This window comes from Tiliqua scincoides, chromosome 7, assembly GCF_035046505.1.
Source record: "Tiliqua scincoides isolate rTilSci1 chromosome 7, rTilSci1.hap2, whole genome shotgun sequence".
NCBI classification, from domain to species: domain Eukaryota; kingdom Metazoa; phylum Chordata; class Lepidosauria; order Squamata; family Scincidae; genus Tiliqua; species Tiliqua scincoides.
In genome coordinates this window covers 43,094,284-43,314,455 of record NC_089827.1, presented here as the reverse complement: position 1 = coordinate 43,314,455, position 220,172 = coordinate 43,094,284, and the positions used below count along the sequence as shown (strand labels likewise).

Here is a 220,172-nt window from a genome sequence, read left to right as displayed (position 1 = left end):
TCTGACCAGCCTTCATGTGGCTTCTGAAATTTTACTGAATTTCAGACTTTTTTGTCTAGACACGAACATGAGTAGAGTTTAAAAAGAAAAAGTGAACGGAAATGTCATTTAACTCACAATCCTGACAGAGGGTTGTCCTTTTATTAGGCACAGTTTCTGATAGGAGATAACAAGGGCATTGTGGAATGGGTGAAGACAGGACCTGGTCAGAATACCAGTTAAATCTACTAAAAAGTCAATCTCTGGCTTACCATTGCATTACCTGGATAGACATAAGAAGAGCTCTGATGGATCAGGCCAAAGGCCCATATAGTCTAGTTCTTGTATCTCACACTAGCCCATCAGATGCCTCAGGGAACACTGAAGAAAGCATGATACCTGTATCTTGTTGCTACTCCCTTGCATTCAGAGATAGTCTACCTCTAAAACACCGAGGTTGCATATAGTCATCATTACTGGGATGGGCTTTTCCTCCATAAATCCATCCAATCCCTTTTGAAAGGCATCTAGGCCAGGTGTTATCACAAAATCCGGTGGCAAGGAGTTCCACAAGATTGATTGTGGACTGGTTAAAGAAATAATAGACAAAACTGAAACTGTCACTGCAGTTTCAGGCCAGTCAGGAATAGGGTAATCAACAGCAAAAGGAAGGCAAGCTTCAATACCTTTATGAGATACAATGACAACTTGTGTTGAATTGTGGTTAGAGTATCTTACTGACAGTTAGCACAGCTGGGGTCAAATTCGCACTTAGCTTACTGGATAACCTTAGGCTAGTCCTGGAGCTGGTCACCCTCCTGATTGGTCCCCAGGAATCAGTGCTGATCTCCAGGTGAATATGACAAGCAATCCTGGAGATTTCAACAGAACCTCCTTGGCTTAATGACATTATGTCATGTTGAAGCAAATAATCTCCAGAAATGGCTTCACTCAGCCACCCTACCAAATCACCATCTCTCCACCTACCCTTCCCCACAGGAAGGATGAAGTGGAGAGAAAACCACATATACCATCCTGAGTAACTTGAAGGATATACACTTTTTTTTTTTTAATTATTCTTTTCCATTAAAAGTGGAGAAGCCCAATTTGCAGTTGGTCACTTTAGTTCCAAGGGACAATCAGCCAACTATTTGCCTACAGGCTCTTAAGATAACGTGAAAAGAAACACCCCTTTTGGAACCCTATGTGAGTGGAGTGTGTTAATGCTCTTTTGCACTAGTTTCCTGTTTCTGGGTTTCATTCAAAGTGTTAGTCATTCTCCTTAGAGCTTTCAAGGTTTGGGCCCTAGTTATCTCAGGCAGGGTACACCTGCTCCAACTTGATTCTAGTCTCCTACTCAGTGAGACTATGGGGGTGGTGGTTCTGCTCCATGTGCAAACAACCTGAGGGGGTTCTGCTGGTGAGCTTATAAGACAAGGCCTCCTCTGCAGTGGCAGTCAGATGCACTCACTTTTCATGGGAGATTTGTGCTGCACTATCTCCTCTAGCCTTTAAACCATTTCTGAAGACCTGCTTGGTTGGTTGTACCGTGGGGATGAATTGAGGTGGAAGGTTCTCTTGCCTCCGTTTTTGCTGCTTTTCATTCATTCAGTATTTTATTGTTGACTATGCCATTGCTGACTATGTTTTTAATCATGTTGTAAGTTGCTTTACGGCTGTAACACATATTAAGGCCAAAACACTGATTAAAAACAATAAATTCCAGGGTCTTGGGTTACTGCTGCAAACAAAAGTGTGACGTTTTTCCATTTTGAAAGCATTTCATTCATTGCTCTCCAGATCATAGGATGTTCACCGAAACATCCTGTGGGGTGTACACTGCCTTTCCTTCTCACTTTGCAGGTATCTTTAATGCAGTTCGGCTTGCACCCCCATTGACAACCATTTCAATGTATGCAAGCTAGGGAGCCAATTTGCTTTAAACCACTTCTGTGTTTAAAGCACCTCACAAGAACTGCTCCAGGGTGCTGCTATAAACAGAGCATCTGACAACTGTCCCCTACCAAACCCAAATGCTTTGATTCATTCATTCTCTCAACTTCATCACTGACCCGTCTGTGCAGAAAGACAAAATTCCAAGTCTTACCCTCAGAACTGTTGCTCAAACCTACTTTGGACGTTGAACAGAAAATACATAGCCAGAAGGAACAAGTAACCTAGTTTTTAAAAAAACAACAAAACTCTGAAAGAATTCAGGAGATGTGCAACTAAACCCTTGCCAAATAAGAAATGGTTAAGCAAGATACAGACACCTGCAATCTGATGATTACAACAGAGCTGAAGGCAGCAGAGGAGAAAGTACAAAACTAAGTTATTACCTTAAGGAATGAGCTGTCAGGGGTCTGGCTGACTTGGGAAATATGAAAGCATTAGTGAAAGGTGCTGGCTATTTAAAGCATGGAAGAAAACTCATTCTGCAATAGCGTAATTCTAGACTTTGCCCAGCCCACATTGCTCCCTCCACCCCCCCCCCCACAGCTGTACAATAAACTACACAAATGTCCTGATGCTCATTACTAGAAAGGAGTTCTCTCCTTCTGCCCATATCATTTTTTTACCCTGTGTAGAAATACATACATGCAGACAGGTGTGCATACTCTTTTCCCTGACTATGCCCATGTCTGCCAATGAGGTCTCACTTTCTGCTTGTTTTCTGCTACCTAATTTACATCTTAGCACTCCACCCCCAGCCAGTAACCCTGGGAACTGTACTACAGTAATGTTAATTTAATGGGGAATTACAAACGACAGAGAAACTATTCTTCCTTCCTCTCAAAACTCTGGTTATCTAGTGACCCTGGTGTTCATACAAAATATACCTGTCAGATTCATTGGGAGGAAAAGATAGTACCAGACTTGCCTTGCTGCAGTAACTGGGGGGAAAAAAGGGAGGACAGTCTATGCAGCAATTAAACAATAGAAGAAAAAACTCACTAGTTCTAAACGATAATAGTAGCTCTCAATTCTATGCCCGAGGCATCCTGAGAAGGCTCTAATCTTTAGGCTGGTTTGGATTGCGCAGATTGCTGCCAAGGAAGAGCAAGAACTCAAATGTGCATAGAGCAAGTGCAGACAGAACAGGCAGGCAGAAGAAAGTCTTCACACCAAGTTTTACTTGCTTTTGAGAAAACAATTGGGGAGTTCAAAACTGTTGCTGCTTTTCTGCAAGTCGCCCAGAGATAAAGTGGGATCTATCGGTAAATCTGAGTGATTTGCAGTGGATCAGAGTTTTGGACTCCCCTGATTGTTTTGTTTAAAGCAAGTAAAATTCTGTGTAAAGTACCCTACAAACCCAGCTGCAGTAACTGGTCATGTGCTAATCATTTTCTTCTCAGCTTCCGACTTCCTCTCCTGTTCAATTTCAGTATGAACCTAGGAGCCTCCCAGAGAAGGAGTCTGCTGGCCCCATAGTTAGTCCCCTACTGCAACTTGAAGGAAAGGCACTTTTTACTTACTCAGAGTGGTTATCATCATCATCATCATCATCATCACCACCACCACCTCCTTTCTGTGTGTGTGTGTGTGTGTGTGTGTGTGTGTGTGTGTGTGTGTGTGTATAGAGCAGTTACCCATAGGCTCCCTTTTGCTCATATCGACAGAACTGTTAAATGTGAAATACCCCATTTTATTTTTTTCTGAACTCTTAACATATGGGACAAAAACAGGCCCTGCAGAAATGGGCTATGTCAGAATGCCAGATGCAAGGGAGGGCACCAGAATGAGGTCTCTTGTTATCTGGTGTGCTCCCTAGGGCATTTGGTGGGCCGCTGTGAGATACAGGAAGCTGGACTAGATGGGCCTAGGGCCTGATCCAGTGGGGCTGTTCTTATGTTCTTATACACTTAGACTGCAATCCTGTGCATGTTTTCTTGGAAGTAAGCCCCATTAGCACAATGGGACTTTTGAGTAAGCATCCATAGGATTGTGTTGCTAGCCCCTTCTAGGCCCTCCCCATCAAATATTTTTTTCCTAGTCTCATTCCTATGAATTGTTTTGCCTTTGGTCCCAAAATTGAACAGCAGAACTATCCAGAAATCTGATCAAACTGGATATGACATTAAACACCTAATTGGAGGTGATCCTCTTTAAATAGCAGCTGCAGGGGCTAATGCAGATGGAGATAGTTGCCCTCCAATTCTGCATTGCCATTTTTCTGGCAAAAATAACACACATATCCCAGAATGGGTGTTAGCCTTTGAAGATGCCATTGCTGCATACAGCATCTTCTGGACCAGGGGTGTCCAAACATTTTGGCAGGAGGGCCACATCATCTCTCTGACACTGTGTCAGGGGCCGGGAAAGAAAAGAATTAATTTGCAATTTAAAATTTGAATAAATTTACATAAATGAATATATTAGAGATGGAACTTATATGAATGAATGAAGGTCTTGCGGTAGCTCAAGGTCGATAAAAGGCCTTGCACAAAGCAAGGTCAGCCTTTCCTTCCCTGCCACTGCTGCATCACAGACGTGAAATAGCATATCACAGATGTGAAACAGCAAGTAGTGGAGGGAGCCCTTGTCCCACAGCTCAGGTGAGAAGTCAAACAGTCGTCCTCTCGCTGACAGCAGTTGCGTCGGGCCAGCACCGGCTCCAACAAGTCTCTGGAGGGCCAGAGGCTCATTAGAGATTGGAGGCTCCCAGAGGGCCTGATTGAGAGCCCCTGAGGGCCGCAAGTGGCCCCCGGTCCGGGGTTTGGGCACCCCTGTTCTGGAGCAACAGCTGCTTTGGGGTTGATTTTTAATGAGAAAGTGGCAAGGAAGTAACGTGTTTGAACACCTTACTATTCCCTTGCCAGAGTCCTGATCTGGCTCAGGCCCTCCATGGCTTCTAAGAAAAAACCCTGAACAAATGACTTGCTTAACATTAATGTCTAGTTTGGCTCTTAAGAGGTACCAGTTAGAATCCCTGACCTGTAGAAGTATCTTAGATGGCTTACTTTATCATAGGATAAAGATGCCTTACTTTATCATAGGATAAAGTAGGCAACTGTCTACACCTTCTGAAACACTATTTTGCACCTGGTACAGCCCTGACAGGAGAAACATATATGCAAATGTTCAGAACACACACACACACACCCTTGGCCACTTAGCCCCTGGCTTACTTACTTGTAAGTAAGTTTGAAAGTTAATAATTTGGTTGAGTTTGGGAGAAACCTATAGATTTAAAAATGTGTAAACCTACATGAATGTCAAGATGCTAGAAGAGTCTGTCTCATGCAATATTGGGCTTTCTATCATTGGAGGTTTTCAAGCAGGGGCTGGATAGCCACTGGTCAGGGACGCTGCAGCAATTACCTGCACTGAGCACAGGGTTGGAATAGATCATCTCTAAGCTCCTTTCCAACTTTAACATTCTATGTTTTGATGGATACTGAGCAGGAAGCAGCATTTATTTATGTATGATGTTAAAAATATAAAACTGAGCTGGAGACAGTAGCAGATTAAGCATGTGCTTTCATGCAAAAGGTCGCAAGTTCAATTCACAGCATCTACAGGAAAAGAAGAATACCACACAGCAAAGCTGGGAAAGACTCTTGCCCACGACTTGAGAGGGCTGCTACCAGTCAGAGTCAATAGTGCTGGTCTAGGTAACAAATTGCATGAGCCAACTTAAGTCCAAAACCCTGGACAGGGTTCAGCAGGCTTTACCACGTTCTTCAACTATTTCACCATCCAAGAATATCACCATAGACAGCAAATCAGGCTATGTTAGTGAACAAATGAAAGACAAATGTGACAAATGGTGACTCTGCATCATGGGCACTCATGTTTTGGCTAAGGAAGATCATTTTATGGACATCTATGCGAATGATGCAGTGGCAAATCTGGGGAGCTGACAAGCTGAAATTTTTAGCAAAATATTAGAACAGAAGGAGGCGCTGTTACAAAGTTTGCTGCTAGGAATTTGCTAGTAAGTGACCTATTTAACAGTGGTGGTAGAAGACTATGGAACAATCCAGCGAATTCCACTGTAACTCTTTCTACTGAAAAGTAAACAAGCCTTTAGTTTCCCTGAAAAGTGCAGAGGCATAATTACAGCTCCAAAGAGTACTATGAAACCGCGAAAGATACTTGAGTTTACAGCAAAAAAATGGCAGCCAACTATTTTAGATTCAATTGCAACATTTTTCATGTGTGTCATATACACCGAATCTATTACACCACTAATAGATCTCTGTCTTCAAACAATAAGTTTTCTGTGACATTCTGGTGAGTTCCAGTTGAACCAGTGAGTTGATCCATAGCGAAGTCATTTCATGATTCAAGATAGAACAGCTATATCGCCACCATTTTCTGTGGTGATGTTGGCACTGAGCAGAAAAAAAAGAGGTAGGACAGAGAGTGTGGAAATGAGAAAGATGGAAAGAGAAACATAGTTTAACATGGCACCCACTTCTAAAAGATTTTTTCCCCTTTAAGACTATGGGGAGAACTTTAGAGACTGCTAAAAACACTGTTTACCCATCACCTGTAACAACAAAATTTCCTATCACTTTGTGAAGTCCACCTGTTTGATTTTTCCCTTTTAAAAGGTGGGTCCCAAATCTGGAAAGGCTGGAGTATGAGTGGTCATTGTTTTACTTCAGAAGACTGATATGTGCATCAAATCCTACAGACCTTTCAATTTGGTTTTCTAATAACTAATAACACAAGATTAAATAGTGCCTTTCAAATTTTGCAGATTTATGAAATATTACCAAATAGCCCTAGCAGAAACATGAGATCAAGAACTGAAATTCCTGAGCTGTTTGATGACTTTGCATGGCACTCAAAGAGGACTCTAGAGAACTGCTGGATAAAAATTATAAATTAAGTTCTCACACACTTCAAGTTAGGCCTTATTGCTTAGACAGCTGAGCAGCTACCCTGGAGTCCGACTGCATTAAAGAAATGAATTACCTAAACAGTTAGCCTTCTGCATCTCAAGAACTTCCACATTCTGAGCTCAATAGAAAATGATGAAAGTCTATTTAATGTATGCAGCTTCACATGAATAAGTCTCATCAAGCTTTAAGCATAATCATGTTTCCTCCCCCACCATCACATTTCACAATAAGAACAGGAGAGGAAGTGGTTGGTGCCAAGGTATACAATTAACTTTACTATGCATAAAGGAAATACTATAGATGTGATTCATTATTTGTTTAATAGCGTGTAATGTTTGCCATCAAAAAGAAATGCAAACATACGTAGATAAGTAGTCTGGTTTTATTTTTTAAAATTTTGCCTATACCATTCCACTGTATGTACTTATTTTTAGGGCAAGAATAGCGAGACCCTGCTATTGATTTTGCCAGAAGAAATTCCAAGCTCACCAGCAATTGCAAAACAGTGAGCTGCCTACAATTAAGAAGAGTTGAATTATTGTGTTTCCTTTTCTTTCATCCACTCTCACAAAACCCATTATGCACACAGGTGTAAATGTTCCACTCTCTGCAAGAGAACTGCTTACTGGGAAGGCACCTATCCTGCCACTTACAACAGCATACTGACCTCCAACTTTTCTTGTGGTAAAACAGATTTAGTCAGAGTGAGGAAAGGTGGTGCCTTGCTCTTCTCCATCACCACTCCTCATGCTTTTCCTCTGCAGTATTGTTGATGACGACTATGTTCCATGCACAGGGAGGCATTGCCCTCCACCATTGCTTAGCTGCACTGGCCTCCAGTTGCATACATGTCCATCCCTACTAGAGGATGCAGCGCACCAGATAAGCAGTGGGATCACTTTTTGTATACATGACTGAACCTTTGTGAAACTACTATAGGGGAGCCCCGTATCTGCAGATCCCATATCCACGGATTCACTTACCTGCTGATTTGGGAGGACCGCCCGTCTCTGGAACCATTGATTTGATATTCTACTCTTGAAGAAGTGCAGCAGGCCAGTCAGATTGCTGATGAAGACCTCATGGAAGGAGCATATTGTTCCAATCCTACAGAAGTTACAGTGGCTTCTAGGCTCAATTCAATTCTTATCTTTAAGCCCTAGTTGGGCTTATTAGTTGGGATCTCTGAATACCTTAAGGCAAGGTTTCTCAAACTGGGTCGGAAGCCACTTGGTGGGTTGCGACCTAATTGTTGATGGGTCGCAAAGCTGCAACTGACAAACCGCAACTGAGAGCAGATAAGCAAAATGCATTGAGCCATATGGAAAATGAGCAGCCACACCATGTGTTTACTCATGAGTAGATGAACATGCCTTGGTCCATTGTAAAGGGCAGTCTGGGAGAAATCCAAAGCCACCAGAATGGTCCCAATCTAATGATCACAGCCCCCCCCCCCCAACACCCAAGAGGAAGTCCCTCTAAGCTGACGAATGTATTGACCCTATGGAAAGTGAAACTAAGATACATGCAGTGGCACAGCTATATCATTTGACAAGTGAAGAACATAAATTTTTGACACCCGCTCCCCCATATAACAAAATTAATTAGTCTGGGCTCCAAGTCCAGGTGGGAGCCCAGGTCTACCCACCCAGCAAACCTAAGTCACAGAGGCCGAAATTCAACCGGGAGCCCGGGTCTGTCTGCATGGTTGACCTGGGCTCTGGAGTTAGGAATGCTCATGGCTAATCCCCCCCCCCCACACACATAAATACTGGATCTGTCCCTGACTCAATGACATACTGCTCCTGCACCTGGAGGTTCAGTATAGCCATTACCAGAGACTAGTCCATGTTTAGAATCCACTTTAAAAGTCATCTAAACCAGTAACCAACACCATCCAATTTCCCACCAGTGGCATCACTAGGGTTGGTGTCACCCCCATTAACTTCATTTATTTAACTATAGAATTGTACAGGTTACCAAACCTATCAATAACCAACAAAAAAACAGTGGCCAACTTGCTGACACTCACACAACTGAATAGGAGTTTGAGTATTAGCTGTGATACATGGGAAAGGGAGTCGACTCATGATAACATCTTATTGGTTCCATGCTGTGTCAGAATAACACCTTGTTAACTCAGGATCATTGGACAATTTTGAGTTAAGGAAATCTACTTTTTGTGACATACGCAACTGTGTTTCCTTTTCTGGTTATTTGGCTATAGCTTTTGATAGAACACAAATATTTCATTTTGGTTTGTTTCATTGTATTCTGCTGCAAATTATGCATCATATGGTATATAACATGATGGTATTATTCCTAAAAACCACAATTTCGGTCACAAATTGTGTCACCCCCCACCCCCCAGTGTCACATTAACACCTTATTAGTTTCATGCTGTGTCATAATAATACCTCATTGACTCTTCGAATAATCAGTCTTATTGGTCTGCTCTGAGTTAAAGAAATCTACTTTTTGTTACATAAAACAGTTGTATTTTTGGGGTTTTTTGGCTGTAACTTGATAGAATTGAGATATTTCATACAGTTTCATTGCATTCTGCTGTAAATTATGCATCGAATGGTATATAACATGATGGTATTATCCCTAAGAACTGACTTTAGTGATTTTGGTCACTAGTGGCATCACCCCCCTGCAGCTGGGCACCTGGGACATGTGACACCCCCCCCATTTGTATGTCACGGGCTATACATTCATGTTTACTCACATGTAATCAACCGTGACTTGACTCATGTGGAAGGTCAGTCAAAGGGGAGTACAAAGCTACCAGAATGGGCTCAACCCATTGAACATGAATGTGGAGTTCAACAAGTGCTCCAGAAGGCAGCCGCCCCGCCCCACAGTGCAGTAAAGAGAGGCTTCAGCTGGTGAGACTTTTTTAGTCTTGTAAAGCTAGGTGGGTCCTCATGGTGTGTAATTTTAAAAGTGGGTTCCAGTGCTAAGAGGTTTGGGAACCACAGCTTTATTGGAAATGGTTGTGTGTGTTTTTGGAAAAAGACTCCCTCTTCTTCCCCCCCCCCCCCCACATTGGAGCCTCATTTTTTTCTCATCACTTTGGGATTTTAATGCTGTTTAGAGGGAAGCTTTGAATGTTAATCCAGCCCAAACCAAAAAAAAATGTGATATTTAAAATTGATTTTGTCTCAAATCACACTGAACTGGCTTAAATATAAGAACTTAAATGGAACTGGGCACTAGGTAGGGCTTAAAATCTAATGGTGTTTTCTTGGGGTGGTGGGTGGGTTTGAGGTTTTTGCAGGCAGGCTAGAGAGAATTCACTTGGTGGAACAGGGTTGACTACCCATCTCATCTTCCTTTAATTTGTCTTGTTTATAATTATTCATTTTAATTTAATTATTTATAGCCTGCCTATCTAGAGAAAATGGTACAATTTCAGTGCTTGCCACAGGCCATTTAAGTGTTTGCTGCATTCTCAGGAAAAACACTTCCTACTTGATGATGTCACTTCCAGCCATGACATCACTTCCAGAGGGTTCTGGACAGCTTGTCATTCTAAAAAGTGGGTCCTGGTGCTAAAAGTTTGAGAACCACTGCCTTAAGGGCCATCTTCTGCCATATGAAGTTATCCACCAGTTGAGATGCTGCTCCACATGCCATCATTGAACAAGGTTTAGCTGGCATGCATACAGGACAGGGCCTTTGCTGTGGTGCCCTGCCCACAAATATGGAACTTGCTGCTGCAGGAGACTCCCTCTCATGCTACTTGAGAAGATAGCAAAGATTCATCAGATACATTAGCCATTATCCTTTATAGCCCAGATGTTTGTTGCAGCTGATACGAGATCTCTTTCCAGTCTCAGATTGATGTTTTGGTGGTTTATATTATATTTATATTGGCTTACTTGGGATCAATGTGGTGAAAAGCAGGATAAACACTGTACATGAATTTTAAGAGGAATAGAGTCATTATAGAGCAGGGGTCTCTAAACTTTTTGGCCAAAGGGCCGCATCAAATACCTGGCACAGTGGCGAGGGCTGGAAAAAGAATTAAATATAAAATTTAAATAAATGCATTAAAGATGGAACTTAGATGAATGAATAAATGAATGGGCTCAAATGTCCAGGGCTTATCCAAGCACTAACACCACCAAAGAAATAAAGCACACACTTAAATGGACCCCCACCTCAAAAGCACAACTCTGGTTGTGTTTGGTTAACTGGGCCAGAGGCTCTCAAGCGATCAGAGGTCAGCCACAGGCCAGATGGAGGCTTTCCGCAGGCCCCATCTGGCCCCAGGGCCAGGGTTTGGAGACCTGTTATAGAGTGACAGGCTACAAAAATTGCTCTGTCTTTTCTATCCCTAGAGCTGGAAATAGCAAACTATCCTTTAAATCCCATCTTAGGTTCTCTTGTTCCTTACTTTAATCTGTCTACCACCTCCTCCCTCTTTATTTAAACATACTTCAGATCTTCTCCCGTCTGATGAGTAGCAATCTCAAGAAAATAAAGATTTTGATTTTGGCACGAGTCAACTATGACATGCAGCACAGAAGAAATGAAATGAAATTCAATTCAAATTTTTGTTAACTGATCCACAAAGATTTCTTACCTAAATAGAGGGATCTTCCCTCAAGCTCCATGAGCAAAATTCCAAAACCCAAACAATTCCAGTTAGCTTGCTTATGTATTTCAGCTTTTCTGTTCATATCAACTTTTGGCAAAGGTCTGTGAAATATTCAAGCATATAAGTGGTGTGGGTTATAGACAAAGCTACCCAAAAATTAAGGGGAATTAAGTGTTATATCCATTTAACCGACCACCTCTAGACATCTATGAAGAGTTTTCAACTTTTTCTTCACATTCAGATGGAAAACTTTCTAATTTTGTTTCTCAAAAGATGAAGTTGAAAGTGTTGCACTTGCAAGAACAAACCTGTGCTTGTCATTGACAAGGACGTTTGTATATCTCTGCCAATGGGGCTTCAATCATTTCTATTAAAAACGTGTTTTTCACTTCTTCTGAGTGATTAGTGATTAGTAAAAAAATCACTGTCTACAATAGCCTTACCCAAGGACCAGTTTAAGTGAGGTTCACTGAATACTGGATAACTTTTATGTAGCACTTTTCCTAGATGTACAAAAAACCCTCTGAATATTCAGTATTCCTTACAACTCTGTTAAGAGCACCAGGCTTACCTTACCATTATAGCGGGTAGGTGGGTGGATGGATGCACATACCAATGACAGTCCATCTATGGTCTACCCAGTGAGTTCACACTTGAACCAAGCTTTTAAACTAGTGACTTCCAGGTCATACCCATAAAATACTAATGAAATGAGAATATGAAGGTGTGGAAGAACTGAGTGGGATACATTTGCTGAGGTCAAGAAAGTGGCAAGTCAGGAAGTGGGACAGTCAAATAAGTTTTGTGGACAGAGAATATTTAGGCAGGGTTCCTAGGCAGAACAGAAATGGGGGGGGGGGGAATGGAACAGAACACCTCCAGAAGTACATCCAGTTTTGAAGGTAGACCAAAATGGGATCAAAAGCTAGGCAACAGGCAGACCAGTGCATAAAAAAGTTGGTCTACACGCACACTGTCAATAGAAGACAGTAGAGGAGGCTAGAAGAGGCTAAGTGCTTGTTTCACTAATTGTCCTTGGCAAAACCATGCCAGCTGGCAGAAACTATGAGGAAGTGAACATACACCCCAAAACCCATAAGCCCAGTTGCCTTTATTTTCACTGACTGAAGACCATCCCATCTGTCATCAGTCCTCTTGTTGCCACTTCAAGTTTTTTGTTTCTAGTCAGTGATAATCAAATGTACTAGCTCAAACTAGTTCCCAAACTTTTTAGAGGCTCTAGACTAGAGCAGTGATTTTCAACCTTTTTCATCTCATGGCACACTGACAATGCACTAAAATGTTCAAGGCACACCACCAGGTTTTTGACAATTGACAAGGCACACCTTGCTGCCAGTGGGGGCCCACATCTCCCATTGGCCCTATTAATAAATGACTTTCCCCCAAATTCCTGTGGCGTACGTGTGGACCACTCACGGCACACCAGTGTGCCACGGCTGTTACCAAAAGAGCCTGGTTTAGCTGTTTAGGGGAATTAGTACACCTGGTCTATTGGAACACTGGAACCTGAGACTGGATGCAAACCAGCGTTCTGTTTCCTTCCAGGATGTGTGATTGTGAGGGGAGAAGAGGGAATACACAACCAAGAGTCTGAGCTTGACTAAAGTGGGAATGAGGCCTGTAGGCCAGTGTTTTCTGGGAGAATAGTTCATTTTGCATGCTGGCATCCATATAAGAAGGCCTGTTGTTGATATCACAGTAGCATAACCAGAAATACAATAAAATGGGGGGATTTTCTGTAACAAGGCACAGTGGTTGAAAATGGCTGCTCTAGAGGCTACTACCCAATTTATAAAAACCAAAGGGTGTGGCTATAATTGTGATTGGGTAACAGTGGTCCCCCTAGTGGCAGCTTGTTTAACCCCTGATAGCCTAATCTGCCCTGTCAGTTTCATGAACCATCAAAAATTGGGCAGTTTGGGAAGATATCTTTCTTCTTCATGGCTGCAATCCAGAGGTTCGTGTACCCATGTGAGTGGGAGGGAGAGCTGTGCTTCAGCATGTAGAGGAAACTTAGAAAATACTTTGGAATAGTTTCTTGTTTTTCAGTTGAGTGTCAGGGTCAAGTTAAAAGTACACCAGGAATAACTAATGATCCCCAGAATACGATTTAAGAACTTCTACAACCAACCCTAGACTTAAAGCAAATACATACCTGTCCCCCACTATGTATTTACCCACTCACTCATTCAGATATATGAAATGCATTATATGCAGACAGAAGTTGTCAACAGTGCCCCATATCAGAGATGCTTATCAATGAAGTCTCCAAGTACTGGATACAACAGAAGGGACACAAAACAGTCAAGGCAAAACACTACAGATTTTTATCTTTTAGAAAATCCCAACCCCTGCATCTAATAAGACTGGACACTATAGTTACAACACTCCTAGAACTTTAGAAGAATGGAAACACAATAGATAATGGGGGGAGGGCAGGGGAAAGACACCACAATGGCCAGTTTCAGCCATTCACTTACAAAAAAGCCAGCATAAACTTGGAGACAGCAAGAACCAGGCCTTGCTAACAGAACTAATCCCATACATGAAGGTAGCACATGAAATGTTGTTTTACCTATTTAAAACACAGGCAGCAGGTGGAGCAAGGATGGGGAGTAACTGCTAATTTCCTTGTACTACAAGGAAGGAATGAAGTTTAAAAAAACCCACGTCTGCAGGCAGGTTTTTTGTTTAGTGAGCCTCTCTCTTTTTCTGTGCTGCTGGTAACCGTGGTTAAGTATAAAAACAAAGAAAAATAATCTATTTTTTTTTGTAGAACAAGTCAGTAGTCCGAGACATAGAAAAAAGTAAAAACCAGTTCTTCTTTAAAAATGGGTTTACTAAAACAATTGTCACTCGGGACACATCCCTCCCCAAGCCACCTGTCTTTCAGCAAAACAAGGGGCAGAAGGTCAAACCATATTTGTAGCCAGGTGTGGGCCTTCATCCATCAAAACCAAAGGACAGCTTGCAAACTCCACCTGTGGGCTGCTTACTGGGACTCAGAGACTACTGTTCATGATGCTGGGAAAACTGGTGAATTGAAGCTTTTTCACAAAAGCACATCAGTGTGGAATTGTGAGCTACTGTCAATCCGAGTCATTAATCTTCTTAACTCATGATATCCACTTTACCAGCTGCAGGTTGCTTCAGATAACTGAGTGACAGAGTGTTGATAAAAGCCTAAGACAGAAGAAAATGACCACCAGTGCAGGAAGGAGTGCTTTGCCAAGGTTAAATACCTTAGCTACATTGTTAATTTATGTGTGACCTTGTCCCAAACAGGGGAGATACCCTAATTTCATTGAGGGTAAAAGAAAACCAATGCTTGTTTTCAAGACCTAAAAGCTCCTTTTGCCTTCTAACAACAAAACATGAACTAGTTTGTCCACCTACTCTGGTCCCCTCCCTTCTGGTCTGAAAGCAGATTCCTTATCCATGTAACATTGCCTTAGCAGCCTCAACAATAGGAAGAGGCTGAAAGGAACCATCTTCATATCTGCATGATCAACATGCCACTATGGGGCAAACTCAGGGTTAAGGACTCTCAACAAATGCTCCATCTGAAGTGCTGAGGCAGAAATCCATCATCCACACACCTCACATCTGCTCAGCGTGAAGGCAGTACCTATACTCAGCCCTTTAGAAAACATAGGAGTAAAAATACTGACTGGGGCTTCCAACAGCATGTATCTGCATAGCTCCATCAGTTCCCCTGTGCCCATGACATCCCCTTCATACAAAGGAAGCCAGCTACTTGGGCCAGCTCTGCTATAGGGCCATACATCCATGGAGCATTCCAAGTGGCTATATTAACTTCACACCACTTTCTTAGTGTTCCATTTTCCCTCAAGTCCCAGCAAGACCAAGCAGCTGCTAACTTGTCTCTTTGAGGTCTTCCATGGGGAGTTTGTAGCTCAGCAAGAAGTGAGGTGGTGGTGCATGTGTTGGACTAACTGGCCCTTGCATCTGCTTCTTTGCACAGTTTATACAGATATAATCTTCACTCTCAGCCATTTCTGGTGAGACGCCAACACAGACTTGATGGAACCACTCATCGCAGCCACCATCACACTGCACCCAGTCTACCTGCAAAAAAACCAACAAACTTGTGTCAGTTACATTGCAAAGGAAGAAGAAAGAAACAAGAAGAGGCAATATCCTTTTCCCTAGGTTAGTGTTACTGACTCAGAAAAGTCTGAAAAACTAGAATGCAAAGGTCACCCAAGAAGCCAGGGCTAATTCAGGGCATCCATTCTTGGCCACCAAGTCAGGCAGAATGTAGAACTGTAGAATGTCGTCCAAACAGAGGCTCCCCTGGTCCCATCATTACTGGCCTCTCACTGTACTGCAAAAACATGGCCCTTTCATAGAGCATTTGACATGGGCCGTTTGACAGCGGCCAGTATGATAGCAATTTACTCACCTTGGCTGATGTTATCTGGTTCTACTGCTTCCTTTTTAAAACATGTTTTCAGTGTTTGATTACTGTTTGTTAGGCACATTGGGGTCTTTCCAAAGACAGAAAGGTGGGATAGAAATACTTTATCAATAATAAAATATAATATTTACAACATGACAGAACAGGATCTGACCTGGTTAGATGCTGCAAATATCATCACTAATGATACCAGAAATCTGGTGGCCAATGTTACCCTACCTGTATCACTTGGCCCCAGGTACTTTCAAAGCTGCTTAAGGGAACAGACTCAGTGGTTCCCTAATAATTAGCTGGGAATCTGCCAGGGAAAACACTGAACACCATACCTGGAAGCTCAATGGAAAAGGAAAAATAGTCTATGAGAAGAAAACGCCCCATACTGCAAAATGTCCCAGTGACTTCATTTCTGAAACCAAGTACCACGGAACTCTCTCATAGTTTTAAATGTCATATTGGGATTCCAATTCCTGTCTATGTATGAGTAGAGTTTGCAGAATATGGACATTATCCATAGGGGACCCATATAATACTCCACCATTTACAATTCAGGATTGTACTACCTTTATAACTTCCATACCACAGATAATTCCATGGTCTAAATAAGTAACAAGGCACTGTGCAAACATGGACTCTTGCACCACTGTACATGGCATTTTAGAGCCAATTAAATAAATTGAAATTTACACTATTGCAGTTCTACAACTATTTACAGTTAAAATCCCACAGACCAGGAACACTGATGCTGGAATAGCTGTTGCCATGTTTTTTGAGGTTACACTAGCTAGTCAAAAAGTACTTCCATTTGTCATTACCCTCACCAAGGAACAAAAATCTTCAGGAATTATCTTGTGTTTCAAAACTTCTCAATGCAAAGCTACAACCACATATGAAAAGCAAAACTAGGTGGCATTTCAAGTTTTAGGGGAGGTTCCATGGTTCAGTGCTAGACTATATGCTTTGTATGTGGATGGTCCAAGTTTAAATCCCAGAGACTGCAGTTAATATATAGTAAGAAAAGACCACTGTACAAGAGTACCAATAGCCGATACCACTTGTTGTAGAGAACATTGGGTTGACTGGACTAAAGGATGGACTCAGTACAAAGGCACTTCAAACCACCATAGATGTAAAGTTGAAAGATATCACCATCCTCTAGAAATTATCATGTTGACTCTGGATTCTAACAAGTATCAAATTGTGCCTCATTTATCCCCATGAATAGTTCAGAGTGCATATTCTGAACCTTCTTTCAAATTGTAAAAATCCCTACGGGGAATTGATTAGCCGCCTATGTAAACCGCCTTGAATAAAGTCCGAGGAGAAATCTGAGGACCAAGAAAGGCGGTATAGAAATACCTGTATCATCATCATCATCATCATCAGTGCTTTTAGAAGAATTTAAAATGTTATCACTGTTCCACAACTTGCACCATTTGTGGTATAATTCACAAGCCTCCTTAATTCAAGTGTCTGCTAAAGATATTTCTTCTTTTTGCTGTCTTGAGTCAAATTTACCTTTTGGTTTCTAGCAGCACTTAGGTCAAAGGATTCCTGTCTAATTTTTTGCATGGATGTGGCAGAGAGTTAATGGACACCAGGCACTGGCAGGACCAAGAGGAACCACAAATGTAATGAAGTTTAAAAAGACAGTTAATTAAAAAATGAGACAAATATACTGCCACCAAAGGGAAAAATGGCTTTAGTTCTCTGCACTGAAACACTTTCATTTCAGCTTTCAGAAGGACTTTGATGTCTAACCTCAGCTCTGGGTGAATTAAGTACAGAAAATTCACCAATATGAAGAGACAATGAAACATTATGTTATTTTATTCTTGATAAGACCACTGACCTTGTGTGTGTTATAAGACCCAATTGAGCAAGATGGATGTGCCATCTCAGCAGGAAGTCATCTGAGGTGATTGGGAGGACAGAAATGTTAGTGAAGTGTTGAAGCATCTTTGTTGTTCTGTAAAGTTATGTGTTGCCAAATTAAACCAATTAATTATGCGTTTGCCTGGTCCTGGAGGTTGGGCTGACCCATAAGGGTGACCTCAACATGCATGGCAAGGTTCTTCAGGGATGAGTTGAGACTTCTTGGGTTCCATGACAATAACCAGTCTACTCTAATCCATAAATTTCATTGGATGCACCAAATTTTATGTTCCACAGTAATTTGAAAACAGGTGACATGGTTATTGGGGATATTGTGCAATACTATAGCCATAGCTGAAAAGCAGTATATAAATGTTTGTAGTAATAATAATCAAATTACTCTCTCAGAAGGTAGTGATCCCACCGGCGTAGTGAGCCAAATAATCTGGTCTGCCATTGGCATCATGTAGCCAACTGGATTCTAGAACTCTGGGGGATATAACCACTAAGCTTGACTGTTCTCTGTCAAAGTTTGGCTGATATGTACAATAGTGGGCTTACTTCAGTCAGTTTTACTTCCAGTAACTCTTTCCTTATTTTAAAGACACAGTTTCCCAGATTTATGGTTTACTTCAGACACAGGAAGTAAGGAAGTTTGGCTCTCTATTCACACAGATGCTAACCAACCAACACAAAGTCTTTTTTCTCTGCTGCCATTGTATTTGCACTGTGTCACCGATGGCATACTGGTTACTACTGTTTTCTAAAACCGCCAGTCTGAATTTTGGCCTAACCCCTGCTAATTGGGTAAGAGGCACTTTTTCAAGTGGGTGCTCCTCTTTTTAGCAAGGGGAGAGTAACTGGCCCACCTCACCCCAGCAGTGTCTTTTCTAGTGGCTGTCTAGTGGTGTTCCTTTTGCATCTTTTTAGATTGTGAGCCCTTTTGGGACAGGGAGCCATTAGTTATTTGATTTTTCTCTGTAAACCGCTTTGTGAACTTTTAGTTGAAAAGTTAATAAATAAATAAATAAATAATATGGCACAGACACTTGTGCCTGTAAGTTTTTTTGGATGATGTCCACCTACTACAGAAGAAATGATCTTGTTAGATTTTAAGGTCTTTGAAATAGATAGGAACTCACACACATAGAATCATTTGGGCTGCTCTGTTTGTTCTTAGGAAGAAAAAAAAAAAGCCAACGAGTAGTAATAATGAAATTGCATACAAATGCTGCATCCTATAATGTACAAGTCCATCGGGAGAAACCAGAGGTTTATGATGCATGCTCTCAGTATGTGACAAGACAGTTATATCCTTTTCTAACCCAGGTCTTGCAGAGCCTATGCTCAGTCAGTGCCTAGCCATTCAGGAATAAGCCAACTGAAGCTGAATCTAGGCAAGACTAAATTGACAAAATGACTGTCAAATGAGTGTTGGAGTGAAGCGAGATAGACTCCTAAATATGATGGGGAGTGGCCTCTTCATCTCTTGGTCTCAAGTTTGAGATGCTAATTGTGGCAGAAGAATGATTTTCACCTAGTTAGAGCTCAATCCTGAGCTCCTGTAGCAGCACCGAAAACAGCTGAGGCGACATCCTGTGCTCCCATGGCAGCTGCGGGCGACACCTCAGGCAAAGGGGACTTTCATCCCCTTCCCCCAGGTAAAGGGAATAGCCCCACAATGGGGCTACTTGATTCACTGCTGACCAAAAGGTCGTCGGTGAAGTAACAGCGTTCGTGTCAGGCGCGAAGCCTGACGAGAAGGCTCTGGATCTGGTGGAACAACGTTCCACTGGTCCCACCTCCCTCCCTCCCCCAGCATGCTTCCCCCCACCCTTTCCCTGCCTCCCGCCTCCCTGTCACACCTCCCCCCACCCTCCTTCCAGCTCCCCCCTCCCTGGAACGCCTCCTCCCTGCCTCTCACCTGCCCCCGCTTTCCTCTCTGCGGCTCGGCTGTCAGTGCAAGCCTGGTGCCCACCCAGTGCTAGCCCAGCACTGGACTAGCATGGGCACTCGCCCAGCGTTAAAGCTTGCAAACGTACCTTACGGCACGTTTATGACAGTGTACACAGGCAGTAAGCCGGCGCATCTAGCCCAGGATTGGGCTCACAAGCAGCTATAGTCTCACTAGCAGTTAACTGTTTGTGCCTTCATAACCTTGAGACCACAGTGCTGCAACATACTCTGTTTCAAGTGAATCCTGATGACAGTTCACCTCCTGGGATAAGTCACTGCACCACATTAGTGAGCCCCAGCACTGTCTCTCCTATTATCCTAAATGCCAAGTGTCCCAAACCTCAAAGACCATCTTTTTGGTGATTCCCAGCACAACTTCTTCAGCCTAATATGTCTTAAGCATAAGCACCATGCAATAAGGAAGAATAAGGACATGCATTGAGGTATTCTTTATGTTTTAGAACTCTTTTTTCTGTAGTTCAAAACCAAACTGTCTCCTGGAGTCACTTTAAATTTGTACAGATAAGCATTTAGAGGACAAGAAGAAGTACAAGTTGGCAGAGTGTACTTTAAACTGTTCTCTAAAGAAATCTTTGAGCTTTATAAGAAACAATTTCTAAGAACACTATACAACAGTGTTACCCATTTTGACAGGCTGTGGATAGCATGGGTGATGAGTCTAAAATAATCAGAATGCTTGAAAGTTTCTTCATAGTATGTTTCCCAGGTCTCTGCAGCTAAATCCTGCAGCAAAACTCTCTTTTGCTGCATATGGAAATTTCTGCAGCACTTTATGCACTTTGTGCAGGATTTAAACTTGAAGCATTTTTTGTAGTCAAAAAGAAAAGATATTTTCAATAAGAATCACCCTCAGCAATGCTATATTGCTCAGCTGCCCAAATATCCTTTATTACTGCACACTGTCAGCCTGCTCCCCCCACCCCCAAAGGAGGGATCAGGTGCATCATAGCACAAATGTGCCAGCTGGCATGCTGCAGCACAAGTGAATCCTAGCTATGCACACACACTTCCAAAGCAGCTTTGTGGAATGTTTCCTGAACACAAGCACAGAATTGCTATGAGTTTGAGAACTGATTCCACAGATTCTTCCCGCAGAGCTGCAACTTGAGTCCAAAATTGCTGCAAGTGGACCTGAAAAGGTCTCTGGAGTGGAAGAGATTTAATTTGCTATAATCCGATCAGTTTTAAAAGCTCTGCAGATTTACCTCCAAGCAAGAAAAGTGGGGCAGTGCGACATGTGGCTTCCCCTCAACCTGCAGACACATGGCTCACAGGCTTTATGCAAGAGCTTTTGAAAGATTAACTTTCCTAAACAAGGACTGCACAGCCAGCTTAGGGACTTTCACTTCAACACACACTAGGGCCTGGAAAAATTTCTCTATCAAGTCTGAAATTAACTCCTGTGTGTCAGTCAGCAAGTTTTCTAGGCAGGGAAGGAAAGGAGGAAATGGGAACACTTATCAAATGAAAAAATACTTCTTCTCTTAAAGACATGCTTGCCAGCACTGAAATGCAGTGGCCAAGACGGAATTCCACTCTAGCATGGCCAGTCACTCTTCACACATGTAGAAATAATACATGCCCATAAAGTATGTCCTTGATTATTAAAGTTTATGGTTTTATGGTTTCTACCCTTTTAATAAAAAGTCACAACATGCTAAGGCATAGCCTGAAGTCTGAAGCAGGCTAGCAGTGATCTCGGAAAACGTTCAGCCAAGAGGACCCACCTTGTCCTTGCAGGGCCTCTGGCAGTTCTGTGCAGCACACACTGCATTTTCATCATCCGACTCCTCAGCTCCTGACCAATCATACTTGGAGGGGATGTCTAAGACCTTCTTCTCCCTCTTCTTCTCTGTACACTCCTTCACCAACTCCACCTTTGCTGCAGCTGCCTTCTCGCGCTTCTTCTTCCGCTCCTCCTCTTTAGCCAGTTTCTTGGCCAGCTTGTTCAGTTCCTTGGTCTTGTCCATGGTCAGCTTTAGCTTCTTCTTCTTGGGTTTCTCCAGCTTCTTCAACTCCTTAGACTTTTGCTTCATTTCACCAAAGAACTGCTCCCCTTTCTCTAGCTTGCGCTTCCGTTTCCTCTCAGAAGAGTCTCTACTCCGCATTTTTAATGGCTTCTCATCCATGCTATCATCCTTCAAGAAAGAAAGGTCAAGGCAATTGCTCAGAATCATTCCCACAGTATATTAAAGAGAAAAGCCAGATCTTCAGTAACTTCTTTCCAGCAAGTATGCTATCTTGTCTTTTAGAGGGTGCACATACATTGCTGTGCTCCATCTCAGATCATTGATGCAGACGGCAACAATGACAGCTACAGCCTTCCCCAACCGTGGACACCTTAACCTTCTCTGACATAGACCATGCAAAGATTGCACATCTATGCAAAGAAAACACAGTCATGAATTATGCAAACTGTAGTGAAGCTAAAGAAGTCAAGATCTGGATAAATAAGGAGATATATAAATATTTTCAAATAATAATTAGGTGCTGCGATTCTATTTTCACTAATCTTGAAGATCATTACAAGTTTACATCTACCTTTTGGCCTGATTAAACTAATGCCACAGAAACTGAACCTGGATGTTGAACAGCACTAGCACTAAACCTTTAAAAATCAAATATCCTTTCTTTTTCCAAACAGAGACACCATCTGTTAAGAAGACTGCAAAAGCAGGAGTTGGAGCATGGTCTTTAAATAATTGCTTCTAATTGGAAATACCAATGCCTACTTTACAAAAAGGGAGGGCTCATTCAGATAGAGGCAAACTTGAATTAAACCTCACAATACAGGCTTATTCTATAAACAAGCCCAAGTGTATAGTGCCCAGTTCTATGCTAAAGCCAAATGGATCAAAGAAAAGTTTTCAAGGTGAATGAGAGGTACATATTATATATCTTCTTCCTCCACTCTCTCCTTGGTCAGTAAGTCTTTCTTTTGGAAAGCTAGTTTCAAGGGGGAACAACAGGTCAGGGCCTACCCACCATCTCCCAAGTGGACAAGTTCCATGGCCAAAGCCACTGCTTTTTCCATTCAGTTCTTTCCTCTGGGTTACCTACTGAGGGAATAAACTAATACTATTCAGGGACTGAACTGGGACATAGGGCTTCCAGTTGCCGATTCCAAATACATATGCAATGAGCCTTAAAATAATACCAGGTAAATCTCCTCAGTCAAGTCAGTACATCTAAATGACTTAGGACCAAGGTACTTGAAAGACTGCCTTCTCCGTTTTGAAATGACTTTCCTGCAAGTTCCAATATTAGAGGTCCAACAGGCAGTAACATGTGGAGAGAACTGTCTCTTGTGGAACTCTTGTGGTACCCTGCTTGTAGAACTAACAATCGAAAGACATCAGGTAGGTTCCCTTTCTGTCCATTTTTCCAATGGCAACTGTAAACATAATTTTCTTTCATTTTGGAGGGTTAGGTTTTTGCCCTGTGCTCAGTTTATGTTATTGTGATTATTACTGCCTGATTTTCATTTTACTACTATTGGTTATGGCTGTTGTAGTTTTGTTTGATTTTAATTTGTTACTCTTCTTAAATTCTGCTGTAAACTGGCTTGAGTGCCTTTCAATGAGGAGAGAAAAGACAGGGTTTCATTGTCTAAAATAAAGATCTGAATGTGTGCAAAAATTCTGATAGATGGCAACATAAAGGTATACAATATAATATAAAGGAAAGTACAAAAAGTACCCCCAAAAGTACAACATAGAGTGTAGATGAGGGACACATGGAAAATAGAATGAATCATCAGGCAAAACATAATTTACTAAAGCAACACTGTCTGAAAACTAGATGGCACATGAAGTAAGGGGCAGGATGTCTAAAGGTAGTAAGGCAACTGGCTGTATTATGGAAAAGGCAACAGGATGCAAGGACAGGCCCTCTTACAGAAGACAACCAATTTTTCAGGGATCAAACGTGTGAGACAATTTCAACATCTGAGTAACCTGCTCACAAGAGAAAAGGACTATACCTAGATAAAAAACTGTTCCTAAACATTTATCCAGCTATATAGATGTATTTTAGGTATGAGGTGTGGAAAAATTGTTGTCTGTACAGACTCACAGCCCAAACCTAAGCGTGTCTATTCAGAAGTAAGTCCCATTAGAGTCAATGGGGCTTACTCTCAGGAAAGTGTGGATAGGATTGGGCTGCCAGTGAGATGAAAGGAAAAGTGGAGAATCAAACAGAAATGGAAGGACAGATACAACAAGGCTACAGTAGTACAAGGAAATCATTGTTAAGGAAGTGAAGTAGGACCTCAAGAAGGAGGCAGACAATGGGAGCCAACAAAAGCAATCTGAAGTGCCATAAAACAGAATGACTAAATTATTATCTACTCGACATGCCTTTCCTTACCTCCATTATATGGAGAAATCGATCCTCGGATGGTGGGTGTGTGGCCTGCAAGATCCTCCAGATGTGCTGGGTCTCATCCAAAGATACCTCTAGGAGATCTCCAATCATCATTAGATCTTCCAGCTGTGATTTGGCTCCTGGAGACAGTTCAAGCACTGGGGGTTCTAAACTTCGAGGTACTAGGGGGCTCTTACGAGGTTGTTTCCTCGGGGTGTTGGAACCTTTCAGAGAGAAGCCAAAAATCATACTAGTAAACAAGATAATTTCTTGTTAAAGCCTAGGAATAGTTAAATAAAATTTAAAAAAAAATATTTAAGATTTATATAGCACATTGAGCCTTCCTACTGGAAGAGGTTCAAGGCAATTAACAATATTAACCCCTGCTAACTGGGTAAGAGGCACTTTTTCAAGTGAGTGCTCCTTTTTTTAGCAGGGGGAGAGTAACTGGCCCACCTCACCCCAGCACTGTCTGTTCTAGTGGCTGTCTGCCGGTATTCCTTGGCATCTTTTTAGATTGTGAGCCCTTTTGGGACAGGGAGCCATTTAGTGATTTGATTTTTCTCTGTAAACCGCTTTGTGAACGTTCAGTTGAAAAGCGGTATATAAATACTGTTAATAATTAATTAATTAATATCATAAAAACAAAATATAACTCAATATAACAACAACAAACATACAAAACAACTAAATATAAGACCACAGCACTAGCAGCTAAAAGCAGTACCAGCAATCATGAAAAGGGGGCGGGGAGAGGAGTTTCATCATTTACAAAAATCTTAACCCCAAGGACTAGGTGAGACAGATAGGATTTTTAGATGTTGTTAGGACAGTGGCAGCTTTGGTGCCGATTTCACATACTGGTGCAGGAAGTTCCACATACCAGGTGACCCCACAGAAAAGTCCCTCATGTGTGACACTGCCAAACATATCTCTAACACCAATGGGACATACAAGAAAGTTCTCTCATTGACTTCAGAGGATGATTTCATAAGAGGGGAAGGTAGTCCTTTAGGCACTGTGGTCCTAAACCAATTTGAGGCCAAAACCTGCACCTTAAATTGCACTCAAAAACAAACTAGCCGTCAATGCAGCTGGAGATGTAGAGGTATGATGTGTTTGCTACAACCTAGTGCCAGTCAGCATACTAAGTTTCTAAGGGTGCAGTCCTAACCCCTTATGTCAGTACTTTCCAGCACTGGCATAGCGGCGCCAATGGGACGTGTGGTGCATCCTGCAGTTGAGTGTCACTCATGGAAGCCTCCTCAAAGTAAGGGAATGTTTGTTCCCTTCTCTCAGAGCTGCACTGCTCTTATGTCAGTGCTGGAAAGCACTGACATAAGGTGTTAGGATTGCACCCTTAGAAACTTAGTGATTTTCTAAAGAAACTAAATGATTTTCAAATGCACCCTTAGAAACTAAATGATTTTCAAAGGCAGTCTCCCATAACACAAGTTAAATTGATCTTGGACCACTGTAACCAATGTGTAGACAACCATAGTCAGGGCTGATAAAACAGGATACAGCTGGTATACCAGCTTAAGCTGGGTAAGGATATCCTGGGGACCAACGGTAAAGTTGGGTCCAGGAGCAGAACAGATATATATAGCTGGGTATCATCCACAAACCGACATCCAACTCAATGTCCTAATACCCTTCCCCATACATTTCATGTAGATATTGAACAACATGGAGGAACACTGAGCCCTGGGAGCACCAAAATTCAATTACCACTACAGTGACCTCCAGGAAAGATAACAATCACAGCCAAGCAATGGTCCCAAGTCATATTCTGCTAGACATTCCAGAATACCACAGCAGATGGTAACACAGGTATATTTTGCAACATTGCAGTCCAATACATGATCATATAAATGGTTGGGTAGTTTATGGCAGAATTCCTCTTAGATAGATAGAATGTGAAGTCGCTTCAATGTTCAAAACAGCAAAGTAAGTCATGACTATAGTTAAACTGGGGCATTACACACCACTCAGTTACACAATATTTCACATTATTTTATGCTGTTGTTTTAATGCATTTGGCTGTTTTGTTTTTAGCTGCTCAAGGTCACTCTGAGAGGTTTCTAGACCAGAACAGTGAAAAAAATATATAATTAAAGTGGTACTGTATAGTCAGACAAGCTCCAAGATGCTCAACCTGCATGGAAACAGCATTACCTTGAGAGCAGCTTTTGGAAGCTGATGAATATGCATGCTCAGCACAGAAGGAAGGTGCTGTCCACATGTGCGTGACAACTTCTTCAGATTTGATGGGAATTTCTTCATCACAGAAGAGGTTGGGTTCTAAGCTGCTGGAAGATTTTACACTGGCATTATCCTAGAACAGACAAAAGAATGAGAGCCAACTCAACCATCCTAACAAAAAAAAATCACCCTTGTTATCAGGAGTTACCTAGCATACCCATTTATTGGGGAGGAGGTGCCTTTTCTAAAGCATCAAACAACATTAAGAAGGGTTTATCTTTGTTGCCGAATGATGAGGATGACAGCATTTTTGCTTCTTCCCACATCAGTTAATTCAAGTGAAAACTGCAGTAAGATCAAAAACCCCTCCCTTACAAGTGTCAGAACTTGGATCACATTGATATGTCAAGCAATGTTTTAAAGCTATGATGGTACATTACCTCTAAAGTTAGCTGAAATTCCATAGAAAAAATAAAACTAAGATTAATTATTCTTGTATTGAAAAGTTTTTATGGCACTACTGACCTTTATGTCATAACCATACGCTTCCCTGATGTCTTCATCTGAATCCGTCTCTTCATCATCATAGTCCATAGTTTGTCGAGGAGATGATGACACACTACTCGTTGCCCGGTTAAAGCCAGACTGCTGAAAACTAGTCAAGTGACCCTAAGGGGGTGATACATATTTGTGAAGAAATAGTTTCTTGACCCAGACACATACAAAGGTGCTAAGAAAACATCACTGATGAAGACAGAAGATCAAGACAAGCCAACCGTTTATATTTGAATCTTTGGCCAATATATATCCTGACAAACTGTGATCTTAACATTTTAAGACCAAAACAGATGTGACTTTAAACATGTTGTTTAGTTTGTCGTGTTTGCTTGCTTTGTAAGTAGCAGCCAACCAGTGTGGGGGGAAGGTCAGCGCAGGGCGGTGCTGATCTGAATCAGTAGTAGGGGGTTAAACCACTGTGGTTCCAATCCACATGCTATTTAACAGAAAACTGAATAAAAAGTCATCTGAATGACAGGGATTTTATTGATATAGACATAGTTAATATTTTGTTCATCTTAGAGAGAAAATATTTTAAAAGCCAGTTAGGAGATCACAACGTCTACTGGTGTAATAGCGAGGGTAAGAGACTGAGCTGCAAATTAGGACTTCCCTGATTTGAATCTTGTCTCTACAATGAACTTGTTAGGCAGCCTTAAGCAAGCCACTTCCTTGCAGCCGCAGCTCCCCAGCTGCAATATGGGGATATGAATACTAACCTTCCAGGGTTGCTGTCAGGACATCATCAAGATAAAGCATGCGACAGACATGTTTTGTGTGCTCAAAAGGCACTATGTAAACGCTAAGTACTACTACCACTACAGGCTCATTCTCAGAGTGAGAGATGAGCCTCCCTGAGGAAAATATGGGTAGTAGTTAGAAAATAACATGAATCAAGGAGCAAAGAGAAGGGAACAGACAAAAGAAAAACACAGGGGACAGTAAAAAAAAAAGTCTCTGAATAGACTTTTTTAAACTCCTCAATACAGCAACAATACTAAAGGTTAAGCAACAGGACAAAAGACTTGCATTTGCTTTGTATTCATATGTTTGTAAGTTGTCCTGTTTAAAGTTGGGACATCTGATGCTGCAGTATGAGACTTTGCTCTCAGTCTCAAACCCCCCTGCTGGCCAAAGTATACTATTTTGGAAAAGGGTTCCAATTTGCCCACTTCTGAATATAAAATTTTCTGTCCACTTAATAAAAATTTTATTCAGCTCAACAGACCAACTCCTATGCCAACAGGACACAAGTCCAACAAAAAGGCATCACAGTATCTTGTAAGATTTTATGGTAACTAGAGGAGTAAACACTTTCTAATATCTTATGGCAACAGAAGCAGTTGGTCGTTGTCGTCCTCCGTCCCGTCCCATCCCCCCCCCCACTCAAGCATTTCCAGAAAGAAAGAAGCATTATACACCACACAGAATCACAGTTAAGCATGTGCCACTGGCCACACAACAGCAATCAGATGAGCCCTCCCTCCTACCTGTAAGTCAGGATTGGCTGCTGCCTTCTGGAGCTCTGCACTGATTATTTTCTCTGTTTTTTCCCGAGCAGCTTGTTCCACCATACGCTGGCTCAGCACAGAAAGCTTGGCCAGTGCAGAGGACAGTTCAGTGGTAGCCAAGGCTTGTCGTGCTCTGTCCTGCCAACTCATAGCCCGTTCTGTCAGACACTGCAGCGCCTCGCCTTCAGGCAGACGCACTGGCAGCTTTTGCAAGGACACCAGCAGAGATAAGATGGTTTCAAGCCGAGGCCTTCGAGAACGCATGCAGAGCGGACACAGGAACTTAACTTCTTTGGCAGGCCAGCTGGAGCCCTTCTTTTGGGAGCTGGTTTTGGGGAGGGGCACACAGGTGCTATGGAACCAGTCTTTGCAGAGTTCACACTGGAGCATGAACCCACTTGCTGTTTTGCGGCAGATGCAGAACTTGATCTCCTCAATACGATCCACCATGGTCATCTTTGCCAGGTTGACTTCCCTGAGGGCATGCATGGCTTCAATCTCCTTTTGTTCACGATCCTTAAAGACAGCCACCTATTCAAAAAGAAGAAGAAGAGGTGAACATTCTCCAGCTGCTTCACTTAAGAGAAACATCTCAGGGTGCAAGAGAGAAACAGCCTGTAGCCCATACATCAGATAAAACTTTACCCCAAATGCATTACGTTTTTGAAGTCAAGAGACTTCAACCATTTTTTAAACTGATTTGCACAACTGAAAAGGTTGTTTCATTCTCAAGGTCAATTGCAGAATGTTCTATGAAAGATATATCCTAAAGAAGCAGAACAGTGTACTTCCACAAAAGCCACTTATTTACTGAAACCAAGTTGCTTCAACACTAATTAAGCCTCAAGGATAAGTTGTTATTCACTATTTATTGTATAGCTAGCACTAAGAATTTATAGTCAACATATATATCAATAACAATTAGAGTATGGTATTGCATGCTGCTTCCAGGTTCAGCTGCGCCCTTAGTTCCCAGGATGCTATCAGTTATAAACCTGGTCTAGTTAAAAAGGCTAATCAACTTTACTAAACACTCAACACTGCAGCATATTTGAACATTAAATTGTAGGGCAAGTGCAGTATTAAAAGGGTCCTCTAAATATTAAGCTTAAAATTAAAATCAAAATCTACAAGGTAAAAACTAATAAAACATGAGATTGATAAAGTCTAAATTAGCAACCATGAGCTTTACAGCACAATCCTAACCTGTGCCAGTACATACAGGCCACAAGGCCTGCGCTGTATCCTATGCAGGTTAGGAGGTGGCTAAAGATCACTTCAGGGTAAAGGGATATTTTCCCCTTAACCTGTGTAGAGTCCCAGCTGTCCCTATGGGGCTTCTTGGATCCAAGAAGTCTGGGTATAATGCCAGGCTTGCCAGGAGGGGGCTAGGATATTGCAGAGGCTTGCTCCTCTGATTCCACCCTATTCCAACCTCCTCCAACTCTCAACTACTCTCCTGCCACCCTCTCCCACACACATACCCCTGTGTTGCCCAGTGCAGGATCTGGATTCAGCCCAGTCAAACTGGCATGGGCCTCTGTGCTGGCCTGGCTGGCTCCCAATAAGGACAAACGTGCCTGGGGCACATTTGCAACATGGAGCCGGTACAGGTAGTCTTGCGCCAGCTCAAGGGGGGAGGTTGGATTAGGCTGTGACACTAACACCTCAGAGTTTATATTAGTTAGTAACACATTAAGTTAGAAATCTCTCAATTTAACTACGTCATTAGATTCTATCTGGTTTAAACCAAAGCTAACAAAACATACAATGGTTATGTGAATTGTTACATTTTACTGGAGAGAAGCATTTCCGAAAGTCAAAGCAGCAACTGCGTCAACAGAGCACCCATCACCCTTCTTTGCACCTGATTTGTAGTATTAGTACAACTCTAAGTGCAATAACTGACTCCCAAACTCTCCAGGTATTTCTCCAGGATTCCACACATATCATTGGATAGAATAAAGAGATCACTTAAAAGTTCTGATGTAGTTTATTAATGGCATCTTTGTCAATCAATAACCATATCCTGAGCCATGGTGGGCCACTTCTGTGCACACCTTAAGAAATGCTCCAGTCTAAAAATTGGGATACAGTTAAGTTGTAACTCCACCCAATGTCTTTTGTAGTTCAATCCAATCTACGGAATCAAAAGTTTCCAAGACCAATTGCAGTTTCAAAAGTTTCCAACTTTGACTTTCATTTAAAACCCATCTCCCATTTAAAGCAAAGCAAAAATTGCACAACAGTTGTACTACAAGCTCCTGCCTAAACAACAGGAATTACAAGCATGTATTTTACTAATCTGCAGCCATATAATGGTACTCCATACAGAAAATTAAACCTGATGTAACATCCATATAAGCTCCTTACCACAGTGGCAGTGTCCCTAGTCTCTTCCAATCCATCTTCCAGTTCACTCAAGGATTCCAGATCAAGCTCCTTCTCTTTCTCCTTCTCCAGCAGTTCTTTTACTCTTTTTCGCCTATTCTTACTGCTCCCATAAATTCCAATATCAGTTCGAGGGCTCAGAACCTGCAGCCAAAAAGCACAACACTGATGTCAGAACAAAAGACAAGCTGTTGTCTGAAGGATTCCCAACACTATGCTTCCCAGTGAGGACCAAAAAATTGGGATATACATACAAGAGCAGCAATTAGAATTAAAAGCTTGTTAAGGACTACAGAGTTGAATGTTAAGAATATTTATATACCCCTTTCCAACCAAAATGTGCACTATGTATTTATTTATAGCTTTTTGCATTTTTCTACTGCCCTTCTTCCAAGGAGCTCAGAGCAGTGTACATAGTTCCTTCCCTCCTTTTGTCCTCACAACAACCCTGTGAGGTAGGCAAGGCTGAAATATCATGATGACTGGCACAAAGTCACCCATGAAGCTTCATGGCTGAACATGAATTTGAACCTAGATCTTCCAGGTCTAAGTCCAACTCCAGAACCACTACACCATCCTGGCTGTCCAGGAGCCTGCTGTGTGGTTTTGATTGTTTTATTAGAGGAATTTGTATAGACAGCAAACATATAAGTTGGACCATTCATGGAAGCTAAAATAAAAACACAAGATAAAAAAAGATTAAAGAGTCAAAGAGCAGCAGATAAAACTCCAGAGATCATGAGAGCCAAGTGTCAAGAAAAAACAAAAAATAGATAAACAACAGACCAAAGGCCTGACAACATTCTCACAAGGTAACAAAATTGCAGCAAGGAAGGGCACATGAACTCCCTGGGCAGGGAGATCCAGAGAGCAGACACTGCAAGAAAGAAAGTTACTTTCTCACGTTCAGACTCCCTATATTTACTGTTAAATGCTGACAGATTACCAAATACTGGTTGTGTTTATCATAAACAGCCTCAATTTTATTTTTGGAGGGCATGATAGAACACTTAAATGTAAAATGGATGAATGGCAAATGAGGAACATTTTCCTTCAAGAGATTCCCCCTCACTATCTCATTAGGGCCATACTTTCAAAAATTACATAGTAATACTGAAATACAGGTTTCACTGCTATTTAAAAATATGAGCCTGTCCTTTATTGAATACAAATCATATGTTCATCCACTCTAATGGCAACAGCTCTACAAAAAATGAAACAGAGGTCTTTTTTCCCCTTCAGGTTGGAGATACTAGGGATTGAACCCAAAACCTTCTACAGTTGACTGAGGTTATGGCCTCTCCTATAAAGGGATTCAGCAGCTAGAAGAGAACTGTCCTAGTTGGAATGAGCCAAGGGCTATTTCTAGGGATTAGAATGCTCTCCCATCCCAATTTAACCAGAAATACAGAAGCAGAAGCGGGGCCTGCAACTCCTTGGCATGGGCAGGGTCAAGAATCAACTTTTTGTTGGAGAACCAAATATGATCTGGCCACATTACAAGTCAGAACTGGCAATGATTTTTCCTTATCCTAACAACCCTTTTTAATAATAGACACCATCCAGACAAAAAGGCTTAACAGGCTCAGAAGGTGCAAGGCAGAGCAGCACAGGTGGAAACTTCAGGTGCAAACAGGACACTTGTTATCCTGGTTCACCTCTGACAGGGAAATTCAGACATAGCGCTGAGATTTTGCAACACACATTTTCATTAAGATTTCAATAAACCAATTTTTTAAAAAAGGCGCTGGTTAATAAATTTAAACTTTACAATGAATGCTTTCTCATTTCAGTCAAGGGTAGTCAAATTATATGGAAATGTATATTTTCATTTGAGCCAAGTTAAGAGTTCAGACTTCCCAATCTTTAAAATCATTGTGAAGACACGGGGAAGTATTTCAGCTGCACCAGTCCCTAGCTTCAGAGAATGATGTTGGAGTTCGAGTTATCCACTTGCCTTGTTACAAGGCAATGTCAAGGACTCTTCACCAGGTCATGGATTAGGATTATATTCTACTAACCTGCAAAAGTGTGTAGTTAGAGTTCTTCTTTAGGAATGTTCTTCCAGTGCGCTCCCTCCAGGCACGGGCTGCTGCTACCTGTGAGTCAACTTGTGGCAGGGCCTCAAGGCGGACAGGTATCAAGCGACCTTTCGCAGACAGATTCTCAAGTTGCTCCAAGTATGCATAGTTACTTCCGTTCTTGAGGGGGAGGGATAAAAATCAATTTTTAACTATACACTTCTATCACCATGGCAGACTGAAGTTATTCCAACCTACAGAGTCATAGATGAGTTTCAACACTGTTTCTTTAACGCAAAAAATCACAGGCTCACTCACTGATAGCAACATACAGATTTAGTCACATTCCTGTAGTGTTTATAACTCATTCCTAATGCAAAATTTAAAGTCTAGTTCATAATGAAAAGGACTGCACTGAGGTACTTAAACATATTCGACTGTAAGTTATAGGGATTTGCTCCCAGTTAACCCTACCTGAATGGCCTCCACCTTGGATGTCCAGTCCCGAGCCCGCTGCAGGGCTTCTCTCAATGCTAGCACATTGGGTAAGTAAGCTGGGATATTCTTAGCTTCACTGACAATGCTCTCCAGAGCCACAATGCTTTGCCGAGGCCTACTGGAACAGTTAGGAGAGAGAAAAGTCAGCTTGGTTAAACATCTTTGTTCAGTATCAAACTAAAAAGTTTCATTTAAAGGCAAGACTGCAGTCATGCAGTATCAATGGAACAGCACCAAGAATAATGCTCTCTCCTTGGCATTTATTCCACTTGGAACCCAGTGCTTTTCAGAGCAGTTGCATATGGTACCATCCTGCATCTGTCTTATAGATAAAGGAGGCCAGGAGTGACTTGCCCAAGGTCATTCAGAGCATTTCAAAGTTGAGCAAGAATCTGGACCTAGGTTTTTCAGTCAAATTCTGACACACTAATACAGGGCCTAGAAGAGGGTGGTAAAGGGGGTAATTTGTACCCGGGCCCAGGGTCAAAAAGAGGACCCAGGAGCCAAAGGAGGGGGCCCAGAAATTTCCTGACATTTTCTTATCTACTCAGACATCTCATGTTGCCTGCATGAGATGCTGGGGACACTACCACGAGTGTGCAGCTGCAGCTACTGGCAAGCCATATATGCTGGGTTGAAGAATGCATATATGACACTCCTTAACACAATGTCAAATCTGGGAGGAAACTGGTTTGCAACAGTAGCTCTTTGGCTTGTGGATCTGCTTACCATGAAGGAGTGTATAGAAGCTCAGGGACACAGCTGCAAGACTACAGCTGCTTGCAGAAGCAAGTTGTGACATGCATCCATCCACATCTATTCCAGTGTGAGCCTAAATATGATAATGCTAATTTTCTGCATGATTTTTATATTTAAAAGATTTTAGAGAGACTTAGGAGTGTTTTTGGTTTTCCATTATTGCTGTATCTAGCTGCTGATGCCATATGGGTGGGTAGACCTGGGCTCCAAACACTTTTCCTGTGGTCTTCATCCTCCTCCCACCGTTTTGTCCCTCCCTGCCCCCATTCAGCTTACCCATCACCAGCCTCCCCCTTTGCAAAGGTGCCCAAAAGGAACTTTGTACCCCCTGATAGAATTCCTCTCAGAGGTACTGCACTAATAAGACACCACTGGTTCCCATAACTAGTCAGCATAACCTCTTAAAACCAAAGGCATGGAATACTGCTTGATCAACCATTGTGCTACTCCGAGTTTGTTAGGATGATAATAAATACTTAACATCAGCACCAACAGAACTCAGAACCCACTTTTAACAGGAAGCTGCTACACTGTTAAATGTATCTGCCCTTGGGAGGAAGAAGTCATAATGCAAGTGTTCTGATTTCCTTTCAGGGATGCTGAGGCCAAAGGAAGGGAGAATTATTAATACAACTGTTCAACATGCTTACATATGGCTTGTTTAAAATTGCTTTAGCTCTGAGATGCCAAAAAACTGACCATTTCTGCTGTTCATTTAAGGCAGTTTTCAAGGCCCTGGAGCCAGTAACCAACAGGAATACTCACCTTGCTTGCAGGCAGACCTTGGCTTTCTCTTCCCATCTCTCAGAGACGGTAAGAAGTTCCTGCAATTCAGCCATGGCCTTTTCCACTGCATGGTGTGGTGCCAGCCCTACCCCTGAGTCAATCAGCTTCTTCATCACATCTAAGGTGACTCTCTGAGGGTCTGAAAGGGTCACCCGCACTTCATCCAGCCAACGCGCCTGCTGCAACTCTTGCTTCAGGCGAGGCAATTCAGGAAGTTCCACATAGAGGCCGGTGCCCATGTCTATCAACATCTGTAGCTTGGCAGAGTCTGGGACCTCGTCCATCATGGCCTCCTGAGCACGCTCATGGAACTCTTCAACATCGTCCAACAGGTTCTAAGAAAAGATTTAGAGAAGGTGATCATCAGGAACAGTGACAGCAGTTGCCACAAACATCAAAGGGGCTCCTGACTGTTCAGGTAGCCCTATTTTTTTTTAATCAATTTTCCATCCATTTTCAGATGATGCAGTGCTGCTGAGGCACCAAGTATAGTGCCTCAAGTATAGTGTCAAGCAAAAAATTAAAGTAAATCAACAGATCAGCATATGAGCATGCAGCAGATGGCAAAGGAGGGATGAACTTTGTGGTGATTCACTGACTGAACTATCAAACAGTAGACCGTACCAAGTTGTGTTAACCAACTGTGAACTTACCGACTCCAAGCTCCCCTCAAAACGCTCTTCTTGAATATCATTGCCAGAAGTATTACTACAGGGCTTCCCTCCCCCCAATCTTTCATCCCCAGATGAAGTAGTGCTTAGCTCACCACTTTTTGCCTTTGTCACAGTGTGCTGCCCAGAGGAAAAACAGAAGTGCTGTCAGACAAACCATGTCACTGTTTCACCTTGGCAATAGTAACATACACCTCAATTTGGGAACAACTGTATTTCAGAAGCATGAATTCAAGAAGGCTTATGATAGTTTGAAGAACTCCTGTACTAAACACATAACTGTGTATACTATGAAATAAGTCCCACTGGATGCACAATATTTGTGTTTGTAGTCTGTCCTGAAAAAATTTCTTGGAGTTTCAATGATTTTTTTTTAGCATACAAAATTCTAGAGTTCAAATAGGAAATGAACAATATTGATCCAAAAACAACCCTCTCCAGCTACATACCTTTACATACCTTTACAAAAGCTACATACCTTTTTTAGCATACAAAATTCTAGAGTTCAAATAGGAAATGAACAATATTGATCCAAAAACAACCCTCTCCAGCTACATACCTTTACTTGCCGGGCTTGAGTGATGACACAGGGAAGGCTAAATAACTGTTGGACAAATGCTTTCAGTTCCTCTACTGTCAGCTTGGTTCGTGTTCTCCCACTATCAGGGCTCAGTCTGCTTAATGGATAGAAAAAAAATTTACAAGCCAGGTTGGAAATCATGACACAGTTTCCAATTACCTGCAGAAATCAGCTAACTACTGGCAAATTACTCCAGAATAAGATAACTGCATTTCATGAAGGAAGCCTTGGGAGAGTTTCACTTACTAAAGAATCAGTTCATAATTTGAATTACTGCTACTTTAAAAATGTAACTCAAAACTGATATTTAATATAAATTTAAAACAATTTTATTCTGCCTTACTTAAAAAAAATTAGAGGTGAATTTACAGGCATAAAAGGAATATTAACAGTGAGAACTATAAGGGTAAAAAGACAAACGCAATCCAAAAGCATGGAAAACCAATACTAAATCTGAGAAAGCACATTTGAAGAGGTGTGTCTTAAGCACCTCATAATATCCATGGCAGTTTATGAAAATGTCTAAAACCTGCACAAGACAGAACCACACTAAATTTGCAAATATGATGAAAAACAGTAGCACTAGGGCAGACAGGAGAACAGATTATAAAAATATACTACCTGTCAAGAATTAACACCCACCAAAAGCTTTACCAAATACAACAGTTTCCATCATGTGCTTAAGACAGGAAAATAGCACATATGCTTGTGTGACTGTTCCACAGTTGAAATGCTACAACAAAAGAGGTCTTGCCCCTCCTAACCATCCTCCCAGCTTAAGGAGGAGATGCCCAGAGCATGTCCTCTGTTGATCTTACATAGGTTGGAGTCTCTTCAGAGAAGTATTCCTTTTTAGGGATTCTAGGTCAAAAGGGATTCCAGTTCCACTTGCATTTGGAACTGGAAGCTACTGACGTTCAGGCAAATTATGGTCAGCTCAGGAACCAGCAGTTAATAACCTGGTTGCCATATCTGAATTACCAGAAGCTCCAGTTTCCAAAGATTTTTCATAGGAAATCTCATACATTGTTTAAATGCCTCAGCAGTTCTGTCTCAATTTATACAGGCTTTTCTTCAGATATTTACTATGTCAGACTTTCACAGCTTTGTGTACAAAACTTCTCTAAACATCCTTTCCCACCCAAACACTACCCTGTGCAATGTCTTTTGACAACAGGAAATACATTTTCTAGTTATTTTCACACAGTAAAAAGTCTATCTGCATCCTACCCAATCATACCTGTGCTTTTGCTTTTTGCTCAGGAGCAGCTGGGCCACAGATGCACATGTTTCCGCCTCTTTTACAGCATCTTTTAACTTGCGGAAAAGGTCATTCTCCGGATACTTTCTGTCTTCAGCATCCTCCAACATCACTCTCAGCTCAATCACGTCTGCAACAAAAATGGCTAAGAATCCATGTGCACAAATACATAAACTCTTCTCACCCCCCCTCCCGCCATGGCAGACTTGTCACAGATAGAAAATCCCTGTATATTCAATGTCCACTCTTTGCACCAAGAATACATTTTTTCCTCATTCTAGTGGATCTCTCAAACTCATGCCAATACATAAACCTATTTTCTGGGCAAGGAGGGATGAAAGTAAGTTGGCAATCAAATATTTCCATTGATAGACAGCCCAATTGTAAGCCTGTCTACTCAGAAGTAAGTCCCACTGAGTTCAGTGGGGCTGAGTTCCAAGCATGCACAGGCTTGCAGCCTAAGTAACTAACTTGTCATGATGCTCAATTTGAGCAACAATCAGTACAGTGGTGCCTCGCAAGACGAATGCCTTGCACACCGAAAAACTTGCAAGACGAAAGCGTTTTTGTGATTTTTTCTGGTGACTCGCAAGACGAATTTTTCTATGCCGTGTTTCGCAAGACGAATTTTTAAAATTAAAAAGTTGAAGTTTTGTGCTTGAAATTTTTGAAATCCTCTGTACAGTATGTAAGCCTTTAAAGAGCACTTAAACACTTTGTAAACCAAATTTGACTTTGTTCTGACTTTTTTTGCCCATAGGAACGCATTAATTAAATTTCAATGCATTCCTATGGGAAACCGCGCTTTGCAAGATGAAATTTTCGCAATATGAAACGACTTGCGGAACGAATTAATTTCGTCTTGCGAGGCACCACTGTATTTTAAAGTAGGGGAACATCTCCCAAGAGTTGGCACACCAGCTTATTAACTCTGACACTACACACCCATTACACCAGCCATTTTCAACCACTGTGCTGTGGCACACTGGTGTGCCATGGATGGTCCCCAGGTGTGCCATGGGAGTTTGGTGGAGGGCCACTAGGGGATGTGAGGCCCCCACCAACAGCATGATGTGCCTTATCAATGGTCCAAAAACGTCTGCAGTGCCCTGACAATTTTAGTGCCTTGTCAGTGTGCTGTGAGCCGAAAAGGGTTAAAACTTACTGCATTACACAGTCATCACCGCACCACATGGAACTAACTGAATTCAGAATCCAATCTCTTCAGAACACACTCCTCAGGGCTACAGCCATCCATGGCTCAAATTGTTTGAATTGTACAAAATAAGCCCAAATTGGCTTGATAGCAAGCATGGGGCCAATATTAGCCAAAGCTTAAAGCATTTTCTGCCTGAAATGTACAGCAGCTGGCCAGGCATCCCTGGGCAACTGGTGTTTTGTCACTATTGGTGTTTGTTTAAAAGGGTCATTATTTATGAAAGGGCCAAGTGTCCCACATACCACAATTGTAAAAAAAATGTGTCAGGCCATACTAACAACTTGGATAACTCATTTTGGTCAACTGCACATTTTCTGGACAATGCTTTACCTTATTTTGGTGGTAAGAGGCCCACTCCTGAAGCTAAAAGAGAAGTGAAGTCTCTGTAGGACTTGCAGTCATAATGTTATGCAAAGCCCTACATACCAGCATAGCTGCCTTTGCCAACATCCTCCTGACTGCAGCCCTCTGTGACATATTGCAAGTTGTTGTCCTAAACTCAAAAGAAGCTTCAAAAGCAGTTTAAAAGTATGGGAAAGCATAGGACAACATGGTCCTGCTGGATATGGACCAGTTTCTATATTGCTTAAAAGGGCAGGACTAAGTGCAACTCTGCAGACTTTAATTGCACTTCGGAAATCTAAATTCTACATTCTCTACATTCTGCATATCAATCTGAATTCTTATTTTATGTTTTATTTTTGTAATTTTCTTATGGTATTGGTGCTATTTGATTTAAACATGCTACTTGCCTATCTTGTACTGTACAGTATTTTATATATTTTGTTTTCAGTTAAATCCGGATCTGAAATTAAATCCGGATAAGACAGAGGCTCTCCTGGTTCGGAAATCCTCGATGCAGGTGCTGGATTATCAGCTTGCTCTGAATGGGGTTGCACTCCCTCTGAAGGAGCAGGTCCGCAGCTTGGGGGTCCACCTGGACTCGCAGCTGCTCCTGGATTCCCAGGTGGCGGCTGTGGCTAGGGGGGCCTTTGCTCAGCTTCGGCTGGTGCGCCAGCTGCGTCCGTACTTGGATCGTGCAGACCTGGCCACGGTGATCCATGCTACGGTGACATCGAGGTTAGATTATTGTAACGCGCTTTATGTGGGGCTGCCCCTGAAGACGGTTCGGAAACCGCAATTAGTGCAGAATGCGGCGGCCCGTGTGGTCACTGGAGCTAGGCGGTTTGACTCTGTCAGTCCGCTTCTCTGGGGGCTACATTGGCTGCCCATTCGTTTCCAGGCCCAATTCAAGGTGCTGGTTTTGACCTTTAAAGCCCTATACTGCTCTGGGCCAGGTTATCTTAGAGATCGCCTACTCCCGTACAATCCGGCTCGTCCTCTCAGGTCATCAGAGAAGGCCTTTTTACAAGTGCCGCCGCCTAAGGAGTTACGTGGGGCGGCGGCAAGAAATAGGGCCTTCTCAGTAGTGGCATCAACCTTATGGAACTCCCTTCCCCTTGACTTGAGAATGGCTCCCTCTCTTGAGACCTTTCGGCGAGGCCTGAAGACCTTGTTGTTTAACCAAGCCTTCTGACGTTATGGCCTTTTTAACATCTTTTATATATCTTTTAGTTGCTTTTTTACAGGCCCGATTCCTCTAAGAACTGCTGTTTTATGCTCTTTTATTCTGACTCTTCTGACTACTGTTTTTATGGGTTCTGCTAATGTGTTTTTTAATATGTTTTTATCCGTTTGTGAAATTATGTTTTAATCTGTTTTATACGTGTTAGCCGCCCTGGGTCCCTTTTTGGGAGAAGGGCGGGATAAAAATAAAGTTTTTATTATTATTATTATTATTATTATTATTATTATTCCGTTAATTTACATTATGATTTTATTATATTGTATGCTGCTTTGGATAAAGAGGCATACAAATCTTTAGAAAAAAGAATGTGTGTGTGTGTGTGTGGGTGGGTGGGTGGGTGGGAGGGGGGGTAATAAGCTACAAAGGGCTCCAAAATCTTGCTCATATTTATTGGAAATATTAGCCAAGCCTATGGTTCCTAGAAGCTTGTTTTATTTTTTAAATGAAAAGTAAAGCTCAATTCTTCATCCAATACCACATTTTATTCTGTACCATACACCTGAGGAACTGCCCTCCCCACATGCACACACTCACTAACTCACAGAGAGCCTTGCTTAAAATTGTTCAGTACATTTACAAGCCAAGGAGAGCGCTGGTTTCAGCAAAACCAAATCTTCAACAGATGGTTTTCAGCCAGATTTTAAAGATACCCATTAAGAAACTTGAGTCTAACCTTTCTTGTGGGAGAGGTTGGCAGATAGCGCCTCTGTGACTCTGCTGACCCAAGTATCATAGGATTGCGCTCTAACTTTCACTCCATACAGCAGGGAAGGAAAGTCCTCTAATGGATACCGGTATCTGGAGATAGACAAGAAGGCTTTAGCCAAATTGCAACCCTGAGATAAGATAGGGATAAGAGAGGGAGAACAATCAAGACGTTCTGTATTTATCAGACCATGAAATACTGTGCCTGTGCTTAAACAAGAAACCTTGCTCCAAGTCTACAAGGGCCAACAGTTTAGGAAAGACTGACTGAGAAGTTCATACCTGAGACATTTCTCCTGCATAGAGCATGAACACAAATCACTTGGATGGTACAAGCATACAAGCCGCTCAGGGTTACAGGAACACGTAAGGGCAGACAGGAAACATGTGGTCCGACAGGCTGCACACTGACGTTCATCATCTGGAACCAGTTCAAACACTTCCTCCTCAGACATCAGCACACCCTTAAGCAAAAAAATGACATCTGTTAAGGATACTGGTAGGAAGAACTCTATTTTCTTGGATCCCACATTCTCTTTGCTCACCCCAAAAACCCAGTAAGCAACAGCAGCAAAGTTTCCCTGAACTTACCATCTGTACAACAGATTCCCTTAAGCGTGCTTCCTCCTCTGTCATAAGAGTCATTTCTTTACAGACCATGGCAGCAAGCCCCACATCCAAACATTCAGGGTCTGCAGCCATCTTGAAGATGAGTTCCTCATGAGAGAAAACACAGTGGCGTCTCAATCGTCGGTAATGGCTGACACACTGCCGACCCATGGGAAGCTACAAAGGGAAAAACATCAATTTATTTTTCAGTTGCATTATAGCAGGCTGCCCAAATATCCCCTTCCTCCATAACAGTCTAGGAGGGGATGAGGAAAACCAGATTAAAAATAGGCTCATTAGAAGGATGTAAGCAATTACAGTTATTAAGCGTGTCACAGTATCTTACAGGAGGATCTCCAGAGACCTTAGTAAGTCAAGCTCTTTGGAGTCTTCTAGAGGAAAAAAGACAAGGGAATTGGCTGTACAAGCTCCAAATCCCAAGGGTTTCGTTTCACATTAGGCAAAAGAAATTTTAAATAGCCTGTCTGAAATCAGCCTCTCCCCCAGAAGTGCTGAGCGAACCACATCGTTAGTCAAGAACAAAAAAAAGAGATAAACACAGCAGCAGGGGATGAGGAGGGGGGGAAACCAGAAGAGAAGAGTAGCAGGAAAACAATCCTGTCAAAAGATGCTGTCTCCTCTTTAAGTCTAGGAAACCCAATCCAAAGCAATTGAAAGTATTGCAACATACAACAGGTTGATACTACACAAGATGCCAGCCAGTTTTAAGTTTTATCATACTTCAGATTCTTTTTTTGCTTTAAAAGATAGTAATGTGTTACTGATATTATCATGTTGGTTCCAGTGTCCAGATTTATACTGCAAGACCTACACCTGAGTTATATATAGAGCCTACAACACTTCTTGCATAAAGAGATCTTGTTGTGTTTATTATTATTCTAGCCTCTTTTATTATGACAATTATTACTGTGATCATTAGGTAATCCAAAAAACACAAAGATTTAGTTCTTTCTTCTGTGTCCACCCAATGAACAAATATGAAAAAATGGAAAGTTGAAATGTCATTTCATAAGGATCAGTGATGGATTCCCTTTACTACAAAACCACCAAAGAGCACAAATGGTATTGCTTGGGTAAGTTACAAGCTACAAGCTAGGTCATGACAAATGTATACAAACCCAGTCAGCAGTGCAAAAGTTCACAGCTTCAGCAAAATTGTAGCCTTGATTAAATCCAGAGTGATAGGCACGAGGAAAAGTCACTACAAATTCACCAGCACACTGATTGGTCCGATATACCTAGAAACAAGTCAGTGAGAAAGCATGAGGTTCAGAGGAGCATGTATCACATTGGATTCCCCCCAAAATACATTTTAAATGATTGACATCAACTGCTATCTCATGCCTGACCAACGCATTACCTTTTCCCATGTTTGCCCAACTGCTTCACACAGTGCACTCAACCTGCAACCACTTCAATTTACATGAGCTGCAAAGGAGGAGGCTGGTTTTAAAACCTTCAAGTTCTAGTTTTTATGTTTGTTTTAAAGGTGCTTTAAACCACATTCCATAAATTGCCAGAAGGAACATCTTTACACGGTCTGCAAGGGAAACAACCACTTATCACTTCATAAGAGTTAAAAGCTTTTGGAACACAGCATACACTGCTTTATCAGGACATTGGATGGAGACAAAACGTAAATAGGAAACAAACTAGAACTGATTGCTGCTTAAAGGTTCAGCATCAGCACTCCCCCCTCCTCCCCAAACCATGGCCAAGTTTTTTTACAAAACATGAAGATCAAAGTGACACAAAATCAAATGTGTTGCAGTAATGAGTGCTTTGATGAATTAATATGTTTTGCTGGTTTCAATTAAAGCATTCCAGTGCTGCTTTTTTTTTAAGCAAGGCTGAATTTTTGTACAGCGCCCAATTCTTAAGACAACTTCTACATAATAAAAATCACCATCATAGTAAGCTGCTGAAGATTAAACAGAGGGTGAACTCCAGTCCTATGGAAACATGCTAGGAGTACAGGGAGAGATTCTGTGATACTTACAGGCACACCATGTTCCATAAGTACATTGGGGTTCATGATGGTGACCAGCTGGTGCAATAGATCAGGTTGTGTTTCAAACAGCTCAGGAGCCAACTCTCTCATCACTTCCTCCAGTTGTTCTGCTGCGTGAGATGGCACTCCATACCATGTCTTTGGCTCTCCCCTAGTAGAAAATAACATTCACAGTGAGCACTGCTCCCCCGCCACCTTTCCTGCTGCAGATGGACCACCGTATTACTTTCCATCCCTCACAGGCTTTCATCACCCCCTACCATCTCGATAGCATTGCTGTTTTTTACATACAGTGCTAACCATGCTTTTAAATTTGTCGTTGAGGTTATAGGGTCTTACATTTGAGTCCTAGAGACTGATGAAATTGTCTGGCCCCTAGCTTTTGGGGCTGGAAACATTGAAACACTGTGGGCTAACCATTCCAGTGCATTTTAACAACCATACCAAAATAGGCCTATTCTCCCAGAAGCAGAATTGGGAGTTCACTGAGAACAGACCAGATAGATAGAAGCACAATACTTTAGACCAGGGGTGCCCAAACCCTGGCCCTGGGGCCACATGTGGCCCTCGAGGTCTCTCAATGCGGCCCTCAGGGAGCCCCCAGTCTCCAATGAGCCTCTGGCCCTCCAGAGATTTGCTGGAGCCCACACTGGCCCAATGCAACTGCTCTCAGTGTGAGGGCGACTGTTTGACCTCTTGCGTGAACTGTGGGATGAGGGCTCCCTCCACTGTTTGCTGTTTCACGTCTGTGATGCAATAGCAGCAGCAAAGGAAAGGCCAGCCTTACTTTGTGCAAAGCCTTTTTATAGGCCTTGAGCTATCGCAAGACCTTCATTCATTCATATAAGTTCATCTTTAATATATTCATTTATGTAAACTTATGTAAATTTATTCAAATTTTAAATAAAAATTAATTCTTTTTTCCCCAGCTCCCAACACAATGTCAGAGAGCTGATGAGGCCCACCTGCCAAAAACTTTGGACACCCCTGCTTTAGACCAAGGGTTGACAACTTGTTTATATGCCTTCTTGATAAGAGAACTATAACAGATTTCCATATTTTAAATGTTACTTGACCATAGTGGATAACAAGCAACAGCTGTTATATGTAGGGCATTTGTTCAGTAATCATCTAAAAGATATTATTCTCCCCACTGCAGAACATTAGAAGGTTTTTCAGCCCTGACATATACCTGCTTCTCCCCTTAATACTCATGCTCTTACAGGACACTAAGGGTGCAATCCTAACTGGCAGTTATGCCGGTATAGCTGGCCCTGGAGGGTCACAAACGTGCCATAAAGCATGTTTGCGCCTCCTTAGGCAGGAGCTGCATCAGCGCATTCAGATGCACCGACACGCGGATGGAGGCAGAAGTCTCCGCCACGGCTCCCACGCCACCGCTTGAGTCAGCGCGAGTGTGCCAACATAAGCAGCAACTGTAGGCATGGGGAGGGGGCGGGAGGGGGCATTACTGGGCAGGGGGAGGGCGAGCAGGGAGCTGGGCTGGGACCGGATGGTTATGACGGATCCCAACCCCCGTCCCAGGGCAAGCGGAGCGGCTTCAAACCGATACGCTCTTCTCAGACTTGTGCCACCTCCAGAGGTGGCGCAGGTCCGAGGAGACCCATAAGGGGCACGCAGCCCTTACCCACGGGTAACGGGAAGAGCTTCCCCTTGCCCGTGGCTGAGCCTCTGCTCGCTGCAATCCCGCGCTGGATGCAGCACAAACCTCCTAGCTTGCCTGCTCCAGCGCGGGTTAGGATTGCACCCTAAACGACTGTACTTCATGTTCTTCTGCCCTGGGTTAAGAACTTGTGTCAGTCTCTAGGAAGGGCTAACACTGAGCAAATGCAAGAATTGCTCTACCATCAACCTGGGCATGCACACATATCTTCAGAGCAACAGAGTCCATACCAATGAAGGTAGTTGATGGAATAGCTCCAGTGATCCTCAATGTGCCAGCAGAAAGAGGAGAAGCACATCCCCACATAAAGCCAGGGCACCTTCATTCCAGAAATATCAGCATTGATGTGAGCAAGGACCGATTGTTCCAATACGGGCATATTGTTGAGGTTCCAGCCAGAAAGGGCATAGTCCTGCAATAGAAAGAAAGAGATTCATAAAGGAAAATGCCAGGAGGCAATTAAGAGCCCAATCTTGTCTACTCAGAAGTTCCATTACAGTTAATGGGGCTTACTCCTAGGCAAGTGTGATAGGATTGCAGCCTAATACAGGAAAAGGTTCCCATTACACTTTCTCTAGCTAGGTTGTAATACAACTGCAAACTGATCATTAATTTGCTCAGACCACATATTACTCAAAACCAAGATGGGAGGAGGAGGGAAGAGGAAGACACAAATCAGCTATCTCCACTGCCAGGTAAACAGGTCCTCTCCTACAGTGATCTGGGGGACAGAAATGTGGTTCACTCTAAGGCAGGGTCTCCAAACTTTTTGGCCAGATGGCCACATCAAATATCTGGCACAGTGCTGAGGGCCAGAAAAAAAATTTAAATATAAAATTTAAATAAATAAATCAGAGATGGAACTTAGATGAGTGAATAATTGAATGAACAGACTCATTCATTCAACCTCTCTGGCCCTCAGAATGCCCTCCAGACACAACCAGAGCACAGTTCGGTTGAGTGGCCAGTGGCTTTCAGGGGACAAGAGGTTGGCCATGGGCTGGACAGAGGCTGGCCGCAGGCCGCACCTGGCCCCAGGCCGGGGTTTGGAGACCCATGCTCTAAGGGTGCAGTATTCTCTCTAAGGTGGGCAGTGGCATGGCCACACACCTCCACAGCACGGAGCTAAGCAACCCAGAAGTTTAGCAACGACATCATCACTAAATATCCAGATGCAGCATCCTGACTCATTGCAAAGCAATGCAACTGCCAAAGCAGTCTGAGCACCAGCGTGGATCCTTTAGAGGGAATGCTAGTTATGTGTCCTCCATACAAACCTCCACCTGTCATAAAAAGTATTTTACTAGTTTTACCAACATTTTATTACTGTTACTTCAGGCAAGCCACACACTACACAATAGCTGTGCACAACAGAATTCAGCATGAAGTGCCTTCAAAAGAGAGAAGCTTCACTGGAGTGAAGGAAGTGACTTCCTTGCTGCCAGTCACTTTCCCCTGAGATTCCTTCCACACTTCCACAGCTACTCTTACCCCCACTTTAGCTTCAGATTCACAGGAATCTTTCAACAGAGGTCTTGGGATCTGGGGGACAGAGCAAAAAGTAGCTAGCAAGAAAAGGCTTAGTGCTCTACTCCACTCCCCTAATAATGAAAGTCATTCCCTCCAAGGATATATGGTAATACTGGGGCTTTGTTTCATGAAGCTACATTGCAACACATAGCTAGCCTCCAAAACCTTTATTCTAGACCAGGGGTGCCCAAACCTTGGCCAGGGACCATTTGCAGCCCCTCGGGGACTCCCAATATGGCCCACTAGGAACCCCCAGTCTCCAATGAGCCTTTGGCCCTTCAGAGACTTGCTGGAGCCCACGCTGGCCCAAAGTGACTACTCTCAGCATGAGGCCAACTGTTTGACCCCTTGCACGAGCCATGGGCTTCCTTTTTCCTCCACTGCTTCCTTTCATATCTGTGAAACAACAGCGACAGCGAAGGAAAGGCTGGCCTTGCTTTGTGCAAGGCCTTTTATAGGACTTGAGCTATTGTGGGACCTTCATTCATTAATATAAGTTTGTTTATTTATTTATTTATTTTCCACATTTTTATACCGCCCTTCCTCCAAGGAGCTCAGGGCGGTGTACACAGCTGCTCCCTTCCTTTTGTCCTCACAACAACCCTGTGAGGTAGGTGAGGCTGAGAGAAAGTGACTGGCCCATGGTCACCCAGGAAGTTTTGTGGCTGAGGGGGGATTCAAACCTGGATCTGCCAGGTCTAAGTCCACCTCTTCCATCTCTAACTTATTTGTTTATGTAAATTTATGTAATTTTATTCAAATTTTAAATGTAAATTAATTCTTTTTTTCCTGGTCCTCAACATAGTGTCAGAGAGATCATGTGGCCCTCCTGACAAAAAGTTTGGACACCCCTGTTCTAGACAGTGAATTAAAAAAAAATAAAATGCATGTAAAAACTGCTGCCTCTCTCAACACTAGGATAGCATAGATATATTTTAAGGTTTTTTTAGAGTTTGATTTTCAGTATGCAAAACTATATGCAGGTTTCATATCCTGGCCACACCTCCTCTTCAGGCATGAGCTTTCGCCTCCCATCCTTGATCGGGAAACCACTTCCAAAATCCTTGGATGAGATGTCTGCTCCATATTCCACAATTACATCCTCCTCAATGCTGCTCACAAGTCGCCAAAACTCCTTCTCCACCAGCTCAGTGGGAACCATCTGAAAGCACAGAGGGAACACTCTGAAAAGGAGTTCAGCCTTTGAAGCTAGCTAGTGAGCTATGTATAGAAAATACACCAATACTTATGACCACTCAAGTATTGTTGATTTTTTCCAACTCATAATAAAATCAGGTTAACAGTGTAGCAATTTTGTTACTCATATCAAGAAAAAAAAATGCAGAATTTTTCTCAGGATTCAAAAAGCAATTTTAGAACAGTGACACTTTGTCTCAGAAGGGAGAAAAGTACTCTCATTGTTTCAAATACCTGAGGGAAACGTAACAGGAACACACTTTGGCTGCAGTTTCTATTATCTATGTATGCAACAGAATCACGTGGTGCCATTTTTCCTAGACAGACTGCATGTGGAAGAAAGTCATGTTTGAGTGTTCCATTTATTTCTAACATGATAGTCATCTACCTGCAGAAATGAGGGAGAAGGGAGAACCATCCAACTTTGTAGGTATTTTGTTAGATGTTGCCACTTGGCTAAAAGGACAGGAAGAATCTACCACTTTATTCCCCTTCCTGCTGCTGTTATGACAGGCACAGGGATCTACTGCCATAGGGCCCAATCCTATCCAATTTTCCAGTGCCAGTGCAGCCATGCCAAAGTGGTGCGCGTTGCATCCTGCAATGGGGGGGGGGCAGTCACAGAAGTCTCCTCAAGGTATAGGAACGTTTGTTCCCTTACCTCGGGACAGCAATGCAGCTACACCGGTGCAGGAAAGTTGGATAGGATTGGACCCATAGTTTGCATCTCAGTTCAGAATAAATGGATAAAAGCTAGAGATAGCAATCACCTCCTCCAAAACTTGCAAGGCTGGCTGAACTCAAAATTTTATGAGGTTCTTATAGAACTGAGCCTTGGTTTAAGGAAAGCATGTCTTTTACATGTGAAAAGATCATCAATTTGTGAATACCAATTTTATGGACCAATCCTATTGGACACACCAACAGTGGAATGCACATTCCGCTGGTGGCGATTGCTGCAAAGTGTCTCTGGCAGCGCACTGAGTAATGAGATGCCAAAGCCATCTGGTGCACATTCAGGGATCACTGGCCACTAGATCACTAGTGGGGGAGGCAAGAGGGGGTGGAGGGAGGGCAGAACGGGGCAGAGAGGCTGTGGGAGGGGGTTGATCCAGTGGCAAGCGCACATGCCAAATCCTATTGCCTCTGGCAGCAGCCTCCCTGCTGCCTTTCTCTCCTTATTGCAACATGTGAAATCACAGGTGCAGGTTCAAGAAAGCCCATTAAAGAGCATGAGGCTTACAGAAGTGTATGGGGATTTAACTCCCTTTCCCCTCCAAAGCCTTCCAATTCCCCCCCCCCCCGGTTGCTGGATACAGGGTGCCCATTTTTGGAGCAACGGCATCAGCAGCTACAGGGGAAGGAGAGGATTGGGTTGTTAATCTCTTTAGTAACTACATTTTCTCTAGCATCCAGAATTGAAAGTTCAATGAAAACAGTAAGGGAGTTGGAGATCCAGCAGGAGACCACAGTTCAGAAACAGAACATAGACCTTGCATGTAGGAGGTACAGGTTCAGTCTCTGACATCTCAACTTAGTAAGGCTTAGTAAGGTCTCAACCCACCAGTTCGTGGAATGCTTCCCCAGTCCCTTTATGGGGCGGGGGAAAGGGAGGGAGGCAGCGCCGCAATCCCCAGTGCTCCCCGGGGCTTGGAATCTGCAATCAAAGCAGGTGCAAAGCACCCCCCTTGCCCATCAAGAGGATCTTTTGTCCATCACACAGAACAAGTCTCAACAAATGTGTACTCACATGGACAGGCATGTTGAAATAATCAGACTTGAAGTTATCTGCCATCTCACCAAAGCTCTGGAGGGTATACTCCCGAATAGCCTGTTCAAACCCAAAGGCCTCGCGTGGTTTGTTACATTCCTAGGAGGGAGACACAGCCAACACTCATTGTGTCTGATCAAAACACACAGTTCAATCCCTTACTGCAGGATACTCTGAAAGTTGTTTTGCCTAACCAAGAGAAAAGCTTTAACATAGATCAGAAAACTTTCAGCATTTTCTTCAGATGAATCAGTTTTAGCAAGGAAGTAAAGTGAGGCAGGTCAACTAGCCCATTTAGTAGGGATGGTGTGTGGATTCACTTGGTTTCCAAAATACTGAGTGCCTCCCTTGCTGCAGTACATTGCAGATGGGGGAGGGTGAAAGTCAAGGGAAAACAATGCATCTTGGAATTAGGATGTCTCCAAATGTGATAAGCTTCCTGTACAAACCCACTTTCCCACAGGCAGGAGCATGAAAATCCTAAACCATGTCCGACACCTGTTCATGCCACAGTAAGCCACAGCTTCCCTGCGCAAGTAAATGCAGTGTACATCCAGCAAACAAACACAAACATTTTCCACTCCTTAATACAAGAGATTCATTTTCAGGGCAAACCATTTCTAAAGAGATTTCAAAGCAAATTCTCAGAAGGGTGAACTACTTTTGAATGCTGCCCCCCCCAATACTAAAAATATACAAAAAAACTGTACCTCAGCAACACATTTTGGGCATCGCCAGTCACCTTTGGGCACATCAGGCAAAGGGGGTATTAGACAAAACGTGTGGTAGCTATCATCACATCCGTCACACAGTAGCAGTTTATCCTCATTGTTTCCACGACCACAGAACAAGCAGACGTATAGGTCAACCTTTGAAAAGACAACACATCAGTAGTATCATGGCTGTTTGTACCCTTCATTACAGACAATGGAGTGGTAATCAGTCTTCCTTCATAAGGATTCTCTAAAGAATCCTCTATAGGTGGGGCCTTGGTATCCATGGGAGATCCATTCTCAGACCCCCTGCAGATAAGGAAATCCACAGGTTTGGCCCCTCTAAACCCTTTGAAGGGCATTCTGAAGCCCAGAGGCACGTCCACAGGCAGCCTCTGTGGCATCAGAATGGCCCCGTAGTGCGAAAAAACACTACTGCTGACTTCCCAAGGGAAATTGGAAGTGCCCTTTCTATGCCTTTAAAGGCATTCTGCCACCAGGGACGACTTCCTTGGGCCTGAGAATGCCTTAAAAGGCATTAAATTGTCACTTCCGGTTTCCCTCAGGAAACTGAAAGTAGTGGTTTTTTTGCACAACTGGGCCATTCTGAATCCTGCAGAGGATGCAGACGGACACATGCGGCCTCTGCAGGCTTCCAAAAGCCCTCCGGAGGCAACCAGAGCACAGCTTCGGTCGCCTTTGGAGGGCTCAGGTTGGGCCAAGTCTGGCTCAACGCAGGTCCAGGAGACCCACGTTGAGCCAGATCTATGGATATAAAATCTATGGATAAACAGGCTCCACCTGTACTTTACTTCTAAGACCACAGAAGTAGCACAAAGAATACAGAACACACACTATGGAGGGCAGCTACTGAAGTCAGAGGTGGAGAGTCAGTATCCTGCATCAGCTATGTAAGACGCTATTATATTACAAGGTTGGTTGGCATAACATTTTAAAAACTGTGCTGGGAGAAAAATAATCTTTCATTAAGGCATTCATATCTGCTATGTTTACACATAATTGTCAACTAAGCAAGTAATAATTTCATTAGATTTGCTAAAATTTTAATTACATTTTCCAATTATGATTACCTGGCAGAATGTTCCAGTGCTGATGTACTACTTGCCACTAAACAATTTGACTGGATTATATGACATTATATATAATGCAATACATAACTATAGTCTGCATATTTTCCTTCTGGTATATTGCTATTTTTCAAGGAACTAGAGATACAACATCCAAATTTTAGAAGTATACAGACATAACATCAAAGAGTCAAAATCAGATGCTAGGAAAACTCCAGTCCAATAATGCCACACTAAAAAAATTTTTAAAAAATTGTTGAATTCATATTGAGCTGTTTGAAGGTACTCAAACGGAAGGCTGAAACAACATAACCACGCACTTTGGTTCATCAGGATGCCTCAGAACAATGTTTCTCAAAGTGTGCTCCTAGGAGCCTGAGAGCTCCCTGAGACCCCTTCAGGGGCTCAATAAACACACCGCGATCTGCCCCTGCACAGTTTGCTAGTCTGTCCCTCTAATCTCCACTATTCATGGCTCTCCTTCCTTATCCAGTTCCAGCTTTTTGTTGGCATCCTTTGCTTTAGGGTGGAGTTGTACCACGCAGTTCTGAGACAGAAGGTTTGGGTTGGAGAAAGGTGAAGATACTTGCCTCTCATCAACCTGAGCAGATACACAAAATGTATCTGCATCTGCCATCAAGGTGATATCAGGATGCAGTCAATGCTGAACTTATGTTCAGTGCCAAGGACCTTAGCAATTAGCAGGAAGGGAGAAATGAATAGACCAGTTTTTCTCAAACTGTGGGTCTGGACCCACTAGGTGGGTTGCAAGCCAATTTCAGGTGGGTCCCCATTCGTTTCAATATTTTATTTTTAATATATTAGACTTGCTGCTACCATGTATGTGACTGCATTTGGGAACCTGTACAGACTTGTACATTTAACAAGCTACTATGTATAATCTTTTAACAATGATAGCCAGTGGGACTTACTCCTGGGTAAGTGTGGGTAGGATTGCAGCCTAGGATTGTTAAAAATTTTCCTGCTTGATGTCACTTCCGGTCATGACATCACTTGCAGTGGGTCCTGACAGATTTTCATTCTAAAAAAGTGTGCCCCAGTGCTGAATGTGTGAGAACCTCTGGAATAGACCATTGCCCCACCTGAAAGAACTAAAAATGCATCACCTATATATGTGAAGTATACAGACATAATATCAAAGAGTCAAGATCAGAAGCTAGGAAAACTCCACAGTCCAATAATGCTACACTAAAAAAGTTTTAAAAAATTGTTGAATTCATATTGAGCTGTTTGAAGGTACTCAAACAGGCAGATGGGACTCGTCAGCCTGGGAAGGCAGCTCATCTGAGAGAAGGAAAACTCTGATCCCAAACCTCCACTGCCTTGTGGCTACATCCAGTTATGGAAAAGGCTTCAGGAGTCAATCTCGAGGCAAAATCCGGAGCCGGAGTCCCTGAGGCAGTTCATGGCTGAACACAGTCACGGTCTGGCAACTCCTGCGACGCCACTGGAACCAACCGTATTGGCCTCTGCCTTTCCATTGGACCATTTCAGCAACATGGAGAGGGGGGATTTGCTGCATGGGTAACAGCCTATCCTCCATACCTTCTTTACCCAGGCTTCATGCACTGGAGAAGACACTCTGTTCCAGAACCACCATTCAGAGCGTGACACCATAGTCTTCCGAGACTGAAGGATGCCAACAATATGTGAGTTGTGTCTGGGTTGGATGCAAAACTCGTGACACTTCATATTGTGGTTGGTGGCAAACTTCCATAACAGGACAACCCCAATGATGAATTGTAGAATTGACGTTGAGGATTCATGTGTAGGCAACTACTTTGCATCCCCTGTTCTGCTGAGGAATCTGCAAGTTACTGGCCATCCTAGTTAGGCAAACAGCAAAAGGTTTTCAATTCAATATCCCTGTTTATGTCGTATATGGCTGTGTCATGAATTCCACATTTCATGACATTTCAAAAATGGCAGGAAGAAGCTGAAGATGGTCAACAACATCAGTGTGTTTGTGGTTACTGGGTGGAGTGTCAGAAGATCACATCCTCAAAGAGACTGAGTCGGAGAGCCACCAGTGCAGGAAATATAGGACTTGGCCGTGAATGACTAGTTGTTTGTGCAAGCAATGCACCTGAAGCCTGAAACCTTTAAGTCTGTGGCTACAAACCAGGCACTTTCATAAAGAAGCATCAGGATGTTCAGCATCATATAGTCCTAATTGGTGTGGATAAAAGCATCCTGCAAGTCCACAACAGGACATAGACCACCATCACTCTTCCTTACCATGCAGAACCCTCAAGCAGAACCCTCAATGATGACTGAGAGCCATCCTCAGGGGACCTGTTTCACAGACCTCCTCCCTCCCCCAAGCAGGTACAGAAATTGCAGATAAGGAGGACGCTATAAAAATAGAAGCCCTTGTATCACCCACCACTTAACATTGTTAAAACAAGAAAATTCCACTCTGGTAAGCTTTTTAACAGCTTATAGCTTACCGAGCAGGCTGACAGCAGCCCAGATGCTTGACAGAACTAGCCCTAATGCTAAACAGGAAGCAGATGTTAACCACTTCCCCATTTAGGGTTACAGTCTGTCTTATCAAGCATTCAAGATGCCGACAGCCTGCTCTGTAGCGCTATAAGCTTAAAAGCTTATAGCAACACGTTAAAACAAGAAAACTTCAAGCCAGTAACCTTTTTACAACGTTAACGGGTGAAGGGGGTGATCTGCAGATAACTTAATCCACGCACAGGGGGACCTGCCTGTACAGGCTTATAGAGATGAAACTGGTCATCAACCTTGCCCCAACTGGGTCTATTCAGGAGAAGTGGAAGTGAGCCTGAACACCTTTACCGACTCCTTGATCTTCTTCAAGTGTTACAGGGAGCAGTCCCCTCCCCCAATCCAAAGGTAGGTCCTCAATATAAGCCTCAGTGACTCAAAGAAGGGAGGCAGAATATAGTTATGAATGCTTTTTGAGAACTACGGAGCAGGTCCTGGTTTCAGATTAACCCCATACAAGATGTTTTATTGTGTGTTTTGCCACTTTCGAGGCAGCAGACTTAAAGGTGTTGTTGATCTTAAACTCATCCTCCATCCTCAAACAGAAATCTCTTTCCCAAGGGTATACTGGTACCTCAACAGGCAAGAAAGGAAAATTTCTAACTCCTTACTCATCCATCTTTCTTCAGCAGGAGCAATGGTTAACTAAATCAACTTGAGGTGAGGCTCCCCATTCTTCCTCATCTGCCTGGAAAACTTTTTACAGGGGATGCAGCTGTCTACAAAGTGACTACCTCCCAAACAGAGATGACAAGCATTAACCCTTAACGATAATGCTTTTAAAGATGTTGCGTTTCTTGGTAGCACCACACGGTCCACTCCCACCTCAGCTTCAGCAGAACTCACTTTCCTATTCCCAGCTGAGTGAAACAGCACCTTGGGACACAGTGTTGGTCTAACTAAGGAAGAGGCAGAAAGGTGCCACACACTGCTCAGGGGAGGGGATGCTTAGTTGCTTCAGGAACTCACATGAAGGCAGTGGCAAAGATGGACAGAGGAAAGCACCTGGTTGCTACTTCTTGGCAGTAAGCCTTAAGGATATCAGTGGGGCTTCTTTCCAAGGGAGGTGTGCACAGCTAAACTGCAACCTTACACAAGCTTCCAAAATCTGAAACACTTCTGAGCCCAAGTATACTTGGGATACTCAACCTATTTTTGAAAAATTTACTAACAAGTTATAGAATAAAGAATACAACTGAAATAATTCAGTTAATGATTTCTGAGGGACAAACAGAAAGCAGTCTTCACAATACTGCTTCAGCAGGAGTCAAAAAGGAACTAACTGAGGGACTGGGCATTTATTCTTCCCTCGAGGTACACTGTGTTTCCCTACTCAGTGACAGCAACAGCAAAGCAGCTCTGGAAGCATCAAGATCAGCTGTGCAGAATTCCACTATGTGTGCCTACACAGAAACCACAAAAGAACATTTTACCTTTTCTACACATTTTATATTTGAAGATCATGTGCATCAACCATTGTGGAACATCGCCTGGGTAGGATTATAAGTATGCTTTGGTTTTGGGGTGTTTTTGCTGCGTCTACCTATCATTTGAGAAGAACTGCCCACTAGGTAAGTTCACTGCGATAGTTAGCCATGCTGGTAATTGCACTGCACATTCTTACAAGCTTAAATTTATAAAAAGGCATTTAACAGACAAGAAAGAATGTTGGACTTGCTCCTACCTGCTCCAATGACAGAAAGGACTATATAACTAAACTTAGATTTAGCCCTCTGTAGGAGGTAATCCCTCTCAGTTTTAGACTAAAAGCTCTGCAGTTGAATATGAATTAATGCAGATTGGCTACCAGATCGGTCACCATACAGATCCAAAACCAATGGAGATTATCTACTGCATAACAGATTAACAGCAGAAGGCTTGACAACCATGTTAATAAAATATAGTGGCACAGTAAGAATAGGTAATCCCTTATGGTCAGAATGAGACAGCTCAGATAGAAGAGATCTAGTGCTGCCTTGGCAAGACAAGCACAGTGCTTTCCCTCTAAAAGAAGAGGTAGGATTTCCTGCTTCCTTTGCAAAGAAGGAACCTATCACAGTAAATCCACTGTTCATTCTCCAGTAGTGGAGGAGGAGATCCTTGACCAGGATGTCTGGAAGCAGGTGGACAGTGTCGGAGCTCTTCTTGTTCCATTAGCTTGTTTCACACAACGTATTAAAACTCTTACCCATGAGGTATCTCGTAGTTAGCAGGTGGACAAAATGCTCTGCACCAAAACCCAGGATAGTGAATGTAGCAGGAAACTTTTCTACTATTTTTTGAACCACGTTGAGATATTTTTCAACTAGACACAAGTGTGGCACTGGACAATTACTTTTATTTATTGACACTAAGTTTATAGAAGCCAGAATCATATCCACCTCCTTTATTACAGGTGAATACAAAGACCACGGGATATGCGTGAAAAACAAGGGAATGTAAATCTAAGTCTGTATATAGCAGTAGCCCTGCAATAAAAATTACAGGAAGAACAGAGAACATCTATGTAGGTCCAGATGATCAGAGCAACTGAGGTTAACAGCTTGCAGGTCTAAACAATGAGAAGATGCCAGAAGTACCCTTGGACTTTCCACCCAACCTTGAGAAGGCTGAAGAGAAGTATCACAAAAAGCATATAGTACACCTTGGAAGAGAAGACCTTGTAATTGCAGTCCTTGCCATTAACTGTCACTGTGGTTTCAAATATGGAGATGTGATTAACCAAATAAACTAGTCTCATGGGACCCTTGCAATGTAATGATGGTAGCCACATTCTCCCCTCAGTTTGCTGGCATTCCTTTTTGCTGACCTAAGAAATCTTGGTTCTAAAAACTTCATGTATATTTGTGAGGTATACTGTCTCCATGGCAAAATCAAACTTAGGCTCTCTCCATAATTTTGCCTATGCCGGGATCTCTCTAAAGCCAATCTAACTACTTCTAGAGCAGTTCCATCCTCCTTATATGGAGCCTTCCCAAGATATTCTAATACAGTCAATACACCAAGTTCTTTCTTCAGTCTGTAAATAAGGAAGCTGCCCTTGCATTTAGTCTCTTTCATTCCCTTTTAGACCATAGTTGTAAGGTGTAAACAGGAAGGTAAACAGGAAACTTTGGTAGTTCTACCTAGCTGGGAGGCACCTGCTACACCTAGTTCAAGTTATTTAAAGTTTATTGTCCAGAACAGTGATTCTCAAATGTTTTAGCACCAGGTCCCACTTTTTAGAAGGACAATCTATTGGGACCCACCAGGAGTGATCAGGTGACCATATTGGGTATTGGGAATACCAGCTTGCTTTCAAGTCACTGTTTACTGCCATGCCACTCTTGGTGGGCTTTAGGGCCTTGTAGGTCAACCTTTGCCCACCATGTTGTTCTTAGAAGGTTTATAGGCTTTAAGGCATTGTTGGTCATAGCCTTGAGCGTCTTGTCAGTCAATTTTGGCAGGGTCCAATCCTATGCATGTCTACTCAGTACCATTTTAGTCAATGGGGCTTACTCCCAGGTAAGTGTGCAGAGGATTGCAGCCTTATTCCTTCAGGCAGCAGCAGCTGTGACCACAGGCAAGAGATTGAATACCAACTAGATCTGTGTCTACCATTTTCTGTTCTTTCCATAGAGCTTATTTATCTCAATCTGAGCAAAAAGAGCAGGGATGTTCCTGACAGCCCTGGCATCCAGAGGGACACAAGAATGCAACAGGGAGGATGTGCCTCGTATAGGGAGCCAAGTCTTAATTTAGTCACGTTGCTTCATTTGTCATCAGAGCAAGTAAGAAGTACAACCCAGTCAAGGATTTCCTCCTCTGCTGCTGAAAAACAATCTATTTTCTCCTTCATAAATAATCCTCACTTGGGCTGAATGTAAATTCAGAAGCATCAACAATACCAATTAATTCATGTTATTGATGTAACTAATGTCACATAAGACTCATTTTTACAGGACCCAAATTTCTAACATTTTTCTCTTGAGACATCTGGAATGCATCAAGGTTAATCTAAAATCTAAAGAGTTTGTTGAGTGCTTCTCTACATACATACTTCCTGTACATAAATACCACCACCACTCTAGAAACTTCATAATCAGCTCCATGTTTTTTAAAGCACACTATGGATAAGCATGTGCAAACTGTCTCCAAAACAATGCATAAAACCAAGCATAATCACTGGATGAGTCTCTCTAGACTTATTGCAGTAAAATGACCAAGTCTCAAAGTGAATAAAAGTCGTCCAGTTAACAGCAATCCAAGATCCTACTATAGTGAACAAGATCTTAACCATGATCATATTAGAAAAGCTTCTCATTTCTACATTTGTAATCCTGTATGCTTACGAGACTACAGTACAAATTGAGAACTACAGCTGGAATAAGCTTCAGCAGCAACAGGCTAGACCAGGGGTTTCAAACTCATTTCATACAGAGGGCCGAATAGCATTCATGATGCCTGCTGAAGGCCGGAGGTGATGTCATTACAAAGGAAGTAATGTCATTAAACAGGTCCAAACCAGAAATAAACACACTGTTCTCGTGTAGGAACTCATTAGCTACTAATGACAGGAGAGAAAATACACAAATCTTGATCATATTTCAAGATATGGGAGAGCTTGCACCAGGATGAGGTCTCTTGTTATCTGGTGTGCTCCCCTGGGGCATTTGGTGGGCCGCTGTGAGATACAGGAAGCTGGAATAGATGGGCCTATGGCCTGATCCAGTGGGGCTGTTCTTATGAAGATCAATTATCATGCAGGTCACCCTTTCAGCAGTGTCACCTCAGCATTGCTTAGCAGCTGGGAGCCCGAGGGCCAGATAAAAAGCTTCTGCAGGTCGCATCTGGTCCCCAGGCCTTATGTTTGACACCCCTGGGCTAGATTATAAATAGCACTTACACATGACACTAATACTGGAGTTACAGTTATATTTCTTAACATACATACATTGATGGTCCATCCTCATTGGCAATCTTTCCAATGTGGCCCACACTCTCTCCATGTTTTTTGGTCTAGTGCGACTGTTGTCCAGTGCGGCAGTCCCTGTTGTTTAAATGATCTGGAAAAGGTATCTGACCAGCAAGTAGCTGGTCGGCCACGGGTTTCTTAACACCAACTTTAATGAAATACAACAGTTTTATTTCCTTTTTCACCCATGTCTTCCTAACCCAGACAAGCAGCAAAGCTCTGGAGGCTCACATGCACTAGAACTTACAAAATTGACAGAAAGTGCTCCTTTCCGCTGCCTCATCTGCATGCCAAAGGCCTCTGACCTCGTACCTTTGCGCCTTCGAGGGACTTCATCTGGAAAAGAAATGGATGTGCAGGTTGAGAACTCAGGTGGATGGCAAAAATTGCATTAAAGCAAATGCATTTAAAAAACAATGTCCCTGTGCTAGGCAATTTAAAAACAACCTTTCTGACCTTTGTGATGCAAGACAGAGACATTAGGTACACAATCCATCAATCACTCTCTCCAGGCACTTAGAAAGACTTCACTCCAGCAACCCCTCCCTTTACCAATGCAAAGTGATTATCATTCTTTCACCTGCTCAGGGAGTAGGGAGAGGTCACATGCCTTGGAGTGAAGCTGTTCTAAGTGCCTGGAGAGAAAATGATTGATGGACTGTCAGTCAGCTGCCTTCTCTTGCATTAATAAAGTTATTGTTAAATGACTTTCTTCCTTGGATTTAAAGGGCCCTTCTCATCATGTTGAGATAAAACATTGAGTAAAAATCTGTCGATAATTAGGTTACACCTGTACTAGTAATGTCTGCAAAGACTGCATAAAGTCAGTCTAGCATCCTGACAGTAGCAGCGGCCACCAAAAATCCAAAACAGTACACAGAATGTACTAAGTATTAGTCACAGGAGCCAAAATGTACTTGAAAGCAGTTGAACTGCCAATCACACAGTGGCCTAGTTCAGATCATTCAAACAAACCACTGTTTGCTGAGTCAGGGCGGCAGTCCGCCCACCCCCTGGTGCCGGAGCCAGACACCATTGCGGGTGGGGCATGACAGCTGGCACGTGCCTTGGTAACCCCCTCCCATTCTGCGCAGCTCCCATGCGAGTGGCCCCAGCAACAGCTTGGCTAGTGGACCCCACCACCACACAGGACAAATGCTAAAGAAGATTGTTTGCTTGGTAAGGAATATAAGCCACCAAGCCCATGTACACCTTGATCAATCCCCTCCCATGTGAAGCTGAGGCAGAATACAGGTCATTATTCACGTGGGTTCCTTTCCAAGCACTCATGTGGATGGCAAAAAACGCACTATAGCAAATCAATTTTAAAAATAACGTTTCTTTGCTCTGGTGATTTAAAAACAGACTTGCTGACCTTTGTGATGTAAGATAAGAGTCATTAAGAAGACAATCCATCAATCAGTCGTCCTCCAAGTGCTTACAAAGGTGCTCTACTCAGCCCCTCCCTTCACCAATGCAAAGTGATCACCTTTCTTTCAAGTGCTCAGGGGGAAGGGAGGGGTTGCCTGGAGAGAGAAGGATTGATGGATTGTCAGCCAGTTGCCCTCTCTCTCTCTCTCTCTCTCTCTCTCTCAGGAGGCTATAGTTAAAGGACTGTTCAGTTTTTAAAACTGATTTTAAAGGGATGCATTTTTCCCCTGCTCCAGGGATCAGCACATTCCATCTCATTTGCAGTGGCCATTCGTGTTGAGTCAAATCCGTGTATAACAAGGCTGGACCTGTACTCTTTATTAAACTACAGCTCCACTTGTCCAATCAGATACACACACAATTCTGTAGAATCTCACACTTAAAGACTCTCAAAGATGTGGGTGCATTATGAAGCACTCAAATGCCTATCTTACACCAACAGCTAAATCATTATATGCATCAGCCCTAAAGCTCTCCATTAGAGAAACAAACATCCTCATTTTACATGCATTGCAATATACCAGAGACTGTTTACCTTCTTTTTCCTTTACCCCCAATGGCAATCCCATCATCTTTGGTCCTGCTCCAAAGATCTGGAGCTTCTTCAGTTCAGTGTTTCTGCTCATCTCTCCTGTTTCTGCCTGAAAACAAGATCACATCAGTTTAGCATTAGTATTTACACTGCAGGCTAGTAGCTGCTCTCCATGCTTGATGACCACAGGAGTTATGGACCAAATTGGACTTGCATTCCACAAAACTTTTCAAGGTCATTTGCAAAAAAATAAACAGCATAGTTTTTATCTTTATCGTAATTTAACAAGGGTCATAAAATGGATACAGTTTACCTTATCTGGAATGGTACCCTGATGCAAAATGTCAACAGAAAGATTAAAATTAGATCATATTTTCTAAGCTATTCCATTTCTATAAATTGATGACATGCCCCAATGCATTTTTTCTGAAATGAAGACTTAAGAATTGAAATAGCATTTGTTATGCAATTCTGACCACAGATAGCAAGGATGCAGGTTCTTATTTGGCTGTGATATTTACTGCTATAGTACTAATTCTGTGCCTGTGTTGAGGTAATTCAGCCTCACAGGCCCGAATGAAACATACATATAAAATTGTGTTTGGGAAAAAAATGATACAAACAATAGATCTCTTTCCTCATGGAAAGCCTCAGTTGTACTGTTCTGCTTCTAGCATCTACTCAGACACTGTGTTAAAGATGTTGTTCCAATTTGCAATTCCTCACAAATTCTGAGCAGTGACTTCATCATTTAACAGACTTAATTTCTGTATATTTCCTAAACATTTCACACTAAATAGTCTTTCAAAAGAAACCATCTCCTAGTACAACAGAAAAAAGATAAACTAGTTTTGAAGGTGAATGGTCACAAGTATAATTAAGTTACATTGTGTTAGTTCTTCATTTTTCATAACAACCTGCTTACTTATTTTCAGTTACTAAACTACAAAGGTCGGTCTCCAAATATACTTCAGTGGCAGCCCAGACCACAGACACAGTATTCTTCAACAATATTTGGCAAATGTGTACTTTAAAGAACAGCACAAATGCGAGTAGGGAGAGATGTTAAGAGATGGAGAACATGCATTTCCTCTCCCTTGCCTTCCTGAAGCAAATTCCCACCCAATTTAACCACAGTTAAGGGATGTATCCAACACTGACATTAACCACAGTTAAGGCTAACTAAATGAAACCAGGTCTTAGATGCAGTGAAGCCTGCCATGTTGCACTGATTTTAACACAGGATTTTGACCAGAAATCCCCACAAAATTTTATTCTGGCAGGTGCACGTGTGACACTTGTCCCATATATGGCTTACCTCCAACTGCAAGCTGGATTCAGATGCAGCAAGCCGCCTTGCCAATTCAAAGTACTAAAGAAACTACAGGCTCAAGCCAGTCTCCTTTCCCAGAATCAGAGAAGAGTCAGGCCAACTACAAAATTTAGGCTTTCTCCCAAAGCTAGTCAAAATTTGACTAAAAATTTCATCTGAAATCTAATAGCAAAATCCAGGCAAAGTTCAGTACTTTTAGGTCTCATTGATTTCAATGGGACAGTTAGGCATGTGGGATCAACAGGATTTAAAAGGTAGATTTGGCTGTATCATCCCCTTAATTTATCAATTTTCTGATTAAGCTGATTTTATAGGTCTACCAGAAAGTCATGTGTAAGTGAAAATATCGAAAGCTTTCTAAAGACATACGTAATATACTAAAAATGCCCACCAAAACTTTCTTTGAAGTCAACAAGCGCTTAGCAGGAAATGAGGTGTGCACAAGATACCTGCTACTAAAGTTGTTCTGAGGTTTTAATTACTCTTATTCTAGCACAGTGGGCACCAAACCTCAGCTTGCAGGCTGGATCTGACATCCTAAAAATGCCTTCCCTTTGCAGCATGATACTTACCATTCTGTGCCACAGCTGCTTATCTTTCCAGCTGATCACCCCAGATACTAGAGCTGGCCAGCTGCTTCCACCTGGAAATCAAGGTACATAGCCTGCTGGGGCAGCAGAAGCAGCTATCCAGTACAATTTCTGGGGTGATCACCTGCAAAGATAAGTGGCCGCAGTGCAGAACAGTAAGCACGATGCCAAATGGGGAAGGCATTTTCTAGACCAGCAGGTATCAAACTCTGGCCCAAAGACAGGATCCAGGCCCCGAGAAAATCCCTCCCCGCGTGAACAGAGCTTACTGTTTCAAAGGGAAACCTACTATCTTCATCTTATCTCCTATCTCCCCCAAACCTTGTGCAAGCCAGCCACTTTCACATTGTCACCCCAGCAGGCACTGCATCTGGATTTCTGGGCAGACACAGCTGGCCTGTACAATGTTTGGGGGAGACTGGAGATAATGATCACAGGCTTCTCCACAGAACAGTAAGCTCCGGTTGTACCAGAGAGGGTTTTTTTTGGCATTAAGCAATTGCAAGTTTGGAGACAACTGCTCTAGATGCAGCACTCCCACAATTTGGAGATTGCTGTTCTAGAAATTTTGAATATTTTCCTTCATTGAACACTGTTCTATTCGATTTTATGGAACACTTGCATAAACATTTTTAAAAGTAATTACAGATTGAGGCAGCAAGTCTATATACTTATTTGGGAGTAAGTCCCATTGAACTCAGTGGGACTTCTGAATAGACATGCATAAGATTGAACTGCAAGTTGCTTTTTCCACAGCACTGTCAGAATTGAGAATTACTACAATACAAATCTAAGGCACCCAAATGAACCTATTTCACACTTAATCTGTGAAAAAAGATATGGATTTAGAGATCTTTTGTACATTGTTTATATGACTGATACACACTGCAACAGAAATTTGTTGTTACAGACCACATTACAACCAGAGTAGGAGAGCTGGGGTGGGGGGAGAACACATTTCTGTTGGGCCTGGAGGGAGACATAAGTAGAATCTTGGGAAAACACCACCTAATACCATACAAGTATGCCATGGGGAATTGTCTAGTTAATTTATATATCTAATTCCAAGAACAGCAGCAAAACAAGATGAGCCATGAGAATTGCTCAAAGAGATTAACAGACCCAACAAGCTATTTTTAATTTTCATGAGAAGTTAAGGAACAAGTACATTTGTACACAACAATGTTCATTTAAAATTATTTTTCTTGGATTACAAACATCGTTGTTAAAGCTTTGTTAATGAGATTCTGGCAACAGAAGTAGTAATATTCCCAGTTTAAGTAATATATTCCAGGTTTTGATTGTTAAAAAACATGGGCTTCATTAGGTATTAGTCACTATGCTTAACCTAGTATTAAGGATCCTTCACACTCTCACATATTTTTGAATAACTACAATCCAATTCTTATCATTTCTTGCCAGTTCTTTGCCACTAAACAAGTGGCATCTTGAAATATTTCCTATCTTGAAATATTTACCATGACTTCTTTCTATTGTTATTACGCCTCTCAAAATTTCATAGTAACTTTTTAAAAGTTTCAAAAAGTAACACTTATTTTATTTTGACTGCAGAAGACTGAACTATATTGCAGTCTGACTGCACAAGAAAGAAATAGATGTTAATTGGAATAGGTGCATGTTTAGCACACAATCACTTTTTAATTAATGAAACCAATGTAACCATTCCAACAACATGCAACTTTCAGGACACGCTCTACAGAAAATCTCTGCTGCACTGCTAACACTCTCCAGTAAAGCAGCAGCAAACCCCAAGCATAAGCAGGGTTGGCCAAGCTCAAACATGCATTATATCACTCTCATTTAGTTTATAATTTAAGAAGTTAAACATTTTCTGTTCGTAAATATTAAAAAGTATTAGTATCAGCAAAAACCCCGAGTTTCATCTAAAGCTCAGTGACTGTTCAGTAAGGAGCTGCAAGAATTTGGCACATAAAGAATTCCAGCTTTTAAAAGGGATTTTCCTTCTTTCCCATTCACTCTCATTTTGCCTAATCTTTAAGGCAGTGGTTCCCAAACTTTTTCAGCTGGCAGCCCCTTGACCTACTGGGCCATTGGCCACAGCTCCCCACTAGGGCTACAATCATATATACTCTAACGGTTAGCAAGATTTTTTGAAAGAGTTCTGCGGCTCCTCTGGCTGGTTTCTGTGGCTCCCCAGTGAGCCACGGCTCACAGTTTTGGAACCACTGCTTTAAGATTATCTTCAGTTATATTCATCATTTGCTACTTGGATCTGAGATTGACTGAAAACTACTCCCAATTTCTATAAAGCGTTACAACTGCAAAAGTCTATCAAGATTGGTCTAGTTACAAAGATCTTTTAAGGTTCCTTCCCCCCCCCTTCCGTTTGTAAAGAAGAGGATAGGCCTTTAGGGAGCCTAACAAGGTCTCTCAGGTTTCTCAAAGTATCCTTTAACCCGCAAGAAAGATATTTTTAACACAGAAAGACTGGGGAATTTGACCAAAATAACTTTCAGTGCAATCCTGTGCATGTCTACTCAGAAGTAAGCCTCACCAAGTTCAGTGGGACTTAACTTCCAAGTAAATGTGTATACAACTGCAACCTTAAAGGAAAGCTCTCTGCAAATGAGCTTTCTACCCTTTATAGGTGAACTCGGCCATCCTTCAGACAGCCCTCCTATTCCACACTGCCACCTGGGAGATACTGTCTATACAGTAAGTCTGAGCTGAGTTCAAGGTCCTACATATCTCTCTTAGCTATTCTTGTTGATGCGGTATATATCAGTAAGTCTACTTATGCATACTAACACTTAACAGCTATGTAGTTTGAAAGTGCTCAAAATATACAAACGTATAAATGGTGGTATAAAATATACCTCAGTTCAGTAAACCTTACAACCTTGTACAGCAAACCTGTTCAGTGTCCACATTCCAATAAGTGGGAGGCTGAGATTAAGACATGCTGGTTTGTGTACGGTCACTAAGTTCATGGCAGAGGTACAGACTAAGGGTTTCCCAGCTGACAAGCTTTGCAACTCTAGTACACATAGTTTTATTGTTCTTATTATAACTTTATACTGTGTTTACATATTGTACAATTTAATGTGGTTTTTGTAAACGACTTTGGACATTTGCTTCAGCAAAGAAAAGGCAGTGTAAACATCTGTTAAATAAATAACCTGTTGCTGCTTTGAAAACCAAATAAGTTAAACCAGCAACTGTAGTCAGGCCAGCAATCTTGTGCATTTTTATACAGCATGCCTACATTTGATCTTTTAAGGAAAAAGGACTGATGTCTTGTGGTATATCTGAGTGAACCCTCACTGCCAGACAAAGCATATTGCATTTCCAATGCTTCCGCACTGGTGCAAAAGCTAAAGGCACTCTGTCTACAGTGGCCAAGTGATCCGGGTACCTGGGACTTGACACGTCTGGTTCTCTTCAGCACAACGTTCATTCTTGAACCCTGCTTTGGGGGAGACTGGGCATCAATGCCGAGGTCCTCAACCTCCACTTTTTCCTTAAGGTCCAAGTTTGGCTTTTGGATGCCCTAAAGAATCAGAGCACAGAAGGACACCAAGTTGGTTGGATCAGGGATGTCAGACTCTGGTTTTCAAATGAGCAACACTATGAGTTGAAAGGGATACCAACGACACATTACATTGCAATTGTCATTTGGAACAGAGTCATCTATGTAACCCAAAGAAGTGTGTCTCAACCACTGCTGCCTAGCCAAGAAAAATTAAGAATCCTTCCAAATTATTCCTTGCTTGACTTTCTTCCAACAAAGTCCCCATCAAAACTGACCTCAAACATATGAGCAGAAGATAACTACATATAGACACAACACCACAGCTTTTTGTTCCACAATAAAAGTAAATTGTTTCCACAAGGCAATGCACCAAAGCACAAAAATATGAGTTAGTATACAGTAAAAAGCTACACAGAGCATTTCAATAAAGAAAATCACATACTAATCTCCCAGAATCCAATATCTCACCATAAGGCTGACACCAGACTGAAAAAGCTCATATGGATATAAGATCCGTTCGTAGTGCGACTTCAGCAGGGAGCCTGTTGCCTTTCCTGGCAAGTAACCAAGTCGACTAGCCACTTTGGACCATTTCTTCTCTTTAGTGACCATTTCAAAGCCACCTTTACTGGCAACAATCTGAAATAAAGTAACACAAAGCATTATTTGTGTTAATTAAAAAAAAGCTGCCAGGAGACCTCTGGCAGCTGGTAATTCATAAAAGGTAAAGGTCAATACTTGAGAGGTTATGCAGACACTCTGTAAAGAGCCTTAAGGCAGCTAATTACTGCACCAGTAAACAGTCATTTTAGCACAATCCTAGCTAGCTTTCCAGACCCAATGCAGCCGCGATGTAGTCCCAAGGTCTCCCTGACCCTGAAGAGGACTGGGGGCCCAATCCTATGTGGGCCAAGCACCACCACTGGGTGTTGCAAACGTGCCATAAGGCACATCCATGATACTCAAAGAGGAGGGACCATCTGCACTGGGCCTCAGCACTACACTGGGACTCCGTAGAGACAGCAGCGGTAAGTTCACCCACTGGGTGGTAGAGCAGGTTTGTGGGGGGGGGGGGAGTGACCAGCCTGGGAAGGGATTGGGGCTAGCAGAGCCCTGCTCTGCCATATCCTATCTTCTGTGTTGGGCTGCGAAGCCTGACATGGAGATTCCAAAGTCTGTGCTGGCAAATTAGCCATTGCAGATTTGAGAAGCCCCTCTGTGGGGCCTGGGGCTTTCCTGGGGAGAGGGAACCAAAGTCCCCTTCCCCCGAGGAGACCTCTGGCAGCTCCAGCATTGCAGCTGGATACAGTAGTAGCCACTTTTGATGCCACTGCACCCAGCAGCCCTGCTGAGTATAGGATTGCACTGTCAGTGCAATTGCAGTGTTTAGTGCACAACCACTAAAAGATGCAGAGAGCGCCCCACTAGCATAGCTGCAATGAAAAGTTGGATAGGACTGGGCCCATCTTCTGATGTAAAACCTGATGCAATAATATTTGATTCTTCATACTTATCCATGCAGAATCTCACTGACCTAAAAAATCTAGCAATCATTTGCCTCAAGGATCAGACAGTGAAAAATGCAAGACACCAAAGATATTTACTCTGAAACACTAGCAACACTCCCACCATCACTTTTAAATCATATCAGACATCTTAAACCCAATTAGAATTCTATTTTCACTTTTCTCTTTCTAGATCCATATAGCTGTATTAATCCTTTAGCTCCCCTACTCTAGAATTATTTGCAAATTGCTTGTTAATCCATAACTCAAAAGGAACCACAGTTCAACACTCATGATGAAACCACTGCAGGTTCCCACTCACCTTGCTCAATGAATAGAGATCCAAGATCTTTCTCTCTACCACTGGGATTTTTAGTGTAGAACCTTGAAGTTCCCAGAACTTTGCCAGTTGATCTAAGAAGTCCAGCTTCACTCTAGTCATTGCCTATTAACAAACCAAGATAACAGATGGACATCATGGAAGTTAGGTATGAGAAGCATACACAGTTCAAGAAAAATAACAACCACTTGTTCATCTGTACCGCAGGTCTTTAAGACTAATGAGCAGAACAGGTCCTTTGAGGCTACTTATGAGTTGATGACAGAGCTGGACATCTCTGAATACAAAGCATTTACACCCCTTCTCTCTCATGAAGGTTTTTCCTTCAGGATGCTCATATGCTGTTTGCAAAGAAGCAAAAGGTCATGGGAAACTGACAAATGTTGCATGCTTGCACTGCAATGAAACCCATTATGAATAATTTGGGAGTACAATGAGACAAGCAACTTTTATACAGAGGTTTGATAAAAATTTTTAAGTTTTAAAAACCTTAGTAAGATATATTGTTAAACCTTAGTAAGATATATTGTTTAAAAAAACACTCCAAAGTCTTACATAACAATATAAAGATGAACTGAAGTTTAAACAGAGTCATCTCATTTTGGAAAGTAAAAGGCTTCATTTACTACTGAAACCAAAAACAGGGCCTATACTCACTAGAATTCATTACATTAGGATCACAACTAATGTAATCTTAGGATCATGGCTCAAGCACAGACATTTGAAAGCAATTTCCACAGGAACCAATGCAATTTAATTTCTGGGAGATATGTTTCAGATTGGAGTTACTAGACAATTCCAGTAGAAAATAATACGTTTTTGGTGTGATTTGTGGTAATGAAAGACAACACCTCTGAAATATTTTGTGCTATTTCACTCAAATCACGCCAGGGATGTGCCAGAGTGACTGCTAAGTCGCAAGGCAAGTTGTGAGTCTCCATGTCCCTGATTCGAGTCAACTCATGAGTCATAACGGGCAGCCATTGTGACTCATCCTGAACCACTATAGAGTAATTTTTTACTCAACTCTGAGTCATAACGAGAAATGAGTCATGGCACAAGTCAAGAGGGGTCAAAAAAGCAAGCAAGTATATATACACACACACAGTTGCAAGCATGCACAAAAGCAAGTCAGGACCAGAGTCTGTTCAAATCACTGGCCCCGAGTCACAAATCGAGTCCAAGTAAGTGACATCCATGACTCAAGTTAACACAAGTTGCAAAAAGAGCATTTTCACGATCTGAATCAAGTCTTTATGAGTTCCTATTCCAGAATCACGACAACACAAATTTTGAAAGGTAAGAGTTTCTGTGAGCTTTTTGAAACCCTTATGGAAAAACCATATCCAAAGCCCAAACAAGCTGGCCTAAAGTTTATGCCAACAGTTCAAAAGCTCACCTCCAGTTCATTCAAACGCTGAACCCGTGGGGTAAAACGGAAACTTTGTACATCACAGGCAAAGGGAGGCTGCCAATCCTAAAAAAAAGAAAAAGAAATATTTGCTGTAAAGTGGTTTATATAGCTCACAGTTTTTTTTAAATCAGTACGTAGCTGAGAATATTTAAACCTGAAATTATCTTAAGACTAAATTAGAAAAATGAGAAGGCTTTCAAGGAAACAATCACAAACTCATTTTAGGGTCAATAGGACAGTCTCACTTTTATTTCTGCAAGTCCATACATTCATGTTGTTGTTGTTGTTGTTGTTGTTGTTGTTGTTGTTATCTATTCAGTAGAGTCCAACTCTTGGCAATATTCATGCAGAGCAATTTAAATAAACAAGATCATAATTTCAGATTTTTAAAAAACCAAGAACTGGATGAGAAAGGCAAAGACACATAAAGATGCCTGCCATGGCTCACTGCTCAGAGCTAAATCAAACATTCAAAAACAATGTTGTGAACCGTGTTATTAATATTTGATTCAGCAACACAGTTCATTTTTCTAGGACATTACTATGACCCGGAAAACCAGAGAACTTACAAGTCCATGGAATACGTAACTAGCCAGTCATTTGTAACACTGACAACCTAAAAAAGAACTCCTTGCAACAAGCTATCAGATAACTTCAGGATTGTTTAAGAAAACATTAAAATAGGACACTGATTTTTATAACTGTTGCACTTACTATATAAACAAAATGACCTGAAATGCAGCATTTCAGAAAAACCTCATTCAGAACATCAAAGTTTCTGATGATATGAATGGGACAAGTTATTCATCATTGACTAAAAGGTTTACAGTGGTCATCTGCCAGTGCAACCTGCCCAATGTGGAGAAGTAAAAAGATGCTAACAAGCAACAAGTCATTTAAAAGAAAACAGAATTGTGAATGAGTTTTTTTGGCCATACTAGATACTTCACTCTAAAGAATTTAAGGTGATCCCAAAACAGGCGTCTGCTTCTAAGGCAACATACCTCAAATAGATGGATTCCTGAAACACACCAAGTCTACGGGAAAGCATGAAAGCTTTAAAATTTAAATGGCAGTTTTTTCCAGGACTTGGCCAACAATATACAAATTCTGTTTCCTTTCTTCCCTGCTTTAGGCACTGTTGTCATTTGATTGTAAAATTAAATTATATTTGAAAAGCCCATTGTGACTTGAAGTTATCAATTTCAAAACTAACACAGTGCTCACCTGCAAAATGTTTTATAAATCTTATTAATTGATCTAACTGCAAAATGTTCTAAATCTTACTAACTGATTTTGCAGAAGACTAGCTTGTCATCTCATCCAAACAATGTATTTTTTAGCATGCTAATGGCATTTTTAAATCTAAGTATGGCAACAGAACTGCAATTTTCAGTGTAGTCATTTTTAAAACGTTTTCCATAACAGATTGTTTTTTAAACTTCTACTTTGCAAAGAATTCTAAACCCCTTCATCCATGACTAACACTCCAAATATAAATACTTTATAAAGGTACTTATAGTCTTGTCTAAATTATCAGCAAGGGCTATGACTGGCATCCACACTACTGGCAGGAATGACCTTCTCCAATAACAAGTGTCATACATTTTCAAATAGGTTTCACTCATTTACTGCTACGCTATTTTACTATCTGAAACCATTAGTTGACTATCTGAAACCAAGAAATTAGTTTGATGTTGATGACAACAAACCATCTGATGACAGCTGCTCTCTCACTGACATGGGCTGACTCTTGCCAAAACCTAATGAATTCCTGCTTATCACATAGTTCTTAAATACATTAGAGCCTTGTCAAAAAAAAAAAAAAAAACACCAAGGGTGATAGCTATTGTTTCTTCCATCTCAAAGTTCAGTGGAACAGGAAGAGAACAGAACCTCAAGTAGACCACATAACCTCCAGAATTAAAAAGAACGACTAGAGGCACTGCTGCATAGCTTTCATATGCTGCCACAACAGTCTAGGAGATCAAGGAGTCTAGGAGATCAAACAGTCTAGGAGATCAAGTCTAGGAGGTCAAGGGAGATGGGTGAAATTCATATGATGGTTCAGTAGATGGATTCCACCCACAGAGGGGTTGTTCAAAAGGAAGAGCTAGGAACTTGTTAGAAGATTTCCCCAAAATTTGGTCACCTTGGGGTGACATTTGAAATAAGCCTTCAATACAGACTACAAAATGAAGTGACAAAGGAGAAAACAGTATTTTCACATTAACAGAAACTTGTAGAGAGCCAGTACTACATAGTATATGACGTCTATACAGCATCAGTTCCAGACTTAAAAAAAAAAACAGAAACATGAAAAAGGCAGTATGTGTTTGACTGCTTCAGATTGGCTTTCAACAGAGGCTTCTACATAACCTGTAGAGGCTCAAGGCAATTTTACAATGTAAACAGTCAATAGCAAAAATCATACAGTTATTTCTTTTAAAAATTATTTCACAAGGCTGGGTACTTTCCAACCTTAGGCCCCCCCTAAGTGCCGTCCCCCCCAAAAGTCAGCGCAATGCAACCTTCCTTGGACTACAGAAGGTTGAGACTCCAAACACTGGTTGTCTTAACCATCATCTACGGTAGCTTCCCACTGATACATGAGATACACTGCACTGGGGCCTCCATCCTCATCTATTCCCTCCTCACCCCTTCCTTTTCTCAGTGTATATATCTGCCTCTTTCCTTTTACTTATATTTCAGCAACACTTACCTTACTGTAAAACCAAATTAAAGCCAACTAAGCATAAAAACATAAGAGCCTGGCTGGATCAGGTCAAAAGCTAGTCCAGTCTCCTGCATCTCATAGTGGTTCACCAGATGCCTCAGGGAGCACACAAGACAACAGAGGTCCTGCATTCTAGTGCCCTCCCTTGCAACAAGCATTCTGAGGCAGCCTACTTGCACATACCCTTAACGGCTTGTAACCCGTGATGGATCTGTCCTCCAGAAATCTGTCCAATCCCCTTTTAAAGGTATCCGGACCAGATGCCGCCGCAGCCACCACATACTGTAGCAAGGAGTTCCACGGACTATCTGCACCCTGAGTAAAGAAATATTTTCTTCTGCGGGTTCAGACACTCAATTTTAGTGGGTGTCCCCTGGTTCTGCTGTTTTGTGAGAAGGAAAACTGCACCTCTCTATCCACTTGATCCATCCCTTGCATAATTTTGCGTGTCCCAATTAAGTCCCTCCCTCAGGTTCAAAAGTTTTGCTGTGTTTTTGACCTGATACAAGGAGCCGTCTAGGAGGCAATCTGTGTGGAGGCCTTATGGGACTCGAGAGCAAGTCAGAAGCACCGAGGGTGGGGTGGTCACATTTACTCGTTTTAGTCCTGCTTCCCAGGCGAAGCCTTCCAGGCCTGCAGTCAGGTGGAGCAGTGGATGGTGTGGACCAGGGACGTGCGGTGGGTGGGGAGGCAGGTGAGGCAGAGCCGTTCCACATGGGTTGTGGGTGCTTGGGTGCCTCCCACAGCGGCAGCAATTTTCAAAGGGCCCCAGTGGGGAGGCTCTGCCTCACCTGCCTCCCCACCCACTGCACGTCCCTGCTGTGTTCACCAGAGTCGGTGGGTGGGTGTGAGGTGGGGAGATAAACCCTCAGCAGCCCCATTCTCCCCCCCCCTCCGTAGGCCCTGGAGCAACAGCGACCAGGGCACCCACCCCCACTCCCCCCATACCTTGGGCGGCCTGATCTTGCAGATGCCGGTCTTCTCAGCCAAGGGTCGGATGCGGCCGATGAAGCCGAGGGGGTCGCTGAACTCCTCCCAGCTGGGCTCGAAGACGGGGCACTCGGGCGGGGGCACGAACTCTGCCACGTAGTGAGACCCACCGGGGCCGTCGTCGTCCCCCGACATGGCGGCGGCACCGACGCTGCTGCTGCTGCTCCTCAGGGGCCGGAGAGGACCGTGTCAGGCGGGGGGAGGAGAGGAGCTCAAGGATGGGCCGGGGGGCGGAGGGACATCCCGGGAGGACGCGAGGGTGAAGCTCCGCGGAGCCTAAGGGCGACGGCAGCGTCCTCGACCGGAGGGCCTCCCGTCTGTTGCTGTCCCCCTCCCCCCCTTGCGGGGGTTTGTTATTTTTCTCTTCTTTCCTTTTCCTCTCCTTCTTTCGGCTCACAGGAAGTGACGCGTCTCAGTTAAAGAGTCTTTTTGCGGAAGCGAGAGTGAGAATATCCCTCCGCCGGCACTTTAAAAAATGTAGTCCCGACCACCCCCTGCTGAGGCTCGCGCTGTCTCTCACACACACTGTGTGCTCCCCCCTCCCCCCGCGACAGGGCGATAGAGAAGCGAGGATGGCCACCGCAGAGGCGGCAAGGCCAAGGACTTCGAAGTCCGCGGAGGGGTACATGTAAAGTGAGGCGTCCCTGAGGAGAACTTCCGGTGCCGACTACCCGTTTCCCCCACTCAGCCTCCCTGTGAGCAAGCGAGAGGGAGAGATAGGGAAGCCCCGCCCCCTCATAGAATCTTCGCAGAACCCCGCGCACCGGCTCTCTCGCGAACTTCCCCCCTCACTGCTGAAAGCAACCGTCTTTCACACCGTCAGCCCCCCTCAACTGACAGAACACCTGGGCCCCGCCCACACTAACGGTTCCCAACGTTCGCTTCCAACGGTCCCGTGGCCACGCCCACTCGCTGTCGCCAGAGTCACCTCCTCCAACCGAAAACAGGACCTTGGCCCCTCCTATACACATTACATAAGAACAGCCCCACTGGATCAGGCCAAAGGCCCATCTAGTCCAGCTTCCCCTATCTCACTGTGGCCCACCAAATGCCCCAGAGAGCACACCAGATAACAAGAGACCTCATCCTGGTGCCCTCCCCTGCATCTGACATAGCCCATTTCTAAAATCAGGAGGTTGCACATACACATCATGGCTTGTAACCTGTAATGGATTTTTCCTCCAGAAACTTGTCCAATCCCCTTTTAAAGGCATCTAGGCTAGACGCCAGCACCACATCCTGTGGCAAGGAGTTCCACAGACCAACCACACGCTGAGTACAGAAATATTTTCTTTTGTCTGTTCTAACTCTCCCAACACTCAATTTGAGTGGATGTCCCCTGGTTCCGGTGTTATGTGAGAGTGTAAAGAGCATCTCTCTATCCACTCTGTCCATCCCCTGTCTGACAGCGCAATCCTATCCACACTTTCCTGGGAGTAAGCCCTATTGACTCTAATAGGACTTACTTCTGAGTAGACATGCATAGGATTGGGCTGTGAATCATAGAGTGGCTTTAGACATCCTCTTTCTCAAACATTGTAGCAGCAGGACCCACTTTTTGGAATGACAACAGGTCAGGACCCACCGGATGTGATGTCATTAACTTAGGAAGTGATGTCATGGCCAGAAGTGACATTATCAAGCAAGTGACATCATTAACACCCCCATATGACAAAATCAAATCAATTCAAGTACATTTAAAGCCTGCAATAAGTTTAAAAAGTTATTCAAAAGAACTAAAAACCTTCCCAAGCAGTTGCTGATCTGTTAAAAAAAAATTCCCCAAATATCCCAAAGGCTGCAATCCTATCCATACTTACCCAGGAGTAAGCCCCATTGATTGTCATTGATTAAAGCATATACATACATAGTAGCCTTTTAAAAATAAAGTTCTGTAACATTTCTCCAAATGCAGTAACCTACCATGGTGGCTCTCCCCTGGGGACTGGGGATAAGAATAGGCCCTCAGTTTGGCTGTACTTGTCATAAGAGGTGACTAAAAAGCCACTGGGTAGATAGATGGGACTCGTCAGCCTGGGAAGGCAGCTCATCTGAGAGAAGGAAAACTCTGATCCCAAACCTCCACTGCCTTGTGGCTACATCCAGTTATGGAAAAGGCTTCAGGAGTCAACCTCGAAGCAAAATCCGGAGCCGGAGTCCCTGAGGCAGTTCATGGCTGAAAACAGTCACGTTCTGGCAACTCCTGCGACACTGCTGGAACCAACCGTATTGGCCTCTGCCTTTCCATTGGACCATTCCCGCGATGTTGAGAGGGGGGATTTGCTGCATGGGAAACAGTCTGTCCTCCATATCTGCTTTACCCAGGCTTTGCGCACTGGAGAGGACACTCTGTTCCAGAACCACCATTCAGAGCGTGACACCATAGTCTTCCGAGACTGAAGGATGCCAACAAACTTCGATGGCCAGGTGACCTATAGCAGATAAGTAAAAAACTCTTTTTACTTGCCCCTCCCCAGGCTACCTGGTCACCACTTCCCACCTTAGCATGCAGTACATCATCTGTCAGTGCAGTTGCAGAATATAAAATGGTGGGGGGGGGGTAGGATTGGCCCATCAGTTCCCCACTGTGGCCATTCACACATGCATGTTTTTAAAAATGGTCTGTCTTGAAGTGGTAAAATTCATAGTCTTCCGAGACTGAAGGATGCCAACAACCATGGTGGCCTCAAGTCTAATATATTAAAAATAAAATACACATTGAAATGAATGAGCCACCTAAAATTGGCTCACAACCCACCTAGTGGGTCCCAACCCACAGTTTGGGAAACACTGGTCTAATGAATTGAATATGCATCACTTCAGAGTGCCAACATGGATGTTAATCACCCCAGCACCCCAGTCTTTTTTGCTCCAGTGCCTTCAACAGCAGCTTGCTGTGCAAAAATCAGTGCATGCAATTCGTTTGGCATGAAGAGAAGCATCTACTCCTGTCAGCGGGTGAAGCTGCTGCTCATGGCACAGATGCAGAGGCCAGTCAAAAGTTGATAGCCAGCCCAATACAAGAAGGGATGTTGAAGTCAGTAGTGAATTGAGACTCACATACAAGTTTATTTGAATACTATGCAATACAACTCATAAGAAAGATCATGCTACAGTGTCATAAACTTCTGAACCCTTGCTTACAATATATCCACAGTGACTGTGGTTTGGAATTCTCAAAGCTAGTGGCACTTGGAATAATTTCAAGATAACATTTTTGCCTGGTTACTTTATATGGAATAATATACATACCTTTGTTGCTTCATTCATCATTAACATCAATCTGCTCAACATTCAGAAAGTACCCACCAGGGCACATCACCCTGGGCACATCCTTTTACTATTCTTCAGTTTTTCAAGGTAGCAAGCAAGAACTGGGAAGAGACTTTTCCACCCAATATATAGTATGCAGTATCATATGAAAAGGCCACACTTACACAAGGTCACAATCTTCTCAATCAAAGTAATATGGAACAAATACCACTCCCTCATTCTAAATTCACAACTATTAGCAGTGTTGAGGACTGCATTCTATCTTATTGGCCATTTATTGGCCAATAATTGGCCATTTATTGGCTGGCTGAACATGCTTCTGCTGATGTAAAAAGCTTTACAGCTGGCACAAATTTGACAGCAACAGTATGTGTAGCCTGGCTGCAACCATAAGTTGCGAGCAGCCAGGTCTACACAAAGACAGATGCTGGATGCCCACCAGAGCAGGTATGGCACCACAGGGGTTGGAAGGGAGGAGGAGGTGGAACAGGGTATGGGCCATACAGAATGGAAAGGAGATGGGGGCAGAGAGGAGGGTGAATTGGACCTGGGAAGGGGCAGTTCAGTGGCAGCAGCACCTACTGAATCCTAACCCCCTTCCCAGTTCTAATCTGCCTTCATGGGTCAATGTGGACTTGTGCCAGCTATAGAGCTGGCAGAGTTTTAAGTTGACCCTTGGCAGATGCTGGGACTTACCCCAGGGCAAGGAAACTAATGTTCCCTTCCCCCGAAGAGGCCTTAACATGCTGAAACACCCTCATGGGATACAGAAGCTGCATTGGTGCCACTGCATAGCCACATAGGTCGTGTTAGGATTGGGTTGCCCATCATGTACTAAAATAAATTTCCAATTTTTCTAATTTGTAACCATTCTGTACATACAAATTGGTTAACACCACAGTTTTATACACATGTACTTAGAAGTTAGTCCTGTTGAGTTTGGTAAAACAAGCATCTGGGTAAACATGCAGAGGCCCGTGCTGTATGCTATGCGAAAATGGGGGGGGGGGATAATATGATCTACCAAGCCTAACAGAGCTCACCAGCCGTGTCCTGTGACTTCCCAGGTGTGTGCAATAACAGGTCAGTTTTTGCAGTCCCCGGAGGGCAGCAAAACCAGGAAGTTTGTCAGCCCTCTGAGTTGTCACACATGACTGCTAAACTGCATTTTTGGGCTTGGTGGTCTATGAGTTAAGCAGGCTTGGGCTAACTAATCCACACGATCAGTTTGCATCTTTTGCTTTCCCAAAGAAGCATTTCAGCAAAGCAAAGAAGCATTTCAGCATTTCATATCTCAAAAAAGACATAGTGGAAATGGAAAAGGTGCAAAAGAGAGCGACTAAGATGATTACGGGGCTGGGGCACCTTCCTTATGAGGAAAGGCTACGGCGTTTGGGCCTCTTCAGCCTAGAAAAGAGACGCCTGAGGGGGGACATGATTGAGACATACAAAATTATGCAGGGGATGGACAGAGTGGATAGGGAGATGCTCTTTACACTCTCACATAATACCAGAACCAGGGGACATCCACTAAAATTGAGCATTGGGCGAGTTAGGACAGACAAAAGAAAATATTTCTTTACTCAGCGTGTGGTCGGTCTGTGGAACTCCTTGCCACAGGATGTGGTGCTGGCGTCTAGCCTAGATGCCTTTAAAAGGGGATTGAACAAGTTTCTGGAGGAAAAATCCATTATGGGGTACAAGCCATGATGTGTATGCGCAACCTCCTGATTTTAGAAATGGGTTATGTCAGAATGCCAGATGCAAGGGAGGGCACCAGGATGAGGTCTGTTATCTGGTGTGCTCCCTGGGGCATTTGGTGGGCCGCTGTGAGATACAGGAAGCTGGACTAGATGGGCCTTTGGCCTGATCCAGTGGGGCTGTTCTTATGTAAAGGAAAAATCATCCTGAGTGACTTGTCTAGGCTGTTGGCAAGACAAGGTTCTTTACTGCTTTGTGACTTGGCTCACATTGAGTCATTCCCTTCCTGTCCTTTCCTCAAAAAAGAAAAGCTTCCAGTCTAGAATGAGTTCAGGGATTCCTAAAGTTTTACTTACTTTGAGCCCAATCCTATGAATGTCTACTCAGAAGTAAATCCCATTATAGTCAATTCAGCTTACTGTCAGTCGAGTGTGAATAGCATTGCAGCCTTTCTCCCCATCCCCCTCTCTTGTTTCTGCGATTGGACTTCATTTCCCAGGGAGCCCTCGAAATGAACTCTTCAAAAGGATAGCTGGATATATCAAGAGTTGTGATTGGACAAAAAATCCGGTCAGCGTTTATCACGCTCCTTCCGATTGGATGAATTTCCACAGCTGCAGGTCGCGCTGGTGTTTGATTTTTCCGTTGAAACCAGTAGCAGCATCAGCAGCGCCGCGAGTAGGAGTGTTGGAGCGGGAGGCTGCTTTTGGCAAGACCGAGGAGAAACTGGCAAGTGATGAGTGGAAAAGGCTAGCCTGAGAAGGGCTGACGTGTCTGGGAAGGGTACATGGAGGCTCTGCAAGGGACAGCTAGCCAGGCACCCCAGCTCGCTTGTAGCAGGGGTGTCCTGCTCAAAAGAGCTGTTGGACCAGCTTCCCTTCTTACCGCAGGGACATGGCATCCTTTGGCACAGTCCCTTCCCTCTGATCTTGGTAGGCCAGGAGGTTGAGAGTAGGGCTACAGTTTGCAGCGTGGTGTAGTTAGTAGAGGGCTGGACTTGGACCAGGGAGATTTTGCTTTGAATTCCTATCCAGCCACAAAGTTCACTAGGTAGTCCTGGACCAACCGCTGTCTCAGCCTAACCCACCCCACAAGGCTGTTGTGAAGAAAAAATAGGTGAGGGGGGTAACTATGTGTGCCATTCTGAGCTCCTTAGAAAAGGGCAAGATTAAGCCATTTCTGCCCAATGTTGCATATATGCAACAGAGACCAAATGTGTACACTCTTGGGCTGGGCAAAAATGGGTTAGATAAAATTAATGAAATGATACTTTCCATATATTTCCTACCAAAGTTCCTCCAACAGTATGCACTCAGGCTTTCATGGTCAGAGTTCGACTGTTTGTAATTACAGGCTTCTGAGGTTCTAGACCACATTCCATGTGATTTTAATCTCTCTGATGTTTTACCCTCACCTGTGAAGGGCATCATCAAAGGTGAAAAGAAATTAAAAACGGGTAAAAGCTAAAACCCACAGTACCTAAAATAAGCCCTAAAGTAGGAGGTTTAAAACCTACTAAGCGAAAGTTAAAAACATTCTCCCCATAAAATAGAACAGTCCACTCCCTCCAAAAGTGCACTCAGTTTGCTCTACCACCATCTTCAAAATGCCCTGCCATTTCAGTTCCCTTTCAAGCACACGGCTGGTCCACTTCCAAAGTCCTATATCGGAATTGCTTGTGGCCCCCACCATTCCTGCCTCCATATCCCTGCCATCCGAGGGCCCAATCCTATCAAATTTTCCAGCTTCAGTGCAGTCATGCTAATGGGCTGTGCACTGTTTCCTGCAGCAGAGAGGCAGTCACGGATGCCTCCTCAAAGTAACAAGACATTTGTTCCCTGACCTCGAGGCTGCATTAGGGCTGGATAAGATTGGACCCCAAGTTCCCGGTTTAGTCACTGCTGCCAATTCCTTACCTGTTTTGCTTGGCTGCAGACACTAGCCTGTTGCAGACCCCACCATCCTTGATAGCCTCACTGCTAATATAAAAGAAATAGGAGAGAGGCTGAAGGCTACAGTAGAAGCTGTTGGTAGGTCAGCTCCAATTAACAGGCATTGATTCCTAACTGGGAACATAGTTCAGTAATTTTGTGGGTTATGTGGTGAGGAGGTGCCAAGACTCCCAAGCATCTAGTAACCTTTACATGCTCTAGGGAGGAAAGAGAACTCTTGGGGGAGGAAGCTGCTAATGCAATAACCTGTACAGGCTTTTACCAGTGGACTTATTTCCTAAACTGTTACCTAAGGCAACTAGGTGTCTCAATCTTGGCACAGAGGCTGGGTCACATTCTGCCTCTGCCAGTCTAACCAGGCCAGTGGCCAAGTGTCTGTTTTTCCTCAGGGTCCCACCAAGCCACCTGAGATTCCCTTCCAAGGGTATTAAGTTCATCTTGGAAGCAGAGTGGGTCTCAGAAGAAGCATACCTCCAAATTGCTCAGTAAGCTTTATTCTCTGCCTCTTATTACTCTGCAAACTCCGTCAATGCTCCCATTACTACCTTGTCTTTGCATGCTGTAATTCCATCAGAACAGAGGTGGCTTGACTGCTTTGGAACCTTTTCTTATGCGTTCAGGGCAGCTGCCATGAACTCACTGATGTCTAAAGCTACCTATTTTGGGGCAGAAGAGCTGGCCGTTACAGACTACAACTTATCCAGGAGTGCCAGGGATATGCTGAAGAAAATTGCTCTGTCAGTAGCCTTTTCTGCAGATGCCACTCTTGTTTCTTGTCAATTTACTGCAATTTCTATGGCCTCTGCCTTAGTGGTTAGGAGAAATGCCTGGCTCTGACATTGGGATGTTGACGCAGGCAGGCTTCCAGGCCAGATTGGTTGTCCTCCCCTTTGAGGTGAATAAAACTTCTCAAGGGGCACTAGATCCCATTCTTGTTGAGAACAGGGGTAAGAGAGACATTTTTGCTCACCCTTCGAAAGGACAATTCCAAATATAAACACCACCAGTCCTTTCATGGTCACAAGCTATCCTTTCATCCCAAGGGTCAATTCAAGTTTAGATCTAAGTGGTCCAAATTTCAGCCCCATCATCCCTTGGACAGGTCTCCAAACTCTGCATCCTCCAGCCAGAGCTTGAAGTCTGACAGAGGATGCAACACCTGATGGCAGGCTTGCCTGGGAGTCGGCCCAAGTAGGTCAGCAGGACCCCCATCACATGTCTTCTTGTACTGATGGGGAAACAGAGATTAATATGTGAGTCTTCTTATGGTAATAAATGGGTAAATAATGGGCTTTCCTGTTCCTCAGCTGTTCAGGCTGAGGGTTTCTCCCTCTAAGAGCAAAGCAGAGTCGCCAGAAGATTTATTTTTTTATTTATTTACATTTTTATACTGCCCTTCCTCTAAAGAGCTCAGAGCGGTGTACACAGCTACTCTCCTCCTTTTGTCCTCACAACAACCCTGTGAGGTAGGTGTGGCTGAGAGAAAGTGACTGGCCCAAGGTCACCCAGGAAGCTTCATGGCTGAGAGAGGATTTGAACCTGGATCTTCCAGGTCTCAGTCCACCTCCCAAACCATTATACCACCCTGGCTCTCATAGAGCAGGCTGAATGGAAAATTCACAGCGAGGTGTTCTCATTGCTGAACAGGAGGTTCAGGCCACTAATGCTAGACTTGCTTTGTAAATCAGCACTGCAACCAGCTGATGAGACTCTTTTCCAGGGAGAGCTGCCAAGACTTGATGGGGATGGACGCCCTTCATCTCACTTGACCCAGAGGTGTTCTATATGCCTTCCTTGCTATCAGATGTCTTCCAAAGGTGTTACTAAAGATAACACTAGGAGGAGTTTCCAACCTTAAAGAGCTCTCAGCACACCAGCCTTTTCACCTTCCACTGAGGCTGAGCGGCTCTCTCAGGGTCCCATCATCCATCTTCAAATAGCAATGCTGCAGCTAACTGCATAGAGATTGAACGACAAACACTGTCTAAATTAAGGTATTGAGAACCAGTTCTCAAGACACTGATAGGAGAGACATCAGCAGGGTTTATAATTCTACCCAGAGGGGGTTGGTGGGCTGGTGTTCCCAAAACCAGGCCCAACCAGAGAAAATTCAAGTGAGCGAGCTCTTAAGAGTTCCTTTAGTCAGGTCTGGATAAGAGTCTGAGTACAGTCTCTCTGGTAAATATTGGCAATTTCATCTATCTTGGGGTATTTATCCTAAGGGTTATGTCCTGTCTTCCTATCCTCACATTAGAAAATTCATTAATGGAGTTACCTTGATCAACGCCCCTCACCAGGGCCCCTATGTGGGACTTAGGTCTAGTTCTCAAGGCATTAACACAGCCTCCTTTTAAGCCTATGGCTATCTACAGATTTTTTTCCTAGAAAACTGTCTTTTTAGTGGGAATAACATCGGCTAGATGGGTATTTGAATTGGCAGATTTTTCTATACCTAGGACCTGTGTCTGTTTCAGGTGGACAGGGTGGTTCTCCACACCAACCCTACTTTTCTTCCCCAAAGTTAATTCTGTGTTCCACAGATTTGAAGAATTTGTACTCCTGTCTTTCTGCCCAAACCCTTCAACCTAGAGAGCAGGATCAGGGGAGCTGCCTCAGGGCACAGTGGCTCATTCACCAAGGGATGCTGCTTCCTCTGTAGCATCCAAAGCGTTTCTGTCCTTGGAGGTGGTTTGTAGAGCGGCCATGTGCACCTCCCCTCATATGTTCATAAAGCACTACAAGGTAGATGCCTATACTTCCAGGGACTCAGCCTTTGCCACGTGCGTGCTGCAAAGCATAGTTTCAGATGCTTCAGGCAGCTTCCACCCTTGAAGAGGCACGGCTTGAGCATTTCCCATATGACAAGGACTGACCCTGCCATGGAGATCCCACTGGAGAATGGGGAGATTTGAGCTTACCTGTGAATTCCCCTTCTCAATGGTCTCCATGGCAGTGTCATTCTGCCCACCCTCACAGCCTGAAGCATATGAAAAAAAAAGACAGTAGGCACAAAACAATGGATGATAGAAGATAAGGACAAAACAGGTCCTTGTTAGTTCCCTGAGCTGGGGTACAGTATGGTCTTTTTTGGTTCAGAATGGTGAGATTTAGGTTGTCAGAGTTCATCAGGATGGCCTTTCAACACACTGGATTTCAAGGATGGACATCTACCCAAGCAAGCCCAAGACAGAACTGATCGGGGAAGGGGCCATCAAGGCTTTTGTATCTGGGGAATTGAGAGAGCCCCTCAGGAAGACTTTGTAACCTGACTTGCCTGCCTGAGGGGGAGGAGCTTCCCAGATGACAAGGACTGACCTGTCATGGAGACCACCAAGAGTTCGTTTATCTTTATCTTTATAAAGACCGTTTGTCTTTATTAATCCATCATGGGTTGCAGGGTTGAAATGTGGCATTCAAAATAGGGCTAAGTCCTAGTGATCCCTGACTTAAAAATCATTCACAAAGTGGCATGTAGGAGGACTCTCTCTCTCTCTCTCTATATATATATATATATATATCTCCTGTAGGCAAAGATACACCAGAGGATAGACCAAGTGTGCACGTGGTGGGAGGGAGAACTAAAGATAATGGAAATGCAAAAATAAAATGTGCTTTTGTAGTGTGAATCATAAATGCAAATTAAAAGCTAAAAATTCACTTGGCCTAAAAAGCAAGTTTGTCAAGTCTAGTTTTATACATGATTAAGACCAGGTAGCAGGGAATTCTGGAAAGCTGGATGGTAATGGATGAGATTTGTTTATTTATTTTCTATTTATATTTCTTCTACTCCTACAAAATGGTCTCACTCATGTTAAAATATAAAGCCACATAAAAGCAATAAAATAAAATAATTGTACAAATCCTAGGTAGAGAATCTCATAACTAGAGTTCAATGGCCTGATGAATAAGTATGTTTTTAAATGGCAGTTGGAAGCGAGGAGGCTCCTGAATCTTTTGCTGAAGGGAGCTCCACCTTGAGGGGGCCATTGCAGAGAAAGCTGTGCCCTGTGTACAAGCCTATACTGAGCATGTGGAGCAGGGTCTCCCTGAAAGATCTCATTTGACTGGTAATTTGACATGGCAAAAGATGGCCATTAAGGTATAAAAAAGGCTCCCACCTTAAAGGGCTTTAAAGGTAAGAACCAGCATCTTTGACCCAGAAACTGATGGGATTAAAGTTTTTCTTCCATTAATGGGGTCTGTTTCTGAAAAGCAGAGCACTGTCTCACATGGTGTTACCAGAGGTGCCATTGAAGAAAATTGGTATCGATTGACCAGAATGTGCAGCAAGAATGTGCCAATCAATGCAGAAAGAGGAGTGCTATAGCAAAACAGTGGTAAAGGAAACGGCATTATTGAAGGTATTACTGTTTAGCTCTTGTAGAATTGGAGTAATATCCTCCCCTGACTTGGCCTTCTTCAGGAGGCTGGCTGCAGCATTCTGCAACGGTTTCCAAATTACTTTCAAGGGCAGCCCTGTGGCTTTTGACCATATGCTTCATTGTTCTTGACACTGAGTGTATCTTATACTGTTACAGGTGGTAGGTGTCTGAGCAACATGGCGTCCTCTCCAAGAACACCCTCTTCCTCCAAAAGGCAAGTCAGAAAATGGCTGCCACCTTTAGGTGGCTCTGTTGCTTTCCTCTTCATGACCCAAGTTAGTAGTTTGGATTAGGCCAGGTTAGATTATATTCCTCATCATTTATATTCCTTTGTTGCTCACAGTGGCACTTTTTTCAATCCCACCTCATATCATTGTTGCTACTGGAATCCTATCCAATTTTCTAGCACCAGTGCAGCCCTAAGATAAGGGAACAAACATCCTATTTCCTTGAGAAGGCCCCCCCATCACAGATTGCAGCACACACTTGGTTTACACAGCTGCATCGGCATTGGAAAGTTGGACAGAATTGGACCCTCCAAGGCTGTTTCAACTGATTTGGAACTTGCTTTTCCCAGAAATCATGATCAGAATTAATATATATATATATATAATACAATTCAGAACTAAAGTTGTTTTTTACTTTGTTCTTTTCTTTGCATTTTTTGAAGACCACCACCACCACCCTCAAATGCTGCAACCTAGCTTGAACTCTGCAAACAGGTTAGATCAGGGACTCTCAACCTATCTGCACTATCATGTAATCTTTCTGTCCATTCTACCATTTCTTCTTTCTCCCATCCCCAACCCTGCACTTTTCTCTTCTGAGGTTGCTATGCACAGACCCTTGTATGCGGACATTTGTGGATATATGTGAATAGACACATTAATCTACTAGTGGGCCCAGCATACTTCCGCTACACTACTCTGCTATTGATTGAAAAATATGCAGCAAACTGCCTGACCTCACTGTATGCAGCTTTTATTGATTTAAAATCTGCTTTTGATTCCATCTCTAGAAAGAAATTATGGGAGAAACTAGAAGCCATGTCTATAAATCTATTTCTATTTCTAATATGAGCCTTTTATTCCAATGCATCTCTCAATGTTAGATGCAATAGGAAAGGACACCTCTCCAATCAAATTCTAACATCAAAAAGAGTGAAACAAGGATGTGTCCTGGCACATTTTATGTTCATTTTCAATATAAATAGCATGGTTTACCACTTAAGTAATCTCAACTTTTGTTCCCCCATGCTAGCCAGTTGTAAGATATCTTTTACTGCTTTATGCCAATATGTTTTTAACTTGTTTTTAAATCATGTTTTTAATTGTGTTTTTAATCATTGTTGTAAGCTGCCTTGGGTCCCTTCGGGGAGAAAGGTGGGTTATAAATAAAGTAAATAAAATAATAATAATACAGTAATTTTATCAAAAACTCCAGTGGGACTTTGAAGAGCTTTTAAAGACATTCAATCACGTTTGTGATGAGAATCAGTTAGTGATTAACTATCACAAAACTAAAATCTTGACATTTGGTAGGAGACCCAAGATCAGGGCATGGAGTATCAGTGGCCATAAGATAGAACAGGTAGCAAGCTATAAGTACTTGGAGATGATGCTACAATCATCTGGAGCAAGAAATGCCCATCGTGAATTTGTGGCCAAAAATCTGCCCAAGTCATAGCTAATTTTTCATGTACTAAAGGAGAGCAATATATATCAACCACCCTCAAATTATATCAGGTCAAAACTATCCCAACTTTTGTATGAGGCAATATTAGGTCCACCCCCCTCCAGCTTTGCTCCACTGGAGCTGATCCAGTCAAAATTTTTAAGATCAGTATTCCAATTGCCCAGCCGTGTGTCCAATGCAAGTTTACATTTAGAATCTCACCTGGTAAAAGTAGAGGCCAAGGTTTTCTTTGCCTCTATCAACTTTCAGTTCAAATTAAATTACATTCCACAGGGCCTAACATCTTTAATTTTTTTGGACAGTTTTCAGTCTTCCTGGCTAAAGGCAGTCCACTATAAGTTAATGATCCCGGGCCTCTCCCCACAAACTATTCTAGAAATGGGTTTTCCTGACTATGCGACAGCAACCGTAAAGCAGAATTTGCTAGATATTGAGTGACAAGGGGATATTACTAGAATACCAAACTTCCTGACTGCAGAAAATGTTAGATATGTTGTCACCCTGACTGTCTGTCTTTACTGGAGTTCCCAGGTCACAGGAGGGCATTTTCCCTAGCTAGATGGAGAGTCTTCCCCTCGTTAGTGGTGGAGGGGTGCTATAGAAAAATTCCTGTCAGAGGGTTTGCCTCTGCAGCACCCAGAGACACTGAAACACTAGAGCATGTCTCACTTTATTGTCTGTATTATCAAGGAATTTGTTTAAAGTTTATTACCCCTCTAATTAGAAGGCTTCCTGGCCTCTCCAGTTCTGAGGTTGTCAAGATGCTTCTTTTGGGTGCTACAGATTACAGTTTTTAGTGTGGGTTTTTTGTGACTGTCTGTAAAATCTGCCAGGAAATTGTACATATTGAAAAAGAATTTTAATATTTTATAAACATAAAGTGTTTTTCATATTGTCTGCATGATACAGAGTAAAAAGAATAATTGGTGTGCTCTTTCCTATAGGATTTTTAGTTTCTAGAACTGTTGTTATGTAAGGTTTTAAGAACCTAGGAATTGTTGTTCTGTGTTTTGTACTGGTCTTTGACCATATTAATAATGAACTGACTGAATCTAATAGTGGTATTGGAAGAGGAATAGACTAGGTCAGGGATGTCAAGCAAGTTTTAAACAGCAGGCCAAATAGTATTCATGGTGCCTGCTGAGGGCTGAAAGTAATGTCATTATGCAGGAAGTGATATCGTTAAGCAGGTGATAACCTGAAATAACTTTTTTACATAAGAATTCATTAGTTGCAAATGACAGAAAAGAAAATATACAAATCTTGATCATATTTTTAAGATATGGGAGAGCCCAATTATCATGCAGGCTGCCTTTCAGCAGTGCAGCTTCTGGCGCAAAAGGTTTGTGAGAAATGTTTTTCTTCATTTTGCAACCCAGCACCTGCCATAGACTGCTGAATCCAGGCCTGCTTGCTAAGTTCCCGCTTTGATTGCCCATATATTCTGTTGAATAGTTGCCTGGCTGGTTTAGGGCTCCTGCCATTCATGTCTTCCTGTACCATTCATGATAGGTGGAAAAGGGCAGGCAGTGAGAAAGTAGACTCCTTCAGAAATCTAAGATGGATCAGGTAGGGTCTTCTCCAGGAGACATTCAAACCACCCATTGCCTGTCTAGTTGGAAGAAAAAGTTTCACTAGCTGCAAGATGTCCTCTTTGCTTGGAACATCATGCTTCATCCCAAAATATCTTGAATGGCCCTAATTGGGAGAGAAGTGCAACATTGCCCCACAGTTTTGAGTACCTAAAGCAGTAAATCTTGCTGTAAAATATCAGATTGGTTTGTGATGTGCTGACTTCTATGACTGCAATTTTTTTAAAATTTGCTATTGTGCATGGATCGAGGCTTGGCATTCTGGTTTTGCTGGTTTAACCATTTGGTTCAGGGGTGCTTAATAGGTGGATCGCGAGGCAAAATGAGTAGATCGCGGAGTGCTGACCCTCCCCTTCAGGTGCCTCTGGGAGGAAACGCCGGGAGTAAGGCCCATTGTACTCAGTGGGGCTTACTCCCAGGTAAGTGTGGCTAGGATTGCAGCCTCACAGCCTAATCCTAGGCATGTCTACTCAGGAGTAAGTCCTGTTATACTCAGTGGGGCTCAAGGTACACCAACATACATTGTACACATAAATGTTATATGTTATGATGGCGCGAACATTGTAAAAAAAACTCTGGTAGATCTCTGGGCCTTGCTGGGTTTCAAAGTAGCTCTCGAGCCAGAAAAGTGTGAGCACCCCTGATTTGGTTGAACTAGTCTTGTTGTCTTCAATCATACTCCTCAGGTCAACAACCTGCCGTAACTCTCCCAAACGTGGTGGTTCCCCATCTCCTAAGCAGAATGACTCTACTCCTCTTCCTCCAATCAATGAGCGCCTGGCCTACCTCCGCCCATCCCGGGAACTGCTGGAATACTACCGCAAGAAGATTGCAGAGTTTGACGAAGAGCATGAAGAGCTGGTCAAAAGGTTGGAGAGATACAAAGCATCATATGATGAGCAGGTAAGGAAAAGGAGGGTGAATAGGGAGTCACAGGTAAATGTCCAGTAGTTGGGGGAGAGAAGTTTAAGATTTTGACTGTGGATTCAGTGTTGCCGATTCGTTGCATTGCATTTCCCTTTATGGATGCAGAGGGTTATATCCAAAAACAGGGGGCTGGAGACAGAAGGGTTGGATCAGGGAATAAGCAAGAGGGTGTTGCACCTCGTACAGAGTTTGGTTCAGGACACAGAGAAGAACGAAAGTATGAGGATGAGAAGAAGTTTGAAGGGAAGTGGTAATTGAGAAAGGGCTAAGAGATAATCAACAATTTGTTCACAATATAAAGAATGTTCATGGTAAATATAAACAGCATTCTTAACAAGCTATAGTAAATAGCAAATAAGAGTAAAGTTATAGAATAGGGGGTCCCCCAACTATGGCCCATGGACTACCTGTGGTCCATCAAAAGCTTTTGAGTGAATAACTTAGCCTAGTGGTGTTATTTTATATATAGTTATAACATTTGCTTCCCCACACCTGCTGCCTTTTCCCTCTGCTGGATGAAGCAATTGCTAGGCTGGATCTCTTTTGCTGAGAGCTTACCAGAGAGGGAGAAAGAGAGCAAGCAATCCTGCATTTCTACAAATGTTTTATAAGTATTTTTCTCCAATTGTGAAAATTCTAAATTATGTCTAAAATGTATATATTTTCACTAATTGATATACTCTTGCCCCATCATAAGAGCAAGATTATATAATGTGGCCCTGGCAGCTGGACGTTTGGGGTCCCCTGGTGTAGAACTTTTACAAAATATCTTCTTTTGCTGCCTGCCTGTGTTTGTATTCCATTTGACCTTCACAGAAAGACCAATATTCTTCCTGAAAGTGATGAGGGTTCCAAAACAGGTCACAGCCACCAGTGAGGAGTCGTATGTCTAACCTGTCTCTCCTTGCTGCCTAGTGATCATCAGTATGGTTCTATCTTCTCCATACAGCACAAATTGCAATGGGAAATGCGCCAGCGAGAGGAAGAAATTGCAGAGCTGCAGAAGGCCTTGAGTGACATGCAAGTTTACCTCTTCCAGGAGAGGGAGCACGTCCTACGCCTCTATGCTGAGAATGATAGACTGAAAATCAGGTTTGTCCTTAGGAGGGGAAGAGTGAAAACAGAGAAGTTTTCCCCCATGGAGCCTTCCCTTTCCTCCCTATACTGGGAGACATAACACAGCTGCCCATTGGGGGGGGGGGCGGGTATTATTTACACATGCATGTGAATGTAACTTCAGAATGATTGTCAGTTCAGTGTTTAGGTATGTGTTCATGGAGAACTTCCAGACAATTCTGCTATATCTGTCTCTTAGCACTGAAATAGGCAAATGTCAAATTATCTGAGAACCCACTGACAAGACCTGTGTCTGTGAAAAGTGACATCAGAAGCAGCTCTGACTTGGATTGTCTCCTGCATATAAAACCAGTTCATTCTTAGTTTAAAGTAAACGTCCCCTGAATGCGGGTGGAAAACCCATAACTTTGGGTTTTGATTTGTTTGTTGTTCTGTCTCCTATATACAATATTTGTCAACTGTGGTACAGAAGGAACTTTTTAGTGATATGTACAGTTTGTAGATAGGAAAGGTGATCATATTAGGAATGTTTTCTTTCCTAGCCTTTTATTATCCACCACCTTAACATGATATCATACACAGTAGCCATATATTGCACAGGAAAGAGAACTTCCTCAGTTCCTATAGGCCAGGGATCTGCCCCTTCTTCAAAGTGCTCCCTGACTGTGCTCCCAATAGTTAGAATTAAAGCAAGACATGGCTGCTAAACCAGTTAAACACATTTGGAAACAAAAATGTGTCACTTTCCTTTCAATGGATTCCAGGGAGCTGGAGGACAGAAAGAAGATCCAGCACCTTTTGGCTTTAGTGGGAACAGACAATGGTGAAATTACCTATTTTTACAAGGAGCCACCTGACAAGGTAAGAGTATTCTTCTTAACCTGTTGGGTTTTTTGACATTTGTTTTACTTTTCTGAAACAGATCACCTATGTATGACAGCACTACATTTTAAAAAATGACAGCAGTATATGATGAAGTAGCTGAAGTATATTTCTAGGGTTAAAAAAAATCCCATGAATACTTAAATCATGTGAAAGCCAGTATGATGTTGCAGGACTTAGACTCAGGCAGCGGGTGCCAAACCCTGGCCCGCGGGCTGGGTCCGGTGCCCACCATAATCCTTCCCCCAATGAACAGAGCTTACTGTTCTACCTGGGGGCCTCTCTTCAGTGCTGCAGATCAACCCCAATCTTCATGCTGGCAAGCTGCACATGCCCAGAAATCCAGGTGCAAAGCTTCTGGGGCGACCGATTGCTAGCTAGGCTGGCTAGCACAAAGGTTGAGGGTGATCTGCGGCACTGAAGAGAGTCCCCCAGGTGGAATGATAAGCTCCGTCCGAATCATGGACACCTTCACCGGCACTCAGCAGTGTCCACTTTGGAGACTGCTGAACTAGAAGAACCTAGGTTTAAACCCCTGCTCAGCCATGAAGTGCAATGGATAACATTGAACCAATCATTTGCTCTCATAGCCTAAGCTACTTTACAGTGTTGTTGTGAGGATAAAGGGTGTGTGTGTGAATCTGGTGCACTGCCTGGAGCATCTTGAAAGGAAAGATACAGTGATGGTAACAACAAAAGTTTGAAAAAGTCAACAAATAAACAACTAAAAGTTAAATGGTTGGCAGAACAAGTGTCAGAAAGTGTTTTGGTGATGTCAGAAACTGTAAATTGAGATTGTTTAGTGGCCCACCTTGAACAGACTATTCTAGCGTGAAAAATTCCAGAGCAGAGCCAGGTTAGTCTGTTGCAACAAAGAGTTTTGTTTAAGATTAACACATTTTAGGGCACGATCCTATGCATGTCTACTAAGAATATAAAACATCCTATTGTGTTCAACAGGGTTTACTCTTAGGAGAGTGTGGCTAGGATTGCAGCCTAAGTGGTATAAGCTTTTGTAGGCCAGAGCCCATTTTGTCAGATGCACAAGTGTAATACTCAGTTGGCAGATGTATAACTATGATAAATTATACAGCTAAATGCAGTGTCTTCTTTATAGTGACAAATTCCACAGGACCAGCCATAGTAAAGAATATCTACATCACAGATTTGAACTGTTTTAAGAGCATTTCCACTCCCCAGGTAACTCTGGAGATGAGTTCTGTGAGGGACCCATGGGATCTTTAGCAGAAACACTTGGGGTAATTGGAGTGAGAGAAAAATAAAGTTAATATGCTTAAAAGTTAATATGCAAGTAACAGCTTGCCTACATTTGGTCATTTGGTATTTTTAAAAAAATTTACAACCTTCCAGAAAGACCACCACAGACATGTATTAGACAGTGTAACCCCAAAGCTTCCTATCTGATTCTCCAGTCTTGAACATACTAACTTGTTACTTCCACATAAGTTGTTCAGAATTGCAGAGATCCTGGAATGGATGAGCTACAAATATGAGAGTCTTAGTCACTAAGAAAGAGCAATAACCCAAAACAATTTGCATTTAATCACTGTACCTGAACAGCAAAGAATGTGGATGATAGCTGTAATGAGTAATGTGGCTCTCCTAAGTGCTTCAGCAGGGTTTGTCTGGCTCTGCCTCTCCCCCCCCCCCCCGCCACCCTGATTTGCTGCATTACAAGTAGAATGTAAAAAACTAATTGATCCACTCAGATCTGCTGCCCAACGCCATACCTTACCCTCCACTGCTGCCTTTGCTGAAGGTCTGCACATGCACCCCCCCAAAAAAAGCTCCTTCCCACACTCCTTCCTTGCATGGGGTTTAAAGTTTCAGAGGAATGCATTTCCTTTAAACTTTAAACCCCATGCAGGGAGGGAAGCGGTTTATCTGATTCTTGTTCACTTTTAGGAAGCTAAGGTTGGATCAGCTTCAATCAGATTGAAGCTAAAATTGCAGCTTCAGTCTGCAGTATCAGGCTAGATGGAGGCAGCAGCGACTCAGGGTGAAGGGTAGCCCAATTCCACAACCCCGCCACCTGCGGTTGATGCAAGTTTATGGCTGGGCCATCCGTGGATCCACTTCTTAACACTTTGCTTTCTCTGCTTTTTGAGGGTTCACTTTGAAATTGGCAAGCACAAGACAAGATTTCAGTTGTTTAAGCTTCAGCTGTGTAACTTGATATATGCATGTAATGTGACATTATGAATCTCACTGTGTCTAAATGGGTGCACAGTTTCAGCACACTTGCTCAACCCTAAGAAACTGCAGTGTGTAAAATCCAGCACACGAAGGTGAGGCTTCTTGCCCTGAAATTCATCTGTAGCACTGACATAGCACCCATTTCCGAAAAACTGCTATAGAGTTTACATCCAGTCTCCTATCATGGGTTCCACTTTAAAAAAAGGTTTCCTAAAAGTTGGTTGGTTATAATAGCTAAACCACAGAAGAGATTGAACCACAAAATCACACTACCCTACATTAGGCATTCTGTCATGACTTTTATATCCTTCAAATATACAGGTATTTATCTCAACTTTATTTTTGGCATTGCACGACTTCTAAAATCTGTCTCTTAATGTTTTAAGAGCAGAGGCCGAGCAGAAAAAGAGCAAAGTGACTTAGAATATTTTGATTTATAGGTCACTCTACCTCAGAGGGCAACCAAGAACAGGGATCTGCATGCACATGAGAATCACGTTCTAAAAACAGGTAACAGGAAAACAAAATTATTTCCCTAGCAAAGAGGAAATCTAAAGCTTGCTAAATATTAGAATATTATGGAGTAACTAGCTTTTGGTAGAGAGCTAGCATGACCTAGAACATTTGGGAAGAGGTTGCAGCTTGATGATGGGGCACCTGCAATATGCAGAAGGTCCCAGGTTCTGCCCCTAGCAGCATCTTCCACGTAGAACTGGGAAAGACCCAAGTCTAAAACCATGGAGAACTAATCAGTACAGATAATACTGAGCTAGATGGATCAATTATTTGATTTGAAACAAGGCTGTTCCATTCTAAGAGCGCAAACCTAGGTGTGCATTAAGTTAGCACAAGCCCCCTGCACCAGTCCAGGAGTGTTGTGAACATGCCATAAAGCTACTCAAAAGCCAGCTAGGCCAGTGCAAGAATGTGTGCTGGCCTACCAGTGCCACATCCAGCTCCAGACAGGATAAGTTGCAAAAGATGGGACAGGCAAATGCAGGTGGTGGGAGTAGGTGGTGAGAGGACATAGTAGGGGATAAGGAAGGGGTGTTTTGGGGCAGGGGGAGAGCAGTCCGGGAGGCGGATTGGGCCTGGAAGGGGGGTGAGATCAGCTGCAGCTGTGCAGGCCAAATCCTAACCCCCACTCCCGGCCTGATCAACCTCCCACAGGCTGCTCAGATCTGTGCCAGCAATTTTGTTGGCACAGATCCAAGTAGCCCCAGGGGGTGGCTGAAACGCTACTTGGGGTAAGGGGAAAAATGTCCCCATAGCCCAAGTTGTCCTCCAGCAACCTCCTAACCTGCACTGGATACAACACAGGCCACTTGGCCTGCCTGTTCCAGCATAAGTTAAGATTGGGCTGTAACTAATTTAAATGAAAGGAATGGCATGGCTTATTTATCTTTTTCCAAGTTCTTGTTACCTTGTTTTTCCATTAGCTTCCAAACATTAAAAACATAGCAAAAAATAAATGTAAAACACTAACGGTGGACTTCACAAGAATAAATGGAACCAAAATCAAATCAGTTTAAGGCATCCTGAAGATACACTGAAAAAAATGTCTTTATGGCTTGCCAAATGGCAAAAGGAGGTGGAACCTGGTAGACCTCCCCCAGGAGGATTTCAAAGCGATATCACCATGACAAAAATGGCTTTGCCCTTTGTGCCTGCCCACCAAAAATCTGGTGGTGGGGGAACACAAAGCAAGGCATCTGATGATTACCTTAGCACTTAAGCGTAATAAAGGTTTGTTGTTGTTGTTGATTACCTTAGCATTTGGACATGTTCACAATGTGGCAAGGCACTTGCTCAGGTGGCCTAATCCCAGACCATAAGGCTTTAAGTCAAAACTACTACCTTGAATTGAGCCTAGAAACAATTTGATGATCAGTGAATAAAATAGAACTTATGTGATTGGATTGTGCTGAACCACAATTTCTCTGGGCATGTGTTAAAGCAGGGGTGTTAAACATAAGGCCTATGGGCCATTCAAGGCCCTTGGAAGCTCTTTCTCCAGCCCTCATGATAATTCGACTCTCCTAGCATCACCCTTTCAGCAGCACAGCTGCTGACAAGGCTTTGGGAGACGGAAGAAGGCCTCAGAAGGTAAGGAATGCTATGGAGGGAGGGGCAAACCAAGAGGGTGAGGAGAAACATGCTGCCAAGGCCCTAGGAGAGTTCAATTATCACATAAGCCACCCTTTCAGCAGTGCAGCTTCTGCCAAGAAATCACTGAGCACCTCTCAGTTGCTGAGCTGCAAATTGACACTTAATCATAATCCAGGCAAAGGATGAACAAGACTATTTGCTCAGGGATGAGAAGTCCTCTTCTTCTTATAACCTCCTTGTCTTTGGCCAAGATTTGATTCTACTTGACAAAACTTTCATGTTGTAGTCCAGAAAAGGGGCAGGGGAGCATAACAGGGTTGTTTGGCAATACCACATTTTAAACCAATTAAATAATTTAATTTTTATCAGTAAACTTTGATTTCTGCTTTAGGGAGAAACTCTGTCTCAAAGCCAGCAGCGAAAGGAGAGAAACCGGAAAGTGGAGAAAGATACCACACAGATGCTCAAACACTCCTGCTCCAGGTAATGATATCCACTATGTGCAACTACAAATAGATTTCTGCACCCTAAACTTCTGCTGTTGGTTTTAGGTCTGCTTCTCTATACAAAGTCAACTTTGCCACTGCTGAGGATGATTAAATTAGTGTTTGGTGCATACCACTTCCATTTGTTGGAGCAAATATTTAGGTCAGTGCTACCAACTGCGAAATTGGCCACCTTAAAAAAATGCAGATAGCTAGGTCTGGGGGGGGTGTTTTATCTAAACCTGCCTCCCCTACTAGACTATTTTGGGTGAGATGAGAGGCTAAGGTTCTCATTGAGCCTAGGTGCCTTGGCTTTGTTATAAATAAAATGTATGATTTATATTTATGCATTATTTTTTATATCCCACTCTTCAGTTATTGGGTTCTCAAAGTGGTTTATAGCATTTTAAAATACAATGTGAACTACTTCTTAGATCTGTTCCATTTCCAATTTGCCATACCCCTATGGAATAGGGTTCTGCTGCAGCTGATCTCTCCTCAACGTCTTAGAACTCTAATTCCCAGCATTTTGCAGTTGATTGAGGAAAGTCTCTGCCATTAGCCCCAACACACTATTCTCAAACATAGTTGCATGTCCCCAGTGGATCCCATAGCTTTAGGAATTATTCTTCTGCCGCTTCCTGAAGGCTGCCTTTCCGCTGGAGTTACAGAGCTCTTTTAATATCCCAAGAGCCAAGACAGAGAGGAGCCAAGTGTCTCAGGCCCCATCTTTCATTGGTAGGTAGTTAATAGGGATTAACCTATCCTCTTCCAGTGTGATAAACGTAAGAAGCTAAATGTCTTGCTTGTGTTTTTATGTTTTTGTATTGCTGTCAGTCAATGAGATCACCCTGTGTATAGTTTAGTTCGGGGTACTTGTTTTTAAATGTCTTAAAATTATACTGTAGATTAATATGTGGCCCTCCAACCTCTTTTTCTCTTTGATTTTCTTGCACTCACTAAAGCTTTGATTTCTACTTTAAGTGTAGAAAGCTCTGCTCTAAAGAAGAGAAACCAGAGAGCGTAGGAAAGAGTTCTCTGTTTTGCCTTAGGCTTCTGACAGCTTAGTTTTTACTTAAGGTAGATCACTGTGACAGTATTTGAGGAACGCAGACACATATACCACCAACTTGTATGTGAAGGGTTCACCCTCTCCTGAGTAGCTGATGTCTTCAGATGACCCACTAAGGGCCCAATCCTACCCAATTTTCTAGCACCAGTGCAGCCGCAATGCAGCCCCAAGGTAAGGGAACAAATGTTCCCATACCTTAAGGAGGTCTCTGTGATTGCTGCCCCACCACAAGATGCAGTGCATGCCCAATCGGCACAGCTACCCCGGCACTGGAAAATTGGGTAGGATTGGGTCATTCACATGATGGTAATCCCAGTGCATTTGAAGAAAAGCAAGAACAAGCCACCAAAGGGTGAGCAGCCTCAGATGAACAGCTTTTCTTATAATTGCAGTAATCACAGATTGTGAATAGTGGGGTCATTGCATTGGTTTAGAAACTTGCCATCAGAGAGTTCATTGATTTGGGTACTTTCTTTGAAGATGATCTCTATAAATGCTTGAGCTGAGCTTCTTCATTCTTTTGCATTGTGGAATTATGATCATACATTGCATTAGAGCTTTTCAGTTGGCATTCAGTATTCCTTCTGCACTGATCCCTGGAGCATGTGATTATTAGTGTAAACAAGCATGCAGCTTTTTATTGGACAGTTTTCTATTGCTGAAAATGTGCAAACCTTTGAATTTCACTAAGTAATTCTTCAAGAAGGTAAATCTGAAGTTTAGATACTAAAACAAAGCAGGATACAAAAATCCAAGAGTAAATGTTACCTTCTCAGGGAAAACACATTGTTTTTTGCCAAAATGATCGCCATGTGATTTTGTTTGTCTGATACCTGGTCTCTGTCATTTCCATCCATCTTTTTTGACTTGCTGCTTTTAATGCCTTATGGGAGTGGGCAACTATGTCTTGAGATCAAAAGCATCTTGTAGGAACATTATTTTGGAAATGAGAGCTGTATCATTTGTGGCTGATGACTTCACCTAATTCCATCTTCTCAGACTGGATTTATGCAACTATTTTGGCATCACAAAGTGTAACTGCACAAAGTATGCTCAGAATGGAAAAATGACGTAAGACTCCACCATCCAAAAAGAAAAATTAATAATCTAGTCCACAGAAAAAGCAAAGACATGGTAGCTGGTCTGCATAGGAAGGCATTGTTCAGCTTGACGTTGCAGCAGATTCTCTGCTTCTTTTCTGTGTTAATCTAGGTGGAAGCCCTTCAGGCTCAGCTAGAAGAGCAAACCCGGTTGTCCAAGGAGCAGCTTGAAGCATTGCTAGAGGACCGGCGAATCCGAATAGAAGAAGCCGAGGTCCAACATCAGAGAGATCAGAACAAGATTAAAGACATTACTGAAAAGTAAGTGCAACAAAAATGTGACTGTTTTGATGAGAGTCTGACAATACAAAATAAGCCAAGTTGTAATGAAGAATAGTACTGGTCATCTGTATTATAGTTCTGTGGTGTTGATAGTGTGCCAGTGAATAAGAAGAGAAGTCAAGGGGTGCCTTATATTTCTGTGGGAACAATGTGATACACACATACAACTTAACACCACTAACACATTTACACCACCCTATATTCTGGATCCTCTGAGCAGTTATGCAGTGCAGATTGCCCTGGTAGCTCACTCTTTAGAGATGTAGAGTCGTGGTCTGACAGTCCAGGGATCAAGCCAGAAAGAGTGAAAGAAACATAACCTTTTATAAGTAATACCTGCTGACTTTTTAAATGGGGGGAGGAGCTACAGCTCAGCCATAGAGTTTTTGAGGCACAAGATTCCATGTTCAGTCCCCACCATTTCCAATTGAAGAATCTTTGGACTGTTGTCTTGGACAAGATGGATCAAGGGTCTAACACCATTTCAGGAAGCTTCATATTGTTAGGTCCTTTGTGATGGTTCAAAGTGACCTAAGGTCAGTGCACACGTACAAACTAGCAAACTGCCAGATCAAGCAGAAAAATTGTATTGGACAGATACCTGTAAAGCCATTGCTTCCCGTTTCCCACACTTATTATAAAGGGGATAATGAGGGAATTTGGAAACAGATCAATTACTAATTCATTGTAATCTTTCTCCCCAGGTACAACAAAACTCAGAACTTATTGTATGAGAGCACCAGAGATTTCCTCCAGCTGAAGTTTGATGCACGGGCAAATGAGAAATCATGGATGGCAGAAAAGGACTGGCTCCTGAGGAGGCTGGATAAGAGAAAAGAGGCAGCCAGACGAGGCAGAGTTCAGTGGGTCATTAGTCCAGGTCCAAGAGATGGCATCAGAAGTTGGGACTGTAGTTGGGAACAGCGGAGTGCCAGTCAGCAGGACAGTAGTCCGGACCAGTGGGACTACAGTCAAGATCAGTGGGACAGCAGTCAACACCAACAGGACAGCAGCCCTTGTCAGCATAGTTTCCACAGGAGGAAGCCTGGCAAGCCCACCGGCGTGCCGCCTGGCAAGCCCACCGGCGTGCCGCCTGGCAAGCCCACCGGCGTGCCGCCTGGCAAGCCCACCGGCGTGCCGCCTGGCAAGCCCACCGGCGTGCCGCCTGGCAAGCCCACCGGCGTGCCGCCTGGCAAGCCCACCGGCGTGCCGCCTGGCAAGCCCACCGGCGTGCCGCCTGGCAAGCCCACCGGCGTGCCGCCTGGCAAGCCCACCGGCGTGCCGCCTGGCAAGCCCACCGGCGTGCCGCCTGGCAAGCCCACCGGCGTGCCGCCTGGCAAGCCCACCGGCGTGCCGCCTGGCAAGCCCACCGGCGTGCCGCCTGGCAAGCCCACCGGCGTGTCGGCCACTTATTTGAAGAGGAAAGCAAGAGATACCAAGCATGGTTTCCAAGCAGATTACGAAGTTGAGAGATCACAAAGCATAGAAATTAAGGTAAATAGCATCTGAATACATTTAACTGCCTATTTCTGAGGACAACATGGCATTTTGACATCTGTGGTACATGGGAATGTAGTCTTTCTCATTCTTTCTTTTCAGCATCAAGAGCACTTTGCTCCTCTTTGCTTGATTATGTGAAAGTTTTGTATAACTCCTGATAGGCTCAAATTGCCTCTGTGAGTTACTCTTTTTTTTTTTCAAGACCATTACCGATATTGTCACTTACTCTTTTATTTATTATTTTTTATTGTAATTGTTGGGGACTTTTAATGCATTAGGAATGAATGGGGAAGTTTTGTTTTGAGCAGAGAAGACTGAATGTAGAATTGAGAAGAGCTTCCAAACACCTCGGGTATAGCTTCCAGAAAGGTGGACAGGTTAAGTCAATTAGACAAAAACAACACCAAGCTACAAGATCCTTTTCTGTGTTTTCATAAGGGCAGGATCAGCTGTTTTCCTTTTCTACTGTGGAGAAAAGATATAAGTCACCTCTAAGCAGATGAGCAATGGCCTAGGTTGGGTAAAGATACAGTGAAATCATTATCACTGGAGGTCCTTACTACCAGGTTAGATCAGCATTTAGTTTAGGCAGATTCAGTCCATAGAGTGGGTCCATATATTTGTCATTTTCCACCATACATCCAAGAGTAGAGATCAGGAGAGATGAAAGTGCCTAATCTTTTCAAAAAAGCTGTAGGTCAGCAGTGGCATTCCCAGAGGGGGGACAAAACACTAGGTTTTTCAGGCACATGAATGTGCCATGTAAGTGGCCCTTCCCCCTCGACTTCCAAGCCGTTTGGGGCAGCAAGAGCAACACAGAGGCTTACACAGCACATTCAGGTGCCTGAAAAACTTAATGTTTTGCCTCCTCTCTGGAAACGCCACTGTAGATCAGAATCGTGCTTCTGGCTAAAGATGAATGTCATAATAACCCATAGCATGAAGTCCTTTCAGCTCTAGGATGATGTTTTCATCTGTGGATGTGATTGTTTCATATGTTTATATCTGAACCATATTAAGTAATTTTTATTGCTTCACTTGAAAATAAAAAGCCGAGCTTTGGAATGTAGGGTACAAAAACTACCCTACATTCTACATCATACTACCCTTGGTGGTAGTTTAAAAAGATTTGCTTTGCTGACAGTGCTGTTCCCCACTACAAATCTCAAGAAAGAGTAGCATATACTGCAACCAACTTTTCTCAGGGACACTTATGGCTAAATCAATTCAGCCTTGTAAATGAGGGCTTTCACTAATGCCCTGCTGTGATCACCCAGGCTCCTCCTATATCCTCTTGTTTCCTTTGCTGCTGCTGCCCACCTCTCTTCTTAATGTGATACTACTGCTGACTTAATTAGAGCAAAGTAGCACACTTTTGCAACAGCTGGGGATGTACTCACCCTTTTTTGCACATGCCCAGGATTTCAAGGAATACTAGCCCTTCAAAGCATGTGACTGTGTGTGTGTGAGAGAGAGAGAATGTATGTAGTTCCTAGCGTTATGATCTCTGGTTAGAAAAAAGCAATGATAGTAGTAGTGATGTGAAGGAAGACAAGTGGCACATCTGTGATGTGAATAGCAGGCGGTGGGGGCCCTAGCAGGGGGCTAATGAAGCTTGCTACTTGATTGCTCACTCACGGATTGTTGCTTCATGACCTCTTGACCCTTGCGAGTGTTAAACTATGTAACTATGGGTGCAATCCTAACAGTGCCCTAGGCCGGCACAAGTCCCTTGTGCCAGCCCAGGAGGGTCACAAGCATGCTGTAAAGCATGTTTGCACCTCTTTGGGAGTCGGCTGGACTGGCGCAGGGACACATGTTGGTCCACAGAGGCTGCATCCAGCCTCCACGCCAACTTGGGGAGGAGGGTTGCGTCGGCCAACGCAGGGGTCTGGGGAGGAGGTGGGATGGAGGTATTCTAGGATGGGGAAAGGGCGGTCCCAGGGGCAGGCAGGCAAGAAGCAGGAGGCAGGGCTGGGACCCAGCACTTATGCCATTTCCCAACGCCATTCCCTGAGCAGCGTAACTTGAAGCCACTCTGTTCTTCTCAGACTTGCACCACCTCCTGAGGTGATGCAAGTCCGAGGAGACCCATAGGGGCCATGGTAACTTACCCAGGAATAAGAGGAAGAGCTTCCCTTTGCCACCAGCTAAGCCACTTCTAGCCCCAGTCTTGCACTGGATACAGTGCAGGCCTCCAGGCCTGCCTGTTCCAGCACAAGGTAGGATTGCGCTGTATAATTGTTAGGCTCAGCATACTATGTGACCATGCCTGGCTATGTGAGAATATCTATTGTAGTATAGACGTTTCTCCTCATTTCTTCTTAATTGCTGCATACACCCAACTCTGAACATAAATTCAGTCAAGTGTCCATTTATCATTTTCTGTGTATTCAAACTCTGAGTCTTTTTCTATTTTTTTCTGTGCATCTCTCAATGGGTTGTAACTAGAACACTGATTTGGTATAACAACACCATCTCAAGCCAATGTATTTAAAACAAGTATGTAGTACTTAGGTTGGCAATTTGCAGTCTCGAAAGACTATGGTATAAACCTACAGCACCCGGTATTCCCAGGCAGTCTCCCATTCAAGTACTAACCAGGCCTGACCCTGCTTAGCTTCTGAGATCAGACAAGATCGGGCATGTACATAAAACAACTATGTAGTACTTGTATATGTCAGGATGCAGCCATCTCACATGTATCTTTGTCATGAAATCAGTTGCTGAGTATTCAGGATGGTCCACCTGCTTTGATACTGCCTTTTGGGAAATAAGCTATCCTACCTGAATCTCTGTTGATAGCATCTACTAATCCTAGGCTTCTTAATCTCAAACACAGGGACTGCAGGAGCAGTTAACACAAGAACAGCGACTAGCAGACATGTATCGGGAGCAGTGTGTTTCTCTGGAAGAAGAGGTGGCTAAAATCCGGGAGGAAGGAGATGTCGGACGAGAGATCTTTAAGGTAATGCCTTTGTCTGCTGCTGACAGCTAACTTTGCCACCACTTTGACATGCAGTGATCACCATCTCTGTGATCCTTTTCAGAGAGCTCTCAATAGAGCTCTCCATCTGTAAACATTCTTTGGTTTTGCCTCTATAGGAACGCTCAGAAAAAATGGGGAAGCGCCTGCAACTGATGACACAGCGCTATGAAGCACTGGAAAAGAGGCGGGTCATGGAGGTGGAAGGCTTTAAGACTGACCTTAAACAACTTCGGCAAAGGCTGAAGGATGTAGAGAGGCAACTTTTCAAGGTAATAGTGGTTATGACCAGAAGACAGACAAGGAATAATAACCAAATAGGAGAATGACTTTTGAATTTTTACAACCAGCACATTTATTTACTTCATAAATATTGCCTTTCTGCCAAACTGCTTGTATTTTGTTTTAATTCAGTAATAAATATATGTAAGTTCTCTCTCTCTCTCTCTCTCTCTCTCTCTCTCTCTCTCTCTCTCTCTCTCAGAGGGCAGTGCAAGACGGTTAGGTCTCCTCTGTCTACTTGCTGGAACAAGCTGTCATTTGATTCCTCCCACCCAGTAGGAGGAATTCCACCCTTCTTCCATCAGTAGCCATCCCCCTGGTCATTATGCAACTTCATTATATAGCAGCATGACAGGGCTGGTACTTGTATTTGCTTGTCTTCCTTTTGGAGGACTGGTGTGTGTTCAGAGGCAGTATACCAGTTGCTAGAGAGGCTTTACAGCTTGACAGATAAGAAGAAAAATCTGTTGCTTCCTTTGTGTGTTAAAGTAATCCTGGAAAAAGCTTGCTTTGATTTCTACTTGCTGCTGCTGTTTATTGTCCAGCCGCTTTCTAAGCACATATCTTTACTCCAGGGACTCAAAAGCACTAAATTAGGAAGGAGGGAATGTTCAGATATAGACCTACACTTCTGCTGTATCTTGTGGCGGCTTTTCTTGTTAGCGTGCTGGCTCCAATAAATTGTTGCTCAAAACTGCTCTCTGTTCCTCTTTCTGAACCATTTCTTGTTTTTCTATATATTCCCCCCTCCCTAGGTGGCAGTGACTGTTGGTCCAGACCAAGACCTTGCAATTCTGCATGAAGTTCGCCAGGGGAACAAGAGAACTAAGAAAATTCAAGGTGAACTGAAGAATTTAAAGTCAAAAATCTATGGCCTGGAAAATGAGCTGCGTGTCTGCTGATGAAAGATGTGCTGTTGTGGCCACAGCTTTCTCATATCTTGTCAGCGTGTGGCTTGCAATGATTCACATTGAAAAGCCTGATGCTCCAGGAATGCAAGCTAATGTGGGAGAGGAACTAAATTACTTTTTTTTTTTTAATATGTCTAGTTTTGGTTTCCCATTTCTATGATGTCAGCTTATGCACTGATTGGATTAAAGTCATCTGGCAATTTTTTATGCTCTCACAGAAGGGACTTGCAGTCTATAGATAGAAAAATCTTCTACTCTTGAGAATCGCACACAGTGGAGGAATAACCTGAAAGCAACCAAGTGAATCATTAACTTTTTGTATTTTGAATTATTGTTCGTTATGAGGAGAGAAGCACCCACATATATTCTCTCCCCCCACCTCCCCAGAATTGCACTGTCAAGGAAGGATGATAACAATTTGTTTGAAATTGTGAAATAAAGCCCCTGTAATTTGTTAGAGGTTGTACTATATTTTGTTTTCTAAGTTAGAAACCAGTGTCTCTGAGTGCTGATTCTAGCACTTTAAAAACGTAGTTCAAACCATTTTACTTGAAAGCTATTTCATTGATTCAAATAAGTGGTACATCCATGGAAGTATGTTTAGAACTGGAGCCTTTAATATTCTTTCTGCTAGATGATATAACTGTGGCTAAAGTTGCAAATGTGGCATACTTATCTAGGAGTAAGCCCAGTGAACATCCCATATTCATGGAATCAGGCGGCCAAGCATGGCCCAAATGGACCTGCTACCCCAAAGGGAGTTGATCTGCTGCCCCCACCAATGTGTACCTCACACACCTCCCAACAGTGCATATCTCACCACCCTTGTCCTCCTCAGCTGCTGCTTTTTGTAAAGTTGGCTGTAGGGAGTTCTGCTGGCCACTTTACAAGAAGCAGCTTGGACAGAAAGAATTCCAGACGGAAAGAACTCCAGACGGAAAAAAGTCTGCAGCTCTGCTCTTTTTTTAACACCCCCCGCCCCATGAGAGCACTCAGGAAAAGATCCCAGCATGGCAGAGCTAGAGGACCAGGAGATAAGCCTCCCCTCATCCTCCTCATATGCACTTCATGAAGAGTGCATGAGAGGATGCTGGGCAGCCAGAGGAACTGGCAGATGGGTGAGAGTGGGATACGTGGCATCCCTCACTGACCTACTGCCTCCAGCATGAAGTTCAGCTCACCTCACAGCTTGGCCACTTCCACAGATTACTGCATTTATCGTGGCTTTACTTGGGTCCTGACAGGTGACTTTTACTACAGAATTCCTTCTAGTGCAAGATAGTTGCTGGATATCTCTTTCCATCTATTATTTTGTCCTTAACTGTAAAATTGGAATTGTCACTTGTCTTGGTTTTTTCCCCTATTGCTACCGGTAGCAGGGGCCTTCATGTGGATTATCACCGATATTTGATTGATACATAAATTTAACCAATATGTTAACACAAGCAACCCTTAAATGTAGGAACAAGTGTTTTTAAAAAGCATCATAATTTTGTTTAGCTGTAAATATGTGTTGGGAAGCTGTGCCAAGTCATGGCCTCCATAAGTCTGCTAGGAAACAGAAGCTTGCAGAATTGACATGCAAGATGCTCTAAAGGCAGTACAGTAGTTACTCTCTTGTAAAGGAAGTACCTTCCAAGTAGGAAACATGACATTTTAGTAGCCCTTAGCTTTGTAAGAAGCTCTCTCCATTTGGGAATCTTTACCCCCCCCCCTTCCCAAGACAAATGCTCCAGCTTACTAGTATATTTAGGTAGCTGCCAAAATGTGGCCAAATGTGCTGCCAAAATTTGGCCATCCCGCTGCCAAAATGTGAAAACTGTACTTCTGCACAGCATTACAGCTGCAAATATTGCAGTCACTAAGCTGCTAGTGACTCCTTTTCCATCTTTAAAGAAGTTTCAGTGATTACAGTAAGCAGGAACCCTAGAAGGCAAAACAGAATGATAACCAACTGGATTCTGTTTATTTCCTCTAGAAGCTAAGTAAAGAAGATTAATGTAGAGGAGGCTGAAGGACCTATTTGTACTGCAAATATAAAAGTGATGTGTTGCATGATATTTTGGCAATACTGGCAACATGATAATATTCTGTCTGTATTTGTGTCCGGCCTTGACTGGGTTGTAACTAAAATATATTTATGGCACACAATAACCATAAATATATTTTCTCATTGAGGTTCTCTCTCATCAGCCTTCCCAACACATCTGTTGTTAGTTCAAAACACTTCCTTGGTGCTTAAAAGTGCTTTATAGGGGTTTGGGGGCTGTTTATATCTCTGCCTCCTAGTCTCTTTGGATTCAGTTTAACTTTAAAATTGGAATTGAAACCCTCATTAAAAATAGTTGTGTTTTATGGCACCTTAACACCTAATAGATTTATTGTGATAGAAGCTTTTTGTGGACTGCAGCCCCACCACTAGATGCAAGCAACATCCTTCGCTGGCTCAAACACACACAAGAAAAACTGTTGAACAGTGAGGCTAAAAGGCCGTAAAATGCAAGAGATACAATCCGTGATATTAGCATTCAAATCTCAAATGCATACAAAATAAACACATTGCAAATAGCTGTGCTAAGGGCCACCCTTAGGAGCTGCGGGGCCCAATGCAAAATGTTTTTGCTGGAGGAAGGACTGCTTACCAGGATGAGTGGCTACGGCGAGGCACCCGGCAGTGGCATCTCAGCCAACTGTTTCTGGCAGTGGGGCTGATTTCAAGCAACCAGACCCAGGGGCAGGCAGGAGGGAGGGCCATTCAGCAGCAGTGCTCTCCTTGCAATGCCCTTGCATGGAAGATTCAATGCTGGAGCATCAGCTATAGAATGAGGTGCTGGCTGTGGGCACAAGGAAGAACAGCGGCAAACTGGGAGACCAGTGGAGGCAAGGGGAAAATGGGGGAAGTATAGTCGATTATTTCATTTACCGAAGTGTGGGCTTAGTTACAGCAGAACATGGGAAATAGGCAGTTAGGCCAAGCACCAAAAAGGTGACTTTTGAGGAATTTAAAGGAGAGGTGGCATAGCAGTGATTTTCTGGGAGGCAATTCCCTGCTTAAGAGTTTGCAAGAGGGAGGATCCTGTTCTAGGGTAAGCATATGAGCCACTCACAAAAGCAGTCATTGCTCCAAAATTCAAATGAAGCAACCACACCTTGCTGGCACAGCAAGTTTGACCATGAGACCAAAGTTCCTAGGAGCTGCTGGCCTGGGGGAATTTCAAGTTAATGAAATGAAGAATGTCAAACCCTAGGCTGTTTTCATCGATAAACTCAATCAAGGAGTTATATAAACAAACCAAGGGAACATCTGAGCTAGCCACTGCACCTCTGAAACTCCAGAACCTGAGTCTGATTAAAATTTATTTTGTGACCAGTTTTCACAGCGTGCTCTGCCACTGCTGACTTTTCATTTTGTTCTAAGTGGCAGTGGCATTCATGCTCCTTTATTCTTGTAATCATGCTCCTGTTTGTGGTCCCTATATAGACTGTTCCACACTTGCAAAGAATATGATAGACACCAGCCATGGTGGTCTTTTATCTTTCATGGACCGCAACACCTGAGATACTTTCTTGGTAGGTCTATAGATGAGTCTGAGGTTGGCTTTCTCCAGTATCCTCCCAATCCTATCCATGCTGTTCCAAATATAAGGCAAAAATACTTTTCTTCTGGTTCATTTTCTATAGCAGTCATTTCGTCTGTGTTGCAATACTCTGTTAATTTCTCATTCTATGTATCCATTTTGTTGTAAGGCTCTGGATACATGTGCTTATTCTCCATGTAAATATTAAGGCTCCAAGGTATATCTAGCTCTGGCGATTGTTAAGTAGTCCTCTTATTTGCTCAAGATGGTGACTGGAGTTTTTATGCAGGTAATGGTCTGTATGTGTAAGTTTTCTGTACATCTCAGCGTGCCATCCTCCTTGCGGCTGACAAGCACATCTAGGAACAGTAACGACTCATCTTTCTCTTGCTCCATGGTAAACCTGGTAGCTGGATGTCTGCTATTTAGGTGTGATTAAACGAAACAATTCTTCTTCCCTCTCATTCGAGATAGCGAAGACATCATCAACATAACATAACCAGATTTTAGGTTTAAAGTTGCTAGTGTTAGTGCCTCATCCTAAAATTTCTCCATATATAAATTAGCCCATGATTAGTCCACTATTAGTCCATAAATTAGTCCACTATTGGGCTCAGTGGACTGCCCATGGCTACTCCATCGGTTTGTTCATAAAATTCGCCATTCCAGCTGAAGTAAGTTGAGGTGAGGCAATGATGGTACAAGTGCACAATATTTTTAGGAACTATATTTGTAAAAGGAATCTTTATACAAATGTGGATGCATTTCCTACAGAGCGTTGAAGCATTTTTGCTAGATATTTAGCCACGTCACTAGTAGGTTAGCCTATAGTGTTGACGGTGGGTCTCGGGGGACAGACGGACTGCAGTTTTATGGATTTTTGGTAGACCATATAATCTAGGTGGCAGTGCCTCTGAGTGGCATAGTCTTTTTTGCATATTAGGTTCCAGACCTGACTTTTTGATAAGATCATTAGTTCTTCTTAACACCGTACTATTGGATCCCTAGAGACATTTTTATTATGCACTGAGGTCCAATAGCATTCTTATCTTCTGATATTCCTGAATGCTCATAGCCACTGTTAACATTGCCTTTTTCAGCCTCCAGAATCACAATGTTTTCATTTCATTTTTTTATAGCCAGCCTCCCCCCTCTATTATCCTTAGGTGGGTGGACTCTCCTTAAATTTCTGGCCCTATCACTTCTAATCTCTTCTGCCATTTCTTTAGGCAATTATTGTATATCAGCTTCTATACTTGGCAATGATATTCTCTATAGGTATGGTTTTTGATACCATGGCAAAATTGCCCCCTTTCTTCAGAATGTCAATTTGTGGTCAGATAAATTTATCACCACCTTATCAATTTCACCTGTTATACCTGGTACCTCTCTGTTTATATTCTTAACTTTTCAAATTTCTTTATTTGCCTTTGCCAGTTCTGGGCCCTCTCTTCTCTACAGATTTTACAATTAAGGCATCAATTCTGTCCCAATCTGATTCCATTTTATTAATTATAAATGCAATTTTAGCAAATCATGGTCCAATTTAGCCAGATTGTTCCTTACAGCATGCACCCTCTCTCTTAAAAGCACATTTTCTGTGCGCTGGTATATGCACTGGGCCCAGGGAGTCTTCCATTTTCTTTTTAATCTAATGAATCCTGGCATGGTGTAGGTATCTACATCATAGCAGGAATGCCAGAGAGCAGAGGTCTTCTTTTTTTGCAAGTTCTCAAATTTGCGAAGTTCCAAAATTAACTCCTCCCTTTAGAGGCATTTTACAAACATATTCAGGCTGTCGTGGCTGGATGAGTTCAAAACACATTTTGAAATGTTTCTCAAGTCTAAGCCACAGATTAAAGTACATTGCAGGATCTAGTCCCGAAGTTTCCCTTTTGTGGAAAGCATCTTCAGGGGTTTCAAAGAATTTGCATCCTCTCAACTGTCAGGTGGCCACCAGCTTAACTGCCAGTTTCTACCTGAATTGTTAAAGGCATACTAACATTCTTATCTGTTTATCATTGCTATATAGGTTTCTCTTCAAAGTTTTAATTCTAGTGATAGATATAGAATCCTTTATTGGCATAAAAACAAACAAATCTACAACTATATACATTTGGTCAGCCAGGTAACAAATCAACTTCTTGATTGCGCAGCTCAATTAGCCGATATAGGAAAGTTGCCACAGTATCTGTTATTTCCCCTGAAGAATCAGTTAGGAAGTAGCGTATTCTTGCCACGTCTGTAAGTCCTCCTCTTGTTCTCAGTATAGGATCCAAATATCTTTGACAAATCTCAGTGTAGAAGGAACAATAAAGAATGGAATGGACAATGGTCTCAACACAATCCAGCCCACAAGGGCATCGTCTTTCAGAATGAGCTTTCATATGAAATTTCCCCAAAAGGGTGGCTGACGGGAGCACATTAAAACTCACAAGGGAGAAAGCTCTCCTTTTTTGATAAGTGTGCATTGAGTAAAGATATGAGGCTACTTGACCATACAATATAGGAATTTCCAGACTTATCGGGAAACATGCTCTGTTTGCCATCCTATAAAGATCCTGCCTTTCAATGTCAAGAAATCTGCATTTGATGCACTGATATCCCTCTTGTTAAGGAAGCGAGCCTAAAGACAGCCTGATCGAGTTAATTTTCTTTTCCAAAATGGTTATGGCAAGGAGCCGATTAGATTCAAGGAACATCATATAGAGCAAGCTTCAAGGGTCATAGTTGTAATATACGCACAGCCAATATTTAATGGCCATCAGCCAGGCCCTTGTTTCCAACAATGATTGGCCCATTTCTAGACATAGGGCTGCGTAAGCTACACGATTTGGAAGATCCAAGACTTTTTGCAGAAATTTACCTTGGACAGACTCCAGGGCTTTGTTTAACACCCCAGACCAAAGGGGAATTCCATAAAATAACTGGGGAATCACCTTGGCATTAAAGGTCTTCAAGGTTCTCTCTCGCATAGAAAAAGCAAGCGATAGACTGAGAGGTAACGTTAGCTACATTAATTGCCATTTTTCTGTGAATAGCCCAGGAGAGATTATAATGTAAACTTAGACCAAGGTATTTAAACTGCTTAACTTGTTCTAGTTTGTGTCCATTTAGTTGCCAATTATACAACTTCCACATTCTAGAGAATACAAGTATTTTAGATTTGTCAAAATTCAGCTGTAACTAGTTTTCTGTCAAGTACTCCAAACACTTTTTCAAAAGGCGTTTTAAACCCAAATGGGTCCAAGACATTATTACAGCATCACCCGCATATATGAGGATCGGTACCTGAGTGGATCCTAATCTGGAACAGAGCCCATCCACCTTAGTCAGAGAGGGAGCCAAATCATTAATAGAGTAAATAGGGTGGGGGCCAAAACACACCCTTGTTTGACACAGTTTTCCTTGTAAGGTGCCCTGCAGAGGTACACTTTATTTGGCATGTAGTGTTTTGATGGAGTCTCCTTATAAGGAATAGTTGTCTCTTGTCCATTTGTAGGTTTTCTAATTTATTCCAAAATATCTCCCTATCATAGAATCAAAGGCTGCTTTTAAGTCTAGAAAGGCTGTGTAAAACCTAGTCTTTCTAATATATTTCTCAAAAAAGTGTGAAAGGATGGTACAATGGTCCAGGGTACATTTACCCTGTTGAAACCTCACCTGCTCCGGGCCCAACTGCTTGCTTTAATTCTAGTGTATTTAAGTGCTGGTCCCTCAGTCTCACACTGTGGGACCGAGTCATGAACGAAGTTGTATGACGACAAATGGGGGTTGCGCCAATTGCCGACAAGATGTGCGAGGCATGACTCTGCTGGTACATTCATGTTATTCGGAGTGATGAGGCTAGCGTGGCGAAGACAGCATATCAACTATCTCCAACTGGATGCCGTCTGCGAGGAAGACTGAAGAAGCGGTGGCTCGAACAATTGAAAGAAGACACGTGGGCACTTGACATCGCCCCAGAAGATGCCCTGGACCATGCCAAATGGCACGTGGCTTACAGAACAGCGGACCCCACATTGACGCGGGAAAATCACTAGGACAAAGATTTAAGTGCTGGAAGCCAGGCATTACATATTCTGACAGTCTCTTCTTTTTTGTTGATATTGTTCTTATGTTTTGGAATTTCCGTGGCCTCTCTATAGATTCTTGGGGTTGTATTGTTGCACTGTGGAAGAACCTGAGTCTGATTAAAATTTATCTGGTGACCAGTTCTCACAGCATGCTCTGCCACTGCTGATTTTTCACTTTGTTCTAAGCGGCGTTCATGCTCCTTTATTCTTGTAATCATGCTCCTGTTTGTGGTCCCTGTGTAAACTTTTCCACACTCACAAAGAATATGATAGACACCAGCCATGGAGTGTGGTGGTCTTTTATCTTTCACAGACCGCAATGCCTGAGATCTTCTTGGTAGGTCTATAGATGGGTCTGAGGTTGAATTTCTCCAATATCCTCCCAGTCCTATCCATGATGTTCCGAATAAAAGGCAAAAATATTTTTCTTCTGGTGTCATCTTCTTTTGCAGCCACTTTTCCTCTGGGTCACAAAGCACTGTTAATTTCTCGTTCTGTGCACCCATCTATCTGCATTTTGCTGTAAGGCTCATGTATCATGTGCATATTCTCCATGTAAATATTAAGGTACATCTAGCTCTGGCAATTAAGGTGTTAATTAGTCCTTTTATTTGCTCAAGATGATGATTGGAGTTTTCATGCAGGTAATGGTCTGTATGTGTAGGTTTTTTGTATATCCCAGCATGCCATCCTCCTTGTGGCTAACAAGCACATCCAGGAACAGTATCGACCCATCTTTCTCTTGCTCCATGGTAAACCTGATAGCTGAATGTCTATTATTTAGGTGTGATAAAAACAAAATAATTCTTCTTCCCTCTCATCCCAGATAGTGAAGACATCATCGACATAACATAACCAGATCTTAGGTTTAAAGTTGCTAGTGTTAGTGCCTCATCCTCAAATTTTTGCATATACAGCCACTATTGGGTTCAGTAGACTGCCCATGGCTACTCCATTGATTTGTTCATAAAATTTGCCATTCCAGCTGAAATAAATGGAGGTGAGGCAATGATGGTACAAGTCCATCAAGTACAAGTCCATCAATGATGGTACAAGTCCATCAATGATGGTACAAGATATTTTTAGGAACTATGTCCTGAATTAGAAGCATGACCTCTCTCAGTGCTACCTTTGCAAATAGAGATTCCACATCAAAACTGACAAGTCTTGCAGTGGTGGAAATATGCTGGTCCTTTAGAATTTTAACAAAGTGCGCAGAATCTTTTACAAAATGTGGGTGTATTTCCTACAGAGGGTATTTTTCAAGGTTTTTACAAGATGAAGTCCTATTCTTCTCCCTGTTTTCTGCCGCCCCCCCTTGTTCTCCCTGTTAATGTTGTTCCTGGGTGATATCAAATTCCATGGCTTTCAGTACAATCTAGTATGTAACTATTCTTATTAAAAATAATTTGGGCCCTTCTTGGTGCTACTTTAAACAAGCTGGTCCCTTTTAAGGCAAAAAGCTGAAATAAAGGAAAATGTAGAAGTTATTAGCAAAGCTGGCTATTAATTTAAGGTGATGCAGTACTTAAAGAGCCAATAGAAACCACTTTGTGCTGTACTCCCTAGGAGCAGGAGGGCTTGGAGCCTGATTAGCAAAATTAACTTCTTTGGCAGTATTATTTTTATTTATACATGGTGGTTGACAAGAAGGAGAAGACAAGTGCTTACTCCAAGGGCCTCACAATCTAAAATCAGCACAAGGAAGAACAGCAGCAAACTGGGAGACCAGTGGAGACAAGCAGAAAATGGGGGTAGTATACTGGATTATTTCATTTACCCAAGCGTGGGTTTAGTTACAGCAAAATATGGGAACTAGGGAGTTAGGCCAAACACTTCACCGAAAAAGTTACTTTTGAGGAATTTAAAGGAAAGAAGAGAGGTGGTATAGCAGAGATTTTCTGGGAGGCAATTCACTGCTTGAGAGTTTGCAAGAGGAAGGATCCTGTTCTAGGATAAACATATGGAAAGGAAAGGTCCCTTTAGCAATGCACAGAGTCATTACTGGCCCTTGGAGTGTTGCCACTTACGCAATGTTTTCTTGGCAAACTATAGAGCACGGTGGTTTGCCATTGCCTTCTGCAGCTGTATTTCCTTTCCCCCATCAAGATGGGTACTCATTTTACGGACCTCAGAAGGATGGAAGGCTGGGTCAACCTCTAGTCAGCTACCCGAAAACCCAAATTCTGCTGGGTTCTTAAGCATATGAGGCACTTACAAAAGCAGCCATTGGTAGTCATTGCTCCAAAATTCAAATGAATCAACTACACCTTGCTGGCACAGCAAAGTTTTACCATGAGGCTAAAGCTCCTAGGAGCTCCTACCCTGGGTGACAAACAAGTTAACAAAACAAAGGATCTCCAACCTTAGGCTGCCCTCATGGCTAAACTCAATCAAGGAGGCATGTAAACAAACCAATGGACCATCTGAGCTAGCCACTGCATCTCTGAGACTCTAGCCTCTGAGACCAACAGCTAACAAAAAACGTCTCTGGTGGAGCTCACCCCACAAAAAGTCCTATCGGATTCTATAGGTGAAAAAACTATAAAAACCTTTTCTCCAAAGGTTTTTCAGCTTTTGAATTTTCCTTGAAATTTGTGAAACACAATCTCAAGTACATTAGTGTAGCATGGGATTATATTGTATGATGCATCTATAAGAGTGGTCCAACTTTTGGCAGCAGGGGGGCACATGACTCTTGTATGACCCCTGGCTGGGATGACTGGGAAGTAATTGGCATTGACATGTAAATGAAAATGTGGAACAAGGAGGAAAATATTGCAGAAACAAAGGGCGAGACTTCAAATATACATTGGCTCACACTCTGAACATATATTAACTCATTAACAAAACTGTAAGCAAACAGACAGCTGCCCCAAGGTGACTAAAAACAATTGTCCTGCATATCTACTCTTACCCTGGGGAGCTGATGGTCAAATATATGGTCCTATATTACTGGAATTCAATCATATCTGAATTTGACAAGGGAGCTTTAGCATCTGCATTGTACAATTCACTTCTGATCACCCCAGCACTTCAAAGCTTCACGTTGCACATCAGAACCAGTCAAGTTAAAGGAGCATTTATCCCTGCCACTCTTCATTATTTTTGCCATAATGTTCCAAAACACTAGGGGGCACAGGCACTCCTTGAATTCTTTGGTAGATGAGGGAATTCTTTTGCTTTTATGTAAAATAAAACGTATTTGCAGTGTGATTTCATTTCTAACTATTTTTAAATACACAGGTATCATTAGTTCTCTTCCTCCCAAGACTGTCTGGAGCTCAGGAGACACCAATTATTTTCATCTGATATTTCTCCCCTAGCAGAACGATGAAACACGGAAGGCATGCTTTCATGTCTGAGAAGAATGCCTATTTTAATTGTTCCTATTATAGGCTGCTATCTGTGAAGGGAGGATAGTACTCCTATACTGCAACCCTATGCACACTTACCTGTGAGTAAGTTCCATTGACTACTATGGAACTTACTTCCGAATAAACATGCATAGGATTGGGCTGCTAGCCTGCTAAACAGTTTTCTGTCTGGATCTGAAGTAAATACCTTGTTGGCATCCTTCAGTCTTGGAAGACTATGGTATTGCGCTCTGAATGGTGGTTCTGGAACAGAGTGTCCTCTCCAGTCTTTCCAATGGAAAGGCAGAAGCCAATACGGTTGGTTTCAGCGGCGTTGCAGGAGTTGCCAGAATGTGACTGCGTTCAGCCATGAACTGCCTCAGGGACTCCGACTCCGGATTTTGCCTCGAGGTTGACTCCTGAAGCCTTTTCCATAACTGGATGTAGCCACAAGGCAGTGGAGGTTTGGGATCAGAGTTTTCCTTCTCTCAGATGAGCTGCCTTCCCAGGCTAAAGAGTCCCATCTACCCGGTGGCTGTTTAGTCGCCTCTTATGACAAGTACAGCCAAACTGAAGGCCTATTCTTATCCCCTAGCCCCCAGGGGTTTGAAGTAAATACATGCACTTGTATTTGAAACTGCATTCTATATCATCCCAATCTGCCTAATACGTTGTTGACCAGTGTAAAGGAACATCTCTAGGTGTTTGACAAGCACATCTGTACAGATAAACTAATCCAATTCCCTGAGCTAATTGATTATTTGTTTGCCTTCTGGTGCATCTTAATATAAAATAGAAAGGAAGGATAGTTGTTTATTCAGGCTACAATCATATGCACACTTCTGTGGAATTAAGTCCCCTAAACTCAATGGACTTAGGACCCAAATCTCTCCTCCCTTAGCACCACTGCTGAGCTCCAGTGCTGAGCACGTTTATGGCACCTTGGGAGGAGGGAGTGGTGGTTACGGGCCAGGCTCCATGCTGGCACAGACATGGGACTTGGCGGGGCCTGCGCCCTTACTCAGGGGAAGCAGCAAACATCCCCTTCCCATGAGGAGACCTCTGGCAGCTTCCTGGCACCAGCAGGATACAGCGCTCGACATTTTGGTGCCACTATTCCTCTGTGTGCCATGGCCATTAGGATTGGGCTGTTACTTCTGAATAGACTTACATATACTGCTTGTAAACAAAAGCGGTTTACAAAAGAAAGGAACACGGTGTTTTGCCATGGCAAAGGGCTCACAGTCTAAGATAAAAATATTTATAATAAATCTCCATTGCCAACTTGACTTGTTTTCTGAATAAGCAAGAACTGATTATGGGTAACTGTGCTGTTTATAGCTGCCCTTCCCTCTCCCCCTCCTCTCTGAATCCAGCTATCTTCATGCTGTGCTGTGCCTGAATATAAATTATGGATTTACTATCTTTGATCTCCTGTCCCCCAACTTTTTTCCCCAGAGATTCACTGCTGCTACAGTTAAGTCTTGGAATGAACACACATTTCTCTGTCCCAGTGACAGAAGTGATATTAAATGTGAGTATTGGTGAACTTTTATTGGCAAGTTTCCTGTAAGCATCCCATTCAGGCTCTTCTTTGGAAAGCATCATCTGTCCCGTGCTTGAATACAGTGGCAGTGGCAAAGGCAAAGTAAGAACACAAAAAGTTCATGTTCAGGTACTCAAGCAGTGGGTCAGTGTGATGACTTTCTTCTGGAGATGCAGAAAAATACATTCTCTCTGAAAATAAACAATCTACGAAATAGGCTACTGGAGCAAAATTCAATGCAGGTCAGAAAATTAAAGAGGTATCAGTTTTCACAGAGCCTTACATTTGCAGGGTCTAATTTGAGCCCTGACATGTCCCACTGAATGTTTGACAGCCCAATCCTACCTAAAATCCCTGTGTGGTGATGCTGCATGAGAATTTCTGGCTGCTGAAAGTCTCTTTGGGGAAAGGGGAATTGTTCCCTTGCCCGGCATAAGCCCCAGCAGCCAACAATATTGCCGGTGCAAGTCTGTGTTGATCCATGTAGTCCATGTTGATTCATTGATCTCCCCCACCTCCATCCACCCAGTTTTTCCCATTCTCTACCCATCCTCAACCACTTCCTGCCTCCCTCCAATTTCCTGCACTGGCTCACCTAGGGCAGAGGATCTTCTGCAGTCTTTCAGCAATAGGAGGCCACTCCAGCCTCCCTAACAGTTGGCCTGCAACACACGCCAGTAGAAGCTGCTTTTGCCTCCTATCTATTGTCATTGTCTTCCCAGTCCTTTTTATTTCCATGAGATGTTGCAGACGGGAGCATCAAGAAGTGACACTTTCCACCAAACTGTCTTCCATGACTGGCTTCAGATTTTTGTAGAGCATGTCTCTCTCATGTTCCACTTACTGGCTGTTGATATCTCTTTGAGCACGGTCTTCAACTTTTCAGACCTAGGTGTTTAGCCCAAATATGGATGATGAGAACCAGATCTGTAGGCAGAAATGCTGTGATGAGAGGATTCAAGGGGTCAGGGAAATATTACATTACAGGTAGCCTAATAATATAAAAGTATTGATTGTATTTGGTGTGGGTAGCAGAAGGAGGAAAGACAGACTGGATTAATGGACTGAGGAATTGATGGCTAATGGACTGGTGTGTGAATGGACTTTGGAAGCTGCTGGAGCAGAAACTACTGGAGACACTAAGACTGGTGTCTGGCTGCTGTGCCCAAGACCTGCTGAGGACCAAGGGGCTGCTGTAGTGGTGGGAGGCTGCTGGCAAGAAGGAGGACCTCTGTAGGTTAAACAGGTGAGCTACCCTGGTGGTGGGGTCCAGCAGTACTGCAGGGCAGAATGAGGGTCATTTTTGAGGAAAGAAGGGGAGCTAATTAGCTAAAAGTGGGCATAATTCTCCTGGTGGAGCTTGGACAGGGAATCTGGCAGAACAGTAATACAGCACATGTTTTGCACCCAGCAGGTCCCGGATTCAATCCCTGGCATCTCCAGATAGGGCTGGGACAGACTCCTGTCTGAGACTGTGGAAAGCCACTGCCAGTCAGTGTAGACACTTCTGAGCTAGAAGGATGAATGATCTGACTTAGTACGAGGGTCGCCCAGAGAGTAATGCACCACATTTTTTTTCTCAGCCTACAGTAATGGTACGAATGTGAAACTTTACGAGTAGTAGCAGCAGCAGTGAAGGAAAGGCCAGCCTTGCTTTGTGCAAGGCCTTTTATTGGCGTTGAGCTATTGCAAGACCTTCATTCATTCATATAAGTCCATCTTTAATACGTATATTCATTTATGTAAACTTATGTAAATTTATTCAAATTTTAAATGTAAATTTATTCTTCCCCCCCCCCCCGGCCCCCAGAACAGTGTCAGAGAGATGATGTGGCCCTTTGTCCAAAAACTTTGGACACCCCTGGGCTAGAGTACTGGAGGAATATAGCAAGTGCCTTCCTTGACTTCCTCCCCTTAGGGCTCAGCAACTGCTGAGCAACTGTTCCTACCAGAGGAATGAGGTGATGGGCCTGAGGGTTCTCTCCCCCTCATTCTAGCACAGGCAGCAGGAAGGGGGGGGGGGTTGGTTGGTTTGTTGGTGGTGATGGAGAGGCCTCCAAATTTTAACCGTGGGTACAAAGTTTCTTTTGAGCCTGTTCCCAAAGGAAGAGGGAGCAGGTGAAACAGTTGGGGAGGATGGCAATGAGGGTGGGCAGGTTGGGGGCAAAATAGGGGAGGGGGAGGGTGGCAACAGTCAGAATAATCTTTGGAGCCCAAGTCAACAGTGCCCAGGTCTGCCGGCCCGTGCAGTGCTGGCAGCTAGATACAGAAAACCAAACACACTCCTAAGTTCCTCTAAAATCTTTTAAATATGGAAAATCTTTATTGCAGAAAATTCGCATCACGGCATTTAGGCTCACACTAGAATGGAAAGTGTCCTGTGCGGACTAAAAGTACTTCCTGAGGCTCTGACCCCGAGCTCCTAAGACACTCCTATGGCGTCTAGCCTGGATGCCTTTAAAAGGGGATTGGACAACTTTCTGGAGGAAAAATCCATTACGGGGTACAAGCCATGATGTGTATGCGCAACCTCCTGATTTTAGAAATGGGCTATGTCAGAATGCCAGATGCAAGGGAGGGCACCAGGATGAGGTTATCTGGTGTGCTCCCTGGGGCATTTGGTGGGCTGCTGTGAGATACAGGAAGCTGGACTAGATGGGCCTATGGCCTGATCCAGTGGGGCTGTTCTTATGTTCCTTCATGCTAAGCAGATCCACAAGCCAAAGAGCTACTGTAGAAGGCCAGTTTCCTCCCAGAGGTGGCCTGGTGTGTCTGGCTTGTGGCTGCAGTGGCCGCCATGTGCCCAGGGTAGTGCCCCCCAGAGTCCGGGTGAGATTGGAAAAGGTGAGATCCTGGGACATTTCTGGGGCCCTTTCTTGGCCCTGGGTCCAGGTGCAGATCACCCCCCTCTCACGGGCCCTGCGCACTAGCAGCAGGACATGAACGCGTGGCGGGCCCTGCAGGAAGCCCCCAGCACTCCGCTGCGCCGAAGCGCACTGGGGTGCACCAGGGGGGCGCTGCGTGAGGACAGGTGCGGAGCGCCAGGAACAGAGCGCAGCAGCGCAGGAGGAGGAGAGCCGCCCGGGGAGCCCCGCCCTCTCCAGAGGGGGGTGCGAGGCGAGCGCGTGGCTGAGAAGCGAAAGGCGGGCTGGGCGCCTGGCGAGGGAGCGGGCGAGGAGCGGCAGCCAGGGCTGCGGAGGGAGCGGCGGAGCGAACACCTGGGGAAGGTGGCAGGCGCCGCAGCGCAGTGGCTGGCGCAGGGCCGGAGGGGGCACGGCGGGAGCAGGACCGGCCCCGGCCGAGCAGAGCAGTGGCGAGGAGCAGGAGGCGCGCGCCGCACTGCCGCCCGGGAGCCGAGCAGGGGAGGACGCGGCGGGCAGGAGCGGGGCATGCTCCCCCCGGCCGGCCGCGCCTGAGGAGGCGGGATGAGGAGCCGCCCGCTGCAGCTGGGCAAGGTGCTGAGGAGGCGGTTCCGGCTGGTGCTGGCCTTGGGGGTCTTGGCCGTGGGGCTCTGGGCAGCCTACTTGGAGCTGGTGGCGTCGGCCGAAGCCGGAGGGCACCCCTTGAACCGCAGTGAGTGGCTGGCTGGAGACGGTTGGCGCGCGGGAGAGAGAGAGAGAGAGAGCGTGCCGGCGGCGTCTCTCCTCCAGGCTGGAGGGCAGAGTCCGGGGCGCCACCCTCACCCACTTGCCAGCACCCAGGTAAGGGCAGTGCAGCTCCCAGGTAAGGGAACTAGCATCGCCTTGCCCTGTGACTGCCCCCCCCAACCGCAGGGTGCCGCACACGCCCCGTTGGCACAGCTCTGCCGGTGCTGGCAAGTGGGTGAGGATTGCGCCCCAGCAGGCTGGGCTCACAGGCGTCCAAGCAGCCGTTTTCAACTGGTGTGCCGCGAATGGTCCACAGGTGTGCCACAGGAGTTTGGGGGAGGGTCCTTTATTAGTAGGGCCATTGGGGGATGTGAGCCCCCCCCCAACAGCATGGTGTGCCTTGTCCATTGTCAAAAACTGATGGTGCGCCTTGACAGTTTTAGTACCTGATCAGTGTGCCATCAGACAAAAAAGGTTGAAAATAACTGTGTTCAAGCAATGCTCCACTTTAGGACCCAAGCAGGTGGCTCCTCCAGGGCTGTTGAAGAGGGAAAGTTAGGGACAAAACCAGCCCCTCTACATAGGAACTGAAAGGGGGGGCGGGACCACACCACACCACAAGGATCTGTGTGCTAGTTTTGTGGAGAAGGTTGGAGACCCACTGTGAAGCATTCTGGCCATGTACAAGCTGACCAAGAGCAGGTGCTGTGAGAAGTCTTTGATTCACATCACAGCGGAGTCATCCACTTTACGGAGGTTTTCTCCCTCAGCCCCTCCGTATCCATAAGAGTAGCTTAATATAGAGATGGCTGTTTGATAAAGGATGGTTGTTAAAGGGTTAGTGAGACAAGGTTTGTGACATATATGACATACGTTTGTGACATAGGCTTGTGACATTGTGCCACATATGGGACAAGTATATAAACACTAAGAATTTTTTGATGGTGGTTGTTGCTGGTAATACGGGATCAGATGTGCTAAAAGAAGTGCTAAACCATTGAATTCAGTGTCATAAAACAAGGGCAGATTCTTAGAACTTAAGTGCAGGAATTTAAGCATCTTCCTTGAGGCTAATTGTACCCTGATCAGTCTTCCTCCACTAGCACAGAGGAATGTAGCCAAAAATGTTGACTTTGCCTAAGGTTGGAGTCCTCTTTCTTGGAGCTTAAATATGCCTTTGCCTGATTCTTGTTCTAGAGGAGCTGCCCAAAGACATGGAATTAAGGAACAGTCATTTAAAATCTGCCAGCTGAAGGCTCAAATATATTGTTTCCTATCATAGGCTGGTCTGAAATTAGTAGGTCTGGAAGCAGCATGAATTGATAGTTTAGCTTTTGGATGTAGTTGGGTATGTAGGAACGATTATAATTTTTTCTTCCTTTCTGCATCCTGCTAGTTAGGAACACCAGTAGAACTTACTTGTAATTAGAAATAAAATAGGAATGACCCACTTCACAAGTAGGCAAACTCAGATGTGAACTGGCATTGTGTTTCGTCTTTTTCTTATACATAAAGCTAGAAATGTCATTATACTGTACTCCAATGGGACAGAATAAAGTTCTTTCACTCTTACACACACATGGACACATGTTCATATATTACACACATTTAAAAAAAAAATTTTTCCCAAAAAGAAGAACTGTCCAAGGCCATAAATGTATCAGAAGCTTGATCTGATGTCACAGCACTTTGTAATGTCTACTAAAGCTTGCTAACAGCCTGGTAGTGATACAATTCATCAAACTTTGGGCTTCTTCAAACAATGTAGGGATCCTAACGATAGTGTTTTTTCTCCCCCCCCCCCGGTTTGTCAGTCTAGAACAGGGGTGCCCAAACCCCGGCCTGGGGGCCACATGCAGCCCTTGGGGGCTCCCAATCAGGCCCGCGGGGAACCCCCAGTCTCCAATGAGCCTCTGGCCCTCCGGAGACTTACTGGAGCCCATGCTGGCTCGACACAACTGCTTTCAGCATGAAGACAACTGTTCAACCTTTCACCTGAGCTGTGGGATAAGGGCTTCCTCCACTACTTGCTGTTTCACGTCTGTGATGCAGCAGTGGCAGCAAAGGAAAGGCTGGCCTTGCTTTGAGCAAGGTCTTTTAAAGGACTTGAGCTACTGCAAGATCTTCATTCATTCATATAAGTTCCATCTCTAATAAATTCATTTATGTAAATTTATTCAAATCTTAAATGTAAATTAATTCTTCCCCCCCCCCCGACACAGTGTCAGAGAGATGATGTGGCCCTCCTGCCAAAATGTTTGGACACCCCTGGTCTAGAATTCCTAATAAGAAAAAAAGAGATCTTAGAGTGATGTACTGAGCCACACTAAGTTGAAATTGCATATGTTGGTCAAGTGAATAGTTTACTGTTATCTAAATGCTAAGACCAGCCCATATTCAAAAGACATTGCAAAAGTGAATTGCCTGAATGTGGTTAGCATGTAGGTTCACCATCTTCTATACTACTTATTGAACAAGTGAAACTATTATGTGAATAGACGTTTTAGTTCAAGTAAGATTGTATCTCTTACTAACTGCATGCAATTGTCATTTAATGGGGAAAAAAGGTGAACTGAATTTGACTTTTAGTAGGATTGCTATCTGATTAAATAAACCTTAGGGCACAATCCTAACCTGCGCCAGTACAACCAGGCTGGATGGCCAGCACTATATCCAACACAGATTGGGAGGCTGCTGGAGGTCACCTTAGGGTAAGGGGTATGGGGCTTTTTGGATCGGCACCAGCTATTTAGTCATATAAGGCTGCCCAGGCCAGGGACAGAGGTAGGATTCACCATGCATTGCCACCACCAGTCCCACCTCTTCCCATCCATAAATGTCCCCTCCCCACCCCTGAAATACCCTCCTACCATCCTCTCTCCACCTGCGCTGCCTGGCAGAAACCTACCTTCCTCAACCAGCACAGGAACAAAATCTTGTGCCAGCAGGCTGGCACAGATCCTTAGGTGTGGCCTGTTCCTGAGTTGGCGCAATGTGCTTTGTGGCATATTTGCGATGCTTGGGAGCTAGTGCAGGGGGCCTGAACTGGCACAAGTAATTGTTTGGATTGGGCTGTTGATATGCATATGAAAAGTGCAGTAAGAGAAAGCAATGTTTTAGATCAGTGGTTCTCAAACTGGTGGTCACAACCCACCAGTTCCTGTAAAGGTTTCCCTGTCCCTTTAAGGGGTGGGGGGAGGCAGTGATGCAATCCCCAGGATCGTATTGTTTGCGATCACTTGTTTTGAATGTTCCAAACCTTGGGTAGCCCTGCAGAGGGCTGCGCAGAGCTCCCTGCACCTCCTACAATGTCCTGCAGGCCTGTGTGAGTAAAAGCACCCCTTCACCCCCCCCCCTTAGTGACATGATCCTGGTGATTACGTCACTGCCCTCGCCCCTCCCCTGTAAAAACTTACTTAGAAAGTAAATCTCCCTAAAAGTTTGAGAAACATGTTTTAGATGATGCATTCATTATTTATTTATAAAATAATTTCTGTTCTGCACATTCCATCCAGATAAGGTTTTCAGAGCATCTATTGTTCATCTAAAATGCACAAATACCCAAGTAAACAAAATTACTCATGCTGCAATAGCAGGGAAAAATAAAAAAAGCATGCCTTGTATTGTACTGGACATAATCTTAGAAGACCACATGGGATGTCTTTCACATTAGGGAATGCCTCTTTTAAGGTGACACTTGCCACCTGTGGTTTTTAAAAATCTGCTTACGGGTTAGAGACAGTTCTTTAAATTATTGTTCTTTTATCATTGTAACCAGTGAATCAAGGGAGCCTGCAATTCTAGATACTTACTTGGGAGTAATACCCCAATCCTATGCATGTCTACTCAGAAGCAAGTCCTATTATAGTCAATGGGGCTTACTTCCAGGAAAGTTTGGATAGGATTGTAGCCTGAGTCCCATTAAAATTATTAGGGCTTACCTACATAAGGCTGCATGGCAATTGGTGCAGCTGTAGTTTCTAGTCCTCATGGCTGCGAAGTTATTCTAGGAGAATGGAACAGATGTTATCATAGCTCTGTAGTCGGCACAAAAAATTGCACCAGGCACAGCCAACTAGGTGCAATTATAGGTTAAAGGATAGATTCTGATGTATTTAAAATATCTGTGTCAAGTTTATGTTTGTAGCTTGCTCTCTTCTTCTTCTCCTCCATGTCCTGTTAAGATAAGATATATTCCTGCATCTCTTGTTACTGTATATTTTTTGTTGGTGCTTGCACTTTCTCTCTCACACATATAAATTGTCTAAAATATTTGTCTAACCTTCATCTCAATCAGTATTAGTACATACAATCTGTGCAATTTACTTGCATTAGAGCAGACTGCTGTTGGTACCTGGTAAATGATTACCCGAATTTATTATAGATGTCAGTGGCTAAGGCCATGATTCTCTTTTTGCTTTGTTTATCATGTAAAACTAGTTTATATCATTGACACTGTCATAAGAGGAGTGCACTGTATTTATGGAATGCTTAACAATTTATGCCAGCAGACAGGCATGCTTATTTAGTTTTCTGCAATGAAGATATAAAATGTGTGTGTGGGGGGGGGGGGAGAGATGCATTTGCTCTTTCCATTTTAAATATTTCTTGCACAAAAAGCCAATGTAAATGAAGCATATATGCCTGCTCCTATTAAGAATGACATGGCCCTATATTAAATCACAGTATTGTTCAGAGGCATTGTATGATAATGTTGTGATTGAACATTGGCCGAATGGTGCTAGCATTTGTATATCTAAGATACACAGTCAACTTCTCATCCTTGGTTTCCAAGATCTAAGCAGCAACAGTACTGTTGAACACGATCTACTAGGAAGATTTACTGGGAAGCCCTATGGGGTGCATTGCAGCTGCACTAGTGCTGGCAAGTTGGATAGGATTAGGCACTAGTCTGCACCTAGGATGTTGGAGGGTGAAGAAAATGATCATGTACTTTGCACACTGAGTGTCAGGCTGGAGAGAAATCTTGTGCACTTAAATACGTGGCCATCTAAACATTTGCAAGATATGCAGAGTTGACACCTAAACTTTGCAGAATCATAGGAAGATGCATTATACCAAATGGTGTGGCGGGGGTACCCTATTGCGAAGCTGTTTCCCTTACCCAGGGGAAGGGGATGAAAGTCCCCATCCCCCAAGGAGCCGCGCTGGCTGCCTGGGGTGCCCTGGATACTGCAGCAGCCGTTTTGGCATTGCAGCAGTTCCACGTATCAGGCAGCTCAGAGTTGGGCTGGGAGGCTGTTAGAAGGTTCCAGGGTTTTATTCTTAATTTTTTAAAATTGTTCTTCAAAGTCTCCCAGGTGGAAAAATCTAATGACAACACATAATTGGGCATGAGCCAGCATTTCTAGCATTGCTGATGCAATAGTCTCCCACCGCATTTGTTGTTCTGAAACCCGAAGGTAGATTTTTCAGTAACTTTCCAGGGCTGGAACTGGACCTGTAGTATATCATTACTGTATTTCCATTTCTCTTTTGAACAGAATAAACTCTGTTCAGCTTTCTCTATAAGGTGTTTTTGGGATATGCTCTAATGCAGGGGTGCTCACACTTTTTTGGCTCAAGAGCTACTTTGAAACCCAGCAAGGCCTGGAGATCTACCAGTTGTTTTTTTTACAATGTTCGCGCCATCATAACATATAACATTTATGTGTACAAAGTATGTTGGTGTTCCTTGAGCCCTACTGAGTATAACAGGACTTACTTCTGAGTAGACATGCCTAGGATTAGGCTGTGAGGCTGCAATCCTAGCCACACTTACCTGGGAGTAAGCCCCATTGAGTACATTGGGGCTTACTCCCGGCGTTTCCTCCCAGAGGCACCTGAAGGGGGGGTTGGCACTCTGCAATCTACTCATTTTGCCTCGCGATCTACTGGTAGATTGCGATCGACCTATTGAGCATCCCTGCTCTAATGGAACTCAGCACCAAGTAGGGTTAAATATTTGTTTTGTTTCATTTTGTGATAAACCAAGAGGAATTATCTTGCTATATGGAAATATTGGGATCAAAGTTCTGATCTCCACACAGGGACTTCCTTTTTGGGTGTGTTTTGGGAGCTGCGTTCTTCAGATTGGGACCACTCTGATGGCACTGAATTCCTTTTAGCCTGCGCTTTGCAGTGGACAAAGGCATGGTTTTCTACTTGGACATAGACACATGCCGTGACTCAGTTTCGCTTTCATAGGGCTCAATGCATTTTGCTCATCTGATCTCAGTTTGTTAGTTGCTACTTCATCACCCACCAACAATTGGGTAGTGACCGACAGTTTGAGAAATCCTATTCTAGGCTACCACTCTCCTCTCTTTCACTTTCTCTTCCACTCTGTCTCCCTCTTTCTTCTCCAATCCAGATAGTGCAAGGAGTCTTGTACAGTATTCTGAGTATTCTGAGAGGTTCTGTTTGTGAAGAGTGGACTGAGTACCTGTGTGTGCGTATAGAGCAGGGGTATCCAAAGTTTTTGGCAGGAGGGCCACATCATCTGACACTGCGTTGGGGGCCAGGAAAAAAAGAATTTACATTTAAAATTTGAATAAATTTACATAAATGAATATATTAAAGATGAACTTATGTGAATGAATGAAGGTCTTGCAATAGATCAAGGCCTATAAAAGGCCTTGTACAAAGCAAGAGTGGCCTTTCCTTCACTGCCACTGCTGCATCACAGATGTAAAACAGTAAGCAGTGGAGGAAGCCCTCATCCCACAGCTCATGGATGTCAAACAGTTGCTCTCACGCTGAGAGCAGTTGCGTAGGGCCAGTGTGGGCTCCAACAAAGACACAGTGTAATCCTGTACAGGACACACTGTACAGGACAGACTGTAATCCTGTGCACACTTTCCTGGGAGCAAGCACAATGGGACTTACTTCTGAGGAGGCACGCACAGGATTGTGCTCAGAGCTTGGGAGGAGGACTGAGCAGCTGCACTCAATTGCTTGCTTTTGCACTGCGGCTCGGGCAGGAGGGAATGTGCGGCGGGGGCTCGCCCTCAGCGGCGGTGCGGTGCTCGCCCTCAGCTGCTCCGCCAGCCCGTTCACACCCTCTCCTATGGGGCGCAGCCGCAGGACACGTGGGAGCTGCGCTCGTGCGCTCGTGCACCACTGCCCAGGGCATGCTTCCCTAGCCTATGTAGCCTTGTGTGATGTTCCAAAGCACTTTGAAAGCCTTCTGAGGCCTCATGAGCACTGTTAAGCAGTGCTTCCGGTTTTCTGATGTAAACAAGAAGTACTGTTTAAGGGCACTCTGGAGGCCTCAGAAGGCTTTTGAGCATCCGGGGAAGCAGCGTAGAGCTTCGCCTGCTCACGGAATGGCTCTGGAGGACCAGTGGAGGCGGAAGTGGTGGCATAACAGGTGGAGGCCAGGGCCTTTTGCCCCCCAGGAACGACACTGTTCAATACCATTGACCATACCGTCGTTCTAGATCAACTGGCTGTGTTGGGGCTTGGAGTCACTGATTTGCAGTGATTCTGCTTCTTCCTGGCAGATTGGACCCCAGATGGGGAAGATGGTGAGATTGGACCCCAGATGGTGATACCTGTTTGGCACCAAGGTCGCTGACATTCTGTGCTTCATGCTGTTTAACATCTATGTGAAGCCTCAATATGCAGGTGACATCCAGCCCTATTTCTCTCTTTTACAAGCCTCCAAGGAGGCCATCAAAGTCCTAGAATGCTGCCTGAAGGAAGTAGCGGCCTGGATGAGGGGTAGTAGACTGAAATTAAGCCATTTCTGCCCAACGTTGCATTTACATAACAGGAACCAAATGTGTACATCTGTAGGCTGGGGAGAAATGCGTTAAACCCAGTCACAACAAAGGTCCTCCTGGTTCAGAAGACTGATACAGGTACTAGATCTACAACTTGCTCTAGGTGGGGTAGTACTCCCTCTGAAAGAGCAGGTCCACAACCTGGAAGTCCTCCTGGATTCACAGCTGGCCTTGGATCTCCAGGTGGCATCTGTGGCCAGGGGGGCTTTTGCCCAGTTTCAGCTAGTACGTTGGCTGAGGCAGTGTTTGTGTCAGATGGATCTGGTGATGGTAGTCCATGCCCTAGTGACATCTCTCCTAGATTACCGTAATGCACTTTCCGTGTAGCTACCTGTGAAGATTGCAGTTAGTGCTGCAGTTAGTGCAGAATGCAGTGGCCTGATTCTGTGATGTCATTGCTCTGGCAGCTACACTGGCTTGGGAAAGACAAATGCTGTGACTTTGCAAATCATGGTTCTGCAAGTTGGTTCATTGCATCTGCACCAGGCCTTTTGTTATACAACTCTTCATGGTTGTGTGTATTCAGACATTTCACTCTCAGTCAAGTGGTTGAATTGATCTCTCTCATCCATACTTCTCTAAGGACACAATCCTAACCAGGTCTACCCAGAAGTCCTATTTTGTTCAGTGGGGCTTACTCTCAGGAAAGTGTGGTTAGCATAGGGCCTAAGGGCCCAATCCTATCCAAATTTCCATTGTATTGCGGTACAGCCGCAATACAGCCCCAAGGTAAGGGAATAACTGTTCCCATATGTTGAGGAGGCCTCTGTGACTACATCCCCAACACAGGAAGAAGTGCATACCCCATTGGCACAGCAGCACCGGCACTGGAAATTGGATAGGATTGGGCCCTAAGATGTCACCAGCAGGCATTTATACCAGTTTGGGAAATTGTGTGCTCTTATTGCTTGCAAGACCAAGACCAATCGGGTATCAATTTCTTTGCTGTGTGATCCTGAGGTTTGTATAAGGTAGGAGGAAATTCGTGTGTGCAGCACTAGGAAACAATTGCATATATTTACACATGGCGAGGCAGAACATGAGTAATATTCACACACAAATCTGGATTTTATTTGAAGCTTTGTGAGTGGAAAGATTTGCACAGTGACATTAATTCGAAGTAACACCTTCTTTGAGAATAGCGAAACTGATGAAACTGTCTTTGTTTTTCCAAAAAGAATGCATAATAATGCATAAGTGTGCATATGTAGCATTGGGCAAAACACTACAAGTGCAATAACAATGGAACAGATCTGCTGGGTAGTAAATTCCCAGCATTGTGGGAAGAAAACAAAGTGTCACTTGCCACCTGCTGACCAACCAAGGTGAAAGACGCAATTCTTGTTGCCTGTGAAGTCCAAAGTTTATGGATATTATTTCCTTTTTGCTGTTCTTTTATGTGCTCTTAAAACATCCTGGGGCAGCAGCTTAGGAATCTGAAAGGATTTCAATACGTGCCTGAGACTCTGTGATTTGGACTTTTTCCCTGCAGTTTTACTTAACACTCTGTGAAACAATCGGTGGCTGTACATCCATTCCCCCATTTCCCTAGAACAGATTGTATTGTCAGCAAAATGGCACAGACAGAAAAGGCCCTGTCCAAACCTGCCCCCTCGCAACTCTCCACATCTTGTTTCTCCACATTTCTTTGGCAGGAACATGCTGTATTTCTGTCTCATTGACAATCTGATGTCAGATACTTCTGTCTTATTTCCACATTTGAGCTCAACAGCAGTCACTCATTTTCTAAGACAGTCACATCCAGTATGTGTGTGCATGTGCAGACCCTGTTGCATGATGAGAAATATGAGAGATCGTCAGAAAGTGTGCACTAATGGCTTTTCAAAAGGACTCCAGGGCTTTTGTAGCCTGGAAGAAAAAACCTGAATAATTGCTGCCACTAAACATTCTTTATAAAGCTGGAGGTTTCAACAACATAAGAACATAAGAACATAAGAACAGCCCCACTGGATCAGGCCATAGGCCCATCTAGTCCAGCTTCCTGTATCTCACAGCGGCCCACCAAATGCCCCAGGGAGCACACCAGATAACAAGAGACCTCATCCTGGTGCTCTCCCCTACATCTGGCATTCTGACTTAACCCATTCCTAAAATCAGGAGGTTGCGCATACACATCATGGCTTGTACCCCATAATGGATTTTTCCTCCAGAAACTCGTCCAATCCCCTTTTAAAGGCGTCTAGGCTAGACGCCAGCACCACATCCTGTGGCAAGGAGTTCCACAGACCGACCACGCGCTGAGTAAAGAAATATTTTCTTTTGTCTGTCCTAACCCGCCCAACACTCAATTTTAGTGGATGTCCCCTGGTTCTGGTATTATGTGAGAGTGTAAAGAGCATCTCCCTATCCACTCTGTCCATCCCCTGCATAATTTTGTATGTCTCAATCATGTCCCCCCTCAAGCGTCTCTTTTCTAGGCTGAAGAGGCCCAAACGCCGTAGCCTTTCCTCATAAGGAAGGTGCCCCAGCCCCGTAATCATCTTAGTCGCTCTCTTTTGCACCTTTTCCATTTCCACTATGTCTTTTTTGAGATGCGGCGACCAGAACTGGACACAATACTCCAGGTGTGGCCTTACCATCGATTTGTACAACGGCATTATAATATTAGCCATTTTGTTCTCAATACCCTTCCTAATGATCCCAAGCATAGAATTGGCCTTCTTCACTGCCGCCGCACATTGGGTCGACACTTTCATCGACCTGTCCACCACCACCCCAAGATCTCTCTCCTGATCTGTCACAGACAGCTCAGAACCCATCAGCCTATATCTAAAGTTTTGATTTTTTGCCCCAATGTGCATGACTTTACACTTACTGACATTGAAGCGCATCTGCCATTTTGCTGCCCATTCTGCCAGTCTGGAGAGATCCTTCTGGAGCTCCTCACAATCACTTCTGGTCTTTACCACTCGGAAAAGTTTGGTGTCGTCTGCAAACTTAGCCACTTCACTGCTCAACCCTGTCTCCAGGTCATTTATGAAGAGGTTGAAAAGCACCGGTCCCAGGACAGATCCTTGGGGCACACCGCTTTTCACCTCTCTCCATTGTGAAAATTGCCCATTGACACCCACTCTCTGCTTCCTGGCCTCCAACCAGTTCTCAATCCACGAGAGGACCTGTCCTCTAATTCCCTGACTGTGGAGTTTTTTCAGTAGCCTTTGGTGAGGGACCGTGTCAAACGCCTTCTGAAAGTCCAGATATATAATGTCCACGGGTTCTCCCGCATCCACATGCCTGTTGACCTTTTCAAAGAATTCTATAAGGTTCGTGAGGCAAGACTTACCCTTACAGAAGCCATGCTGACTCTCCCTCAGCAAGGCCTGTTTGTCTATGTGTTTTGAGATCCTATCTTTGATGAGGCATTCCACCATCTTACCCGGTATGGATGTTAGGCTGACCGGCCTATAGTTTCCCGGGTCCCCCCTCTTTCCCTTTTTAAAAATAGGCGTGACATTTGCTATCCTCCAATCTTCTGGCACCGTGGCCGTTTTGAGGGACAAGTTGCATACCTTAGTCAAGAGATCTGCAACTTCATTCTTCAATTCCTTAATAACCCTTGGGTGTATGCCATCAGGGCCCGGTGACTTATTGATCTTTAATTTATCAATGAGGTCTGAAACATCTTCTCTTTTAACCTCTATCTGACTTAACTCCTCGGTCAGGAGGGGCCGTTCGGGCAGCGGTATCTGCCCGAGGTCTTCTGCCGTGAAGACAGATGCAAAGAACTCATTTAATTTCTCTGCCATCTCTAAGTCTCCTTTTATCTCCCCTTTCCCTCCCTCACCATCCAGAGGGCCAACCGCTTCTCTGGCGGGTTTCCTGCTTCTAACATATTTGAAGAAGCTTTTATTATTCCCCTTAATGTTGCTGGCCATGCGTTCCTCATAGTCTCGCTTGGCCTCCCCTATCACCTTCTTACATTTCTTTTGCCACAGTTTATGTTCCTTTTTATTCTCTTCATTAGGGCAAGACTTCCATTTACGGAAGGAAGCTTCCTTGCCCTTCACAGCCTCTCTAACTTGGCTGGTTAGCCATGCGGGCACTCTCCTGGATTTAGTGGAACCCTTCTTTCTTTGCGGTATACACCTCTGCTGGGCCTCTATTACTGTTGTTTTAAGCAGCCTCCATGCATTCTGGAGAGACTGGACTCTTTTTACCCTCCCTTTCAACCTCCTTCTAACCAGCCTCCTCATTTGAGGGAAGTCCGCCCGTCGGAAGTCAAGGGTTTTTGTTAGAGATTTGCCTGGTATTCTTCCCCCAACGTGCACGTCAAAACGGATCGCAGCATGATCACTGTTCCCCAATGGCTCAGTAACGTTTACATCTCTAACCAGGTCCTGCGTACCGCACAAAATTAAATCCAGAGTCACCTGTCCTCTGGTGGGCTCCGTGACTAGCTGATCTAAGCCACAGTCATTCAGCACGTCAAGAAATCCGGTTTCCTTATCGTGACCAGAACACAAATTGACCCAGTCAATATGAGGATAATTGAAGTCCCCCATGATTACAACCCTGTCCTTCCTTGTCACCTCCCTGATCTGTTTCCTCATTTCAAGGTCCCCATCCGATTTCTGGTCTGGAGGACGATAGCACGCCCCCAGTATTACATCGCTGCACAAGCCTGGTAATTTAACCCACAGAGATTCTACGGTGGAGTCGGACCCACCTTCAATCTCTACTTTGCTGGATTCTATCCCTTCCTTAACATAAAGGGCCACCCCACCTCCAACACGCCCCTGCCTGTCCCTCCTGTAGAGTTTATAGCCCGGGATTGCGGTATCCCACTGATTCTCCGCATTCCACCAGGTTTCCGTTATGCCCACTATGTCAATATTTTCCCTTGTCACCAGACATTCCAGTTCTCCCACCTTTGCTCGTAGACTTCGGGCATTCACATAAAAGCATTTATACACGGAATGCCCCAGGATGGGCTGCTTATTCGCTCCTTTGTCCCCGCATCCTCTCATTGTGCCAAACCGTCTATCACATCCCATCTCCCTAATTTTCCCAATTTCTTCTCCTACCCTGCCTTTGTCTTGTTGTTCTCTAACCTCCCCATCCTCGTCCCATAGGGATGAGGAGTCCCGAACCGGATGCCCCTCGGCTCCTGTCGGCCTTCCCCCAGGGATCAGTTTAAAAGCTGCTCTGCCACCTTTTTAATGTTATGCGCCAGCAGTCTGGTTCCATTCTGGTTCAAATGGAGCCCGTCCCTCTTGTACAGGCCCCGCTTGTCCCAAAACGTTCCCCAGTGCCTAACGAATCTAAACCCCTCCTCCCTACACCACCGTCTCATCCACGCATTGAGACCCCTGATCTCCGCCTGCCTAGCTGGCCCTGCGTGTGGAACAGGTAGCACTTCAGAGAACGCTACCTTTGAGGTCCTGGCTTTCAGCTTCCTGCCTAAAAGCCTAAATTTGGCCTCCAGGACAAACATGAGACACAACAGTAGCTTGGTAGAGATTTCTACAACCTGAAGCAAAACTGGTTTAGCAAAGTACAGAGATACTCCCCCCCACTGCATGATGCCTTCTGTCCCTGTCTTCACCTATATGATGTAATGCAGAAGTGAATTGCAAGCAGTTGGTCTCGAAAGCAGGGAGGCAGATGTACACAGCTGCTTGTTTTGCCTTAAAAAGATCTCTGTGAAGGAGACTTAAGTTACTCTAAATATTTTGTGCATGATCTAAATCAGGGGTGGGCAAACCCTGGCCCGCAGGCCATTTGTGGCCCATGGGGACCCCCAATCCAGCCTGCAGGGAGCCCCTAGTTTCCAGTGAGCATCTGGCCCTTCTGAGACTGTTGAACCCCTAGTGGCCCATGACTGCTGGTCGTGACCACCAGACGTGAGCTGCAGGCTGAGGGACGTGAACTGCAAGGCCTATTATAGTCTCCATGTGTTTTCTGCTTTTCCCTGGGCAATATTTTAACCACCACCCCCAACTGCCTCTGAATAACCTAAGTCTCCATGTGTTTCTGGCTTGGTCTGTATGTTTTCACTATGCAAGAGGTGTATGGCAAACAGTTCATAGTTTTCATGTTATTCTACGTGTCTGTATTATAGTTATTATTATTAACAGTATTTATATACCGCTTTTCAACTAAAAGTTCACAAAGCGGTTTACAGAGAAAAATCGAATAACTAAATGGCTTCTCATGTGTATTATAAATAAGCTTAGTAAAATTCATTTATTCATATAAGCTCCATCTCTAATGTGTAAATTTTGTACACATCTCTAATGTGTAAAGATGTACACATCTCTAATGTGTAAATCCATCTCTAATGTGTAATTCATGTAAATTTATTCAAATTTGAAACATAAATTAATTCTTTTGTTGGAAATTGGCCTTGAAGGGAGCTTGAGGTATTCCCCATTACAGTTTTAAAAAGAGCTTTGGGGGAGGAGCAATTGGACTTGGGGGTGATGCTACCACGAACCGGTAGGCTATTTGCTTCAGCCTAACTGTCAGCCCTAGCCAGTTGAGGGCTTGCGCCTGTGTGGTGTTTTCTGTGTCCGCAGCATGAGGGAAGCATGTGTGCACTGATCTTGGCCCCCCCATCAGTTTGGGGAATTTGGAGACGAAATTGGAAGTTTTGACCAGGTTCTTGAATACCTATGTCTTAAGACTGACTTCTAGGTTGCTTTTTTCCATCCTTATTTGCATTCCCAGCACATTTGCATGTGGAAGAATCTTCTTTAAAAATATAGGAAATGGGTGATACTGACCTCTGAAAACTAGAACTTTTGTTCTCTGCAGAATTTGTCAGCATTTGTCAATTGGTAGGAGAACAAGAAGTCCAATATTTTCCTGCAGTGTCTCTCTTCACATCCATTTTCTTTTCACACTGTATCAAAGACACATATGTACTGTAACTGATTATAGTGATAAGGCATCAGGCTGTGTCAGATAAGGCATAAGGCCTCAGGCTTCTCTGCTCTGTTTGTTAAAGGGGCTGGGGATAAGAATAGGCCCTCAGTTTGGCTGTACCTGTCGTAAGAGGCGACTAAACAGCCACCGGGTAGATGGGACTCGTTAGCCTGGGAAGGCAGCTCATCTGAGAGAAGGAAAACTCTGATCCCAAACCTCCACTGCCTTGTGGCTACATCCAGTTATAGAAAAGGCTTCAGGAGTCAACCTCGAGGCAAAATCCGGAGCCGGAGTCCCTGAGGCAGTTCATGGCTGAACACAGTCACGTTCTGGCAACTCCTGCGACGCCGCTGGAACCAACCGTATTGGCCTCTGCCTTTCCATTGGACCATTTCAGCGATGTGGAGAGGGGGGATTTGCTGCTTGGGTAACAGCCTATCCTCCATACCTACTTTACCCAGGCTTCGCGCACTGGAGAGGACACTCTGTTCCAGAGCGTGACACCATAGTCTTCCGAGACTAAAGGATGCCAACACAGTGTTGAAGACAACCTTGAGGACAGAAGAGAGACAATGTTGTGTTATTTATGACATTTATTTTACTCTCACCATTTGACAACTGTTTTTAGAAGTTTAAAATTCTGACTTTCAAAGGGAGGATGCCACTGTAAATGGTGGCAGCAGTTGCCCTGGCATGCTGTCTCAGAGGGCAACCTGTGCTGAGGCAAGTAAGCCATTGTGGAAGGCCAGCAATGGGTGAGGGGCAGAATGGGGTGGGGAGGGGAAGGAACTGAGGAATTTCTGGATGGAGAGGGGGCATATGGGAGGTGGAGAGAGGGGTGGTTCAAGGAGTCAGTGGCATGCACCAGAATCCTATCCCTGTTCCTTCCTCCAAAATGGCTGGCACAGATCCAAGGAGACCCACTGGGCAGTGGAGGCTAACCCCAAAGTAAGGGAATGAAAGTTCCTTTACCTCAAGGAAGCTTCTGAAACAGTGTCCCCTCCCCTCACAGGATGCTGTGTGCAATCCATTGGCCTGGCTTTGCATTGATGGGGGGTGGGGGTTAGTTAGGCTGACAAAGTACAAATTCAAAACCATAATAAAAATTACTTAAATAGTCATACAGGTTATTATTTTTAAAAAGAGTCTTTGCGTTGCTTTCTGAAAAATAAGGCAGTTTGGACTTAATGACATGGGAATATTGATGTGGAACATCAATTACAATATTTGTAAATGTTATGTGTTTTTGAGTAGATTAAGCAATCGCTCTAGCAATGCCATATTTCAAGTCCCATACATATCAAAGCAAATTTCTGGCATGTTGCATTGAACTGGTTGTTAAATTAGGTTTCCTCATTTGTGCACTGGATTGCATTGTACAGTCTTGTGGTGCTGGGTGAATTCATCCATGATATTTATTTTTAGAAAATATTTGTATCGTGCAATTTCTGTCCCTGAAGGGGCCATCAGGGTGGTAGACAACACAATTTAAAACAAGCTGTAAAGCAATAAAATATAACAAAAAATAAAAATTCAAGAAAGGAAGGCAAATAAGTGAGTGGAACAACCAAGAAATGAGATGACAAAGAAAGAAGAGTCAGTGGAACACTAACCCAAAGAAGTGAGTTTTTATTGCCTATTTACATAAATGCTGGGCCTTTCTGGGAAAGGAATCATCCTTGGTACTGCCACCAAGAAGGACCTGTTGCGTCCCCATCAGAGTATAATATTGTTTATGCAACCTGATGCAGACATGAGTGTCTACAGCAAGATCATCCTGGTCAGGCCATATTCCCAGGGCACTCCCTTGATTTGTGACCCTTGAACAAGATGAGAAATCCCATGACTCAGCCATGATGGATAGTTGCATTGTATTAGAGCCAGCTCACTCCACTGCTTGTGTGCTGCTGTGATGATTAGGGTGCTCTCTTGACGGTTACTATTTTTGTCACAGTCATACATCTTTGTATATGCAAGTTTAGGCAGGAGAAGGGCATGGAAGTTTGGCTTTTTTTTTACACTGCTTCTTAAGGCTGGCAAGGATTGTCTGGGCATGTGAATGGGTGGAGATAATTTGCTAATAGGTGCTTCATCTTCCTTTTTTCTTACTTCCTAAACATTAAACACAGCTGTCTTTTCCAGTCCTTTAAATAAACAGCTGAAGTGCTACACAGTCAGTTATTTCAGTGATGAGCATGGCCTATAAAGAAAGCTCAGTGCAAGGGAAGGCAGTTACTGTCATGCTCTGCTTGTCGTCCTCTGGAGCAACTCTGTGGCCACTGTTGGATATAGACTAGATGGACCCTTGCACTGATCCAATATGGTGTTACACCTTTTCTGTGACCAGAACAGGCCATAGAAGAACAATACTTAAGCAGAGGGTCGGTGACAGCCTGAGGTCAAACATCAAGGGAATCAGTCCAAAGGCAAATGTGAGGTGATTCAGTCCCTATTGCTTTTTGAACAAGTAGTTCAGGTCGCCAGACTGGCTTTGAGGCATGAATTTCATAAGGCCTAGAAGTCGGCTGACCTCATTCAAGCTAGGCCATTCTAGGGTGTTTGCCTGACTTACTGAAGGGTCATGGTGTGAGTTATACAGGAAGTAAGGTGCTAGAGACTGCCTGCAGGGATATGGCTCAAGACCCACCCACCCCAGTTGTCTACACAGGCAGGGCTGGCCAAGACTTCCTGGAGCCTGAGGAGGCATACCAAATGCTACCCCCTCCTTTACCTGGTAATTTACCAACCTCCTCTTGATCCTTTGGTTGGAAAAGATAGGTGGGGGAACAGAGTGGAAGAGAAGGGTGGAGGAGAGGAGTGGGTTAAAACCTCTCCCTTGCTTCCTTTTCCAATCCATCGAGTGGAAGAATGGAGCTGAGCGTAAGTGGGGACCTCCTAGCAATTTACTGACTCCATCAGAAAGCTTCATGGATGGACAGTCCACACAGTGTGTCCTTTTGACCACCTGGATAAATCAGCTCTCCTCTCAGGAATGGAATGGCTCAGGCTATTGTTTTGGTGAGAGGTTCTGGAAAGGAGAAAAGGTCTTTGGCAAGTCTTGTCAGATGCAGGGCAAAGGCTTGAAGCTACACATGATTGCATGCATCTTTACCCAAGCACCTAAAGTTACCGCAGATACTCGCCTATAAGTCGATCCCACAGATAAGTCAACGGCAGGTTTTGAGCCAACAACCATGGAATTTTCTATGACCCTCGGATAAGTCAGGGCTTAAACTTAGGGGGGTGTCTGACTATAGTTTTGTCTGATTTTATTCGAGACCAGATCCTGAAAAATAACCCACCACTAATTGTTACCTAAGAACTGTAGTCTCTAATTTATTAAAAACATAGTAAAAGATCATAAGATACATTTTTATTCTTTTTAAATTCCGGTCTTCATCACCTTTTTGTAAGCACTATCAGAGCAAGTGCATTGTAAACAACATACCAGTAAAGCAGTGGTTCCCAACCTGGTATTCATGTACTCCCAGGGACACTCAGCAGGACCTTTAGGGGTACTTGAAATAGAATGGAATAATGGGAGAAAAAGGCAGGTCATGCTCCAGAATGCCTTGCAAGACAGGAATGCCTTGCAAGGACCAGGAAGGGAGGTAGCTAGTTGGCTGTGAAAGCCCCACCAATAGCTAGTTTTTGGTCATCAATTCATGTATGAACCAGTGATTGAAAACCAGCACAGTAAAAAAGATGAAACATAATATGGAAAGTGATCAATAATCCAGAATTTCTCAGCACACTTCTGGTGCAAAACAGTGCAAAGGCAGAGTCTTCTGTTCTTCAAACAGATGAAAACAGAAAACACTGTGATAAATACATGAAGTCTGGGTTTTCATAGAGAGGAGATGAGGGCTTGTATTATTAATTACAAACATTTTGCTAATATGAAGGGTACAATTTATGGAAATGGGCTGCCAACGGATATGCAAGTGAAAAAGGTTGGGAACCACTGCAGGAGAACCATGAATCAAATCCACCTTTAAGGTGTCTGGTGTGTTAAGCCAGAAGCTCTACGTAGAACATACAACCCATAACACATAACTGAGAGTGTGCAATTCAGTTCACAGCAGGAAAATGCAGCTGCATATATTTGCAACCCTTTTTACTCAGAAGTAGACCCACTGCTTTCCATGGGTGTTAAGTAAGGGTGCATCTTAAGTAAGGGTGCATTGAATTGTAGCCTGCTTCAGATGGAAAGGAGGATTCCCATCCTGGTGTTTCAGAAAACAGACCTGCTTTGCAAGCATTTGCAAAGCAGAAGCAGGTTGCAGCAGAAGGAAGGAGAATAAAAGGTTAACAAATTGCTTCTAAGGAGCTGTGCCTGCCTGCTGCTTGAGAAACTTGGCGCCTGTCTGTCTGCTGCTTGAGAAACGAAACTGTTCAGAGTTAAAAAGCTCTGCCCTCTGATTGAACCGGAGATGAGGTGAAGCGATAATTGGAACTTGATTACTTCGCAAAAATTTCACTACTATAGGTGAGTATCTATGGTACTGTTTTTTTAAATCAACTTTCTGTTCCAGTCCACCAAAGGAAAAAGGTGTGTGTGGGTTTTATTTTTGTTTTTTTAAATAGAAAAATGACTAAAGATGAAATAGTTGAACAACCCCACCCCTGGACTAGCCCTCCATCCAAAATTGCAGCCTTTCAAGGTTGTTTTCTGGAGTAGCTTGTGTGTGTGTGTGTGTGTGTGTTTTAAAGCTTGGTGAAAGATACATGCAACTGTGCATTGCATTATAGTTTCAGCCATAGTCAAGACTATATGTAGCCAACTTTAAACGCTAATTAACATTAACCATGGTTCCCATTAGAGTTGGTGCAGTCTTAATGATACACCATGATTTAATGCAGAGGAGAGAAATGGGGGAAGAATTTATGCAGAAGAGAGAGTATATGAGCCTGTGGTTGTGCTCAGTTCCTTAACCATGGCTAAGAGCTTGGGAAACGTTACTGTACTGAACCTGTACATCTAGGCAAGAATCGGCAATATCCTCTGCAGGCATGCAGAGTCATAAGAACCTAAGAACAGCCCCACTGGATCAGGCCATAGGCCCATCTAGTCCAGCTTCCTGTATCTCACAGCGGCCCTCCAAATGCCCAGGGAGCACACCAGATAACAAGAGACCTGCATCCTGGTGCCCTCCCTTGCATCTGGCATTCTGACATAGCCCATTTCTAAGATCAGGAGGTTGCACATACACATCATGGCTTGTAACCCGTAATGGATTTTTTCCTCCAGAAACTTGTCTAATCCCCTTTTAAAGGCATCCAGGCCAGATGCCGTCACCACATCCTGTGGCAAGGAGTTCCACAGACCGACCACACGCTGAGTAAAGAAATATTTTCTTTTGTCTGTCCTAACCCGCCCAACACTCAATTTTAGTGGATGTCCCCTGGTTCTGGTGTTATGTGAGAGTGTAAAGAGCATCTCTCTATCCACTTTATCCTTCCCATGCATAATTTTGTATGTCTCAATCATGTCCCCCCTCAGGCGCCTCTTTTCCTGGCTGAAGAGGCCCAAACGCCATAGCCTTTCCTCATAAGGAAGGTGCCCCAGCCCCGTAATCATCTTAGTCGCTCTCTTTTGCACCTTTTCCATTTCCACTATGTCCTTTTTGAGATGTGGTGTCCAGAACTGGACACAATACTCCAGGTGTGGCCTTACCATCGATTTGTACAATGGCATTATAACATTAGCCGTTTTGTTTTCAATACCTTTTCTAATGATCCCAAGCATAGAATTGGCCTTCTTTACTCCCGCCGCACATTGGGTCGACACTTTCATCGACCTGTCCACTATCACCCCAAGATCTCTCGCCTGATCTGTCATAGACAGCTCAGAACCCATTAGCCTATATGTGAAGTTTTGATTTTTTTTCACTTGTACATAGAAGTAAGTCCTATTGTGTTCAATGGGACTTACTCACAGGAAAGTGGGGTTAGGATTCCAGCCAAACAGTCTCTGGGTCTCAGTTTGCATCAGTTTGCAATTAGTAGATACACACAAAACAAAGTCTTCCCCTCCTGCAAATTCATCATCACCTCCGCCCTCCCGTTCCAAAACCCTCCCTGTGTGCTGCTAACAAACTCAGGGCACAATCCTAACCAGGTCTACTCAGAAGTAAGTCCTATTTTGTTCAATGGGGCTTACTCTCAGGTAAGTGTGGTTAGGATTGCAGCCTCAGAGTGTTGGCAGCCTTGCTTCTAGTGTATAATTATAACACCTTCATCCTCATTTTGGGGGTGAGGTGTTGTAATGGGGAGCCGTGTCCAATAGCTACAAGGATCAGGAGAGGCGCAAGCCGGAAAAGTTCGAGAACCACTGCATTAGCCTATATGTGAAGTTTTGATTTTTTGCCCCAGTGTGCATGAGTTTACACTTACTGACATTGAAATGCATCTGCCATTTTGCTGCCCATTCTGCCAGTCTGGAGAGATCTTTCTGGAGCTCCTCACAATCACTTCTGGTCTTCACCACTCGGAAAAGTTTGGTGTCGTCTGCAAACTTAGCCACCTCACTGCTCAACCCTGTCTCCAGGTCATTTATGAAGAGGTTGAAAAGCACCGGTCCCAGAACAGATCCTTGGGGCACACCGCTTTTCACCTCTCTCCATTGTGAAAATTGCCCATTGACACCCACTCTTTGTTTCCTGGTCTTCAACCAGGTCTCAGTCCAGGAGAGGCCCTGCCCTCTAATTCCCTGACTGTGGAGTTTTTTCAGTAGCCTTTGGTGAGGGACCGTGTCGAACGCCTTCTGAAAGTTCAGATAGATAATGTCCATGGGTTCTCCCGCATCCACATGCCTGTTGGCCTTTTCAAAGAATTCTAAAAGGTTTGTGAGGCAAGACTTACCCTTACAGAAGCCATGCTGATTCTCCCTCAGCAAGGCCTGTTCGTTTATGTGTTTTGAGATTCTATCTTTGATGAGGCATTCCACCATCTTACCCGGTATAGATATTAGGCTGACCGGCCTATAGTTTCCTGGGTCCCCCCTCTTTCCCTTTTTAAAGATCACTGTGACATTTGCTATCCTCCATTCCTCTGGCACTGTGGCCGTTTTGAGGGACAAGTTGCATATTTTAGTCAAGAGATCAGCAACTTCATTCTTCAATTCCTTAATAACTCTTGGGTGGATGCCATCAGGGCCCAGTGACTTATTGATCTTTAATTTATCATTGAGGTCTGAAACATCTTCTCTTTCAACCTCTATCTCCTTGGTCAGGAGGGGCTGTTCGGGCAGCGGTATTTGCCTGAGGTCTTCTGCCGTGAAGACATCCAGCAGAGTGTGCTGCACAGCTGCAGCCACTGGAAGGCAATAGGACCCTCAGGGATATAAGGAGTACCTGAGGCAGAAAGGGTTTGTGGGTTTTGAAGGAGTGCAGGTTGGAGAGGAGACTGACTGGGTTTATTGAATTTGGAATCTGACTGTGGATTGTGACTGGACTTGGATACCCTGAGGGATTTGACTAACCTACCTGGAACCTGACCTTGGACTGTAATTTGGCTTATTGACTCTGGACTCTGATTTGGCAACTCTGATTGATGGGACTGATTTACTTGGCATCTGCAGACTAGAACTGGACTCACTTTTGCTTGCTGCACTGGTGAGTTGCACAAGGGGGACTGATCAGCCTTAAGCGGGCACGAGGCCCAGTGGATTGGAATCTGGCAGAACATCATTGTAGCAGAAAGATAATGTGATCCCCTATTTGTGTGCATCTGCTTTTGTGAGCTTCATAAATTCTGACTCTAGCGATGATGAGTTCTTGGGGTTTCCAGAAAACTAGAGTACTCAAACCTTTAAGTCTCTCCATTTGTTAATGACAGTGATAATGGTTCTTAATGCCACTGTTGACTGCTGTTCACTTTACATGGTTCAAATGTTATTCTGTTATAGTTTATTAAATATTTTATTACATTATTTGGTTCAGAATATTTTTTTTCCTGTTTTCCTCCTCTAAAAACTAGGTGCATCTTATGGTCAGGTGCGTCTTATGGAGCGAAAAATACGGTAAACTGTATGTATCATTTTCTATAATTGACCTGCTCCAGCCCATCATAAGAAGATGACACTGTGTTAATGTGACAGTCTGAACTTTCACTAATGTGAAGTTTGGGAACTTCAGTGGTGTTGGGTTCACAATACAATGGTATCTCCAGAATGGATACCATCATAAAGTGGGGGTCCACTGCACATGTCTTAGGGACTAGTATTATCCAGCTTTCCAGTGCTGATGTCGCTGTGCAAACAGGGTATGTGCTGCATCCTGCAATGGAGAAGCAGTCAAGGAGACCTCCTCAAGGCAAGGACACATTTGTTCCCTTACCTCAGGGCTACATTGCAGCTGCATCTGCACTGGAAAGTTGGATAGGACTGAGCCCTCAATCTGTAGTTCTCTTTGGAGTTATTTTGCTGCATAAAACAGATGACAGGAAAAAAAACCAATAATCTTAGCAAAACTTCAGATTAAAGTGGAAAATATTCTAGGTAAAATGTCATTCATTTTCAAGATGTTTGTTGTACAGCATGTCTTCACTTAAAGTCATTTTGTTATAAGTAGTTTCATTTTAAAGTTGTTGAGAACAAAAATCAATTCCCAGCCCAGGCCACTGTACACATTTGCCCCATATCCGGGTGGTTTTCTCTGACCTGGAAAGTTCCCGTTTATTTCAGTCTTTAATATTAGAAGTGTTTTGGTTCTTTATTTAGAAGTTTGGTAACGTTTTTGTGACCAGAAATATGCTGTAGGAGCTCTTGTTTACATATATCAATTAGCCTATGGTAAAATTGATTTTGTTATAAGTTGTTTTGCTTAAGGTTGCAGTTTCCAAGAACTTATTGACAACTTCATGGTAGGACTTGCTATACTATTATAGTTTTGTTCAGAGTTTTAAATCATGGTGTGTTAAATGGATGCTCCATTGAGGAATGGCAGGAAGTAGAAAGTAGGCCTTCGATATCCGTGGGGGATCCCTTCGAGGATGCCCAATGGATACCAATTTCCATGGACACTAGGGTCCACAGAAAGCCCTTGACCTCCCTGATGTGTCTGGAAACATCTTCCAGTCACATCTGGGAGGTGTTCTGAAGCACAAGGAGGTCTCCAGGAGGCCTTCTAAGGCCTTTCAGATGCATGGTCAGCACCCATGGTGATCAAATTCACAAGTGCTGAACCTGAGGATGATAAGAACCAACGGTTTATACTAATGGCTCTGAGGCGATGGAAAGACCTCTCCAAGGAAGATTGGAGATCCTCTGGTTTTTGTGACTTTTCAGAGTGGACATAAAGCCTACCCCTTCCGCAATGGCTTTGTTTGCTGCAGGCACACTGGGCCTTGTGTTGCTCCCACTGATTCAATTGTACAGTATGTACTAATTAATTTATTTTGCTCCTTCTGCAATGGCTGTGACTGCTGCAGGCACACTGGGCCTTGTGTTACTATCACTGATTCAATTGTACAGTATGTACTAATTAATTTTGCTTTTGGATGTTTACCTGCAAATATTAAACCTGAATATGACAAATATGTATTGTTAAGATCCACTTGTCAAGGAGGGGATTTATTTTTTATTCCCTTGTGAATGCATACGTGGTGGGAAACCCAGGTTTATTGGTGTGTAATGTGTGGCATGGCTCTGGGAAGTGCTTCAGGGGGAGGGAGGGGGAGAGAGAGAGCACACAGGCTTGTTTCTTTCCTTTGTGACTGTGGCTGCAGGTTTATATTTAGCTGGCAGTGTGTGGCCTTGCAGGCTGCTTAAAGAAAGAATCTCTCCTGAACATTACCTCACACTGGCCAGCTTTCCAGAGCATTTAAGCTGCTTGGGTGGAAAGCTGGATGATAAATTTAGATGAAACATTTCTTGCCAAGAGTTATGTGTCTGACCCAGCCAGGCTCTGGCAGAACAGAAAGGGAGAATGGCATCAGATCTTCTCTTGCCGAGCTCAGAATCCCCAAGCCTTCTGTATTCCAAAAATTTAGAATGGAAAATGAGTGTGCTTTTCTCAAAGTCATCGAGAGTCCCATAGCAAATAGTCTGTTGACAGAGTTTTCCTATCTGGTACTTATAGTGGAATGGCCATGCTATATCTGTATTGTGCAGCATGTAGTAAATACCTTCTCCATTGAGCTCTTCACTATGCGGGGGGCATCCAATGCATTTATGTGTTGGAATGCTGTAGGGCTTTCCTGAAAGAAACTTGATACACAACAAAGGCCTGAAAAGGCTGCCCTGAACTTCCAGTTACTCAACAGAGGAGGAATTAAATTTGAAGAATCCTAGCATCTTAGACAACCTCTTGTCCTCTATGGCTAATAGGAGCTTGAGAGTGGTGGTGGAGTCTGAGTAGGGAAATAATACTGGATCAATACTGGATCATGGATCAAGCGCCCCCAGTGGAGCAGCATGCTAAAGAGGGGGATGGACCGATGGGTTTAGGATAGTGGTTCCCAAATTTTTGACTGCCAGCTTCCTTGACCTACTGGACCATTGGCTGTGGCTCCCCATTAGGGCTACAATCCTATACATTGTATATGATGACAGGTTTTTCACCAGAATTCCGCTGTTCCCCTGGCTGGTTTTTGCGGCTCCCCAGGGAACCATGGCTTGCAGTTTGGGAACTCCTGGACTAAATGTTTGTCTGTTCATTTCCCTTGCAAGGGTGCTGTTTAACACAACAGTTGCATGTTGCTGCATAACAAGACTGGTCTTGACTGAGTCTAATTGGCCCTGTAATGGTTGGGGGCCAGCAGTAGTTGCCCTGAAAGGTATCCAGTTGCTGGTGAGCCACTCTTCATAAGTAGTGGACTGGATTTGGCTTTCTAATATACAAAGGGCCTGCACAACATGTGACTATTTAAAGCAAAGTCCATTAACATGAAGCCTCCAGTAAACACACATGGACTCACCATCCCTGTCCCACAATAACAGATTGCCGAAGATTTTTACTCTGCCTGGTATTTTGCTATCCAAAATAATCCCATGCTTTTGTTAGAAAACACTATATAGTCCTTTATACCACAGCCAGCTTTGCTGCTGGCCACTTACGCAAGGGTGTAGTCCACTAGTCAGAACACAGGGATGGGAGCCAGGAGTCCCAATAAACGTTGTGTATTTGGTTTGGCCAGTAGTATGCAGTGGGATTTTAAAGGAGGCCAGTTTAACTTACTCTGGCTTAGCTAGTTATTTCTAAGCTTGTAAAAAAAATGAATATAAGCGAGTGTATTCATCTTTGAAAGATCCTGTGTTTTAATTGATGTTTAAACTTATGAAAGCTGCATAAACAAGAAGTGACAGAAGTGTTAGGTGTACCAAGGAGTTTCAGCATGGGACTTTAGACGACAAATTTTCCAAGGGTCTATAAGAGACCTAACTAATATTGTTAATAATCTCTGGCCCATAGACTTCAATGACTGAAAAACTGCTCAGCTATAACCATGGGCCCAGTCTTATCCAACTTTCCAGTGCTGGTGCAGCTGCAATGCAGTTCCAAGGCAAGGGAACAAATGGGAGGCCTCTATAACTATCCTACCACCACAGGATACAGCACAGACCCCATTGGCACAGCTACACCAGGGCTGGAAAGTTGGATAGAATTTGGCCCCATGTTGCCTCAGTTCTAGTTTAAGTCACAGAAGTTGTCACTTTTATGTCTTCTCAATTTGAAGTCATAAAACTCAATGACATAATGGGAATCTCAGTTTTTATTTTTTGAAAAGGTACAATTCTGTCCTTCATTGTTGCAATGGAAAATTTAAAAAAAAAATGTGACAGAAAAGTTTGGGCAATGAAGAAAGGGGTTTTGGGGTGTTTTTCCTTCTTACAACTTCCAAAGCACCTCTTGTTCTTTGCTTTTTTGTCTGTATGTCTCTCACTTGTGATGTTGGAGTGCTGTTCCTTGTTTATATTTGTTTTCTTGTTTATATATTTTTATTTTAGTACTCTGTTGTTCTGTATACTATGTTGGTATATTTCAATGAAAGGTGATACATAAAATTACAAAATTAGTTTGCACTGGTGCTTGTGACAAAGGGCAAAGATGAGGCATTGGAAAAGGTACGTATAGCCTCCAAATGAAAATGCCAGTGGACGGAGAGCAGAAGTAAGCGGCAACAGAGGAAAAAAATATGTCATGGCCACAACCTCAAGTGACAGCCAAAACCCAGGCCCTGAGGGGGGCGGAGCTGGGCAAATCTCTGATATTAATACCAATAACTAAGGTTTATATGCCTAATAAAGGTTTGTTGTATGTTGTTGTTGTATGTAATTCAGGTTCAGGAGCAAGACCCTGGCGGTGAAGAGCCAGAACCCTGACACTCCCACCTCACTGAGAACATGTTTCCTGATATCACCCCACCCCCCATGAAAAGCGGGGAACCTTTCACCACAGGGAATGTGTGAAGTGACAACTAGTGGAGAGGTGGCAGAGTGCTTGGCTCCAGGTCTGAAGGCCTGTTTCTTTAAATACCCTCACTCTGCAGCAGTGGGGTAGAGCCTGAAAGAGTGGTCAGGGTCAGGAGACATAAAAATGCTGGTTTGGAGGTGGGGCTCTGTGGGATCAAGTGCCTCCCTCAGAGCTGTCCAAGGTCCTGTAGCTTCAACTCCTTTGCCACAACACTCCTTGCAAGGCTGCGTTAGGACAGTATCCTGCTTTTTTTGGGATCTGGAAAATCCACGTAGTCGACTAATTCAGGCACGTCATATACATTTCTCCAGAAATCATTCCTAATGTATTTCCAGGCATAGAGGCAAACTTTGTGTGAACTGATCCCAAGATAAATATGTACAGATTTGTTACTGTGCTAGACATCCATCTGTTTGACTGGATAATGGCATCTCTTTCCTAGTTTCAGCACTGTATAATTTTCAGTCCAATTAACTAGGAAAAATCCTTTCATGTTCTTTGCCAGAAACCAAGGGAGGAGCTGTTAGGGTATTTATAACATGAAAATAATTTTCCCTGTGTCAACCCCAGTCATTCTAACCTAAAATCATGAATCTGGCTCCCAAAGATATCTCACAATAGATTTTAAAATTATTATTTCAAAAAAGCATAGGTTCACATGGTTGGAATATTCAAACGCACTGTTCAGTGGCTAAGATTGCACCCTGGGGAAGTGATTCCTAAGGCTACAAACCTATGCACATTTTCCTTGGAGGATGTCCTGTTGAATTCAGTTAGGTTTCTTTCTGATTTCCTTCTCAGGAGACATGCCTAGGATTGTGTGCGAGTCTGTTTGTGTAAAACAGGCTTTAATTTGTGCAACATGCAGTCAAGGAAAAGATGAAAAAAAGCTTGGGTGAAAATTGCAAGTGCATGTATTTCTTCTGCATTAAAAAAATTCCTCTTCACTATTTGGAATTGAGATTTTAAAAAATTCTGCAAGCCTCTCTTTTAAGTGTAGTAGTGGACTGAGTAATGGCTCTGTTATGTCATTCACAGAGTTTTTATCCATAGTTACGTTCTGCTCAGGAAAGTGGCTTAGGAAAATTCCCCCTTTGTCATATCAAGCACTCCTCTATGCTAGTAACTTGGCAGTGGTTTTACATTCACCTGTTGACTGAAGTTTGGATTGTGTTTCTGCATGAAAAGTGACTGTTCATAAGACAAAAATAGTAATTATGTCACTGTAAGCAAGAGTGTTAATATTGGCAGAAACTTTCTTTGAGCTTATGGTTTGCACATCAGGTTCAGCAAACAAGCTGATCGAGTTGGTTCAATTCATATATCACAACAGACTTGCAGAAGGTTATTTGAGCAACATTGCTAATTGATGTCAGTAATTTTATATGCTGAGCAATTGTAATAACAGTTTTCTTTGAAGCTGAACTTACAGGAAGAACCACTCTTCCTTTGTGAAAGATTTGCAGCAAACACCCATTATACTATACATTTTTCCTCTCTGCAGTCCAAAGTTGGAGGAAGGGAAAGGTGGTTGAAAGGAGTCTGGGATGGGCATTGAAAGGAGTCTGGGACTTTCCACATGGCAGAAGACCTGAGTTTGTCATAAAATTCTCAACAATAAATTGCAACCAGTTCTAACTCAGAAAATGATACACATTTTCTAAATATGTATTTCTGTTGTTCACACTGTACAGTTTGTGGTATATAGTTAACCCATTTCTGCCCAGCCCACAGGTATACATGTTTTATCTCTGTTGCATATACGCAACATTGGGCAGAAACAGCTTAAGTATTTATTATTTTATATTTTTATACTGCCCATCCTCCAAGGAGCTCAGGGTGGTGTACACAGCTGCTCCCCTCCTTTTGTCTTCACAACAAACCTGTGAGGTAGGTGAGGCTAAGAGAAAGTGACTGGCCCAAGGTCACCCAGGAAGCTTGGTGGCTGAGGGGGGATTCGAACCTGGATCTTCCAGGTCTCAGTCCAACTCCCAAACCACTACACCACCCTGACTCTATAAGTAAAACTTGTAAAATATGCTTGAACTGGTCCTGGCCCAAGTCCTCCTGGAATCTGAGTTGGTGTGCCAAATGCTACCTTCTTTTGCCAGATGATGTGCCAACCTTTGCTCTTCCCACTCTATGGATTGGAAAAGAGAGGCACAAATTTATTGGATTGGAAAAGGAAGAGATGAAGTAGAAGAGGAAGTGTGAAGGAGAGGTGAATAGTAGGCTAGAGCAGGGGTGTCCAAAGTCTTTGGCAGGAGGGCCACATCAGTTATCTGACACTGTGTCAGGGGCCGGGGGGGGGGAAAAGGAATTAATTTACATTTAAAATTTGAATAAATTTACATAATTTTTAAAAAATGAATATATTAAAGACGAACTTATATTAATGAATGAAGGTCTTGCAATAGCTCAAGGCCTATAAAAGGCCTTGCACAAAGCAAGGCTGGCATTTCCTTTGCTGCCGCTACTGCATCACAGATGTGAAACAGCAAGAAGTGGAGGTAGCCCTCATCTCATAGCTCATGTGAGAGGTCAAACAGTTGCCCTCACGCTGTGAGCAGTTGCGTCAGGCCAGTGTGGGCTCCAACAAATCTCTGGAGGGCCAGAGGCTCATTGGAGACTGGGGGCTTTCTGAGGGCTGCATTGAGGCATTGAGGGCCTCATGTGGCCCCAGGGCCGGGGTTTGGGCATCCCTGGGCTAGAGCACTGGAAATGTTCTAGTCCACCACTTCCTTCACATTTCCTCTTCTACTTCCTCTTCCTTTTCCAGTTCAGGAAATACAAGCAGTGGACTGATGGAGGTGGGTACTCCCCGTCAGTCTGTTGCCTGAGTCAACCACTTCAGTGGGCTTCATGAACGAGCCAGCCCCAGTGCCAAAAAAAAATACTTCTGGTCCATGTGAACATGTATGTAGGTTCTGTAGGTTTCCATAGGTTTCCATACCAGAATTTTCAGGCCAGGATTTGGACTGACCATACTGCAACAATACAAGCCAAATTTGTTGATGGATGGGAGTTGAACCTTTTCCAGGACATGGTGAGTCATCATTTCTATAACATCAGATCAGTTACTGCCAAAATCACTCTTAAAAGTTCAGCCTAGAATGGATTTTTCATTATAAAGCCATCAGGCAAAAGAAAAAAAAAGTCTGAATAAATCTGCCCTTAATGAGTGCTGTGGCTGTGCTGTTATTTATCAGGACTGGCTGAAAACCATGCCCTGTAAATTCATTTGGTTAATTAGAAATCACAGCTGGTGGATTTCTGATCGTATCTTTAGATATATTCTGAAATTTGCCTATATAGGCAGGTGATTGACACTTGAGCCAAACTTGAAAACTTTCACTTATTCCTTCTTTATTTCCAACTTGGAATTCCTTTTTACCAGATGGCATTTGGAGTCACAGTATGAATCTCTTTCAAGAACTAGTGCAAAATATACTTTATTGAAATCCTTGGAATGCCATGGAGTCTCATTCAAACATTCAGCTCACATACATGTAAATTTCATCTTGTCTTTATTTCTTACATTTTCCCTATGCAATACTAGTGTATCCATGCAGTGCTCCAGATATTCTAGGATGTGCTTCACCAACAAGTTCCAATCCTGCTTCTTCTTCATCTCCAGTTACTCCATTCCTAAATATCTGTACAACTTAATCATTACCTTTTTAGTGGACTTCATTTTACTATAGATGGCAGGTGGATCAAAGATTGGGACCATTGAATAAAAAGTATACACAGTGTCTTTATTAGATCAATAAGGTTGTTTCATTTGTTTTATGCTTTGTTTATAAGCGTAAAACTTTATTATATTTCCTTATTTCTTCACTTTGTTTTCCAGCATTTTATGTGGCCATGGAAACATGTCCCTTATTTTTTTATTCTTATTAGTTAATTTAACTGATTAAGGCCCAAACCCTAACCCACTTTCCAGCACTGGCATAGCTGTGCCAATGGGACGTGTGCTGCATCCTGCAGTTGGGGGGCATTCATGGAGGCCTCCTCAAAGTAAGGGAATGTGTTTCCTTACCTTGGAACTGCATTGACCTTATGTTGGTGCTGGAAAGTGGGTTAGGATTGTGCCCTTATTAACATTACACAAACATTACTTTTAGAGAAATTAAACTTGTTTAATTTTCAAATTTGCTCAAAGATAGTATTTATATATCTCATTATTTTAACTTATCAGCAATATAAACTTGGCCACTTTAGCCACAAATGTTGAATCACAGAGCTTTCAAGGATTTGATTTTGGTTCTAAATGCCAAATACTACTTAATCTTCACTAAACTCTTGTGTACCACAAAACACATTTTGAGGCTATGACTTACTGGTTGGTTGGAAGTTACAAGAAGTTTAAATATGGATGTACCTCTGTAGTTAGAGTATAGTCTGCTAGATAGAATGGAATTGTTTCTGGGGAGATGGCTGGAAGTTGCTGCTGGGTATTTTAGAACTGTTTCAACATAATGATAAATCGTTTTATTGTTTTAAACCTAATCATAATATATTGCATATCTTTGTATATCTATATATATGCTTATATATTTTGACATTTTATATGTGGCTGGTCTTATGACCGTAATAAAGATTTACTACTACAAGAAGGAACTTTATTGTTTAGTCCTCTTCCCCTGGTTATTATATTTTGCAAGCATGTTCACCACTGGCTCTGCCCTTAGGGGCTTTCCTTGGCCTCCTATTGCCTTATAAGGCATTAAAACCCTTACTTCTGGTTTTATGAGAAAACTGGAAGTGATCTTGTTTATTCGAAGGCTCAGTCTGAGCCTGGCAGAGGCCACGGGCGGACATGTGCGGCCTCTGCTAGGCTCAGAGGACCCTCCAGAGGTGAGGGGAAGCGGAGACAAGGAGAGCAGAGCCTTCAGGGGGTAGGAGGGCATTCCGTGGTTTCAGTCAACTGTGTGTGGGGGGCGGGGTCCAAAACAGAACAACCCACAGACACCGGGGCATACCTGTATATTATATTGCTAGGTTATATTAGTATAACTTAGAATGTAAATCACCTTGAGCATGCTTCTGTGCAGGAAGGTGGGGTATAAGTTAATAAATAAAATTATTTTGAACAAGAGAATCTGATGTACTTTGGGTGTGAAAGTTCCCGCCAGCCTAAGCAGGATGTGTACCTTTCAAAAAAGACATATTTCTTGACAGATGGCTTTCCTTCCTAACTCATGGTAGTTTTCATCCAACTGTGTGCCACATCACAGAGGGCCATTGTACATTTTGGGAAGACATTTTGTTGTAATGAATAGAGTCTGTATTTCTCTTCAGCATTTGCGCATTTGCCTGAAGGATGCAGATAATCCTTCATTTTCCTTTATGCGTTGCTATATTTACAAGTGTAAATGAAAATATTTTTTTAAAAATAAAGTTTAAAATAGACCTTGCCATGTCTACAAAGAGATGATTCTTCATTCAAGACATAAGGGTGAAATTCAAGGCAAATGTCTCTTGACAAAAGGAGACTTGTCAATTATCCCTCCTCCCTTTCTGTTCATAATATCTTGATTCCTTGCTAGTTTATCCAGCTTGATGACAAAAAAGAGAATGTAAAACATCTCTTCTGTTTCCTTTGCTGTTGCTGGTGTCTCAGCTCATATGGTTTTTGGTCCTTTGATTTCTATTGTGCAACTTTTTATAAGCCAGATATTTTCCAAAGCAAAAGCCTTCTAAATACAAGTATGATCCAAATCAGACATCAGCTCATTGCCCACTTCGTGCTATTGTTTTAAAATTAGATTTCCATACAGCTATGTAACTGATAAGTTATTTCCAGCATGTTTCTGACAGGTGTGGTATCAGTTAGGGCCAAAAGCTGCCATATGGGACTGACCGGATGGGCAGGCAAATTGCTTCTTTGAAGGAGGACATTGAGCCAGCCTGCTTGAAATGGGCAACAGTTTGCCCCCTCCTAAAAAGCCCTCCCTCAGTCCTTCTGTGTTAGAGAATTGTCAAACCTTTTCAGTCTGGCTTCTAACCTGCAAGCAGAACTGCCAAAGAACTTGGACAGGGTGCATTCATGCCTATTGGTTCTGCTGGACCTCTCAGCAGTTTTCAGTACAATCACCAGTGGTATCCTTCAGGACCAACTGGCCAGAATCATGGTGGTTTGCAGAGGGTCAGATATTGTGGGAGAGAGGCATTTTTCTCTTTCACCATCATATCGGCAAAAAGCCACCCAGTGGAGTAATTCACAATCTCCTCCACGCTGCTCCACCAACAAATGAAATGGAGTGCTCAGTTGAGCATTGCAATGAATTTGCAAACCACTTTGCAGAGAAAATTGATCGTATTCAATTTTCCAGTCACGAACTGGATTCTGACCCAACTATCCCAGTAGCTGTCCCTATGATATCTGCCAACCCCACCGTTAGGAATTCTTTTCAACTAATACAGCCTAAAGATGTTGATAGGATCCTCGGGAACTTGAGACCATCTTCCTGTTGGTTTGACTCTTGCCCTGCTTGGCTAATATGAGATGCACAGGCAGAAGTAGCCAATCGGATTCAACTCATTGTAAATTCATTCTTGTGGGAGGGAGTGATGCTCAACATCCTGAAAACTGCAGTTGTGCGCCCCCTCCTTAAAAAGCCATCTCTAGATTCCACTAATTGAAACAACTATCGAACAGTTTCCAATCTTCCTTTCTTAGGGAAAGTGATTGAGTGAATGGTGGCATCCCAGTTCCAAGGGTTCCTAGATGAGAAGGACTATTTGGACCCCTTCCAGTCCAGCTTCAGGCCAGGTTTTGAAACAGAGACAGCCATGGTTGCTCTGATAGATGACCTTCACCAAGGATTAGATGGGGTAGTGTATCTCTGCTGGCCGTTGCAGCAGTTTTCAACACCATTGACCCCTATATCCTCCTGGATCAGCAGGCCAAACTGGGGCATTGCTCTGCGATGGTTCCACTCCTTCCTGTCTAACAGGTCCCAGATGGCAATGCTACGCGACCCCTGTTCAGCACCCTGTTCAGCACCCTGGCCCTTACAGTATGGGGTGCTACAGGGGTCTACCCTGCTTTTTAACATCTACATGAAATTGCTTGGGGAAGTCATCCATGGCCTTGGTGCAGGGTGCCACCAATATGCAGATGACACCCAACTCTATCTCTCCCTACCTTCCTGCTGTGGAAGTCCTGGGGCGTTGTCTGAATGCCATTAGCAACTGGATGAAGACCAATAAGCTAAAACTAAATCCGGAAAAGACAGAGGTTGTCCTGGTCAAGAAATCCTCACTGCAGGCACTGAATCATCTACCCACTTTGAACAGGGTTGCACTCCCCTTGTAAAAACAGGTGCGCAGCTTGGGAGTTCTGGACTCTCAGTTCTCCCTGGAAAATCAGGTGGCAGCAGCTGCTAGAAGTGCATTCACCCAGCTTGAGCTGGTGCACCAAATGAAACCATACTTGAGTAGTTTGAACCTGGCTGCAGTGCTTTAGTAACTTCAAGACTGGACTACTGCAATGTACTCTATGTACTTTGCTAAAACAATTTTGAAACTGCAATTAGTGCAGAATGCAGCAGCCCAAGTGGTTATGGGGACCAGATGTTATGACTTGACTGGACCACTGCTCCAGCAGCTACAGTGGCTACCCATCCACTTCCAGTCCTAAGTCAAGGTGCTAGTTCTAACCTTTAAGGCCTTCCACGACCTGGGTCCAGGCTACCTGAAAGACCTTCCATACATTCCAGCCTGCTCTCTCAGGTCAGCTGAAGGGGTTCTTCTACAAGTGCCTCCTTTGTCCCACATGAGAGGAGTGGCAGCTCGGGGGCAAGCCTTCTCTGTGGTGCCACCATAGCTGTGGAATGCCCTCCCAGGGGAACCGAGAACTGCCCCCTTGCTCGTGGGTTTTCGGCAAGGGCTCAAAACATACCTGTTCTGTCTGGCGTTGGGCTGCTGAGTGGATATTACCCTCGGTGCCTCCCTTATACTATTGCGACATGATGACCTCCCTAAATTAAAATGTGTCCTCATTGCCATGGCAATCAACCCAATGGTCCTTTGCTCTGGTTCAGTTATATGCAGGGGCAGAATGCTGGGGGAATCCACATTCTGTCCCAACTAACAATGCAAAACTATGCATTAGTAGAGTTGGACTGGAGTGAACATCTTTCCATGCAATTCAGGGAGACGATGAAGCCTCCAGTGTCCAGCAATGGAAATCAGCCATGTGGCATTTCCATCTTTCCCATTCACCACCCTCAGTGGTTTCCTAGCCAGATGTTATTAGCTGCATAGTGCCTTGACATTACCATGTTCATTCACTGCATGATCCCTGATTGATTCCAGCTGTACAGTGATGATGCCCTTCTTGAGTAAATAAAATAAGTGGTAAAACCTTTTTGGCTACTGAAATTGGTTATAAAGAAAACAGCCCTGAAGCAGCAGATGATCTGGGAAACAGTGGCCTGCAAATTAGAACCCAAAATGCTTGTGAATGGAAAGCAAGGGGGTTTTCTGCAGTTATTTCCCCAGTTCTTATTTGTGTGTGTGTACACAACTTGGCTTTAAAAAAATCTGCATTGAGAGTCACTGCTGGTAAACACAGCATATGCAGAATTCTCTGTGAAAGGGAAGGGAAGAATGACCTTTTCTTGCCTAATGTTTACCTCTCTTATTTTAAAAAAAGAAGAAAAGAAAGTTTCCCTCCAATTTGAAACAAGGGGCTGGTTCCAGATTGTTTGATATCCAAGGTACGGTGAAGGAAATTTACTGCATTGTTTCTTAAGTGGTCAGAGACTGTATCTTTGTAATCTGTTTATACAGTACCAGTCTTATAGTACAACTCTTAGGATCAAAGCAGAGAGGTTGTTTATGCCAGTTATTTTTCTGGTATGGAGGTGGAGCTTGGGGCAATTACCAAGTTTGTTTATGTGTTACTTCTGGGGGAGAGAACCATTTTTAATGGTTAAGTTGTAGATTTAGCAGTCATCTGAGTTAGCAATGAATTTGGGGTTGCCAAATTTCAACCTGGGGATTATTTTATATCTTTAAATTCACTGCTGGAGACTCAACAAGTGTAGCTTTATCTCATCCATTTTCCTTCTGGTTCTTTTATCTGCTTCTTTCCCCTTTCTTCAGCATGGCTGGAGTCCTCCCTACAGGGGGCAGTGGGTGGTAAGAAAAAAGGTAGAGAAAGTGGCTGATGAGGATCCCAATTCAATAGCAGATTTATAGGTATATCATCAATCTCCAGGTTAAAATATGGCAACAGTTTTGCCTAGTGCCTGTTGTACAGGTTGCCCAAAGCCTTCAGATGTGAATACATCTGTTCACAATTTGAAAGGTGAAGACAAAGATAATTTAGGAATAATGGAGGATAGTCATTTTGTGATACCAAAGACTTAGAGTTCTACTCTATGTGGTGTGCTCCCTGGGGCATTTGGTGGGCCGCTGTGAGATACAGGAAGCTGGACTAGATGGGCCTATGGCCTGATCCAGTGGGGCTGTTATTATGTTCTTATGTTGTACTCACAGGTGCTTTAATACTAATCCATAGAGTGATTTCAAAAACAAAGCTAACTTTATTCATAGCAGTTACATAGCAACTCACTTTCACTATATGGTCACAACAGGCACCATAATGTGTTTATCTACCTGTGGTGTTGTGAACAGGTTGATCCCCTAGCAACTAATGGGTGGTGAAGGACTTAGCAAAAGAACTTTAATCCTCTTTGTAGTCAAGAAGTCTTCCTTGAAATCTCCCTTGTCTTTGAAGAATCACACTCTTCAGTTAGTGAGAAAGGCAAGCTCCTATAAACTGGCCTGGGAGCTTAGAAGAATGTGACTGGTACTTGGTGCTACAAGTGCTGCTGTTGTGGATCTGATGTAGAAGTAGCAGCTATATTGCCTACTATAGGTGTGCTTCCACTATGCACTTTGTGTTCATTTGTAAATAGACAGATATTTCAAAGATACCATAAATCTCCATTGACTTCTCTCATGCAAAGGAAAATAAACTCTTGGGATATCACATCAATTAGGGTAGTAGGAAGCACCTTGCAGTTCAATTGGAAATGGGAGCTCCTTGCATTGTGTATTAGGTTTGCCATCTGACCAGTTAGCTAAATGAGGGGGGGGAGGGGAGAGTTGTCTTTTTTGTCTTAAGTTTTAACTAGTGGGCATTAAGTATTTGCATATTTTGAAATGTATATACCAATAACCCTTTTTCTTCAGGGGAAAAAAGCCAAATGTGGATAGATATTTTCTCCTTCTCTCACAATACTAGAAACAGAGGTCATTTTGTGAAACTGATTAGTGAGCAATTTAAGGAGGAGCTACTTCTTCACACAGCATGTAATTAGTCTGTGAAATTCACAACATCTGTGAATTTGTGAACACCTGTGAAATTCACAACATCTGTGAAATTCACACATCTGTGAAGATGTGGTGTTGGCCACTAGTTTGAAAAGCTTCAAAAGGAGATTGGGAAAAGTTGGAGTCCAGTCTGTCCTTGGCCTAAGGCTCAAGTAAGAGGGCATAAGTCCCCATAGGATAAGATATGTAGAATTATGCAAGGGTTTTGTTATGGGCAAACCAGGTGTAGCAGAACTGATCCCAAAGCTGTGGGAAGAGCAATGAATAATTCAAAATTAAAGTCGAACAAGAAGACAGAATCAAAGTCAACTAGGGCATAAGCAGTGTTAAAGGAACTGCCAGGAGCACAGAGCTGAAGTAACTGCGTAACAACCTTGAAGCAATCTCTTCCTCCTTCCTTACATTGGTTACTGAGAGGCTGAACCAAGCAGGATCTAACTGCCATGGCAGCTCTCCCAGCTGAGTTGTAACTGAGTGAAGCTGGAAATGAATGCAAATACACGGCACTTGTAATAGAATGAGAGAACAGGGGCTGACATTCTAGATCAGGGGTGGCCAGCCTTTCAACTCAGGGCTCCTGGACCTTTAACAAATGTGTAGAAGAGGGGAATCTCAGCAGGTCACAGATGACAAGCTGTACCTGCTAAAATTCTCTCTACACAATTGTTGAAGGTCCAGGAATCCTAAAGCGGAAAGGTTGGCCACCCCTGTTCTAGGCAAACAGTAGAGAAATACCAGAAAGCATATGTAATTATTTCAGTTACACATACAGTATTACACAGAAGTAGTTACAGCAAGGAAAGAAGACTTAAGGCATGCCAAAGTCTTTATGGAAAAGATGGGTTTTAAAAATGGATTTGGAGGAAATAATAGAGGAAGACTCATACTTGTATTCTAGGAGATGGTTCTAGGCATAAGAAGCAGCAAGGCAGAGTCATTTGAGGGAGACCAGAAATCTTTGAAATGGTTCAGAGTTGCTGTGGTGAAGAAGCAACAGTCACAGGCAGCATTATAAGAGGATATAAGAGCTGAGAGGGTAGGGAGGGGAAAGACTTGAAAGGATAAGAAAAATCCATCCTTTAATTACCTTGATTACATATAATAAATGTTGGTTTAAGACTGTTGATCAGGGTTAAGTGAGTTTGAGTATGCAACCTTAGGTTGCATAATCTATTTATTCACATTTTTATACCGCTGTTCCTCCAAAGAGCTCAGGGCAGTGTAAACAGCTGCTCCCTTCCTTTTGTCCTCACAACAACCCTGTGAGGTAGATGATGCTGAAAGAAAGTGACTGGCCCAAGGTCACCCAGGAAGCTTCATGGCTGAGGGGGGATTCAAACCTGGGTCTTCCAGGTCTCAGTCCACCTCCCAAAACACTACACCATCCTGGCCCTCAGATGGTTAAAAGACTGGAGCTGGACCAGAAGACAACTTTAGTGTTTACTGGTGTCGAAGCTGTTGATCTGAAGTCAAACAGGATGAGCAGTCCAAGAGCTGCATAGACTAGGAGCAAAGCTGCAGTTAGCAAGTTTACAGGATTGTGAGAAACCCTTTTCTCCTCTGGAGTCCAGATCCTGGAGGATGTTATATTTCTGAATTACAAAAGACCAAGGTGACTGTTCTTGTAGATTTTATTAAGTGGTTTTGAATTGATCTCAGGCCCCCCTCCCCCAATACACGGAGATCATGTTACAGGGTGATGACCTCACCTTCAGTATGAGGATAATAAAAATTTATCACATTGCAGGGCTGTCATAAGCTGCTGTATCTCAGCCACAGCTCCTCCTCATAGGAATATAGGGAAAATATTTATGGACCATAGTTACATTTGCATCACAATTTTTAAAATGTTAAAACACTTAAAAATACCACATCCTCTCTATAAGTTCCCCTTCCTGCTTGTGACTCACCCCCACTTTCTACTTACCAGTGTAGACAGAGGACTCTGGAACCACTGTTGTTTTCACTACCCATCTGCAGCAGTGACTCGGAAGCACACAATGGCAGCTAGGTTCACACCACTGTAAAGGAGCTTGCTATTCCAGAACACTTGTTCCAGTAGCGCAAGTCCCAATCTAAGCCCTTATTCTCACATCAGCTGTTCTACTGACAAGGAGCACCTGTGTCTTGCCTGGATTAAGCTCGCCCTCATTCAGCTAATTGCTGCCACTGGTCACCAGTTCATGGACATTTCAAGGACAGCTGAGAAAGAGCTATGAATAGGAATATACTTCCTCTTAACAGAGGAAGTATAAAGCAACAGTGCAGGGTGAAATACTACTTGCTAGAGAGGTTTTGCAGAGGCTGAATGTGTAATAGCAGAGATACCAAGGAGGAAATACAATATTGAGCAGCAACTGTTTCCACCAGGATGAAAGCAAACCAGTGAGTACAACACCAGGAGATGATTTACAAGTATAAATTGTCTTGAGAGAGTAAAACCAGAGAAGCCCTGTAGCTTCTCAGAATGTTGTACATGCTTTAAAAAAAATCAAAAGCATAGCAATCCTGAAACTATAAACAAACACATTCTTTCAAAACCATGGCTGAAGTGGAACTCTGATGAGGACTGTGTCCGGGCATATGGACAATGGCTGGCTTCTTTGTGCTAATGATGCATGATGGTTTTCTCAGTAGCAAGCAAGTGCTCACCAAGCAAGATTGAATAATTAAAGTCAAGGGCTATAACATCTGTAAGGCACTGCATTACCATAAAAGTTCTTAAACCAGATGGAAGTAGCTCATAGCAGAGCAACATTTTCCCTCCTGGCCCCAGCATAGAAAACTGCCTGGCCAGCCTCTCCTCTCCCCAACAGACTTCCTCCTGCTCTGACTTTTTTATCCATTTCTTTCCAGCCCTTCTTTTCCACAAGCCTCCTTGACATGCTATTAGATTTTTGTTGTTCTGTTGATGCCTCTGGACCTCAAAGAAACATGTACATCTAAGCATAAATAAATAACATTTAACAAACATCTTCTAGGTCTCTCCTGTCAGTGCACCCTACCCCATTCTCATCACTTATGGCAGGGCTTCTCAAACTAGGGCATTGTGACACCCCAGCCAGAGGGACCTGAACCCTTAAGGGGCAGGGACAGGGGGAGACAGCTGACGTGATTCCAAGGATTGCGTAGCTCAGGGAGCTGCAGGGACTGTTGTGCACTTACCAGTCCCTGCAGAGCGTCCTGGGGGCGCAGGAAGCCCTGTGCGAGTGTCTGCAGGGCTCCCCATAACTTCAGAAGAGAAAGTGCAGCGATTGTGCTCCATCTCTGCAAAACTGGAAGATATGGGGAGCCTTGCAGATGCTTGTGCAGGATTCCCCACACCCCCAGGACACTGCTGCAGGGACTGGTGAGTGCAGCCCCTGCAGCCCCCTGAGCAATGCAATCCTGGGGTTCACGTCGCTGCCTTCCCCCACCCCCGCTGCCTTCCCCAGTTCTCCACAAAGACTTAGTGGCTCTCAAACCCTCCCAGAGAGTTTGAAAACCACTGTCTTATAGAGTTCTCTTCTTTCCCAGGGCCATCCCTCTCCATTTTCTCTGTGAGCTCTGGCTCCCTTTTTTTAAACATCACCACTTTTCTCTCTCTGGCCAACAAAAGAATCAAAAGGAAATGCAACACGGGAGCATTAATAAATGATATCCATTCCCTTCACTGCCCTGTCAGCTCCTCTTCTCAAGCGGGTAAGTGATCTGCCTTTGTGAAGGTACTGACAATGACCCAAACTCAGCCATGACATTTTCATGCCATGCAGAGAAGGCTGCAAAACAGCGTTCCACCAATGGCAACACCTGAAAAGTAATCGTGAATGTGCAAGCCAAGGCTTGTCTTTCATCAGCAGTTCCTGGCTCGGAAAGAGGCCACAGGTGATTTCTTCTGGGCTTCTGTAGACATCATATGTATATATAGCACTGCTTCCGTTGTCAGCAATATGCAAGGAAATCACATGAGTTCCTGGTCTCAGATCAATGGGTCTAATAGCTAGAAGAAGGGAATTAGACTGGGGCTCATGTGTTATGGGTTGGGAGGAGATCTTGGGATAATTGGTGTTGCTCATTTTTTTTGACAGTTAAACAGGATGATGTACCTCTACAGGTCATTGTGTATGCGTGCCGTTTCAATTCATTCACACACAGCCTAGGTGGTGTTTTGCAGAATTCAAAGTACCATATACTGTAAACCCAAATTTCCAAAGTCTCAACCTTGGTTTTGAATTCAGGAAATCGCTAATGCCTCATTCCGCATGTGTGTTCAGTCATTAAGTTGTGTTCGACTCTTCGTGACCCCATGGACCACAGCACATAAGGCCCCCCCCATCTTCCACTAACTTACAGAGTTTGTCCAAATTCATGTTCATTGCCTCAGTGACACTATCTAACCATGTCATCCTCTGCTGTCCCCTTCTCCTTCTGCCTTCAATTTTTCGCAGCATCAGGGTCTTTTGTAAGGAGTCCTCTAATCTCACGAGACGGCCAAAGTATCGGAGCTTCAGTATCAGTCCTTCCAATGAACAGTCAAGGTTGATTTCCTGTAATAGCATTCCGCATACAACCCCAGAAACTATAAGTGCTCGCATTGGGGTTGCATGATGGCAATTACTTTGCTTCTGCAACTTTTGAACATAAAGTTGTTTAACATTCCTGTTGTATACTGGATTATAGTGGTTATTAATAGGAGAAGATGGGACTCGTCAGCCTGGGAAGGCAGCTCATCTGAGAGAAGGAAAACTCTGATCCCAAACCTCCACTGCCTTGTGGCTACATCCAGTTATGGAAAAGGCCTCAGGAGTCAACCTTGAGGCAAAATCTGGAGCCGGAGTCCCTGAGGAAGTTCATGGCTGAACACAGTCACGTTCTGGCAACTCCTGCGACGCAGCTGGAACCAACCGTATTGGCCTCTGCCTTTCCGTTGGACCATTTCAGCGACGTGGAGAGGGGGGATTTGCTGCAAGGGTAACAGCCTATCCTCCATACCTACTTTACCCAGGCTTCGCGCACTGGAGAGGACTCTGTTCCAGAACCACCATTCAGAGCGTGACACCATAGTCTTCCGAGACTGAAGGATGCCAACATGAATAGGAGAAGCACCAGGAAGTTGGGTCTACCTAGGCATGTGCTGGGGCCCCACAGCCCTCTAAAGGACCCTTCATGTCACCATCAGGCAAGAAGTGAAAATCTAGACTTGCGTGGTGGGTTGTGGGCAAGTTGCCCATTTTTTAAAAAAATCTGGAGTCACTATATGGCTCTAGAATTTTGAACTTGTTCCTAGGTCTTCTGTGCAGAAGTCGATTGGTTGCGGAGCATGGGAGGAGAAAATGCCTACCGGCCTGTTACCAAAGGTTTCCTGAGCACAGAGGAAGCTGCCACATCTACTACTCTAAGTAAACAAGCAGGTGGGGGAAAAGGAAGCCACAGGAGGTAGCCATGGGGGAGTTCCATGCACATGCACACAGGGCATCATGCACAGTCCATAGGGCCCAATGCCAGCTGTGGTCATTATGCTCATCCAAAAAATTCTGCAGTATTATAAAGAATCATCACCCAGGGCCACCCCTGGCTCCCTTGCCTCTGGAACCTGAGGTGAGTTGCAGAGCTGCCACTGTTCCTCCTTGTTCATGCACATGAACCACTTCCTTTCTCCCACCTTATGCCACTGCCACCATCTCTCTTCCCACCCCCCATTCCCATTGCCATCTGAAAAGAAGCAAAGGGGAAGCAATGGAAGAGGAAATTGTGGAGGGAAGTGGGGGCCTTGATCCACTTGAGGCAGCCTTGTCACCCAACCACATGGACAGCCACTCTTATAAAAGAGACCACTAGCATCACATTCAATAGAGCAGTCCCCAAGGATCCATACCCTTCCCAAGATTCTTATTCAAGTGAGTATCTGCCTGGGTGTCTGCTTCTTGGTGTCCCACCTAATGTTGTTGGATGACAGGTTAACCACAAGAACTTCCATGGAAATAATGAAGCAGGTTTCCCTTCACAAGGGTCCACAGAGGCTTTTAGCAGCTGCTCCCTTGCTCCCCCCCCCTTTGTGCAATCCAGGTTTTTTGCTTATTAAACCAATTAGATTAAGTGATGTACATGGCACCTTTGGGTATTTTTTTAAAAGACAGCAAAGAAACCAGTTAATGATGGGATAGAGCAGAGAGAGAATAATTTGTGGCAAGAATGGTTTACAGGCTACCATTATTCAGAATTTAAAACAAAATTAGATTCTTATTGTAACAAAGTAGAGTGAACCAAGTCAGGGCCATCCTTTACCAAAGAACGAGACAGGGTAAAATGACTGCAATTCAAATTATGGTAGTAACAGTGACATCAAATGCTGTAGAAGTCACAAGCGTTTCAGAATCTGTAGAAGTCACAAGCGTTTCAGACTTGTACGTGTTTATCTATATGTATGTTATAATTAAGTTACAACAGAGCACATTTTGCAAACAGAATTTCCAAAAACATGAAAGGAATTTGCTTCTGCTACAATAATGCTATTTTGGTGTTCACTTCTGACGAAGTTTTTACGTATATACTTTAGGAGAGCAAATATCCTACAGTTAAATGTGCAGAGAAAGCCAACTGTAATATGCTTTCTAAAAACCTTTAAAGTACCACCTTGATGGTAAGATCAGTTTTAATTCATAATATTGTGCAGCTCATTGGCAGATTGCAACTGTAATTCTGAAAACTTATTTTAAGATTGTAAAGGCCTTAAAAGCTTAAATAGAGAAGTGAATTCTGTTAAACAAGTTATTCAATGCACATTATTCATTCAGTTCTGTTGGCCACATTCTTGTGTTTGCTGCTATGAGTGCTGTGCACTAAACAACATAATCACAGTTTGTTATTGTGAACATTGGGCAGGAAGATGATAGCTAAGGCTTAGGGCCACATCCTATCCAACTTTCCACACAGATGCAGCTATGCCACGGTGTGCACTGCATTATATGGTGGGGGGAGCAGACACAGAGGCCTCCTCGAGGTAAGGGAATATTTGTTCCCTTAGCTCAGGGCTGCATTGTAGCCTCATCGGTACTGGAAAGCTGCATAGGATTGGGCACTTCATCTCCTAACGCTGAAGATGTGTCATGTTACAAAGTGTGCAACCTGGACATTGCAAATGGAATGTTTTGAAAAACAACCTCAGAGTGACACACTTTCAGCATATGGAACTTGTGCTATCCACAACCAAATGCCAGTACACGTGAAGTTATAGGGAGAAATTCCCTTGCCTTCCTACGTACCACCCAGCAGCAACCACACAGTCCAGAACCTTCCAGGGACACACACCAAGAACAAATGCCTGCTGTCTTGCAAGATGTGCAGTTTGCAGTCAGCTCTGCTGGAGTTGCCCAGAGGCAAAGTCTGAAAAGGCAAGAAGGAAAAGGGTAGAGTGACAGTAGGCAAAGGGCCTGCTTAGCATTTGTAAGTCTTCGTAAAACTGGAAGTCATATTAGTCTATTCAAATGTTGTATAATTCTGGATGCTGTTCACATTTATCATCATTAAATGTATATACTGCCTTTCCAAAAGAGCTCAAGGCTATATAGAACAATAACAATACATTTAAAACCAAAAATCTTTTAAAACATAAATTAGCAGCACAAAACGGTAGAATTAAAACAGCAAACCACTCGGTGAACAAACTTTTTCTAAAAAAGTTTTTCACAAGCCTGTGAAATAATAGTGTGGGAACACCATGCACCTCCAGGGAGAAGGAGTTCCACCGTCTAGAGACCATCATGAAAAAGACCCTGTCCTGACCCATTGACTGCTAGATGCACCTGTCACATTGAGAGCACCTAGAGCAGGGCTTTTCAAACTGGGGTGTCGTGACGCCCCAGCCTGAGATTCCTGGCCTCTTTCCCCTTAAGGGGCTAGGGCAGCCAGGAGGAAGGGAGGAGGCAGCGATGCGATCTCCAGGATCACGCCGCTCAGGGGGCTGCAGAGGCTTGACTGTACTTACCAGAGCCTCCTGCAGCCTCCCAGCAGTGCGGAGAGCCCTCCGCAAGTGTCTGCAGGGCTCCCCGATGCTTTAGAAGTGAAAGTGGATCACACCCTGCCTCTGTTCTTTACCATTGCATTATGGACAGCTAATTGCATTCATTGTGGTATGGTAGGTAGAAGTGCTACTCTTGCTTATGCTTAGGAGTTGGAAAGATCCAGGCGAACATTAGGAACATGTACCGCAGATACTCGCCTACAAGTCAATCCCACAGATAAGTCGAGGGCAGGTTTTGAGCCAACAATCATGGAATTTTCTATGACCCTTGGATAAGTTGGGGGTCAAACTTAAACTTAAGTTTGACATCATAGATGGGGCTAATTCTTAATAGGCTGTAGGCACTTGATAGGTGAGCTTCAAGTTACAGGTTTCCAAATAAGGTAAAATTAAACAATTAAACATATTGTATTACATACAATATTAAACATAAAGTTTTCAAAAACCAGCAGGGGATGCTATAACATTATTTTATCTGGGACTGTCCCTCTTGGCAGAACTTCAAACCCATTTCTTGGCATACATTCCCTTCAGACTCTTAGAATGGCCTTGCTTGAGCCACCTGTCTTATCTCTCCTGCATTCCTTCTCCTGTTTTAGCAAAACACTGTGGGGCCCTCTGCCAACCTCTGCGAGGCAAAGTCCTTTAAACTTCCTTTAACTGTGTCACTAAAATTATTTCTATATGACTATTGTGACCAATTACCTTTTAAGGGATATAGTGGTGTGTATCTTTGCCAAGAACTGACCTCTTTGAGCTAAGGCTTCAGCCAGCTTCTTTGCTCTCTTATATCCTTGAATCATCACAACATCACCTTCCCTGCTTGATTCTTCATATATTTTAACAAATCCTTCTCCCATTTACCTTCAAACAAGTTGCTCAGATTTCCTTACATTACATGCACTAGGCCTCTCTCTCTCTCTTTCTCTCTCTGCACTTTCCTAACAAACTTTCACCAAACATACATTTCTCCATTTCAGTTGCAATTCAAACAAAGACTCCAAAAGTAGAAGTATCTTAATTCTCAAGGATGCTCTTGCTTATCTAATTAAAATGTGTACTGTCTTCTAAATTTGTCTCTTGCAGGTGTCTGTGGTTAGATAGCTAGATGCTATATTAGTTTGCGAAGAAGCATTGCCAACTGATAAGCCAGCAGCGAACTTCTAATGACTATAATTGTTGCATATATGCGTTTTCTCAGCGTTGTGATGTCCTTGGCGAGTCGTGTACTTCTGCCAATGATGAAGCCTATCTATCTTTGCCTTAGATACTACTCCCTTTTCAAAATTCCAAAGTGTATAGCACAGTCTTTGAAGCCCCAAGGTCTCAGCTTCTGTGAAACTAGCAAAAGAGCTTTCTAAAATGAGTCTTTCAAGCAACTTTTTCTGTGAGACTATGATTTTTCTAAATAAAAATAGCCTTTCTATTCTGTATGCCTTTATGCTTTAGCAGTGTGGCTTTTACCATAATTGCATTCTTTAAGTAAGCCATTGTATTATTACAGGCTTGTATCTGTGAGTACAAAGGAACTGGATTAATTTAAGTTCCGCCAGGCCACTCAGTGTATTACCATGAAGCAAACCAGAGTCTTGAGACCTGAGTCCCTGGAGTTTGGGGGAGCTCAGAGCTTGCAAGGACTAGGGAGTTAGTCCACAGAACTTCAACTTCCCCTTGACTGGCTGTTAAGTTTTGACTGGCTGTTAAAAGGTGTGGTCACATCTACTGTAGGGCAGTTTGTCCTGAGAACTCAGGTGAATATGTGTCAGAACTTGTACGCAACACTTTGCTTTTGCCTTGGAACTGTACCCTTCTCTCTCCTGGAGTGTTGACCCTTGAAATAGGGAACATGCATTTCTGACTCACTGGGAATGTTGGGCCAATGAAGCAGGAGTGCGTATGATTGGTCTGTGAGAGACATGCAGCACCATGACACTGCTAGACACCGTCTCACTCTTCACACAGGCAGCATTTGTCTGCACATACTGTTCCCTGGGAGAACATCTTTCCATGAGGTAGAATGGTGCTTGCTAATTTTGGTAAAGCAGAGAAAGCTGGAGCGTCTGTTCTCTGTTTCCAGGGTCAACCCCTTGAGCGAGAAACATATTTCTAGAGAGGTTGGCTGGGCAACCAGGAAATGATTGAGGGAAAGAGCAGGCTTGCCCAACTGAACACAGTTTATCAACCATTTATGGTGACCCATCAGGGAGTCGATATAATGCCTGTTCCGGGTCTCTGGCTAGGACTACAAAAACAGAAAGGGTTCCCATGGCTTGGGGAGGGGGTGTGTGTGTGTCCACAAGTTGTGCAGATCTGGACTAGGACAAGAAAAGGCTGTCATTGTAGAATGTTAATGACCTGGTTGGTTGTGAAGAGTAGAGAGAGAATTATTGAACATAGCTAGAAGTGTGGAATGGCCTTTGGATTTCTGCAGAACAAGGAAGTGGGAACCCAAGTGCTGTTTCTCACATTCTAGAAGCCCAGTGCCTGGTCTGTACTTGTCGCACAATTAGCCCAGTCTAGATCATAGACAAGAGGATAACTTACACATGCTGAAGTCACCAGTATATGTGGGCTGTGGTTCCTGGTTACGCACTCTTGCCCCTCTTTAAAATGTATGTGCTGATAATATGGACAGCAGAATTTTTCAGCAGGCTAATAAGAAAGGTTCTCACAGAGCATTAAAGGGCCCAGTCCTATCCAACTTTCCAGTGCTGATGCAATTGTACCAACTGGGTGTGCACTGCATCTTGTAGTGGGGGGAGGGCAGTCATGGAGGCCACCTCTAGCGAAGGGAATGTTTGTTCCCTTACCTCGGGGCTGCATTGCAGCTGCTTCAGCAGTGGCAAATTGGATAGGATTGGGACCTAACAGCCCAATCCTGAGTTGCCTGGGGCAGTGGCTGCAACAGCGCTGAGAACTGCTCCCGCTGCATCCTGCATGCCTCAGCCTGCCGCGGGTGGCACCTCAGGATAAGGGGACTTTTGTCCCCTTCTCCCAGGTAAGGGAAGGAGCCCCACAATGGGGCTACTCATTTGACCACCGACCAAAAGGTTGGCGGTAAGGTAAAGGTGTTCGTGTAGGGTGCCGAGCCCCACACGAATGCCTTGGATCGGTGGAGTGGAGCTGCACAGGACCCACCTCCCTCCCTACCTCCCTCCCCCGGCATGCCTCCCACCCGCCCTCTCTCTGCCTCCCGCCTCCCCATCACACCTCCTCTCTGCCCTCCCCAGATCGCCTCCTCCCCAGAACGCCCCCTCCCCGCCCCTGCTTACCTAGAGCTGGGCTAGCAGGGGGGCTAGCCCACTGGTAAGCCTCGCAGGCATGCCCGACAGCACATTTGCGACAGTGCACTCCAGTCAATAGCTGGAGTGCCGAGCTCAGGATTGGACTCTCAGACTGTGTAAGCAATCCATTTACGTATATCCTCAGGAATAAGAGCTTGTTTCCCCTAGTTTTATTAGCTGCAGTTGTTACTCCTAGCCATAAAAATAATCCAGGCCTTAAAAAAACAGAACAAAATTCAACCACAGGATTCTCCTCAGCATGGTATGGAATCAATTACAGTGTCAAAACCCAAACCATTACAGGCCTGCTTTCATTTTACATTTGCTGCTCTTAGTTCTGTGTGACGCCTTGTTCCTAATAATATGACATAAAATAAATCAGAAGAAGCCTAATCTATTTTTAGTGTGCCCCTTGTAATTTTAATGTTTCTGCCACCCCATCCTCTTACATTTTTCCTTTTCACAGATAATTTGGTTTGTATTTAAACCGTTTTAGTTTGTAGCCCTGTCTGCTGGGATTCTCTGAAAGTTTTCAAGGTCTGTTATTTCTTTTTTAATGAAAGGAATCCAGAAATAGTCTCCAGACTCTGGAATGCCCATGTCAAACTGCATGTCACCATATGTTTTGTAATATATTATTTGCCTTTAAAAATACACACATACACCACGCCTTGCACTGTTGGGTCCTTGTTAACAGATCCCAAAATGCAGAATGGGGCTTTTAGTGAGTTATCTCCTCACTACTTGGGCTGAAATTTTATGCACACTTACCTAGGAGTAAATCCCACTCAACAGAATACTTCTGAGTAAAAATGATAGTACTGTGCTATAAATCTGCTCTTGCAACACAATCTGGTGGTAGTTTTGTTTAGGCAGGTTTTGCATGACATATTCTAGCCTCATCAATGTTCCCATCACAAATTAAGCAATCACTCAAACTTTTCTTCTTAGTTTGCTGTTGTTCTTACCAAGTTTTATTGGTTGATGGCTCAGCATCAGAGCATAAAGAATTACTCCCTTCTCCTCATGCAGTATGTTTGAAAAGGAGGAAGGGACAGAGTGGAATAGAGAATATGTGAAAGAAAGAGTGGGTTAAACCTATTATTATTATTATTATTATTATTATTATTATTATTATTATTATTATTATTATTATTATTATTATTATTATTTTCACTTCCTTTTTCACACCATTTCTGCTGCTTTTTAAGTACAGCGCACCAAGGAGGAGAACAGAGTGCCTTTTTGCACACAGGCACCAAGCCAGGCAATGCATGAAAAATGCAGGCAAAGCAGGGGCACCCCTGCTTCAGTAATCTGCCACCTGAGGCAACTGCCTCAGTTTGCTTCATTTTGAAGCTAGCCCTGAGATTGGCAGACGTTTGGGGAACTAGGTTGAAAGGGTACATGAGTGGGAGAGGAACTTCATAAACTAGTATTACAATGAGAAACATTCTGGCAGCGCAGACAACATCTATTACCAAGGTATTTGTAATGAAAGTTGTGAAGTGCCATACTGAGGAAGTTCATAACATAAATTCAGGCAAGTCACATTCCCTGGATCAGAGTCTCAATTGCAGCAAGCCTTCTTAGGGAGGTATAGCCTGCTGGGGGAAGCGCATGCCCCTTGGCACACTTTTCTGTATAGTATGTACTTGACTTAGGGAAGAAGTTCCCCTTTCCAGACAGCTATGTTGGTTTCATATCATTCTGTATTCTTTGGAGTTGATTGATAAAATTCCAACCATATGTTGTATGTGGACTTGTTTCTTTGGGTTTCTGTTCTTGTAAGTCTTAAATGCTTAGCTGAAAAGCACACTTGTCATATTTCAGTTGTGCTGTTTAATATACAAATTCTGATTTCCATACATCTGCCACTCATATGTCCTTCCTTTACTCCAAACTGCAACTTTGGGGTTTTAGGGTGTGCTTTTCCTTCATAAATACTGAATTTGTGCAACTGGTATATCTGCACATCTGGTGCATTGGCTGCCCACCACCCACAGTCCAAGGGCAGAGGAAATTTTGAGATGGGCTCACAAAGATGTGTGGTGCCAGGATTGGTCAATAGATGTGGCTAAGCATCTCAGTTAAAGGTGTGCGCAGATGCATAATTCATTGTGGGGAAAAAGAAACCAAATGTTTTCAATTCCAGATCTAATTTTCTTAATGAAGTTCAGATAAAACTTTGCTATCTGAGCACAGACATCAACTGGTTATAGCCAAACAAGCAGCAAAACTCCTAAGTGGCAACACTTCTAGAAACTGCATTTTTCATTGTACAAACCTGGCCTCTTTTCTCCTGCTCCTTGTTAGGTTCATGGGTTGTTGAAGGGGGTGGGGGAGCTTGACAAAGCACCAACAGGTCGCTCTTGGAGGAAGGAGTGTGTACAAGGGGTCTGTGACTAAACTTTTGATCATTTTACCATAGAACAACACAGTGCCTATTTTGGGGTGAACTATCTCCAGCCATTCTTTTGTTCTATTATGGCCTTTGATGGGTCTCCAGTTGCTCATCCCCTGTAGACATGGCCATTTCCTATTGTGTTGCACCTAGGAAGAGTGCATCTGGGGACTTCTTAATTGCCCAGAAGACCTAACTAGCATAAAGTTTGTGATTGAATTTCCAGTGACTTTGGTGAGAGAAGCCACTGGCTGGAGGCACATCGTTGTGTGACTACAAATGGTCAGGAAGCTCCCAGGATAAGGTGTTTTTTGCAGATCTGAATAGGATGGCCAAGCAGGTGTTGCTTGTCATGGAATTTTCCAAGACAGGGTTTCTCACAAGCCAGTGGGAGAGATGTGTGTGCTCAACAAATCAAATCTGACATTTTTTACCCAAAGCCCTGTGGGACCTGATGCTCTGTTGCTATCAGCCCAATGAAAACAAAATGAGATGGGCTTGGGTCACTTTCTCCTGGAATGCACCAAGCACTACATATATGTATATATATCCATGTTAAGCAACAACTGTCCCTTCTGTGCTCTTAGAAGTATATGACAGCAGCTTCATTGACTCAGATTGAGCCTCATAACTAGAGATATGTTTCCTGTAAAATAGGATTACAGCCTAACTGAACTCAGTGGGCTTACTTCTGAGTAAAATAACACAGTTATCAAGCACCATTACTCATAAGTTTACCTGTAGCACTATACTGGTAACTATCACTGGACACATTAAAAAAAAATATTAGCACATTATATGATGAGCAACTTGATCTTTGTTTCAGAAGTTTACATAAAAAAACCAAACAAGAAAACCCTTTGTGGTATTCTCTTACCACTATATATGACTCATTTTACCACATATTTTCAAATGCTTCACTGTGTGAATTACTGGCTTTGGGGTTGAACTTTCACTTTTTACCCTCTTGCAGATTTTAAAGAGGTTAATATTCAGGATTCTGCTATATTCTTAAGACCTCTTCAGACAGTAAAGATTTTATTACACTGATTAGTATAATAAACAAATAAATAATAAACGATTAGTGTGATATTCAATTATTATAAAAATAATGGCTGGCTGATCCAATCAGTCAGCAGATACTATATCCCAGCACGTTTTGCCATGCAGCCACACAGCCCCTGCCCCCCCCTTCTCCCTAACTTCTCCTGAACCATCTGCACACCGGCACTGACTGGGTCTGTCTTCAGCAGGCATGTGCAACCTCTGGCCATTTCCGCCAGTGGCTCCACCGCATGCAATGGCTGCGCGACATTTGCACCATTACCATCATTATCCGATTCTGCTTCCAAGGAGTGGTGCAGCACCAAGCAGATGGTAGCCACTAATGCTGTGCTCATGGAGCTCCTGAAAGAACCTCAGGGAGCCATAGGGCTCCTAAAAGCACGCTTTGAAAAGTGCTGCATTATACTACAGCCCCTCCATCAGCCTCTCATCTGCCAGCGGGTGTCCTTGGATCTGCTCCAACTCTTTAGCTGGCAGAAGTCCAAGAAGAAAGGGGCAGGAAGCTTTCGATTGGGAGAAATAGGATCCAGCATGCACCACGGCTGCTGGATCCACTCCCTCCCGCTGCCTCCCTACCCCATTCTTCCCCCTCCCCACCCCCATTGCTTACTGTTAGTGGCAGCTTGCCACTAACCTTGCTGCCATGCATGATGCCACTGTGGCTTCTCCAGTGGCAGGATGGAATCTTCTGTAAGGCCATTTGTCATTTACATAGTATGGATTTATTAAACAAATGGCCAGACTGATCAGACCTGTTACTTTCATATACCTAGTAATGTTCCTTAAAAACTATCTTACAGTAACTGTTGTACAGCAGCTAGGACTGCATATTTCAGAGGAGAGAGCTGCATCTCATCGGTCAGAACATCTGTAGAACATTTGTCAGCTATGAAGTAATTTTTGCGCATGCTGTGGTTTGAATTTCCATTTTTGTCCACCCCCAAAATGGAAAGCTCATTGGCTTTCCTGAGGAAGAACTTCCTGTAGGTAGTTTAATTCAAAGTCCAAGCTGCCTTTGATGTCCAAAAGTGGTTTGTGAAGAAAAGAAACTCAGTTGGTAGAGCCTGCTGAGTCTTACAGCACAGCACTCCTGAAGTTACTCCACTGTCCATTATGTAGAGCAGATCTCCATCACTGTGCCGCACAGGGGTGACCCAAGGTGACCTGAGGCAGTGTGGCAAATGCTGCCCCCTTACTTGATGATGTGCCAGCCCCTGCTCTTCCCACTCTCCAATGTTTTGGCTCAGCTTTCTCCCTTCCACATTTCTTCTTCTCTGTCCCCTCTCTTTCCTCTTCCAATCCAGGGTAGAAGGAGGAAGAGAAACAGTGGAGGCAAGTTGGTGGACAGGAATGGGCCCCCCTCCACCAATCTGCTTCCTGAGGTGGCTGCTTTAGTTAGCCTCATGGATATGTCAGCCCTGGTACTACAGAAAAATGAGTAAGGGAGAGCACAGAATTATTGGGACAGGTGCTTTCCTCTTGCCCCTGAGCCCTTGAATGTTCGGAGATTCATGAAGCGTGTCACCTTACCCTTAGTCTGGAAAAATCTGCAGTTTGTCAGATAATGTTTTCTCCTGGCTAGGGCTGCCAGATTTTCTGTTTTATGTGGCTCACCCTCTTTTTTATTTTGGATGGTATTCAGGATCTGCTCACAGTCCTTAAATAAGGTCAGTCCACATGTTACTTTAAGCATGTGCTTTTGTAAATCCATAGGTTTTCTTTTTCCTTTTTAAATGTTAAACAGCAACCAGATTCTGCATCCCCCAACTGCTATTTGATAAGCAAAAAAAAAATAAAATCTATTGGTACCAGTGGGCCTTTTCTCCTTGGGGGAGTGATGAGGGGCTGACAAGAATTTGGGGTGGGGTGGGGTAGGGTTAAAACTCCCATCCCCCACCATGATCATTGTAGGAACCCAATCCTGCTGCTATTTAACATTTAAAAAATGCAAGCACACACTTGCAATGCATGTTTTTGACATACCGTAATTTAACCTTTCTATTCTTATGCCTTTGTGCAATTTTTAGCTTGATATCAGCTTGGGCAGAACAATGTTTGCTGTGTTGGCCACCCAAAAACCATTCCACTGGAGTTGCATTAAATGACCCAAGTATGATTTGTATGCTATCCAGAATGCTTCCTGCTCCTTTAAATGTGAATTGTGAGCACCTGTTTTTGTAGCATGTAAATAATGTGGTCAGATTCCACAGTAATGTGGTCAGAGGTTAGTTTGAGGTGCTATTTGATAATTTTAATCAACCATTTGCCCTTAAGGATGCTGGAAGTTATTTCGGAATGTAACACTGTATCAGCAGAGAAATCTATAAGGCAAGTCTTGCCATTAATCTTCAGTCTAAACTCCTTCAGGCAAGTAGTGTGCCAGACCTGGTATGCAGGCTGCCCTGTGATATGCAGTCATGAGTTGGTGCAAATATTTTGGACTAAGGCAACATAACAACACAATCAGTCTATCTGAATGGAGCATAAGAACATAAGAACAGCCCCACTGGATCAGGCCATAGGCCCATCTAGTCCAGCTTCCTGTATCTCACAGCGGCCCACCAAATGCCCCAGGGAGCACACCAGATAACAAGAGACCTCATCCTGGTGCCCTCCCTTGCATCTGGCATTCTGACATAACCCATTTCTAAAATCAGGAGGTTACGCATACACATCATGGCTTGTACCCCATAATGGATTTTTCCTCCAGAAACTTGTCCAATCCCCTTTTAAAGGCGTCTAGGCCAGACGCCAGCACCACATCCTGTGGCAAGGAGTTCCACAGACCGACCACACGCTGAGTAAAGAAATATTTTCTTTTGTCTGTCCTAACCCGCCCAACACTCAATTTTAGTGGCTGTCCCCTGGTTCTGGTATTATGTGGGAGTGTAAAGAGCATCTCCCTATCCACTCTGTCCATCCCCTGCATAATTTTGTATGTCTCAATCATGTCCCCCCTCAGGCGTCTCTTTTCTAGGCTGAAGAGGCCCAAACGCCATAGCCTTTCCTCGTAAGGAAGGTGCCCCAGCCCCGTAATCATCTTAGTCGCTCTCTTTTGCACCTTTTCCATTTCCACTATGTCTTTTTTGAGATGCGGCGACCAGAACTGAACACAATACTCCAGGTGTGGCCTTACCATAGATTTATACAACGGCATTATAATACTAGCCGTTTTGTTCTCAATACCCTTCCTAATGATCCCAAGCATAGAATTGGCCTTCACTGCTGCCGCACATTGGGTTGACACTTTCATCGACCTGTCCACCACCACCCCAAGATCTCTCTCCTGATCTGTCACAGACAGCTCAGAACCCATCAGCCTATATCTAAAGTTTTAATTTTTTGCCCCATTGTGCATGACTTTACACTTACTGACATTGAAGCGCATCTGCCATTTTGTTGCCCATTCTGCCAGTCTGGAGAGATCCTTCTGGAGCTCCTCACAATCACTTCTGGTCTTCACCACTCGGAAAAGTTTGGTGTCGTCTGCAAACTTAGCCACCTCACTGCTCAACCCTGTCTCCAGGTCATTTATGAAGAGGTTGAAAAGCACCGGTCCCAGAACAGATCCTTGGGGCACACCGCTTTTCACCTCTCTCCATTGTGAAAATTGCCCATTGACACCCACTCTCTGCTTCCTGGCCTCCAACCAGTTCTCAATCCATAAGAGGATCTGTCCTCTAATTCCCTGACTGGAGTTTTTTCAGTAGCCTTTGGTGAGGGACCGTGTCAAACGCCTTCTGAAAGCAGTGTTCAAGTGGCCTTGATGACAAACTGAGTTTCACTAAAACCTCTAGTTCAGTGTGAAACCATGGTGGGCTGGCCTGTCCATGCAGCCACTAGAAGCGACTGCATCAGTGGCAGATTGTAAGGGGTCTGAGGGGGGAGGTGGATCCAGGGTGCCTTTCACGCCAAGTCTGCCGCCGCCGCCACTTTCCTCCAGCTACTGCTACCTGCCTTGCTCAATCCAAGAATGATCTGTTTTGCACTGGAATGAGCATGATTCTGCTTCACACTCACTCAAACACAAAGCAAATCATTCTTGTGATTACAATTTCAAGGCAGTGCACATGGAGAGTGGTAAATATTTCATTAGTTTACCCTGTAGTGGCTGTAGGAAGACCAGAACATCAGTTAACAGTTTGGATTTAAACCACTATAGTTTGCAGCATTCTCTCCACTGTTAAATATGTGTTTCTTGCACGTCCACATTTTTGTCACCAAATGTCTCTGCAAACTCAGCCGCCTGATCCGCAACATGTTGGCCTATCTTCATTTCTGGGTGAAGACACTGAGTACTTTCTTCAGGTTTAAAAATCTGATTGGCTGCCCTCTTTGTACAAGCTTGGGAACTACTGGGACCTGAATGCAGATGGAAGAAAGTTCTTTTGCATGAAATGAATGAAAACACAGAAATTGATCCTGGCTGCATAATCCCCTGTTAAGGGATCATCCCCGGGACTGCTAGGTAATTTACAGTCTGAATAGGAGCAGGCCCTGAAGCCTTGGCCTGACTGAGCCAGCACAGCATCTTGGGAGCTGATGATGATGCAACATCTGGTGATTCAGACCAGGTGACTGTCACCTGTGTGTCACCCCATGAAATGTCAGAGTGACTGTGCAGTTTTTACCTCACTCTGATTGGCTGTCACTCGTATAAATTCCAGCAGGGGCAAGCTGGGTTGTGGGAGATGCAGAGTGGAGTTTGTGCCGAAGGCTACGTCAGTGTGATCTGTGATTTGTGTGCTATCTGGACTGTTGTATATACTGTATATAGTAAAGAGGCGTTTGGTGGAGGACTTCTGCCTTGTGTCGTCTTTGTTCCCGGGAGTGCCTACGCTCTGACCTTGGAAGATAGGCAAGCCGTGCAGCCGGACAGCGGCTAGGTTTGTGAACCGTTCATCCAGCTCGCAACACTTTTGTATGGTGCACTGTGGCCCAAATGCCATATCACTGTGCATGTGCTCTAACATCCCAATCCTAACCTGCCTTGGAGCAAGCAGGCTGCTTGGACTACACTGCATCCAGAGCAGGACTGGGGCTGGCTGCAGCAAAACTCAGGACAAGCGAAATCAATTCCCTTAACCTGAGTAACGGAACCGTGGGCCAAATGGGGCTACTCAGATCTGTGCCACCTAAGTAGGTGGCGCAGATCCGAGCAGCCCAGTGTTAGGTTGGGCTGCCCCGGGGGGGGGGGTGTTAGGATCTGGCCTAAGTGCCGGATCCTGGCACCATCCCCTCCCAGGCCCAGTCTGCCCACCAGCTCACTCATCACCTGCCCTCCCCCATAACTCCCCAGTTCCATCAAACCCCCGTGTTGGTCTAGATAGGTGGATGTGAACTCACCTCTCTATGTTTGCACAGAGGCTGGATCTGGCCTCCACAGGCCAGTGCACGCACGTGCACCAGCCCAGCACAATTCTAGGATTGTACTCTTTACTTACCTACTCTTCTCTATTTTCTCTTAATGTATCAAATTGGTGACTTGAGAAGGGAGCCAGGATAATTGCAGGATCAAATGGAAAATGGAATATTCAGGTTATCGTAGCATCAGGTGTTTGACTGAACATAATGATTGCTTAATTGTTTCATCCAGTACTGTTTTCCGTAGCTTTTTAGCTGAAACTGTATGCAGCACATCTGCCCTTAGTAAACAGGCAACTGATCCTTGACGTGTGTGTATATATAGATGTAAAGCACCTGTTACCCTGCTATGCTCAAAGGACCGCTAGGGTTGGCACTGCGCCAACAAGCTGTGTGGGCTGAGGCGATTGCTTCAATTGGCATCATGGATGGGCCATCCCTGTGTTGCTTAGGCATGGTCTCCATGCCAGTTGTTACCTCTGTATACTGCATCTTTCTCCCTGGGCCTTTTCTCATAATGTTTTGCATCCAAATAATGCACAACTGTAGAATGATGAGGAATTCAGAGGCCCAGCTTTTGCTTTTATGCAGTGAAAAGGAGTGCATTACTTATCCAATATCTCAATTTTATCTAGTGGCAAAGACACAGGCAACACTTGTCAGAAAAGGAAGGGACAACTTGAAAGGAGATTGAATGCAGTTTCCTGTAGTGACATGGCCACTAAACAGTTAAACCTTAGAACTTTTATTATGGCTTGGAGCTAAATTCCAACCTTAGACTTTTTTCTTCTTTTTCATTTTAGTTTCTAGCTTAGTTGTATTATGCTCTACAAAAACTTTTTCAAGTGGGTGCTCCTCTTTTTAGCAGGGGGAGAGTAACTGGCCCACCTCACCCCAGCAGTGTCTTTTCTAATGGCTGTCTGCTGGAGTTCTTTTTGCATCTTTTTTACATTGTGAGCCCTTTTGGGACAGGGAGCCATTCGTTATTTGATTTTTCTTTGTGAACTTTAGTTGAAAAGCAGTATATAAATACTGTTAATAATAATAATAATAATAATAATAATAATAATAATAATAATAATAATAATAATAATAATAATAATAACAACAACAGATTGCAGTAAACAGTAAGATTCCTTCTAAATCACAGTGTCCTATACAGCATTTCCCATCATGTTTTCTTCATATTTGTTCTCAGTCTGCCTTAAATATGAATTAGGCAGCAATAAAATAAAAATCAATACCTTCCAATTCCTTTGATGACATGCGTTGTTGTTTTGAACAACAAAACGTGGTTTTGTTAATGTGACCAGGTAAGTGGTTCAGCATCTGAACTTGTGATCTGAACAGCTCACCAGCTTGTGAACTCAAGAATGGCCTCTTTGATTTTATGTACCTTTCTGTCATCACTTGTGGTGACACCTTACCTCATGAGTTTCATCACCATGTTCATGCTAGGGTAATCAGATGTAAAGTATAGCAGGCTCCTGTACCCATAATAGGTGTACAGAAGAGGGCATTTCTGCAGATGGGAAGGGACCATATCTCACTGGTAGAGCTCATTGCAGGCAGACATCCCAGGTTCAATCCTGGCATTTCCAGGCAGGGCTGGGAAAAACTGTTTCCTGAAGTCCTAGAAATATACACCACTGATGAACTGAGCCTGGTGGACCAATGTTCTGACAGAACAAGCCAGCTTCATTTGTTTCTGGATGCAGCTTTCTTCACCCTTGCACAAGTTGGAGACTCACAGTTCCATCTTCTTCACACTTAGGAAAAGTGCAGGAGCTCTGTTGCCCTTTGACTTGGACTCCCAAGTTGTTTCTGGCAGTTAGGGGCAAAGAGCTTTGACAGGTTAAACTGAAACTTTGTGGAGCTGCAGCCAGACAGGCTGAAACAGCTCCAAGGTATTGTGTTAATTACACCTCACTGTGTAGCACTGAGTGCAGATTTGCTAACAGATCAGTTGTGCTGGTATTTAACCACACCTGAAAGCCTTTCAGTGTATTACTGTGACTGTACTAGTCTGTATTTTTTACCATCATTTTTTGGTTACTTTTTACCATCATACTTTTGGTTACATTTTTTTGTTACATCATTTTTTAGTTACTTTGGTTACTACATTTTTTGGTTACAAACACAATTCAGTGTCTCCCAGCAAATCTGATGGTCTGCTTAGGTAGACTTCAAAGCTACCTTCTGGGGAAGCAAATAGCTGAGCTTAAGTTATCTGTGCTAGAGTCTGTGCTAGAAGGGATTTACCTTATGGCATGTTCACACAACAGGCAAAGAAAAAGCTGCTGTCACACTAAAGACTAAATGCCTTTTTTCAACTATATCTTTAGAACAATTGTTATTCATTTCTTGCAGCAGATCAATCCCTTCAGGGTATTGATTTTGTTGTGAGGATATTGCTTTTTCCTGGTTCTCAAACTGCAATATTTTTCCCACCAGACCACTTGAATTTACAATTACGTTATGGAATGTAGTCACATTTTTATTTATTAATCCAGGTATTTATATTCTGCCTCCAAGGTGGCTTACGACATTTAAAAAGTATGAAATGGTACTAAAATTCTCAAACTAGAGCTGGCTTCTGTAAGAGCATGTGCTATAAGCTCCATCTGACCTGAGCACATCATTGTCATCTTCCTCTCAATGCATGCAGATCTTAAGTAGTCCCTGAGAAAGAGGGGAAGGGGCTGCCCCAACAGGTCACACTGTAGACTGAAGTTGTATGCATATGTACTCAGAAGCAAATCTTACCATTTTCAGTGAGACTCACTCCCAGGTAAGTATGCATAGGATTTCAGTCATATGTTCCTATTAGAATGCACCTGACTTGAACTTGGCCGGATTTATAAAGTGGGCAAGCAGAGGCTGAAATACAAGGCACATTTTCTGCCACTTAAAGTTCAGGGAGAGGGCCTTTCTCAGTTGTGCCTTTTTTCTATATTCCTTCTCCAGAGAAATTTGCCTGATGCAAGCTTAATAATGTATTCCTGAACATCATGTTGTTTTAATGTGCATTTAACATGCTGCCCGTGGAGTCTTGTGTCTTAGACATTCATTAAATGAATTACTACATTTTTTGAGAGACACCCTCCCCCAACATGATTTTGAAAAGTGATGTACATCACACCCCACTATTAATTACACCCTTGACTAAAAGGATGTGTTTATCAGGAGTACATATAGAATAATTCTGGCAGCACACCAAAGGGTACAGCCTGTATAAGTGAGATCAAAGGCTGTTGCTGGGATTGCTTCTGTTGGTTTTTCTCTGAGAAGCATGGCAGGAAAATCATTTTCCTTGAATTGGCCATACTCTTTCCTGTATAACAAAATTTGCAACTGTACGTTTGCAGATTAGCCTTTGTAGAACTTTTAAGATAGTCTATGTAGCTGGATGATCCTATTGGGCATAGCCTTTGAACAGTCTGCCAGGTTTTTCTGTTTCTGAACTTTTGTGGGCACCGGACTAGACATCTTCCTGCTTCCTGGGTCCACCTGCTCTCTCAAAGCCAGTTCTAGTCCATATGGCACCTTGTGCAAATTAGAAAAATTTGTCTTTGTGCAAATTAAAGAAGGCCCCCTTCCTCTCTGCACTTGCCGGCAGAAGTGACATTCTGCTGGCATCCTCCTTCTGACTACGATGTGAATAGCACTCCCTGAAATGTGGCATCCTTGTGCAGTGCACAACCTTCACAACTGTACATGGCAGTCTTGTGCTCTCACGCATCATCATTGCTTCTCCCAGTTGTCACTTCTGGCTGGCCTGGAACTTTTGCTCCTTTTCCTTCTGTGGTGGACGTGGCACTGACAGTACTGATATCAGGCCAGCAACCTAAAATGAGGAGAAGCAGTAGGACTGCTGTTCTTCTGTCTTCATTCTATATGCCCATGCCCCATGGCATGGAGCTGCAGCAGTGGGAACTGCTATGCTAGCACCACCTTGAACGGGGCAGGAGGCTAACTGGTCCTGAAAAAGGATTTCACAGTTCCAACAGTTACTGCTGGCTGTGGATCTGTTTAACCCAGGAACAGTCAACTTTTACATAAAATCAACAAGAGAAATGTAGTCAAGAGCATAATTTCATTGCATAGTTCTTTGATAACTTTTGCTTGTCTTTATAAACAACATGCATGTCTTTTCAAGTTGTTGTAACCTGTAGCAGAGAGAATTATTCATGAGTTTTAGACTCCAAACCTAAATGCTCTTATTTGGGAGCAAACCCCATAAAAATTGTGGCACAAGTGAGTAAACATTCATCACAGTGGTCTACACCTCACCTAAAGAGCTCTATTCCTTCTATAGTATTTGAGTCAATATTTATTAATGTAACCTGAAAAGTTTATTTTGATATCTCCCTCCTTTTTTCTGTGCAGGATATGGAAGTTGGGGTGAACTCGCGAAAGCTTTGAGAAACCAGGACAAACCTATAGTGGACCCAAGTCTTCAATTTTATCTGCCTCAGAAGCCAGAACATCAGGTAAATAGTTTTGCTAAATATTCTGATAACATTTTTCTCAGAAAACATATTAAAGGAATTCAGCACTTAGGTATATCAAGAAATAGGACTTTTAAATTTCCATCTGGGTTATCAATGCGAACTATGCACATTTTTCATGCAGTTTTTCCTAAATTACTATGTATTATTATTAATTAATTATTAACAGTATTTATATACCGCTTTTCAACTAAAGTTCACAAAGTGGTTTACAGAGAAAAATCCAATAACTAAATGGCTCCCTGTCCCAAAAGGGCTCACAATCTAAAAAGATGCAAAATAATAGCAGCAGACAGCCACTAGAACAGACACTGCTGGGGTGAGGTGGGCCAGTTACTCTCCCCCTGCTGAAAAAAGAGGAGCACCCACTTGAAAAAGTGCCTCTTACCCAATTAGCAGAGGTAGAAAACTATGTAAAGGCATAGTTAAAAAAAATGAGTCATTTTAAAGCTGTGCAGCTTAAACTCAACATACTGTTGATCCCCCTTTCCTGGGTACCATTACAATAACTGAGAACCTTTTTTAATGATACTAGTTCTGGGTCGGTTTCAGACACCAAGGGCGTATAAACTTGTGGCTGCCCACCCCCATCCCAAGCGCATGCACACACACTCATGCACTTTTGTTTCTGTGGTTCCAAAAGCCTGTGAATTTTGGTCTGTGAACTTGTATTTTGGTCAGCTATTCAAATTCTCTTGCTCTTGCTCTTTTCAGAACCAAGTACACCGAAGAGATAGCAGCAATAAGACGAATTCCACAACGCTGGAGGACTCTGCCCCCTGGAGGCCTGAGGTTAATCTTCTGAAGGTTTTAATTTGAGAGTTCAGAAATGTCAAACTTAAGCTATAGAGTGAAGGGTTGTAGCTAATTCAGTAGGTACCTCCTTTTGCAGGATGGTGATATGTGAGAAAAGAAAGCTTTTCTGCCCAAATGGTCTTTGTTTCTTGGGAGGCTTAAAGAATTTCAGCCTTTGTTTCTTGATTTGGCAAACTTGTAATGATAAAGTTTAAGAAGCCTTGACTAAAACACCTGAAATTTGCATTTGGTTCCCCCTATGACATTGCTAACTCATTTTCTCTCTGCAGATATCCTTTTTGATCCAGTATTCTTCTCACCAGCATACTAGCTAGCCCATGTTGTCAATGGTGCTAATTTTTCCCAGCAAGGTCATTTGCTAAGGAGACTAGCAGAAAATAAATTGAACTCATTTCTCTTTCCAGGTTGTTCTTAGCTTCCCCAGACTAATATAATGTTCAAATTTGTAGTGATTTATGAATTCATTTAAGTATAAGAAATCTATATTTCTGCACGAATTAATTACACAGAGATGTACAATGCCATTCTTGTTCTGTAGGCATCTGCCTAAGTGTTTTATTGCACTGGATCCTTTGGGCAATAAAGGGGCTGGGAATGGGGGATGGCTTTATCTCCACATATAAGGAAGCTAGGCTTTGTTTGAAGGGAAGGTGTCTGTTTGTGACAAACTGGAATGATAAAAAGAGATTTCCACATGGTTTGCAACATGAAGCATCTTAGACAGAAGCTTAGCGCTCCATCTCCCCAATCAATACTAAGATTGAGAATTTAGTAGGTGAGAGACCTTGACATGTAGAGCACAGAATGAAAATGTCTTTGCAAGGGGTGGGGGGAGAGGAAACAGAAGGAATTGGTTCTGAATGAACCTTAGCTTCAGTCTCTTCAATAGCCCTGTTCTTAACTGCATATCCATGTGTTCACTCAGTGCATGAAGGAGGAGTGGGTTGTGACCCCTGACCCTGCCTTCTGATCATGTGTCTGTTGGCCCTGGCCTTGATGTCAGCAAGCTCAGGGGAAGCTAAGAATGGAACTCTGCTTATGCACAGGCTCTTCCATGTAATTGAGAATCTGGGGTGATCAGGGTTCCCAATCACATTTACAAAACTTGCCCCATTCTCAGATTCCATTGAACAGAAGGATATTGGGAAGAGAAACCAGGGAGCACAATCCCATCCCCAGGGTTAGGTGAATATTATTTTATTATTGATGTTTATATCTAGCCTCGCAAGATATAGGACCTGTTGGTGCCTGACATTGTGTGCTAAATGTTATCCCATGTCACCTAGTGATGTGTCAGCCTTTGTGCCTTCCACTCCTAGCCCATCTCTTGCTTCTCTTTCATGCGTCCTCTTTCACTTCAGTTTTTCCAATCCAGAGAGTGGGAGGAGGAGCTATAGAGGCATGAGTGGAAGAAGGTGGGCACCTCTCAACATTCTGCTGCCTCAAGGGCGTGCCTTTTGACCCAGTCCTAATTAGATTGGGCTAGTGCACAGGAGATACAACTGCAAAACAGTGCTCTGCTATTGTAAAATGGCTCATGAGGATTCTGGAAGGGACTTTTCATCTCCTCATGTGTGAAGGAAATTGAGTTCTCATATTCATGCAAGTTTTGGTTATAGAAAACTTGCATATTGAGAGTGCTGCAGGCACATGTAGTTAAACTATAGCGGCTTTAGCAAGTTCTTGAGTGCTGTCCTGAATTGGAATTTGAATGTTCTTTTCTACTCCCTTTCCATTAGCAGCATTCTGGACAGTGCTGGAAGGTGCATTCTTTGCTTGCTGGAACATGTAGTGCATGCATGGGCCACAGACTTGGGAAGGGCTTAATGCAACACACAGTTTGCATTAAGAAAGTCCCAGGTTCTATCTCCAGCTAGAGAAAAATTCTTGGAGAGTTACTACCAACTAGCATCAACAATAATGAGCTAGATGGACCAAGACTCTGACTTGGTACTATATGACAGCTTTCTGTGTTCCTTGGTTATCTCTGCCTCCTCTTCACCACCACATGTTTATTGCTGTACCTGAGAACAGAAGAGATCTTTGTTGCTAACAGTAGATTTTCACAATCTACTTGCATTGAATCTGTAGGCATGACATAGAGTCATTGGACAATATCTGTGTGTGCAATGGGAAAACAGAAGTCTCTTGCAAACATAGCGCAAAAAATTCTATATAGCATCACAATATCTTCTTTCTTCTCTGATTCAAATCTCCTTTTTTGTCTAGTTTATCTATACCAGCATTTGCTCATTCTTCAGATTGTGTGGAGCTGATTTGACCCAGAGATACTAACTGCCTAACAATAAAAAATGGAGCAAAGTTTTTCTTCTCTCTTTATTCCTAGTGATTGCAGATTTGAAAGGCCGCCCCCCCCCCCCAAGTTGAGAGCTGCTTCAGATTTTAAACTTCTCTATTTGCATTCTGCAAAGATTGACTGTAAAATGCCTGCTCATATTGTACTTGGGTACTGGGCATGGTAAAGCAATCTTGCTGAGCCAAGCATATCCTGCTATAGTCAGTGCCTGGATGAGAGACTCTTTGAGAATCCTTTGTGCACTGCCTTGAGCTCCCTGGAGGAAGGGCATAGGTCATAAATGTGATAAACTTCACATGGTGGGAATGTTTGCATATGTGTCAGATGGAAGAGAAAGTCCTTAGAGCTTTTCCATGCTGTGTATCTCAAACTCATTCCAAGAGATTTCCAGATAACTTTCTTGACTGCATTTTCAAGAGAAGATAAATGTCCCTGAAGACCTTTTTCCCCAGGTTCTCTATTTTTCCCATGGCACACAGTTTCAGCAACATTTTATCAGTGTCATTTATCTTTTCCTTTTCCTTAGTTCTTTCTTTCCAGAAACAGTGTAGCAGAAGAAAATACATGTGGCAAGAGATGACTAATTTGCAGGATGGGTGAGAGTAATAATTTGCATTCTCTCTTGATTGTGCAAATCTCTCTCTCCCTATAAAACTGTTTTCTCAGAAGTGACTGAGTAAAGATAACCTAAAAGTCCTTCTTGATCTATGTCTCTATATGTCTAGTATTTCAAATTCACCATCTACAGTGGACAGATCCCAGACCCACATGGAACTGTTCAACAGTTTACACAGGAAAAACAGGACAGGTCAAAGGTTCTCCAGTTAAAGGTGTAATGGAATTTGGCAAAACTATGGATATCCAGAATCTCTTATTTTAGCCCCACATCTGCTACGAACTCATACAGTGATGTTTAGCAAGTTGCTTAGGACTGTTTCACATGTTACACAGCAACAAAATATGTATAAAACATTTGCCCACAACAACATACACAAGAGAGCTACAACCAATCTGGATTCTGTGGTAAGCATAGAAATACATATTTTCAAACCCTTGTTTGTCACATTCACACTTGACATTTTTAGATGTCCTTAAAAAAAATAAGTGTGCACCAAAAATAATGTAAGTCTGTAGAATGTAATGTGCAGGGTTGCTGTAATGTGTGAGGTTGCTGCAGGGTTAGGTTGACTGGAGGTCAGTCCATCTTCACTTACTTGTTGTCCTATGAAGTTACAAAATGCCACCTTTAAAGAATTGCTTAATGCTTGAAGCCCTATTTGGAATAAAGGAAATAGCCCAATCCTACCTAAACGCCCCCTCCCACAGATGCAGCCAGGGCTGGCCTTAGGAGCTACAGGGCCCAATTGGAAATGCTCTTGTGGCAGCCCCCTCTAATTTTGCAGGCACCCCTCTAATAATTTTTTTAACTCTTCACTTGAATGGAGTCAGACAAGAAAAAAATCTGTTACTTCTGTGCAAGTGGATAGGGCTCCTGTACCTTTAGTGGTTGTGCAGAATAGGCCCTGGGAGGTCAGCCTGAAGGAGCAGGCACCCAGCCCACAGTGCTCCCTGACTCTCGCCTGTTGTTGCCCTGTCCACAGCAGCCCACTCTGGAGCAAGACAGGGGAGAGGATGGCCTTCCACGAGGGTGGAGAAACAGTAAGCTGCTCATGCTGCCACCTATATGGCACCAATTTTGGGCCTGCTGGAAGCCGCGGTGGGAAGACGCTGCTTCCATACTGACCCAATTTCAGGCCAATTGGAAGTAGTGGTGGGTGGAAGAGCAATGTGGGGCCCAATTGGGCTAAATTTCCCCAATTGCCTAAAAGTCAGCCCTGGATACAGCCATGCCACCAGAGCATGTGCTGCCTCTAGTGGAGTGGGGGGTGGACAGTCCCAAAATTCTCCTTTGGGTAAAGGAACATTTGTTTTTCTTGCTCAAAGTAAGCCCCTGCTGCTCCATTGAGTTTACTTGGAGATGTGCCTGTGATTTAGCTGGCATAAGTCTGAATGGATCCAGGAAGGGAGATTAACACTGAGAAGAGGGATAGGGTATTATTGATATCTCAGCTGCTGATACTACTCCTCTCCAGCCTTGATAACTCTGCCCAACCCAGTCTCTGCCCTGATCCTTCCCACCCCCACCCCATTCTGTCCACCTCTCTTCCTTCCCCTGCACTGACTTACCAAGGGTTGTTGTGAGACTGCTTGTGCGTGGCAGCTTGCTGCTTGCACCAGCATCCCAGTTGCACAAAACAGTGTGTCGCCTTTTGCAAAAGTCATAAAGAACCTCACGCTGCCAGAATACTAGTTCCAGCAGTGCAAGGCCCCAATATGATTTGGGCCAAAGTTTCTTACATAGGACCTAAAATTATTGGTTAAAGTAAGAATAGAATCAAGTTTCATTAAAGCTCTTGTTCTAAGTCAGTGGTGTCCAAACATTTTTGATTGGCGACTCCCTTGACCTACTGGGCCATTGCTCAAGTCTCCCCATTAAGGCTAAAATCCTATACATTAAATAGATGGCAGGTTTTTTGCAAGGATTCTGTGGTGCCCCAGGCAGCCATGGCTCACAGTTTGAAAACCACTGTTCTAAGAGTCTGTCTTAGTTTAATCCCAATTATAAAGTATACCCTGTTGCACCCAGTAGCCATAGTGGCAATATTCATACCAGAGAGCTCTGCCAGTTAAGAATACCACAGTATATTTTTAAAATATTGTGCTGAAGGAAATCAGAGCTGCAGCCAAGGAGGTTTATGCACTGCTTCTTAAGGGAAGGGAGAAAAACAGGATAGAATTTCAAGACCCAAACAGCTGCTTTGTAAGTGCCTCTTGGGGACATAAGATTAACACACCACTCTGTTTACACACCACACAGGTATGTTGTCTGATAACATTTCTGAAGCTGTACAGAAAGGACATGCTCAGAACACTTCCATTGCTTTCAAGAAGTAAACATGACTTTCTTCCTAATAGATTCAGCAAAGGAGATGGTTTTCCATTATCCTCTAAGAACCCAAGAGGTCCTCTCAATATCAGCATTCACAGACATAGCTATGTTGAATCTGTTATTGTATAACATTAGCCAAGTTCTCTTATAGGTGTTTTTAATCCACTGTGGGTCAGAATGATCTGCAATAGAAGCTAAGGCCAAAGCTCAGTGGATCTGTTTACATACAACTTCCCTAAGCACTTTACCCATCCATTTCAGTCAGCAGTGCTGATCTAGGACTGATAGAGGGTAGCAAATAAAGGATCTGTCACATTTTCTTGACTTTGGTATGCACTTCAGTATGTATATATGCATGTGTGCTATTTATTTATATTCCATTTTTCAGCCAAGTTTGGTTCCAAAGTAGTTTACAGCTAAAATGCAAACAAAAAGTTATTGCACTTCAGTGTACATTTGTGGATGGTTGCTAGACACATCACTAATGTGAAAATAGATGACTTTCGCTTTCATTCGAGATCTTGATTGTGAAAGGACATCTTAGGTGTGTTGATGCCTAATCCACATCCTTAATCCTATTTGCAGCTCTAGTTTTGCATGTGTATGTTTGTGTAAGCTTTGTTCTTTTATCTGAGTTAAACCCTTGCATTTCTAGCAGTGGCATAGCTAAGGGGGGCCGGGGGCAATTGCAATTGCGAGGGGGCAACCTGGCGCCCCCCCCAGCACTGCCTCCTTCTCATTCACCTTCCCCTTCCTTGGAGGAGAGCAGTGATCGCAGTCTGTGGCTGCTTGCTAGCTGCTCCCTTGCTCTACCCACCCTCCCAGTTGCCCCCTCCAAAGCAGAGGAACAAAGGGGATAGCCAGCAAGCAGCCAGAGATGATGATCGCCACTTTAAGCTCCAGCCAAAAAACATGGTGTTTTCAAAAGCTACTTCTGGCGCTTGTGGCTCCTTCTGTCTACGTGACTTGATAAATTGGGTGAATACTTTTATTATATTTATAGATTTTAGTTTATTTAATTTATTGAACAACCAATAGTAAATCTTAGTTTGATATTAAAGTATTATCTTGATGAAATATATAATTCCTTTTTTTTTTAAGTTGCCCTTAAGATTGGTCGTGATTGTTATGTTATGCTATGTTTGTAAATTTGTATTGTTACTACTGTGCTGGGCTGAGACCATTAAATGATCTACTACTACTACTACTACTACTACTACTACTACAAGCTGCTTTTTCACTAGAGCTAAAAGCAGCTATCCAGCTGCTTCCTTGCTCACCATCTCACCAGCTGCTTCCTTGCTCTGCTGCCTTCCCTGTTGCCTTCCCCCAAGCCCATCACCACTGTAGCTTTTGGCTTTTCAAACCCTTGATGTTACAGGGATGCAATATTTTAAACTTTGCTCTGGGCTTCAGGGTGCCACTGGCTATGCCGCTGCTTTTCAGTCATGCTTTCCAGTCCAGGATTATATCAGTTTTACAGAAATGGTTAAAAGACAGACAATTGAATGTCAGCATTGCCAAATGGCAGCTTTTGGCACTACATCAGTGCTTTCTAATGCGATATCCTGATTATCATATCAGAAGATATTTCACTTTACCATTGACTTTATCTGCCATGTTTTTGTTCTTTTTTGCTTTGATTGACATGCCCATTGGTCAAAGGCAGTCTGTTATTCAGAATGCTTGTGTTTCTGCCTTGAGGGAGTCTCAGGTATCTTTTTCCTCTTCATTTCAAGTATTTCACTGTGACACAGTTTGAGAGCACCAATTTACAACCATGGCAGATGAAGTGCCCTCTGCAAATCTCAGGAAAGTGCCCTCTGCAAAGTGCCCTCAGGAAATGCCCTCTGCAAATCTCCCTCTTGCCATATGTGGCTCTTGCCCCTGAGATGTAAAGTGGTTAGAATGGCCAGTGATGGGAATGTCTTGTTGTACTTGCAGTTCCAGGGTCAAGTCAATCTTCATGTCTTTGAGGACTGGTGTGGTAGTTCTATTGACCAACTGAGGAGGAACCTCCACTTCCCACTGTATCCCCACGTAAGTGTATAATTGTGGCCCATGTTGTCTCACTTCCTAGAATTTGGAGCCTGCTAATGGAGGGTGAAAAAAGAGCACTTCTTTGTTGGCCAATAATGGCCCATTTTCAAAACTCATTGTGAAGCCCCTGAAACATATCTATAGAACGTGACCAGAGAAGGACACACATGTGCAAAATGTTATTTAAATGTAAGGTTTCTATGGGGGGGGGCAAGCTTTTGGGATTTTCAAGTGGCACAGCTGATTTTGAAACAGATGCTATTTTAGGACCAGGCCTGCCATATCAGCCTGCTTACTTACCAATCCGTACTGGTCAGTTTGTATATTAAGACAATTCTTTGAAGTTTTCCAACTTGTTTTTCATGCTGCTCTCCTTCATTGTTACTTCATTGCTGTTTTGTTTTTCTACTGTTTATGCTGACTTTTATTTTGTGTGTTGTTTTAGCTGTCGTTATTGTAAGCCAACTTGGACACCACTATACGATGGAAAGTTGGGATAGAAATACCTGTAATTAATACAATTTAATCAGATTTATTTAACAGATTTTGTGTAGCATTACTGCCTTTAAATTGAATTTAAAGGATTGAATCAATAAAAACTCATTTGATACTTTGACTACAATCTCTTACTTACAGCCCAATCCTGGGCTGCCGTGTTGTCAAAATGGCTGCCACAGCATACTTAGTGCACCGGGCAGCCAGCAATAGCCCCTCAGGAGAAGGGGACATTTTCTTTCTCCTCTCCATTTAATGCTTGCATTTTTGCACTTTCAGATACGGACCACTTTGAAGAAACTGGCAGCATCTCCCAAATGGATGAACTATGGATTGCGCATATTTGGTTACCTGCATCCATTCAGTGATGGTGAGAAGAACCTGAAACAGATTCGGGTTGCAAGATAATTGATGAAAAAATAATTTGTCTCTCATATTAAAAATTAATCTATCTAACAAACTTATGGAGACTTCTGGTGACTGAAACCAAAGGGACACTCCTTTACAAATGTGCTTTCCTCATTGCTTAAAATGTTGCTTTGAAAACTCCCCATCACATCTGTTGCAAAATCATTAATAATAATTTTTCTCTCATTATAACTTACTTCTTAAATTGTTAAAGGAAAAGGTAAACTTCCTTTCCAAAAATATCTCATTTTAGGAAGGTGAGTCACTCCATCTTTACAGACTTAGGATCAATCTCATTTGGGAGCGCACCAGGATGAGGTCTCTTGTTATCTGGTGTGCTCCCTGGGGCATTTGGTGGGCCGCTGTGAGATACAGGAAGCTGGACTAGATGGGCCCATGGCCTGATCCAGTGGGGCTGTTCTTATGTTCTTATGTTCTTATGAGATGTACTTCCCAATTTGGTGCTTCAGCATAAAACTGGAAATGAAAGAAGCTGTACTTCTTGCAGATGGAACTGTAGCTCAGTGATAGAACACTACTTTGCCTGTAGAGCAGGGCTTTTCAGACTGGGGCGTCAGGACATCCCAGCCTGTGGGCCTTGGCCTCTGCCCCCTTAAGTGGCAGGGGCAGCCAGGAGGCAGGAAGGAGGCAGTGGAGCGATCCCCAGTATCACGCCGCTCAGGGGGGCTACAGGGGCTTGGGTCCACTTACCCGAGCCTCCTGCAGCCTCCCGGGGGTGCGGGCAACCCTGTGCGACCTTCTGCAGGGCTCCCCGCAGCTTTGAAAGTGAAAGTGGAGCGATCGTACCCTGCCTCCGCTAAAGCGGAAGTGGAGTGCAAGTGCTCCACTTTCACTTCTAAAATTGTGGAGAGCCCTGCAGAAGGTCGCACAGGGTTCCCCGCACCCCTGGGAGGCTGCAGGAGGCTCAGGTAAGTGGACTCAAGCCCCTGCACCCCCCGAGTGGTGCAATCCCCAGGATCCCGCTGCCTCCCCCCACCCCTGCAAGAACTTGCCCTGAGGGTTTGAAAACCGCTGCTGTAGAGGGTCCCAGGTTCAATCCCTGGCAGCTTCTCCAGGTAGGGCTAAAAAACCTTCCTGGAAACCTGAAGAGCCAATGATCTATACTGAGCTAGACAGACCAGTTATCTGACACAGTAAAAGTTGACTTCTTATGAATATATGAGTACCTATAAAAGGTACATTTATTTATTTATTTATTTATTTATTTATTTATTTATTTATTTATTTATTTATTGGATTTGTATTCTGCCTTTCTCCCCGAAGGGCACCCAAGGCGACCCATATATATGTTGCATAGAATTTTGCAGCCATCACTGCCACTTTCCCACAGGTGGTCACAGTTTGTAATCCCATGCTCTGAAGATAGGTTTGGGTCCAGATGTAACACCTGTTTATTTTTTGAGGTTTTTAATGAGTAGGTGAATGACCTAGCAGAGCAAACATTTTATGTTTCACTGTTTCACAAGGGAGCAAAGCAAGCACTTCAGGCTCTCTCACTGAATTCAGGTGGACTTCAAAGTGCTTACTTTTGGCTCAGTAGTGATCTGTTTGGGTTTTTTTCTTGGTAATTTCTCTTGCTCCATTTTGCAACATTGCCATACTATAGCTGAGTTTATATAATGCTTGGTTATACTGTTTTTACGATCCACTCTTATCCAGGCCTTCTGCTGACAGAACTCGCTTTCTGTCCTGGGAAGGTCTTAGTCATTGGTGCAGCACCCAGCACAGAACAAGGCCATGGTGAGAATGGCTGGTGACCCCATCACATTGCCCAGCCATTACCAGTGGCAGGGTTGGGCTGTCGGCAGGAAGAGGGAGGATTGGGGTGTTCTGGGGGGGACGGACCTGGGGGCATTTCAGGGTCAAAGTGGATGGCAATTGCATCATAACCTCATCCCAGGACGTCCCCAGTTCTCTTTTTACTTACACCAGTCCATAGCTGGTGTGGGTCTGAGACGATCCATCGGCAGCCAGAAGGCCTATGTTTTCATTCATTCATTCATTCATTCACATTTTTATACCACCCTTCCTCCAAAGAGTTCAGGGCGGTGTACACAGCTGCTCTCCCTTCCTTTTGTCCTCACGACAACCCTGAGAGGTAGGTGAGGCTGAGAGAAAGTGACTGGTCCAAGGTCACCCAGTAAGCTTTGTGACTGAGGGGGGTTTCGAACCTGGATCTTCCAGATCTAGGTCCACTTCCCAAACCACTACACCACTCTACCTCTGGTTTACATTCTAGTCACACCACACCCCTTGTGTGCAGTGCAGGCTCCTTTGGCATGATTGCAACAGAAAATAGGATTGTGCTGTTGTTGTTATGTTTTTACTGTATATGTCACCTCAATATTTTCCCAGGTGAGCTAGGTACAGCAATCAGATCAGAATGTGCCCTGTTTCATCAGTAAAGCAGTTGTTTTGAGATTCCCCCGCTGTATGTAATACGAGGGCAGATGTACACTACATGCTTAAACTGGCTTAATTGCTGTGATTGCAATTTTTGGTGATCTTTATTCCTCAGCAACCTCATAAAGGAATACTCCGCTTGATTTTTTGGGGTGGGGAACCATTACCATTAAACTAGCTTAGGTTATCAGTATATATATGACCTAAGATTAAATGAAGTCAGTTAAACCGGCACAATGCAGCTCAATTCCCTAAAGACATGTGGCAGGTGGCTTCTAGCCATGACAACAAAGATATGGCACCTGGACTTCTGCCAAATGTTGGCTTGTGCTCTTGGTTGTTTATTACACTTCAAAACTGGGGATTTAGGAATCAGTTGTGTAGATCTCACCCACTTTCTGAGGAGGAACTCGATCTCACCAACCACAGGAATAGATGACAGTACTCCCTTTTTGATACAACTTGCCAATGTTAATCCGAAGAATCTTCCTGTAGGTGAATTTCAGTTTGCCATTGCTGCTGATGACAATGCAGAGTTCTGGCTGAGTCCAAATGCAGGCATCTCAGGCCTCCAGCTGCTGGCCAGTGTAGGCAAGGTACAGTATGCTCTCTGATTTCTTCATTTGTTGCCATCCTGTATCCTTGATAGAAGGGGGAAATCCTTTTGATGTGTCTTACCAAGTGGCACTCCTAAAAATGTCTCCTTTTACTTTTGCTTGCTGATGAGCTGCAAACCTCAGGTTAAAGAATTCAAATGTTCACTGATAAGTTTAAAAAGCAAAACCTCTTGATTGCTGTTTTTTAGGAGTGCAAACAGAAATATTGGTATAATATGGCATAAGCTCCCACTGACTGCTGTGGTGCTAGCAGATCAGTTATGCACAGGAGCTACTGGAATCACAAGGGGGACTCTTCTGGGGTCCGCCTCTCCTTTTTTCCCCCCATGCGCAGCAAGCAAGGAATGCATTGAAGTTTCATGTGAATCAAGAATAATGTAATGGAGACATTTCTTGTTTTTGTGCAGACTGGGAAGGAGTGGACAGCACCTGGTGAGTTTGGGAAATTCAGGAGCCAGAAATCAAGGCCAGTGAAGTGAGTAACTTTAGTTTCTTTTTCGATATTACCAAGCAGTGTACAAGTCTCACCACATCCTCATGCCCACCATTTAGATGGGCTCTTGAACACAGTCTGCATGTATCTTAAATTAGTCTACCCCAGTGCTTCTCACCCATTTAGCACTGGGACCCACTTTTTAGAATGAGAATCTGTCAGGACCCACCGGAAGTGATGTCATGACCAGAAGTGACATCAACAAGCAGGAAAATTTTTAACAATCCTAGGCTGTAATCCTACTCACACTTACCCAGGAGTAAGTTCCATTGACTATCATTGTTAAAAGCATATACATAGTTTAAAGTACAGATCTGTAACATTTCCCCAAATGCAGTCGCATACCATGGGAGCATCAAGTCTAATATATTAAAAATAAAATAGTGAAATGAATGGGGACCCACCTGAAATTGGCTCGCGATCCACCTAGTGGGTGCTGACCCACAGTTTGAGAAACACTGGTCTACCCTGTGCTTTGCAAGTTTGGTGACATGTACATTTGTACCTTAGAAGTCTAAAAAGTATCTTTTTTGAACATTGTTCCTTTTTTGCAAGTGGTAGAAAGTTTTAAGCTGCCTTCCTTCCTTCATCCTTATCAGTGGAATACACTGTAATGATAAAATAACTTCAGAGTGCCTCCTTGTGGCTATTTGTCAGTATTTCCTGGAACAGAACAGGTAAAATTTACCTTTAATGCCCATCATAATCTATCTTCTAAATAAATCAACTGATTGATTACCTGAATCCTCCTCAAGTTTCCCAGAAGTCAATAAGACTAGAAGATACTGACCCCTTAACTGAAGAGGATCATTGAACAGAGACTTGAAGAAAATATGGAAGAGAAGGCTTATTTTGTTCCTACACAATATAGTTTCATGTGGAACCTTAAGCTTTCAGGGACTAGAGCCCACTTCATCACATACTCCTTATTCACTTTATGCCCTTCCTGGATAAGATTCATCCTGTCATTGTCTAGAAGAGTGGAATTTGCCCCATTACTTGGCAGAAGAGTATGCTGTGTAACCCAAAATAAAATGGTTACTTTGTTGTCCATGAGCTGCTCAAGATATTCTGCATTCATAGTTTCTTTATCGTTCCCTCTTGTAGGTTGCTGGCCTCAAATAAGTACTATTTTGAGGTGCTGCACAAGCAAGATGACAAAGGAACAGACCACGTAGAAGTGGCAGTAAGTGCTCTTGGCTAGTTATGCCATATTTGACTAATGTCTGAAGTAAGCAGCTATTTTTTAAAATCACCCTTAAGTACATACATTGGGCAACCACAGTATGTGCCAACAGTCTGACTTGATGTACTTAAAACAGGAAAGTTGACTATAGGAAATTTGCGCTTCACTTCACATAATGAAGTGTAGGTGTTCTGCTTATGCAGAAGTGGTTCTCCTCATAAGAAAGATGAAACTTGTTATATAGCCCTAAGAGTTATATTTACTTAAACTCCCTGGGTGTTTGTGCTGTGTGAGGAAGCTTAGCTGTTATTGCACATAACATTATAGATGAACAAGTCTGAAATTGAGAATTCTTAGCTTCATAGAAGACACCTCCCCAGCTTATAGGCTAGAACTAGTAGAGCTGAGCAGTGGAGAGACTGGGGAATTAAGACTTCCCCAATTTTACACATACCTCTGCCATGAACTCATGGGTGGCTTCAGGCAAGCTGCTCAGCCTCAGCTCCCCCATCTGCAATTTTATATTATTGGGGCAGAATTATATTGCAGGTTAGTTTTAATGGTTACAACAAAATAACTGTGAAGCACTTTGCACACTCAGAAAGTGCTATATACTTTCTTAGTATTCTAAGAGTATTCTATTCTAATACTAATTCTAAGTATTCTTACTAAGTATAGTAAGAGGTAGGGATGGGCAAGTCAGGCATGGCTTGACTCAAGTCTCCGCTCCCCATGACTTGACTCAAAAACAAACAACAGGGGCACTTTCCCAGTTACCCAGAATGTTTTTGCAATTTGGAAAAATTCCTTGAGTTGTTCCCTTTAAAAAGCCAGCTGTGGGTAAAAAAACGGGGCTGCTGCCAGGGTGTGTGCGTGTGTCGAAGTTCTCTTTAAACACTCCCCTGATGTCCTCGTCCCATCTGTAAACAAGGTGGGAGGGGGTGGGACGGACTGTGAGAAAGTGAGGACATAAGCGGCAAAACTCAGAAGTAGTTCCATTTGCACCAGTCATTCAATGAGGCTTCCTTCTCCCAAGTAACAACAGAGCCATGAGGAGCCATGCGTTGGAAAATGTGATCGCTATAAACTGTCCCCCCCGCAGCCTTCTCCAGCCAATCCTAAGACAAGAACCCCCTTGAGCTCCTCCTCCTGCCCTACCTCATCCAAAGAAAAAAAACCAGACCGTCCATCCTTCATCCAATGGCCATCAATTCCTTTAGAGATGGGCAAGAGAGCCCACTTGCACCTCCCACCCTCCCACCCAATGCTAAAGGAAAACATTAACGCTTCCCTGCCTCCTGGCTTGAACTTCCCTACTGCTCACCCAGTCTGAATGATGGCCCACGAGGTCTTTCATGCCACGACAAAAATAATCAAGCTCACCAGACACAGATACATGCGTGGGGAATCAGTGCCAAGTCAAGTGGCCTCAGACTCAAGTCACTGCCTGAGTCATCGGCGCAGGTGACTCGAGTCTCCGTGAGTTAGCAAAAAACACTGATTTTTGTGGCTTGAACTTGAGTTACCTGACTTAAGTTCCCATTCCTGATAAGAGGCAAAACACAGCTCATGCACCATAGATAGCACATTCAAGAAATATTCTGTGTTTGCTGCATGCTTCACGCACCTGCCAGGCCACTGAACCACAAGTGGCATTCATCTTCATGGGTTATAGTTCTGCAAGTCTGTTGTAGATAGAATCCTATTTCCTTTCTAAAATAAACTAATAAACATTGACTGCATTTGTCTCCCTCTCTTTAAGTGGAAGCTGAATGACCCTGAAACCAAGTTTGCAGTTATTGACTCTCAGTACCTCTCCCTTTATGCTAGTAAGTATCTTCCTCTCAGAGCTAATAATGCCAGATAGGCTTCTCTTTACCTACATTCATTTGTATCATCAGAAATGCTTTGTCTCCAATGTCAACAATACTAGACTAATGCAGAAATATTCCAACATGGCATTTTTTAAAATACCTGGTTGATTTCACATGGTGTCAGGCATATTGAGCATAAGATCAGGGGAAAGGATAAGGGGAGGCTTGTAAATGTCATTATTTTTGTGAAATTTGGAATCCAATTTGTGTTTCCAGATCAGTGTTACAAAATAAAGGACTTCTTCTGGAGTTATCATATCTGAATGTTCTATATATGTGTAGACATAAGTAATATTTAGTAAATGTTACTAGGGCAAATCTATACTAGAAGCACAGGCATAATTCAGATCTTGGTGTGCCACCGAAGGGCCCAATCCTATCCTATTTTCCAGCACCAGTGCAGATACAATACCTAAAGTAAGGGAACAAATGTTCCTATACCTTAAAGAATCCTCTGTGACTGCTCCCCACCACAGGAAGCAGTGCATGCGCCATTGATATGTCTGCATCAGCACTGGAAAATTGGATAGGATTGAACCCAAAGTCTGCCCTGAAGGTGGCACACAAGTGTAAGAGTACAAGATAGGTTCTGGCAAAGAAGGTACCCAGGGGACACCATGCATAGTAATAGCAAATAGCATAGCAAAACCCCCACCACCTCAGGCATGGTGAGGGCTTGTGCTGGGGCTGCCAGCTTCTTTGGCAGGAGGCAATGACATCCTTTGTTCTATTCCAATTTGCCATTATTTCTCCAGAAGGAACCCTCAGGACTAAAGTTCTAGAAGCGGCTATGCAGAGTGTATATATCACAAGCCCACATAAGAACATTCTGCCTCCACATAGGAACTCACTAGCTGCAAATGACAGAAGAGAAAATATGCAAATCTCGATCATAGTTTCAAGATATGAGAGAGCCAATTATCATGTGGGCTGCCCTTTCATTAGTGACACCTTAGTACAGGTCAGCAGCTGAGAGCAGCTGATGGTGGTGCTGGAAGAGCTTGAGGGCTGGATAAAGAGCTTCCGAGGGCCACATCCCACCTGCAGGCGTTATGTTTTGACATGTCTGTCCTAAAAGAGATTATTCTTCTTTCTTGCATCCTGTATCTTCTTATTCTGGCTCCCAGATGAAACTCTCCTGAAAATGGATGAAGTTGGTCACATCCCACAGACGTTGGCTATTCGTGCAAGCCGAACTACACGCAGTCGAATGGAACACCCAGCTGATATGCTGAAGGCTGACCCTCGAGACACCATTTATAAATGTAAATTGTGTGCTGCCAGAACTCATCGTGTGACACAAATTGGAGTAGTACAGCAGAGTTAGCTGACTTTTGTATATTCAGGGTAGTTGGTTAAGGCTCCAATCATATACACATTTACCTGGGAGTAAGTCCCATTGAACTCAGTGGGCATATTTCTGGGTAGACATATATGAGATTGTGCTGCAAAGTACTAAAAGTGTATTTTGTCTCACAAAAAGGAGTCCTCAGATTTTGCTGGGACATTGCATAGAACATCTAAATTAAATGAGGACACACTCTCCCCTTTGAAACTGAATTTTTAAAATTTTCTTACAAGTGAAATTGTGGGCAAGGTTTTTACAATATCTGTATTAAAATCAACAGGGCCAATAGAGACTAAGGGCCCAATCTTATCTTACTTTTCAGCACCAGCGCAACTGCAATGCAGCCCCAAGGTAGGGGAACAAATGTTCCCCTAATTTGAGGAGGCCTCTGTGACTGCCTCCCCACCACAAGATGCACTGCATGCCCCATTGGTACGCTGCACTGGAACTGGAAAATTGGATAGGATTGGACCCTAAGGCTGCAGCTTTACACATGTTTTCCTGGGACTATGCCCCATCGAATACAATGGGATTTACTTCTGAACAGACACACATGATATTGTGCTCTAAAGAAAGTTGCGTTGGGGTCTGGATCCCCTGGGCCCAGATACAGGCAACCCTGTGTTTAGAAGATGGTTTCTTAGAAATGTTTCCAAAGGGAACAAATTAACCCAGCAGTTGACCAAGATAACTTGTTTGTAACAAGCAAATAGAAGGGATACACAGGATATTAGCAAAAAGAGAGAAAGTTCATAATATTCACAGTGACAATGACCAAAAGGTGGGGTACAAGAAGTTAGCTAGAGGTGATCTCCAGTCGTTTGCACGTATGTTTGTGGTGCCATAGCTTGGAACTGTTCTGCTTGTGCAAATGCCTCTTTTTTGTCTTTGATTCTCAGTGCCTCTCATAAGCAAGTCACAGATGCATAAGATCCTTCCAGACTGCCCTTACAAGCCCAGCTACTTAGTCAGTGGATTTCCACTGCAACGCTATCAAGGGCTTCAGTTTGTAAGTCTCATTTCATTCACTCAACCTTTCATTCACTGTCCGTTGAAGCATATGTTGAGGGATGGCTTTAAAGTTTGGAAAATGCAGGTGGTGGTCCACAAGACTGACAAGTAATGATGGTCTTGCTTCACTGACAGTGTTTTTGGATATGTATCTGTGTGCACATGCACAGTTTTGAAAATGGCAACTGGGTGCAAGTTCACATGCTGATGCCCAAACACAGTATTTAAGGTTGCCTCTGTTCCCTGTTCTGTTCCTTTACATAATTTAATCCTAAACCCTTATGTCCGTGCTTTCCAGCACGGACATAAGGGTAATGAAGCAAGGGTAATGAAGCAAACATTCCCTTACTTTGAGGAGGCCACTGTGAGTGACACCCAACTGCAAGATGTAGCATACATCCCATTGGCACCGCTATGCCAGTGCTGGAAAGCACTGACATAAGTGGTTAGGATTGCGCCCTTAGTCTCCTGGCTCTTCTTATGACCTTGCCAGGCATTTTGCACGTTTTCTGCTGCCAGAAATTGATTGCCTGACCACTAATGCCATTGATTTGTTCTCTAGTTCAAACACGGATGGGGATAGCATACCATACCGAGCTAGGTACTACCAGTCATTTGCTCAGTTTGATATACACCTTGCATCTGAAAATGCCTTGTTACACACCTGATCTTTTTATCCATTTACTGCATGCCAGTATGCCATTTCAGAGTTTCCCTATTAAATAACGGAATGGGCTTCCATGGTGGATCAGGTGACCTCTCAGATGCATCATGAGTAATGAGAAATGTAATTCCTGTTTCGAGAGGTATTTCAAGGGTCTCTTGAAATCACCGATCCTGAAATAACGGCCTCTTAAAGTGGTTCACATTCCTTTTGCTTCTCTAGTTCTACAATTAAAGCTGTCTTTAAAATAAGGAAAAGAGCACCTAGATAATTGCAGACAGTTTTGCCTCTACGCAAAAATTTCATCTTGAGATTATGTGTCTTATTATATCTCTATGCTACCTATATACTGTGCCATCTATGTATATGGCACCTTACAGAATTATATAGTTAAGATTGTTCCCAAGGAAATTATAACCTGAAACAAATGGGGAAAATAACTGAGGGTGACAGGAAATGCAAGGGTAGGGAAGGAAGAAAGTGAACAAGTGTTAGCATACTTAAATTAGTGTTGGTGTACACAAATTTTAGTGTAGTTGAAGCTTGGTTACAGTTGGGGGTGAGGGTGAGGAAGATAAACCAAAGGTTGTGTGGAAAAGATGGGTTTTAAGAAGGGATTTGAAGGAAATGGTAATTTTATTTTTTTGTATCATCAAAACTTGTTTAGTTATATTAAACTTTGTGTTATCTATCCTGTTGTCTAATGCAGAGGTTTTCTAACTCCTTGGGAGTTTGAGAACCGAGGTAAGAGTGTGCAGGTGAGGGGACAAGGCAGTGACGCAGTCTCCAGGATCACACTGCTGCAAGGGACAGGAGGGTTTTTTTTCACTTACCTACAGCCAGAGTCCTGGGAGATAAGGGAAATTTGTGACGCCTCTGCAGGGCTCCCTGTTCATCCAAACATATAAAAATAGCAAAAAACAGTCACTTCCAGTTATCATGAAACTGGAAGTGCCCTTTTTTTTTTGCTGTTGTTAGATATTTGAAGGTGTGGGGAGCCCTGCAAAGGGCTCTGTGGGCTCCCTGAACTCCCCAGGACTCAGGCGCTGGTTTGAGAATTCTAGTTTGAGAACCTTAGGCCTAATGCATTGTAATACACATTGTGGCTGCCATCCTGACCACACTTTCCTGAGAGTAACCCCCATTGAACAAAATAGGACTTCTAAGTATTCCTGGTTATGATTGTGCCCTAAATTATACAACTACATAGTGTAAATTGTGCCTAAATTATTGATTCAATGCCAAAAATGCTGACATTTTTGAAATCTTTGCATCTTAAAGAAACATCAAAATATTCAGATAAACACAAAATTGTCCAGATTTGGTTACACAATCTAGTCAATAACACTTTGTTTTCCTTGATATGCAAAGCTAAGTATATGTTAGAATTCTACATCTGAACACCATGGTTGATGTGTAGTATAAATAAATCTGAAGCAAGCTTTTTGATTTGGGTATAGCAACCCATAGCTGTACTCTTTAAAAAAATGTTGGACTCCCCGATCATACAAAGTAACCCTGAAGTCCACTTCTAATAATGATTTTTTTGTGTGTGGATCTTTTCATGCTCTTTCCAGGTTCATTTGTCCTTTGTATATCCCAATGACTACAGTCGCCTGAGCCACATGGAGACACATAACAAGTGCTTTTACCAAGAAAATGCCTATTACCTAAAGAGGTACAATTTTCTATCTAGATAACTGAACATTTACCTTGTTTGCCATTGTAAAGTAAGGACTTCGTTTTAGGAGAGGGGGATTACTAGCTAAAAGATATGGCTCAATACTCATATTAGCTTGCCAATTGCTAAAAGGTTGTTTCAGTACCTTGGTTGCCACTAAAGCTGGAGAAATCTGAGAGTTCTCAGTTACTTCTTAGGAACTAATGGCACAATCCTAAGGTCACCTTGCACTAGTGGAACACACTGCCAGTGCAGGCTGTTGCAAAAGGGCTGTGAAGCACTTTGCAACATCGTATGAGTTACTAACACTCACTAAAATTGAGTGTCAGGACAGTTAGAACAGACAAAATATTTTTTTATCAAGTGTGTGATTAATCTGTGGAGTTCCTTGGGCTGCATGATTGAGTGCTCTTCATTGGATTACATTCTTTGAGCATAGAAAACAAACTTGTCAGGAGATGTATTTAACCTAGTCTTCTCTGAGATGCTATATTTTGTGTGTGGTAGTGTGTAGCTCTCAAAGTGCAACCCACCATGGGTAGCCTCAAAGTGGTATAGTCCCAGAAAACCCGTACAATTTCATTCTTTTGACTGAATAAAGAACACCCACAGAAACTGAAGGTAGAATCAACCTCAGACAAAGCAAGCAGGGGGGCATTAAATGCTGGTATGTTCAACAGTGAATCAATGCACATGCCTAAATCTCTTCTGTAATGCCTGCAGGTTTGGCTTCTCCAAATATATGAAAATGGATCAACCAGATGGGAAAAATCTCGATTCTGTGGAATTTACAGAAGAACCAGGTATGTATCTTCATGGCAGACACAGAAGTATAATCGTTGTCTTCTTTTGCTTCTTTCACTGCCTCTCTTACTTCCTTCAGAACCCTTCCTAAAATCCACTTTTAAGTGAAGAGCCCCTAACCTTGCTGTAATTATGTTTAAGAACATGTAACTTAAATAATTTCATATTATTCACCTGTTTACTCCATCTCCATTTCTCTTCCCTTCTTCTCTTGCCTATTGTATTAATACTGAGATTGAAATTCCTGTGGGACAGGGACCTATACTTTCCTTCTCTAAAAAGTGTATGGGATCATCATAAATAGTCATAATAAGTATGACTGACAGTATGTATTGGCAACCTTCAGTCTCGAAAGACTATGGTATCGCGCTCTGAAAGGTGGTTCTGGCACAGCGTCTAGTGTGGCTGAAAAGGCCAATCCGGGAGTGACAATCCCTTCCACACCGGGAGCAAGTGCAGTCTGTCCCTGGTCTGTCTCCCTGGCTATGGGCCTTCCTTCTTTGCCTCTTAGCCTCAGACTGTTGGCAAAGTGTCTCTTCAAACTGGGAAAGGCCATGCTGCACAGCCTGCCTCCAAGCAGGCCACTCAGAGGCCAGGGTCTCCCACTTGTTGAGGTCCATCCCTAAGGCCTTCAGATCCCTCTTGCAGATGTCCTTGTATCGCAGCTGTGGTCTACCTGTAGGGCGCTTTCCTTGCACGAGTTCTCCATAGAGGAGATCCTTTGGGATCCGGCCATCATCCATTCTCACGACATGACCAAGCCAACGCAGGCGTCTCTGTTTCAGCAGTGAATACATGCTAGGGATTCCAGCACGTTCCAGGACTGTGTTGTTTGGAACTTTGTCCTGCCAGGTGATGCCGAGGATGCGTCGGAGGCAGCGCATGTGGAAAGCGCTCAGTTTCCTCTCCTGTTGTGAGCGAAGAGTCCATGACTCGCTGCAGTACAGAAGTGTACTCAGGACGCAAGCTCTGTAGACCTGGATCTTGGTATGTTCCGTCAGCTTCTTGTTGGACCAGACTCTCTTTGTGAGTCTGGAAAACGTGGTAGCTGCTTTACCGATGCGCTTGTTTAGCTCGGTATCGAGAGAATGAGTGTCGGAGATCGTTGAGCCAAGGTACACAAAGTCATGGACAACCTCCAGTTCATGCTCAGAGATTGTAATGCAGGGAGGTGACTGACAGTAAGTGAAAACAAAATAGGAAACTTGGGATGGATAAAGTAAAAAGAGGTGAGTTTAGATAACTGACAAAGGAGGTACAACCAGAGTGAGGAACTTGTGTAATTTAGAACAAGGTGCTTAGTCTTCACATAGAAACACATTCTTTCCTCTCCCAAACACAGCACCTGTATTGACAGAAAGCCCAAGGGTTCTTGTATGTTTTTCCTTTTGCAGCAGATTGTTCGAGGGGAGCAATATACATGGGAAAACGTTATTGAATGATTCCTCCCCTCCCCCTGCCATTTCTGTGATCAATGGGCAGCCTCCATAACTCCATTTCAACTTTGAGAAAGCCACGTGTTGAAAGCTAATAATGGACTTCTTCACATAGCACATAATTAGTCTGTGGAATGCATTGCCACAGATGTGGTGATCACCACTAGCTGTGATAGCTTTTGAAAAAAGATTGAATAAATTCATGGAGGACTGGTCTATCAATGGCTACTAACCATGATGCCTAAGGTTCAGTAGTGGTATGCCTCTGAATATTAGTTGTAGGGAGCAATGCTGAGGGAGATGTATACCATGCTCTCCAGCTTCTGGACTTTCCAGAGACAGCTGGTGGACCACTGTGCAAAATAAGATTTTGGATAAGATAGGCCTTTGGCAAGATCCTGCAGGGTTTTCCTTATGTCTTTTGTTCTATGTAGTTAACTCTTACCCTGCAAACTGGATAAGAGGCACTTTTTAAGTGGATGCTCCTCTTTTATTTAGCGGGGGGGGGGGGGAGAGTAACTGGCCTTCCTCACCCTGCACTGTCTTTTCTAGTAGCTGTCAGCTGGTGTTCTTTTGCATCCTTTTAGATTGTGAGCCCTTTTGGGACAGGGAGCCATTAGTTGTTTGTTTGATTTTCTCTGTAAACTGCTTTGTGAACTTCCTGTTGAAAAACAGTATATAAATACTGTTAATTAATAATAATAATAGTTTGGACTTCATCCACACAGGTTGGGAAATTTATGTTGGAAGACAGAACTAGGTAAAAGTCTTAGATTTTTATTTTTTTTTTACAGAAAACTGATGGTGGTGTGAGAGAATCATCATTGTGTACTGTGTGTATTCTCATGGATTCTTTTCCTGTCCCACTGGCCAAACAGATTTTGCAGGATATTTTTAATGCTTCAAAAGCAATTTGTGTATATACAGCATACCATGGTGGTTCTATCATAGTACTAAACTCTGTTAAAAAAAACTATTGTTTGGGTCCAGCCTTAGGAAAAAGTAACTTTGAGGGGAAGGGAGAACTGGTATGTAAAAGAAGGTGGACTTGGCAGGAAGAGGCAATATTTTAATTTTAATTCCTTTCTCCATGCAGAAGATGGCAAGAGAATGACAAAGCATAGGAGATATAATGATGTGTTATTTTTTTCAGGCTTTGAGGGAGAAAATTTTGATGATATCCAATATTCAGACCCAGGAACAGAAGATACAGTTTACTTACTGAACTCCTCCAGACTCAGTGCTGGTAGAAACCCTGTCCTGACAACACACTATGCCAATGTTGATGATTATTTCCCAAAGCATAGGAATCTCTTGTCAGTTACAGTGCAGGATACACAGAGCAAAGATCCTAAAAGACTGAGATTTACACCAGCCAGTCAAAACAAGAGTAAAATCAATCGAGAAAGAGATTCACCAAAAAAGAGGCCACATGTGAGAGGCAGAGTCAAAGAAAACTCCAGAAACTCTCCTCGTCATGACAGGAGTGTCCAGGAGTTAACAGCCAAGAGGAAAGTGGACGATGAGGACCTGCAGACCAACAAAAGGCCCAGATTGGCCGGGGAGCAACATCTTATTACACACAAGGAGTCAGCAGAACAGATCCTAAGAAAAACCAGTTCTGCCCAAACAGGAATTAGTGCAAACCTAAACAAGGACCCATCATTGGACAACACAAAAATAAGGAGACAATACCAAGTCATTGACAAAGGAGCTGGAAAGGCAGCCTTCCACAGACAACCTGTTCATGAGGACCAGTGGCTCAACCAAGTGGATTCATATATAGCCCAGCATAAGGCAGCAGACGCTGCAAATGTCATCTTGGAAAGGGTGGATCTGGATTCTCAGCATCCTGCCAGGACTGCATCTACTTGGCCAACTGTGCAAGAGGAAAAAGAGATAATGCTAGTGGAAGAGGAAGACGAAGAGGAAAAAGAGGTAGATGTAGAGGAAGAGGGCTTCGACTATGTGCCCGTGTTTGACCAGCCAGTGAACTGGGAGCAGACCTTCAGAGCAAGTAACCTGGACTTCCAGTTGCTGCGAACAGACTGGATTGACCTGAGGTGCAACACTTCAGGGAACCTGCTACTGCAAGAGAAGGAAGCTCTAGAGGTTACCCGGGTGTTCATGAAGAAGCTCAACCAGAGAAACAAAGGGTAAGTCAGAAAGTGTCTTTGCAGTCTCTCTGATTTTTGCTGAGAAGAATGGTGGCATGCAGCATATAATGGGGTAGTACTTTGGACCCTCTGTGTTTACATAGGAAGGTAGACATGCCCTGGACCTCATCGGGAAAGGAAGAGTAGATTGCTTTCTGTAGGCTCAGATATATTATACCACAGTTTTGGAGAAGCTATGAATTTGAAATGTAAACCTTCACTTCAGCTTCCCCCTACCTATTTTGGCATTTCCACTGGTCAGTCCTGTTGTCTGCCACAGTACTTGAACTTGGAGTCTCGTGGGCCAAGCTGTTCCTTTCTGTCTGAGCCACTAGAGAAGCTGGTTGGAAGTGGTAACTATAGGGCAGTGATGGCGAACCTTTTAGAGACCGAGTGCCCAAACTGCAACCCAAAACCCACTTACTTAACGCAAAGTGCCGATAGGCAATTTAACCTGAATACTGAGGTTTTCCTTTAGAAAAAATAACTCATACATTAACATCTTTTTGCTGCTTCCCTCAGCCTGTGCTGTGCAGTGTAGAGGGGTGGCTGGGTGGCTGTATGAGCGGCTGGAACACAGGAACATAAGAACATAAGAAGAGCCCGCTGGATCAGGTCAATGGCCCATCTAGTCCAGCTCCTGTATCTCACAGTGGCCACACTAAGTGTCTCACAGTGGCCACATCTAAGCCTCACTGAGTACAGTGGACTTACTTCTGAGTAGACATGCAATCCTACTGCATAGACAGTAGGATTGGGCTCTGAGGCTGCAATCCCAGCCATGCTTTCCTGGGAGCAAGTCCCAATGACTCTAATGGGACCTACTTCGTACAGGGCTGGTGCCTCAAAGCCTGCAGCAGCAGCAGCAGCTTTGCTGAGCCCACCCGACACACTGCACCTTCACGCTGCGTGCGAGCCTCCCGCTTTACCCCAGACAGGGGAGGGAGGAAGCGCTCCCATTGGGCTGCTGGGGGTGACGTGAGAAATGTCCCCTCACAGAGCCTCTCAGCCTTGCTCCTCCCCGGGGGCCTGGCTCTTCCCCCTGCTGTCCGTTCCTTTCCCCTGGCTGCTGGCGCCTTCCAGGATCGGTTTGCAGAGGCTTTCGCCTGGCAGCTGGGCGATGGCTTGAGTGCCCACCAACAACGTTCTGCGTGCCCTCGGTTAACCATCACTGCTATAGGGTATTGATCCCTCTTAACACTTCTCCAGCGGCTTCACAGTACTTAAGCCTAAACACCTGACAAGAGAATGAGCAATGCTGTTGGTGAGGGCTGAGCTCACTTCTGAGTTAGGCAGTCAGGTCCAAGAAAGGAAGCTTGCACTGTCTGAACCTATTTGTGCTATGAATACTTTCCAGTCTTATGCCATTTTAGCCATCATGACACCACCCCAAAGAATCCTGGGAATTGTAGTTTGTTGAGGGTGTTGAAAAATCTGTTAGAGATCCCAAGCCTTTGTACAGAATGATTCCCTGAGATAAGGGGAAGGACTATTAAACAAAGCTTAAAATCTCTAAAGTAGATGCATCCTTTTGCTGTTCCTTGCAATGCTACCATTGCATGCTTTGCATAATCCTTACCTTCATCCTTCAGCCTTATCAGGTGCAAAAGAAATAAACCTTGCAAAGGGCACAGTACAGATCTTGCAGGTTTTATACCTACCAGGCTTATGGACTTGCACTAAGTCAGATACTGTTGCTGATCCTGATATGCAAATATGATATTGTCAACTGTAGACGGTTCCAGTTGCGGCGCATTGTGAATGTGGAGAAGCGGCAGGACCATCTGCGGGGCAGCCGTTACCTGCTGGAGTTGGAGCTGCTCGATCGGGGAGGACGCCTTGTCCGTTTCTCAGAATACATCTTTGCACGGGACTGGCATGGTGTCAGCAGTGGTGAGGAGGTGAAGCTTATGAAGGACATAGCATGGGGCCGCCAGCGTCACTTGATGGCCAGCACAGGTGAACCAGTCCTTTGTTGGCCATTGGGCTTTACCTGGAATCATCGTGCTGTCGTTCATTTCATAGTGCCAGGTAAGGTTGGGGGGGGGGGGGAGTGTCTTTAGAGTTGATAGAGCATTATTCAGAACTTGTCAAAATAGCAAAAGGAGATTGATGTTATTTGGCCCTTTGTCCATGAGTAGGGATCCTAGGTCAGTTTTTCAAAACACAGTGGAATTGAAAGGTCTCTGCCATGTTTTCTCATCAAGACGAAGTGTTTGTACCTTAGTTTGCAGAGCAGTCTTTTGTTTTACAAGCAGCAATCCTAGTTGCATTTGGGTTGACCCTCTTTTTCTGGCCTGTACCTCTGTCCTCTTTCTTAGCTTTCAGAAATCATGTCAGAAACTTGCCATTCTCTGTCACATTTCCCAAATGCTACTAGGACAAAGTACCCAGCTTGTGTACTAGAACTGAAAATTAGTATCTCAGTGAACGATGTCATTCAGTAACCGGTTCCCTTGAAGCACAGAATTATGTGAATTCCATGATAGCAGAAAAGCCATAGAATGTGATATTAACTGAAATTCTTAGAAAGCTACATTCTTCAACTATTTTTTAAGGCACCCTGCGGTTGCAGATAATGCCAGAATGGGTCTCCTCGGATCTGCACCAGCCATTTTACTGGCACAGGTTTGAGAGAGTAGGGGAGAGGGAATGGCAATTGGAATCTCAGCACAAGTTGCTGCTGCTGGGAACACCCCTTCCCTCCCCATTCCACCTTCCACTCTTTCCGCCCAGAAACTTCCCCATTCCTCCACCACATCATTAGGTCACTCATCTCAGCTGTGGCTTACCTGCCTCAGTGCAGGTTGCGCTCTGCAGCAGCATGCCCCTGCCACTGTTCGCAGCAGCATCCCCAAAATGGCTGCTGGCATTGCACGTAAAAGTATGTACATGTACAAAGGCAGGTCATACATGCCTTTATACTTGATTCAAAGGCTTGTTCAGACTGGGCTGTAAATCTGACACTCAAACCGCCATACCATATTGGCTTTCAAAAAGGAATGCATTTCATAGCCATTTGTATAAGTCTTGAAACCACTTTTGCTCTGATTCTATTGTTCCGCTTGCTTCTTCTGTCAATCAGTGAAAAACCAGGCACGCTGGGTACTGCAATTCATTTCTGACATGGAAGAGCTGCTCAGGGTTACAAAGGACCCCCACTTCAATGTCATAATCACAGACTATAGCAGTGATGATATGGATGTGGAAAAGGCTCTGAAGAAGTCCACCTTGCGCAGGTGAGAATATGGTTTTTGCAACAATCAGGTACAGATCACTGTGTACAAAGCACATACAGACATAACACTTTTTGTTGGCGAAGCAGTCAGGAGCAGGATCCTACATTCCATTTGCCCCACCCCTTCTTTTTGAAGCACAAATTCCCTCTGCTCGGTTTAACCCTTGTTTGCACTAGCTCACTAGAACATCTCAGCTCATGTAAATATTATTACTAAGAATATTTATATACTGTTTTTCAAAGCAAAGGGTCTCAGTTTACAGAGAAAAATCAAATAACTCCCTGTCCCAAAAGTGTTAACAATCTAAAAAGATGCAGAAGAACACCAGCAAGCAGCTCCTAGAAAAGACACTGTTCTGGGATGAAGAGGGACAGTTACTCTCCTCCATTAATTGTAAGAGGAGCTCCACTTGAAAAAGTGCCTTTGCCCAGTTAGCAGGGATAAATTGTTCTGAAACCACAGTTGAAAGATCCTGCATTCTGCTGCAAATGAAACTTTCCTCTGTCAGCTCTCATTGTGTTTAACGCTACCTCTGCAAAAGCATTAACTGCAGTTAGATCCAAGGTTCGTACTTAATGTAGGTTCTTTAAACTATGGTTACAGATATGTGGTTAAGTAGGATTCAGTTAGCATAGTCTGCAGTTAAGGTTGCTACAGGTGTAACAGTTGACCATGAATACACCCTTTAGAGCAGTGGTTCCCAGACTGTGAGCCATGGCTCTCCAGGGAGCCTTGGCAACCAGTCAGGGGAGCTGCGGAATCCTTGCAAAAAATCCGCCAAGCTTTGCTATAGAATTGTAGCCTTAATTGGGAGCCATGGCCAATGGCCCAGTAGGTCAAAGGAGATGCCAGTTGAAAAAGTTTGGTAATCTCTGCTATAGAATAAATCTATATGCCAGGTGGGAGTCAGATGAGTGAAGGGAATTCATTTCACTCCTGTTTATTTAACTATGGTTAAGCAATTTGGAACACTGTGCCTACAGTCTCCTAAACAATTTATTATGAACTTTCATACTGAAGCTAAACTTTCATGTGACTTTAGTCTCGACATACTGTTCTAATATTTGTTCTTGTGAGAGCTACACAAATCAATTAAAATACTATACTCCAGTTTTCCGAAATGATGATGCTTTAACTTTCTATAGAGCACTTTTAATTTGCCATTTGTTTTACATTTGTAAAGTGTTTTACACACTTTACAAAGTGGAAAGAGGTTACTATTATTTCCCATCTTGCAGATGGAAGACTGGAGTTAAGAGATGGTGATTTGTTTCAAGTTAATTTACAGTGAGTTCCTAGCTGAAATGGCTCTTGAACCCAAGGCTCCCAGGATCCAGCCTGCAATCCTCATTTTGGTCTGTGGCTCTGATTCATGCCTGGCTAGGCAGAACGGTACTGTTGGAAGCAGTTATATCCTGGTCCAGCTTCCAGGCCAAATAGTTCTCAGCAAGAGGGAGTTTGCTGGTAAAAAATATACCAATTTTTTGTTCAACTTCTCTTCAGGTACCAGTACTTGCGGCTGACAGGGAATTTTGAGCGCTCTGCAGGCCTGCAGGCTGGGATAGATCTAGTAAAGGTGAGTGATGATTAAGCTGAGATGTTGGGGATGCTGAAAAATATTAGCGTATTCCAATATGATTAAAAAAAACACTTTGAATTCTTATAGAAGTTTTTCCTCAAAGGCAAATCACATGAGAATATTTTGAAGGAGCAGGATGCGTTTAGACCAGAGAAAAGAAAGTGGCAGGAGGCAGGAATCTGTTGAACCATTTAGAAAGATATTAAAAAGAAGCAGGGAAGTAGTTCTGAGGATAGGGCAAGAAACTGTGGGTTTAAATGATAGAAAAATGGATTTAGAGTAAACAGATGATGTGCTTTTTAACTCTCAAAGTGTTCTAGCAATGGAAAAATTGCTTATGGAGGTAGTGGAATCTTTTCTCACACACAATTTTGCAAAAAGACATCTGCTACAAATAGTTTACACATGGTTTTTTTGTATAAAGGTGAAAGAGATATAAAGCATTATATCTCTTTGAATATCTTGATTCTGTGTGCAGCTCTTTCTTTCAAGCTAAAATGTTTCAAGCTAAAACATTTATTTAATGTTTTTATGATGGATGGTTTTTTTAATGCTGATGTGCGAATCCCCCCTCAGCCGTGAAGCTTCCTGGGTGACTTTGGGCCAGTTACTTTCTCTCAGCCTCATCTACCTCACAGGGTTTTTGTGAGGACAAAAGAAGGGAGCAGCTATGTACACCACTCTGAGCTCCTTAGAGGAAGGGCGGTATAAAAATGTGAAAAATAAATACATAAAATGTTTGCCGCTGGCTGGCTTGTAATGTGTATTTTATAGTTATAGTTTTATGTGTGTTTTATAGTTTATATATTTTAATTGGTTGTGAGCCACCTTGGGTGCCCTTCAGGGGAAAGGTGGGGTAAAAACCGAATGAATGAATGAAATGCAGAATCCAGAAAGAAGGCATTTTCATGAGGTTTGTGCACATGTATGTATTTGTGCCTTAAATATAGTGGCCTGTGTTGATAACAGTCTAAAAGGCCTTTGTCTCTGCTTCTAGGATCCACACAGCATCATTTTCTTATGTGATCTCCACATCCATTTTCCATCAGGGATCATTGACTCAATACGAAAACACTGTGTGGAGGGGAAAATGGCCTTTGCGCCCATGGTTATGAGACTGCATTGTGGCGCATCCCCTGAGTGGCCTGATGGTAAGAGAAGCGTCCTTCGTTTTGTCCTTCTTTGTCAGTGTAACAGAGAACAGAGTGGACTCCCAGACACACTAGTTCTCTCTGGCTGCAATCCTATACATGTTCCCATTCAGATCATTAGGACTTTGTTCAGAGTAGACATGCATAGCTCTGCAGTATATGCTGAGGGCTATTTTGATTTGGAGTCATATGAGAGTGCCCATCTCCAGTGTGAAGTAATACAGGCCAGATGCAGGTTTACTCCTTCAGTGAGAACAAGATCATTAAAAGAACAGAAATGTCTGAGTTGTGGGGTCCTATTCATGTTTTCCAGTAAAAACCAACTGGAGCTTATAGACTCATTAGGATCTCTATACCTGCAAGAGTGTGTTTCTTTTTTTCTGGCACATGTGTTTGCTATTGGACTTCCATTTGGTTGGGTTTCTTTGTTTTTCAGGGCAGGAGCTTGAAGTAGTGATTGTGCCAGGTTGTTGGGGTTCTGAGTCAAATCCTGCACTGGGCCCTCTAGGGCCCCTTGTCCACTCCCTGAAGGTACACTGGGAATCATCACTGCCTTGGGAACTGAGTGTTCTGGAGGTTGGTCAGGTCAGGTGGAACCTCTGATGGGTGTAGCCCTCAACCAGTGTCCAACCCTACCATTCTCGTTTTCCATCCTGGTTGGAAAAAGTGTTTAATTTTGGCTCTTTGGCCAAAAGCAAATAGGTGTCACAGGTGGGACTCAGAGCTGTATTTGTGAGTATTAAAAAAGTAGACATGGCTGATGTGTTTGGTTTTTGCCTTCACAGGCTACTGGGAGGTGAATGGTTTTGGTCTCCTGGGTATATACAAGTCTGACCTCGTTCATATCGGAGGCATGAACACCAAAGAGTTCCGGGAACAATGGGGAGGAGAGGATTGGGAGCTCCTGGACAGGTCAGTTGAGATACAGATTCACAGTTTTCTCTGCCTGGGCTCAATAGCTGATGGTCCCAATTCTAGCTGCAGAGGTAGCATTGGCATTCTCTTTTGAGTCTCCCTCTCCTAACCTTTACAGAGGGTAACTGGTTCCTAGAACCTTTTTCAAACCTCTGCCACTTTGACAAAGAATTTAGATAGATCTGTAGTATGAGCAGCACATGTAGACAGAATGGGAGAATACATCATGAAAAACTAACAGTTTCTCTCGAAACTCATTATTGGAACCAGTTGTCACAGAACCAACTTGGGCTGCAACCCTGTACTTACCTGGAAGTAAGCCACACTGAATTCCCTGGGACCGAATAGGCATTCATAGGATTGATCTGTTAATCATTTAACACACAGTTAACTGATTACAGTGTTAACACACGGTGATGAACTTAGGCTGCAACCCTATACATACTTACCTGGGAGTAAGCCCCATTGAATTTCCTGGAACTGAATAGGCATTCATAGGATTGATCTGTTAGGGCGCAATCCTAACCCCTATGTCAGTGCTTTCTAGCACTGGCATAGCGGTACCAATGGGACATGTGCTGTGTCCTGCAGTTGGGTGTCACTCATGGTCACCTCCTCAAAGTAAGGGAATGTTTGTTCCCTTACCTCAGAGCTGCATTGCCCTTATGTCAGTGCTGGAAAGCACTGTGCTGGAAAGCACTGACATAAGGGGTTAGGATTGCACCCTAAGTGTATATTCCCTTGTTAATACATGGAATATGTCGTTCCAAACATCTTTCATTTCTTTTGCCTTACCTCTGATTCCTAGCACCTTGTTTTTCCCCTACGTTATAGTTTGTCTATTTTTTCTACTTTGTAAACCCATTTCTGTATTTGAAAAATCTTTGCCTTCTTAGGTTAAAGACAAGAGCTCTTAAAGAATCAGTTGTCTCCTCCCTCCAGCAACTGCTTGAGTCAGTGCTACAAGTGGTCTGGGAGTGCATGTGTGTGAGTGAAAGAGAGAGGGAGAGAGAGGTCAGGAGCAGTTGGGACAGTTGGCACTCCATTCTCTACTCCACCAATGACCTCCAACATGGAGAGTGGCCTTGGTCAACTGACAACTTCCTCACTTGAGGTGGAACCCCAAATCCTTCTCTGTTGGCAGCAGATCTACCCCCGAGGGTTAGGCAGGGACATAGGAATGACATCCAGGACTGGTTGTGGTGCCATACCTCAGAGCTCCCTTGAAGAACCTGAGAATGCATGGGAAGCGTGACACACGGGGTGTAGCCCTGACTTCTCATCACTGCAGCACATCAAAAGAATAGTGAGGGTAGAATACTGAGTAAACAGGAACACCTTATGAATAATACTGGACAGAATGCAAGTTGTGACCTTGAAATTTGGGAAACTGTTTAAATGTTTGTTTGAAACTCATTAACTGTTTTTTTTAGCTAATGTGGTTTGGCTGATATACTAAATTCATATCCTCATCTAAGGGCCCAATCCTATCCAAGTTTCCAGTACTGATGCAGCCGCAATGCAGCACCAAGATAAGGGAACAAAGGTATTCTTACCTTGAGGAAGCCTTTGTGACTGCTCCCTACTGCAGGATGCAGGGCACACCCCTTTGGCATGGCTCATCTGCACTGGAAAGTTGGATAGGATTGGGTCCTAAGTCATACTGTGCTCTTTTGCCAGTTTCTGCACTGCAAAGCACCACACTTACTAGTCTAGGTTAGATGGCTGTAGCTGGATCAGCACTCATCATAGAGAAGCACTCATGCACTCATGCTTGGAGAAGGAGACTTTAGGGATACAGCATCTAGATAAGCATAGTTTGTTCATGATTCAGCACATAATTTTTTCCTCTTACAGTAACAGTTGGCAATTTTCTGGACATGGACAGTGGCCATATGGCCTTCTGGAAGTGGGAAGGCCTCTTTCTCATGATCAGGAGGCAGGAAGCTGAAGTTAATTTTTAATCATAGGAAGAAAAGGCTTCCTACTACCTTTCCATTCCTGTCTTAGCTAGGAAGCTGCTACTTTTGCAGCCTTGCCCATTTACCATCCTGTTCTATTTCTAATTCTTAGGCTGCAATCTTGTACACACTTACCTAGAAGAGTAAACATGCATAGAACTGTGCTCTTAGTCTCTTATTATTCCTTCTTAGGGAGTTGGTAGAGCAGATGTTTCACGGTTGGCAACCCTCAGTCTCGAAAGACTATGGTATAAGCCTACAGCACCCGGTATTCCCAGGTGGTCTCCCATCCAAGTACTAACCAGGCCTGACCCTGCTTAGCTTCCGAGATCAGACAAGATCGGGCATGTGCAGGGTAATAGTTGCAAAAAGAATAAAGATGGAGGAAGAATCTTGCTTCCTCCCCCAGAAAGGCATGCACAGGCTCTGCCAGGCTCTGACTCCTTTCCCCCAGAGGAGGAATGCTGAGTGGAGGCTGTCTCCTTTGTACCACGTGGAAGCTTCTAAACGCCCATCTGCTTTGCACCTTCATCTCATGTCAGTTGAATTCACAGAACTTTTCTTAGCCTCCAAGCTCTGTTAAGACAGGCATAGTTTTTGCCATTTTAATTAGTTTGTGGTTTAAATCTCCTTCTCACACAGAATCTTTCAAGCTGGCCTGGAGGTGGACCGACTCTCACTCAGGAAATTCTTCCACCACTTCCACTCCAAGCGGGGCATGTGGAACCGACGTCAGCTAAAGATATGATGCCATTTGCACTCCTGAATCCATTTGCACGCACTTTATCCAGATAACTTACCAAGCATACACTTGCTTTCTCCCACAGTGAAAGTGAAAAAGAAGTGGAAAAAAAAATAGGAAGAATATCATGCTACCTCTAGAATCTTTCATCCAATTAGTTGCTTTTGAAAGTGTGAAACAAATTTTCTTACCAGAACTGCACAGGAGCACTTCTGGAAAAGCAACAGGCATACAACATGGATTCCTCTCTACCCCCTCCCCCTTTTAGACTTTTAAAAAATGGTGCCTTAAAAATGTTTTATGGAAGCAAAATGCAAAGTGAATGGCATCATTCTATCCAGACGGATGATGAGAATGGCACACAGTGGCCTAGAAAACCTTTGTTCGTGGGAGAATGGCTCTTCCAAAGCAAGAGTCAGTAGATAGAAATGAAAAGGTACCAGAGCTGGAGTGCCTTACACAGTGTGTTAGAAGAAATACCCTTCTTGTATCTAGTATGTGTTATTTATAATGAGGCAGGGTGTTTGTTTTTTTGAGATACTTGAAGAAAACCTTCTGAAATTCTTGCCTTTGGACCAAAGTCAGCCAGTTTTCAGATGTAGAATGTGTCTGGATTCCTGTGCACCAGCCCGTTGAAAACATGTCAAGGAGCTTGTGGACTCTTCTCATGACAGGTTGAGTCGCATGACAGCTCAACCAGCAAACAAATTATGCTTTACTCAGGTACAGCAGAAGAAGCTTGGGCCTTATGTGAAAACGGACGTGCCTTTCCCTCATGACTGCCTGCATCTTCCTTTGGTTCATTAACAGACTATTGGGGCAAATTATTGTCAAGTGACATCAAAACCTTGCTAGGATTTGAGTCAGTTGGTGGCACAGGTTTGTAATTTCTCCTGGCAGTAATAAGGAATGTGACTTTGGGAACAGAGGAAAATGGAAATGTTTTATTTATTTTATATGCTAAAATACTTGCAGGTGGAGAGAATCAATCAACACAAGACCATCTTCTTCTTCTTGAATCCTATATGTAGCAGAGCACTTGGGAGAGATTATTTAATAAGTTATGGTTTTACTATTATATTCTGATATTATGCACAAAGGTTTTCTTGCATTGATGTACGAAAAGAGCTGCTATCTACATGGCAGTTGTGGAAGGATCGAGGGGAAACCTTCTTTTGTGTTAACTGGTTTGAGATCTGAGCACATGGTTTGCATTGCACTTACCTCCAGGAAATTAACCCAGGGCTGGTCCTGCCATGAAGCAGGATGAAGTAGGCCAATTCCAGAAGTCGCATGACAGCTCAACCAGCAATCCATTCACTCCCCCCGGGGGCAAGACTGTGGAGGAAGGAAGGCAAAAGGCTGTGCACTGCTTTTCCTCTTTCCTTTCTAATGAAAGAAAGAAAGAGGGAGAGATTTGAAGAAGAAATTGGGTGTGTGTTTTAATATTTGAAAAAGAGTGGAGGGTGAAAGGGGGTGCCGTTTTGTGTTCTGCTCCAGGCAGCAAAATGTCTTGGGCTGGGATTGGGAACCACTCACCTACCTTGCAGTAGACTCTGCGCAAAAAATAATAGCAACTGTGTGCAGACTTGGTGGCCATGGCTGGCCTCCTAATGAGCCCAAGGGTTCAAAGCAGTCCTTCCTTCCCCAGCCCACTCCCAAAAGCTGCCTCCACCTCCCTCCTATCCTGCTCTCAGCCACCTTCTGCTGCAAAAGCAGATGCCGTAGTATGAAAGGAGTACAGTGGGTGCTGTAGCTGAGCATGTCTCCTCTCTGGCCACCATTAAACCCTCTGGTTCCCCAGTCAGAGGGAGCAGTTGAGAAAGGGGATAAGAGGAAAAATGAACCGCATCATACAGAAGGAAAAGAAGAAAATCCACTCACAAGGAGGATAGCAAAAGCAAGGGGGTTCATGGGAGGTTTGGGGAACTACATGCTAAGCAGGACAGAGTGGATGAAGGGGTAACATCCACTTGCTCCAGGATTCAGGCACTGCAGAGGCCTGAATTCTCTGATGCAGGAGCATTTAGTTGAAGGGACAAATGTAGATATATGTCAAACCATAATGAAATGTTGCATTGTCTGTCTCTTAACACAGAAGTTCCCAGTCTCCTTTGTGTTTGAACAACTTCCCTAAGTGTCAGCAGCATTTGCAGCATGAATGAGACAACAACAGCCATAATCCAGCACTTCAGCCTCTTGATTTCAATGTGCTTATGTGCGCCTAACATGATGTTGGATTTTGGCCCATATTTTCATTTGGCCAGTAAGTGTTTTTTAAATACTGGAAGCTAGTTTTTGAGGCTCACAGAAGTCTTCCTCAGTTGAAAAGCAGAAAAACGTACATATTGCTTTGTCAGATCGTAGCGTTTCCAGTCTTTACCCAGGAACAAATGCTGAGTTTTCATTGCCTTCCTTCTCTCAAGCTGCTGCCATGGAACTAGCAACAGTCACTGCAAGAACCATGCCCAGCCCTGTTACTTCCTCACAATGAAGTGGTGCTTGCATGCATCTTTCTTCTGGGACAGGGACTATGTGGTGGCAGGGTTGTGCAAGAACCAGACTCTGCCATGTTGCTCGGTCAACCAGAAGTGGTGGTAGCTGATAATTCACCACAATTCTACCTGTAGCTCTTGGGTCCCAAGTGACACATGCTTTAGTGCCTGGAAACAACCCACAGGGACAAGGAAGTGATTTCAGCTCAGGATCAAATTTATTATCTGCACTCTAGACAAAACTGGCATTCTGGCCAGGGTGACAGCAGAATGTGCAATCCTTATAGCATAGGAGTTTCCAAATTTCAGCTGCTAAAGCACACTTTAAATGCTGTTTTGTACAGAGGATCTTGCTATGCACACTTAACAGTATAGCTGTTTAGTTTACTGGTTCATCCCAAAGTAGCAGTCCTTTGCTGATTGATTCAGGGGAGTCTGGGTATTGTGGAGCAGGTTGTCAGAAGCTTGCCAGGTTGACAAAAGCCTGCCAAGGGCAAGGATTTTTAAATCTGTTTTGTCCACTATGCCTCTGTGCAGTAGTGGTTTCATCAGGATGTTGAACATTTAGTGTTGCAGGTGGGGCTGGTTTTTTCAGTTTTCTAGTCGACTTTTGCCACTCTTCTATGGGCTGTGGCAGCTTCAGCAGAACTGCTAACATTCCCAGTGGCCAGCTGTTGCCACCGGTTGCCATTTTTTTTTCTTTAGAATGCTGTAGGAAGTGACCTTCTAGTAATGAAAAGTGGCTTTAAACAAAAGAGGAAAAGCCCTGCAGCAACCACTCACCCACCCATCAATGGTCATCAATGCCAGCTGAGTGAGTGTTGAAAAGCAAGACTGGCTTATGAGCATTAAGCCATATTGAGGAGGGTGAGCTCAAGCAGCAACCTCTAGGAACCAGCTGCTCATGCACCTCAAGATGAAGTTTGAAGAATGGATGAAATTCTAACTCCCCCCCCCAAGAGGCAGTACCTTCCTTGCATACAAGTGAGAATACTTGGGGTCCCTCAGTTTTTGTATGAACTGCCCATTTGGGGTTGGTATTGACACTGCTGAAGCACCTGCATTTGCTGTTTCTCTGATAACTAGAGGTGTTTGTTTCTGATGAGTAAGATAGGATTACAGCCTAAGTCTTACTGAACGCAGTGGGCTTACTTCTGAGGAAGGTAACTAACACCATTTTCAGACACCTCTATTGATCACAACAGCAGACACTGCCCATAGCACATGTGAATTCATTTAAAATGTATTCCATTAGAGTTGGTCCAGCCTGGCTGAAGGCTCCTGAATCTTTTTTACCAAATGTCCATGACAGGGCCAGCCCAGCTGGGTCCATTGCCCATCACAACCACAGCGATGCT

General features: G+C 43.5%; 3 protein-coding genes and 1 pseudogene across 7 annotated transcripts; 2 read left to right on the top strand and 2 right to left on the bottom strand.

Annotated features, from left to right (window-relative positions):
* Positions 1–12,439: 12,439 nt before the first annotated feature.
* KDM5A (lysine demethylase 5A) lies at positions 12,440–73,810 on the bottom strand. Of its 5 annotated transcripts, none has more exons than XM_066633165.1 (28): positions 73,332–73,810; positions 69,632–69,709; positions 68,215–68,337; positions 66,856–67,026; positions 66,271–66,405; positions 60,954–61,059; positions 59,235–59,323; positions 50,405–50,563; positions 49,674–49,793; positions 47,730–47,888; positions 45,427–45,608; positions 43,501–43,663; positions 42,620–42,739; positions 41,463–41,657; positions 41,154–41,335; positions 40,840–40,964; positions 37,339–37,489; positions 36,078–36,195; positions 34,827–35,182; positions 33,279–33,420; positions 32,805–32,984; positions 30,766–30,927; positions 28,372–28,923; positions 26,849–26,992; positions 26,297–26,456; positions 24,122–24,342; positions 21,481–21,891; positions 12,440–15,552 (listed from the first exon to the last, which is right to left on the bottom strand). In XM_066633165.1, exons 1-28 carry the CDS (start codon positions 73,506–73,508, stop codon positions 15,340–15,342), a joined length of 5,094 nt encoding a protein of 1,697 aa, XP_066489262.1. In that variant the 5' UTR covers positions 73,509–73,810; the 3' UTR covers positions 12,440–15,339. The 5 variants fall into 5 exon arrangements, with proteins under 5 accessions (XP_066489262.1, XP_066489263.1, XP_066489264.1 ...); XM_066633166.1 differs by having other exon boundaries at positions 33,279–33,417; XM_066633167.1 differs by having other exon boundaries at positions 36,078–36,192.
* Positions 73,811–84,857: 11,047 nt separating this feature from the next.
* On the top strand, positions 84,858–104,233 carry CCDC77 (coiled-coil domain containing 77). The gene is made up of 12 exons (XM_066634444.1): positions 84,858–84,895; positions 88,655–88,871; positions 89,845–89,987; positions 90,737–90,833; positions 93,512–93,581; positions 95,572–95,663; positions 97,950–98,098; positions 98,824–99,181; positions 99,539–99,613; positions 102,462–102,587; positions 102,725–102,877; positions 103,643–104,233. Exons 1-12 carry the CDS (start codon positions 84,858–84,860, stop codon positions 103,787–103,789), a joined length of 1,665 nt encoding a protein of 554 aa, XP_066490541.1. The 3' UTR covers positions 103,790–104,233.
* A 15,546-nt stretch (positions 104,234–119,779) lies between these two features.
* On the top strand, positions 119,780–216,361 carry B4GALNT3 (beta-1,4-N-acetyl-galactosaminyltransferase 3). The gene is made up of 23 exons (XM_066633475.1): positions 119,780–119,892; positions 121,756–121,767; positions 127,288–127,301; positions 157,142–157,156; positions 174,893–174,913; positions 181,891–181,994; positions 190,040–190,135; positions 190,910–191,000; positions 193,958–194,058; positions 194,487–194,554; positions 195,680–195,758; positions 197,521–197,587; positions 198,760–198,897; positions 199,880–199,989; positions 202,233–202,333; positions 203,060–203,139; positions 205,730–206,732; positions 208,468–208,763; positions 209,818–209,971; positions 211,475–211,547; positions 212,548–212,701; positions 213,487–213,613; positions 216,220–216,361. The coding sequence occupies exons 1-23, from the start codon at positions 119,780–119,782 to the stop codon at positions 216,323–216,325; spliced, it is 3,123 nt and encodes a 1,040-aa protein (XP_066489572.1). The 3' UTR covers positions 216,326–216,361.
* LOC136657769 (5S ribosomal RNA) lies at positions 215,831–215,947 on the bottom strand (annotated as a pseudogene).
* Positions 216,362–220,172: the final 3,811 nt, after the last annotated feature.

What these genes read in the sequence shown, in the direction of transcription:
- KDM5A (XM_066633165.1), bottom strand. Translation starts at nt 73,508, where the DNA reads ATGTCGGGGGACGACGACGGCCCCGGTGGGTCTCACTACGTGGCAGAG. An exon ending in ACTTTTGCACTGCTGACTGG is followed by an intron (nt 41,658 to 42,619) that starts GTTTGTATACAT and finishes TTCCCTTTGTAG; the next exon opens with CTTCCCATGGGTCGGCAGTG. An exon ending in TTCCAAAAGCTGCTCTCAAG is followed by an intron (nt 24,343 to 26,296) that starts GTAATGCTGTTT and finishes TCTCTCTGAAAG; the next exon opens with GTTCCAACACCCCGAGGAAA.
- CCDC77 (XM_066634444.1), top strand. Translation starts at nt 84,858, where the DNA reads ATGGCGTCCTCTCCAAGAACACCCTCTTCCTCCAAAAG. An exon ending in ACAAGGAGCCACCTGACAAG is followed by an intron (nt 90,834 to 93,511) that starts GTAAGAGTATTC and finishes TTTGATTTATAG; the next exon opens with GTCACTCTACCTCAGAGGGC. An exon ending in TCGGACGAGAGATCTTTAAG is followed by an intron (nt 102,588 to 102,724) that starts GTAATGCCTTTG and finishes TTGCCTCTATAG; the next exon opens with GAACGCTCAGAAAAAATGGG.
- B4GALNT3 (XM_066633475.1), top strand. Translation starts at nt 119,780, where the DNA reads ATGAGGAGCCGCCCGCTGCAGCTGGGCAAGGTGCTGAGGAGGCGGTTC. An exon ending in ACTTCCCACTGTATCCCCAC is followed by an intron (nt 190,136 to 190,909) that starts GTAAGTGTATAA and finishes TTGCACTTTCAG; the next exon opens with ATACGGACCACTTTGAAGAA. An exon ending in CCTGCATCCATTCAGTGATG is followed by an intron (nt 191,001 to 193,957) that starts GTGAGAAGAACC and finishes ATCTTCCTGTAG; the next exon opens with GTGAATTTCAGTTTGCCATT.